At 46.0% G+C, this 285759-nt stretch overlaps 8 protein-coding genes, 1 long non-coding RNA gene and 1 pseudogene across 22 annotated transcripts in view; 5 read left to right on the top strand and 5 right to left on the bottom strand.

The window, feature by feature from the left end:
• Positions 1-13006: 13006 nt before the first annotated feature.
• Positions 13007-44735, bottom strand: Hcfc2 (host cell factor C2). The gene is made up of 14 exons (XM_040755157.1): positions 44538-44735; positions 43102-43250; positions 41444-41604; positions 38650-38858; positions 38093-38177; positions 36240-36346; positions 35956-36144; positions 30537-30704; positions 29978-30030; positions 25031-25193; positions 21091-21164; positions 18944-19078; positions 17020-17205; positions 13007-16511 (listed from the first exon to the last, which is right to left on the bottom strand). Exons 1-14 carry the CDS (start codon positions 44698-44700, stop codon positions 16197-16199), a joined length of 2157 nt encoding a protein of 718 aa, XP_040611091.1. The 5' UTR covers positions 44701-44735; the 3' UTR covers positions 13007-16196.
• Positions 44736-52713: 7978 nt separating this feature from the next.
• On the top strand, positions 52714-86015 carry Glt8d2 (glycosyltransferase 8 domain containing 2). 2 transcript variants are annotated; one of them, XM_040755156.1, is made up of 10 exons: positions 52714-52988; positions 68269-68322; positions 70423-70515; positions 72902-73073; positions 75293-75410; positions 77379-77463; positions 77960-78072; positions 80061-80227; positions 81567-81679; positions 85891-86015. In XM_040755156.1, the coding sequence occupies exons 2-10, from the start codon at positions 68304-68306 to the stop codon at positions 85902-85904; spliced, it is 894 nt and encodes a 297-aa protein (XP_040611090.1). In that variant the 5' UTR covers positions 52714-52988; positions 68269-68303; the 3' UTR covers positions 85905-86015. The 2 variants fall into 2 exon arrangements, with proteins under 2 accessions (XP_040611090.1, XP_040611089.1); XM_040755155.1 differs by lacking the exon at positions 85891-86015 and adding an exon at positions 83331-83617.
• Positions 84370-107553, bottom strand: Tdg (thymine DNA glycosylase). 7 transcript variants are annotated; one of them, XM_040755153.1, is made up of 10 exons: positions 107433-107553; positions 97223-97353; positions 94928-95169; positions 93518-93587; positions 91357-91492; positions 91126-91208; positions 90948-91042; positions 87401-87572; positions 86763-86888; positions 84370-86185 (listed from the first exon to the last, which is right to left on the bottom strand). In XM_040755153.1, the coding sequence occupies exons 2-10, from the start codon at positions 97302-97304 to the stop codon at positions 86043-86045; spliced, it is 1149 nt and encodes a 382-aa protein (XP_040611087.1). In that variant the 5' UTR covers positions 97305-97353; positions 107433-107553; the 3' UTR covers positions 84370-86042. The 7 variants fall into 7 exon arrangements, with proteins under 7 accessions (XP_040611087.1, XP_040611081.1, XP_040611082.1 ...); XM_040755147.1 differs by lacking the exon at positions 107433-107553 and adding an exon at positions 103204-103574; XM_040755148.1 differs by lacking the exon at positions 107433-107553 and adding an exon at positions 103204-103574 and having other exon boundaries at positions 84370-86182.
• LOC121143325 lies at positions 99744-101885 on the top strand. The gene is made up of 2 exons (XR_005880546.1): positions 99744-99995; positions 101424-101885. It is a non-coding gene; the product is annotated as an uncharacterized LOC121143325 (long non-coding RNA).
• On the top strand, positions 107220-111413 carry CUNH12orf73 (chromosome unknown C12orf73 homolog). 2 transcript variants are annotated; one of them, XM_013111924.3, is made up of 3 exons: positions 107220-107375; positions 107852-107968; positions 110272-111413. In XM_013111924.3, the coding sequence occupies exons 1-3, from the start codon at positions 107367-107369 to the stop codon at positions 110365-110367; spliced, it is 222 nt and encodes a 73-aa protein (XP_012967378.1). In that variant the 5' UTR covers positions 107220-107366; the 3' UTR covers positions 110368-111413. The 2 variants fall into 2 exon arrangements, with proteins under 2 accessions (XP_012967378.1, XP_005068019.1); XM_005067962.4 differs by lacking the exon at positions 107220-107375 and adding an exon at positions 107434-107565.
• Positions 111414-112750: 1337 nt separating this feature from the next.
• Hsp90b1 (heat shock protein 90 beta family member 1) lies at positions 112751-126606 on the bottom strand. The gene is made up of 18 exons (XM_005067963.4): positions 126440-126606; positions 125415-125517; positions 124667-124808; positions 124124-124240; positions 122958-123289; positions 120266-120377; positions 119988-120107; positions 118525-118641; positions 117263-117400; positions 117100-117177; positions 116920-116985; positions 115961-116230; positions 115560-115805; positions 115119-115255; positions 114102-114180; positions 113861-114016; positions 113449-113565; positions 112751-113050 (listed from the first exon to the last, which is right to left on the bottom strand). Exons 1-18 carry the CDS (start codon positions 126486-126488, stop codon positions 113021-113023), a joined length of 2409 nt encoding a protein of 802 aa, XP_005068020.1. The 5' UTR covers positions 126489-126606; the 3' UTR covers positions 112751-113020.
• Positions 126607-126969: 363 nt separating this feature from the next.
• LOC101828970 (tetratricopeptide repeat protein 41-like) lies at positions 126970-195731 on the top strand. Of its 5 annotated transcripts, none has more exons than XM_040755142.1 (16): positions 126970-127109; positions 133786-134721; positions 136150-136330; positions 141779-141993; positions 147474-147634; positions 152797-153238; positions 156012-156251; positions 159114-159312; positions 161181-161359; positions 168486-168625; positions 172171-172342; positions 173631-173778; positions 175723-175875; positions 177459-177592; positions 194841-194970; positions 195060-195731. In XM_040755142.1, exons 2-16 carry the CDS (start codon positions 133935-133937, stop codon positions 195706-195708), a joined length of 3930 nt encoding a protein of 1309 aa, XP_040611076.1. In that variant the 5' UTR covers positions 126970-127109; positions 133786-133934; the 3' UTR covers positions 195709-195731. The 5 variants fall into 5 exon arrangements, with proteins under 5 accessions (XP_040611076.1, XP_040611077.1, XP_040611080.1 ...); XM_040755143.1 differs by having other exon boundaries at positions 126970-127133; XM_040755146.1 differs by lacking the exon at positions 126970-127109 and adding an exon at positions 132413-133092 and having other exon boundaries at positions 194844-194970.
• Positions 195732-198966: 3235 nt separating this feature from the next.
• Nt5dc3 (5'-nucleotidase domain containing 3) lies at positions 198967-254661 on the top strand. Of its 2 annotated transcripts, XM_040755139.1 has the most exons (14): positions 198970-199235; positions 217830-218014; positions 228639-228713; positions 229360-229415; positions 233453-233543; positions 234682-234819; positions 237256-237316; positions 237480-237582; positions 237719-237820; positions 239544-239625; positions 240649-240735; positions 242061-242201; positions 248121-248185; positions 250277-254661. In XM_040755139.1, exons 1-14 carry the CDS (start codon positions 199043-199045, stop codon positions 250527-250529), a joined length of 1632 nt encoding a protein of 543 aa, XP_040611073.1. In that variant the 5' UTR covers positions 198970-199042; the 3' UTR covers positions 250530-254661. The 2 variants fall into 2 exon arrangements, with proteins under 2 accessions (XP_040611074.1, XP_040611073.1); XM_040755140.1 differs by lacking the exon at positions 248121-248185 and having other exon boundaries at positions 198967-199235; positions 250277-250510.
• On the bottom strand, positions 219041-219659 carry LOC121143324 (annotated as a pseudogene).
• Positions 254662-257513: 2852 nt separating the features above from the next.
• Positions 257514-285759, bottom strand: part of Stab2 (stabilin 2) — a 160839-nt gene continuing 132593 nt past the window's right edge. Inside the window, exons 54-69 of the mRNA XM_040755138.1 lie at positions 284444-284500; positions 282721-282850; positions 280120-280269; positions 277665-277769; positions 276482-276589; positions 273900-274093; positions 272828-272969; positions 270264-270397; positions 266233-266398; positions 265991-266097; positions 264413-264532; positions 263494-263634; positions 262137-262244; positions 261334-261462; positions 259426-259542; positions 257514-257943 (exon numbers count right to left, since the gene is read on the bottom strand). Coding sequence (XP_040611072.1) covers positions 257887-257943; positions 259426-259542; positions 261334-261462; positions 262137-262244; positions 263494-263634; positions 264413-264532; positions 265991-266097; positions 266233-266398; positions 270264-270397; positions 272828-272969; positions 273900-274093; positions 276482-276589; positions 277665-277769; positions 280120-280269; positions 282721-282850; positions 284444-284500 — 1965 coding nt within the window. The 3' untranslated portion in view covers positions 257514-257886. The remainder of the gene's footprint in view (positions 257944-259425; positions 259543-261333; positions 261463-262136; positions 262245-263493; positions 263635-264412; positions 264533-265990; positions 266098-266232; positions 266399-270263; positions 270398-272827; positions 272970-273899; positions 274094-276481; positions 276590-277664; positions 277770-280119; positions 280270-282720; positions 282851-284443; positions 284501-285759) is intronic.

Here is a 285759-nt window from a genome sequence, read left to right as displayed (position 1 = left end):
GACAAATGGCACCATGGATGAAAGACATAATCCATCAGATAAACAGGATCATTGCAAAGAATGTGAACAGGAAAAGTTGATGTTTAAAGAAACAAACATATAAAAGATTGCAGAAAATATTTGTAAACTAACTAGAACTTGTTAGAAAAGTAAAATAATTCAAAACAAAACAAAAATAAAAAACAACCCTATAAGAGACATGGCCACTGCCCACTTCCACTTTATCAGAATGCAGAGTTTGAAGGCAGTGATGGCGCACCCCTTTAAAGCCAGCATTTTGAAGGCAGAGGCAGGTGGATCTCCGTGAGTTCAAGGTCAGATTACAAAATGAGTTCCAGGGCTGTTACACAGAGGAAACCCTGTCTTAAAAACAAGAAAGATCTGGAGTTCTGGCATACAGACCAACACCTGGTGTTCCAGAGAGACCATACCAAGGCTATCAGCACCATCACCAAGGCATATGGATTAGGGTGATTTCAGCACCATCACCAAGGCATATGGATTAGGGTGATTTCAGCACCATCACCAAGGCATATGGATTAGGGTGATTTCAGCACCATCACCAAGGCATATGGATTAGGGTGATTTCAGCACCATCACCAAGGCATATGGATTAGGGTGATTTCAGCACCATCACCAAGGCATATGGATTAGGGTGATTTCAGCACCATCACCAAGGCATATGGATTGAGGGTGATTTCAGCACCATCACCAAGGCATATGGATTAGGGTGATTTCAGCACCATCACCAAGGCATATGGATTAGGGTGATTTCAGCACCATCACCAAGGCATATGGATTAGGTGATTTCAGCACCATCACCAAGGCATATGGATTAGGGTGATTTCAGCACCATCACCAAGGCATATGGATTAGGGTGATTTCAGCACCATCACCAAGGCATATGGATTAGGGTGATTTCAGCACCATCACCAAGGCATATGGATTAGGGTGATTTCAGCACCATCACCAAGGCATATGGATTAGGGATTCAGCACCATCACCAAGGCATTATGGATTTCAGCACCATCACCAAGGCATATGGATTAGGGTGATTTCAGCTTTACCATCACCAAGGCATATGGATTAGGGTGATTTCAGCACCATCACCAAGGCATATGGATTAGGTGATTTCAGCACCATCACCAAGGCATATGGATTAGGGTGATTTCAGCACCATCACCAAGGCATATGGATTAGGGTGATTTCAGCACCATCACCAAGGCATATGGATTGGTGATTTCCCCATCACCAAGGCATATGGATTAGGTGATTTCAGCACCATCACCAAGGCATATGGATTAGGGTGATTTCAGCACCATCACCAAGGCATATGGATTAGGTGATTTCAGCACCATCACCAGGCATATGGATTAGGGTGATTTCAGCACCATCACCATAGGATTAGGTGATTTCAGCACCATCACGGCATGATTAGGTGATTTCAGCACCATCACCAAGGCATATGGATTAGGGTGATTTCAGCACCATCACCAAGGCATATGGATTAGGGTGATTTCAGCACCATCACCAAGGCATATGGATTAGGGTGATTTCAGCACCATCACCAAGGCATATGGATTAGGTGATTTCAGCACCATCACCAAGGCATATGGATTAGGTGATTTCAGCACCATCACCAAGGCATATGGATTAGGGTGATTTCAGCACCATCACCAAGGCATATGGATTAGGTGATTTCAGCACCATCACCAAGGCATATGGATTAGGGTGATTTCAGCACCATCACCAAGGCATATGGATTAGGGTGATTTCAGCACCATCACCAAGGCATATGGATTAGGGTGATTTCAGCACCATCACCAAGGCATATGGATTAGGGTGATTTCAGCACCATCACCAAGGCATATGGATTAGGGTGATTTCAGCACCATCACCAAGGCATATGGATTAGGGTGATTTCAGCACCATCACCAAGGCATATGGATTAGGGTGATTTCAGCACCATCACCAAGGCATATGGATTAGGGTGATTTCAGCACCATCACCAAGGCATATGGATTAGGGTGATTTCAGCACCATCACCAAGGCATATGGATTAGGTGATTCGCACCATCACGATATGATTGGTGATTTCAGCACCATCACCAAGGCATATGGATTAGGGTGATTTCAGCACCATCACCAAGGCATATGGATTAGGTGATTTCAGCACCATCACCAAGGCATATGGATTAGGGTGATTTCAGCACCATCACCAAGGCATATGGATTAGGGTGATTTCAGCACCATCACCAAGGCATATGGATTAGGGTGATTTCAGCACCATCACCAAGGCATATGGATTAGGTGATTTCAGCACCATCACCAAGGCATATGGATTAGGGTGATTTCAGCACCATCACCAAGGCATATGGATTAGGGTGATTTCAGCACCATCACCAAGGCATATGGATTAGGTGATTTCAGCACCATCACCAAGGCATATGGATTAGGGTGATTTCAGCACCATCACCAAGGCATGGATTAGGTGATTTCAGCACCATCACCAAGGCATATGGATTAGGTGATTTCAGCACCATCACCAAGGCATATGGATTAGGGTGATTTCAGCACCATCACCAAGGCATATGGATTAGGGTGATTTCAGCACCATCACCAAGGCATATGGATTAGGGTGATTTCAGCACCATCACCAAGGCATATGGATTAGGGTGATTTCAGCACCATCACCAAGGCATATGGATTAGGGTGATTTCAGCACCATCACCAAGGCATATGGATTAGGGTGATTTCAGCACCATCACCAAGGCATATGGATTAGGGTGATTTCAGCACCATCACCAAGGCATATGGATTAGGGTGATTTCAGCACCATCACCAAGGCATATGGATTAGGGTGATTTCAGCACCATCACCAAGGCATATGGATTAGGGTGATTTCAGCACCATCACCAAGGCATATGGATTAGGGTGATTTCAGCACCATCACCAAGGCATATGGATTAGGGTGATTTCAGCACCATCACCAAGGCATATGGATTAGGGTGATTTCAGGTACCCATGGGGGCTCTGGGTTGGTTGCTCTAAACCAGTAACTATGAGCCACTACAGCCTCCTCTTGAGAACCCTGCAGTCTTCCTTCTGGGACAGGCATGGTCACTTCTCTGGTAGTGGGACAGTCTGGTGACCCATGGCTGACTTGTGCCACTTCTGAGGTCTGGGGTTGATCTGGGCCATGCCTGAGGGCTTCCTGCAGCAGGTAGATCCACATGGAGAAGTACTGGCTATCACGGGGATATGACTTAAAGGTCCCTTGATGAGCTGCTTGTCCTGGAGCCCACCTTTTGCCTGCTGCAGACCTCACTCAAGGCCTTAGGTGGGATATTTGGTACAGCGTTTGACCCCTAGTTCATATAGAGACCTCCACATGCCTAAGAGTAGGACTAAACTAAAAAGACAATGTGTGTTTAAGACTTAAAAATAAATTGGCTTATAATCACAGCAAATATAAATAACATCAAACACTTTTTTGGCAGCTGGGCGTTGGTGGCACACACCTTTAATCCCAGCACTTGGGAGGCAGAGGCAGGCAGGAGGATCGCTGAGTCTGAGGCCAGTCTGGTCTTCAGAGTGAGTACCAGGACAGCCAGGGCTACACACGAGGAACTCCAACAATAAACAAACAAAAACCTTTCTTTGAAAGTGCGTTTAAATGAGTCCACTGGGCAGCCACACTTGGAGCAAGAATTTCCACATAAAACCTGACAAAAGCCTAAAAGGAATTTTAAAAACACAAAAGCAAAGTCAAGCACAGCTTCCCGGTAGCAGCATTTTCTCAGGTGGGCTCTGTTTGCTAGAGGCAAGCAGAGGCTCAGTTTTTAAAGAGCAGCTTCATGACTCAGAATTAGTGGCAGAAACCACATGGTTCTTTTAAGGGGCCCTGCTATCAAACAATTATGTTATGAGCAGCCGGCAGCATGCTTCTTGGTGGTGACATGGATCTAGAAACTCCCCAGAGTTGTGGCAATAAGCACGGCTCCCACTACTGCGTTGTCAAGCCATAGGGCAGGGCCAGCCGCCACTTTAACCTTAGCCATGCTCTTTAGCAGATTAAAGACTCATGGTCAGAAAAAGACAAAGATACAGCATGTTGCTTGGGAGAGATAAGAAAAAGATAAGGGAAAGCCCTAAAAAAGACAGAGTAGCTGAGCATGGTGGCGCACGCCTTTAATCCCGACACCCAAGAGGCAGAGGCAGGCGAATGTCTGTGAGTTCAAGGCCAGCCTGGTCTACAGAGTGAATTCCAGGACAGCCTGTCTCAAAAAAACAAAAAGTAAAAATAAAAGAAAGGGTAATAAAAAAAAGGCCAGGTAAAGATGGAAAATATACAGAGTCTGAATACTTACTGTATATGATATTATTGTGTTTTCTTTGAATTGTTTGGTTGCTGAGGAAGGAGCAACAGCTGCTAAAAGACATTTGATTATAAATACTGCTGGATTAATCCAACCTATGCATTTTTAAAGTGCCTTGGACTTCAAAATTTAAGTCTAAGAACATGTTACTTTGGAAAAGAGGTTCTGCTTTTGTTTCCACAGAAGATGAAAGTCTGGATTCCTTCCAGACTAAAATGGTTTGATCAAGGAAGACCCCTGAAGCAGTGGCCCAGGTGATCCAACATCAAAACAGCTGAGACAATGCAGCCTTGCAGACGACTACAGCCAGGATTTGCTCAGGTTTCTGGGTTTTGTCAGGATCCCCTTGGGATTGACAGAACCCCCAAATAGCAGGAAGCAGTCTGGAGAGAACTATGCCCACATTCCCAAATATTGTTTATAAATGTTTGTTTTCATTTAAACGGGGTTGGTTATAAATGGTTAATGATCACTGTCAATCTCTTTCTAAAGGAACAAAGGGATATGAGGTAGAAATGAATACATTGGTATGGATTATGGTTACTGATAACAAATTTAAGATCAATTTTGCTATATGTATATTACTACTCTTGTTTAGATATTGTGTTTATATAGCTCTTTTAAAAATGCAATGTATAGGGGCTGGAGAGATGGCTCAGAGGTTAAGAGCACTGACTGCTCTTCCAGAGGTCCTGAGTTCAATTCCCAGCTACCACATGGTGACTCACAACCATCTGTAATGAGATCTGGCGCCTCTTCTGGTATGTGCAGACATACACGGAGGCAGAATGTTGTATTCATAATAAATAAATCTTTTAAAAAAATGCAATGTATAATTAAATACAGATTATAGATAGTCACCTATAACACTAAAAACTTAGATATACAGAGATGTATTTAAGATGGATAGATATTCTTCAAACCTCTTAAAGACCTACAGAATATGGCATTTAAACTGGTTTATTAGGGTTTTTCATGACAATGAGACACAACTGCTCCTGACAATACCGATTATGTCAGGGAGGAAGATGGGCATTGAAGAAACTCATTATTGAGCTTGCCTTCAATATGGCAGGGATTGACATTTGGACAAGAAACTGCTCTTGCCTGAACTATTTGACTGTATGCTCCATAAACTGGACATGCAGGACCTACAGGAAAGTGACTGCTGAACTTGCCAAAACAAGTAAGACAGTCCTTCAGGGTTCCTGCTTCATAGAAGAGTCTGCCAGACATTCTACAGGACACAGAGAAAAATGACTGACAAACTGCCAATGCAAGCAGGACAGTTTCAAATTTCCTGCTTCACTGAGAAGTCTGTCAGACATTCTAGGCCTATAGGCTGAAGAGGGATGCCCCAACATTATAGAAGAACTTTGAGTGACTGTCCAGGCAGCGAGATGTCTCTGTCATTCTAGAATTTATATTATATCCTCCTAGGGACTTTGATGGAGTTGAAGACAGAGTTATGGTTTTCCTTAGTTATGATAAAAGATAAGTTACACATAAAACTTTAGACTTACAAAGATAGAAGATAGAATATTTAAATTTTGTCAATGTTAGTAGACTAAATATTGTAACTATAATTCTTGTTTGATAACTGTTTTGTTATATATAATTTTACTATGTTAAAGTTAAAATCTGTCATTTTATTTAGACAGAAAAGAGATGATGGGGATGTCCTTCTGTATGCTGTTTATATATGTTTCTCTTACTGGTTGATGAATAAAACACTGATTGGCCAGTAGCCAGGCAGGAAGTATAGGCGGGGCTACCAGATGAGGAGAATTCTGGGGAAAGGAGGCAGATAGAAGTTTCCAAAGAGATACCATGTAGCCACGGGCATTCTCCAGTATGCCAAGACCACATGGAGATACATTGTTTAATAGAAATGGGTAATAATTAAGAGAGAGCTAGTCAGTAAGAAACCTGAGCATTCAGCCAAACAGTCTATAATTAATAGAAGTCTCTGTGTGTTTACTGGGGTCTAAATGGCTACAGGGCCAGGCAGAACAGAAACTTCCATTAACATTTCTTGGCTTTATCTTTTAGGTATGTATTCTACAAACTCAAAATCTAAGGTAGAAGAAAAATGTAAAACACACTATACAAGACCAGTCAACTGACCAGGACAGTAGTGGCACACACCTTTAATCCCAGCGCTCAGAGGTTAATACTGCTGCTGGTCATTATCTTAAACACACACACACACACACACACACACACACACACACACACACACACACAGCCCCCTAAGCCTGATTTGAACCTCTACACGTGCACCAGAGACTGTTAATGTACACATCTCTTCGTCTCACTCCCTCTTGCACACGCACACGGGCACACACACACACACACACACACAGTAATAAAGCAAAAGAAAGTAAATACAGGTTTGTGAGATTGTGAGAATTTGAGATTTCAGTAAAGAAGTCAACACGTGTGCAGCTCGTAGCAGGTTGAGGTTATGGAGACCTTCTGGACCCACATGGATAGGGTACACTGTTTTCTAGTGTACAGGACATGTGTGAAACTCACCACAGGACAGAGAGCTGCTCAGAAAAGAGAAGTCGGCCCTTCTCTGGTACCACTAGAATAAAGCAAATCAAGGCTACAGCTCAGATATTTGGAAATACATTTTAAAAATAACTGCAGGGTTAAATATACGGCTGATAGGGTTGATCAAGAGAAAACACAAGCCAGGTGTGGTGTTTCACATCTTTAATTCCACAGCCAGTCTGTTTTACACAGTGAGTTCCAGGCTAGCCAGGTGATACTGTATCAAAAAATAAAATACAAGGGTCCAACTGTGGGCACATGATGACACCAGCATCTCTGAGAATTCTAAACTCACTTGGCAGATAAATCTCTGAAAGACTGAGGGCTGGTTTCCCACATGAAGCTATTATGGTGAAAACAATGTGCCACTGCACAAAGGCAGACAAACAGATCAGGGGACCCAGTAACCCTAACCCCAGGCACAGACTGAACGCATGTGTTCCACTGGCTTCTGAAAACACACTTATACAACCATTGGGAAGAGAATATTCCCCCTTTATTTTTATAAATTCTCTTGAGAATCTTGTACAGTGTGTTTTCAGTTTTGTTTGGGGAGCTTGGTTTGGGTTTTTTGTTTTGTTTTTTCTTTGGAGACAGGGTCTATGCGGCCCTGGGTGTCATGTAGACCAGACTGGCCTCAAAAACAGATCTGCCTGCCTCTGTATCCACCTTGCTCAGCTTCCATTTTCATCATATTCCCCAGCCTTTCCCAACTCTATCTCCACTCCACACCCATCCAGTTTTGTGGCCTTTAAATAAAAGAAGAATAAAGCACATTTAAGAACAGCTTGTGCTGACCACACACTCCTGGATGTAGTCTTCCACTCAAGAGTGGTTGACTGGTTTAAAAAAGAAAACTGGCAAATGGAGGCCATCAATGTATTAAAACACATATACCATGACTAAGTTGAATTTATACTAAGAAGTAAGGTCAGTTTAGAAAGAACAGTCAGGTACATACGCAGAGAGCAGTGAGACTCGAAACTATTCACAATGGAGCACTGGCATCTACAGTAGGGAGGACTTCCTCAATCAGCACAGGTGACTTAACAACATTTCCCAACATTGAATGTTCAAACATCTTCCAAACCTAGAACTGAGGTGGAGACACAGCTCAGTCAGAGTTCAGCTCCTGTCCTAGGCAGTCAGGCAGAAGACCACAGAGGAAGGCTCCTATAGTTGCCTCTGGCTGCCTCCTGTGCACGAACACGTACCTGCATGTTCATATGCACACATCACAACCATGAACAGATGCATTTTCTTTGAGAAGACCCATGGTCACCATCAGTACTTTTCAACACTGTACCCCAGGTCTGTAAGAAGAAGCCAAACTGGAGCCATTTGGGATAGAATTTCCATTTTGAATAAGGGTCACCAAGATCTCCGCAAACCTCCCTGGGTACCTGACATCCTGGTTGGCAAGCTGAACCATGAATGGTGGGCAAGCTAGCCCTACCACACTTGAGTGGACCAACCAAGGACAACAAGGTAAGTGTACCAAAGAATGTCCCAAGGAATGTCCCCTGCCTGAAACCTGACTGGTAGAAAATGTACCTGTAACTTGGTACAGGTGTCTGTGTTTTTTCTGCTTAAGTACTTGCTAAAATGAGCGTTCCGGGGGCACAGTCATCTCCCAAGTCTATACTGTTGTTCCTGACTGGTCTGTTTTTACTGCCCAATTCAATAAAGATCTTGATTTGTGTGGACTCTTGTGCCTAACAGGGTTGTTTCAGACTCTCACACCCCACATTCCTACCTATCACTGTAGTAAAATAAGGATCAGAAACAAAACAGCCATAAAGGGCAGATGAAAATTAAAAAGTGCCAGGTGTGGTGGCGCACGCCTTTAATCCCAGCACTTGGGAGGCAGAGGCAGGTGGATCTCTGTGAGTTCAAGGCCAGCCTGGTCTACAGAGTGAGTTACAGGACAGCCAGCGCTGTTACACAGAGAAACCCTGTCTCGAAAAAACAAATAGGAAAACAATCAACAGAGACATATAATGCTTTTGACTGAGAAGACACGTGTAACAGATGCAAGTTTTCTCCAAGTTGATTCGCACATTCAACAGAATTAGAGAAGACAATGCACAAATTTGGTAGGACACATGTGTACCATATGCAAAGGACTAACATCCAGAACATACATAGAAACCATACTGATCAATGAAAGACAACTTATCAAACATGGGCAAAAGACATTAATCACTATTTCACCAAAGAGGAAATATTATTCTATCAGTAATCAGGGGAATGAGAATTAAACCCACCATGAGATACTGTATTAACAGGCATCCAACTGGCAAATACTAGACAGTCTAGAACAAGTGTTGCCAAGGTGTAGAACCAGGAACTCAAGCTGTGTTGCCAGTGAGAGCATGCCAGAGCCCAGCTCTGCATTACAGTGGACTCCTCCTACAAACTGCATTATTCAAATCTATCATCTCTGAACCTCTGATGTCAAAAATGGAGGCCCTCAGAGCTACAGCACATGCAGGGCCATCTGCTAGCACTCACCACACGAGAAACTTTTAAAAGACACAAAACATGCATGTATGTGCTTGATTAGGTATCAGCTGTGAGGCTACACACTAGGACAGTTTTTAAACTGGGGGAAAAGAGTAAAAAGGGCAGATGTCTCAGTGGAGTCATGAAAACAGTTGTCCTCAAAGACCTTCTTTAGGTATGGTTATTGAACCATAGTGCAGTACTTCAAAAACAACTGTCCTAGAACAACTCTTGCACATACAAGGAAATGGGTACAAGAAACTACACAGTCCTTAAACATTTATTGTCTGTCCTGTGTCACTGTTTTCAACAATGAATACAGCAAGGAACAAAGAGTTTACATTATAATTGGCCAGAATGTCCATAGCAGCATTGTCTTCAATAGCAAAAAAAAACTGAAAATAAGAATTCGAATCCTGGCAAACAGAAGACCAAATAAAATTGTAGAATAGTAACACAATGAAATATATAGCAGTGAAGACATGAAATAATCACATGCATAAACATGAATGTAAATTTTAAAAAATACCAGAAAATATGTCACAGGAGAATACATATATCATGATGACTTTTACAAACCAGTTTACAACCAGGTAAATTTAAACATTTTATTAAGAATGTACACATGTCTGACAGAGCTACAAATAAACACATGGAAATAATTGCTAAAAACAAATCCTGCGCATTTACGCGGTATGGTGTGTGTGCAGGGAGGAGAGACAGGACAGGTGTCTCTAGACAGTTGGGAATGTTCTGCTTCTTAAGCAAAGCTTGATAAATAAAAGTCAACATTTTACTTACTTTACCCATACAGTTTACGGTTGGCACACACTGGTTCACAGCAAATATTTTTAAACAAAAAAGATGTGCAGTTGCACACTACTCCACCAAACAAGACGACATCACTACTTCAGTCACTGTAGTGCAAATGAGAGGCACTCAACAATAATGGGCAAGTCCATGCATACAAAACAACCAAGTGTGATGATTTCTCACTGAGTCAGGTAAAGAGCCAATGAGCTCACAGTACTACAAGCCACCCTTCCTAATCAGCCATCGCACATCTCTGCATCTCTGCATGAGTACTTCCTTCACTGTGTATGATTATTTCTACAAAGCAGATGGGCCAGGCATAGGGGGACTGCAAGTTCAAGGCCAGCCTGGACTGCATAAGCTCTGAGCTAGCCTGGGGCCTGATGAGAAACCAATTGGCAATGTAAAGCATACCACCTCTCCTTTACCAAACGCTGTTGTTGCATTTGTGGGCTAACTTTATCAAACCCTGGTCAACACACAGTCATTCTCAACGGCCTCTCTTCATCAAAGACAGCTTCCTTCTGGCATGCAGAAAATATCAGCCATCTCCAGAGACTGTCTGCCAATATTATCCCTGTCTGTGCCAGTTTATGGACTTGTAACAGTTAAGGTACAATTTCTCCTAGTTTAGGGAATTCACAAATATTTTGCTTATCAATTCAGAAATTCTGGAAAACAAAAGAGCTCTTGAAATATTTAACCCACTAGTCGCTGAAGTTTTTATCTTCCTGGTCTGTGGAGTGGGAAGGGCAGACTAGTTGTGGCAGCAATGAGCCCAAGGACACCAGCAACTCATCAGCGAGCTGTCCATCAACACACGTGCAGACACACCCACACCGAGCTAGCGACACCACCCACAATCTCACCCACATTTAGCTGGAATGAACAAGGAGGTCCGACTGCAACCTGTGCATCAAACTCTGGGAGTTTCCAAATCTGTCAAGCACCTGCTGCGCTGTGTTTTACTAGATGAACCTGTTGGGATCAGGAGACACCCCCACCCCACCCCAAGCACACATTTTCTTCTTTCTTTGAAATCTTAGTTCGGCAGAGGACAGAAGCAGCACACTGACAGGGAGATGGAGAGCCATTGGGACCAGGAGGTTAACCCTGAGATTCTACAGCTTTCACTCAGCTTAAAGAACCTGGTTTTTGTTTCTCCCAGAATGTTAGTTTGTTTTCCCATGCATGATCAGAGTGATACATTTACTTACAGAAATACACAAGCACAGGGACTTACAACTCTAGACCTGAAGGGAGGAAGGCCAAGGGCATCTTGCTTCTCTGCGAGTAAGAATCTTAAGTGTAGTGCCTCAGGCCTGCAATCCAGCAGCTGAGAGGCTGAGACAGAGGAGTGCCAGGAGTTCAAAGTTAGCCTAGGTTACAGAATAAAACAAAACAGTATCTTGCCCAACAAGCTTAGAAGGGAGGACAGTGGCCTGCCTCGGGTTCTCTACACTTCAGCTGATACTTTCCAGTGTTAGAGGAAGAGACTTGTTTGTCCCTCATGTGGATCTCCGTGATTTGAGGCCAGTCTGGTCTTTGTGGTGAGTTCCAGGACAGCCAGGGCTACATAGTGAGTGCCTGTCTCAAAGCAAACAAATGCACAAAAAAGGCAGCAACCAAGAGACTAACTTCTGACAGACTTTTAGATCATCTTGATCTTCCAGTTTCTCTATGCCCACCAATCTTGTTAAATCCTAGAACAACTTCAGGTTAGGCCCTCCTTTTTGAGATCTACCATCTCCCTCCTAAACCCATTATTTATCTTGCAATTTCCTTAGTTAAGAACCCCCGCCGGGCATTGGTGGTGCACGCCTTTAATCCCAGCACTCCGGAGGCAGAGGCAGGCTGTGCCTCTGTGAGTCTGAGGCCAGCCTGGTTTACAGAGCAAGTTCCAGGACAGTCTCCAAAACAATACAGAGAAACCCTGTCTCGAAAAACAAAACAAACAAACAAACAAAGAGCCCCAAGCAGGGTGAAGCAAGACAAAGCTGTAAGCTTCCCCAGTGTAATAAACACACTAAAAGTACTCTCCTTCAGAACCACCTCCACTGTGACCAAGATGCGAGACTGGGAATGGAAGAATACAAGGATGGCAAATGTCTTCACTCACCTGTTCAGATATTCAAGGTGCCGTTGACGGCCCAGGATGAAGACCATGAAGACCAGGTTTCTGCACACTCACTCACCATCAGAGACCAGACAGGGTCATTGCTAACAAGTAAGGGGACAGTATTTTTTGAGACTGTGAAGAAAAAGGTCAGGGAAGGTGTGGCAGACTGGTCAAGTTATTAAGTGGCAGGAGTGGAAACGTGGATTACAGACAGGATGAGGTGTGTGAAGAAAGACAGATGTGGCATCACAGACATGGGGAGCTGTGCAAATCCCAGGGGTGCTCGGGTGACAAGACAGTGGGCTGAGAGAGCCCCTTAGATCTGGGACATGCAACATTCCACCGAAAGGAAACAAAGACGAAACAAGTCTCGTCCAGACTGTCTCTTGGGGCCATCTGTCTGTTTACTTGCACACAGATGAGCACAACTGCAACGCAGGAAGGGACAAGTGGGCATCAAATCCTGGAGAAAATGACTCCTGTCCACAAGCTAACTTCAGTTTCTAGACAGTCCGACTTAAGTTAGAGACTACCTTTGCATTCCAATGAACGACACGCATCAGCATCCCACAGATGGGCTCTGCCACCACTACTCTGTATCATTCCAAGTGAATAATAACACCTGTAACTGTTTATAGCAAAAGGGTGCTTTTATTTTACATATCATTGGTACACAATACATAGAACTGCCTAAAGTCAGTCTTAGGGAACACAACAATTACACTTCAGATGGCCAAAGGCCAAGCCTACTTGCAGTCTCATTAGGAGCAGGTACCTACAGGAGCTCCAAAGACTAATCACTGCAGACAGAATGTAACAAATGGTCTTTACGTTATAAGTGCTATCATTTTAAAATAAAAGTCCTTCAGTTATAGCAGACACTCTCTAAGCAGAACCCATTTTTGCTAGTCTACAAGTCTTTGAAATAATCGATGAACAGATTCACTTTTCTACAGATGATTAAACATGTAATTGTATTATGGGGCAAGGGTGCCTCAGACATGCAATCAGATTATTTAATCTTTAAATACAGACTGAGTTTATATATAACTTATTTTTAGTTAAACTGCCAAAATAATTTGCTAAACTAAAATTAAGTCAATACAGTTTTTCAGAAAACATAATTCTAAGAGCATGCAATATCAATAATATTTTTACTTTTTTATATTCAACCAAAGTCCAGAACACAGGAAAAGAAGCTTGTGACACAGAAACTGTTATACAACTTTGAGAGGATAGTAAGAAATTTAACTGAATGTAAATCCTCTTAATAAGAAATATCTGCCTGGATGTGATGTAGGTTGGTGTTAGAGCACTGGCCTAGTGCCCAGGCCCAAGCTCGGATAATCCCTAGCACCGGGAAAAAAAGGAAGGAAGGAAGGAGAGATGGTGGAAAAAAGAAAACAGAGTCTACATGATATGGATTGAAGCTTCACAATGTGCGAGTCCTCAGAAGCTACAGGTGCTCATATCAGCATGACGAGTCGTTATACTCATGTTCACACAGTTCTAGCGTTGCATGAATTACTAACACCAAAGCCGCACACATCTGCTAAGGGTATCTTTCAGTCACCAGTCCCGTAACAGAAACAGAAAAATGACTTATGCTTAAGGAAGTAGGCCAATGAAGAAAAAATACAATTTGGGCAATTCTCAACGTAAAAAAGATTTATTATTTTAACAAATTGCTTGGTATAGAAAGGCCACCCTTTTGTCAAAGAAGCAAGTTGTATGTTAGAACCATGAGCTCTTTATCTGTCTCCTAATCTAGAATAGAAGATGCCTTTACGCAAAATAAACTAAATCACATACTAAATAGATAAAAAAGTACACACACAAAACCAACATTCTAGTCTGCTTTACATCAACTTATTCCTCAACAATAAATGTTTCAAGATGTAAACTGTTAATTAATGCAGAGGATAGGGACTGAAAGGCAAAAGCTCTCTAATGAAGTAAAGTAACTGGTCTTGAAGCACACTCCCCATAGCTGACTGTTCTTCTAAGCTGAGCACACACACAACAGAGTCTACCATTCAAGATGTGCAAATCTGCATACCATGTAACTTTGGTTAAGACATAGTTAGCTCCTACCAGACACATCATGGAAGCTACACAAATGATCTTAAACATAATAATGAGGTAAGTTCAAAGTCTACTAGTGCAAAAAGCAAGCACTGCCCGAAGCAAAGCCCACGGAGATGGAGGCAGAGGAAAGCTCTCCCACAGGAGCTGCTGGGACAACTAGCCAGAGGGCTCCTTGTAAACACTGCTTGGAAAGTACCCATTTAGTAATTAAGTATTCATGTATCCTAAAAAGGTATTCTAGTAACACCAGAGTAGTGCATTTGTTTTTTATCTTTAGAGTTCAGAAACCACTCATGTGTCTAATAGCTTGCATATTTTCTTCAAGAGAAATTTAATTAGTGAGACACATTAATTACAAATACTGTAGTATAAAAATCCCAGTCTTTACAAAAATTATATATTAAAATATTCTATACACTTTAAGTTAGTAAGTGGCATATATATCCTTTCTTCACAATTAGAGTCATCTCCAATGGGCATATCATATGTAAAGCTGAAGGGCATAGCTCCTCAGTCACCCTAAACTGGCATTGCGATTGTGTGGCAAAACAAGTCAGACCTGGTCTCTTGCAGTGATGGCAGCTGTCGGCCTGAAACGTCTTTTCTCAAGTCATTGCTCTGTACTTGCTCGTTCCCGAGCTGACTAAGAGGTTAAACTCTGAGACTTTAGAAGGTGTAAAGTAAGTTACCTGCAGTCAAGTGGTCAAGAATTATCCGCATCTCTAAGGAGGTAAGGAGTCTGAACTGACTGTCTAATGCTTTTATTTCTGGTATAAAAAAGCGTATACAATTTTGAGGTAAAAATAATGCAAAAATAAAACATCTAGACCATTTACAAAAATCTTACAAATGTGAAAAACATATTAAAAACCTGTGTCCTGTTAAGGTGCCTCCTCCTTCTTCAAGAGGAAGACCTACTTGATTTTTAATGTGATGAAAGCAGTTAAAGCCAATAAGACTGCTGACAAATGACAACGTTCAGGGAATCACTCAATTTCTAAGGAAAATACAACTTTTAGAGCTGAAAAGGACCTTAACGGAAAACTCTTATAACTCCCTTACCTGCTCATGAAGAAATGAGGGGCCATTGAGATTAAGTGCTTTAGCTAAAGATAAAGTCAGATATACCAGTCACACACAAATCAAGACTGTTCCCTATCTTTTTCATATTTTGCTATGATTCTCAGAAAAAAAGTTCCTGAACTTTTCTTTCTCTTTCTTTTACTTTCTTAAGTTTGTGCTAACTATAAATAAAGGAACAAAGTGGTTACTAAAGTTGTATCATAAATCCTATGCGCTGGAAATGGCTGATAGAGCGCTGCTCATGGATAGTCAAGAGGGTACTCAGGCAGGGCATTTACAATGCGTAACACTCACCACAGCAAGGTGTACAACAGCCAGTTACTGGACTCCTCTCAGTAGCTGCAGGATGGCTGAGTTATGCAGCCGTTATAAAAGATAAGGGACAATACACCTTACAGCTTTTATCTTTGTTTTGTTATTTTTTCTTTGTAAGTAGCTTTATGGGTAAGGAAGAATCCATATACTAATTTTCAGTCTTTGCTTCTTTCTATTTTTATTTGGATCTAGAAGTGAGCAAATACATTTTAAGAACAACTTACAAACTCAAATTCATAACTGCTAGAAATACAGTCAGAGAATACTCTCAAAGAACAGGTCTTTATAACCAGTCACTAATAAATAACCATGACAACAGCTTTAATAGAAACAACTCAACTCAGAGGTGCCTTCTTATTGTTACCTTGAAGCCATCGCACTTGAGTGGCTGGTCCATAACCCTTTTCATTCTTTGCTGATATCCTGAATACAATGGCTGGTCTGGATGTGTAATCTATATGCGCGTTTGCAAGCTGCCCAGAAGTCACTGTACATGAGGTTTTAAGACCACAGTAGATCCTCATGAACACAAGCTGGCTTGGATTATCTTGCACCTGGGCTGTGCGGATAGCCAAGTAGGCTGAGTATTCCAAAATATTTCCAGACGGTGAAGTTGGAGGCTCCCAGGAAAGGTGGATGCCTTCGACATTCTGGAGAAGAGCAAGAGACAGGTGGTTCTCTGGTGTCATGGACAGTGTCTTTAGAGCTCAGAACCTTTCCTTCCTTCTCTCACTATATTAGACATCGGAACTCTGACTGCTGACTAAGACTTTACCCTACCCAGTTCACCCTTTATAGACACTTTTCACAAAGTGAGGCTTTGTATGCCTATCGTACCCCAGAGGGGATTCTCTTCCTCAGCAAAGCACAAGAGTTATTACAAATACAATGCAACTTCATATGTCCTAAAATGCAACTCTCCAAAATGAACTATGGGTGACGGAAACAGGACAATACAAACTGATTTCCAGCCCTGTGGTTTCATGCTATAATTCTACTTGCAATTTGGTACTGAAAAATACCAGGCATGGCTATCAAAACATTTTAAACATTTAATCTCCCTCTCTGAGGTATCTTTCTCAAGTGCTAGTAAGAACTTCAAAACCCAGAAGTTTCAAATCATTTGCATCACAACTTTTACTGGACCTGACAGATTACCTTGGAAATTCGGACTGTAGAAGGAGCTCCAGGAAAACCAGGGATACATGTTTTAAATTCACTGATTTTGCTGAAAGGGCCTATTCCACAACCATTGATTGCAGCAACCCTGAATTTATATACTGTTCCTGGGACCAGATCTTGTTTCTTAAGTAAACTGTAGTCAGGTACATCTGCATTTCCTACCTAAAATGTAAGATATTTAGAAGTCAGAAAAAAGGTTCATTAGTTGTTTCAAGGTTGTAATTATTCAACTTTTATTAAACAAAACATTTTAACAATGAGCTGTATTTTAGGAATCCAATTCATTCATGTACCTCCCTACTCACACAAACAGTAAAACTCTAATACAGAACCCGTTAATCCCTGCCTGATCATAGACTCAGATCCAATAGGAAGGTGATTTGAATCTCTGCCTATAAGGAGAAAGGCAAGGGAATTCCACACAGGAGAGGAAGGAAAGACAAAAACAAAAAGCAGAGGTGATATCACAATAAACAAAATAAATATCTCTTCCTTTGTGATTTAACTGGGAGAAGAATCTCAGACTTGCTGTCATATAATGGTCTCCTAGGAGCAAGTAACTAACCCTGAATAAATGTTACATAATGATATGCTCTTGGGTGCCAATACCCTAACATCTAACCCTTTCAAACGTTCTGAAGCTATTCTTCATACTGTCACCACACCTACTATGACAGAGTGCCAGTGGGCTATCACACTTTCTGGAAACCTGGGCATCTCTATTGTACAGGGAGGACACCGGGTCTCAGAGAGTTTAGACAACTGACTTGCCTCAGTTCACACTCAAGAATATTGGAACTAGAAATCCAAACTCAAGTTTACTAGTTGCAGATTTTCTGCTCTTTGGTTCTTTAGGAAAAATTAGGCAGCTAACATGTCTTTGCAATGGATGTATCCTTGTATGGACATAGATTCATCTCCAGTCAGGAATCTCTTTAGCCATAAAAGTAATGATTTTTTACTAGACTTTTCTTTTAAATCATGAAAATATCCAACGAGTGGTGGTGGCACACACCTTTAATCCCAGCACTTGGTGGCAGAGGCAGGTGGATCTTTGTGAGTGCCAGACCAGCCTGGTCTATAGAGCAAGTTCTAGGACAGCCAGAGCTAAGCACAGAAGCCTGTCTGAAAAGTCAAAATAATAATAGTAATAAGAAGAAGAATTGAAAATATTCAATGTGAAAAAAGGGGAAACGATGCCAAAAGTTTTGCCAGAGAAATGATGTGATTTTGTGAGTGTGTGTGTGAGAGATATAGGTTGCTTGGGGTACCCCTTATCTGAAATAATTGGGTATGGCTTTTTTTTGAGACAGGCTCTCACTATGTAGCTCTAGCTGTTCTGAAACCCACTCTAGACTAAGCTGGCCTCAAACTCACAGAGATCTGCCTGCCTCTGCCTGATGAGTACTGAAATTAAAGGTGTGTGCCACCATGCCCAGCTTGAAGCAAGTGTTTTCTGTTTTTCCCCCCACCCCAGTTGGTTTCTGTGTGGCCCTGGCTGGCCTAGAACTCACTTTGCAGATCAGGCTGCCCTGGAGCTCAGAGCTCTGCCTGCTTCTGCCTCCTGAGTGCTGAGATTAAAGGTGAGCACCACCACCACCTGGCAAATACTTTTTAAATGAAGTGTTTGTGCCAATTTACAAAAGCAGCACTAAAGAATGTAAGATTACATATACAGAACTCTGAATAATACCCTGTGGAAAGATCCCAATTTGATTCCTTCAAATGACCTTCAGTTATCACAAATAATCTCATTCTCAAGGTTCATAATTCACTTTTTGTATATTTAGCTTGCTTTTTGAAATGCTAAGAATTGTAGCCAAAATTACACACATGCTAGACATGCATTCTGCCAGTTATATACTCAGCCCTCAAAATGTAGAAAATTACCAATAATTACCTTTGACATACTTTGTTTTCCTTTTGGTAGCAAATAAAACTGGCTCACCAAAGCGGTATTGTTTTTAAAAATTCCCACATCACACCATTGTTGTTCTGTTTTCAAACTGGCCACTGGATTTGAAGGTGTCTCTTTCTAATTTTAGAGAAAGGAAAAATTATGAAGACCTTATTGAGTATAGAAACGTCAAGACTTGTGTAATCCCATACAGCGATCTACAAGTGTGTACATGGGTGAACAACACACACTACCAGCTCATGATGAACAAGGTCTTAACAGACTAGGTCACTGACAATGGAATGGAGATGCTAATTAAACACAGGGTGTAACAGGGACTCTCTGCCAAGAGCTTGCTACTATTAACCTGCGTGCAGTTAGCATCCTTCCCAATCAGTAGCAGATTAAAATGCCACAACACTGTCATTTCAGAGACCCTCAGAAAGTGTAATCCCTTTAGAGACATGCTACTATCTGATCCAAAGGGAACAGGTAGAAAGCTCCATTCCAAGCTGGTCTTTTCTCTAGATTCAAAACCAACAAGCAGAGATGCAGTAACCTTTGTATTTGAAATACCTGTGATTCTCCAAACCTAAAAGGAGAAAAAAAATGTTCAAAACTAAAATGAAATTTGAATACACTTCAATATATACTAAAAAGAGGAGCAGATTAAACTGTTTTGCATTTCTTTTCTCTGCTTTAACAACAGACCTTCTTAGTTGGGCATTCAGGAGGCAGAGGCAGGCCGATCTCTGTGAGTTCAAAGCCAGCCTAGTCTACAAAGCTACACAGAGAAACTCTGTCTCTGAAAAAAAAAGAAACAAAACAAACAAACAAACAAACAAAACCAGACCTTCTCTAACTTAAAGCTCCTCTCAGTAGAGAGGAGCTAACTTTTTAAAACCATCTTCTTAGAAATAAGACACTGTTTCTAGAAGCTCAGCACAAATGTGCATTTCAGTTACTTATTTCTGACTGCAAGACACAGCAGCAGAGGTGCACACCCATCACCCACAGATTTTGTTATTCAGTCTAGCACACAGGACAAAATCAACTAACTAGAAGAGTCTTTAAAGGTTAAGGACAGCTAAAGCTCTAAAAACTTCAATGACTCTGATGAAGCACCTGGCCACAACTGAAATAACAAAAACTATGTGGCTGGTAAGTCACAGAACGGATTCAAAAGGAAAATCTTTCCATTTACTAATCCTATCGAGAAGAGACAACAAACACAGACTTAACGTTCTGGAAGGTGAGCAACAATGGATGAAGGAAAATATATGATCAAAATCACAAAACAAGCCGGGCATTGGTGGCGCACGCCTTTAATCCCAGCACTCTGGAGGCAGAGGCAGGCGGATCTCTGTGAGTTCGAGACCAGCCTGGACTACCAAGCGAGTTCCAGGACAGCCTCCAAAGCCACAGAGAAACCCTGTCTCGAAAAACCAAAAAAAAAATCCCAAAACGAAAAGAAAAAAATTATGGAAAATTCTTAAACACCCTAAAAGACAAGCAAGAAATCAAATAAAATAATTGCAGCAATAAAGTGAAATGACGGTTATTTTAACCATAAAAATAGTATGATCCTCATATCTATCTAATTAAGGCAATCCTGGTGTATCTGAGGCACATTTCAAGTACTTAAATTGGTGATATGCAGATCCATTGTGACCATCCACAAAACAACTAAATGTCTAATTCTTGAGCTGGCCTACATATATGTCAATGTATTATAGCAATGTTCTGTTGTGCTCCTATGAAGTAGTTACCCAAGTACTTCTGTTCCATAACAAATTCTTCAACCAGTAATGTGATTTACATTAATTCACACAAATGTATGTTCATTTAAACATACATAAAATAAAGAAAGCATGGAAAAGAATGTCAAAATTATCTGTGTTGAGGGTGCATTGTGAGTTGGTATGCTGAGAATGTAAAATATGTGTATTATATGTCTTATATCAAAATTGGATAGACAAAATATGCATTATTGTAGTCATCTTTTTTCACTAAATATATTATGAACTTTCCTACTCATTCACTTACTTCTAAATTTATACTGATTCCTCACTACATGAGGCCTGAGAACCTTTTCATTTAAACACACAAACTCATCTGTAACATGCATCACCACCAGATCATATACTTACAGAAAATGGCGTTGATGCAACATGTACCTCTACACGGCTGATCTTAGTTGCAGGCAGAGCACATATTTCATCAACTGAAAATCAAACCATCAGTTAAGTATTAAATAATCTCACAGACATATTAAACATATGGGTATTTAATGTCACCAAAAGCTTAAACATAATCTATATTACATGTATTTCACCATGATTAAAAGAACCACAAGACTGGGGAGCTGGAGAGAGATCTCAATCAATTCTATCCCAGAACCACACACACACACACACACACACACACACACACACACACACACACACACATACACACACAAAAGACTGGGGAAAATAGCCAGAGATATCAGCAACCAACAATCACTCAAACTAATCACAATGTTCCTTTCATAAGCTATAGAGAAAGAGGATGTTTACCAAAGATGACCCAGTTCCTATTACAAGAAAACAAGTGGTACAGTTAGCAATCAGTTCACTTTGGAGGACTGTTAATCCTCTGGACTAGTCTTTCCTAAGGGAAAAGTCTGCTGGATTTATTCACATAGACCAGAGAGGCTGCATCCTAGTGTGTGCTGATCTAAACCTCTTCATAAAGGAGCTAGGGGTACATTGGGATGTGGAGTATAGCTCAGTGCAGCATTCTGATGACTCTGGGTTCAAGTACTAACATGACAAGCAACAAAAACTTGTCTACATTTTGAGATTAATAAGAGCAGAGATCCACACCTTTAATCTCAGCATTCAGAAGGCTGAGGTAGGAGGATCCTAAGTTAGGAGATGAGGCTGGGCTATACAGTGAGATCTTATCTCACAAAAAAAAACACCAAAAAGTCCAAGAAAAAAAAAGACTTTTATATATTTACCTTAACTGCTTCATGATTTGCTTCACAGTGGAATACAATTTCCATCTACATTGGTAACTCTGATGATTTATAATAAAGCATAAATGGTTCAAAATACAGTCCTGAAACATGTTCCAAACTTTAGATTTGGTACTGAATGTTGCTAGTGAAGTCTCATCTTTAGCAACTGTCCCATTTGTACTGAATGATTCAGTTTCAATAGTCTACTGGGCTACCGTAGTTTGCATGCTGGAAACAGTACTGGAGAACGAAGTTTTGGGAATTACTGTTGTTAGGTCCAGGCAACTATTCAGGACACCTACATGTGCTGAAGCATGAAGATCTGCGTTTAAATGGAAAGGTTGCTGGTATGAAGGCTGGAAATTGTGCGTTACTGCTTTTGTCTATGTCTCGGTGCTTTCAGTTTTCAAAGTCACAAACATGCACAGTGCACACAGCACTAATGTGGAGTGGCCACTGGGTAGAAAATGGACGTCTAACATCTCAACTCCCTTTCCACTCTAAATAGTGACTTTGCTACTAAACTACCGATCAGATGATTTTGTCACTCAGTTTAGGGTGGAGAGGGCATGAGTTTCTTCAATGTTCTGCCTTCTCCTGCCTAAACTGGAAATATGTTTATAATCCTGTCCATTTTTTGTCTTCCCTCCCATTGTGGAAGAAAAATAGTGGTGCCTATGAGTTACAGTCATTCATCCCACAATACTGAAGGCTTCTATAGGGTATTATGTTTACTTCTCTGAGAGTGAAGGAAAACAGGGTTCGTGCTGCAAAAACTTCTACATCTGGTAAACATATACATACCAAGAGTCACAAACTATAATGCCCACCAAAAAGGAAAAGACAAAGATAACAAGCAACCCCTGCCCCCCCACCTAAGCTGAGGGTCTCCTTTCTCACTCTCTTCATGTGGTGTTGAGTTGAGTGTCCCTCTCTTTGTACACCCTGTGCTGTAAACACTAGTCACGAATCACTCAGAGTCAAGCATGTATGACCTGGGCACAGTATTGGCTGTTGGGAATCTAGCAGCGAACTTGTCAACAAGGCCTCTGCTGCTGTGAACTTACATTTCTACATTTGTATGTGAAGCTGAGAACTGCTTCCTAGACTCCACACCCATATATTAAACGGCCCAGTATGTCCCTCAAGTGCCTCGGTTAAGTTCCCAGTTGAGCAGTCTTCCTAATGTGATCTTGTTCCTGCATCTTCATCTGGATGAACATCAGTGTCCATTCTGACGTTCAACTAAATGCAGTCTTATGTGACTTGCTCTCTTCCCTCATAACCAACCAGCTGCCAAGCTTCCGTACCATGCCTCTCTAAGAGCCTGTCTTTTTTCTGCTCTGTCTTACCTACTGCGTTGTCTTTCTGCACATCAGTTTGAGGGCACTAAAGAAGCCCTACTCAGTCTTTTAATTATGTCCTAAAACGTCTCTTCCTCTGGCCAGGGGAAACACAAATCTGATCCTACACTCCTTTCCTCCTGAAAACACGCACTGGCAGGTCTTGCAGTCTGTAAAGAATGTCCCAAGTCTGAGTAGCCAGCCCCTCACAGGACCTATGATGTGTCAGCCACCTACATCCTCTGCCTTTACTATTTGCTCAGTACAGTTTTACTGAAGATTCGGAAACCTTCAAGCTCAACTATGCTTTCAGCATGTAAAACTTCTTTGAAAGACAGAAAATTACAAATAAGAAATTTTAAACTGGAAGTTGAGGACCAAGCTTATCTATACCAAGCAATACCTTTACGTCAAGAAAGCCAGTAACCCTGTCAGGTGTAGTGAACCACACCTATGATCCCAGCACCTGGAAGGGTGAAGCAGGAGAATCACTAGGAGCTTGAAGCCAGCTAGTATGGGATACAGCGTGAGCCTATCTCAAAAGAAAAATAAAATAAAAGCCCAGTGGTGGTGTTGCACACCTTTAGTCCCAGCACTCAGGAGGCAGAGGCAGGCAGATCTCTGAGTTTGAGTTCAGCCTGGTCTACAGAGATAGTTCCCGGAGAGCCGGGACCACACAGAGAAACAGTCTTGAAAAAGAAAACCAAAACAGAATAAAAACCAAACATAAAAAGGAAGGAAAAACAACAAAAGCGCTTCTTTTGTGTAAGCAGAGCAAGGATAACATCACAGGAAATAATCTTTCTACACAATTTTTCTACTGTTCAAAACAGAAATAGAATTCAAATATAACCAACTGGGCATGGTGGATCATGCCTACAATCTCAACACTTTATAGACTGAGGCAGGAGGATTGCCACAAATTTGGGTCAGGCCAGGCTACAACACTAAGTTCCAGACTAGCATGGGCTACAGATTGAGATTCTTTTTTAAAAAACAAAAATTTAAAAACCTTAAAAAACAAAATTCAACAGAACATTCAAATAAGAAAATCATCAAATTATTAGCTGTGAACGCAAGTGATCAACGAACAGTTCCCACAACTGAGTCACCAGATACCTGCTGTTTAGTAAACACAACTATTTACTAAATGACAACCACTCAGCAAGCACAGCTGTCAGAATTTTGAAACAGAAATAAAATGAACAAATAACCTCATATATTTAAAAAGTGACAGAAACTAAATAAAAGGAAAGTCACACTCACCACACTGAACAAAATCAATGTCAACAAGAATTTCCCCAACTGGCTAGGCTGTGGTGGCGTACACCTTTAATTTCGGTACTTGAGAGGCAGAGGCAGATGGATCTCTGTGAGTTCAAGGCCAGCCTGGTCTACAAAGCAAGTTCCAGGACAGCCAGGATTGCTACACAGAGAAACCCTGTCCCCCCCAAAATTTCTCTGACTGAAGTTTCATTTGGCAAATGAGGTTCACTATGAAGAAAATTACCAAAACCATGTGATATAAGTATTTGCCTTTAATCCCAGCTCTTAGGAGTCAGAGGCAGATGGAGCTCTGTTAGGCCAGCCAAAACAATACAGTAAGACCTGGTCTCAAAACGAAAACACACACACACACACACCAAGAATCCAAGAATAGTATAATGTCTACTTTTTCAATAATTCTAGAATTCCCTATCAATGTTATAAAGGGTTAATTTTATTTAAAATATAGCCTTATACCTTCATTCTTCCATAGCATATCCGTCACACAACTGTTATTATTAGAAGCATTAGGTGCCAAAGGTGCATTAGAATCTGTTGCTCTGAAATCTGGTTTGCTTTTCAGTGAAGTTCCCTTCATGGCTGTGTGTTCAGTTTTTGCACTGTTTACTGTATCACTAACCTACAAGAATAAAACAGTTCATCATAGCAAGTGATGTTCAGTAAAATAGAAATACTTTTTAAAAAAGCAAGCAAAGTGATTTACAAGTACATCTGCGAAAGTAAATTCACCAACGGGGAGTGGTGGTGCACACTGTAATCCCAGGTAATTTGAGAGATGGGGCAGAAAGCTCCAATGCTGTAAGCTAGCCTAGGCTAGGAAATAAGACTCTCAAATCAACAACAGAAACAATTTACCAAAATGCAAAACATTTAAAATTACATTCCTAAATTTCATAATCATTCTTTTTTTTGGGGGAGGGGAAGAGTTCGAGACAAGGTTTCTCTGTATTGTTTTGGAGGCTGTCCTGGAACTTGTTCTGTAGACTAGGCTGGCCTTGAACTCACAGAGATTCACCTCCCTCTGCTTCCCAAGTGCTCAGATCATAATCATCCTTTAACTTAATATATTTAAGATTTTTTAACTTAATTTCCTTATTCCAAAGATTATAGTTTTACTTTAGCTGTTTCAAAACTCCTTATGTAATACAGGTGAGGCCATGACAACTGCTTACTTGACAGCGCCTTTATTAACTTTCTTTTGGTCTAGACAGGCTTTCTTTGTGTAGTCCTGGCTGTCCTGGAACTCGCTTTGTACACCCAGCTGGCCTCAAATCAGAGATCCGCCTGTGTCTACTTCTCAGGTGCTGGGGTTAAAGGTGTGCCACCACCGCCTGCACTAACAACTTTTAATTGACTGTGTGTAGTGTGAGGGCGCACTTGTGCATGTCACACATGAGGTCAGAGGACAACTTCATCGAGTCAGGTTCTTCCTGTCCTTATGTGGGTCCCAAGGACTGAACTCTGGTGGTCAGGGTTGCACACCAAGTTGTTGATTTACTGAACCATTTTGTTAGCAGCCCCTATTCAATTTTTAAAAAACAACTTAGACACATAGCAGAAAGAGCTGATGACTCCTAAAAGAAAATTTTCAGCACATCAATTATTCTGTATTACTGAATTTTACATATGAAGATTCAACATACTACATGTCAATACTATCTACTATTAAACATTTGATCAGAAACCTTTCTAATGCTGATTCTGGATGCTTGGGAGGCTGGGGCAGAGAAGATGGGATTCAGTGAAGAGGAGAGGAAAGAAAGGGAAGGAGAGAGGAAGGGAGAGACAGGGATTTTATTAATGATATTTTAATTTACCTACCTAAATATACTATAATGAACACATTTAAACTGTATGGCAGTTCAAATTATCAGTGGCACCATCAGTTATATAGTTGATGGACCCACAAAAATGACCTGCCTTAGGGATGCAGAGATCCAAGCCAAGCACCAGACTGAGCTGTGGGAGTTGAGTCAAAGAGAGGGAGGAGAGATTATATGAGCCAGGGGGTCAAGGTCATGGGGGAGGAAGGGGATACAGAGACAGCTGACCTGAGCTGCTGGGAGCCTGACAGCAAGGAGGCAACCTGCACTGGACTAAACCAGGCCCTCTGCATGTGGATGGCAATTGTGTGGCTTGGTCTGTTTGCAGGGCCCCTGGCAGTGGGACCAGGATCTGTCCCTGGTGCATGAGCTGGCTTTTTGGAGTGCATTCCCTGTGGTGGGATGCCTTGCTCAACCTTGAAGCAGTGGGGAGGGGCTTGATCCTGCCTCAACTTAAGGAGCAAGGCTTTGCTTACTTTTCGTGGGAGGCCTTACCCTTTCTGAGGAGTAGATGAGAGGTGGGTTGGGGGAGGTATGGGCAGAGGCAGGAGGAGAGGAGGGAGGAGGAACTGTTGTTGGTATGTAAAATGAATTAAAGATTTTAAAATAAAAAAATGACCTGCGTTTCTTCAAATACTCACAGATGCTGTGGTTTTACTCAGGCCTGTGTGTGTACTTATACTCATTGATGCTGTGTGTGTACTTATACTCACTGATGCTGTGTGTGTACTTATACTCACTGATGCTGTGTTTATACTCACTGATGCTGTGGTTTTACTCAGGCCTGTGTGTGTACTTATACTCACTGACACTGTGGTTTTACTCAGGCCTGTGTATGTACTTATACTCACTGATGCTGTGGGTGTACTTATACTCACTGATGCTGTGTGTGTTTATACTCACTGTTGCTGTGGTTTTACTCAGGCCTGTGTGTGTGTGCGCCTATACTCACTGAGCCACCTTACCGACCTCTAGATACTTTATTTCTTTCTAAACTGCTGCTGAGTTGCTGACTTGGATTTTACAAAAACCATTACATGAATTTTGGCTCACAAGGAATTAGGACAGAATTTTTAACAATTTATGGTATGGAGCTAAACATATTTCCATTTTGTCTGCATTATTTATGTGTAATGGAATTCTCAGCATCTCTAATAATAAAATCGAAATAGCCATCAATTTTCAAAAACATTGAAGATGTTCTAAATCCTCCAGTTAAGGAAAGTACAAACCATCTCATTCATATGCAAATTTGCTTTCTCTTTAATAATGGTAAAATTGTGTGTGTGTGTGTGTGTGTGTGTGTATATATATATACATTTTATATATATAGTATATATATATATATATATATAACTATTTTAAAAGTGATTTCTCAGGCTGGGGAGATGACTAGGCTGATAAGATACTTTCAGCACAAACATGAAGACCCAAATAAAAACACGTGAAAAAGCTGCATTTTGGGGTGGTATATGCCTGTGACCCCAATGCTGGGGAGGTGGAGATGGAGGACCCCTGGGGTTTGTGGCCAGCCAGTCCAGGTGGATTCACAAGACCTAGGTTCAGGGAAATCCCATCTTGATATACAGTACAGTAATTGAGGAGGATACCTGGTGTTGACCTCTGTCTTCCATGTGATCCTGAAGACAAATGCACACTTCATATACACACAATGTCTCTATGAATTATTAGCAAAATTCTTTTGTACACTTATTTTACATACCTATATATTGGATTATACAATTTTTTTCTTGGGCAAAAAAAAAGGGGGTTGTGAGTTGAAAAAGCTTAGGAGGTCCTGGTCAAGACACAAAAAAGAAATCGCTTTAGAAGTTGGAGTTCTGTTATGAGTTATTATAGGAAAGGAAAAAAATCTAAAAAGGGAGGCAGTTAGCAGCAGGAAAAGCAAAGTTGCATATGAAGGAACAATACTAACAGTACACTATGTGGGTTATCTACAGATACGTCATCATCCTAACACAATCATTAAGTTCAATTCCACTAAAAATATTCCAAGGTTGGAGAGCAGTGGAAAATGGGGAGAGGGGTATTATCAAATCTTCACCTTCCATTATTTTTTCTGTATATGTATGTTCATGCATGTGAAAATGTCTGCCTTTGTGTGTGGAGAGCAGAGGACACCTCAGCTGCAGGTTTTTAGGAATGCTGTCATCTTGTTTTTGAGACAAGGGTCCCCCACCGGCCTAGAATTTGCCAAGAAGGTAAGAAGTCTCCTGTCCCTTCCTCCTAGTACTGGGATTTCAAGCACTCACCACCACTCCCAGTTTCCTCACCTTCTTACTGAAGACAACTGATCAGAAGATAGGAAGTAAAGGCACAGCAAAATAAGGATTTTATTTATTGTTGCTCTTTTGTTTTTTGAGACAGAGTAGCTCTGGTTGTCCTGGAACTTAATATGAAGACCAGGCTGGCATTGAACTCACAGAGCTCTTACTGCCTCTGCTTCCCAAACGCTGGGCTACAACACCCAGTTAGGATTTCATTCAAGAGTGCATAGTTAGATATTAAAAGAAAGCTAGAATGGTTTAAAGGAGTTGTTTTTAGAAGATCCAAGAGCGGAGGAGCAAGGGAGTCACCCACTGTCTTATCACAAACCATGCAGTACCATTCAGCTTATGATATATATACACATGTATAACATACAATACTCATGACACATGTATACATATAATGCAATGTAGTTTGTCTTCTAAAACAGGCTACTCAGAAATTCTATGAGCAAAACATGCACTCTCTCCTTCCAGGACAACTACAGCATTTTCTCATACTCTTGGCCCTCATGCTCACAACAGGACTATATTACATCCCTTCCCATGTACAGGATCCACTGACATCAACAGTTTCCCAGAGGAAAATAGTGAATTTTAATAAGATGAGCCATTAGTGACCACAAATACTTACCATGTCTACCTTCATAAGGAACAAGTGAACTCTCAAGTTGTTCTGTTTAGCTACTGATAGTCTTTGGGAAATGAAATAATTAAACATGCAAATATACTTAAATTATACTTGAAAGATTCAGAATATGTGTGACATTGAAGAGTATCACAATATAAACATAAAATACTTTTTTTTTTTTGGTTGAGACAGGGTTTTGGGTAGTTCAGGCTGGCTCTGAACTCAACAGTATTACTGAGTCTGACCTGGATCCTCTGGACCTCCTGGCTCCACCTCTCAAGTGCCGGGATTACAGACATGTACTTGTCAAGATCGATTCAAACAGAATAGCGTCCAATGCTACCTGCAGCGAAACGAGGCTTCTCTTCAACAAGGCCTTTCAATTCAGGCATCTGTCATAGTAAGTCTGTGGAACCTTTTTTCTCCTTTTATTTTTGTGGTACTAGAGACAGATCCAGGGTCTCGTGTATGCTACCAAAAACTCTACCACTGAGCCTCATCTCCAGCCCTGGGTAACTGGACTGCCTGGACATCTCAGAGATGGTCCTCAAATGAAGCCAGGAGTAATGACCCTTACTCAGCATAAAATGCAAAAACCCTCAATAAGAACCGGGACTAAAGCCATAAATATTCATTTGTCACCACAGATGCTTCAACTTACACTGTTATGAAGGGTGCTATTACTGCCTTGTCTGTGAGGGTCCATCCTGCCTCCTGTAGGAATGAGAAAGTTCACACTGATATGCTCTTAATTAGCATCCACCAAATATGTTGTAAATAGTTTTAAACTTACATATTAAAGATTAAAATACCATCTTTATCCAAGTTTATCTGCTTTCTTAATAGTTTACTTAATAGTTGCTGAAGACTGTAACAAATTTTGTTACTTTTCAAGGGCTTGTTCAGTTAAAAACACTTTTGAAAACCAGTGAAATAGTTCTGAAAGCTAATTAAAAATGTCTGGAACTCAAGTGCTATAGACTTTGAAAGTACACAGAATGAGCTGCAGGAGAGTACTCTGCACCTTTCTGAGCTCTGCTACAACAAACAGTGAGACAGCCAGACCTGACGCTCAGGAGAGCTGGCTCGCCAGGTATATACCAGGACATGTTAAAGTTCATGCATTTTCCTGAGCCAAGCATCATCCAGGGCTTCCTGCAGTATGTTTTTAGAACGCACATGAGCAGATATGCATTCTTTAAGCATGACACTTATGTTACCTAGCATATTTGGTGCTGCTGAAGAATCAGGTGGTACAGCTTGGTATGGCAAGTCAGTATTCAATTGCAAAAGATAGCCCTCAACCGTCGGCACTTCATCCCATTTGACATGGAAAGAGTTGGTAGTAGCTTTGATCAGCTGGACTTGTGACGGTGCTGGTGGTTTCTCTAAAGAAAAATATTTATATAGTGTCTTTAGTTTCAAATGCATCAATAATTTGCCAACACAGTTTTGGTGGACAGGAGCTTTGAAAACATCAGCAATGAGCACTGCACCTATTTACTGCACATACTTAAACAAATGTAGTTGGTCAAATAGTTTGAAGCTCTGATTTTACTCAATTTCTTCTACAAATAAAAGAACCCAATACCAAACTACTTATGTCATTAGAATCAGAAGGTTGATGATCTACCCTGAACATGCCTAATCCTGCCTGAGGGGAGAGACTGGGTATTCTAGAACTATTTCTCTGTTTAACTTAAGAAATTTTAATTAAAAAAAACCTGATTTTAAACCAACAGCATATATGCTAGAAAAACTACTGTTAGCAAAGATGACTTGAATACATTTTAGAAAAATACGAAGTTTTAATACCCCTTTAACAAAAATCAGTATTACCCAAAACACATAACCTTGGTATAAAATATTGCTAACATTTCCAAAAGTAACAAGTCTTTAAAGATCTGAGATTATAGCCAGGTGGTGGTTGCATGTGCCTTTATCACAGCACTCGGGAGGCAGAGGCAGGTGAATCTCTGAGTTCCAGGCCAGCCTGGTGTGCAGAGCAAGTTCCAGGACAGCCAGGAACTACACAGAGAACACAGAGAAATCGTCTTGAAAAACAAGCAAAAAGGCAGGGCGTTGGTGGCACACGCCTTTAATCCCAGCACGGGAGGCAGAGGCAGGCGGGCGGATCTCTGTGAGTTCGAGGCCAGCCTCCAAAACAATACAGAGAAACCCTGTCTCGAAAAACCCAAAAAAAGAAAAACAAAAAAAGATCTGAGATTATGTATCTTATGACAAATCTTCTGTATACACTTAGAAGGTCAGTGTGCTTCACGATGCAGAGGAAGTATGTTCCTAGCTTTGGACCATTAGCTAAGAAAATTCGACTTCTTGAGCAAGTTCAACATTTACTTCACTTTAAACTATCTCTTTAAAATATTTTTGTAATTATTTTACATATAAAGGTGTTTTGCTTTCGTGTGTATCTGTGCATCATGTGCATGTCTGGTGCACAGAGACCAGGAGGTGTTGGATCCCCTGGAACTGGAGTTACAGATGGTTGTGAGGCACCATGTGGGTACTGGGAATTTTGCCCTGGTCCTCTGCAAGAGTAGCCTGTGTCTTAACTGCTGAGTCATCCCCCCAGCCTCAAATGTATCTTTTTACTGAGGATCAGAAACATATTATGACAAAGAGGCCATAGCCAGTCCCATCCTATTTCCTAAACTAGTTTTTTTTGGAAACACAGCAGGACCCGTTTGTTACTGTTTTTTGCCTAGGGTTGCATTCATGCTTCAAGGTGAGTTAGGAGACCACATGGCCCAGTTCCTTCAACATTCCCATATGAAGTCCTCCACCATCCCTTTAACAATCCAAGCTGTTTACACTTCTCAAAGTAAGGCAACTCATGCCTGAATAAAAGCAAACATTTGGAAAAGTCTGGAAAATAGACCAAACAAATATTAATTTTTTTTTTTTTGGTTTTACAAGACAGGGTTTCTCTGTATTGTTTTGGAGGCTGTCGGACCAGCCCGGCCTCGAACTCACAGATCCGCCTGCCTCTGTCTCCCGAGTGCTGAGATCAAAGGCGTGCGCCACCACTGTCCAGCTCAAACAGATATTAAGGTAGAAGGCATGGAGAGAGTCTTTTAAAATGTAAATCCTGAAATAAATTTCTATGAAACTAAACAACGTGAGTCTCTGGACTGAAGGGGCCACTGAGAGCTCAACACGGAGACTAGGAGCAGACACCCAGGGTTGAAGAGATGGCTAGAGCACACCAGCTGTTCTTCAGAGCTCCCGAGTTTACTTCCCAGCACATGCATCAGGTGGGTCACACCATTTGTAGCCCACACTCCAGGGATCAGATGCCTCTGGCTTCTGAAGGCATCTGCACTCACTCACTTGCACACACTAAAATTCAGACCTACAAATAATTAGAAATAACCGAAACAAAATCTCCTTTTAGAAGAGCCAAACAAACATGCAAGGAAGGAGAATGGTGGCACATACCAAAGGCAAGAGGACTATGTATCTGAGGCCTCTTGGGTGATTGTGGAAGATTCTGTCTAAATAAACAGAAACAAACCACCAGCTTCATAAGATTTAAAATTTTCAGGGAAAAAAAATCTAAAAGATTCTAGAGGCAGGGGGAGGAAGGTCATGTTGAAAAGAACTGAAAATGTAAGAAAGTCAACTCAAGGCAGGCATTGGTGGTGCATGGTACATGCCTTTAATCCCAGCACTCGGGAGGCAGAGGCAGGTGGATCTCTGTGAGTTTGAGACCAGCCTGGTCTACAGAGTGAGTTCTAGGACAGCCTCCAAAACAATACAGAGAAACCCTGTCTTGAAAAAAAAAAAGTCAACTCAAGTCACAGGCATAGGTAGTTTTCACAAGAACTTTCATAAGGACTCCAATCATTCAGGAAATGTAACAATTATCACAAATGGAACTACATGAAATTAATTTCTGCATAGTAAAGGAAAGTGTTAGCAAGTAGAGGTTGATCACAGAATCAGAGAAAGTCTTTGCCATCTGTGAAAGATTGTTAGTTAGAACACACAAAGAATTCAAAAACCTAATAGCAAGAAAACAAACCACCCAATTAAAAGTGGAATTTAATAGTAAGGAATTTTCAAGAGAAAATAAAAATGGCTAATAAATATTTTTAAATGTGTTCAACATCCTTGACCATCAGAGAAATGCAAATTGCAACTATTGAGACTCTGTCGTCAAGAACAAACAACAGCAAACACGGTAAGAATGAGGTGTGCAAGAGAAAGTGCTGCTCAAGCTGTGAACTGGTAGAGACATCATGGGCAGGAGTGGGATTCCTCAGGGGCTAGAGAGAGAAGTCCACTCCATTTAGTTATACCACTCCTGGGCATCTATCTAAAGGGCTTTCCATTGCATTACAGACATGCTTCCTTATCTCTCTATGGCTGCTTGATTCATAATAGCAAGGAAATGCATTAGACTAAATGTCTATCAATGGGTGAATAGTGAAAAACTGGTACACAGGCACAGAGCAAAATAGAACAACAGTTTGAAAAAATAGATGGAACTGCAAAATATAAATGAGGCAGCCAAGGCTTAGAAAGACAACGTCCTCTCATTCAGGTCTCAACCTCTGCATCACTGTATGGAATGTCTGTGCAGGAATGAGGGGGCAGACTCCAGGAGAGGGAGGAAATTACTCTTAGATTAAATCTGTTGCCTATGTCATCTGACCACTTATGGAAGCTCTGCGCAGACTCACACCCTCTTCTGACTAAAGATGTTACTAAGGACGCCGAGGTGCTCTCTGCATCTGCACATTTGTACAACTACCTCCACAGAGCTCCCTTTATTTTCATCTGGATGCCTTTCACTTTTCATTCTCTTTATGGAAATTTAAATTGAGAAGTGGTTTGAGACTTTGAAATAAAAGACTAGTGTTGTTGACAAGAAACGAAACTAAGACATTTTACTTCATTTTTATTTTACGTAGGGGTGTTTTGCTTACAATTGTCTGTGTACCTGTAGAGGTAAAAAACAAAAAAAAACAAAACAAAACAACAAAAAAAAACCAAAACGGTATCAGATCCCCTGGATCTTACATGTGTGCCTGGTGCCTGAGGAGGCCAGAAGATGGTACAGTCTCCCTGCAACTGGAGTTACTGTGAACAACCATGTGGGTGCTGGGAATCAACGTCAGGGCCTCCGCAAGAGCAGCCAGCACTATTAACTGCTCAGGGTCTCTCCAGCCCTATGGTGCTTTTAAGATTATCTGGGTTTTAGCATAAAATTCTATTTGCATCAAAAATATCAAATAAATGTGTACATACCCATTGGCCTGGGGTGGGGAAGGGGCACGAGGGTGGTTTTTCGAGACAGGGTTTCTCTGTGTGGCTTTGGAGCCTGTCCTGGAACCCGCTCTACTGCTGCTACCTTCTGAGTTCTGGGAAAAAGGTGTGCACCACCTGCCCCCTCCACCCTCATCTCATTTCCTCTATCTTTCTGTTGTGGTGTGTAATGTATTTCTTTTTGCCATTTTAATTTTTGAGACAGGGTTTCTCTGTGTAGCCCTGGCCGTCCTGGAACTCGATCTGTAGACCAAGCTGGCTTGAACTTGGAGATCTGCCCATCTCTGCCTCCTGAGTGCTGGGATTAAAGATGTAGGCTACCAATATCATGCCTGCTGACTCAACAGATCTTTTAAAAAGAAAAAAGAATGAGGATATAAAATTCTGTGGGTACAGGGTAGAGGAAGAAGGTAAATATGATCAAAACACAAAGTGCAGAGCTAAAGAGATGGTTCAGTGGGTACTTATTGCTCTTGCAGAGGACCAGGGTTCCATTCCCCGCATCCACATGGCGGCTTACAGCCATCTGGAACTCCAATTCCAAAATGTCTGATGGTCTGCACATGCACCACAGAGCATGTATGGACACATTAGAGGACAACTTGCATGAGTCAGTGCTTTCTCTTTCCAACATGTGGGCCCCAGGGACCCGGCTCATGCTGTCAGGCTTGACAGCAAGCATCATTATCCTGCTGGCCCTACTTTAAAACATCTGCTGCAACTATTAACAAATGCTCTAAAATGTCCTTTAATCTGAGGCTATCTGGTATTTTTGCAGCATTATACTGAGGTTATAGATTTTTAGGAAAGTACCAACAGGGGTGGAGTATTTCTTACCACATCTTTTTTTTTTTTTTTTTTTTTTTTTTGGTTTTTCGAGACAGGGCTTTTCTATGTTTAACAGCTCTGGCTGTCCTGAACTCGCTCTATAGACCAGGCTAACTTTGAACTCAGATATCCACCTGCCTCTGCCTCACAACAGCTGGGATTAAAGGCATGGGCCACCACTACCGCCCTGCTCTTTTGCCATCTTTTCTTAAAATGAGGTGTAAATGATACCAAGAGAACTTATCACTAGTGATAACAATCTTTGCAACTTTGATGAGGTTGCAAGGTCTGCTCATTAAAGTAAAGAGTATTTTCTTCTTTCCTGCTTTGGGAAGGAATCTTTCAATCCACCCTACATTCAAGAAGAGAGGAATTAATATACTCCTTTGAAGTGGGGAAGTTATGTTTCTTCCAGGGATATCTGATTGTAAGAAAAAGATGAAATTATGTTCATTTTAAGCCTTTAAGGACCCATACTGAATATCTATAGTTAAAACTTAATTAAGTACTCTTACCTACCAGTATCAAGATACCAAAGATCCTTGCAGCAAACTTGACTATTAAGTGCTTTTTTGTAGCCATCTCTTCCACTCCAGAAATACAACCTAGTGCCAATTGCAACAGCACAGTGCCCAGCTCTTGGTCTTGGCCTTGAATTTTTTTTATCTTCCTGAGAATCTGATACTAGAGTGGTCCACTCCGCTGTATCTAAAAAGAAAATGTCCATGACTCAGTTATTGCTCTTAAGCAGTAAATAGCAAAAATTACTTTATTATGTCAATGACAAGTTTCCAAAGACTCACCCAGATTTAGGTAAGAAAATGAGCTGGTGCATCTCCATTCACAATCATGAGGTGAACTCTCAGTATTTTCCCCCTTGTGTGGAACCCATCCACCAAAAATGTACATCCTGGACAACAAAAGGAAACCAAGAACTTAAAGTGTTTTATTTTACTTTTTGGATAGGAAATACAAAATGAACTTAAATTTATTTGTTGGCGTAAAACCTGGAACTACTCACTCACCTACTACACTGTAAAGGTAGTATTATATAAATAAAATGAATGAAATGGTCTTCTAAAAGAGTTTACCATTTTAAGTCAGGGTGGGATACATCTAAAGTCATGGGTACTTGGGAAGCTAGGGGAAAAGAAGGATTATGTGAGTCCATGAGTTTAAGGCCACACTGGGAAATGAAACAAGAGCCTGACTCAACAACAGTAACAAATAAATTTTTTTCGACAACTTTATAAAGCAGTACTAAACCAAAATTATACTCGACAAGTAAGTTTAAGTGAAGAGTGTTTCAACTATAATACACTGGAAAACCAGCCCTGTGTGTACTACAGAAGAGCACAGCATCCATCTCTGTGCCTCTTGACTACAGACGCACTCTGAGTTCCCCAAAATGGTGGACTATAATCTCCAACTGTGAGCACAATTAGCCCTTCTTCCCTAAGTAGCTTTTGTCAGGGTGTTTTAATTACATTAGCAGAAAAGTAACTAAGACAGTGACCAAAAAATGAAATTTCATGTAACCTTGGGTCACTGCTATTACTTGAGCATAACAACTTAAGTCTGGTATGGCTATGAATGCCTGTAGTCCCAACTGCACGGGAGGCTATGGTAAACGGATGCTTGAACAAGCCTGGTGGTGCAGGCTTACAATTCCCACTACCAGGCAGGGTGAAGCAGAAGATCACAAATTTAAGGCCTGCTTGGGCAAGCTAGTGAGACTGGTCTTCAAATTTAAAAAGGGGGGGATGGAGTTCTGTGTCTGGTAGGACATTTGTGAATACCTGTAAGGTGGTCAGTTCAAATTCCAGCACTGTTAAAAACAACCTTCAACTTTTCCCCAGCACTCTAAAGGTTCTTGTCAGAACACTGTCCAAGAATGGAGTAGTGTCAAAATTCTGAGTACTTGTGGGAAAACTCCAAGAAAACCACCTCAGTTTCTTCAAAACACAGACTTGTCCTGGGAATGTTCTCCTGCTCCTCCTGGATGCAGTGGATGGAATTTAACTTCAGCTGCTGTTAGTCATACACCTCCATGGAAAACATGCTTTCCATAGCCACTAGTGTCTGTCCTTTTGATTCAACATCTTACTCTTGTGCTTCTTAACCCTCAGAATGAAGCTGGCCATCGCGTAATACTTAGTCTACCTTATTTTTAGGCCCTGCTCTCCCAGGTTCATGCTGCCAATTAGAGTGATAAACAGTTCTTTTTAAAATTTTAAAAAATATATTTCATGTGTATGGGTGTTTTGCCTACATATATGCATATTAGATATACTTGTGCCTGGTGCCTCTCATTCCCTAGGACTGGAGTTAATGATAGATGTAAACCCCATGTAGATGCTAGGAATCTAACCAGAGAGAGGACAAAGTTGGGCAATACCTGCTGACACTTAGGTCATGCCATGCCAGGAAAGACATGGAGAGGAAGATAAACAGGTATCACAGACAGTCCTAAAAGAAGTTGTACAGCTGTTTCAGCTCTCACAGACAAATTACTTTAGCTATGGTCAGCACAACAAGGCATTATTATGCTTGCTAGTCTATTTCTAAGAAATTAGCATCTTTACTATTCTTTGTATGAATCTTTCAAGTTGATGAAAATAAGAGCTAAAAGGCAAACAACAAAAGAAAGTCATACTTGTTTCCGATAACACTGGCTGTATGAAGGCTTCGTGGAAGTGGTACTGTCCCCTTAGTTTCTGGTTTTGACCATGACATTGTTTCTAGAAATAAAAACAAGCAAATCAGGAACTCTATCTAATAATAGGAAATCACCTTAATTTATACACCTAAAAACAGAACAAAAGTAGTTATCAAAGCGAAGCAAAAATGTTTCAAATCAGTTGTCTGAATTTCATTTTAAACATTTCCAGACCACAAAAACTTGTAATCAGAAATCAACTTACATTTGAATTTAACATCATACTGAAGAGGTATGCTTAAAATGTCATTAATTTTCAGTAACAAATAATATTTCTGATTTTCCCATTTGACATGAATTTATCAGGCAGTCAAAAATAAGAAGCACATTTCCAATCACTCTGAACATTCAATTGTTCAAAGTGATTAATCAGGTCAGCTGCTCCTGAGACTGTAAATGCTGACTATAATCTTACTGCAAGTTGACAAAAACACTTTAAATACATTTACATTTTCCCTTACCAATCATAAATTCCTGAATCAAATTAAGATTACCTAAATCAAGCTGCCATAGGTCATCCAAACGAGCACCACACATTCCACCAAAAACATACATCTTAGGACTCCCAGAGTCTTTTTTACAATATATAATAGCAGTATGGGATTCTCTTGGAGAAGGTACAATGCCTTTGGTGGTTGGAATGCTCCAGCCCACGACTCCAGAACCATGCTGTAGTTCCAACTCATAGAAATCATTTAAATACCTAGGATATCACAAAGGAAATAAAAACGTTCAGATAATATGTATGCTTTATTTTGATTCATAAATATATGCTAGCCACACACAACAGCGCACTCCTGTAATCGTAGCACTTAGGAGTTTGAGGCAGGAGGACCATGAGTTCCAGGTCGGTATGGACCAGACACCCTATCTCAAAAAAGAAAAGGAACAGAAAAGGGATGATTGAGAGATCTTAGCAGTAAGAGTGTTTACTTCTCTGGCAGAGGACTCAAGTTGGGTTCTTAGTACCAACATCTAGTGGCTACAACCGCCTGGAACTCCAGTTATAGAGGATCTGATGACCTTTTCTGTCCCCGGTAGGTGCCTGCATGCACATGGTACAATTAACTCAATGGTTTTAAAAAGAAAAAAATGTCTATCATATGCTCATTGTAAAAAATTTTTTTTCACACTACAGAAGACACTAAGCAAGCAAAACTTCCAGATACTCGTTTATTCCATACATATTTATCAAACTCTACTATGTCCCAGGTACCTACTATAACAGTGAAGACAGAAAACATCTGCCAATTCATTATTGACAATTGTGATGCCTTTAAGACACAGTTCCAAATGCCTGGTATTCTTTCCATTAAGCAATGAGGTTCTTCTCCCTCATTGCTGGTCTGTGATGGCTCTGAACAAGGGTGCCACAGCTGGCTTGTCAAAGGCCAGTGTATTCTTAATATAATACTGCTTGTGGAACTCTCAACCATGCCTGGAAAGGCCACTCAAAGGTCTGGGTACATAGCTCACTTGGCAGGGTGCCTACCCAGCATGCAGAAAGTGCTAGTCTTTAGTAATATATATCCCAAGCATGGTGGCACATGCTTATAATCTCAGCACTCAGGAACTATAGTAGGATGATGAGAAGTTCAGTATTCTTGGCTATATAGTCCAAAGCCAGCCCAGGCTATATGAGACCCTGTCACAAGAGACATATGTTGGCATGTCAGGCGATAGCTCAATTGAATCCATCTTTCAGCCACCTCAATTAACTCCCAGATGTGAGGACAACCACTCAAGCTTTCCCTTTGTGCCGTTTGATTTCCTTACTTAGAGTTCATGAATATAATAAAAGATACGACTTTGCACCATTAATTTATTACGCAGCACTAGATAACCAACAATTATTATGGACAATATTTCGGCAAACATCTTGAAGGCATTGCCATCTGGAGTAAGTGTTGCTTTGCAACCTTTTTAGCACACGATGTCATAGTGATGTCCTAAATAGTGTCTTTAGTTTAGAAACTGACATTAAACTTGTCCTAAACAGCTTCTTTCCTTTAAAAAACTGTCATTACTGTGTGACATACATTTTTTTTATTATAGGGGAGAGCTCAAATGCAGTGCTTCTGCAATGACTTTTAGTAGATGCACACATATGCCAGAGCATGGGTAAGCAAGGGGATATTAGGTTGTCTTCTCAATCACTCTCTACCTTTTATAATTGAGGCAGTCTGTCCCTGAACCTGGAACTTGGTTTGTTTTGTCTGGTCTGCCTTTGTTTTGTCTAGTCTTGCCCAGAGTTCTTCTGTTTCTGCTTCCTGTCAGATGGGATTACACACTGGCCACTATACCCCCCTCAATTTTTATGTGGGTTCTGGAGATACAGATTCAAGGTTCTCATATTTGCATGACAAGAGCTTAATCTGTTGAGCTAACTCTCAATTCCAAAATAACTTTTGAAACAACTAATTCAATTCCCTACTAATTTTTTCTCAAGTAGAAGGGAAAACGCAGAAGTTTAGAACATAAAATTTCCAAGTTTAGGGGCTTAGTGATTAAGAGCACACACTGCTCTCCCAAAGCATGAGCTCAGCTGCCAGCACCCATTTCAGGTGGCCCACAGTCGCCTGTAACTCCAGCTCCAGGGAGAGTCAACACCTCTGGCCTCACTGGGCATCCACACCCACAGTGCATACCCGCACACAAACACCCACATATACACATAAGTAAAGATAAATCCTTACAGTTGGTGTGGTAGCACACACATTTAATACCAGCATTCAGGGATGCAGAGGCAGGTGAACCTCTGAGTTCCAGGCCAGCCTACATGGGGAAGGCCTATCTTGAAATAGACAGACAGATATTAAAGAATAAAAAACAAAACATGCATTGAAAAGTACAAAAGAAAAGAGACAGTGATTCATTCTCTTTGGAAATAGGAGGACAGTGTTTGCTGGTGTGATAGACCTAATAGACTGTATGATGTATGAGAACAATGACTTCCATTTAATAAACATATCTCACAACAAGTTTTCAGAGAAAACCAATTTAAAAATAACCATGTTACTGTTTGGTATTGTACATGACCCACTTAATGTGAATTATAGCTCAAGACACAAATATACTGACAAAGCAATTATACAAGTATCAATTTAATAAGATGATTTCTGATTTGAAAACATTCTCTAGGGACTGAAAAACATACATATGTAAACTAATTTATTGTTAGTTTCAAATATAAATATGTAAGCTTAAGTCTTACAACTTAATATAAACTAAAGATAAAGTGTTGTAACCCAAATCATAAAACAAGCACTCGGTCTACCAAGAGCATACCTGGGAACGTTATTATTTGAATCTTCACTTTCGTTTGCCAGACCACCAAACAAATAGCATTTGTTACCATATAAAGAGAAACTATGTCCAAGCCGAGGACAAGGAGGTAAACCAGAAGGAGGAGGTTGGGGTTTCACTTTTTTCCATAACCAACGACTTGCCTAAAAAAGACGATTATTTGTATGAAAACAGGAAGCATTTCTATCTCAGTACTGTCAGCAGTGAACCACCATCCCAACACATCTGAATCTTACTCTCATCAGAAGATCCGATTAGCTCCTCTGGGGACAAATGACAAATAAGTGACTGACTTCTGGCTCTTTTGTTGAGACATGGTCTCACTATGAACTCCCTACACAGTGAATTACAGAACAGTTCTAGGTTGGCCTCAAACTCCAAGAGATCTGCCCACCTCTGCCTCCCAAGTGCTAGAATAAAAGGCATTATACCCAGAGAAGTGATTAACTTCTGAAATTAAAATGTCCATCCTAGTAAGGCTGACTGTGGTAGTCCCAGAATTTGTGAAGTAAGAGGTTCAGTAGGTGAAAGCTATCATTGGCTACTGAGTGAGTTTAAGGGCAGCCTGGACTATGTGAAATTTGTGTCACGAAGCTGTAAGTATGTATGTATGTATGTACGTACGCATGTATGTATATGTGTGCATATGTGTTATTAAATATTCAAGTAAATCTTCTACATACATATTTCCATAATGATACACTGTTTGTAACAACAATAAATACTATCACTTCTAATTTCTTTCAAGTGAAAAAATAAGTATTTATATGTAGAACTTTAAGATTAGATGTATTAGCCAGGCAGTGGTGGCGCACGCCTTTAATCCCAGCACTCGGGAGGCAGAGGCAGGCGGATCTCTGTGAGTTCGAGGCTGGGCTGGACCGACAGCCTCGAAAACAATACAGAGAAACCCTGTCTCGTAAAAAACAAAAAAAAGATTAGATGTATTTCATGAAATCTTTTATATGTGAGGTAATCCATGAATGTTAAATATTTAACCTTTAAATAAATAAAACTCATTTAACAAATCAAATTCCAAAATGAGAGTCTTCTCTATTTGAAATGGTTGCTTGCTTGGAAATATGTACAACCCATTCACATCTGCCAGTGGCAGAGTTGCTCATGATCATGGTCTTTGGAACATATCAAGTCAACAGAATTTAGAAAGGCTATATGAAACTGTAACCTCTCTCTGCATGCCTGTGTGGACGGGTATTATTACTGTTAAAGGAAACCATTCCTCTCATACTAAGACACTGGTTTTCAAAGCATGCTCTGGGTGGCAGACACATAAATGTACAGGTCCCAGCACAAACAATACTGACTCCAAAAACCCAGGGGCAGGCCCCAGAAATCTGTTTTCACCAGCCCAAAAGCATCTGTGTTGTAGGCTAAAGGCCAAGTGCACTAACACAAAAACCTAAACATAACAGTGTAAGTACTGCTAAAGCTTTGTCACATCTTTATGCTTTAAGCACCATACCAGACATAAGTGACACTTTGACTTGTCAGTGAAGTGGAAACATTTTCTTCGAAGCTATACAGTATCGAGCATCTGTTACTGTACCTGTGACTAATAAAATATTTCATAATCTTTTTAAAAAATTATGACTGAAATAATAAATGTGAAATACACTTACTTGTAGCTCATATAACTCATTGCTGTATCTTCCATATTCAACCATTCCCCCAAATACTAGTATTCTAGTACCATCACAGACAAATCCATGGGCTGCACAACCTGGAGGGATGTCTCCTCTAACAGCTGGTAGGAACCACTGATTTGTAACTAGTATCCAAAAAAATAAATAAAGTCAATTTCAACAAATAATAGTTACCACAGTCCATAAGCTCGGTAAATATGTCAAAGAATATATACACATAATCAAAGTATATACACACACTTACATGTAGCTATCCTATATTCCAGCTGTTCTCAATTGGGTATTCTTTTGCTCCCAGAACTATGCTGACTTTGCAAGGCTCAAACTCATACTCAGTTGTCACAACTGGAAAGGAATAGCTACTACCAACTCATGGGTACAGTCTGAGGATGCATGCATCTTCCCATACAATGTCCCAAAATGTCAACAATGTTGCTGTTGAAAACCCTGATTTGCATCATTTAACTCCTAGGAAAATCCTAGTGGGCATCATTGACTTTGCAGAAGTGGAAACCCTGAGATTTTGAAAGGCTTGGTAATTTTAATGCTGATTTTGAACAATTGGCAAAGCGAGAGTCTAAACAAGTGTGATTTCTTCTAAGTCCATGGTATTTATATCAAATTAAACACTCTTTAAACTTTTCATCTTGGAGTATTGGGGAGGGTAGCAAAGAGAATCAAAATTAATAGTTTCTCCTACCAACTTAAGCCTTTAGAGGACTACTGTGATCAAGCTTTCTGTGAAATATATCAACCCCAAACTCAATAACTAGTCTTAACTAGTTTCCGACGATTGCTAGATTACTAGTGGAGAAAATAAAATTCCAGCCCGCATGGAGGTAAAGGCTTGTCCCCCTGACCAGCGACCCCTCGCGCTGTGCAGCGGTGCCTAGGCTACGACAGTCCTCTCTGCGAGGACCAGTCCAGAAGAGCAGCGCTTGTACATCCCTCAACCGCAAACACCTTCCCCGCCAGTTTAGAGAAGGTCGACCGAGAAAGTCTCGACGGCTTCCGCCAGATGCTGAGTACCGAAGCCAACGGGCCCGAAGGCCTCCCCGACCCTCCCTTCTCTGCCGAGGCCCGGCCCGGGGTGGGTTTTGTGTCTGGCAGCGGCGGGATCCGGGGCCCCGCAGTGGGGAGAAGCCCGGACGGTGAGAGCCGCTGCCTCCCTCGGGTCCGCGGGCAGGGACGGGCTGGATGTCTCGGCGCCCAGCCCGCGGGCCCGGGAAAGCCGAGCGGCCCTCCAGCACGTCGCGAGCTCGGGCTGCCGACCCGGCCCGGGCTCCCCCGCCGCCGGCGGCCGGCCGGGCTGGGAAGCGGCGACCCGGTGGTGACAGCTGTCAGGCCCGCGTCCGCCGCGCCTCCCCTTCCCCTCCGCGGTCCCGAGGCGGGGTCGCCGAGCCGCCGCCTACCGGTGTTGTAGACGTGCAGCTCGTCCGCGATGCCCTCGTTGCCCCCGCCGAAGATGATCATCAGCTCCCGGATGGCCACGGCTCGGTGTCCGTGCCGGGCGCGGGGCACCGGCCCTGTGAAGGAGGAAACCCGCCTCCAGTTGAGGAGGCTGGGAGCCGCCATCTTCCCAACCCCCGCCCCTCGGCCCACAATGCCCCGCGCGCCACGGGCTCCACGGCTCGTGGGGAGGGCGGGCACCGCCTCCAGCTGTGCGCGGGAGGCCCGGCACGTGACCCGCGGGCCCCGCCCCCAGCCCGTGGCGACGTGGCCCTCGGGCGCCGCCAGGACGGAACCCCTCCCCGCGACCCTGGTCCTCCCTGGGCTTCGCGTGGAGCGTCCGGGCAGGAGGGGCAGCCCTGGTCCTCTAAGTCCGCTTCGGGCATCTCCTGCGTGGGCGTGCCACACCCTCCAAACCGGTGTCACTCGCCCGCGCTGGAGAAGAGCTGCCGCAGAGGTCCCTCGTGCCCGGAGGTCAGGGCGGGCCTGGGGCAAATCTGTCACCTCACAGGAGGTTCCCGCACCCCGCAGGGGCCGAGCTCTCATCAGATTTGGAGGTGTTGGGTCTTGACAGCCAAAGTTAGCCCCGAAGGTGATGTGGGTTGTTTGGTTTAAGCACGAGTATTAGTCGCCTTGCTGGTGTCATAAAATACCCTAACGAAAACGACCGAAGGAAAAAGGATTTTTTTTTTTTCGACCCACAAAGAAGCCCATCACAGTGAGGAGGCTTGGCAGGAGGCGGCTGGTCACATTTCATCTACAGAGAGCCACTGATGCTGGACCCAGCTGCCTTGTTAGTCCAGTTGCTAACCTAGGGAACAGTGCCACTCACATTTATCTCTACCTTAATTAACCTAATCTTGATAATCCCTCATAGACCTGCCCACAGGCTTGTCCCCCAGGTAAACCTGGAGATAGTATCAAGCTGACAATATTGACTATCACAGCAGGTCACTGCTAGTTAACAACAGTGTTTCCATACCCCAGCACCATCCTAAATTACCTTCTTTGTAACTCAATCATTCCAGCTGCTGAAGAAGTTTGGCGTTTCCTGTAGTGGTTGGGGAAATGAGGCGCTTGGCTATGGAAAGTTGCTCGGGTACTCGACAGAAAAGGACCACAGGCAGGATTCGAACAGCCTAACTGATGAACTATTGCTTCTGAAGAAAGGCATTTATAGCCCTTAATCACCAAAACGCCTGGCAGTTCCGTTCCATACCTGCTCACAAAGCAATAAAGCTAACATTTAAAGCAACTGAACTCTCTGTCTCTAATTATCAAGATGATACTGTAGGAACACACACTGCAATGGTTTTCTGAAACCCGTTTTCTCTCATCTCTTACAAATTTCATTTCTTTCATCCACCTGCCTCACACTCCCATCTCCTCCCTCAAAGCTAAGTGCATCTCTCATCCACCAAAGCTTTCTTGAGAATTCTCTTCATTTGTATTTAAGACTCCTTACTGTCATTGTAATTTCTTCGTATTGTTGTGCACCCCTGTGCTCTGGATTGAACCCAGGACCTCCATGCTCAACATGCTGTGAAGTAATTATTCTTTGACCCAATTTCATAAAATGACCCCCCAAAGACTACAAGAACTAGAGGAAGAAGACGTCTGAGAGCATATAAAAGATTTAGTGAATATTTACGTTTTAATTTGTAACGTAACTCTTAAATATGAAGCATCTGAAACAAACTGGTTGAGTTACAGAAGTTTTGCCGGGCGGTGGTGGCGCACACCTTTAATCCCAGCACTCAGGAGGCAGAGGCAGGCAGATCTCTTGTGAGTTTGAGGCCAGCCTGGTCTACAGAGCAAGTTCCAAGACTGGCTCCAAAGCTACACAAATAAAATCCTGTCTCGAAAAAACAAAAACAAAAAAACCTACAAAGTGTTTAAAGGAATTGTATCCCCCCCACACACTTCAGTGCTTATGTGATAGTTTGTTGTTGTTGCTACTGTTGTTAATATTCTTAGACAGAAAGACTTAGGGGGAAATTAAAAGTTGCAAACTTAGTGTTAATTGGGAGAGTCTGTTCCCCAAGCCTGCTATATCAAAGTACCACAAATCTGGTGGCTTAAAATAGTTGAACAGCATTCAGTAAGCAGAAACAAGCAGATTTCTGTGAGTTTGAGGCCAACCTGGTCTACATAGTGAGTTCCAGGACATTCAGGACGATGTATGTAGAGAGACCCTGTCTCCAAAAAATAAAAAATAAATAAAAAGTAGAACCTGGGTTTGATTTCCAGCACCCACTTAGTCGCTCATAACCATCTGGGACCTCTGATCCAAGGGATCCAGCGCCCTCTTCTGGCCATACCAGACATACCAGACATACCAGACATACCAGACATACCTGTGGTTCATAAACATACCTCCAAGCAAAACATCCATACTCATAAAATAAAAGTTAAAAAAATAAAAACACAGGCAATGGTGGTGCATGCCTTTAATCTCAACACTGGGGAGGCAGAGGCAGGCAGATCTCTGAGTTCTGAGTTCAAGGCCAGCCTCGTCTACAGAGTGAGTTCCAGGATAGTTAGAGCTTCACAGAGAAATCCTGTCTTAAACAAACAAACCAACCAAAAATCCCAGTAGAACTGTCTCACAGTTCTAGAGACTAGAATTCTGAAACCAAGGTGTCAGCAGGACAGAACACCAATGGAGGCACAGTTTAGGAGGATAGAAGGAGGGTGTGTGACAACCCCCAAGAAGACAGTGTTTACAAAGTTGTGACAGACAGCCAAAGGGAACTGAGGACTTGTTCTATGGGTTTGGCTTTGGAAACCACCTCCCCCTCTATGAACCTCCCTCTGCCTGTGGCTTCCTGTAACTATCAACTCTCACCAAGCTCCCTTTGACCTCCTGGCCATTGGTGTTCCATCTCCTTCGGAGGCCATGCTGAGTTCGGGTAGGAGGAGGAGCTGCCTGTTGGATTTGCAAATTAGGAGGTCATTGGGCTGGAGTAAAGCACTTTCGTGAGGAGGAGGAGCTGGAAACTCTGGGGAATGAGTAACAAGGGGAGGCGCAGAGAACACAGACGATGCTTACTCTTTTGAGCTGTGGCCATGGAAGCAAGGGCACGTGCTGCACTCGGGCAGTGCCTGGCACACAGTCCTCATCTCCTCCGTTCTGTTACTACCTTTCCCAGTCCTGTTCCTCAGCTGCACGGCATTGTAGCTATAGGGCAGAGACAAGGGTGGCAGACAGCTGAGTGTAGCCCACAAGTTCCCGTTGAGGACTCAGGCCAAGGCTTTGTGTTCTGGGGAACGCTCACAGTGGGCTCAAGAGCGGTGTCTAGGCAGGCACAGGGGCTGTTCTCAAGATGAGGGAAGAAGAGAGAGAGTAGCTGAGACGTCTGCAGACAGCTCATAGGCTCCAGCCGTGGTCTCAGCTAGAGCTGTGGCCAGGCCGTGGGGAAGGAAGAGCAAGGCCGAGCTCTGGGCCGTGCGGAACCTAACCTAGCTTCCCGGGTAGAGACTTAGACTCAAGAGCAGAGGATGCAAACCACTTACAGCTCATGAGAGCCCAGTGCAAAAGCCATCACTGCCCCCTCAGCAGGTAGGAAAAAGTGCCCAGAACACTGAAGTTCAAGGTGCCGAGACGATGACCCACAGCTGAGGTCCACCAAGCAGGAGGGACCGCGCTTCTACTGACATTTCCACATCCTGTGTGTGGTCCTGGAGGCCAGCCATGAGAGACAAAGGCAAAAAACAAAACAAAACAAAACCCCAAAACTTACCAGTTTGACCCAGTGTCGTGATTCGTTAGCTTGGCTACTACAGCACGCTCCCCTCCTTCGTTCGTCTTAGGAGACACCATCTCACCACTAACTGCCAACAGCTCCTTAGGGGAGATGTAGGCTTCATCCTCTACCCCACCATCCGTGAAGGCATATTGGTAGGTCCACTGCAGGTCTTATGCAGGTGTTAACCACAACTTCTCTGAGTTCACAAAACCCTTCTACTCATATTCGTAAGCAGTCCTAATCAAATTCAGTAGGACACACACATAAGACATGAAGATAGAAGAGGGACTGAATAGTTGGGGAGAAGGATTCAAGAAGAGAGGGGAGAAAGACAAGTTAATGGGGACATGGCCATCATCGAAGCATATATATGTATGAAACTGTCAAAAATAATGAGTAGATATTACCTAAGGTATTAAAAAAAAAGTCGGGCGGTGGTGGCGCACGCCTTTAATCCCAGCACTTGGGAGGCAGAGGCAGGTGGATCTCTGTGAGTTCGAGGCCAGCCTGGTCTACAAGAACGAGTTCCAAGACAGTCTCCAAAGCCACAGAGAAACCCTGTCTCAGAAAAAAAAAAAGATATTTTAAAAAGACTCAGCATAAATCGATTCTGTTGGCAAGAAGAAATGACAAATGTTTGACTTTAAAAGAATAATGGCTCAGATACATATTTTAATGATGAATGGCACCACAGATTGATAGTGCGCACGAAGGGCAGATATTATTATGTTCAGCCATGAGCCTATGTCCTGAGATAAAAGCATCATTAAGTAAATGGTGAAGTTGTATTAAGGTATGACATCATAGAGAATACTTGGGCATACCTAAATGATGTAGGCTATACCTGGGCTATGTGGCATGGTATACATGTTTATTACAACATTATTCTTTTTTTTTTTTTTTTTTGGTTTTTACAGGGTTTCTCTGTATTGTTTTTTGGACCATGTCCTGGAACTCACTTAGTAGACCAAACTGGTCTTGAACTCACAGAGATCCGCCTGCCTCTGCCTCCCGAGTGCTGGGATTAAAGGCGAGCGCCACCACCGCCCGGCTACATTATTCTTTTCTTATTTTTAAGGTTTTTTTATTATTATTTGCGTGTGTGTGCATGCACATGTGTATGTATGCATGCAGGTATGTGCATGGGTAGATACCCTCAGAGGCCAGAAAAGAGCAACAGATCCCCTGGAGCTGGAGCTCTAGGTAGTTGTAAGCTGCCAATCAGGATTCTGGGAATCAAATTCTGTAGGAACAAGAAGTTCCCTAACCACTGAGAATCTCCCCAGCCCCATGATTTTCTTTTTAAAATGTAGCTAAAAAACAAACTAAGAAAAAAACTGAGGGGCTGGAGAGATGGCTCAGAGGTTAAGAGCACTGGTTCTCTTCCAGAGGTCTTGAGTCCAATTCCCAGCAACCACATGACAGCTCACAACCATTTATAATGAGATCTGGTATCCTCCTCTGGAGTTCAGACATACGTGCAAGCATAACACTGTATACATAATAAATAAATGAATCTTTAACAAACAAACTGAGACACGAGCTGGAGCCTTTGGTCTAAGGGTGGTAGCGGCTCCCAGTTATTGCCAACCCCAGGGTCTGGTGCTCTCTCTTAACTCTATGTTCCTATCCCTAACTACACTTCCGAACGGTGTCCTTTTTAATTCATTCATTCATTTATATTGCTTTACTCATTTCTTTTGAGATGGGCTACCCTGGAACTCGTTTTGTAGACCTTGTTGGCCTTGAACTCACAGAGATCAGCCTGCCTCTGTCTCCTGAGTGCTGGGTTTAGAGATATGCAACACCACATAGAGCAAATAGTGCTTTTTAAAAATCTCCACTACTCCTAGATTGCAGTCATCTGTGTCATGTCAGGATGTTGACCACTCAACTCTAATCTCCATGCACAGCTTGGGTGGCCATCTGCAGCATCCAGTTTGGATTTCAGACAGGAATAAAGAGCTAGGCTCCAGGAGCTTTCTAGGAGTCCCAGACAGGAGGCTTCCACTGGAATGCCTCCCTTAGTTGCAGAACATTTTAACTACAGACATTGATATTCAGATAAGATATTCGTAGAGTTTCCATTAGAAGAAATAAAGTAGAGAAGAATTAAATCCCGAGGCAAAACAGCACATTTGTACGAAGTTACAAATAACTGATATAATATTTCATACCTTGGAGTTTCCTTATTCAACATCAATAATAAAATTGGTACAAGCAAACAGTATGGATGTTCCTCCAAAAAAAGTTTAAAACAGATGATTGGGCTGGAGAGATGGCTCAGAGCACTGGTTGCTCTTCCAGAGGTCCTGAGTTCAATTCCCAGCAACCACATGGTGGCTCACAACCATCTATAAGGAGAGCTGGTGCCCTATACTGGCATGCAAGCAGAACACTATACATAATAAGTAAATAAAAATTGTTTTCAAGACAGGGTTTCTCTGTGTAGCTTTAGAACCTGTCCCAGAACTCAGGAGGCAGAAGCAGGTGAATCTCTGTGAGTTCAAGGCCACCCTGGACTACCAAGCAAGTTCCAGGAAAGCCAGGGCTACACAGAGACCCCTGTCTCAAAGAAAACAAGCAAAAAAGCTTACATAGAGACTCTAAAAATGTTGAAGTTAGAGAAACTGAGAGTAGAATAACAGTTGTAGGAATGGGACCAAGAAACAGGTAGACATTTGTCAAAGGGTACAAACTCACAGCTGCAAGATGATCACATATTTATTTATTCTGGGAATCTAATGTACAACAGAAATGGTGATGTGTTGATTTGACTTGTTAATCAGTACATTGTGTGTGTGCGTGTGTGTGTCAGGTCATCATGACATGCATCTTGAATATATTCAGTCTTATCAATTGGCTGCTAAATATAAAACTATTATTATATTAATTAAATATGATTATTACATTTTCATTAAGTATTATTTGAAAGCACCAACGATATTAACTTCCACTTGTCATGCTTTTCTGAGGTTTTTCCATGCATGATGTTTTTTGTTTGTTTGTTTGTTTGCTTGCTTGTTTTTGTTTTTTGACACAAGGTTTCTCTGTGTAGCCCTGGCTGTCCTGGAACTCAACTCTGTAGACCAGACTGATCTACTGCACTACTAGAGTGTCACTGACAGCCTATATCTCTTTCCCATCTTATCTATTTCACAAGGAGGAATCCAGGAATACAGCATGGAAATGCTTGCTGGCCATCAATAAGAAACCTCTTGTGTTCTCAAAGCGGGGCAGGGCAGGAACAGAAGGGGAGGGCTGGAGTTAGAGACGTCGCTAGGCACCAAGGGGAAGGGTCCGAGAATAACGATCAGAGACCTCAGTTAATATGAACAGTAAGTAAGCTCTATGAAGACAGTTATTTCCATTCGGAAGCACACTTTTGGGGTGTATCATCCTCTTATTCAACAGCCTGGTCAGACATTGTCCTAAGTAGATGAGAGAAGACGAGGTGACCTTGGGAATGAACTGAACTGGACCAGCATCAGCTTAAGGTGCTGTCTGCCGAGCTGGCTTGGGACATGGCTGAGGACCACTCTACCCCATCTGCTACCCTCCTGGGTGCATAGTGCTGTTCCCAGAAGGTGGGTTATCAAAAATCTCAGTGTCGGGCATGGGATACCTCCACGTGAGTTGTTGGTCAGGGAGAGTCCAGAGTCACGCAAACAGTGTAGCTATTACAACTACTCTTGAGTGTTCGGTCCTAAGCAGGCATGTGTGTGACTCTTCCTCTCCCCACAGGGTACCCACCGTTCCACCCCCGGCTCTCACTGAGGGTCTTGGGCATTTGAAATTACAGTGTGAGTTGCATTATATTTATGAAGGAAAGGACCATTTGCTATGGAAGCAGTTAGCAAAGAGCTCTTCACAGCAGCTAGAGAGGGGCCATTGGGGAATACTTTCTATGGCCCTGGGCAAAGCACTGGTACCATTCCTGGGTTTCTGGGCGTCACCTGCAAAACTACAGAGCAGCAGAGGTTGTGATCAAGTCTGCCCCTTGCCTAATTCCTCTCCACTTTGGGCAGAAACGCAATCCATCTGGAAACTTCTGTCTGTATCGCAGCCTCAGTAGAGGACCGCAGTTGTCTGCGTTTTGATTTGCCATGGCAACATTTCAATGTAAGGAGATTTAAAACACTCTCGGCACGAACCTGACTGTTGCTTTCTCTTGAAATTTACATTAGACACATCATGGTATAAATTCACTTTCCAAGCATTTGCCTTTCCCTGAGTTTGAATCTTTTACTCCAGAACAGCCATGTTTTGGAGAGAGTTTCGCACGCAGACTGCAAGAGAAAGCTGTGAGAGGAAGTCTGTCCCAGCCAGTCGGCCTGCCTGCCTTTGGAGCACATCTGGAAGTGGTTTCAGGAGCAGCCTCTGAGGCACAAAGCTTGGATTCCCAGCCACTGGAGGAGGAGTGGAAGAAACCTGAGCCATTTCAAGTCAACGCAAGCGGAGGTGGGTGTGGACAGCCAGGCACACTTTCTGGAAACAGAGCATCGGCCTTGGGGCTCCCCGTGCCCTTGGGATTTCCAATGGGATCTTAGAAGCCACAGAAGGGAAGCTTAGCTGCTCCCCCCTGCGAGGCCAGCTGCAGTTTGAACGCTCTGCCCTGCCTGGTTCTGGACCAAGGAGCCCAAAGCCTCCCTTACCATCCATCAGGTAAACAGAACAATTTACAAGCAAGATACTCTTTCCATTTAGCCTCCTCTGTCTACAGTGCTTGTTTATTTTGCTGTGGACTCAAAGAAGTACATCAGAGGGATCAGACCTCCCCATCCACAGGCAGCCTCCAAAAGTCCCCTGCTGATCAATGGCAGCATCCTAGCAGAAGCCTTGCTACATGACAAATCCAAGCCGTCCAGTGTACGAGCTTTTCCTATCTTGGGCTGTTTTTGCAGAGTTTATCTCCATCCTCTCATCTCTGTCTGCCCTAATAGTGTGATTTGTTTTTTCATTTGCATTGGATTTTAAGGATGGAGATCTGGAGTTAGATAGGACTGAGGTCAATGCTAACATTTAATGTGAGTCTGCTTCTGAGTCAAAATGACTTAGTTGAGTTATGATTCATGTTTTTGGAATCTGTCTTCAGAAAGTCTTTTGGGGCCTCCATCTGGCAGTCGTAATATTCTGTGGGGTTGTTGTGGTACAGGCACCATGATGTCTGCTTTAACATCGAAAAACTCTCATGTTCCCTCTAGCAGTACATGCGCTATCTCTGATAAGTCCAGCAGACCCTCATAGATAATCTGTGATGGATAAAGTTAAGACCAAATGGTAAGCACAGAGCCTGAAAACGCAGAGAACATACAGTGTGTCTTAAGTGTCTGAGCATGCTTGGAGATCGGCCCTACAGCCTGCTAGCCAATGTGACGCTGGTGGGTTAGCCTTGCCTTTGCATTTTTCTCGAGCTGTTTTGGTATTACACTTCTGCAATATCCTTTTCGTATTACATAACGGAGTTCTAGTCCTCCCTCTGATACAGCCAACACCAGAGCTGCACCCTGCAGTCGTGAAAGCCTGGACTGCGGGCCTGGGAAGAGCTTTGTAAACTTGATTCTGGTCACATCACGTTGCATGTGCCTACATTTCCTCATGTGTAAAATGGAAATGAAGTGATATAATGTAATATGTGATGCACAGGGTCTGCAAGGAAGCAAGGCCTCAGGGTGCCCGCCTCCCTGGCACAGCTGATAATGACAGTTCGGGTGACAGGAATGACCACACATCCTGCACTGGGCAGGCAGGTGCCTGTTCTTGATGCATTCTTCCTCGGACATTCTGGTGGCTTCAAGTGCCCCTTGTCTCCCAACATGTCTTCTTCATTCCTCCACTCAGATACCTACCCCCAGGTCCCTTTTCTCTGTCTCTGCTGTTCATCTTTCCTCTCAGAGAGAAAGGCATGTTTATTAAAGGCACAGTTTTCATTTCTCATTCCCAAGGAACACCGTCTCGTACATTGCTTCCTTGATGTCAGAGATTTTTAAAGACTGCTCAGAAGGACATGGTCCCACAGAAAACCAGCTCCACAAACCCCAGATGGACCAAAAAGCAGGACAATACCTTGAATGTCCTAAGAAGTGTCACGATAGAGAACGTCACCTCAGGGCACCTAGCACAGAGGCTCCCAAAGTTGAGACATTTTATCGAATCAGTGAGTGTTGCTTGGAGCATGCTCTGGGGGCTCCTGTTCTGAACACAACTGTTTTTATTTTTTAATCTTTAAAATTAATTTTTACATCCCAATCCCAGTTCCCCCTCCCTCCTCTCCTCCTGCACCCCTCACCACCCCCTACCTCCCATCTGCTCCTCAGAGAGGGTAAGGCCTCCCCTAGGAAGTCTACTAAGTCTGTCCCATCATCTCCTTGAGGCAGGGCCAAGGCACCTCCCCACCCCCACACCCCTGTGTCTAGGCTGGGCAGGGTGTCTCTCCATATAGGATGGGCTCCAATAAGTCAGTTTGTGCATTAGAGTTAGGTGTTGGACCTGGTTGTGGTGTCCACAGCTGTTTTTATTCTGACTCCTGTTATGATGCCCTGTTTTATAGCACTCCTCGTGAGAAGGGAAGGGGTTGCCTCCTTCCTCCTCCCCTGCTGCTATGGTTTGTAGTCTGGATCCAAACGTTCAAGTACATAAGACGTGATCCTTCTGCCAGTTTGGGGAGGTGGTACAGGAGTGACCTCAGGAGTGATGAGGCCTCGTGGGAGGAGCTTACATCACCGTGGGAGGAGCTTACATCGCCATGGGAGGAGCTTACATCACTCAAGGCATCCCCTGTCCAGCCACAGAGCTCATGGTATTTCTACTAGCGCATTAAACCTAGCCTCTGAAATTTAAATCATTCAACAACAGCTTTTGGGCACCTTTGCTTGTATTTCCCTCTTACCTTTGGACTGACAGATCTGTCCCAACTCCTGCCTGCACCCAAGGAAGATCTGATTAGCCAGCCATGATCTCTACCCTTTTACAGTAAGAGCCTGGTGATGGCCTCAGAATTCCCCTTAATTTAGCAGTCCCCAACTCCTCTATAGACTACTCAGAGTTGATGTATAAAATACATCTTTGGGTCTGAATTTTGAGACCTTTCCCTCACCATATTTGTCTTTTCACACAAGACAGAGCTAAGCTCCTTGGCCACTGCCTGGTCTGAGAGTACTCCTCTCAGGTCCAAAGCAGCTGTCCATGCAGCATCCTCAGGGGTGGGGTGCTAAACATACCCCATCTTTCCTCAGGTGTAGTCTAGCTCTCTATGTTTGCTGCCTTTTCCTAGTCAAGGCCTGAGGTCCTGTCTTCTTTCTTCTCCTCTTTGAAGCTGTCTCTGTCCGGTACCTTGCCTTCTTCCATCACTGACATTAGTAATGCCCACTTCTATCTCTGACTGTCTGAAGACAGGCCAACAGGCTATTCTACACTGGAGGGTTGACTGTTATCACAGGAAAATCGTGACTCGCAAGTTGCTCAGCCTAGAAAAGCTTATAGAGGTGAAAGCTGTGGAACCTCCTTCCAGAGCCCTCTGCCTTCCTCCTTGGAAGGGGACCACTGGCTCATCTTGGTAAGCTGACTCCTTTCTTTTGGGGAGTGACAGAGTGACCAGAGCCTCTTTCCCTGGCTTTCTCTCTATCCTTGGGACAGGACAGGTGGACCCAGAGGGGAGTCACACTCCTGTTCTCAGCCACCATGAAAAGAGACAGGCACAGCATGATTTTAGAGTCTGGGGGGCAGTGGCACACACCTATAATCCTAGCATTCAGGAGGTAGAGGCAGGTGATCTCTCAGTCTGAGGCCAGCCAGGTATACAAAGAGAGTTCCAGAACAGTCAGGGCTACATGGAGAGACCCTGTCTTGAAATATCAAAGGGAAAACAAGAAAGAAAGGAAGGAAGGAAGAAAGGAAGGAAGGAAGGAAGGAAGGAAGGAAGGAAGGAAGGGAGGGAGGGAGAAACAGAGAGGTAGGGAAGGAGGGAGGGAGGGAGGGAGGGAGGGAAAACAGTATGGAGAGTTCACAGATGGGATGGGTACTGGGAGAGCATCGGGCAAGCCAGCCATTTCCTGAAGGAGTTGAGGAAAGTGCATTCCAGGCAGGGGTGCTGCCTGCATTAAGGCTGAGGACAGAAACTGTAGAGCTGGATGTGGAGAGGCTGACTGGTGGACACTAGTCATGAGCTGTTCTTCAGAGGTGTGACTCTGGGGTTTATTCACCTTAGTTTTCGGGGCTACCAATGAGGGTTTTTAACAAGAAAGGAATGCTCAGAGTTAGGTGGGGGAAGTAGACTCGTTTTTAAAACTGACAGATAACTGTGTGATGTTTAAATTCAGGTGCAGAGTGACCAGCGGGCTAAATTAGTATTCTGTCACATCAAAAATTTGTTGCTTCTTTTTCTCTCTCTTTTTTAAAAATTATTTGTTTAATTTCTTTTTTCTTCCTTTTGGTTTTTTGAGACAGGGTTTCTCTGTGTAGCCCAGGCTGTCTGCAGACCAGGCTGGCCTGGTACTCACAGAGACACACCCACCTCTGCCTTCCAAGTGCTGGGATTAAAGCCAACATGGATGGCTACCTGTCATTCCTTTGTATTGGAAACAGTTGAGATGTTAGCTATTTAAAATGTGCAACTAAGTGTTGTCAGCTCTAGTCACCTCTCGTTTTATTTAGCTACACTGTCTCCGTCCGCCCAGTGCCACAAAACATTCAGTACAGCTCTAAAGCACACTGTCTTGTATTCTCCAACATTGTCAGAGTTGTGACAAATGAAAAGACAGTGGAAATGACACCAATTAAGAATTTTAAAACAGCTGGGCGTTGGTGACGAACACCTTTAATCCCAGCACTCGGGAGGCAGAGGTAGGCAGATCTCTGTGAGTTTGAGGCCAGCCTGGTCTACGGAGTGAATTTCAAGACAGGCTCCAAAACAATACAGAGAAACCCTGTCTCAAAAAAAAAAAAAAAAAAAAAAAAAAGGAAAAACCAGCTAAAGATAGAAAGCCAAGCTATAGAACAGCAGATTGGAGCTAAGGAGTGCTTATTGGGTGATGTTTTCTTAGATGTGTTCATGGATGTCTATGGTTTGTTTGCACTTGAGTATACCCTTGTTTTGTGTATGTGTGGACCCATGTTTGCTCATGCAGAAGCCAAAGGAAGATGTCAGGTGTTGTGCCATTATTCCTCCTTGTTCCCTTGAGACGGTACCTCTAAACCCACCAGTCCTTCTCTCCCTGCCCCCCTAACACTGGAGTCACGGGTGCACATGGTCACTGGCTTTTTACATAGGGGCTTGGAATTCGAACTCAGACCTCCATGCTAGGGTGGCCAGCACTCTTGACGACAGAACAATTTCCCTAGCCCTTGTCCTACCCTCATTTTTGAAAAGAGGCTCGCTGAGCCAGGCATGGTGGCACGCACCTTTAATTCCAGGACTTGGGAGGCAGAGGCAAGAGGATCTCTGTGAGTCTGAGGCCAGCCTGGTCTACAAAGAGTGAGTTCCAGGGCAGCCAGGGTTACAAAAGAAACCCTGTCTCAAAAACCAAACAAACAAAAATTCTAAAAGAGGCATGCTGAAATATTTAGGGTGATGTTGCACAATGCCTGCAACTTGAAAGTGTGTGTGTGTGTGAGTGTGTGTGAGTGTGTGAGTGTGTGTGTGTCGTGTGCATGTGCACTCGAGAATAGGGCAGCTGAGAAGATGCAACCCCTTGCTAGCAAGCTGGTGAAGAGCCCATGGGTAATTTATTCTTTTAACCTTTGTAAACTTGAACACTTTCAAGTGAAACAAAGAAAAGAGAAAACGAGGCTGCTGAAGCCTTATATGTTTCACGGTGTCTTTATATAATTATCAGTCAGCAGAAAGTCCACGAGGCAGTTATGTCAGCGACTGACTGGGGAAGGGGAGGGGAAGGAAGGCTGGGTTGGGAGGTCACTTCGGACTCAATGAGGGGGTGAGGTGAAGCAGGCTGGAAGGGAAGACCTAAGCGCCAGTTAGGCAGTGTAGTTCAACAGAGCCAGTGATGGCCCAGTGAGGAGTGAGGAGTGGGAGAGATGGCAGGGAGCCCCAAAGCTCTTCAGGGCCTGAGAGGCTGAGTTCATGATGAACCCACAGGTCCGCGGTCGTCCCGTAACAGGGCTGCACAGCCATCCCAGCCCGTTGGTGTGTTTGAGGTGTTATATTGCTAGGTGCTGGACACAAGTCAGTGAACAAAGAGACAAAACTCCCAGCTTTTGTGAGGCACCGGATGCTTCATTGGGAGAACTCACTGGGGGAGGGGACAGCAGCAGGGGCAGCCTAGTGACTAGAGGTGACTACTGCTGAGCTTGGTGCTTTCTGCTAAGAGTCGTGGGTGGAGGGGTGGCAAGTTCATGAAGAACACTCTGGATTGTGAGGGGAGGGCGTGTTGAGGGGGTGACAAGTAGACTCTGAGGCTGGAGTCTGCCTGGCAAGGAGGCCAGGGTGGTCATGTGACGTCTCAAGGAGGCACTGTCAGCACTCTTGGCTCTTCCCTGGGAGCCTGTAAGCCAGGGAGGGTTTGGGGCAGAGCTGAGCACCAGGCACAGTGTGGCTCAGGCTCACCACAGCTGCTTGTCTGTAGACCTGCCGAAGGGAGCTAAGGCAGAACTTCTGTAAGCTGTACTGTGGTACAGTCAAGAGATGGTGTTGGTCAGCCAGGTGGAGGCCCTAGGGGTGCTGATAATCCTGGGTGTATTCTGAAAGCAGATCCAAGAGAATGTGTCGTCAGTCTACACGTAGACACAGAGACACTGAAGATAACATCCAGTTTGCTTTCTGTTGGAACTATTAGAAAAATGAGGCTGTGGATAACTGGTTTGGGGAAGACTGTGGGAGACGTGTGCTTTGCGCAAGTATCAGGAACTCAGAATGGAACATATGGATGCCTTCAAGCATCCATGCCAAGTGTCCATTGGGATTTAGGCATATGGGAGGTTTAAGCTGGGGACAGAAATGTAAGTGTAGTTGTCATGTAAATAGTCTTTTAGAAGTGTGAATGTTTAAAACATGGTAGGGTGCAGCATATGCTGGAGAGGATGCGGAGTAAGGGGAGCACTGCTCCTTTACTGGTGGGAGCGTAAACTTGTACAGCCCCTTTGGCAATCAGTATGGCAGTCACTCAGAAAATTGGGAATCGATCTGCCTCAAGACCCAGCAATTCCACTTTTTGGTATATACTCAGAGGATGCACATACAACAAGGACATTTGCTCAACTATGTTCATAGCAACATTATTTGTAATATCCAGAACCTGGAAGCAACCTAGATGCCTCTCAACCGAAGAATGGATAAGGAAAATGTGATATATTTACACAATGGAGTATTACTCAGTGGTAAAAAAAATGACATCTTGAAATTTGCAAGGAAATGGACAGAACTAGAACTAGAAAAAAGCCATCCTGAGTGAGGTAACCCAGACCCAGAAAGACAAATATAATATGCACTCATCATAAGTGGATAGTAGATATAAAGCAAAGGATAACCAGCTTACAGGCCACAACCCCAGAGAATCTAGGCAACACAGAGGACCCTAAGAGGAACATACGTGGATCCACCTAGGAAGGGGAAAAAGACAAGCTCTCCTGAGTAAATTGGGAGTGTGGGTAGCAGGGAGAGGATAGAAGGAGAGATGGGAGGAGGAAGGGGAGTTGGAAAATATATAAATCAATATAATATTAAAAACATGGTAGAGTTTCTTTAGGAGGAAGAGAAGAAAAAAAATAGATGGGGATGTTCCACCATGTTCGTGTTGAAGTTCAGGATGTGGAAGCTAAAGAGTTGGGGCTGGAGCCGGGCGGTGGTGGCACACACCTTTAATCCCAGCACTCGGGAGACAGAGGCAGGTGAACTCTCTGTGAGTTCGAGACCAGCCTGGTTTACAAAGAGAGATCTGGAACAGTCAGCATTATTACACAGAGAAGCCCTGTCTCAAAAAACAAAACAAGAAAAAAATGGGGACAGTAGAAGAGACTGAACGTGCACACCCTGGAAGGTAGGGAAATAAAGGGAGCTTTCCTAAAGGCAGACTTTTCTGTCCTGCCAGCCAGCTCTCAAGTAACCACACAGAGACTTCTTATTGTGAAAGCTCAATCGATAGCTTATGCTTGTTCTTAACTAGCTATTATAACTTAAATTAACCCATATTTTTATCCACCTACATTCTACCATGTGGCTTCTACCTCTGTCCCATTTGTGTGTCTGGCTCATTCTAAGTCTTTCTGGATTCTCCTCATGATTCTGCCCTTTTACCCAGTGTCTTCTCAGCCCCCTCCCAATCCTCCCTAGCTAGCTACTGGCTGTCTAGCTTTTTATTAAACCAGTCACAGTGACATATCTTCACAGAGTGGAAAGGAATATTCCTCAACACTTCCCTACGACAGTGTTCGGGGAGTGTGTGGAGGGGCGTGAGCACACCACCGAGGAATGCATCTCATGGAATCTTCTAGTATTCAGGAACCTTGATAACCCAGACGGTGCCTTCTTAGGCTCTGACCCAATGTTACTTTTCTTGTCATTGAGACAAAACACCCAACAAAAACAAGGAAGAAAGGGTTGATTTTGGTTCGTGTGGTGTGGGCTGTCATGGCAGGGAAGGCAGTGGGACAGGAATGGGCTGGGAAGGCAGCAGAGTGATGAATCTGGTGCTCTGCCCTCTTTCTCACTTTCATCCTAATTTTGACCCTGGCCTGTGAAATGGTGCCACTCCCAGAGGGAGTCTTTCTACCTCAGTTAAACCTCTCTGGAAACACCGTCACAGACACAGACAGAGGTGTGTCCCCTAGGTGATCTCTAAGTCCTGTCAAGCTGACAATCAAGATTAAGTACCACAGGGACGTCAGAGATTGCTCAGTGGTTAGGGCACATAATGCTCTTGCGGAGTGTATTGGTTACTGTTCTATTGCTGTGATAGATCACCGTGGCCAAGGCAACCTGTGGAGGAAGAGTTTATTTGGACTTATGGTTCCAGAGTCCTTGACGGCAGCAAGTGACAGGCATGACAGCAGGAACACAAGTGGAGAGCTCACATCTTGAACGCTGAGCACAAAGCAGAGAGAACACTGCTGTAGAATAGAGTATTTGTTTAACTAAGTAAAGATGTGCTACATTTGTTTATGTTGCAGAATAATTGTTTAACTATGTAAAGATGTGCTACATTTGTTTGTGTTGCAGAATAATTGTTCAAGTAATTGTACAAAGGTGTGTTGCTGTTTTATTTTACCTGCCTAAGGAACCTGATTGCTCTAATAAAAAGCTGAATGGCCAATAGCTAAGCAGAGGAGGGAAAGGAGGGGCTGATGAGCAGAGAGCAAAGGGGAACTAGACAGCCAGCCAGAGGCCAGCCAGCCAGCCAGACAGGAGCCAGACAGATAGACACAGAAGAAGAAGGAAAGCAGAAGGGACAGTACATAGATGAGGTAAGCAAGCCTCAGGCCCACACATAGATTAATAAAAGCGGGTTGATTTTAAAGGGAAAGAAAGCTAGAAACAAGACTAAAGCTAAGGCCCAGTGCTCCTTTTTAAGTCTCCCTGTCAGGATTTGGGGGCTGGTGGCTCAAAGAAAGCCTGCTACAGAGCACACAGAATGATTTAAGGCTTTAAAACCGGAAAGCCTGGCCCCGGTAACATACTTTCCCCAACAAGGCCATAAACCCATTGAACAGTGTCATTCATGGGGACAAAATGTTTAAGTGTCCAGGTATATGGGGAGCACCTAATTCAAACCACCGCACAGAAGACATGTTAGGTTCCAGGTCAGGTGGTTCACAGCTACCTGTAACAATAATTCCCAGAGAATCCAAAGCCTCTGACCTTGATGGACACTGACACTCATGTACACAGCTATACACGTGTATATAATTAAAAATAATAAAATAAAATGTTTTAAAAGATTCATACTGCAGCCTTAGACCTTGGATTTTCTATTGGACTCAGGTCTCTATCTACTTCTTCACATGGTTTTTAGTAGATTTATTTATTTTTATATTGTGTGTATAGGTGTCTTGCCTACATGTGTAGCATATAAATGCAGTGCCAGTAGAGGCCAGCAGAGGGCACTGGATCACCTGGACCTCCCATGTGGGTGCTGGGAACTGAGCTCCAGGTACTCTGCAAGAGCACTAAGTGCCCCTAACCACTGAGCATGCCATAGCCTGACTGTGGAGGTCAGAGGGCAGCTCTGGGGACCTGGTTTTCTCCTCCCATCGTTATGTCTGTTGCTTTTATCTCAAAGTGAGACTTTTCTGCTGATAGTGACTGGACTGTGAATACTGTTCCCATGAAGTATCGTCAGTACCTTAGTGGAAACCATCTGACTGTGTGTGTATAGTTCATTGTTGAGTTCCCTGTTGTATGCCACCTGTCTGTGTCTGTTTTCATGTCAGTGTCGCACTGTTTTGGTACTGTGGTGGTTTGGGAATATAATTTGACATTAGGGAGTGTGACACTTAGTTCCTGTTCAGGGATGTTTTGGCTTCCTGGGACACCTGGTACTTCAGTGTGGATTTTAGGGTAACTTTTCCTATTCTTTAGAAGACACTTCTAGGGTTAAGTTACTGGGTTTGTTGAACTTCACAGCTCTTTGGTACTTATGGACATCTTGACAAGATTGAGTCTTTTGACCTCAGTCAATTTATTTGAAGGAGTATTCATATAAAGTTCTAGAAGTTAGACATAATAGAGTTGTCTCTTCTAGGATCAACCAGTCAATGCCTCTTATTTTTGACTTAGGTATTCATTATATATACAGTATTTTATTCTATCTGCATATATGCCTGCAGGCCAGAAGAAGGCACTAGATCTTATTACAGATGGTTGTGAGCCACCATGTAGTTGCTGGGAATTGAACTCAGGACCTCTGGAAGAACAGCCAGTGCTCTTAACCTCTGAGCCATCTCTCCAGCCCCTATGCCTCTTATTAATGAGGCTTCTGCTGCTGGCCACGTGAGGTTTAAAGAGGATTCTGTGATTGTTACATTTAATCCTAACAATAGATGGTTTGTGTAATGTTCCCGTACTTTTTGCTTAGATGAAATGTTAACTTATGAAAGTGTAGCGGAGTTGTATTGTGAGCATTTATTTTACTGACTCAACTAATGATTAGCTCCCGTGTCACAATCACTATGTTTTCATGACTTTCTGTGTATACACCCTTTAATATCTAAATATATGTGTGTGTCTCCTGTGTTTGAGGCTATATTACTACGTAACCATTGCTATCCACTAAGGAACAGTGACATTGATGAAATGGTATTCCTTACCTTTTCCAATAATAAATATGTTACTGGTTTTATTTATTTAATTACTTTTTGTTTCATTTGTTTTTGTTTTTCCAGACAGGGTTTCTGTGTGTAGCTTTGGAGCCTGCCCTGGAACTCGCTCTGTAGACCAGGCTGGCCTCGAACTCACAGAGATCCACCTGCCTCTGCCTCCTGAGTGCTGGGATTAAAGGCGTGCAGACCACCACCACCCAGATAACCCTGTCTTTAGATATGCCATCAGGACCATTTACTTACTCTCACTGTCGCGTTTCTAGAGATGTTCCAGTATTTTTTAAAGATTTGTTTTTATTTAGCCATATGTCTGTGGGGTCAGGTGAGGGGGGGGTCAGGTGCTGAGGAGGTCAGAGGCTTTAGCTCCCTGGGCCAGAGTTACAGGCAGTCGTGGGCGGTATACCCAGCTCCAGCTCGGGGACTGAACTTGGATTTGGTCCATTCTTAATCACTGAGTGCTCTCTACAGCCCCAAGATACTTTTTTACCCTTTCTTGCTCCCTCCCACTTACTCCTTTCCTATAAGCTCTAAGGGAGTGGTGAGAGCTCCTGATGCCCTCTTCTATCTACGGCATAATGTTGGCAGACCAATCTTGTACAGGTCTTAAACAGGTAGTCACAGTTGCTGTGACTTGGGAAAGTCATGCTCTGCCTGGCAGACTGTGATCCACAGTGCTCTGGCTCTTACTCTTCCCACCCCGTCTTCCACGATGTTTCTTGGGCTTGGGGTGGATTTTATAAATGTCGCATTTATGGCTGAGTACTCAGAAGTCTCTCATTGCCGGTGCTTTGAGGTGTTGTGAGTCTGACTGTCACTCACTGCGGAGGAAGCTTCCCTGACCAAAGCTGACGACAGAACACAGCGGACACGCAGTTTCAGAAGGCAATGTGACCAGCACATTGTGTTCACTTGACAACAATCAGTCTTTTGTTTTCTTTCAAGACATCAACATATGCAAAGAGTTCAGAATGAAGCACAATTTTTTTTTTTTTTTTGGTTTTTCAAGACAGGGTTTCTCTGTGGCTTTGGAGGCTGTCCTGGAACTCTCTTGGTAGTCCAGGCTGGTCTCGAACTTACAGAGATCCGCCTGCCTCTGCCTCCCGAGTGCTGGGATTAAAGGCGTGCACCACCAACGCCCGGCGAAGCACAATTTGGACTTGATAGAATGGATGAAATGCTGTTGGAGGGAATATCTCAGTGTCCCTCACTTCCTAAGACTAGAGTTTCAGCTTTTTCTGCTGTTGATGATACAGAGTCCATTCACTTTGTTGAGATGGGATTTTCCACTTCAATTTTTGAGAAGTCCCTTTTGTAATTAATAACTAATCAAGTGATACTTTGAGATTATGAATTTCTTGTTTCCCAACAACTTCTCACTCTATTATTGGTTTACTTTTTTTCTCGAATTGGCATGGTATCTTAACTTTCCTTGGGCAGAGGTCTTATGTATGGTGGAGCTAGGATGTGAACCTTGATTCATGTGACTGCAAGACGGCCTTCTAACCTGGCAGTACGCCAGCCAATTTGGAGAATGATCTCTATTTGGTCCTATGATTGCAGAAGTTTCTGTTGTGTTTACCACTGGGATTTTAAGGTCCATGAAACCATGTTATGTTTGTATGAACTTGTAAGATAGAGAAGAGGGTACAATTTAACATGGCCCACCCTCCCCAGTGCTACAGACTGAACCGTGTGCATGCCAGAGAAGCACTCTACTGCAGAAGTACTGTCCACCCTTTGTATAGAGCAGGCTTTCTGTGGGAATGCTCTGCTCCTCAAGGAGAGACCATGTGACTCGGGGCTTCAGGAACATCCCTGCTCCTCGACTCCTGTGGTGCCCTGCTAGCAGCCATGCCCGTGCTAATTTTCTGAAGGTGCTTGTTTCATTGCATAGAGATTTCAGAGTTGGCAGCCTGCGAGGGAAAGATGAGCCCCATCTGCAGCTGAGCCAGCGCTTGACAGTAACTACAGGGCCTCCCAGTCACAGTAACAGACACACCTTCTATGTGTACAGTGACACATTAGCACGGTAAACTCCACTACTTGGAGCCAAACTCACTGACCCCTGGTGGAATCAAAGTGGCTCCTAGAGAGAATTCCAGAACTTTGTGGCTCATGCATTTTTGAAAGCTCTAAGGGTCGATACCTGTTCTACCACTGACCCACTGTGCGATTTTGACATTTGACTGGAGGCTAAAGACAGTAAACGGAACAGAAGATTCAGAAACCCAAAACAGGAACACCAAGGGGAGAATTCCAAAGGCAAGATGTGTCCTGGGGTCTCTGAACCTTCTGAGCCACATTTCCCCACTTAAAGAACGAAGAGTAACGTCTCCATGTGAAAAAGAATTGTAAGAATTGAAGGAGGCAGTGGACCCAAATGACCCTCCGTCATGTGCCATATTGGCCATAGCAAATGTATTTGCTTTCAAGTAATTGAATCTAGCCAGACATAGTGGTGCACTCCTTTAATTCCAGCACTCAGGAGGCAGTGGCAGGTGGATCTCTATAAAACCGAGCCCAGCCTGGTCTACATAGTGAGTTCTAGGGCATCCAGAGCTACATAGTGAGACCCTGCCTCAAAAAAGGAAAGAAAAGGGAAGGAAGGAGGGACAAAAGGAAGGAAGGAAGGATAGAAGGAAGAAAGGATAGGAAGGATAGAAGAAAGGAAGTAAGGAAGAAAGGATAAAAGGAAGGAAGGAAGGAGAAATTTATTGGCTTAAGTAGAAGTGCCCAAGGAAGAACTTTCTTCTGGAACTCTGGACTTGGCCTCAGTTTCTTGCCACATGGCTTCCTTCAGCAAGTGGGAGGAGGAACTATGTGGCTAAAGACTGACTATTCTAAGATGATATTACCCCTGAAAATTAGATAAATGAGTATCACTTGGAGGTATAAATGGATAAATAAAAATACCTGAGATCTTATCTCCAAGAAATTCTAAGCAATGTGCTGTTTCACTGAAGGCTGGGGAGGGACACCCAGATGCACTCTGAGTTCCTGGGTGTGGCAGAGAGGACAGGGGAATAGAGAGGACAGTGTGATTGGATATTTATAGTGAAATAAAGACTTGCCTCAAATCTCTGGCAATGAGTTGCCTAGGTCATTGCCAACAAATTCTCACCACACTCTAGTGCAGAAACCCTGGTGTATGTTGAATCTCATTTTCCTCCCTTGTACTGCGTGCTGCTGGTTCCTGGAGCTTATTAGTTACTGTCTACAGCCTCCAGTTAAAAGTCAAAGTCACAAGTTCTCTTGAAGGATCATACACTAGACAGAACCACTTAATGTTATAATAAACTGAGTTTCCAAGATAAATTGCTATTTATGGTAAACTAAAAAAAATAATAAGTGATTTTCCATCTGCTGGAGTAACTGGCAAAATACCACATTATGTGCATTGTTAATATACATATAAATGTCATAAAAATTTATTTTAGGCTTTCAGAGTCTAGATGTGCTATCATATGCCTTTAGTCCTAGTACCCGCCCAGGAGACAGAGGCAGGTAGGTAGGTGAGGGCTCCTAGCAGTGGGATCAGGACCTGTCCCTGGTGCTTAGCTGGCTTTTGGGAACCCACTCCCCATGCTTGATTACCTTGCCCAGCCTTGATGCAGGGGGAGGAGCTTGGTCCTGCCTTCACTTGACTTACCATGTTTTGTTGACACCCATGGGAGGCTGAGCTGGGTCCAAGGAAGGGTTAGTGCCCTGCTTGGCAGTTCCCCAGCCTCCCAAAATCCTGGAGACATTCAGGCGCAGCGGGGAGTCTAGTCAAGCAGGAACTCATTTGTCACCCCACAGCAAGCATCTTTTAAAGGAAAAAACCACAGAGCAGGAAAACAGTTTTAAAGGTCTATCATGTGCCTAGGTGCCCTATGCTTTACCTAGTAAACACAAGCTGTTCATGCAGTGACCTCATTTGGTTTGATCTAGACAACCAATCATCTTTTTTGTGAACAACTCAGGACTCACGGTCTGACTTCCCCTCAGTGTCATCTTTGACTGGCTCGTGTGCCCTACAGAGGAGGAATGGATGGCAGGGTGGGGGGATATGGGGATGGAGGGGAAACTGTGGTCAGGATGTAAAATAAATGGAAAAATTTATTTAATTAAAAAAAGTAGGTAGGTGAAACTCTGTGAGTTCAACAAGACCGGTTTGATCTAAACAAGTTTCAGGACAGTTACACAGAGAAATTCTGTCTCAAAATAAAATAAAATTTGTATCTAATGGTTGAACTTTTGTTGTTATTGCTTTGTTTTTAATAGCCCTGGCTATTCTGGAACTCACTGTGTAGAACATGCCAGCACAGGACCCAGAGATCCATGTCCCCCTCCCTCAAAGGCATGTGCCACCACCGCCCCGCTGGACTCTACTCTTGAAGTGATATGACTGTCTTCTTCAAGCTCCTGCCTCCTTGCCATGATGGGCTGTACTCTCGAGCTGGGAGCCAAAACAAGTCGGTTCTGTCCTGAGTTGCCTTTGTTAGCATGCTCCGTCACAACAACAAGAAACTGAGGCCACATCCAAGAGATATTTATCTTCCCCCCCAAATTCTAGATCCAGAACAGCAGTGGTTGATACATACTTCACAACCTACCAGGTTTCCAGGGAAGATGAAGGTTTTAACAACTGATGTCTTTGGCATTGATTATTTTCGTTTAATGATATTTTACTCTTTAGTCCACAGGTCCTGGTTCTTATTCAGGAGGATACACATGGCTCTTCTACGTAAAAGTAAGAATTGAACTTGGAAAAGAACTATGAAGAAAGATGTTTCAGAAGAGTGTTTTAATGATGCTGGTGTGTGTGCGTGTGTGTGTGTGTGTGTGTGTGTGAGTTTTATACATCATTTTCCCACAAGCAATTTTGGCATGATCACTAGAGGATTCCTGAGGGATGCCGTTGAGAGTTTGGATAGAAATGGACTGACCATTAGTCATATATTATCATGGATCATATGTATATATATATAATTTTATATATGATATATGTAAATTATAAAAACAATATATATATGTATATAATATATATTTCCTAGACAGGGTTTCTCTGGGTAGACCAGCTAACTTGGAACTAGCTCTGTAAACTAGGCTAGCCTCCAACTCATGGCATGCACCACCACCACCAGACCTGGATCATATCTTTTTTAATAAAACATGCTATTACAATCATTTCCTTACTCTAAATAAGTATTCTCACTCATGCCTAAGCGTTTGTAAGGTTCTATTCTTGTTCTTAAAGGGTCACATCGAATCATCAGACCTTTCAAACATCTACATTCTTCTGATTTAGATAGGTTATTAGTTTGAGTAAAACACAGTAACCTAATGCTGTTACTATTCCTTTTAGTGTTGCCTGATTTAAATGAAAATGAAAGTCATCCAATTAAATGTGAACCACATATAAATGAGGAATTATTTTTAGTGTATGCGTGGAACATACTTAACCTAAAATTTCTTTTTTCCTGGCAACGTTTTGTTAGTGGTCACAGTCATGAAAGGGCCAGATATTGGGCCATCTCTCTGAACACGGTAGCAGGTGAATAGTCATCAGATCTCCCGAGACCTATCCTATAGACCTTTTACTTCTTCCTGGTATGTGGCTATCCATGTCTGAATCTTCCCAAAAGGGCGGGAAGGAGAGCTGGAAGCTGAACCTCAGTCAGACGAACCATCAGGAGGTGCCAGGTACACTCTGGGAAGGAATCAAAGACCCTCTAGGTCATTTCTTTTACAAATCTGAACACAAAAGCTTGAGGGTCAAAAAATAAACTAGCATGAACCAATAATTGCCTTTAGAGAAATAGTTTACACTTTTATTTGTATCAGAGAAGCCCACAGAGGCTTGGGGAGGTTGTTTGTGCAGCTAGGAGATGGTAAAAATGAGGTTTGCATTTGAATTCCTATGCCAGATCTTTCTCTTCCCCATAGTTACCGTGTAGCTCAGCAGACAGGACTCCCTGTGATCCTCCTGCCTCTGCGTGGTGAGCATGGGCCACGGGCTGGGTCACATACCTGACTCTCCCAGCCCACCCCTCACTTGACACTTGTGCTCACGCTGTGGCAAAGTCCCGTCTTCCCAGTTTTAGTCATCTGTGTTCCTTCTGGCTTCCACATTAGAAGTCCTCTTCAGATTCATTCATGTTTAATATTTGGAGATGTATTTCATAACAGAAAGTTTCTATCCTTTCTATAAATAGGAAAATATCTATCTCCTGTCATAAAAAGAGTATTTGTAAAATACATTCAGTCAGAAGAATGTTAAAGTTTGTGTATCTTGTGTTGCTTGCCTGCAACACTGAAATCAGAAACGGCTTTTTTGCACGATTTGGTATCGCCTAACTCTGTGAACACAAATGTTCCAGTCATTTTACCAACAACCAGCAATGTGTTGCCCCGCACCATCCCATTTCTTGGTAAATGCCAAGAAATCATCACTAATGTGGAACAGCTGGAGGCTGAGCCCTTGCAGCACCCAGGTCCTGACCCGGGGCCAGGATGCTCTGCCAGGATGCTCAACCGGCTTTGGATCAACGAACACAGCTTTAAGTCTGTTCAGAGTTAGCTGTAGCTTGCAAAAGGCATTCCAGAAATGAAACTGTTTATATAACAGATCAAATATTCATGCAAGGCAGCCTCCCGTGGTGACTGAATCTGAGGCCTCTATACTCAGACTGCCTGGGACTTTGGGGAGGCTGGCCGCAGCTCACCAGGTCAATGCACTCTATATGCTGTCCAGACTGCCACGTCCTCTGTGGGGCCGCCCAAGCTGCCGTTCTGGATTTCTTTCGAGATGGGCTGATCCGATTGCGATATATTTTCCTCTTCATTTCAGTTAATCAAGTGTTGCTGTTTCTTCTGGTCCTGACCCTTTGTGGGATTCTGTACAAGAAAGTTCCTAAGGCAGCTGTACTCAAGCAGGAAGCAGGTGAGCAGCAAAGACAGAATCTGTCAGCAAGACACCGAGGAAGGTGGTGTCAGTGGCTCCCACTGGGTCCTTTCAGTGGTTGGATTCCGGGGCAAATGACAACATGGTTAATTCCCAAGGGCCAGCATGTGTCTTCCCTAGGGTGCAGTTTGGTTATGCTCCAGAACGAACAGTGCTGTTCAAACTGTAGCATATGTGTCACACAGAGGGCTTGTTAGAACACACCTGGATTGGTGTGTTACACACCTGTGATCCCAGCCTCGGAAGGTTGAGGTAGGAGGGTTGTGAGTTTGAGGTTAACCTGGGCTACAATAGTGAGTGACCCCTGTCTCAAACAAACAAAACAGAAACTCACTATCAGATCCCATCTGAGAGGCTGAGTACCATGAAGGGTGGGCCTGAAATTTGCCTTTCTTATAAGCTCCAAGTAGGTGCTAACACTCTCGGTTCTGGGGTCCACCCAGAGGGACCGCCCTGTACCCTGTCCCTTTAGAACCTCTCTACATTTGCCCTTGAGAATTTCTCCTTCTCTCTTCTTGCTGATCCATTCCCAGTAGTTCCTAAACAGCTTCCAATAGCTCAACTTAAAAGTGACCCTTCAGCCACAACCATCAGTAACTCCAGTGCCAGATGATCTGATGCCCTCTTCTGGCATCTACGGACATCTGCACTTATGTGCACATACACACAGATACACACACAGACACACAGATACACACACAGACACAGACATACACACAGAGACACAGACACACACAGACACGCAGACACACAGAGACACGCAGACACACACACACACACACACACTCATGGACCTGGAGAAAATCACGAGGTATTTGGCATTTGGATTGCTGAAGAACTGCCTTGGTGAAGCGGCACAGCCAAACCTGCACGTCAATTAGATCACCTAGAACACCACACACCCGGCTGCATCGTGACTGCTTACTGCTAAGTGAACAGTCCGAGACAAGTCTGTTTTTGTTTTGTGTTTTAAAACTGGATTCAGTTATCTTACCACTTGGGAAATGTCTGAATCTGGCATGGGCTATATGAGATGCTGCCCCCAAAAGAGTCTTTTATTTGTTTATTAAAAATTCATGGCTACTTAAGGAATTTGAAAAACAGTAAGGAATGCAAACAAAATTAAAATCACTTATAATTTCCTAAGTAGACACCGATAAATTTGTAGGTGAGTGTGTATCTCATTGGGATCAAAGACCACAAAGGGTCTCCGTTATTCATTTATTGACAGGGTTTCACTATGCAGCCCCCAGCTGGCCTGGAGCTCATCCTATAGCGCAACCTGGCCTCAGACCCACAGAGGTCCATCTATCTTTGCCTCCACATGTATCATCATGCCCAGCTAAGAATTTTATATTCTTTTCCTCTTCAAAGTACATTATGAGATTCTCTCAAGTCAGGAAATATGTCATGAAAACATTTTTTTCTAGTAAAAGAAACAAGTGAATATAAAAAAATATAAAGAGGTGGAGAAGCTACTTAATGTTTATTAAGTTATACAAAAGTATACCTAGTAATGTGTTTAAGTGTTTATTGAATTAAATATCAGCTAGAACTACCTTGGACCTAGGTGAGAGAGGTTTTGTTAAAATTGTCTGCAAAGACAGATGATGTTTAATAAAACTCAGCTTATTCTTCACAATGCAGGGTGCACCACGGCACCAAAATATAATATGGTAGCATCGGTGTTTTGTCTCCTCCGGTGCTGAAGACTGATCAGTTATTCATCATGAGCGCTAGCCACACCCCTTTGTGACTCCTTCCTCTTGCTGCTAACACTCGAGAGTATCCACTGAGGAGTGGAGAGCAACAGAAACATCACAGCAGTACAGGCCAGACACGTCCTGACCCGGGGAGTTCATTCTGACTGCGGGGGCCGTGAGGCTCTGCGGTTCTCGTGTGTGTGTTTCAGCTGTGGACTGGCTTCTGAAAAAGAGCCCCCAAATAATAGAGACTTAGAAGTTTACCCTGCCTTTCTTGAACATTTGATGCGTGGATTCCTCAGCCTTTAAGGTCAATATCCTTCGTACCTTATGGTTGTGATGTCTTTAGGTATTTTCCATCAAAGGTTTTCCACATCATACAACATGTCAGGGGAGGGAGGAGGGCAGAAAGGGAGGCATGGAGCATCACTCTGGGATGCAGACCCTGCAGAGGCACACATAGTAAAAAATCCCATTTGTCCAACTTGATCTCAAGGGAATGGCAAAATTAGCTTCAGGGTTTGACCATGAGCCAGCTGAAATTTCCACATTTGCGTCCAAGGGCCAGAGGAGAGCCTGAATGTTGGAGAACAATTCTCGCCAGCACTCTCCTGTGGCAGTCCTTGTGCTCTGAGTCACTGGTTTTGATGTTTTGTTTTCAGATGATGATTCTGAGTCCCCCGAGGACACGGAAGAGGAGATTCCAGTGGTGATCTGTGCAGCTGCAGGGAGGCTGGGAGCCGCCATGGCCACCATCAACAGCATCTACAGCAACACTGATGCTAACATTGTGTTCTATGTAGTTGGACTACGGAACACTCTGTCTCGAATACGGTAGTTTGTACGCTGTATTTTTGGAATGTTCTATTTTCTCTTCATTGTTTTTCTCTTTAGGTGGGTCCTTACCACCTTCACCTTCTCCTCCTTCTTCCTCTTCTTCTAGATTGGTAACTATCATTAGAATTATTGAGAGGAGCCGGGCGTTGGTGGTGCATGCCTTTAATCCCAGCACTCGGGAGGCAGAGGCAGGCGGATCTCTGTGAGTTCGAGGCCAGCCTGGTCTACAGAGCGAGTTCCAGGACAGCCTCCAAAGCCACAGAGAAACCCTGTCTCGAAAAACCAAAAAAAAAAAAAAAATTATTGAGAGGAAGTCCTGGGTTTATTTGTGACTTGATTAATGTGTTTCTAGATGAGGGAACATCAGCAAACCCTCATTCGTTAAGAAGGACAATAGGTATTTCTGAAGACATGAAATGTCTAGTGAACTAAAGAACTCCAGTCCTGAAGCATCATACCCAAAAGTCTTTCAAGTATTTCTTCTTAGCCAGGCTGACGAAGGCCTGTGATCCTAGCTACTCAGGGGCTGGCAGGATCACTCGAAAATACAGAGGGAAGGCCAGCCTAGGCAACTTGATGAGACTCAGTCTCAAAGTAAAAAACAAAACAGAGAAGGGGTGTAGCTCAGCGGTAGAGTGCATGTGTGAGAACCCGGGCTCAATCCCCAGCAGAGAAGGGAAAGAATTGTTCTTTTTAATCCCCTCTATTTTCCTAACCTAGGAAAATATTTGCATAATCCTCACTAACTATTTTTGGGGGGAAGGGGCTGGAGAGTTAATCCATATCTCACACAGATTAAACACAGGCTCTACCACTGAATCATACTTGACCTGTAATGTTTGAACTATAAACTTACAATAATATAACTTTATAGGTCATATTATAATTTTGAACTTATTTTTCCTATAGCATGCCATATTACAGAAATGAATTGGAGTTAGAGTAAGAAGAAATGAACAGAAAATCAAATTTTAAATGTGTTTAGAAATGTAGGATAGGGCGTTAGCTTGGTTTGGACAGCAGCTCCCTGAGTCCAAAAATTAGAAGAAAAAGCTGGCAGACTTGTCTGTATAACACAAGAACTTCTAAATAATGAAGAAGAGTGAATGGAATTGGCTATAAAATTGATTAGTTAAAAAATTTGGCTTATAATGAATTGTTGCAAAAAATTAAAAAAAATTAGGCCTAGTGGAAAAATGGGCATAAAATATGAAAGGACACCAAGGCCCAGGACTCTGTCCCCAGCTCTATAAACACAGCATGTAAGAGCCAACACTGCACTTTCGTACTCAAGAGGCTGAGGAAGAAGCACTGTAAATCAGAGACCAGACGGGCTGCACAGTCAGGCGTTCCCCAACTAAACAAACTAGCCAAATAACCCCAACCTAAAAAGAACAGATCACACAATTCATAGAGATACAAATGATCAACAAGGTGGGCTATCTCCCAGTTCCTGGCTGTTGGTCCTTCCTCCTCCCGCAATGTTTAAACATTCTAAAACCAGTTCTCATTGAAGAACACAAGTAGGAGGTATGAACCCACTGTTCATCTCAGTAAATCACTGCAGGCAAATATGCACGCTTTTGTGACAACTGCCATGTGCCCCCAACAGTGGCGAGAGTTCTGCCACTGAGCTATCGACCCCCAGCCTCTTCTGCCAATCTGCAATCAACAGCAGATGTTGCCATATGAGGCTTGGCTCACTGCCATCTTTGTTTTGTGGTTATTTCTACCATTATATTCTCATAATGAATCAGATGAGAGACATACACCCTGTGAGAGTGAGTGATGAAGGGGAGAAGCTGGGGAAAGAAGAGGGGCGAAGCAGAGGAGGGGACTGAGAGGCACAGTCGGCTTTGGAGTCAGAGGCCGGAACAAGACTACAGGAAGGCTGGGCTCGGCACAACAGCAGCGCCCAGCAGTCGTTGGTCTAACAAGTACAGACGCTGCTCGCTGAGGAGCACGCCTTGTTCCTCTAGTTTCCTGGGAGGCTTTCTGGATGTGGGAAAATTACAAGATTGGGGTGGGGAGAGGGGAGACTGAAAGTTAGACCATGCAGGGAAGCAATCACAGGATTTATAGCACTCATAGCACAAGGGTTTACCGACACTATTTTAACTCTCTAAGGTCAGAACAGAGTAGGCCTGGGGTAGCATGCAAGTCAAATCGAGGAAGGATTTGAAGTGTGTACTAGAGGTTCTCGATCATCTCTTTAGAAAATGGATCGAACATTCTAAACTGAAAGAAATAAACTTCAAAATTGTGGAGTTCAACCCTGTAGTCCTCAAGGGGAAGATTAGACCAGACTCATCGAGGCCTGAGCTGCTGCAGCCTGTGAGTAAGAGTCGTGCCCTTGGTCCCCTGTAGACTTCTAGCTGTCTGTCTTAGGGTTTCTATTGCTGTGGTGAAACCCCACAACCAAAACGCCACCTGGGGGGAAAGGCTTTGTTCTGATTACACTTCCGATCACTGAAGGAAGTCAGGACAGGAACTCAAGCAGGGCAGAATCCTAGAGGCAGGAGCTGTTTCAGAGGCCATCGGGAAATGCTGCTTACTGGCCTGCTTCCTATCGCTTGCTCAGCCTGCTTTCTTTTTTTTTTTTTTTTTTTTTTTTTTTGTTTTTGGAGACAGAGTTTCTCTGTGGTTTTGGAGGCTGTCCTGGAACTAGCTCTTATAGACCAGGCTGGTCTCGAACTCACAAAGATCCGCCTGCCTCTGCCTCCCGAGTGCTGGGATTAAAGGCGTGCACCACCAACGCCCGGCTTTCAGCCTGCTTTCTTATAGAACCCAGAACCACCAGTCAGGATGGGCTGGCCCTCCCCATTGATCACTCATTGAGAAAATGCCCTATAGCTGGATCTTAGGGAGGCATCTTCTCAACTGAGGCTCCTTCCTCCCGGTGACTCCAGCTTGTGTCGTGTTGACAAAAGCAGCCAGTACACCATCTGGTGCACACATAGGCTATTTCAGACTCATGAGTGTTAGATCCCCACAAAGCTCTGTTTATTTATAACTTAGCAGCCACCTGCTCGAGGAAGGATTTAAGATGGTTTATATAAGCACCATGAAGCTGTATGAAAGAAACAAGGCATAAAAATGTAGACTACATTTGTGTGTGAAGATGGCTATGGGTGGGAGCAGGTGAGCCAAGGAGCGAGGCCAGCAAAGCAGCACTCGGGAAGACTTCAGCTCTTGTATCTTCTGCACGGTATCATTAATCAGCTCGTATTCTCCCGAAAGCCAGGGAAAACCAGCAGTGTGACAGCTATGAGCCTCAGGGATGATGGCATCATATTTAGGAGACACCCAGGCTTTTCCTGGCTACTGGGGTCATTTTTCTTGCAGGAATGCCCACAAAGAGTTCCTCTCCTTCATGAAGAGCAGGTGTGTGGTGTGTGTATGTGTGTGTGTAAGCATGCGCACACGCTATATGCTTATGCATCAATGAACCCAGCAAGCCTTTCTCCAGCCTCCGCTCTCCCAGTCCCAACTTGCCTCCCCCTCACTGGGAGTTCAAACAAGTGTGCTACAGTCATCTTTGCATGTGGGTTCTGGGTACCAAGCTAGGATCTTCGTGCTTACACACTGAACCATCTTTCCAGTCCAAAAGCAGTTTCTCATGACCGTGTAGAAACTGGCCACCTCCTATATGCAGTTCATGTAAATCCATCCTTTCCAATTAAACTCTAAAGCCTCTGCCTGTGATGCGATCTACTGTCAGCTGGTTATAACTGAATGTCACTAATGAAAACTCTATAAACTCATGTTTCTCTGTTTTCTGGATCAAGAGGCTAAAGGCTAGGTTTGTTGCTGGGGTGAGAGGAGAGAGAGAGAGAGAGGGAGAGGGAGGGGGAAGAGAGAGGGATAGAGAAAGGGGAGGGGGGAGAGGGGAAAAGGGAGGGGGAGAGGGAAGATAGGGGGAAGGGGGAGAGGGAGGGAGAGACGGGGGAAGAGGGGGAGAAGGGGAGGGGGAGAGAGGGATGGAGAGACGGAGGGAAGAGGGGGAGAGAGAGTCTGAGTCTTAAGGCTAATTAGTTGAGTATTATCTAACTGATAGAGGTAGAGGAAGCAGGAAGTCTGGATCCTAAAAGACTGACTAGGGACGTGGGGCACTGTTTCACTGAGTGGGGACTGGATCTAGGGGGCTTCTTTGGGCCAGAGGATTGGGTGCTAAAAGCCGGGGCGAGGCATCACTTTAGTCTGGTTTATTCCATTCCACACTTGGGGCTAAACAGGCTTGCAGGTATGTACATACAGCCCTGAACCGTTGCCATTCTCCTCCTGTTTCTCTTGTTTTAACAGCTGAATTTTGTTCGATTTTATCTCCCACTGCTTATCCATCAACATGAGAAAGTCATCTATTTAGACGACGATGTCATTGTACAAGGTACACTCACTCACTCACTGCCAAGAACCCTTGCAAGGACACAGCTGTTACACAGAATGACATACTTTCCCTCCATTTTCCATGTAGCTGGCTGACTTCAAATACTCTGTAAAGTGAATACAGCATTGTTGTAAAACTGGGCATATTTTGCAAGCAGGGTTTGATACTCCCCGGATAATCTAGTGATTTTTTGAGGGCCCCTCTGACTGCCGAGTCTGCAGTAATTACCTTGGTAGCATCTTCTCTGCATTTCTAAACCATGTAGACTCAAGTGTCACTGAGGTGTGCACGTTGATGAGCATTCAGAAACTACCAGCTACAGACCTGACGAGCATTTCAGTGGCTTCCCCAATGCGCATGCGCTGTTCGTAAAAACACCACCACGCACGGGGAAAGAGGGTGTGTGCAATCTTTACTGAAGTCAGGAATTAAGCTAAGGCTCTGTCTAGCCCCGAGATACTTGCTGTGTTTTAATTGCTGCTCCTTCCGAACGCAGGCGACATCCAGGAACTGTACGACACCACCTTGGCTCTGGGCCATGCAGCAGCCTTCTCAGATGACTGTGATTTGCCCTCCGCTCAAGACAACAACCGACTAGTAGGGCTGCAGGTGTGCATGCACTCTTAGAAATCCTGCCTTACCCTTCTCGGGCGCTGGCCCTCTATTCCTCCTCACAACTTAAAGTGATCACAGTCTCCCCATCCAAAGCCAGTGGGAACTTCCAGGGGACAGGGATGGTATGGAGGCTCCATGTTCCCACTCACTCAGGCCAATTTCTATAACCATTAAGTCTCACTTCCCTGATCTGAAACATGGCATGGACACTATCTATCCTGCTGTTTGTGGGCTGCAATGGGATACAGCGAATGCTGTAAAAATGATGGCTCTTGGGTTGCTCATCACCACAGACTGCTACTGGGTTCCCAGTGCCCACACAGGCTCACAACTATAGTAACTCCAGTTCCAGGGGACCCGACACCCTCTCTGGCTTCCTTGGGCACCAGGCACACACATGGTGCATATACATACATACATGCAGGTAAAATTCTCATGCACATAAGATAAAGATAGTATCACCTTAAAAGGGGCAGTGGGCAGCACTTGTGGGCAGGATTGGGAAGGCTACACTGAGTGCTGGGACTAGCTGGTGTCTTTCAACAAGGACAAACAGGATTAATAGATTTGGATGAGAAGGAGCTAAGGGTGGTCTGGCCACTCTGGGCTTCTGCTTAAATGACAAAGATAGAAATACTATCTCCCAAGGCAGGCATGTGGCGGGGAGCCAGCTTAACAGAGCTTGGTACATTTTGCCTGTTGGAGCTGTTTAAGCATCAAGAAGGAAACAAGGGCAGGGGCAGGTGGATCTCTGTGAGTTCCAGGCCAGCCTGGTCTACAGAGTGAGCTCCAGGCCAGCCTGGTCTACAGAGTGAGCTCCAGGCCAGCCTGGTCTACAGAGTGAGCTCCAGGCCAGCCTGGTCTACAGAGTGAGCTCCAGGCCAGCCTGGTCTACAGAGTGAGCTCCAGGCCAGCCTGGTCTACAGAGTGAGCTCCAGGCCAGCCTGGTCTACAGAGTGAGCTCCAGGCCAGCCTGGTCTACAGAGTGAGCTCCAGGCCAGCCAGGACTGTTAGGCAGAGAAACCCTGTGTCAAAAAAGAAAAAGAAACAACTGCAGCCCTGACTAGGCAGATGTGGCAGCTGAAGGCTAGAGAGGTCAGAGCGGTCAGACAGATGGGACCGAGGGCCTGAAACAGGATGGGCTGCCAGAGGAACGAGAAAAGAGTAACAGGTGCTGGGACCCAGAGCACGACACTCGGTATTCAGAGGCTGGAAGTGAGGCACAAACAGCACTGAGGGCAGTGAGATCGCTCGGAGGGTAGGAACGCTTGCCCCAGAAGCAGTGAGATCACTCGGAGGGTAGGAACACTTGCCCCAGAAGCAGTGAGATAGCTCGGAGGGTAGAAACGCTTGCCCCAGAAGCAGTGAGATAGCTCGGAGGATAGAAACGCTTGCCCCAGAAGCAGTGAGATAGCTCGGAGGGTAGAAACGCTTGCCCCAGAAGCAGTGAGATAGCTCGGAGGATAGAAACGCTTGCCCCAGAAGCAGTGAGATAGCTCGGAGGGTAGAAACGCTTGCCCCAGAAGCAGTGAGATCGCTCGGAGGGTAGGAACGCTTGCCCCAGAAGCAGTGAGATCGCTCGGAGGGTAGGAACACTTGCCCCAGAAGCAGTGAGATAGCTCGGAGGATAGAAACGCTTGCCCCAGAAGCAGTGAGATAGCTCGGAGGGTAAGAACGGTTGCCCCAGAAGCCTGTCCTTGGATGTGCACACATACACACACACACCTTTAAAAACACGCTGTGCACAGCGGGACACACTTGTAATCCCAGAACTGCAGAGGCAGAGGCAGGCAGGTCTCTGGTGCCAGTTTGGTCTACAGACTGAGTTCCAGGACAGCCAGAGCTTCATAGTGAGACCCTGCCTCAAACAAAACACACAAAAAGCAAGCTGCTAGTGGAGCAGAAAGGCCCAGGGGTACTGTACAACAGCTCTGAGAACATAACTTTTCCGTGAACAGACGACTCCCTCCTGCTCTTTGTAGAACACATACATGGGCTATCTGGACTACCGGAAGAAGACCATCAAGGACCTTGGCATCAGCCCCAGCACCTGTTCATTCAATCCTGGTGTGATGGTCGCCAACATGACCGAGTGGAAACACCAGCGCATCACCAAGCAGCTGGAGAAATGGATGCAAAAGAATGTGGAGTATGTGTGCGCTTCTCTGCCACCACCGTTCCCCAAATGGCTCAGCTAATCTTTGCATAGCTCAAGAGTTATAAACACATCTGGGGGCGGATTTTCATAGTACCTGCAGACCAAGAAAAGGGGCATGGGTGAAATTCTTTCCCAAATGATAGAAATTTGAACAACTGAGATGCTATGAGGTAAGGGATTCGTCCCTTTTATATCCTAGTAAGTTGCTTAGTAATATGACTTGAATCTTTTCCACTGAGCAATCTTCATTTGAGTTTCTTTTATGGGTCTACTTTTTGAGGGGAACAGGGTCTCATTCTGCAGCCCTGGCCTGCTGGCCTGAAACTTGAGAAACCAGGCTAGCTTTTGCCATCGACATGCTGGGATTAAAGACTTTTAAGGTTAATTTCATAGAAACTGCATTTTTCCCCCTTTTTGAGACAGAGTTTCTCTTTGTAACTGCCCTGGCTGTCCTGGAAGCTGCTTTGTAGACCAGGCTTACCTCGGACTCACAGAGATCCACCTGCTTCTGCCTCCTGAGTGCTGGGATTAAAGGTGTGCACCACTACACCTGACTCAATTTTTTTGCTCATTTAAAAAAGTATTTTTATGTGTGTGGTGTTCTGCTTCCTTTACGTATGTCTATGCACCACAAGCATAACTGGTACCCTTGGAGGTCAGAAGAGGTTGCTGGATGCCTTGGAACTGGAGTCACAGATGGTTGAGTCACTATCTGAGTGCCGGCAACCTCAAACTGGGGTCCTTTGTGGACACCAGTGCTCTTAAGCATTGATCCGTATCTCCAGCCCTGTTATCTGTGTCTTAATACATCATAACATTGAACTTGTTAGTAGATATAAGTAATATAAAGATTTGATTTTCTGTGCCTATCACAGAAACCTTGAGTTAGCGACAAGATGTTAACAAGTGTACCACTGTGAATCTAGGTGATACACGTTGGTGTGGCCGTATGTACATGAGAGGGATGCCAGGTGACATACCCGGGAGACTGTGATTCCAGATCATGTACAGGGGACACTGTGACCCTACATGATGTGTATGGGTGCTCCTCATTTTCTACATTTTGAAGTTTGATCATTTTAAAACTAAGAAAAAAACTGGGAGGCGGGTGTATTGCAGTACCCAGGAAGCAAAGGCAACAGGCTTGATTCAAGGTTACCCTCAGTTATACGGGGACTTCAAGGGCATGAGACGATTTCTACCAAAATCCTGAGATAAAAACCAGGAAAGCAGAGGAGAGTCTGACATCTTTTTTGAAGGAGCACATTAGCACTGACCTGGTATTTGTGAGGGCTCAGCCCTAATGCTTCTTTCCCATCTCATTTCTTAGAGAAAACCTGTACAGCAGCTCCCTGGGAGGAGGAGTAGCTACCTCCCCGATGCTGATTGTGTTTCACGGGAAATATTCCACCATCAACCCGCTGTGGCACATAAAGCACCTGGGTAAGTACTGCCAGGAAGCAAGGCGAGCGCACACTGTGCCAGTCACCCCACGCTACCTACAGTCTAGGGCCTCAAAGCCTTGGGGTGACCTTGGCCATGCCACCCCCTTAACCCTCAGGCTCAGAATCTGCAGTGCAGCTGGTATCTTTAGTTGCCAGATGGTTCATTTTAGGATTCATGAAGTTTATGAACCTGGGCTGGAGAGATGGCTCAGCAGTTAAGAACACTGATTGCTCTTTAAGAGGACCCACAGCTCACAAGTGTCTGCAATTCCAGTTCCAAGGGAGCTGACACCTTCACGCAGACATGCATGCAATGCACACAAAACAAAAACAAATTAAAAAATAGTAAAAGAGTTATTTAAAAAAAAGTTTAAGGACCAATGGTTAACATAGAACTTGGACGTTGCCATGTTCTACAGAACACTGTGGAAAGAACCTACCAGTGTGTAATGGCATACAATGACTTTAGCTAGCTGGCACTTCCATACATGCCCACATGCATGCTTACACACCACAGACACATGTTCAAAGAAGGAAAAGGAAAAAGCACTTTGTGATTCGGGAGCAGACTCAGAGTCACATCAACTACTGACATACAAGGTAGTAATCTTCCAGAGGAAAACAATCCACTTTTCTCCGAAAGGTTTGGAATCAGGCAAGGTCTGTAAAGTCAGCCTCTATAGCAATGGTTTGATCAGTGATCTGATTTAATTTGTTTTAGATGTGGAAAGCACAGTAATGGTATGATGTACTAAGTTTGGGTCTAAACAGAAAGACTTAACATCTATCAAACAACTTAGTTAAAAATACTCTCATCTCAGCCGGCCGTGGTGGCACACTCCTTTAATCCCAGCACTAGGGAGGCAGAGGCAGGTGGATCTCTGTGAGTTGGAGGCTGGGCTGGACCAACAGCCTCCAAAACAATACAGAGAAACCCTGTCTCGTAAAAACCAAAAAAAAAAAAAAAAAAAAAAAAACCTCTCATCTGAGACGCAGTTCCGAGGTAGTTCCAGTGTTATGAAGCTGACGTGAAGATGTCTCACTGATGCCTTCCACATCAAAGTGCCTCCTCCCAGATGTGGGCTGCTAACTGTAACCCCAGGCTGAGGTGACCAACCAGCTTCTCTATGGCACCTGCTGTCTGTCCCACCTTGCAGGGTGACAAAAGCCAGCAGAATACCATTATCCCAGATAATCATTTTTCTCTACTCAATGGACTTCCAGTTATGGAAAGAAACATAACAGCAGAGAATATGTATCCCACCACCCCTCCCCCACCCGGAGACAGGGCTTCTCTCAGTGTAGCTTTGGAGGCTGTCCTAGAACTCACTCTGCAGACCAGGCTGGCCTCGAGCTGCCTACCAAGTGCTGGGATTAAGTGTGTGCCACTACCACCCTTTGAGAATATGGGTTTTTCTAAGTTGTATTTGCATGACCTTCTCACAGTACTGTAGAATACTCCAGGCAGTGGCAGTGTTAAGCCGTCTTCACTGTCTAGCCCTCTGATGCATTTACTTTATCAGCTGTGTGCACGCTGGCAGTGTCACACCAGGGAGGCATAGGTGAGCTGTGAGTGCTAACTGAAAACTACTGTAAGCTTGTAGCCAATGTTTCACTAACAAACCTATTGTCCTCTGCACACACTGAAGGCTGGAACCCTGATGCAAGATATTCCGAGCACTTTCTGCAGAAAGCTAAGCTACTCCACTGGAATGGAAGACATAAACCCTGGGACTTCCCTAGTGTTCACAATGACTTATGGGAAAGCTGGTTTGTTCCTGACCCTGCAGGGATCTTTAAACTCAATCACAACAGATGACACACTCCAGCCCTGAAAGTGTTCCCGGGATAAGAATGGGACCGCCCTTTGTACCCTACCCTAACACATCGTTATGACAGTGCCCTGACACATATGATCTATAAAGTCAGAAACAACTACTGTGTACAAGTTGAGCCATGGACCAAATAGGCAGACTGAGCTTCTTCAAGTTCAAGTGATAATTAGAACTGGCCCCGCATTCCCCTCGCCTCTCTTTTTGGTGTTTTGAGACAGGGTTTCACCTTAGGCTGGTCTTGACTTGAATGAAAATCACATCAGGAAACTTTAAAAGTCGCTAATTTTTCAGTTAGCTATGTTTGTAGTTGGTCTTGTTTGCTCTGATTTAAGATAAGGTCTCTCTGTGTAGCCCTAGATGGCTTAGAACTCACTTATCAACGAGGCTGGCCTCAAACTCAGGAGATCTACATGCCTCTGCCTCCTAAGTACTTGAATTAAAGGCATGTGCCACCATGCCTGGATGCAGGTTTTTAAATTTCTTTTTTAACAGTTTGACAGTTTTGGCCGGTCGTTGGTGGCACACTCCTTTAATTCCAGCACTCGGGAGGCAGAAGCAGTTGGATCTCTGTGAGTTAGAGACCAGCCTGGTCTACAGAGTGAGTTCCAGGGCAGCCAAGGCTACACATAGAAACCCTGCTTGGAAAAACACACACACACACACACACACACACAAAAATGAACAAACACAACAAACAAAAAGATATCTGTACAAATAAAATATTCAAATTTTTATGATTTTCCTCATTCATTACTCTACAAGTTAAATATAATAGAAAGTAACTGTCTTCAGGTTTAGAGCAAGAAAGAATACCACTAAGTCTTGCTACAGAAAAGCCTGGACCTTAAGTATGTATAGTCATTCTTAATGTTTATTGTAAAAACCACCCAGACTTCCATATGAATTTAAAATCTCAGTGTTATTTAATGAAAAAAAAAATCCCATCCTGTCACGTGCAGGACACATTACTGCTATTTGCCCTGTTCAGGGAAAAGTACTGGGACTAAACTCGGAAGACCCTCATACCTGTCTCCAGAGTGTCATAATTTAAAGTATTTCTCTATTCAAGGAAATCTATGGTAAAGCTATAATAGCCATATACCAAAGCAACACCTAGTTACATGCTTTACACGGTCCTATGAAAAAATAATTCACTCGATCCTAGTCCCTGATGCAAGGCACTTCAGAGCACCCCACAAAATGTCCATGTAAACAGCAGTGCAGTACACCTTAAAACAGCATGACTCACACACATAGCCTGGCTGAGACTCAGGAAAATAAGCCCTATCACCCCACAGCCAAGCGGCATGTTAAGATTCACAAGAAGCTGCTTCTCTTGTTATTCACAGAAGAACAGGCCACATAACCTCTGTGGAATATAAAAACCTCGCGGACATTTCATACTGCAAAACCAGCATGCTCCTTGGGTATTCGCCATGTCAGAACATTCATGAGTGATGAGGAGTGAATGCAATACGTATTTCTGAATACCCAGTTTTAATATCCCACAGCCCTACTAGGCTGGGCTATTTGTAGCACCATGGAAAATGCATTAGAAACCACAAAGGTACAAATTCCAGCCAACCTTTTCATGAGGTTCACTTAGTCTACAGTAACAAACAATAGTGACAATAATTTTTAAATTATTGACTAGTTAGTTTTAACTAGCAAGAAAAATTCTGTGTTATCTTAGTAAGACCCCTGTACACGCAGCACCATTTTAAAACAGAATTGTCAAATACCTCCAGCATCATGATGCTCACCCTGAAAGTTCATTTCTTACCACTTCCCATGTCAAGGATAAAATTAGAACAGTGACAAACACTGAGGGGGAAATTCAATAAAACACACGATTGGCAAACTATAAAAGGTCTACTGCATTCTCAGGAACCTTCAGTTCAGCAAAGCAGTGTCTGCTTCTGAGAGGCCCAACACACAGGAGTGGGGGGTCAAAGGCAGGGCTCAGGCCACACCCTGTTTCTGTTACTAAGCAACTGCTATACACACCATTTGGAGAGTGTGACTACAACCCAGAGAATTCTGAGTTTACCCCCAATTTCCAAAACTAACCAGACTCCAATGAGGGTTGGTTAGCTTTTTACATGGAAATCGGTGTATCTGCCAGTTTGATTCTTACTAGCATGCCCTTCTGAGGATTGGTTATAAAAGGGATAACGGCATATATAGATATGCACAGTCAAGAATCAACTATAAATATTCAGACTGTTGCGTCTTAAAATTACATCAAGGTGACTCCCTAAAGAAAACCAGTTTCTTCATAAATGAAATCTAATATATAAAAAGCTGGAATGATGGGTAATTAAAATACAAAACTCAGGTAGAAAACACCCTATTTTTCCTTTCACCTACACAGGTTCATGCAGTTGACTCTACACACAACTGCTCCATATACAGTCACACCACTAGTGTAAAGTACTAGCACTACCGACTTAGGAAACGGAAGACTCTGGGGCCTCACAGCCGCATTAAAACTGCAGCGCTGAGGCAGAGCTCAGAGGACCGTCATCAAGCATGGCTTCCTTCTTCCTGCTCCCGGGTCCCACAGTTATCAAGGGCCGGGATCTGGTCTGCAAACGGCTGTGCTACCCACTGCCCGTCTGGAGCGCCACCAGGAGCTGCTTCTCCTCTCAGCTCCGCACTGTGGGCTGCTGGGAAGGGAAAAGAGTCAAAGTTCACGGTCAAGTTGCAGAATTCTCATAGGGAGAGCTTTAAAGTGCACTGAAGGTGAATTATTACAATAACCGAGTGAGCTTTTAAAAATAATTGTATGTTTCTACTAGATTTTCAGATCTAGGACTGAGAAACTGTCATTTGTTATTCAGGGAGATAAGAAATTATGTGAAACTGACTTAGTGGAGCCCATTCTATATGGAGAGATACCTTGCCCAGCCTAGACACAGGGTGTGGGGGTGGGGAGGTGCCTTGGTCCTGCCTCAATGAGATGATGGGGCAGACGTAGTATTCCTATGGGAAGCCTTACCCTCTCTGTGGAGCTGATGGGAGGAGGGGGGAGTGGAGGGAGTGGGAGGAGAGGAGAGAGGGGGGAACTAGGATCGGAATGTACAAAATAAATTAATAATAAAAAAGAAATGATGTGAAAATCTTCAGTCACTTAATTACATTTTTCTATTAGGATACCTAAATCTTCAAAAATTCATTTCTGTTTCTATTACATTCTCCGCCTCCCATTCCCCCCGAAAGGAACAAAGCTGGAGGGAAACATACCTAGCCCGTTTGAGGCAAAGCTGCAAGGCTCACTCTGACGTGGGTTCTCACTGTACGCACTGCCATACGCTGCTTCATAGCCGGGGTCATACTTTTCTTCCTTGACAGCCATCTTCTTTGCATCCTCTGTGGGGAAGGAACATGACTGAGACTCATGCTATCCAAGAGTCTTCTGTGCAAACTCAGCTGAGTTAGACGATTTGCTATAGTTTTTTTTTTAAAGATTTGTTATTTTTATTTATGTGTGTGTGAGTTGCATGAGTTTATATACACTCAAGTGACCAAGGAGGCCAGAGGGCAGTGGATCCCTTGGAACTGCAATCACTGGTGGCTGTCAACCGCCTAAGTGGTCCCGAGACCCAAGCCCAGTCTACAGGAGCATCAAGTGTTTTTACCCACTGAGTCATTTCTCCAGCCCCGTTTGCTATCGTTCTTGTAAGAACTGGAAATCCACCACACTCAATTTCAGGCAGGGAGGTGCTCCTCAGACCCGAACCGTGGTACCGGAGGCGTGAACAGATGCTGAAACCCATTACCAGAGCATCTGGCCTCAGTTTTCTTTCTTGCTGCTTTAAACCCATAACGTCCTTTCTGTTCTGCACACAGAAACTGGTGGGGGGGGGGGGGGGGTAACAAACCTTGTGCGAGCTGTAGGTCAAACGTGTACTGCACCTCCTGCACGTCTGTGTTCCGCTCAATGCCTTTCAGCTGGTCTCTTAGGTCCTTCAGCTTGATGTAGTAGTGAACCTTGTCCTGGGCGCGGGGAAACTGAGCACACCTGGCACTGGAGGACGGCATGACGTAGCAGAGCTGGGGTCACAAGTTTAGAGTTTCAGAGACTTTAACACGTGATGAATCTGCTCACGCTGTGGTTAGAGACACTGGTCCTTGTTTGGCTTATAACTCGATACTTACATTAAAAAAGATGGTTCCCCTCCCCCCCGTGTTCCTCTAGCAATCTTTTCTTTCTGGGGTGCTCATGGACAAACAGAGGCACCCAGGGTATCACCTGTCCCACATCCCTTTTAATAAACACGCACACAGTGACATCCCCCTGCGCCTTGCTGCTCTTTTCACTCAATGATGAAACTCCGACATGTTCTGACCATAAAGTAAGGCAGGGAAAAAAGCCTTTTAAATGCTTTAAGTTTATAACTTATTAACCAAAGTCAACTGTAGACTTTAGGTTGTTTTGAGTTCTTTTATCAACTATAGTAAAAAACTTTGTGTATCACTAATCTGGAAATGCTCTCAGAAATTGTATAAAATACCAGAAGCAGATCGCTACAGGAAAAGACACATTTATCACTTTGGTTGGTAACTGCCTTCAAAGAGCAGAAGTTGCTTTTGTTCTTTCTACACACAAGTAAGGGGACAGACTGTTATATTTATGGTGATTTTTAAAGATGGTTTCTTTATCATATAATTTTGCTTTGAGGCTTCCTTATCATATAATTATTTTGCTTTGATTATGCATGTTTAGAAAAACTCCTAATATACAGACATGTAGGTAAGTACATTAGCATGTTTACAACAGCCCATTTCCAAGATATCCTTCAATTAAAATGACCCAGAGTAGACTGGCTGGGTATGATGGCACACACTTTTAATCCTAGCATTCAGGAGTACAGGCAAATGGATCTCTGTGAGTTTGAGGACAATCTGGTCTACACAGTAAGACACCCCCCCCACACACACAAAGTAAAAGAAGGAAGTAAATTGTTTTCTCTGTGAGCTAAAGCACATCAATGGCTTCTTATTTCAGGGTAAAGAGTACACTGTATAAAATAAACACAAGGCCTAGAGACTGCCACAGTTGCCATAATTATTTCTTGGCTGTCAACTGACCCATGTCCAGAATCACCTGTAAAGAGGCAATATCACCTGAAGAATTATCCAGATCAAACTAGCCTGTGGCCTGTGAGGCACTTTCTGGTTTTGGGGTGGGGGTAGGGGTGGGGGCGGGGGCATATGTACAAGTGGAGGCTCAGATGTCAACTTGTGGGAGTCATTTCTCTCCTTCTACATCTGTCTGGGGACTGAACTCAGGTTGTCAGGCTTGGCAGAAAGTCTTAACCCACTGAGGCATCCTGCCAGCATTTTCTTAACTGCTAATATAGGGGAGGGCCTGGACCCAGCCACTGTGACTAGTACCATCCCTAGTGAGCCCATTTTTTTTTGTTTGTTTGAAGATTTATTTTATGTGCATGTGTGTTTTACCTGCATGTATGTCTGTGTGAAGGTATTGGATCTCCAGAAAGGGGAGTTACAGAGAGTCGTGAGCTGCCACATGGGTGCTAGAAATTGAGTCAAGGTCCTCTGGGAGAGCAGCCAGTGCTCTTTTAACTACTGAGCCAACTCTCCAGCCCCAGAACCTGGGTTTTATGAGACAGCAAGCTGAGGCAGCCAGAAAGCAGTGTCTTCCACAGTCTCTGCTTAAGTTTCTGCTTCCAGGCTCCTGCTCTCGCTTCCTTCCACGATGGTGCGCGACTTGTAAGGGGAAATAAGTCTTTTCTTCCTGAGTTGCTCTTGGTCACAGTGTTTATCACAGCAAGAGTGCAAACTACTGTTCACCAATCAAGAAAAGTGCAAACTACTGTTCACCAATCAAGAAAAGTGCAAACTACTGTTCACCAATCAAGTGTTTACAGGAAAAGATAGGGAGAGATTTTTAAAAAGTAGCTGAAACTTGTGTAGGTGGCAGAGGCTTTATCCTGAGATCTTTAGGATTCTCTCTCATTTAAAAATGACAGGTAAGGGGCCTCCTTAACATAGCAGGCACCATGTGGGGCTCAATACCATAAAATATGCTGACTTGTGCACTATTATGATTTTTGTCTTTTTTCAGACAGGGTTTCTCTGTGTAGCCCTGGCTCTCCTGGAACTCACTTTGTAGATCAGGCTGGCCTCACAGAGATCCTCCTGCCTCTGCCTCGGTGTGCACCATGTGGTTTTTAAAAAGTTGTATACAGGGTCTACTCTGAAGGCTGAAATAGGAGGATGGCAAAACCTGAACTACAGAGTGATCTGAAGACTACTTTGGACATCCTAATGAGACTATCTCAAAACAAACAGTAAAAGAGAAGGCTGGGAACATAGCTCAGTAGCAGAGCACTTGCCTAACATGTGAGAAACCCCCACCCCAACTGAATAATAAAAGAAACCTGCATAAAAACTATGTTTAAGAGGGTCAGGGTAGGGCTGGAGAGATGGCTCAGAGGCTAAGAGCACTGGCTGCTCTTCCAGAGGTCCTGAGTTCAATTCCCAGCAACCACATAGTGGCTCATAGCCGTCTATTATGGGATCTGATGCCCTCTTCTGGAATGCAGGTATATGTGCAGACAAAGCACTAATACTGAAAAAAAAAAAAAAAATATATATATATATATATATATATATATATAACTGGGGTACAGCTAAGTTGTAGAGTAATTGTCTAGCACACACAAAAGACCTAGTACAATAAAGTAAAACAAGACAAGAAAGCCAAAAACCTATACACTTAAGTAGTAAAAAAAGAAGAGTAAACAAAATCAAAACCAAATGTCTGCAGATATTCTGTGGAAATTAGTTTGAAAACCACTATATGGGGCTGAAGAGATATCTCAGAAGTTAAGAGCACTGGTTGCTCTTACAGATGACCCAGGGTTCAATTCTCAGCATCCACGTGGTGGCTCACAACCATCTGTAACTCAGGTCCCAGGGAATCTGGTGCCCTCTTCTGGCCTTCATTGGCATTGCACACATGTGGTACACATGTAAGCAAACACCCATAACATAAAAAAAAAAAAAATAGATAAATAAATGTTAAAAAGAGAAAATCACAGGGCTGTCTCATGATATCCTTGATTATATGATGTAGCAAACAGACGCTGGCTGGCTGTTTGCTGTGTATGGCTCTAAGATTAAGCTGGGATTAAATACACAAATGATGTAGCTCATTTTATCACTGAGGACTGTGTTTATATGTATGCTTGAATTTTTAAGTAACTGAATGTAGTGTGAGCCAGTTCCTCTGACATTAGGCTGACAAATACTTTTAAATAAAACTCTAATTGCATCTGAAAGTGCAAGCTGATAGTTATTTAATAAAACAGATGGCAAAAATGGCAGTGTCTGAGACAAATGAAAAGGACAACTAGCTAGAAGTGCCAGCCGGTTTACGGATGGACTTGGAGGACTTACAGTCTCTGTGTCTGGGATCTTGTGGGGCTGAAGCCCAAATTCCAAGTTCTTAACCTTTACTCCAAAAACTTCTTTACTGAAAATTTCGTAAATACCTAAAATAGAAAAACACAAGCAATTCAACACTGCCCTCGACATTAACATAGAGAAAAGATAGAAATTAGGAAGTAAATCTCACATTTTCCATTGAACACCGCTATTCGTGGCTGATATTTCTGCAGTTTCTGCACTAGAATTCTCCCGCCTTCCCGGAATTCTTTACTAAAATTGAATTAAGAAGCAGAGAGGAACATAAACACAGCAGTGTTTGCAACGTGCTGCCTTTAAGCAGCTCAATAAACATCACACATGCAATGTTCCTAAGTAACACGAGAGGCTGCACCTCCATGAACTCATGTTCTGTAGCTACCTGGACAGATCCTTGCTGCCCGGCGTCGTCCGTTCCACCATGTTGGTGAAGCCAATGCCGTACTTCCCAGGTAAGGTGTGGTCATCCATGTGATTCAACTGAACCTCACTCAGTCCTGACATGAACAGACACTTCCCTGTGAAAGAGGACTCTGTCACTTCCACAGAAAGTGGAACACGGTTACCAAAAAAAAAAAAAAAAAAAAAAAAACCAATGGAATAGTACACATTCTGACGCTAAAACCGAAGGGAGATAAAGGACTGAAGATATATTAAAAATTAGTAACCTATGTCTAATGCCATATTGCATAATGACAGCTGGTTGGATTACCATGCTAATCACTATGATTTTAATAATATCATTTTCCTACAAGAAACTATTATCTTCTTTGCACACACAGCTTCAAACTGCATTCTTACCCAGTTATTGGTAATGTCACCATCTGCCTTTGGACTACCCCAGATTAAACTAAAAACCTGGAGAGTGGAGTAAACTAAGACACACTTTCTCAGAATTAGAGAAATAATAATAACAACAGGGGCGAGATGGTGCTGGTTTCAAGTTGTTAACTCAGCCTAAACATCTGGAGTCTTACTCTTAGATGGGCAGTATTGGTTGAGGACATGCACTGTTCTGGTAGGCCGTGGTAAAGGATCCGTATGAACAACTTACACATGTACAGTAACACAACACAGCAGCAGTACCTCTCTTTAAAGAATGAGCCCTCGCTGCTGTGCTCTTCGAAAGGAACTATCTTTAGAGAATGTCTCGGGTCAAAGCATTTACACGTAACTGATATATAACAACCAATGAATTGCTTTTAAGAAACTTGTTTTAGTGTATATGGCGCGTCTTAGTTAGGGTTTCTATTACCGTGATGAAGACCATGAGCAAATGCAGTTTGGGGAGGAAAGGGTTATTTCAACCCACATCTCTCAGGTCACACTCCATCACTGAGGGAAGTCAGGAGCCTGGAGGCAGGAAGTGAAGCAGAGGCCATGGAGGGTGCTGCTCCCTGGCTGGCTCGGCCTGCTCTTACACAGCTCAGGACCACCTGCCCAGGGCGGGGTCACCTACAGCAAGTGGACCTCACAACTGCGGTCACTTTCTCAGCTGAGGTTCCCTCTCATCATTCTGCTCTGAGCTTGTGCCACACGGACAAAGAAAGAAAAGAACAGGTGTCGTGCACCGCGTGTGGGGTGGGTGTCGAAAGGGCACCAGGTCCTGAGAACTGCAGGCACAGGTAGCGTGAAGCCGCGTGTGGGTGCCGGGAATCACAGAGCCAGTACTCTTGGCCTCTGAGCACTCCCTACAGCGCGCAGTCAGTACTTTCATCTCTCCAAGGCAACAACACAGTCTGGGAACACCCATACTCTCGTCTGCACAGTGGATCTCAACTCCCTAAAGTCCTTACAGTTCCTCACGCTGTGGTGACCCCCCGTACCAGAAAACTATCTTCATTGCTGCTTCATAATTGTAATTTGCCACTGTTATGAATCGTGATGCAAATATTTTTGGATATAGAAGTTTGCCAAAGGGGTCTCGACCTGCAGGTTGAGAACCACTGGTCCACACCATCACAGCCAAGTACTATTGTTACTGTATCTATGGGAAACACACACACACACACACACACACACACACACACACACACACACACACACACATCCCACCCCTCTTAAAAAAAATCAAGGCCAGGCATGGTGCCACACAACTTTAATCCCAGGGAGGCAAAGGAAGGGAGCCAACTTGTCTGTATAGTAGTTCCTGAACAGTCAGGATTACATAAAGAAGCTCTGTCTCAATTTAAAAAAAAAAAAAAGTAGTAACAATAAATAAGTCTATAAACCTTAAAAACACTTTGAGCAAAGAGAAGGTAGGGCGGTTAGCCGGTTGTAGAGCACATGCTTACCATGCTCAGAGTACTGTGATTGATCCCCAGCTCCACAAAACCACCAGAAAGCACTTTTCCAGGCCTTCTGCTCCTACTGCAGCAAATGTGCACAGTGACATGTCACTTCAGATACTTGATCTTTATGTATAGACTCGGAGAAACATGCTATCTGAGTATATTTTGTTTGTAGCATTCTCATAAAACCAGCCTACTAATCCTAATAAAAATATTTCATTCTAAAGTAACTTTTAAAAAGTAGACACTTACAGAAATGATTTCCAGGTCCAGGGTAATGATGCCCTTTGTAAGCAGCCATTAATCCTGGGTTAATGCCAATCTATAAAAGAAAATAATTAAACAGTTTTATCTTTAGAAATAGGGCTTAACAACTTAGACAAATGTCATTTTGTTGCATATGCAATATTCGATTGAAAGGCAGACTGTTCTGTTACTGCCACACTCCCTATACTAAATTATTTTGTGTTTTTCCTTAAAAAATTGTCTATTAAAAACTGAGCTGGACTGTCTAACTCTTTTGCCTACTTGTGGGGGACCCTTTCCTAGATGTGATGGTATGTGCCTGGTCTATTGGAGCTTATGCCAGGTTTGCTTGGAGACCCCAGAAGGCCTGTTCTTTTCTGAGGGGAGACAGAGATGGGGTGGATCTGGGGAAAAGCCGGAGGTGGGAGAGAGTGGGGGAGGGGAAGGAGAGGAAACTGTGGTCTGGATATAATATATGAGGAAGAATGACATACATAAATAATAAATAAACAAATAAAGCCAAGAAGAAGGGAAGAAAAACAGAAAAGAAAGCCAGGCTGTGGTAGGGCATGCCTTTAGAGAGGCAGAGGCAGGTGGACCTCTGAGTTCGAGGCCAGTCTGGTCTACACAGAGAAACCCTGTCTCAAAAAACAGAAAAAGAAAAAAATTAAAAAAGGAAGGAAGGAGCCGGGCGGTGGTGGCGCACGCCTTTAATCCCAGCACTCGGGAGGCAGAGGCAGGCGGATCTCTGTGAGTTCGAGGCTGGGCTGGACCGACAGCCTCCAAAACAATACAGAGAAACCCTGTCTCGTAAAAACCAAAAAAAAAAAAAATATATATATGAAAAAAGGAAGGAAGGAAGGAAGGAAGGAAGAAGGAAGGAAGGAGGAAGAAGGACTGTCTGATAAGAAAAAGGTCAGGAAAGGCAGGGTGAGAAGGCACCGGGCAGTAAATACAAAGCAGTACATCATACACATGTATAAGACACAATGATTGTATGCTTGCAAAAAAAGAGGCCTGCAGAGACGGCTCACAGGTTAAGAGCATTGGCTGCTCTTCCAGAGGTCCCGAGTTCAATTCCCAGCAACCACATGGTGGCTCACAACCATCTGTAATGAGATCTGGTGTCCTCTTATGGTGTGCAGGCAGAATACTTTATATATAATAAATAAATCTGGTGCCCTCTTCTGGCCTGCAAGCATACGCGCAGACAGAATACTATATACACAATAAATGAATCTTTAAGAAAACCCCAAAACTATAAGGATGAAGGCTTACCCAGGGCCTTTCCTTGTTGGAAGGTTTGAACCCAGGCAGTCCCAATCCCAGAAACCTTTTCAGAAGCATGCTACTTGTGAGGACAAGTAAGTTAATCCTCTAGTGATATTTACTGGCAACAAGAACAAAAATTCTTACAATCACAATGTCCAGATTGAAGGTCAAAATATCAGGAAGGGTCTTGGTCAAAAGCTCAGCTTCAGAAACACCGTTGAAACGGTCCACTTTTCTTTTCACTTTAAAGGCGTCCGTAATTTTTTCTTGTTTTTCTTTTGACGTTGCTGACTTGCCAGACTTTTTCGGCCGGGCAGGTTTTTTGGGTTCCACTGGGTCCTTGGGTTCTGATGCTCTGGCTTTTCTTTTTCTTCTGTTTGGAGCCTCTGAAACACAGTGATTCCCAGAACGGGGCTGTAGGCAACTTTAACTCAGAAACTGCAGGAGATTCCACAGCAGTCATCCTAGGAACGCCCGTGTTACCTGATCCCAGTCATGGCCTTGAATTTCGAAACACTGGTCTCTACAATGTGTTTGCCTCCTTTTCTAGGCACATGTGATAATCACACACTGATTTTCTATACAATGTCATGTGACTTCTTGGTTTCCCAAGGGGATCTATGGACTACTTTATAGAAAGTCTATCAGTACATGATAGAATCCTGAGACTCAGGAGACATTAGCACTGTCAAAAGACACTTGACTGTCAGGTAAAAAGACACACACTTAAGGTCATGCAACAGGAACCCTTGGTCCCTCACCCTTCACTCTCTGAAAGCTTTCCCGTTTTCTCAGGCTTCTGCCCCATTCTACAACGTATTTTCCCAGCCAAGCCTATACGGCTGCTCCAAGCCTCCTTACCAGCCAGGGCTCCGCCCCCACAGCCTAGTGGCCGGGGAAGCCCTAGTGCCCCGTGGCTGCAAACACGGAAGTGAGACAATAAATTAGGCGCAGCCCTGAAATTATAAACCAGCTCTGAGCACACTCCTCACGTAGACTGCCACAGCTACCTCAGTCTATCTGGCTTTTCTTCTAATTCATCGCAGTGTGCGGCACTTCCTGCAACCAACTGTGTGTCAGAAATCTGAGAACGCTTCGGACAATGCTTGCGTTTGCCCACCAGAAGTTCCTGTGTTTGATGCTTAGTCCCATGGAAGCCTTGTTGGAGGCGTGGAGCCGTTAGGAAGTGGAGCCCAGCAAGGTCCTTGGGTTAACTGGGGGATGTCCTGAGAAGGCACTATCAGATCCGTCTCTGTGACTTCCTGCCTCTCTCTCACACGACTTCTGCCACTGTGGTGCCAACTGTCACCCAGGCCTTTCCCAGAGCTGAGCAAATGCTGGTGCTATGCCACTGAACCTTTAGAACTGTGCACAAACCCCTTTCTCGGAGCTGGAGAGATGGCTCAGTGGTTAAGAGCGCTGGTTGCTCTTGCAGAGGGCGCAGCACTCACACGGCCGTTTACAACCATCTGTAACTCCAGTTCCAAGGGATTTCACACCCTCTTCTAGCCTCTGAAGACACCAGACATATAAGAGTAGTGCACAGACATGCATGTAAAACACCCATACACATAAAACATTAATGGGGCTGGGAATATTGCTCTGTGGTTAAGAGCACATTGGCTGTTCCTCTAGAGGACCTGAGTTCAATTCCCAGGGCCCACATGGCAGCTCAACTGTCTGCAACTCCAGTTCCAGGGATATGATGCCCTCTTCTGGTCTCTGTGGGCACCAGGTACACATGTGCACACACATGCAGGCAAGCACACACCGCAGAAACATAATCATAATGCCACCCAGCCTCAAGTGTGTCGCTACAGTCATGTAATGAACCACGGCAGGTACTTTGAGGTTTCTCCCTCTCCCTCGGCATCTCCATGAACTATATTAGTGGCAGACATGTACTCTCCCTTGAGTATTTCCCAACTCCCTCTATGTTCTCCAATATTCCTTGTATCTTCCCCAGCTTATAGAAACAGTCTCTAACCCACTCCCTGCCTCCAAAGCTGTCTTGTTCCCAGAACCTCCTCCAGACTGAGTTGAAATGCCCTCTGAAGTCACTTCTTTGCTCTCTACACTGCAGCTCTCCGTTACTTTGGGAGTAGAGTGTGCTTCTTAGGGTCAACACGCCTGACTGCCCTGTCTCCCACCATGTCCATCTATACTCCAGGAGCCACACAACCATCAGGTTCTGGCTGCCAGGCCGCAACTCTGTTCCTTTAGCAGGAAGCTCGCCTTTCAGAGCTCCCGTGTCTGTGTTCTGCTGCCTCTGCGCCCTTGGGCCAATTTAGATGCTGTGCTATGAGACCTCAGGTGGCCATCGTGTGGCCCTGTGCAGCACTGGTGTGCAGATGAGGACCATCTGTGCTGCTTTACCAAGGGAGGACGCATTCAGGGACGGAGGCACGGCTTTAAACCAGCATGCATGCTAAGAACTACCTGGTACAGGTTCCTGGGCAGAGGCTTCTGCGGGCATCTGCACTTCAGTCGTGACCGCCATATTAGGAGCTTCAGCCATCATGTGTTGAAATGGAAATGAATAAAAAGCTTGAACTTGCTCCAGAGGATAGCTGAAAGAACAGTCAGGTAGAAGTTGTGAGTTGAAATTATCTGGTGCACAAAGAATCTTGAGGTTCCAGGTATCTTACAGCCAGATGGCAGTCATTACTCAAAGATAATCGGCGAGAAGGAAGGTCTTACAGCCAGATGGTAGTCATTATTCAAAGATAATAGGCGAGAAGGAAGGTCTACTTCCTTCCAGACCCTTAGCAAATACTCACCACACAGGCATTAGTCTGCCCGTCCCGTCAAGTTGCCCATACTTTCTGTGAAACAAGATCGTAGAACTTTCTAGTAGACTTGAAGAACTCTCAATCCACAGGAATTGAAAATATTCACAAACGCAATTTTATGTCCCTACAAGCACTACTCCCCATCTTGGTACAAAGATTTCCCCATCCTAACAGAGCAACTTAAGTCCTCCGACCCCCAGACAGGACTTCTGAGTATCCCTGGCTGTCCTTGAACTCAGAGAGTCACCTGCCTATGCCTCCCAAATGTTGGGATTAAAAGTGTGTGCCACCACTGTCTGGCTGTTTGTTTTTCTAAATGTATCCATTGAACTTGGTTTTATTATTGTTGGCTTTGTTTTAGTTTTTGCTTGCTGTGTTCTGTGCAGTAGAGTGGATTATTTTATAAGTATCTGTTTAAGAAACAAACACCTCTAAACTGTACACTTCATTAAAAGGAAAGCACACAGACCTTGCTGGGCATGTAGATATGCACCTGTCACCCCGAGCCTGGTGAGAAGAAAGCAGGACAACGGGTTCCAATTACAGAGACCCCGGCTCATACAACAGAAATCAAGCAAGCAGCCAAAACCCACTCCAAACCCCGGCCTTCAAAGGAAGCTACTTCCAGAAGCCTGCATCTCCCTCTCTTGTCTTTCGCTCAAGATAAGGTTTCTCTGTGTAGCCTTAGCTATCCAGGAACTTATTCTGTAGACCAGGCTGCCCTCTACTCGAACTCAGAGATCTGACTGCCTCTGCCTCCTGGGATTAAAGGCGAGTGCCACCACTGCCCGGCACTACATAGCTCAAGATGAACTTGAACTCCTGATCCTCCTGTTTTTAACTCCCAAATATTGGGATTATAGGCATGTATGATCATGCCTGACCCCGAGAATTAAATTTAGTGTCATGTAACTAGCTTCCTAACACCCAAAATGAAAGAAAGGTTATCAGGTGTCGTCCTTGAAGACTTTCCACCTTAGTTTTTGAGACAGGGTCTCTCGCTGAATCATAAGCTCCAAGACTGACCAGACCAGCGAACCAGATCTGTCCATCTCTGCCTCCCCAGTGCTAGAAGACAGACACCAACCACACGGCCAGACTGCCACACAGGTGCTGTGGCAGACACTTCACCCGGAAGTCGTCTCCCCAGTCTCGCTTTTCCTTTTCGGTTTTTAGAGACAGGGTTTCTCTGCGGCTTTGGAGGCTGTCCTGTCACTCGTTCTCGTAGACCAGGCTGGTCTTGAACTCACAGAGATCCGCCTGCCTCTGCCTCCCGAGTGCTGAGATTAAAGGCGTGTGCCACCACTGCCCAGCTTGCTTTTTCAACACTGGTATTCCCTGTGTAACCCTGGCTATCCTGGAACCCACTCTATAGTCTAGTCTTAAACTGACAGAGATCCACTTGCCTCTGCCTATACAACATTCTTATTACTTGGCAGAAGAAAGCAAGTATGTAAGTACATGTACACAAAAACCTTCTTAAACTTTAATGCTAGCAAACCAAAGTTCTAGATAATTTAATCTTTTATTATTGAACAGTCGGTAAAGTTACAAGTGACACAAAGTTGCTTAAACTTTTTTTTTACATTTTCAAAACATCTGTGTATGACTGCGCTTGCCTGCATGAGTTTGTGTGCATGTCATGCTGTGGAGGTCGGAAGGGGAGCCAGGGCCCCATAACTTATGAGCAATCATGAGGAGCCGCCCTGCGTTTGATGGGAGAGGAACTCACGCCCTCTACAAGTTCTTAACTGCTGAACCATCCTGCTAACTTCCTGCTTCAAAGATTCAAGAAATAGCTTTGCCTCTAGTGCACACCACACACACACACACACACTGACTACCTCCTGGAGCACAATTCTGCAGTGTTCCTGAATGTTACGTCTCCAGGCGAGGAGCAGCAACAGGAAGAACATAGTCATCATCCCTTCCGTCCAGCTTCCCTTCCCTCACGATGCTGAGAAGTAGATTTAGCAGTCTGTACATTAATCAGGACTAAATCTGCTGAGGTCTGAACAGACCTTGTCTTTGGTTGGTGTGGCCAATACTTGAAAAACAAAAAAGCAACTTAATGGAAGAGCTTATTCCTATACCCAGTTCTCTTAGTCAGTCAGACTGGGGAAGGCGTGGCTTATTCCTATGCCCAGTTCAGAATACAGTCCACCAGGCTGTGGAAGGCAGGGCAGTCTGAGCCACTTGGTCCATGGTGCTGACCAGGCAGCAGAGAAGCGAAATGCCAGAGCTTAGCAGGCTCTTTCCTTTTCCCCAGCCTGGGAGACAGCCCCGAGAAGGATGGACAGAAAAATAAGACACAAGAAGGGGAAGTCTTTTATTCCAGAGTTTGGCTATAAGTCACACGTCAACACAACTGATAAAAATGACAATTCCCTACAGGGATCGCCTATCTAAGGATGTCACAGGTAAGAATATTAAAAACAACTGAGCTAGATCAGGTCCAGAGTGTTCGTGGGCTTAAGTGTGACTGTATTATACTCCTCTCATCCTTAAATCTAAGTAGCACACCTCAGAAAACCACTTACGATATTACGTACAAGGGAAATTCTTTGAGGACACATCAGCGCTGTGGTTTGAATGATGATGGCCCACACAGGCTCCTATATTTGCATGCTTAGTTCCCAGCTGATGAACTGTTTGGGAAGGATTAGGAGGTGTGGCCTTGCTGGAGGAGGAGTCACTGGGGTGGGCTCTGAGCCCACAGCAGGCCCAGCATCTCCCTTTCTGTCTGCTGTTTTCAGTTCGGGACACAAAGCTCTCAGCTACTGCTCCAGTGCCATGAGGACTGACTAACTCTCTGAAAGCGTAAGCTAGCCCCCAGTTAAAGGCTTTCTTTTATAAAAGAAAAAGTCTCTTCACAGCACTAGAACAGTAAGCAAGTGATATCCTTTTTCATTTAGTCTTGCTGTAACTACATCCCCAGAGCAATGCAGTCTAGACACAGGATTTTATATGCAGCCACCAAAGACACCTGTAGACTTGCCTCTTGAGAAGCCACACCCATGTCTTAGGCATGTGCTATCCTTTTGAACTAAGCAGCACCCCACCATGCTTGGGCCAGGTTCAGCAGGCAAAGGTACCTGCCACCAAGACTGACAGCCTGAATGGAAGGAGGAAACACAGTAAAAGCGAGAAGTAAAATGAATCAGCACTCACTTACGACCCTTACCACTGCCTGCCTAGCTTACCAAGCCATAAGCAGGCCCTCCTCACCCCACATTCTTCTGTGCAGTGGAGTCCAAGACCCCGCTTCCCCGAGCAGGGTCTCAAGGCAAGTCCTTGGCAACTGACCGCTGACAGTAAGTACCACCAGCCAGGGCAGCCCCTCTGCGAACTCTGCAGGACAGAGGTGTGTCTTCTAGGACACTCCACGTTGACAGTGATGAACTGTGACAGGTCCCAGACCTTCCATTCTGTGTGAAACTTAAAAGCTTGATGAAAATGTCCTGTTCTCTTTTCTTCCCGTTATCTGTTCCCTCAACTGTTCCACACGGCCTCTTTCCTTCTCAGGCTGCTGATGGCTTCCCTCCTAGACTCCTTCTCCACACCCCTCCTATTCCCAGGACTGGTTTCTACAGTTGTCTGCGGCCTTTCAACACACACACACACACACACACACACACACACCTACCTAAGATGTCTATAGAAAATAACCACATTATACACTTGGGGTTACAAAGCAAGATTTAAAAAGAAAATAGTTACTGCAATCCAGATCTGCTGTATTTTAAATCTTTAAGGATTTCTCTAGAAGCGGTGAGAAACTAGTTTTCAGCTATTTTAAGGTCTGGGTTGCCATTTTCTAAACACCTTTCGTCATTTCCCTTGAACAGGTATGTACTGCACTGAATACCCACAAAACAATGACCTGTGCTAACAAGGTGAACACTGAGTCTAGGGAGCTGGTAATGCGGACTGCGAAGGACACCATCTACCATCTGCTGCGACAGTCCTACGTGGAGAGTGCACCCTTACCTGTGCCTTGGCTACTACAGGCTGTGAGCACACAGGCTTAGGACTAACCAGAACTTCCAGTTCAAGCCAGGCCTGGTAGTAAAGGCTCACAGTCCCAGCCATCTGGGAGGCGGAGGCAGAAAGCTCCCAAACTCAAGTTCCTTCTAAGCTTACGGGGTGAAGGCTAGCCCAGGCAACACAGCAAGATCTTCCAAAACAAAAGAAGAAGGTTGGGGGACATGACTCTGGTAAGGTGTTTGCCTAGCACTAAACTGAAGGCCCTGGACTCGATCCCCATCCACACCCTCCCAAATAATAATAATCCAGGTTCATTTTATTTATTTATCTTTCTTTCTTGGTTTTTCAAGACAAGGTTTCTCTGTATTGTTTTGGAGGCTGTCCTGGAACTCACTCTGTAGACCAGGCTGGCCTGGAACTCACAGAGATCCGCCTGCCTCTGCCTCCCCCGTGCTGGGATTAAAGGTGTGTGCCACCAACGCCCAGCTTCCAGGTTCATTTTAACATCACCTGAATACTATGACACCAGGTGCCCCCCCACACACACAAACTGAAAGACTCCAAATACAGCATCAGTATGAAACTGAGCAGTTAAGTTACCTTCGTTCCAGAGACAAACTACACAACCTATTATATGAAAACTGCCCACAGGCCTTACTTTTTTTTTCCTGCTCTTTCATATAAGACTATGCCTCGTTTTGTTACGACTCACTATTCCAACCATTCAGCATTTACGTATGTAGCCTCTGGTTCGATCTACAAACCCCCCTGAAGGTTGGGCTGGGACACTGGTCACCAGCTGGCCGCTGGAACCTTGCAGTAGGTACGCTGTTGAGGAACAGAGTCGGGGGTGGACCTGCATGCCGCGTCAGCAGAGACCCTCAGCAGTGTGCCCCTGATCCTCTCAGTTGTAAACCAGGCTGTCCTCTCTCTCCCACGAACTGCCGTCAGCCCCCATTAACCTGCTCATAGACATGTACTTACGATGGCACAGCCGTCGAAAGGGGAGGCGGGCTGAGGACAGAAGGCCTTGCCTAAGATCAGTGTCCATTCGCCACTGAGAGGCACACTAATTCTTCACCTACCAGCATCCCCGCGAAGACCCTGCCGCGTCTTACGTTTTTCTTATTTTGCTTTCCGTCAAGAGTCTAAATCTCCAAACCTACACTTTGGCAACACCCGCCGACATCCTCAGCACCCCTGAGCGACAGTGTTAAAGACCTTCCTTCCCAGGGCCACCGGAAAGGGACAATCCCTAGATCGCCTTCCTTGCGCGTTGTACACACTCCACTGCCAGAGCCTGCACCCGGCGACCCGTCAGCAGCCCCATCTTTACGGCTCACGGCACCCGAGGATGCAGACCGGCGTGCGGGGGCTGCGGCTGCGCACACCACCTTTTAAAGCTCGCGGGTCCCGGGCCTGCGGGCCGCGCGGGCTGGGGGAGGGGAAGGGGGGGAGGGAGGCGGGCCCCACTGCGCACGCGCAGGCCGGCCTTTGTGCGGGCCGCGGCCCCGGCCGACCCCCGCCGAGCGCCCGCGTTACCTGCGCGCGCCCTCCGCGTCCATGGCGGCGCCGCTGAGGCTGCGGCCGCTGCTGCCGGGCCCACGGGCGCCCGCTCTGCCGCTCGGCGCGGGGACTCACCACACAGTCGGGGCGGCCGGCGGACGGACGGCGCTGGCCTCGGCCCCTCCCACGCCGCTACAGCACCAGGCGCGCTTCCGGCCCCCTCCGAGGAGGCTCGCCGTCACGTGACGCAGGCCGTGCCAATAGCGTCCCCCTTTCGGGGTACGGGTCCCCCGCCTAGCCTTTCGGGATACGTGGAGGACCAAGAGGCGGTGGGGGGGGCGCCCCGCCGACGTCAGCTTTCGTGGGCTCTGAGTTTCCGGCTGGGTGTGGGCTAGGGGTGCCGGCCTTTGCGATGTATAGGTGATGCTTATGCCTGGTGGCACGTTCTGGTCTTTCCACCCAGGTTTTGTGCAGATCAAAAACTCTGTCATTTTCGGGAGACAAAAGCAGGTGGATCAGAGTTCGAGGCTAGCCTAATCTACAGAGTCAGTTCCAGGACAGCCAAGGCTATACTGTCTTGAAAAGCCAAAACAATAATAATGATTGAGGCACCAGAAACTAAACTTGATAAAAGGTTAAAAACTTGGGCCCTGAAAAGGGAACTTCTAATGACTGCTGTGGCTGGCATCTGAGCCTTGCTCTCAGAGAAGGGGAGGTGACTGTGTGTCAACATTCCTATGTCTGCTAATTGCTGGTCGCAAGGTGTAAATATCCCTTGGCCCAGGGGAAAATTGACAGGTCCTGTGACCCTGGTAACCCTGTTACCCCCTGCCCTGTCTTATCTAACTCAAATGCATCTTGTTTAAAATATATAGTTACTGCTTTACTTTGTACTTTGTATGACCTTAAGTAACCATGGAAACTCTGAAATGTGTAGCCTTCAACCTTATGCTCTTCCCCTTAAATGCTTCTCTTTATGGCTGGTTGGCATTTCATATGTCCCCATCCCCCACCACCACCACCATGGAGTGAGATCCAAGCTGGCCAGCTTGAGCAATAAAAAGAAACCTTTGCTTTTGCATCGGAGGTGTTGGTTCCTTGGGATGGTCTGGGGCTCTGCGAACCTGCCACAACAATAATAAATAAATCAAAACTTCACCTTAACCAAAACAACAAGAAAACTGCCTTCATTGTCAGTTTCTGTGATGGGCATTGGGCACTTCTTTTTGGAATCAGAAATACGAGTTGGGAGACCACTCTCTTTGGGGCTCTGTTAATCTGTAAAGAGGCTCTTTGCAGATGGACAAACACTAACCCTTTACATCCATGATGCTCAGTCTCATACACCAAACCCACTGCTACTCCTCAGCAGTCATCCAGGCTGGCCTCAACTGAAGCCACTCCTTCTTTAGCGTCTTGAGTACTGACTGAGATTACCGCACGTGCTACCACGCTTGGCTTTCCATGATTCTCAGAGTGGGTTTTTGTTTCTTTACGTCCATCATGGGTATTTGTGTGAGACTCAATTAGACAACTCTTCTAGTGATAGGCTTCCCTGTTTCTTCAGGTTATCTGACGAAAAACATGGGTGTGAGTTAGACTTGCCTAGTTTGTGCAATAATGGAGGTTTATTTGTCAATGTACTAAGAATTCTGTGATATGTGACCTCAGAGATGGCCATGGCTTTGTGCTCCATGTGTCTTTCATTCTAGGACATTTTAGAGAAAAGCCAAAAGGCAGTGGTGACGTACGCCTTTAATCCCAGCACTTGGGAGGCAGAGGCAGGCGGGTCTCTGTGAGTTTGAGGCCAGCCTGGTCTATAAAGTGAGTTCCAGGACAGCCAAGGCTGTTACACAGAGAAAACCTGTCTTGAAAAACCAAAATTATAAAAGAAAAGCCTGTCAGCAACTGGAGTGATAACTCAGAAGTTAAGAGCACTGGCTGGTCTTCCAGATGACCTGGCTTAGATTCCCAGTACCCATCTGGTGACTCACAGCTGTCTCTTACTCCAGTTCCTGAGGTATTTAACACTCTCTCCTCATTTCCATGGACACTAGGCACCAGAGTGGCACACAGACAAATCTGCAGGCAAAACACATATACATAAAGTGAAATGCACACAAAATAATAAAGTCTCTACTTAGAAAAGAAAGGCCATTTGCACTGGAGAAATAGTTGTGGGGTAGTCACCAGAGGAGACTGTGTGGACGTGAGTCTCAGCCAATGGAAAGTCTTTATTAATCGGTCGGCAACTCTGCTGGGTGTTCCGGGTCCCAGTGTAGCACCGAGCCTTCCTCAGTGTGAGCTTTTAAGCACAAAAGCCATGTTCTGGGTTACCAAGAACAGTTGGCCTGAAGCAGAACTGCAGAAGCTAAAAAGCAAGGCTAGTACATTCAGAGGCTTTCCCAGGACTATGGACTTCCATGGATTAGGACTTCTAGTTTTGGCATGTGGTGCTGTCTATGTGCTGAGTTTTATAGTCTGAATGGCACTTCCTTCATGGAGTTGCACTAAGGTCTGGGGCCTTGTTACAAAAGGCTCTGGTTTTTAAGAGTGGGTAAGGCTCTTGCAGAAGATTAGAAGGAGGTTTGAAATACTTTGGCAGCTCGTAACCAAACTTCTGGATCCCACAGGCAACTGTGCTCACATGCAGGTACACACACAATTTCATATGCTTGTAGTTAAAAATAAAACTTTTTAAAAATAGTTTTTCAAAAATGCTGGGTATGATGGCACAAACCTTTAATCCCAGTACTAAAGAGGCAGAGACAAGCCGGGTGTTGGTAGAGCATGCCTTTAATTCCAGTACTCGGGAGGCAGAGGCAGGCAGATATCTGTAATATCTGTGAGCCTGGTCTACAAGAGCTGGTTCCAGGACAGCCTCCAAAGCAATACAGAGAAACCCTGTCTTGAAAAACCAAAAAAAAAAAAAAAAAAAGCCAGAGGCAGAGGCAGAGGGATCTCTGTGAGGTTGAGTCCAGTCTGGGTCTACATATCTAATTCCTGGACAGCCAGGACTACATAGAGGGATTTTTGTCTCAAAAAAGGATGGGATTTAGTAAATTTGGAATTTATTTAAAATTAACCCCCCATCTCTCCCTTGCTTAAAAAAACATTAGATTACATTCCTAACGCTAGCCACCAAGGTCTATTCCCTTCTTTGGCCACTTCCTCCTGAGGCTGATGACCAAAGTCCAGCTATCAAAGTGTTCAAGTCCAGTAATGAAAAGGTGCTCTTTGGTTAACCTACCAATCAAAACATACCAACTCATCCTAACCCGGGGGTTCGCCCTCTTTGTAAATCACCATTTGTCTATGGGCTAGGTCTTTCTCCTCTCTATTTGGGGCAGCCCTTTGTCAATCCATCAGTCTGTGTTGTCCTTACCCCTCCCCCACAAATATCCCTCCGCCATCTCCCTTGTTTCTTTCCCCTTCCTTTTCTTCTATCTCCTGTCTTTGTCTTTTTTCCTCTTCCCTCTGGGGCAAATAAATCTCCTTGGTGCTCACAATTTGATCTTGCTCGGGGTGTCCTTATCGGATACAGGGCCTTACAACTACCATGAAAAAGAAAATGTGTGTGTGTTTGTAAGAGAATAACTCATGGAGTTGACTCTCTGCTTCCACCGTGTAGGGACAGGGAAGCAAAATTAGGCCAAGTTTAGCAACAAACCTCCTCACCCGTTGAGCCATTTTCTGGCCCAAAGTTGTAAAAATATTCTCAAGATTCATGATACCCAACGCCGCCTGAATGCTTCACAGTTAATTCTTGCAGTTTGCTTAACAACGAGTCCACAATCAAAGCACGACCTTTAAAACCATTCATACTTTAAATAATGTAGATTGGAGGTCTCTTTTTCCAGCAACGCGGACACCGTACTTGGGCGAGGCTCTATGTAAAGTACCAAAGACCTTCAGGACGGGGAGAAAAACCTTTATGCCTCTCTAGAGCAGCGCTTCTCAAGCCTCCCTAGTGCTGTGACCCTTTAACACAGTTCTGCCTGCGGTGACCCCCACCATAAAATGATTCCATTGATACCTCCTGACTGTAATTTTGCTGTTAAGAATTATAATGGAAATATGGCACCCCTGGATTCACCCGATGGGTCCGATCCGGAAACTGGGAAACTCTGCTCTAGAGTTCAGGTAGGAGAACTTGAGAACTCAGAAGCGAGCCCCGCCTCCACCTAACCACGACGGGGGCGGAGTCGTTTCCTTTGTGGGAAAAGAGAAAAGACGCCGTGAACACCACCACGGCCAGGGACGGCAAACGACAGGAGGGGACAGTGACCAGGAGCAGGATGGCTAAGGTGTGGAAACCGTCAAGACAAAACAAAAGCAGAAGAATAAAAAACCCTGCGCCTCACCTCGGGCAGAAACACGAACGCGCATGCGCACGTATTGCCCTCGCTTTCCGCTCCGGCGCGGCGCGGGGCCTCTGCACTTTGGGTCCGGCCCTCTGGCGGTCCGCCCGGTCGCCCTGGGCCTGTGCACTCCCCGGTACGGTCTTCCGCTCGCGTGGTCGCGGTCAGGAGCCTGGGGCTGTAGCTGCTCCCTGAGAGGCTGAAGGGGCGAGCAACCAGCGGGCCCACCTTCCACCTGCTCGGTTGGCGCTGGCTACGCCGAGCGTGTCCCGCGCCGCTCGCCCGTCACCGCGGAGGAGGTTGCGCGTGCCCCGAAGGCCGGCGTTGCGGCTCCGCCTCCTTCAGCACTCCGGGTGTCTCGGCGGTCGCGCCGTCTAAAAGCCACCCACCCCTCTGACGCGTGCCCTTTCCTTCCCTGCCAGCTTTCCACCATGCCCGGGGGCGTGCCCTGGTCCGCCTACTTGAAAATGCTCTCCTCCAGTCTCCTGGCCATGTGCGCCGGGGCCCAGGTGGTGCACTGGTACTACCGGCCTGACCTGGTGAGTGCTGTTGGGCTCGCGCCCGTCCCCGGAGCTACGCCCCAGCGTTCTGTCTGTGCATAGGCGCAGGCGGGCCCCCTCGACGTTTAGATGGTTCCTAGTGTTTGGATAAACAGTGCTGTAGCAGCACACTCTTAACACTTAAGACGCTTTAAGAGTTATAGTGAGCCAGCCTGGTCTACAGAGCGAGTTTAAGGATGCTACACAGAGAAACCCTGTCCCTAGAAGACAGAAAGTGGCAAGAACTTTACACGGAAATGCAGTTTTGTGTCTTATCTTCTGCAGGAATAGTTACCAGCGCCTTTTTACCAAGGAAGTAGTGCCCAGAATTTAACCCAGTGATGTTGACCTGATTCATCTCATTACTTTTGGAGATGCACAAGGGTTGTTACAAGCAGCTACCTGTACTCTGGGAGAAAGTAACACAAAACCAGTCCCCAAATGGACATACTAAGGGCCCTAGGCCCTCTGAGTCTGGGTGGGTGGTAGCATTGGCAGCCTTCTGGGACAAGGTGACTGGCTGCTAAGGAATTGATGTCCTTTTCCTACCCGGTCTTTTGGAATCATTCCAGCCACCACTGTTACAACACCTAAAAAGTTTAGGGGGAGAGCAGAGGAGACTGATGGCTGCCCAGGGTTGGCACTCCGTGCTGACTTCGGGGGAACTGTTAAGGATGCTTTGTTTCAGGTGTCCAGCGTGACTCAGGAGGACAGCAGAAGCCACAGCTGTGCTCCTTTAGTATTTAGACCGACACCCAGGAGTCTTCCTAATTCTTCTCTCATTGCGTGCCTCAACAAGTCCCATTTGTTCACCCACCCCCTGCCCGCTTCTCTGGCCACCATTGTTGTGCCTACCCTGTGCAGGCCACCGAGTCACCTCCTTCTCAGTTAAGATGCTCCCTGACCGTCTTCTGCCTCCGCTTGCTTTTCCTGGCCTCTTCTCGGCAGGGTTCTTTCTCATCGCCATCTTTCTGTCCCCCAAAGTGAAGGCCAGCAGAGTCTTTATGTCCCCTCCGCCTCCCCTCAGCTAGATGTCTAAGCTCTTGAATGCGGTGTCACACATTACGATGCTTTTCCTTGAACATGAAGGCACAGTCATGCCTCGGGTCCTCTCTGCCCTTGTGATCCCATAGTCTGAAACACTCCCAGATGCCTGCAAGATTGTTTCCTCATCCTCCTTTGTACCTGTGTTCAGACATCATTGCTCATTGTCATTAACACTAAGAAATGCAGTCAGAGCCTCTGATGAGATGGCCATAATAAAACAATTGTATGGGAGGGAGAGGCGACGGGGATTGATTTTAAAATGATTGTTTCTAAATAAGAAAAAACAGTTGTCAAGGACAGGGAGAAATTTGAACTCTCATTCTCTACCGGGCACTATAAAATGGTGCAGCTGCTTTGAAACCCAGTCTGGCTGGCAGTTCCTCAGTGTATGTTCCAGCAATTCCCGTTCTAGGCTTCTACCCAACAAACATCAAGACATAAGTCATCATATTAATTTGTTTGACCTTGCACATGTTCATAGGTGGGAACAATACAGATGGCTGATGAATGCCTCTATAAAACATGGTACATCCACACGGGGGAGGGTCATTCAGTGACCCTACATAAATGAACCTTGAAAAGATGCAAAGTGAAAGGATTGAGTCTCAAAAGACTACAGGATCTGTGGTGGGCAAATGCATGTGGGTAAATGGCTTGTGGGGAACATTTGGGAAGAGGTAAGAGTTTCTTTTCGGGCAGTGAGAACGTTCTAAAATTTCATTGTGATAGACTCATAGCATTGACCATACTGTACCGAAAACCATTGTTTGTATTTTTTCTTCTGTGGTGCTGGGATTCAAACTCAGCCACGCACATGCTGCACCCCGTGCATTTCTTTCTGCACTCCTCAAGCAGAATTTGTGTATGCTTGTTCACTGATTTATGCATTTTACATGATGGCTACTTCATATCTTTTGAATATAGTAACTACCATTTGTTTTTTTTTCTGGGCCTGGTGCATGTTAGAGAGCCAGTAAATAGTGCAGGAATGAATTTCCAAATGCTGACATTCTCATTTGAAATTGAGGCAGTTGGATTTATCCCTGTGAGTACTGCAGGACTTAAGACCTTCTCAGATGATTTAACCCTGAATATACAGATAGCAAGAACTTTAGATCAGCCAGGGTCCTTCTAACGGCCTGTTGTTGAGTTGTATGCACAGCGCTTTTTGATCTCTCCAGCTTTTGAGATCACATTGAACTATTGTCTCAGAATGTTGTAGCATCTGTTTATGACTCTTGTTTTTATTTTTGTAGACAATACCTGAAATTCCACCAAAGCCTGGAGAACTCAAAACGGAGCTTTTGGGACTGAAAGACAAACACCACAAACCTCAGGTTTCACAGCAGTAGAAACTTCAAAATACAACTCTGCCAAGAATTCTGTGATTACTTTACATACATATTTTTAAATGTATTGAGTAAAACTACTTCTTAAACATCTAGTCCAAAAGCAAATGCTGGTTGATAGGAACTGGTTAAGTTGAACTTGTATTATGATTCAGTCAGTATTTTCTAGTCTCACTGTGCATTCTTGGCTCACTTGGAACTCACTCTAGGTCAGGCTGGCCTCCAGTTGACAGGGATCCACAGGCCTCTGCAACAAGGTCCGTGTAGCCATGCTGATCCTGGATGGTGGAATTGCAGGTATATATGACGACACTTAAGAGCCACAGAGCCTCAGCTTTTACATTTGACTGGGAAGATGTTTCTCTTCAGTGTCTCCTGCCATTGTGATTCTTATTTCTCTGAATGAGCTTGATTATAATGGCAAGTTATAAATTACATACAGTAGTCAGTGACAATACTTATAGGATCTAAACATTTGTACTAAACTATATAAAATATTTAACGTTCTAAGTTCTTTGGAATTGTGTGCCTAATGGAATTGCCACTTTAGTGACTTAGCTTGTCAAGGTGCTTTAATCCCCCAAATTTGAGAAAGCAAATTAAAGTTGACATTTTCTTTATACATGTAAAAATGTGATAAAAAATGAATGTGCTAAGTTAAATTGTGTCCCTAGAAAAATGCTGACCTCAACCCTCAAGAGTCTGTGAATGTGACTGTAGGATGAGGCCATGAGGGTGGGCCTGATGCACTGTGACCTCTGTCCTGATGCCATGAACACACGCAGGGAGGACATTGTGAAGACATGCAGGGACTGGAGTGCTGAACTGCACGTCAAGAACACCAAGTGTCTCCAGCCCCAGCCAAAGCCTGGGAGAAGAAAGGGTCCCAGAGGCACAGGACAAGACTGCTCATCACACTGGACTTCACACTTGGTCCTTCGGAACTGCCACAACACGTTTCTTGCCACCTAGTTTCCTACGTCAGCTGTAGGAAATGAACTTGTCTCAAGGTTTTGCTCAATCTATAAATATAGAACAAAAGTAATTTATACAGTTGACTTTCTGAAGACTTTGTGTATGAATGAATGCGTTGCATGCATGTTTGTCTGTGCACTATGTGCATGTATAGTTCCCTAGGACCCAGGAGTGGGCATCAGATCCCCTGGACTGCAGCTACAAATGGGTGTGAGGCCACGTGAATACTGAGGACTGAGTCCCGGTCCTCTGAAGAGTAGTACCAGTACTCTTAACTGTTGGACCATCTTTCCAGCCCCTAGGTTAGTTTTATGCAAGTTGCATGAATGTGTGGACATGTGTGCAATACACACAGAGTAGGCGTCAGAGACCCTGGAATGTGAGTAATAAGACAGTTTCCAGCCACCAGATGGGTTCTGTGGTAACAAGTTGTCTGCAGCCCATTCTCTAGTCCTGGACAATGATATCTCTGTAGGCCTGCCCTAAGGAGTAGACTAGGGCTCTGAAGCTGAGTGTTTTCTTTGAGACAGGGTATACCTTGTCTGGTCCTAGAACCTACTAAGTAGATTTGGATGACCTTGAATTCAAGATCTGCCTATGGGTACTAGGTACACATGCAGGCAAAGCATTCATGCATATCACTTGGAAAATTCTGACAGGGTCTATTTAGTACTGACACTGGCTATGCCATGCTGGTCTTGATCTTCTGTGTCAAGTGCACCACAATGCTCAGCTAACATAAAATTACCATGGTATGCATACCTTTAACCCTAGCACTCAGGAGGTAAGCAGAATTCTAGGCCAGCTAGAATTACATAGCTTGAGAGAGCATATCTCAAAACAAAAACCAGGCAAGTTACTATACTGTGGACCTTACTACATTTTACTTTTTTAAAAATTTTTTATTATGTATATAGTATTGTGTCTACATGTACCCCTGCAGGTCAGAAGAGGGGACCAGATCTCTTTATGGATGGTTGTGAACCATCATGTGGTTGCTGGGAATTGAACTCAGGGCTTCTGGAAGAGCAGCCAGTGCTCTTAACCTCTGAGCCATCTCTCCAGCCCCTACAATTTACTTTTTAGTACCCACTTGATCCCCTGCACCTGTCTAATGGCCTTCCTTTCCTAGTTTCCAGTCAACATCCTCTAACCTGTGAGGACTTCTCAATGTTAAGTTTTTCATGGCTTGTGAAGAGTAATATTCAGTTTCCACTTCCCGTCTGTACTCTGGAAGGGTGTCACAAAGTCTAGCCCACACCCGCCCCGGGAAGGAGAATCATTTGCATGCATTTCAATCTGTCCAGTAAAAGCGATTTGAAAAACACTAAACACAATAAACTAGTTATTCTTTTGAAGAAAAAACCTGCATCACAGAATCCCTGCTTTGTGTTATAAAAATAGGCAGTGCTGTTTGGGATCTTTTTTATTTTATACACATGACAAGATTTTACACCAATAGTCAGTTAAATAGTACAAATTTACATTCATGAGGAATGTTAAAAAAAACAAAACAAAAACTCAACTAAAAAACCCACTTCTTCCTGTGACCCACAATCCCAACATTTTACAGTGCAGGGGAGAAGGAGGCTGGGGGAGCATCCAAACAAGTCTCTCTGAAAAGAAACGACTTAAAATTTCACATTCGCTCTCCACACAGGATCCGTGGTGAGAGGATAATTTACAACTCATCTTTTTCTGTTGTAGATTCCTGTGAAAACAAAAATCAGAAGACATTTACAAACTACCACTAACCCTACCTGTTTTGTTTGTAGTTACTGGCCAAAATAATTCAGAACCCACCAAGATCAATGCCTAAATTTAATTATCAAAAGTTAAGCTGGGCAGTGGTGTCGAATGCCTTTAACCCCAGCACTCGAGAGGCAGACTGTGAGTTCGAGACCAGCCTGGTCTACAAGATCTAGTTCCAGTACAGCCTCCAAAGCCACAGAGAAACCCTGCCTTGGACAAAAAAAAAAAAAAACAAAAAGCCAACCAACCAACCAACCAACAACAACAACAAAAAACCCCAACATTAGGAAACCTATTTGCTGGCCTCACACTGCCCTACGTGGGAAGAGCTGAGTGGAGCCCAGCTCTGGCTCAGACCTTTGCTGTTTCCTGCTCCTCCTCGTCCTCCTCTGTGCCCGCATCCACCTCCTCCTCCTCGTCTTGCTCTGTGTCTTCTGTCGTGTCTTCAGGCTCTTCTTCTGGTTCTTCTTCTACCTAATGGCGACATTCATGAACCCGGTAAATGCTTCCATCTGTTTTCATTTTTCTTAAAATGTTTACGATCCTAAAGGGTGTTTTAATTAAGAACTTTAGTAAATCTTCATAATGGGGGAACTATCAGGAAGGAAGACAGGGATTTCTCCTTCATAGGTGAGTGATGTCATCACTCTAGGGGTTGACATGGAATAAATAATTTCTAAGAGTAAAAACTAAACACAATTCTAAAACGGTGACACTTAACTAAAAGGCAATTGTTCTTAAAAGCTGTGGAAGAGCCGAGGGTACAGACCTGTGCTTCAGGGTCAATGTTTAAGCTGAGGCGAAGCATTCTCTCTATTCTGTCTCCATAAGCCTTGGTGTCTGGCAGAAGATAACCTGACCGAAGCGTTGCTGTTTCAAATAAAACCACAGCAAGATCCAAGACAGTCTTGTCATCTTCATCTTCCTGATAGAGGGCACAGCCAGTTAATATTAATATTAAAAGTTACAAAGCAGTCCAGTTTAAGCAGAATGGCTACATCATCACTCACCTTAACCCGTCTAAGCATGTCTCTGATCAGCGGATGTCTGGGATTAATTTCAAATGTTTTCTTCTGACTGGCATAGTAACTGTTCAGGGACAAAATGAACATTAGTTAAGACATCAATTTTAGGGTCCACATGCCTACTGTATTCTAACTTTAATTACAAAGAAAACTATTGCTTCCTTTACAGGGGTGAGGTGGGGAGGGGGTCATGGGCAGATAAAAAATGAAATAGAAGAAACTAATGGTGAGTCTCCAAGTAACAAGTTCTGCTGGATTAATGAACTGGTTTAATGTCTTATTCTCTAATACCTTAACCAAGCCATACAGTGACGGGTGCTGCTTAAGTATATAATCTCCATTACTTCACCGGTGTGGGTCCCTAAAAATTCACTCTTAATTAACTCCAATTAAAAGTTTGCTCATTAGCATTTTCCTGGTAACTTCAACTATTTCTGTAAGTCCACACATCTGCTCAGAGCTTAGGGTACAATTTGATTAGTCACTCTGGTGGTCACAAGGACAGGAGCTAACAGCATAAATGCAGTGAGCACTGAGTGCACAATAACTTTTCTGACACTGATAATTATGTTTTAAATGGTATTACAATGTTGGATAAAAGATATAGCAGTGTTCCAGGCATGGTGGATCTCTGTGAGTTCGAGGTCAGTTTGGTCTACAAAGTGAGTTCTAGGACAATAGAGGCTGTTACAGAGAAACCCTGTCTCAAAAAACCAAACCAAAAAAAACACTGGTGAGTTGTGATGTAAACGTGGACATTATTACTCCATCACCACCCCAAGAACAAGGTTGTTCTGTATAGCTGTGACTGTCCTGGACAGAACTCGGCTCTGTAGACCAGTGCTGGGATTAAAGATGTGTGCTACCACTGCCCAGCCTGTGGACCTTATTCTTAACCTAAAGTAAAAAAAAGGACAATACATATGCAGATCAAAAACATTTCCATTTGCACACAAAAGGACAGGGGCTGACATGTGGGTAGGGACTTCCCCAGTTCCTTACTTTGTGGAGATGTCCTTGCCCGTTTGGTATGCTTGGGCCTTCATAATCCTCTCCATGTTGCCAGACCATCCATACTGGCTGGCCACAAGAGCACAAGGAGACTCGGTGAGACGCTGTGATACCACGGCCTTCTCAATCTTAGGATGAGAAACATTAGACACAAGTGAGTATTAGCAGGTAGGCAATGCATTCATCACTCCAGATTATAGGCAGAGGCATTCAGATTCAGGAATCCCTGAGTAACACTCATTTAATCTGCTTGTTTTTTCAGCTACAAATTTACACTTAAACCTGTAAAAATGTAGTACAAAATCAGTATTATAACAGGAAACTTCTGTAAGTTGCAAACTCACTCCACCTGTATTAAACAGCATTAAATTGTACTCTTTACTTTTTATTTAGCTTGTGGATAACTCAACCAGCCTGCCCGCCACAGAGTACCTTGTCCTTAAGGGCCTTGTCTTTCATCCAGTTGAGCAAGGGCTCAAACTCCTTCTCTGTTGCTTCCCGGTTTTCCTTGGTCTTCTCACTCTCATCAAACTTCACTCCTTCTTTGGCAACATTCTGGAACCTCTTCCCATCAAACTCGGGAAGGGCCTGAATGCAGTACTCATCCACAGGCTCTGTGAGGTAAATAACTTCATAGCCCTTCTTCAGAAGCCTCTCAACAAATGGAGAAGACTCAGCCTATAAAATTAAACAAGTGCGTTCTCAATTTCTGCCTTGGCATGGATGGCAGTTGTGTCTCCACAGCGTCAACACCCCGCATGACAGGGACTTGAGGTAAGTGCCCCCTGGTGCTGCCTAACGCTCCAGCCACTTGCAACTGCCTTCCTTCTCACCTCTTTCCTGCTTGACCCAGCCATGAAGTAGATTTTGTCCTGCTTCTCCTTCATTCTTTCCACATACTGGTCCAGACTTGTAATGTCAGTTGCGTGGTGAGAAGACTGGAACCTCAGCAGTTTAGCAAGCCGTGTACGATTTGAGTGGTCCTCAATCACACCGAGCTTGATGTTGGTGCCAAACTCTTTCCAGAAAGTATCATTGTACTTTTCATCTGCAATCTTCTTGATCATGTCCAGAGTTTTACGGACGAGCTTCTTCCTTATCACCTAAGGAAAATGGAAACCTGCTTAAGAGAGTTCATCTTAAATCTTTGCAAATGGAAGAGACTAGGAAAACACCAACTGAGACAGCAGAATGGCCCACTAGTGCCACTGATCAAGGAACAGGAAAATGACAGGGCACTCCTACCTCAGACTGAGTTACAATTATCGACAAGTGTTTTTGATGTTAGTATTCTACAGCTTTGATATTTTGACAAAATGACTGATATATTTTTTGAAATGCTTGAAAACAAAACCAAACCAAATCCCACCTAGTCTTCTAATCGCTGTGATACTGGTGGGAAAAGGCTTACTGAAAGGCGCGGCATGTGGGTGACTGGACTCCTGACTGTGGACCAGACAGTGGGCGTGCATGTTCCCTGTCTTTCAACTGGTTGAAACTGTATTAAGTGTTGGGGCAGCATGTGTGCTCTGAGACCCAATCATCCCAGAGAGAAAGAAGTTCCCTTTTTGAGACGGTAGTGTGGCCTCAAACTGCTAATAAACCCTGGCATGACTAGCATTCCCTCCTGCCTTTTCCTTCAAGCGGCTGAGATTATAGGGAGCACACTGTTGTGCCTGACAGAAGTTCTTTTGGATAGTCAAAGATCAGCCTAAGCACAAAATCTAGTTGCTCCGCTCCAGAACGTTCTCACTCCAACCAAAGAGCAAGGAGCCCAACTACAAGTCCTCACCTTGAGCAGTTTATGTTGCTGAAGAGTCTCACGGGAAACATTGAGGGGGAGATCATCTGAATCCACCTGCAGATAGCAAAACAGCCGCTAAGCAACAGAAACAACTCCATACCAAAAAATCCAATAGTGCTGGATTCCCACCCACTCTAATGGTCACGCATCCCATCTCCAGATACTTACAACACCTTTGACAAAATTAAGGTACTTGGGCATCATATCATGGAAGTCGTCGGTGATGAATACTCGGCGCACATAGAGCTGAGGGGAACCAAAACAGAGTCACCCTCTGGACGTCACACTTGGAGTTTTTAACTTAGTTTACAATATTTAAAAGTCCACCGACCTTAATATAATCGCTCTTCTTAGATCCATACTCATCAAACAGACCACGAGGAGCAGATGTGGGCACGAATAATATTGATTTGAAGGTGACTTCCCCTTCTGCAGTGAAGTGGATATAAGCCATGGGGTCATCACTTTCCTGTGGAAAGTACCTTGGTTATTCACGTCACAGAACAAGCACTGCTGAGAATATTAGTAAGCTATCACACTACGATCTTTAACAGAGACGGACCCTTACCAGATCAAAACAGAAAATCAAAACAGACAAATTACTTAATTCTGACTAGGCAAGGTTTTTTTGGATGAGGACTGCTAATAACAGCACTGTTAATCCCAGGGAGGGTGAGGACAGTGTCACATGTTACCATCTCATGACACGCCAAGTTCTTCAACACATTCTATCTGTACAAAATCTTGTTTAGGGAAACAGTGACTAGAAGCAATCTTTTTTTTTTTTTTTTTTTTGGTTTTTATGAGACACGGTTTCTCTGTATTGTTTTGGAGGCTATCAGTCCAGCCCGGCCTCGAACTCACAGAGATCTGCCTGCCTCTGCCTCCCGAGTGACTAGAAGCAATCTTAATTCTAGTTTTATATTCTTAGGAGTCAAAATAATGTTAGGAGTTAAAATAATGGGCCAGTAAAAAAAAAAAAATATCCCAGAGAAACACATTCACTAGTATCTTAACTACATGACTGACAATGTTTGATGTCATAAGCAAACTCTTTCAAGATCACATTAAAAACCATTCACTAACTTATATCCTGTTTTATGTTGGAAACCAAATGCCTACCCATATAAGTGGCTCTTATTGTGTCTATAACACATCTCTCAGTCATCTAGTGAGACCTGCAGATGACTCATCTCACATACATATAAATATATATAATATATGTATATGATTAAAATGTTTGGATCAGCTCTTGGATTCTGTAGTGCTTCATTAACAAAGATGTGCCCTGGAATGAATTACTCTCAAAGACTAGTCTTAATCAGACACCCATCTCCAAGGCTCATGTCAAATTTGAATATGATTTGATTACAAAGTCAGGAAAGTGATTTTTAATTTGATATATAACTGTTGCCCTCCATTCTCTTGCAATAGAATAGATACATGGTTGTCATAAATTTTTTTGTATTATCTTATTGGGAAAGAGAGGGACAATCTTATAGTCACATACCATATTTATATGAACACGATATACTGATAATTTTGTATAACACTAATAACCTAAAATCAGAGAAGTCTTAATACAGAATTTACCTTTGAAAATGATTTGTAGAAAGCTTTGTACTCATCTTCTTCTACCTCCTTGGATGGTCTCTGCCATATTGGTTTGATATCATTCATGAGTTCCCAATCCCAAACAGTTTTTTCAACCTAAAGTTAAGATAGTTGGTAAGTTTCTTTTAGTACTCAATGGTTAACCTACAAATATGGTTCCTACTAGAAGCATTTTTTTTTTTTCGAGTCAGGGTTTCTCTGTATTGTTTTGGAGACTGTCCTGGAACTCTCTCTGTAGACCAGGCTGGCCTTGAACTCACAGAGATCTGCCTGCCTCTGCCTCCCGAGTGCTAGGATTAAAGGTGTACGCCACCAACGCCTGGCCTAAAAGCATTCTTAAAGCTAACGGTCTGTCCCCCCCCATCCCTCCCTTTTTTTTTTGTTTTGTTTTGAGATAAGGTTTCTCTATGTAGCTTTGGAGTCTGTCCTGGGATTTGCTCAGTAGAAGAGGCTGGCCTCAAACTCAGATCTGCCTGCTTCTGCATCCCGAGTGCTGGGATTAAAGGTGTGCACTACAACTGCCTGGTAGAGGGTCTGACTTTTTTAGAGGTAAATTCTGGCTATGTGGCCCAGATTGGCCTCCAACCAAGAACCTCTTGTCTCTCAAGTGCTAGGATTGCAGGCTAAAAGCAAAGTCTTTCACTTAGCATTTACAGCCAGTATTTAACATAAAAAGGAAAGTAGCCAACATCATAAACTCAATTGTCAGAAAGACTTCTACCCTCTGCTACCTAACTCAGCTAAGGAGATGTTTAGATATGGATCACATACTAAAGAGGACACAGAAAGCTTCCAATATTTTAAAACACTAGCTGGTCCTGAGTTCAATTCCCAGGAACCACATGATGGTTCACAACCATCTGGTGCCCTCTTCTGGCCTGCAGGGATACATGCAGACATTATTACTATATATGGAATAAGTAACTCTTTTAAAATATTCAGACTACAGAAGGCAGACTTAAATAATACAAAGAATCAGAAGGTTTTTTTTTTTGCAGAGGATTTGCTACTTAAAAACGAAGCCTCATGCAATGCATGGTAATGATACCTTTAATAGTCACCCAGCACTGGGGAGGCAGGATGCCAAAACTACTTGATGAGGCCCAGTTTCAAAAAGCCCAATAAACCATCCAAAACACACCCACCCACACCCATACACCCCAGAATGAAGCTTCTAGGGTTGGAGATGGCTCAGTGAAAAGCACTGACTGGAGGTTAGATTCCCAGCCACCACGTTAGCTCACAACCCTGTCTAACACCAATTCCACGTGATCCAATGCCCTCTTCTGGCTTCCATGGGTACCACACACAGTGGTCATAACACACACGCAGGCAAACCACCCGCACACACAGAATAAAAACAACGTTTTAAAAGAATGCAGCTTGTGGGAAACTCTCCTCCCACAGATTCCAACACACATCTAAGGACCAGGCTCACTTACTTTCTTAGTTTTTGGTTTCTTCTCCTCCTCCTCCTCCTCTACTGCAGCTTCATCATCAGATTCTTCCTTCTCTTCTTTGGCTGCTTCGTCTTCTTCCAGGGGCTCCTCCACGGTCTCCGACTGTTGATGCACAAAGCACAGTTATGGTTAAGCTTGCAGGTTTAACCCTGATTGTCTACAGAACAGAAAACGCTGCAGTAAAAGATCCAATTCACACCCCCCACCTTGTTCAACACTCGTGTCTGCCAAGGTTATATATGGCCTTGAGCCAGACTCACCTTGCTGCTCCACACGTAGATGGGAAAGTTGATGAACTGAGAATACTTTCTGACGAGATTTTTAATTGTGTCCAATTCAAGGTAATCAGAGGCTTCTTCTTTTAAGACAAGACTGAAAGAGAACGAGCCATTTAGGCACAGCTTGCCCAGACTGGTTATAACTGTTATTACTTTGGTAATAACAGCAAGCAGTTCTGTGTAACCCTTGACACAGTAAGAACCTCACCCCCCCATCAGAAGGCTGCGAGCTAAATATAACATATGGTAATGGGAGGGGATAACACCTTATATTCCCCCAGGTGGACTCAATGTTTCCATTAGAAAACAAAGCTCTGATTACACTGGGAGTTTTCATTTCTCAAGGTGAGAAAGCAGTGAGACATTCTTGAGACAATTATCTTTACTTTCATAGTTTTATACTGCCATTCTAGAAATCAATCATCCTAGTGCAGGGCCAGCCAGATTAACCTAATCAAGCCACACTGCAACTGTCTCAAAAACAGAAAAAGTGGAAAAATTCCTAAAGTTGTTCTTGGGCTTTCATCCATAAACATGTGCATAAGCACACCCCTATCCCCAAAACTGAGAGCCAGAGAGCAAGAGAAAGAGAGAGAGGAGTGTGTGAGTGTGTTAGTTCAGTTCCACAGTACTCAGCAGACACACGTGACTGGTAAGTCTGGTAAGTGCCAAACTGCACAGTGTATCATGAAGTTCTCCTGGAGCAGTGCTGGTTTAGCAATGCTTAGTTTTCTTATCCTCCCCCACCCATCAAAAACAAGTCATAGTTGACTGCAAACACAGCAGAGTCACCTGGCAAAAAGTAAAAGCCTCTTGGGGTGTGGTGTACGCCTTTAATCCCAGCCCACTGGGAGGCGGAGGCAGGAAGATCTTTGTGAATTTGAGGCCAGCCTGGTCTAATCCAGGGACACGCAGAGGAAACCTGTCTGGGGGAGGAGGGAAGTAAAGGCCTCACTATTTAGAGGCTCCCACTACAAACAGGGTATGGTGTAGCTTTTGAGATGCTCACATATACTCTGCCTTGGTGGTTACACACAACTGGAAGCTGCTGCGTAGACCACTGTACAAGTGTTGAGTCAATTTTAAGGCTGACAAGAGGGCAGCACAGACAAAGGTGCTTGCCTCCAAGCCTCAAGACAGAAGAAAAAACAAAACAAACCAACAACAAGAAACTCCAAACAGCAGCTGTGCTGACACACGTCCAGAGTGAGTGAAGCAAGGCCAGCAGAAGCAGTTAGCCTTCCACACTGTGGCTCTGCACCAGCAGGTGAAAACGCCTCAGTGCTGCCAACAGTCTACAGTCAGGCCTGCAGGGTCATTTATGTATGGCTTTTCTTGTCACTGCTCCTTAGACAATACAGTATAACCACTCAGGCAGTACAGCACTCACACTGCGAGCAACCAAGGGTGACTTAGAACAATATGGGAGGGCATACAGGTTCTATGCAAATATAATGCCATGTTAGACAAGTTAACTCTTCATCCATTGGATCTGGGTGCCTGCAGGGGTTCCTGAAGTCAACCCCAGGCAGACACAGTGATTCTATACATTTTTTTTTTTTTTTGGTTTTACGAGACAGGGTTTCTCTGTTTTGGAGGCTGTCGGTCCAGCCTGGCCTCGAACTCACAGAGATCCGCCTGCCTCTGCCTCCCGAGTGCTGGGATTAAAGACGTGCGCCACCAACGCCCGGCTGATTCTATACTTTTAAGATGCTGCACTATTGAGAATTTATTACCTGTCTTTCTCCTCCCCACACACTCTTGCACGCTGAACTTTTATGAGTTGAGGGAAGTATGATGTGTGCAGGCAAGTTGACTTTAAAGCTTTAAAGCTAAGAACTTACAAATCAGCTAAGTGAGCAGAGGGATGCAGCGGAAAGAAAAAAGTAACGACCAGCAACATCAACCAGACCCAAGTTCTCTGACCTCACCATTTATAGATCTCTTCCAAGGGTTAGAGCAGCTGGGTTACGGATGAGAACAGAGACACTACAAAACCAAATTGCTGATGTCTTTTCTACTTTTTTCCCTTTAGCCATCCTGGACTCTTTCAATTCTACAGCTAGGCCATCCTGTTCTAGAGCCTTCAAACACAGCCTGTTTGCTGTCTTCCTGAAAATGTGGGCAGCCCTTAGCATCCTTTCTTGTCACTCCTAAATTATTTCTCATACTCTAATGAGCTTGAGCCCCATGTAAAAGCATAGACTACATCTGTCCTATTTTGTACCATAACCCCAACCCAAATTTGACATTCAAATGAGTATGGGTGACTGGTAATGTAGAACTTGAAAAAAGAATCAAAAACTGTCCCAATGTCTCTGGCCAGTCAAATAACAGCTATCAGTTATTACCCAGATAATCTTGCCAGTCCCTTATACCTGTGAACACACCACCCCTTCCTGCCTTTCTTCTCTTCCAATCTGGAAAACTCACAGCCACCTCTTTTGTGGGGTCTCCCATCAGCTTCTCCCTCTGTGCTCCCTCTGACAACTGTAATCGTAACTTTTTGTACCTAGACCCCTGCACATCTCAAGTCTTCCTTCCAATGTGATAGCAATTCCTCATCTTATGGGCAAGGAAGTCAGGGCCCACAATAAACCATGTGCTAAGAAAGCCAGAACCTAACAATCAGGATTCTCTTCTATTAACTTGCATCAGAATCAGCAATACTCACGTGATTGTTGTTCCCCGTCCTAGTGTGTTTCCTCTTGGGTCGGCAATTACAGAGAATTCGTTGGAGTCCGATTCCCAGATGTGCTGGGTATCATTGTTGTGTTTTGATGTGACAATGACCTTATCTGCTACAAGGAAGGCAGAATAAAAACCGACACCAAACTGGCCGATCAGTTCAGAAGTTGATTGACCATCTTCTTGTGCCTCTGTCATTTTGTTTAAAAACTCGCTCGTTCCAGATTTGGCTATGGTACCAAGGTTTTTAACCAACTCCTCTCTGGTCATTCCTACACCAGTGTCTGTGACATGCAGCAGGTTTTTCTCTTTATCACACTAAAGGCAAGACAAGAACAGACAGTTAGGTCTCCTTGATGTTCACATTATGCCAAAGCCAGGTTCTACACGGAGATGTTACCAGCTTTGACCACTTCAACTTTAGACAGAGATATACTACTCCATAGTTTACTTTATGGCATTTTTCAAAAGCACACCTTAAAAGCATGTTTCTTCATATTTTTAAGTGCAGTGCATTTAAGAAAAACAGGCAGAGATTGGTTTAAATGTCAAAGACCAGATACTAATGCAAATAAAACATTTCCAGAAAAAAGATTTCACAGAAAACAAAAGGACTGTATTTGAATGATGCCTGATTTAGGGATCCGTGATCATTAATGTTCTTCATTACACAGTCCTGGCTGTCTCCAGGAGCCTGGTAGGACTGTGCATGCACCCATCCCCTGGCCATGTGATTACTTCTGCCTGGTGAAGTTACAAGTGGGAGTTGTGAATGTGACTTTCAGGCTGAGCCTTTAATTGGTGTGCGACCCTTTGCACCATGGCAACCAGAGATACTCCAGATGGCTGCTCAGTCAGCCCGTAGAATGATTTAAGCCCAGGACTTGGCTACGTTCTCCTAAAGGGCCAGGTCACAGTGGTTACTGCCATTGCAGACAAAAGCATTTATAATATAACTAGTATGACTGCATTCTAACAAACCTAGTAAAAATAAGCCGTGAGATTTGTCCCACAAGCAGCCTGAAGGCTTCCAGTCAAACCCACTGTGACTAGCAAGTTACTTTTCACAGCAGAATACCCTACCAGATCCAACTGATGGAGTGCCTGGCTTCTGAGTACCTTTAAAAAAGCAAACAGTTCATTTAAGCTTACCTTGATCTTGACTGTTAACTCTTCATTTCCAGCAAGTGCATTTTCATCAGTCAGTGAGATGAGCCTTATCTTGTCTAACGCATCAGAAGCATTTGAAATCAGTTCTCTCAGGAAAATCTAGAAGGAAGCCAGATTGAAGCACCAGGATTAATCTCCAGGCAGAATGAGATGCTGGTTTTTATGCCAAATTCCTCATTTCTCCTCAGAAACATGAAAAGACAAGTTCTTTATGGTACAAAGACAGCTTTTACTGTCTTCCTAAAAGGCCAGACGTGCCCTTCCGTCTTCATTATACCTGAGAACTCAGCCTGTGTGGCTGCCCCTAGCTAGCAGGCCATAACCTCACTCTGAACTAAGAGGCAAGACTGGGAAGATGTCTACCCCCTCCTGTTCCAGTATAACCAGGAGCAAGCCTCATCCATTCCTATTGCGCATTTCCATCCTCATCCATTCCTACTGCGTATTTCCACCCTCGCACTCCACTGACAGGACACACGTGCAACCACGGGGATACACACACAGCTGTCCTCACGTGACACTCACCTCTTTATTTTTGTACAGAGAGTTGATGATAAGTTTCATCATCCTGTTAACTTCTGCTTGGAAGGCAAACTTCTCAGACTTTTCTCTGAGCTCTCTTATCTGTGATGCATTTAACCCATCCAGCTGAATAGCTTCTTCCTCTCTAAGGGAATCAGATTAGATAAGCAAATAACTTAGTTTTCATTTTTAAAGGTCTAGTCAGGACACAGTACTAGCAGCCTCTGAAGCGGTCTTATTAGAGGGTAAAAATGAAGCCTTTATAATATCACGGTCATGGGCTGTTTAACACTCAGTTGGCAAGAGTTCTTAAAATTCCCAGAAAAATAAGGCCAGCTACCCTCCACATCATGTTCTCAGTGAATACTTTATACTGTCACTAGTCCCCAGGAGGCCAAAATTTAAATCCTGCTCACCCATCGCAGAGCCCATATTTTGAAGTTACTGGCATAGGTTCTATTTCTTAGAGAGCTCCCAACGAGAGCTATATGTCCTGAAGTGTCACTACCAGCTTTCTGCTTTTAGAAGCTGGGATGCTAGGCTTATCCTCAGCACCCATCCAGCCTTCCTCCTTGGATCAGCAGTCATTCCTAGCGGCAGATAACTGGGCACTCCTAGAAATTCATGATTACTTTGTATCATTAGCGACTAACTTAATGAGCACTGGCCGCCTCAGTCTGGAGAGGGAGGAAGGGCAGCCACTGTGCCCCAGCCTTGCAGGGCTTATCGGCATGGTTCCGAGTGCACCGACCTCTGCACGACTTCGTCATCGGTCCTTGAGCCCTCTCGGCTTTTACCCAGGTCCTCTTCTACTGTGCCATCCACATCCACCTCGTCGTCAGCTCTAACAAACCCTGAGGAAAAAAGGTTAAAGCTCTCAAACACTGCTGCTTCCTGTCCTTCGTACAGAGGCGACCAAACAGGGCAAGGAGAAAAGTTAACAGAATTCAGTCGGTAAACACAACATGTGGGGGTGGAAAGGATGATGTATTACCGATTTCAATAACCAATGTCAAGCCAAGTTAGCGCGCTGAAGTTTAAACGTAAACGCTCACGACCCTCAGTAGCCTGTGGAAGACCAGGCAGCCAGCACTAGTGTCGCAGCTTCCCTCAAAACAAGGCGTGAGTGACACAGGCCCCATCGCCACCCACACACGTGTTGCACTCCGTGTGGAGGCCTCTACACTGGCTAAGCTAAAACGTGGGTCTCCTTTAGTTGTCACACGGGTCAGAATGCAGACAGGGTCTGTGCAACTTCTGGAGAGGGGAACTGAAATCGGGACCGAAGGCGAAGCCACGTCAAGGACTGCGCTCGTAGCACAGCGGAATCAGACACTGGGCCACCGCCACGATGCTGGCCTAAGGCCCGGCGCCTGCAAGCAGAAACGCGCTTCCCAAGAATCGCGGGGCAGGGGCCGGGGTCCTCAGGATAGGGTGGTCAAAGGTCGGACCTGATGACACAAGTCCTTCAAGGAGGGGCCCGCGCATGGCTCCCCCGGGGGTAGAGTCCGAGAGGCCGCGCCCCGCCGGCGACACTTCGGGAAGCGCTCCGGCTCCATCCGCTAGGCATTTAAACGCCCCGGGTCCAAGTCGCCTCTTCCTAGGGGCCTCAGGGCAAGCATCACGAGCCCAGTCTACTTCGAGGACAGGAGACGGTCCCTGTACCCTCTGCAGCTCCCGGCGCCCCCCCTCCCAGGCTCAACGCCCCCAGAACGTTCGAGAAGCGGTCGCGCAGAAGGCGGGGGGGGGGGGGTCCGCTGCTGCCCGATCACTCACCGAAGGTCAGCAGGACGCAGCAGAGGCCCAGCACCCACAGGACCCTCATGGTGCGCGGACGGCGGGTCGCAAGTCCTTTTCGGTCGCAGGAGCCGCCTCCGCCCCCCACCCCGAGTCTCCGGTCCTCACACCTCCGGCCGCGCGGTCCGCCCACTAAGCCGCGCGCAGGTCGGGCTGCTTTTCTCCCCACGGCTTGCGGGCGGGGGACGGGAAACACGAACACACCAATCGCACCTCACCACGCACTCTCCGCACCCAATGGGGACGCACGGGGGGGACCGCAGCCCGCCAATCGCAACTCTCCAGGTGCGGTGCCCGATGCCCGAAGCGTGGCTCCTTCCGATTGGGCTCGGCCGGCGGCTTTCCTCCAATCACGTGGCTCCGCGGGCCCTCACACGCAGGGCCACCCCTCGGCCTGGGAAGCCTTGGCCTCCGAGGAAAACCGTCCAATGAACGTAAGCGCACGGCACGCCCGTCTGTTCCTAGAGGTCCCGGGGAACCACTTCCGGTTCCTACAGAACGTTTATTCCGTGACTAGGGGAAACGGTATCCAAAACAACGCGTTTTTTAATCCTTTTCCCGTCTACGACGGGGGTCACGTTGGGAGCCATTTCAGCTACGCTCGCCGTCACATTTCTGTTCGACGTTGCTTTTCGGAAAAGAGAAATATGTAAGGGGTTGAACACTCTCCCCGGTGCGTTTGGATGGTGGTGAGAAACTACAGTTCCCGGCATGCAACGCAGTAGTCTTATGAATGCTGGGAATCGTAGTCTTTGGCCTTTGAGCTAGTAGGCGTAGTTTGGCCTTTGTGCATTCTCGTCTTGTGTGTCCCGAGTGATTTAGGATTTCCACCTCATTCTGTCGCAGATTAGGTCTGTGCTTGTTGCAGGACTCTAGCTCACACAGTTTTCAGAGGCGGACCTGGAAAGCCGCCCGGTGTCAGATAGCCAGCCCTGAATCCTGGGCCCCGCCTCTGGCCGGTGGTGGCACGCGCGTGTCCAGGCCGGCCTTCTGGTGCTTCACCCCGGGCTCGTAGAGCCGTCAGCTGCCCGCGTCTCCTGACCTCTTGGAGATGGTTTGCAGTAGAGAGTGCTTGGGTCCCCAACCCCGAGGGAAACTCCAAGGACTCGTTCCTTTGACAGCCCAGTAAATTACAAGGAACGCCTTGGCAATCCGGCATCAGCTGGACAGCGCGGCGAGAAGTCCAGGCTAGCACGGAGCAGGGAAGGGCGTTTGTAGATGCTTGAGAGCAAAAGCCGCAGACTCGCAAACAGCCTGGACCGTGGCTTTGTATCTTCATAGAAACACCTTTCCGCCTTCCGAAAGACAGCAAAGGGCTCTTTCTGGTGAGGGAAGTCCCTAACTCCCGCTTGCGCATTCCTAAATGTTTTCTAAGCTTTTAGTCTTATTTTAACACATTTTCCACTAGCTCGAGCACCGATCTCTAACACACCCGCTCCATCACCGCTTCCTCCAAGAAAACTGGAGTTGTTTTCGGATCGTCCAAATTCCTGAAGGCAAGCTTTTCAGTGACAGTTTCAAAGTCCCTTTGACAGCTTCCGGAATTTAGACTTGCAGATCTTGAATCTGTGGTTTGGTGTTTACATAATGTGGCGATGCCTGATTTACATCTGTCTGATTTACCTACATTTAACAAAGCACAGAGAAGCGTAAGACGCAGGTTTATGCCTCTCTGCTTGTGTTTGTATAGCGCACACCAGGATTTTATTTCTTTCTGTTTTTACAAAAAGATGTCTGTTTCTGTGTCTGACAGCCCAGCACCACTTTTTTTTTTAATCGAGTAAGTAAGCAACTGTTCTGAAACTGCGAGTGCATTTGAACCGGCCAGCGGGGGCTACATTTGGGCTGCACCTGGGAGGAACTGAGAATGACATTTGCCCTCCAAAATAAAGCTGCTGTTTGTGGGTAGAAGTTTCTGCAGATGATGGTCCCCAGAGAGAAAAAGAAGGAAAAAAAAGCACACAGAGATGGTCGGCCCTCATCTGACTCAATTTCTCTCTTTTGAGCTTGCTGACTGATCTCCCCGTAAAATAAATGGGTATCCGAGGAGAGGCTCAGTGGCTAAAATGATTGCTCCACCTGCACTATGACCTGAGTTAGGATTCTCAGTACTTGCGAAATGGTCAGATGCTGGTCTGTGGCTCCCGTGCTGGGGGTGGGGTGATTGAGGTAGAGACAGACAGAGCTCTCCCTTAGTCAAAATGACAAACTCCATGTTCAGTGAGAGGATAAAGGAACACACACACCACACCACACACACACACACACACACACACACACACACACACACACACACACACACGGTTTCTTGGATTCCTAGTGTGTTCCTCATGTTCTCTTCTTCTGACTTTTGACCTGTGACCTCTCTCTATTGTCCACTTGCTCTGTCTTTCCCCGAGCACTATACTCGATTGGGTTTTTAAGCTCCCTACCTTTGAATCTGATTCTCTTGCTTCCTAGTGAGCCAGCCACCCTGTGAGTGTGGGGAACTGAACCCTGGTCTTCTGCAAGAGCAAGTGTTCTTAGCCACTGAGCCATCTCTCCAGGCCCTCTTTTGTTTTCTTCTTTAAGACATGGTCTTTCTATGTAGCCCTGGCTGTCCTGGAACTCACTGTATAGACCAGTCTGGCCTCCACTTGCCTCTGCTTCCCTCGTGTTGGGATTAAAGGAGTGTGCCATGCTCCTGGCTAGCTTTTCTCTTTAACTCTGTATGTGTATGACTATTACTGCCAATGGCTACCTTTGTAGTGGTTTTTGTCATAGTTATTGGGCAGCTCTAAGGTCATTGATACACTGTGTTGCAGTTGAACATGGAAGAAAAATCCAGATAGGCAAGGGGGATGCAGTTAGGGGTATTAATCAGACACACACACACACACACACACACACACACACACACACACACACTACTGCCGGGAGACCAAGGCCAGAAAGCACTTGGCATTTGAGAACATTGAAGAATTGAGGGATGGCATGGATACCAAGGTGAACTGATGGGTTGATTGATTTGTTCCTTTCTTCTTCCTACCTCATTCTATTTCTCCCCTCTTAATGCAGCAAATATAGGAACTGATCTGTGCTAGGTATTACACTAGGGGCTGGAAATTCACTAGTAAACAATGAAGTTATGGTTGTCCCTTTAGAGCATAAGCAGCTATTAACAGCGGAGGTGCACCACAAGTAAGTGTATATTATCTATCTATCTATCTATCTATCTATCTATCTATCTATCCATCCATCTGCTAGCTAGTCCAGGCTGGTCTGAAACTCACTATGCAGCCCTAGTTAGCCTCTAGCTCAGGTCTCCGGAGAGCTAGAATTACAGGAGTGCACATGCTGTAAGCACAAGAATTTCACCTGGGTAAAGACACAGAAGGATGCGGCAAAAGAGCCGTGGAACTTGGATGGGGACACTCTTGATATTGGATGTGTGTCAAAAACCTCATCAAACTGACCTGGTGGCGGCGGCACACACCTTTAATCCCAGCACTCAGGAGGCAGAGGCAGGTGGATTTCTGAGTTCAAGTCCAGCCTGATCTACAAAGCCAGTCCCAGGACAACCAGGGCTACCCAGAGAAATCCTGTCTCAAAAAACAAAAAGTGAAAAGAAAAATTGAAGTTCTTTACTTTGTAATTATTGTTAATATATCCCAGATACTGGAATCTTATTTTTTAATGTCTCAAATGAATATGAGAATCTGGTAAATTATCGATTTTAAGATGAATCTATAAGGGCTGGAGAGATGGCTCAGAGGTTAAGAGCACTGACTGCTCTTCCAGGGGTCCTGAGTTCAATTCCCAGCAGCCATATGGTGGCTCACAACCATCTGTAATGAGATCTGGTGCCCTCTTCTGGCCTGCAGGCATACATGCAGACAGAACACTGTATACATAATAAATAGATAAATAAATCTTTAAAAAAAGATGAATCTATAAAATTAAGTCTTGCTCTCATTTTGCAAAAACATAAAAATTGAAACAAAAATTATTTATATTAGCAAAAATACATATGTGGGAATAAACAAAGATATAATTCCAATATGAAAGAAACTATATTCAGTATTAAAGAAATGAAAATAAATGAACTTGCACTGGTTTGTACCTCTGAGTTATGTACTGCTGTGTAATAAGTTGCAGCTTAAAAGGCCACCCATTTATTGCTTCACATGGCATCTGTTGATCTGAAATTGAGGCATACGGACTGTGATGTGTTTTGTTTTCTGTTTTTGTTTTTCCAATCAGGGTCTCACTGGCTGTTATGCTCCTGCCTCTATTTCCTGAGTACTGGGACTGTAGGTGTGTGCCACCCGTGCCCAGAAGTTGCTCTCTTTTATTTATTTATTTCATTATTTATTTTTGCCTTCTTTTTCTTTTTTTTTTTTTTTTTTTTTTTTTGGTTTTTTTACGAGACAGGGTTTCTCTGTATTGTTTCGGAGGCTATCGGTCCAGCCCGGTCTCGAACTCACAGAGATCCACCTGCCTCTGCCTCCCGAGTGCTGGGATTAAAGGCATGCGCCACCACCGCCCGGCTTGCCTTCTTTTTCAAGACTCTGTATTTTTCTCTGTATAGTCTTGGCTGTCCTGGAACTCGCTCTGTAGACCAGGCTGGTCTTGAACTCACAGAGATCCACCTGCATGTGCCTCCCCAGGGCTGGGATTAAAGGCGTGCGCCACTATGCCACTTGCTTTCTTGTGTTATTTTTTATGTAGTAACAAAAAAAATCTTTGCATCATGTGTAGTGTTTACCATTTGGTTTAGTTACTTGATAGTGACTCCCAGAGAATAGAATCACTGAACCACAGATTTTTTTTGGTACTTAAAGATATTTAATTATTTGGATATGTGTGCGAGCTTGCATGAGTTCATGTGCACCACCTGTTATTACCTGCAGAGGCTGGAAAATGGCACTGAAGCTCCTGGAACTGAGTTACAGAAGGTTCTGAGCTTTCATGTAGGAGCTTGAAACTGAACTTGGGTCCTCTGCAAGAGCAACACCTATTTCCCTAGGACCTATTCTGAACCCATCTGCATCCCAAGTGTTAGAGATGCTACAGTTAGGATAGATGTAGTATCTGAAGACTGGACCAGATGTGGAGGTGTATACCTGAACTTCCGCACTTAGAAGAGCAAAGATTTCAAGTTTGAGACCAGCCAGGATAACAGAGTGGTACCCTGTTTCAAGAAGCCAAAGAACATGAGGAGGAGGAGGAGAAGGAGGAGGAAGAGGAGGAGAAGGAGGAGGAGGAGAAGGAGGAGGAGGAGGAGAAGGAGGAGGAGGAGGAGAAGGAGGAGGAGGAGGAGAAGGAGGAGGAGGAGGAGAAGGAGGAGGAGGAGGAGGAGGAGGAGGAGGAAAAGGAGGAGGAGGAGGAGGAGGAGGAAGAGGAGGAGGAGGAAAAGGGTGGAACCAGGAAGATGGCTCAGTTGGTAAAGTGTTTGTCATGTAAGCTCAAGGACCCGAGTTCATTCCCTAGAACCCACTTACAAAAGTGCAGCATGGTGACTTGTGCTTGTAATCCCAGCATCAGGGACATGGAGACAGGAAGATCCCTGGGGCTCACTGGCCACCATGCCCAGCCTCCTTGGCAAATTCTAAGACAATAGTAGACTTTATCTCAAAAATGAGGTGAATGACACCCGAGGAACCATATTCAAGTTAAACGTCTGGCTTCTTCAAATACAGGATTGCACACACGCATAACCATATCCCACACATACCTCTTTCCCACACAGAAATGGTCCCTAATCACAGGAAGGTGAAAGATGATAGTATTTTTAGTTTGTTTTTGTAAAGATTGGTAATCTATCTCTAGCCTCCTGTGTGACAGATGAGACTTCTATTAATAAAATATCCATGGTGTTCTGTCATCTTTTTAGTGTTTTTGAAAAAGACTGTGAAACAGAGAAACCCTGTCTCGAAAAACCAAAAGAAAAAGAAAAAGACTGTGAAAACAAGCAAACAAAAACCTTGTCCACATTACTTATTTACTATAAAACTCCTTATAGGGCAGGTGTCTTCTGCATACTGATTTCTGTCTCCTCACACTTCAAGTCTTATCTTTATAATATGGAGACATTATGATGCACACATTCTGGTAAGTCTTGGTATTCAGGCCTGTCTGACGGCTCAGTGGGTAAAGGTACCTGCTACCAAGTCTGATGACGTCAGCTCATTCCCCAGAGCCCACATGGTAGACAGAGAGAGCCGACTCTCTAAAGTCGTCCTCTGACTTCCACATGCGCCCCTACCAATAAATACATAAAGCTAGTGTGACTTTGGACATGGGGCTTATCCTGCCCAAACTTTTGCTCCTTGATCTGTGTGGTAGGGTGGTGTTTTCTCTCTCATGGGATTATTGAGGCAGTTCAATGCAGAGGGTTAGTACTTTTTGAAAAAGGCATGGACTTAAATGTTGTTAGAAGATCTAAGGAACTGTTTCATGCTTCTGACATGTTTTACTACATGTGGGAGGAATAAATATAATTTTAAAAGTGGTATTTGGTGTGGAAGTAAGCTGTATGGAGAAAAAGCTCATATAGTGAAGTAGTTTTCGTAACTTTTTAGCTCTTGGAGGCATAACTGTGTCATCATTGGAATGTTTTCCTTTAACTCGATGGGATTAAATTCCAGTAGGTGAGTGAAATGTGTGTGAGCTTGTAGAACTGAAGATAAACCCACAGAACCCCATCGGGCTCCTGGATGCAGACTGTCTTTGGCCACCAGCCACAGTCTTGGTCTTGGGTCTGGGTCTGGGTCTGGGTCTGGGGTCTGGGGTCTGGGGTCTTGGGTCTGGGGTCTGGGGTCTGGGGTCTGGGGTCTGGGGTCTGGGGTCTGGGGTCTTGGTCTTGGGTCTGGGTCTGGGTCTGGGGTCTGGGGTCTGGGGTCTGGGGTCTGGGGTCTGGGGTCTGGGGTCTGGGTCTGGGTCTGGGTCTGGCCATTGGCCTTGGCCTTGGCCCGGCTTCTCCTGTGCTGGCCTCTACTCCATGCCTGTTTTCATTCTTGCTCGGCTCCTCATCATGAGTCTTCCTTGGCTGTTGTGGCTCAACTCCTAACTACCTTAGAGTCCATTTGTGGATCTGCCTTCGTTTTCTTATTGTCAGCATGTCAGCTTGCTGTAGTTTGTATATTTCTAAGGGACAGAGCAGCGGTTGGCTAGAGGACCTGGGCAGGTGGGCTGGGACTCTGGGGAAAAGGGGAGGCCCTCTGTCCTTTTCCTCATTCATCTTACAAGCTGTTAGTTCTTCAGCTAAAGCTTCGTGGGGAGACACAAGCTGCCAGTAACTCTAAAACAAATCTTCTGCCCTTTCCTGCCCTCACTTAAACTAGATCGACAGTGGCACTTCTTCCTCAGAACACAATTCAAAGGATTTGAGTAAAGCTGACTGGTTGTTTATAGTGCCATTGAGGAGACTCAAACTGTGGACCTTGGCATTTGGGCCAGGATAAAAGGTGTCTTATTCCCTAAACTGCATGAAATGGACAGGAAGGCAAGAGAGCCTGGAGCAAGACACAGCAGTCAACACATCCTAAAGTGCCAGAGATGTATCCAGCCTTACGTCTGCTCCACTCTAGACGACTTCCAGGAAGAGAGAGACTTTTTGGCCAACACCATCTTCCCTCGGCTTAATGACTTCTGTAGTCTCCGGGGCACCTACTTCAAAGCTGTGGATCTGCGATGGTCATCTGTGAAGGCCCATAAGTCCTTCACTGCCAACCTGTTCCGACAGCACTCCTGCCTCTGCTCGCAGCATCTGAAGCTCTGCCTTGACTATGTGGACAGCTGTTTTCCCTTCTTCATCTGCCTGCTGGGGCAGAACTACGGAGACTTCCTCTCCGAATACTCACCTATCCTGTTCTCCAAAGTGAAGGACTTCGAAAGTTTGTCCAAGGGAGAACAAAACCTGTATGTTGCTGCAAAAAATGGCTACCCTTGGGTCCTGGAGACCCCCTACTGCAGCCTGACGGAGTTCGAGATCACCCAGGCAGCATTTCGGAAGGAATCTCCATTTCAGTTTTTCTACTTCCGTACAGCGAACTCACTGCTGAGGACTTTCAGTGAGGAGGAGGAAGAACCCTCCCTGGTTTCTCCGAAGAGTCAAGAGGGAAGAATGAAAGTTGGAAAACTCAAGGCTAAGATCATTGGTAAAGGGCTTCCGGTCCGATTCTACAGAGACCTGGATGAGCTGGGTGAGATGGTCTTCAAGGACTGGTCAGCTGTTGTGGAAAAGCTCTACCCAGTCTCTGTGATCATGGAAAACATAGGTCAGTAAATGGAGAGATGGTTAAGTCCACCAGTAGCAATCAGGGGATTGTCTCCTGTGTCTTCCTGGAGAAGGAATTTTTAAAAATTTGTGCTCGTATGTGTGTGTGTGTGTGTGTGTGTGTGTTCATATATATATGCAAGTACATGTAGCAACTAGGGGTCAACTGCAGGTGTCATTCCTCAGGGTGCTGATTATCTTGTTTCAGTTTGGACTTGATTCTTAGAAGTTTCATGACAGAGGGATGAAAATGCTGTAACAGAACCCATTCTTTGTAAGCTAACTTTAAAAGTAAATGTAAAATACTTGTACTATTCATAGAGAAACCTACATGAATGAAGATTAAGGTTATTTCAAAAAACTTGTTGGACTGTAAGGTCCTCCCAAATTCTGTTGAAGCTCTTGGAACTTGGAGCTGGCCTTGGCCAAACTGGGTTTGTAAGTCTATTCTGGCCCAAATCTCAACCACAGGGAAGCCCACTTAGTTATAGAGGTGTCTTTTGGGAATCTACCAGACCAAATATGTTATATTTCATGTATTGATACTATCCTTCATTCCCTACTTCCTACCCCTGCCACAGAATAAACTTGAGGAATATGTGTCTCTCCAAAGACAGGAGTGCCCTGACCTAACCAAGCACTGGGTTTGGAAGCAAACTGAGATGGAATGAACATTAGAGATCATCTAGTTGTCTGGCCTCCCATGTTTGCCAGAGTTTAAAGGACTCCACCAGTGGCAGAGCTGCATCGATGTGTGTGGTTATTGCCCATGTTGGAACATCTTACCTGAAAAAACCAAAAAACCAAAAACCAAAAAACCCCCAAACCTCTGCTCCCCAACCTGTGCCATGGAGGACACACATGTACACACAAGCCAGAAAACTGAACCTTTGTACTAGCTAGCAGTTTGAATGGACAACAGAATGTATGTGCCAAGTACAAATTTGTTTCTACCCTTGTTGCTTTTGGGTCAGGGAGTTGGATTCTCTGTACAAATGGCACAAAGAGATGGGCAGCCTATGACAGCGGTTCTTAACCTGTGGGCCACGGTCTTTTTAGGAGGCTGACAGCGGTTCTCAACCTGTGGGCCACGGCCTTTTTAGGAGGCTGCACATCAGATATTTACATTATGAATCATAACAGTAGCAAAATTACAATTATGAAGTAGCAACAAAATAATTTTATGATTGGGGTTGCCATAACATGGTGAACTATATTAAAGGGTCTCACAGCATTAGGAAGGTTGAGAACCCCTGGTCTATGGTTCGCTTTCACTATTCTATATGGTGGACTAGAAAATAATGGTACAACTATAGAGAGAAAGCAATATAGACACAGGAGGGTGGATTCCTTCCTGGCCACTTAGAAGAGTCGCTCCGAACTGAAGATGTGAAATTTAACACTTTCCTTATCTTTCCTCACTGTTAAGACTACAAACACAGCCTTGAGTACGTGTATCATGAAGAGTTTGCTGAGAAGTGTAAGGAAGTTTTTGTTATTTCCAAGGAGTCAAACAGGACCTTTGAAATCCTGGAACAATTTGCCTTAAAAGATATTGAACTTGACTCTGACAGTGGTATAGCATGTTCGGGGTTAGACTCCATTCTCAGGTAAGAGGTTCGGGAATCCTAATTTATTTTATGGGACTAAAGCAGCCTGACTTTTATAAATATGAGCCTCAGGATCCAGAGTGTTTAGCATCCCTTTTCCCGTAAAACGGAAAGACCCGGTGAGAGTCTACACCTATGCCAGACCTGAACCCTGACAATACCAGCAGACACATTAATGTGGAAGAGGGAACTGTCACGGGACCCCACCCCTAGACAAAGAACTGCAAGTCACTAATTACTGCTGAGAGAAGCAGAATTAGCCTTCTCTGGGGATGAACCTTCTAATTTGTTATCTGATACCAAGCGGTCAGCCCTGAAATCGTACATGTACAGGTGACACTACATGAACTCAGCAGGTTATACTTATGTATTTATGTATATATACATACACAATAATAATGAAGGAAGAAGAAGTTATGAGTTTGAGGGAATGGGGGTGTTGGGTGAGAGAAAGGGGAAACTATGTAATTGTATCCTAATTTTTAAAAATTGCAAAAATGTAAAGAAGTTTGGCGAAAGAAAGAAATAAAGAGAAGAAACAGGGCGTGGAAGCTGTGCTTCAGCTATAATGCTAGCAGACAGTTGGCTCTCAAGATGAGGACCTGTCCCTTTTCATACTTAATGAGTTCCTGAGAATTGTGGGATGACTGTAAGCAAGAAAAAATAAGTGACATGCTTTGATGGGATTGTGTCATTTACAAAGACCTGCTACATATGTCATTATGAATTATATTAGTATATTCACCAAGCACTTATTAGAATAAGTGACATGCTTTGATGGGATTGTGTCATTTACAAAGACCTTCTACATATGTCATTATAAATCATATTAATATATTCACCAAGCACTTATTAGAATATGGACCATGTCATATTTGGGTTAGTAAGGAATCAAGTTATTACATACAAAGCATGAAGTCCTTTTTGGTTTATCCAGTGTCCTACACAGTACAGCCAACATCTCTTCCACCAATGGAGATTGCAAACCCACAGGCACTGGTCAGGTGAGGTGACGTAAGAGAGCTGGAGTTATCTGTAGTGTCCTTTCAAGTTTCATTTCTACTGAGGGGAAGGCTCCTTGGAATAGTCTTTTCATTCTCCTCCCCTGGCTCTTATTGTAGTTCTCACTTATTTTCTAAGAATTTTGTGACTTGAAAGAAAGCCACAGTGGCTGGGGTGGTACAGGCTGGCCTTTGCTGTTCCTATCCTAGGCTCGGTACTCCCATTGCAGGCCACTCAGAGTGACCAGAGAGCTTTCTGTCATTTTTGGGTGCTCATGCTAGATCACTAGAGCGTGATACTCAGTCATGGCTTAAAAATGTTAGGCTCGCATAGGTGAGTCCACAGGGGCAAAGACTTAGGGAGTGAGGGGCAGAAAGGAGGGTCTATTAACGGGAACAGAGAGTTTTTGGGATGCTGGACATATTCTGGAGATAAATAGCAGTGATGATTACATGGCCTTGAACAGTGAAAATCAGCTGTGTACTTTAAAACTGAGGGTTTTGTTTTGTAGATTCTCATTTTGTTTGTTATTGTTGAATAGTTCATCATTCAGATAAATTTTGTTGTAACTGAAGAATGTAAGGTGGGCTCAGTAAAAGCACAATGATTAGATAGTCTTTCTAACTATGGCAACACTCAGGGCTCTGTTTGCTTTACCATCTGGAACAATGCTCTGTACTGTGTGTTCCTGAACATGGTGTGTAAGTCAATAAAAGAATGTTCGTTGTTCTAAGGTGCAAAGCATGGCCATAATACCAACTTTTTTTTTTCCGTTTACTTCTCTCTGTCTCTTTCAGACTTGATCTCACTGTGTAGCCCTGGCTGGCCTCAAGCTCACTATGTAAGGCTCACTAGGTTGGCCTTAAACTTCTGTCCGTCTTCCTGTCTCTGCCTCCTGAGTACTGAAATTATAAACATGTGCACCATGTCAGGTCATACATAAACCTTTTATGAATATAGTTTTTTGTAAGAATGCTGGGGTGGGGGCTGGAGAGATGGCTCAGAAGTGAAGAGCACCGAATGTTCATCCAGAGGTCCTGAGTTCAATTCCCAGCAACCACATGGTGGCTCACAACCATCTGTAGGGAGACCTGTGTCCTCTTCTGGCCTGCAGGGATGCATGCAGACAGAACACTTTATACATAATAAACAATTAAATCTTAAAAAAAAGAATGCTGGGGTGGGGGGCAGCAGAGGTGGCCGCAGTGACGCATGCCTTTAATCCCAGCACTTAGGAAGCAGAGGCAGGTGGATCTCTGTGAGTTTGAGACCAGCCTGGTCCACAGAATGAGTTCCAGGACAGCCAGGAATGTTACACAGAGAAACCCTGTCTCCAAAAGCCATATGTCTGTAAAGTTTTTGTAAGAATGTTTTCGGTTTTGAGAAGAAACCATGATGACTGTATCTGTTTAGGAAGACGCAGCGCATATGTACTTGAACTTACTGATTTGACCTGCTTAACACCGCATGCAGTCCCAGACTCACAGGACACTGCAGTGGACAAAAGAGCTGAAATCCCTGCCTCTGTGGCGTTTGATCCTGGGCACAGGGACTAAGCAGCGTGTAGGAAGAGTGTGCAGTGTGCTCCATGTCTTCAAGGACCAATGGAGCAGGATGAAACTCTGAAATGAAGAGGGCCAACTGATAGGTGAGGGAAAGCCCGAGGTGGCAAGGTGATGTTTGGGTAACCCACAGAAATAACTGAGACAGCCAGCTATGCAAACATGGCCTGGAAGAACATTCCAGACAGAAGTAACTGTGAATACAGAAACCCTGATGCTAGAGAAATAGCAAAGATGCAGGAAGCTGCAGGGAAAGTTGGGGGGGCGGGTGACCTTGGAGATGAACTTATGGTCACCTGGTCTCATAGGTCACTAATTTGACATATTTCAATAAGCTCACTCTGGCTGGTGGCTGAGGTAGGAGTAGGACTCAAAGTTGAATCCCACTTTTGAAAATTTTTGGTGAAAGCTTGGCGGTGGTGGCACACACCTTCTTTCATCCCAGCACTTGGGAGACAGAGGCAGGCAGATCTCTGAGTTTGAGGTCAGCCTGGACTACAAAGCAAGTTCTAGAATAGCCAGGGCTATACAGATAAACCCTATCTTGAAATCCTCCACCCCCCAAAAAAAAATAAAAAAGAAAGAAAATTATTGATGAAGGAATTTAAGTGACAGACTTTTGACTCCTAATTCCTATCAATGAAGACTGAATTATTGCAAAATAACTACTTTCTAATGACTCTGAGTTTTTATTTCTGTGAGTTTTTTCTTTTATTTATTTATTTCTCAATATATGTTTTTATTTAAATTAGAAATGTGAATGTTTCACATGTCAGTCCCATCTCCCTCTCCCACCCCTCCTCCCTTGTCCCTCCACCGGTGAGGCCCTCCTTGGGGGATCTCTAAAGTCTGTCATTTCATCCAGGGCAGGACCTAGGCCCTTCCCCATGTGTCCAGGCTGAGAGAGCATCCCTCTATTTGGAATGGGCTTCCAAAGATCATTCATAAACCATGGTAAACACTCAAGGCCCCAGTGATTTCTGTGGCCTCCTCACTGACACTACATTTATGGAGTCTGGATCAGTCCCCTGTTGGCCTCTTAGCCATCAGTCTGGGATTCAAGAGCTCCCCCTTATCTGGTCAGCTGTCTATGTGTTTTTCATCATCATGGTCTTGACCCCTTTGCTCATCACTCCTCCACCTCTGTCACTAGGTTCCAGGAGTTCAGTTCAGTGTTTAGCTTCCATCAGTCCCTGGATGAAGGTTCTAGGATGGCATATAGGGGGAGTCATCAATCCTATCATCAAGGAGGGGCTATTAGTGTACTCTCTCCACTATTGCTTAGTTTGCCAGTTGGTGTTATCCTTGTAGATCTCTGGAGATCTCACTAGTGTCAGCTCTCTCCTCAAGCCTATAATGACTCGATCTAGTATGGAATCTCTCATCCTGCTTTCCTCTATTCTTACCTCGACTCAACCTTCCTGCTCCCCCATGCCTTCTTTTCCCCTCCTCTTATCCCCCTCTCTTTTTCCTGGTTCCCTCTCCCCTCCCCCATGTTCCCAATCTGCTCAGGAGATCTTGCCTCATTCCACTTCTCTGGGGTATCATGCATCTCTCTTGGGAACCTCCTTGTTTCCCAGACTCACTGGCACTGGGATTGTATGCTGACACTCCCCTGATCCATATCTAAAATCCATGTATGAGTGAGTACATACCATGTTTGTCTTTTTGTGTATGGGTTACCTCACTCAGGATGGTTTCCTCTTCAGTAAGTTTTTAAACCAATCCTCTTATATGGCTGAATTTGAATTCTGGCTCATGTGTTTCATTTCATTCACTCATTCAACATTTGTTTTCAGGTCCTATCCTAGTCAATAGTAAGATAACTCCTCATGATATTTACTATCAGTGGAAAATCATTATACAGACACATACAAACACACATGCATGAGCACCTACATATTTTGTATGACTGGTGCTAGAGATTGAACCTGGGCTTCATGTATGAAAGGCAGGCACTCTCCTACTGAACTATAGACCCAGCCCCAGCATTTTTCTTTAAACATGATCTCAGTACATTATCTAGCATGACCTTAAACTTGTGATCTTCCTGCCTGAGTATCCCAAGTGGCTGAGTATACAAATCAGCACCACTAAACCTAGCTGACACATACATGTCTGAGGCGGTGGTGCACTGGGGAGCTTGAGGCAGGAGGATCATTCTTGGCTACTTAGAAAGTTTCGAGACCAGCCTAAGCAACATGAGACCCTGTCTCAAAAAGAAACAAGTAAAAATAAAATGACTGTAAGTCACAAGGCTAGAGTCTCTGTCATGAAATTCACAGGCCAGAGATACCTGTGCATATCTGGAAACTTCACTAAACATTAAGCACCAAGACAGCTGTTGCCAGAACATAGACAGTTGTTTATATCGAGCTGCTAGTACTCATATTGGCCAAGGTACAGGCACTTCTCAGTCACCAAAACTGGGGGCAAGCTAGTGGGGATTCCCATTCTGAGGGTCTCAGAATGGATGAGTGTCCTTGGTGTATGGGTACCCTTTTTCTTCATTCTCTTCCAATGTGACTTATGTCACCAAGGATAGCTTGGTCTTGGCACAGTAGACAGTAGAACAGTGGGTTGGGTGGGGACATTTTTCTCCCTAGGCCTTGAGCCCTTGACCATACTTGAAGTTCATGCTGGACAAGTCTAGGATCTATCTTAGCTAGAGGAGCCTTCCAACGTTCCTTGGTCTCTGCTGTCCTAATCGTATGTCGTACAGAGCTGCAGCTCCAAGGGGGAACGATTTCCCTGAAGCCGACTGCAGCCTGCTAACTCAGGCCAGAGCATTGCATCTCTCAGAGGGAAACGTACCTAGGAAAATATCTTCTCTCCTATTTTATGGTAAATATTCATGCCTGCCACCCGCCCTTCTATTTTTCAGAATACATTCTCTTCCGACTTACAAGTCTATTTTGCTCTTGTCTGGAGAACGAGGCTGTGGGAAGTCCACTCTGATCGCCAACTGGGTCAGTTATTTCAAAAACAAATACCCTGGAGTGTTGATGATCCCGTATTTTGTGGGAAGCACGTGTGAAAGCAGTGACATCATGTCTGTGATCCACTACTTCATCATGGAGCTGCAGCACAGAGCCCACGGTAACAGAGCCAGCCCGATAGGCAGGAGACTAACACGGGCCCTCTGCTGTTCCTTCTGCACCCACATTTACTTTAAAAAATTATTTATCTTTATCTTATGTACATTGGTGTTTTGCTTGCTTGCATGTATGTTTGTGTGAGGGTGTCGGATCCCCTGAAACTGGAGTTACAGACACTTGTGAGCTGCCATGTGGGTGCTGGGAATTGAACCTAGGTCCTCTGGAAGAACAGCCAGTGCTCTTAACTGCTGAGCCATCTCTTCAGCCCCCACTTCTACTTTTTTTTTTTTTTTTTTTTTGGTTTTTCGAGACAGGGTTTCTCTTGTTTTGGAGGCTGTCCTGGAACTCTCTCTGTAGACCAGGCTGGCCTCGAACTCACCGAGATCCACCTGCCTCTGTCTCCCGAGTGCTGGGATTAAAGGCCTGCACCACTGATGCCCGGCCACTTTTACTTTTTATAAATACCAATATGAGTGCTTTAAACATCCCGGGTCACTTGTCAAACTAAAACCAAAAAGTTCTTAAGAACAGGAAAAAAAAGCCGGCCACGCCTTTAATCCCAGCACTTGGGAGGCAGAGGCAGGCGGATCTCTGTGAGTTCGAGGCCAGCCTGGTCTACAAGAGCTAGTTCCAGGACAGCCTCCAAAGCCACAGAGAAACCCTGTCTCAAAAATCAAAAAAAAAAAAAAAAAAAAAAGAACAGGAAAAAATGGTTTTGCTATAAGCGTTAGTTTTAATATAAAAAGAAAAATCATTAAAAATGTTGTGTCCTTATCTCATGTGAATAAGATCATGACTCAAAGGAAAACTAATATAAAAAAGTTTTAAATACCAGCTGAATTAGAAATGAGCAGTTCTTGGACTGGGTATGGTGGCGAACTCAGGAGGCAGAGGCAGAGAGGTCTCTATGAGTTCGAGGTCAGCCTGGTCTACCAAGCAAGTTCCACAGAGAAACCCTGTCTTGAAAAACAAAACAAAGCAAACAAACGAACAAAAAACAAAGAAAGAAAAGAAGGAGAAGGAATGGAACAGTTCTTGCTCCTGCCCTTGGGACTGGTGTTCTCTTGTTTTCATGTAAATCCCTATGGCCTCACCCACATATCCTGCTTCTCCCTTCCTAGAACTTCCCAGGGAACAGTTGACTAGGTGTCTCTTCCTTGAGTGACAAGCAGCAGTCTCCCTATGGTGCCTGGAGGAAGCTGATTCTTCCCCCCCACAGGCTGTGCCCTAAAGGCCATTCTCTGCCTTGGGCTAGAGCAGTGGGTGTCACCTGTCCTAACGCTGCAGCCCTTAACACACTTCCTTCTGTTGTGTGGAGCCAGAAAGTTATTTTCATTGTCACTGCATAAGTGTGATTTTGCTACTGTTATGAATTGTAATGTAAATGTCTGATCTGCAACCCCTGTGGGAGTGTGGGCTGATGTTGAGAACAGCTGGTCCAAAGGAGAGGAAGCATGCCTGTCCCTTCAGACCCGGGGCCTGGGCTCCCATCTTTTGGAAAGCAGTTGGCCACATAAGCTACCAGGCAGGTTTGGAGGGCTAGCCCCTCCCCACGGAAGGGATGGTGCTGCGGGGTCAGACAGCCTTCCGCTCGGTGACACTCTTAGGGAACATTTCACAGTCAACAGAGGCTAACCGTCTAGAAATCAGAAGGAAGAACATTTCAGGCACAAGGGAAAGCTAGTGTGATGCTGTAGATCTAGAGCTGGAACCCCGTGGGGTGATCTAGAAACGGACAGAGGGCCAGCGTGGCCGGACAACAATGGACAGCGTGGTCTCTCAGACGCTGCAGGAAGCGAGTGCAGGGTTGCTTCTTTTGGGAGGGAGGCTGTGTAGGGCAGAATGTCAGGTGTGGGTTCTGCTGAATCTAGTGAGAGGCAGTTGAGAGTTTAAGCAGGGGATGACACGACTTGATACCAAATCACTCTGATGCACGGAAGTGGATGCCGGGAAGCCAGCTTGCAGACAGGGAGGGCACTTTTACTGGCTACTGAGACGATGCTGGTTGAGGTGGAGGCAGTAGAGAATGGCTGCGGGCAGTTGGAGAAGTTGCTGAAGAACCGGGTGTAGGCCGGGGGAAAGGGACACGTGAAGATAGTCCCACGTGTGGGCTTTGGGAAAGGCAGGGCTGGCGGGCCCGGGGTCAGGGAAAGCAGGCTTGGAGGAAGTCAAGGTCTGCGCTGGATGTTTAGATGCAAGTGTGCTGTGCCCGAATTGATGGCAGTCATGGGGGTGGGGGAGGGGCTGTGCGGCGCTCCAGTCTGTCCTGGGAGCCTTGACAATCTATCTGTGTTCAAATCTGTGCCACCACTTACTAGTCACATGGCCTTGAGTGAGTTATTCTGACTTCTGGGCTTGGTTCCTATTTGTTTTTTGTTTGCTTTGATTTTTTTTTGGAGACAGTTTTCATGTAGCTCAGGGTGGTCTCAAATTTGTTATATAGTCAAGGATCGCCAACTCTACTTCCCAAGTGTTCCAATCACAAGCCTCATAACCAGTTTTGTTTTTCTAATTATAAAATGTGGATATAAAAGGAAAGGTACCTTTTAGGCATTTAAGAGGGTTAACTAGGATAACCTACAGAAGACAAAGACATTTGCTGCCGTGTAAGCCTGGCATACAGTAAACCCTGATAAACATTGGTGATTATCACTGCTGTGCATCTGCCGTGCGTGTGCGTGTGTGTGCGCGCGTGCGTGTGTACGTGTGTGTGTGCACGCGCGCGTGTGTGTATTCATGTGCATCTGACTTCCCCTGCTGGTGACGGTTCATCTCTTGTCATCCACCGGTCTGTGCTTCTAGGTCCTCAGCAAGTCTGAGGTGCCTCACAGTGACTTTGGATGTGTCCATACAGTGCACATGGGTAGCGCAGGTGTCTGTGCACCTGGTGGGTTTCTGTGAACATGCAGGGTGAGTGTGGTTGACTAAGCTCTCTTTGGTTGCACTTCCTGGGTTGTGAAGCAGGTGTGACTGTCTCTGTAGGCTCCTATGCTGATTCTGGCACATTCCCTGGGTGCTCACTTGGGCTAGGCAGCTGATGATGTAAGCTCTGCTGAACACGCCCAGCTAGGATTTTATTCCCAAAGTGAGTTGTTATTTTAATGAGTGTGCCGTAGGGTTCAGAAAGCTCCTAATAAAAACAGCTGCTGTCTTTCAAACAAGGAGCTTTTTAGTCTGGCAGCCGGAAGACAAAGACAAGCTGTGAATACCAGACAGCTCTCCAGGAGAGCACCTCTTCTTGTTCATGGTGGAGGCCCCATAGAGGAGGCTTTGGGCTTGAGCCACACTTCTGGCTTCCCTCTTTACTGAGTAAACTGAGCAGTTTTCCCTGTTTCTCACCTGTAAAACCCAGCGCCTGAGACAGAGTGCGAATGTAAAAGGTTGGCGATGGTGCCCGGCACCCTGCTGTTACTATTATTTTGCTGTTGTTGCTATTTGTTAGTGGGATTAGCATTCCTCTCAGAGTGGGAGAAGGAAGCAGCGGGGTGCACTATTCAGGGAACCAACACTTTCCCACTCCCTTTCTGGGTTAAGGTGAAGAGAGCCTGTGTAGGAGAGTCTGCCTGTTGCCACTGCAGCCAGATTAGGTCGAGGCTGAGGGGCATTTTCAGGGCTGCCTGTACTCCACAGCACAGCTGGTTTCCAGACGAGGAGATGTGAGTGCAGGGGTCAGAAATGCAGCTGAGAGAACACAGGTGCACACTGCAGATTCAGCTTCTTCGGCCATCTCTGTGACTCACCTCTGTTCTCTGCATCGGCAAGCATTTCTCTGTGAGATGTGAGCAGGGACCCTTCCTCTCTCGGGCACCAAATGCCACACATGACCTATTTCTGCTTTTCTGACTCCAGCCTCTTCCTGCCAGGACAAAGTATCTGGTGGAGGAAAACTGTCACTATCAGGCTCTCTTGATATCCTGTCCCCTCCCCTGCCTTGACAGCAGCTGCTGTCCCTTCTGTGACATGCTTACAGAGTCAAGCTTTTTCCTGATGCAATTCCTCTCCACCATGTTCCGCAGTGTTGGGTGGCAGTCCTGGAAGGCAAGTTCTACAGATTGAAGACTCCCTGAGCATCAGGCTCCTTGTCCCAGGCCCTCAGCCAGCGTTAGCATCCTGACAAGGAACTGGGGATTGGGGTGGCAGCATCACCAGCCACATATGGGTGGAGTGTCTAAGCCCTGGATCTTGTTGACTTTGAAGCTCAACGCGGCACTGTGTAGCCTCCTAGAGACAGCAGAGGAAAATCTCAGTCTTTTGGAAGATTTCCTTCTTGGTCTTGGCATTGGCTCTCAGGAGAACCTGTCTGTGAGTGTGAATAAATGGGCAGAGAGCTTCAGCTTTGTGCCCTGGGCCAAGTTCACTTCCTAGTTTGGCCTCTTGTCCTTTGCCCCACGAGTTTGGATTCTTTGGGTTAGACCCATCACTTCGGGCTCATTCGCTTCCCTGGATTTTCTCCGTGGTGAAGTACTTCTCATTCTTTAAGCCTCTGCTCATGGGCCACCCCCTGTAAGAGGGCTGATGGGCAGCTTTCCCTGACCGGCAGCCAGTGCAGTCCCAGTCCCATTTGGTGGTCCTTCTCGTGGATGTGAACTTCTCCCTTAAGGTTCACCAGGAGACTGGCCCAGTATTGCACGTGTGTCTCCCTCTGCAAGCCCCGTGAGCTCAGGGTTATGTCTGTTTTATTGGTCAGTGATATACCTAGTACCTGGCACAGGCATAGAAGATTCCCAGCAAATCTGTGTTGAACAATGACCTCCACACACACGAGCACACTCAGGAACATGTACACACACAGAGCAGCCAAGTCTGCCTATTGGTAAGGCATTAAGTGGGAATTTAAACGTTTGAGGTATTTAAATCAGTCCTTTAGTAGAGACAGACTGGCTCTTTGCAACCAATGGGAAATGTTTAGGACCATTTTTCCAGTATCATGAATACTATCTTTGTCTTTAACATATTTTTTAAGGAAAAAGTTATGGCCACTACAATGTCTTGCTTGGAGCTTCCCTTCATTGTGGTGGTTTTGAATCAAACTCCCGTGGCCTTTGTACTCCTGGGGAGGTGAAAATAGGAAGGTCCCTGAAGTCGCTGTCAGCTTGTGTAGCAGCATATGTGAGCTCCTGTTTCAGAGAAAGACCCTGTCCCAAAAACGAAGGCAGAGAGTAATTGAGGAGGACAGCAGACATTTACCCCTGGCCTCCATATACACATACACACATATGTGTGTACACAAGAAGCATGTGCAAACACCATACATAGTATTTTTATATGAAATCCTGAAACTGTATCAGAGACATCTGGTCACAAACACCATGAATATTCTGGGCCTGAGTGTCTCGAGGAAGCCAGTCAAGCAGGTGCATGCACGTGTCAGCTGCACAGCTGTGAGTAGCACTCATTTCCCAACCTCTCTGCCCCAGCCCATCAACACATTCTAGCATCGATTGGAATATTTTCACCTAATTTGAAATTTCTGTATTGTAGGTCCGCAGATTGAAATGGATTTTCTTAATGAAGACTCAAATGTCTTGGTCTTTTCACTTCTTGTAGAAGTGTTCATGGCCTCCATCAGCTTTAAGCCATGTGTACTTGTACTAGATGGGATTGAAGAGTTGATTGGCATTTATGGGATTTCAGGTCAGAAGGTAACATCTTTTAAAAATAACACTTATCTTTATGAAAAATACGGCCCCATTATTTAGGGTTATATAATACATTTCTATTGTGTTGTGTTTCTAGGTATCCCTATCCTTGATTCTAATTATTGCTTTATGTTTTATTAGACATGTTTACATGGCATTCACCATGGACTGGGAACCGGCTTTAAATGCATCAACATATTCTTTTTGTCTTAGAATCAAAGGTCTCAATTATACACAGATGTTCAAAAAGAGACTACTCATTCTTGGTTGGACAGAGGGCAAGGAGATGCTAGGTGTTGTCTAAAGTCCAAAGACAATTAATTGGTGGGATCAGGATTGAGACACAGGATGCCAGTGGGATGCCTACTGCCATGACTGACAACCTGTGTTCAATACCTGGGATCGTGTATTAGAAGAGAACTGACTGCCAAGAGTTGTCCTTTGACCTCTGCACTTGTGCCCTGGCACCCGCCTGCACATATACATACACACGTGCACGCCAAATAAAGACATGAAAGTGTAATCAAAATTCTAACAACAATCAGGAGAAGATCGCATTGGGTATTTAACACATGATAGGTTTTATTTTTTAGATTTTTTAAAATTTAAATTAGAAACAAGGTTGCTTTACATGTCAATCCCAGCACCCTCTCCCTCCCCTCCTCCCAGCCCCTCCCCACCAATCGCCCCATCTCACCACCCAATCCCCACTCCGTTCCCCAGGGAGGGTGAGGCCCTCCAATGGGGGATCTCCAGAGTCTGTCATTTCATTCAAGGCAGGGCCTAGGCCCTTCCCCAAGAGTCCAGGCTGAGAGAGCATCCCTCATTGTGGGATGGGCACCCAAAATCCATTTGTATGCCAGGGATAAATACTGATCTACTATCCAAGGCCCCATAGATTGCCTAGGCCTCCTAACTGACACCCACATTCAAGGGGTCTGGATCAGTCCCATGCTGGCCTCCCAGCTATCACTCTGGGGTCCAAGAGCTCCCCCTTGTTCAGGTCAGCTGTTTCTGTGGGTTAAACAAGCCCAGTCTTGACCTCATTAGTCCTCCCTCTCCTTCGCTGGATTCCAGTTCAGCTCTGTGTTTAGCTGTGGGTGTCTGCCTCTGTTTCCATCAGCCACTGGATGAAGGCTCTAGGATGGCAAACAAGGAAGTCGTCAATCTCATTATCAGGGAAGGGCATTTAATATAGCCTCTCCATTATTACTTAGATTGCCAGTTGGTGTCATCTTTGTAGATCTCTGGAAATCTCAATAGTTACAGATCTCTCTTCAAACCTATAATGGCTCCCTCTAGTATGGTATCTCTCATCCTGCTCTCCTCTATTCTTCCCCCACTCTACCTTCCTGCTCTCCCATGTCCTCCTCTCCCCTCCTTTTCTCCGCCTCTCTTTCTCCCCGCACCCTCTCCCCTCCCACCATGTACCCAATCTGCTCAGGAGATCTTGCCTCATTCCCCTTCTCTGGGGTACTATGCATATCTCTCTTAGGGTCCTCCCTGTTCCCCAGACTCTCTGGCAGTGGGATTGTAGACTGGCACTCCCCTGATCCATGTCTAAAATCCATTATATGAATGAGTACATACCATGTTTGTTTTTTTGTGACTGGGTCACCACAATCAGGATGGTTTCTTCTAGTGCCATCCATTTGCCTGCAAATTTGAAGATTCCAATGTTTTTTTCTGCTGAGTAGTACTCCACTGTGTAAATGTACCATATTTTCTCTATCCACTCTTCAGTTGAGGGGCATCTAGGTTGCTTCCAGGTTCTGGCTATTACAAAGAATGCTGCTATGAATACAGTGGAACAGATGTCCTTGTTGTATGAATGTGCATCTTTTGGATATATGCCTAAGAGTGGAATTGCTGAATCTTGTGGTAGACTGAGTCCCATTTTTCTGAGGAATCTCCATACTGATTTCCAAAGTGGCTGTACAAAGTTGGCACTCCCACCAGCAGTGGAGGAGTGTTCCCCTTTCTCCACATCCTCTCCAGCATAAACTGTCATTGGTGTTTTTGATTTTAGCCATTCTGACAGGAGTAAGATGGTATCTCAGAGTTGTTTTGATTTGCATTTTCCTGATGGCTAGGGATATTGAGCACTTTCTTAAGTGTCTCTCAGTCATTTTAGACTCCTCTATTGAGAATTCTCTATTTAGATCTGTAGCCCACTTTTTAATTGCATCCTTTGGTGTTTTGGAGACTTACTTCTTCAGTTCTTTGTAAATTTTGGAGATCAGTTCTCTGACAGATATGGGGTTAGTAAAATTCTTTTCCCATTCTGTGGGCTGCCTTTTTGTCTTGTTGACTGTGTCCTTTGCCTTCAGAAGCTTCTCAGATTCAGGAGATCCCATGTATTAATTGTCGACCTCAGTGTTTGTGCTACTGGTGTTATGTTCAGGAAGTGGTCTCCTGTACCAATACATTCAAGGGAACTTCCCACTTTCTCTTCTAAGAGGTTCAGTATGGCTGGATTTATGTTGAGGTCTTTGATCCATTTGGACTTAAGTTTTGTTCATGGCGATAGACATGGATCTATCTGCAGTCTTTTACATGCCAGCATCCAGTTATACCAGCACCATTTGTTGAAGATGCTTTCTTTTTCTTTTTCTTTTTCTTTTTCTTTCTTTCTTTCTTTCTTTCTTTCTTTTTTTGGTTGTTCGAGACAGGGTTTCTTTGTATTGTTTTGGAGGCTGTCCTGGAACTCGCTTTCTTTTTTCCACTGTATAATTTTGGCTTTGTTGAAGATCAGGTGTTCATACATGTATGGGTTAATATCAGGGTGTTCAATTCGATTCCATTAGTCTACCTATCTATTTTTGTGCCGATACCAAGCTGTTTTCAGGACTATAGCTCTATAATAGAGCTTGAAGTCAGGGATGGTGATGCCTCCGGAAGTTGCTTTGACAGGGTTGTTTTGAGTAGCCTTGGTCTTTTGTTTTTCCATATAAAGTTGATTATTGTTCTTTCAAGGTCTGTGAAGAATTGTGCCAGTATTTTGATGGGGATAGCATTGAATCTGTAGATTGCTTTTGGCAGGATTGCCATTTTTACTACATTGATCCTACCTATCCAAGAGCATGGGAGGTCTTTCCATTTTCTGGTGTTTTCTTTAATTTCTTTCTTTAAAGACTCAAGGTCCTTGCGATACAGGTCTTTCACTTGTTTGGTTAGTGTTACCCCAAGGTATTTTATGTTGTTTGTGGCAATTGTAAAGGGTGATGTTACTCTGATTTCTTTCTCAGGCCTCTTATAGTCTGTATATATTAGGGCTACTGATTTTCTTGAGTTGATCTTGTATCCTGCCACTTTGCTGAAGGTGCTAATCAGCTGTAGGAGTTCCCTGGTAGAGTTTTTTGGGTCACTTATGTAAACTATCATATCATCTGCAAATAGTGAAAGTTTGACCTCTTCCTTTCCAATTTGTATCCCCTTGATCTCCTTTTGTTGTATTATTGCTCTAGCTAGAACTTCAAGTACAATATTGAAGAGGTATGGAGAGAGTGGACAGCCTTGTCTTGTTCCTGGTTTTAGAGGAATCGTGTTGAGTTTCTCTCCATTTAGTTTGATGTTGGCTGTTTGTTTGCTGTATATAGCTTTTATTATGTTTAAGTATGTTCCTGTTATTCTGGATCTCTCCAAGACCTTTTTCATGAAGGGGTGTTGGATTCTGTCAAAGGCTTTTTCAGCATCTAGTGAGATGATCATGTGATTTTTGTTTTTCAGCTTGTTTATATGGTGGATTACATTGATGGATTTTCGTATGTTGAACCATTCCTGCATCCCTGGGATGAAACCTACTTGATCATGGTGGATGAGTTTTCTGATGTGTTCTTGGATCCAATTTGCCAGTATTTTATTGAGTATTTTTGCATCAGTGTTCATGAGGGATATTGGTCTGAAGTTCTCTTTTTTAGTTGTGTCTTTGTGTGGCTTGGGTATCAAAGTTATTGAAGTTTGGCAAAGAGCCTTCTGCTTTTATTGTGTGTAATACGTTGAGGAGAATTGGTATAAGTTGTTCTTTGAATTTCTGGTAGAATTCTGAACTGAGGCCATCTGGCCCTCATTTTTTTGGTTGGGAGATTTTTGATGACTGCTTCTGTTTCCTTAGGTGTTATAGGTCTATTTAAATTGCTTATCTGTTCTTGATTTAATTTTGGCAAGTGATATCTATCCACAAAATTGTTCATTTCCTTTATATTTTCGAATTTTGTGGAGTACAGGTTATCAAAGTATGACCTGATGATTCTCTAGATTTCCTCAGTTTTCATTGTTATGTCCCCCTTTTCATTTCTGATTTTGTTGATTTTCATGTTCACACTCTGCCGTTTGGTAAGTTTGGATAAAGGTTTGTCTATTTTGTTGATTTTCTCAAAGAACCAACTCTTTGTTACATTGTATTGTTTTCCTAGTTTCTACTTTATGGATTTCAGCTCTCAATTTGATTATTTCCTGGTGTCTACTCTTCTAGGGCAAGTTTGCTTCTTTGTGTTCTAGAGCTTTTAGTTGTGCTGTTAATTCTCTAGTGTGACTATTTTCCAATTTCTTCATGTGGGCACTTAGTGCTGTGACCTTTCCTCGTAGCACTGCTTTTAAAGTGTCCGGTAAGTTTGAGTATGTTGTGTTTTCGTTCTCATTGAATTCTAGGAAGTCTTTAATTTGTTTTTTATTTCTTCTTTGACCCAGGTCCATTATTCAATTTCCATAAGTTTGTAGGGTTTCTGCAATTTGTGTTTTTGTTGAATTCTAATTGTAATGCAAACTCATGATAGTTTTACTGCAAAAAGTAACAATTCTTTACCATAACACAAGGTCTTCTTGTTTTATTAAGCAGTTCAATTTGCCTTTTATTAGCTTTCCTCTGATTAGCACAGTAGGTTATTCTTCAGAGGTTTGAGAGTTTATTAAATTCTTTGTGGACACCTATTTTGAAGAGGCCAGATTTGCACTGTTAGATTCATCATAGACGCATCAGTCAGATACGGTTTCACTCTGTGTGAATTTGTATTTCTTACTACCTAATGCTTTCCTATCCAAGTTCTCTTAGTGGCCATAACCCATTCTCCCCCTGTACTCATACCCAATACTCCACCTCCTCTAAGTTTGAAAACCATCAGCAAAGTAATTTGAAGGTCTTTGACATTTTCAAATGTCTCCAATAGGCGAAAGACTTCTCGTGGCTCCCTTGCTCGCTCCCTCACCATTGTAAATTCATTCTGAGCACCGTCTCCTCCAGTCTGTCCTGCAAGTCACTGTGCGCGCGCCCCGATGTGCGGACTGTGGAGCTCTCGGGCATGGGGGATGAAGACACGAAGTTCAGCATCTTCAAAAAGCATCTTTCCACTCGTGACCAAGAACGCTTTGAGCAGAGCAGAGCCATCTTGAGGAAGAAACCAAACCTGAACCCTCTGAAGCTCACCGTCATAGCCAGCGAGCTGCAGGAATGTAGGATTTACCGCAATGAGTTCCAGTGTCTGCGGGAGTACTTGGAGGTGACCTCTGTCCAGGAACTCTGGGAGTTGATTCTGAAACGCTGGGTTGAAGATTATAGTTGGAATTTGAAGCACAAAGAGGTTGCAGACCGAGAGGTGGCTTCAGGAAAAGGTTTGGGCAGTGTTGATACCTTGGTGGGAGTGTACAGTTGCTCAGGAGAAGGGTCTATGGAGGGAATTGTCATTATACATACAAGACTTCATTAGATTTGAATTTCAGATCAACAAGTAATGGTTTATGGGAGGCATATAAAAAGAAAAGATGGTATTCTGTGGGCTGGAGAAGCATCTCAGCAGTTCCCAGAGCTTACTGCTCTTGCAGAGACCTGAATTTGGTTCCCAGCATCCACTTCAGGGAGCTCACAGTTACCTCTAACTTCATTTCCTGGAGACCTGACATCTTCTGGCCTCTGCAGGCACCTGCATTCATGTAGTGCACCTGAAGTCTTGCAGACACATGTAAACAAAACATAAGTCTTTAAAAATACTCTTAGGATAGAAACATGTCTCTGCTAGTTCATAGGATGCACTAATTGGATCCCAGAAAAGTAACAAGTAATTCTCAGAGTAAATATGTTCCAAATATTGCATGGGGGCATATTTATACTAAAAATTGGTTTATCTGAAATTTATATTTAACTGGGTATCTCTTCTTATGGCTAAATTTGGTGACTCTGTCTAGAAAGATGTGTGTTGACTATAAAGAGAACTGCATTAGGCACAAATTTAAATTTTTGGGGGCTCTGAAAAAACTGTACTTTTATTTGTTTTGTTTGTTTGCTTTTTGAGACAGGGTTTCTCTGTACAACAGCCCTGGCTGTCCTGGAACTTGCTCTGTAGACCAGGCTGGTCTCGAACTCACTGAGATCCTCGGGCCTTTGCCTCCCAAGTGCTGGGATTAAAGTGTGTGCCACCACTGCTGTCAAAAGTGTACTTTTATTATTTCTATAACTCAGTAAAAAACCTCTGTCTTTATTCCATGGTCCTACTTTTGGATTATTCCAGAATCCTACCCAGTGAATTTAGGTATACTCTCTATGTCTCCAGCCAATGGGGCCTCTTAAGTCTGGCAATTCAAATACTTTCCATATTTCTCTTGGATGGGGCCTTGATGTATATGGGTCTTTGACTGTCATCTGTCCCTGTACAGTCTTCTGCGTTGGTAGTTGATCTCAAATGGATCACAGTCCTTAAAGTGTCCCTCCCTTTGTGGCTCCTTCTAGGAGCAGTGTTTTGTCATCCTTTCTTGGTTGTTCTGTTTCTGCTGCCCCCTGCTGGTGCAGTCCCTCATCCTCGCCACAGAGAACCTTATCCTGGCTTTTGTTTTGTTTCTGAGACAGGCTCTCTATGTGTAGTTCTGGCTGGTCCAGAACTTGCTATGTAGCCCAGTGTAAAAGGAAGCTTTTCCTTGAGAGAAAAGCCTTCCCGCCAGCCTGGTTCTAGAGCCGCATCAGTCCCAAATAAACACACAGGAGGCTATATTCATCATGAAGCTGTTGGCCTTGCTTGTTTCTTACTGGCTAGCTCTGACTTAAGTAATTACCCCATAATTGTTAATCTAAGTATGTCTCTTACCGGAGAAGTTTCCGGGCTTCCTACCCCATGGCGTTACATCTCGACTCCCTGTGTTTCTCCTCCCCAGAGTCCTCCTGGACTCCTAGTCCCACCTATCTAGATTCCCTGTTGGCCAGACAGTGCTTTATTGACAAATGCACAGGACTTTCCCAATAGCCCAGGCTGGACTTCAGCTCACAGAGCTCCACCTGCTCTTGCCTCCCATGTGCTGGGACTAAAACTGTGTGCCACTGCACCTGGATTCCCTGGCTCCTTCAGTTCCAATTTCCTCATCAGCTCTCTCCTGGATTTTTCTCAGCTCTGCAATGGCTCCTTTCTTCCTAGGTGATGAAAAAAGCTCATCTTATGAGTCTATTGTTTGTGGTAACCAACTTACTCTAGAATTTGTTTATGATATCAGCAGTCAGGCTTTTGAAAATTTTTATTCTCTCAGGCTGTTGTCTCTGCTGTAGGCTTGTGAAGTCTGTTCTGAAACATGCTCTCCTTGTTTTGCTTCTGCTGCATCAATCTTCTCTTCGGGCCGTGGAACCTAGCTTGGAATGGGATTGGAGAGGTGGATGAGTAGTACAGGATACGTTGATTACTTCTGAGCTGTATTGTCTCACCCAATTTTCTGATCTGCAGTTTGCACGTCTATCAAAGAAATGGATGTCAAGTTTGCTGTACTGCCCCACACCTCCGCAGGGTGGAAGTGAGGTTCCCTGGATGAGTCACAGGGGCCACCTGACCCATTCTGTACAGCCGTGTCCCTGTACTGCACAGTAAAGCCCAGGGCTTCTTACTCCAGAGACTGCAGCTTCCCCAGAAATCCCAACTGGTCCAAGGAGCTCTGCCACAGGTCTAGGAAGAGCTTGGCTGAGTTCAGTTGAGTTCAGGGGAAGGTTCATCAGCTGGGCTTCAGATCTGCCTTTACCTGGAGACAGCAGGTGATACAGGTCCTTTCAATGTAAGAAAGGTAGTGGATTGTGGTGCTTTGTCTCTCTGTGATCCGGTCTTGCTATAGGACAGAAGCTGAAGGGACCCTTCAGTGGTGCCTGTGGGTGTGAAGGAAACTCTTGTACAGGAGATACACTTGCATCAATCATAACCAGCACCACTGGGCAGCACGTTCGGTGGGGTGACCGTACCTGTGCCTGTTAGCTGTGACACTGCAGATGGTGGCTAACACCACAGGTTCTGAAGGTAGACTGGGCACAGATCCCCTTCCAGCACTTACTTGTGGGTGACTTTGGTTACTTCCCTGGGCTGAGGGAGCGATGCTGGTTACTGACTCTCATGCTCTCATGTTTCTGTCCCCTTGGCTGGCACAGGGTTGAGCGGCTGGGTGACAGACGCGCTGTGCCTGTTGTGTATCTCACATTGTGGGCTGGCTGAGGATGAAATCCTCCAGCTTTTGGACATGCTGGGCTACAGGAACCACCAAAAAGTGACCTCGGTGCACTGGGCAGCCTTCCGCAATGCCACCAAGCACTGGATCCTGGAGAAACCCAATGGCCTCCTCTGCTTCCGGCACCAGTCCCTACGGAGTGCGGTGGAGCACAAGCTGCTGGGTGAGAAGCTGAGTGAAAATGCCTTAGGGCTAAAGGGAAGGAGCCAGTCACACTCAAGAAGAAATACGTGGGATTTCTCTAGTGGACATGATTGGGTAAATAAATATGCAGGACATCAGTTGCATAAATTAAAGGAGACTGACTTCAGTGGCTGAGCACTCCAGGGCTTATTCCCTCAGGGAGCAGACTGAGTCTATCTTAGCTCCTTCCAGAAAATTATCTTGCCATCTTCCAAAAACGATTTAAAAAAATTACTCCAAGTGGTGGTGATGCACACCTTTAATCCCAGCACTTGGGAGGCAGAGGCAGGTGGAGCTCTGTGAGTTTAAGACCAGCCTGGTCTACAAAGCGAGTTCCAGGACAGCCTCCAAAGCCACACAGAGACACTCTGTCTGGAGATTCATCCCCCTCAATCTAACAGAACTGAAAGTTTCTTATGCAAAGTGCTTAACTCCTCTAAACTCTGTTTCTCACTTTCAAAATAAGGATAAGGATGATATTTACCTTGAGAGTAATGGGAGCATGTGCATAAGCATGTGCATACATAGCATCCTATCTGTTACCCAGATAATCTTCTTGGCAGCCATTTGATTGACAGTTCTCTAGTACCTTTGTTGGTTGGGTCTGCATGACTGTCTGACATTCCCCAACCTGGATTAGAGTTTCAGGTCCCTAGTCCTAAGGCAGACATAATAGACCTTTGTTCTCTGAAAGCACTGAGATCAGCAGTTGTCAGTGTAGCATGGTCTAGCCTATTGTGAGTGACACTAGCTCACAGCGTTCGAGGCTAAGTCTGCCAGTGAGAGCCACAGAGCAGACCTTTCCTCCCATCCCGTACGGAGTTGAAGGAGAGCAGTCACTCTTTTTTAAGTAGCTTCATTTGTAATACGAGGGTTCTTCTCTTCCTCATGAGGCTGTTTTGTGGAAAGGTACAATGAAATGTGGTGTTATCTGCAACACCCTGTAGCCCCTCCCTTTTCATGTGTGCTGGGCATTGAACCCAGGGCCTGTGTGTGCTAAGCACATACTCTACAGTTAGCTACACCCCAGCCTAGAATGTTGGTAATTTCAGCCTTTGTGTTTAACACAGCTCAGGAGACCATTTGTCCCATTTGTCTTTCTTACTTCCTACCTTGCTTTCTCAATGTCCCACCCCACAAAACTGCCTTCACCATACAGTGAGGGAGGGGAGTTTTCTTTCGCTTCCATAGGTCTCATACACTTTCCGTTGCCACCAGAGCAAATGTGCACATTTGACAAAACAGCACAAACTCTCTCCAAATGTGTGGGTGACTTGGAAGCCACGTCAGCACAAACACAGGCTAAACAGTGGGTTCTTCTCGGTTACAGTTTTTATGATACCACAGGCTTGGTGTGCCATCTAGTGTATGTTCCGTTCATCTTGCAAGAAGAAGTATCAAGGAAAAAAATGTAAAAATACTCGTAATGTTTTGATTTTCAAGAATAGACTTCACCAGACTGTGATTAATCTAAAGTCTAGGCTTTTGAGAACTTTGTTACTGAGTGTAACCTGTCAGGACCATTTATTTCCCTTTGGGGATGAAGATGCAAACTCCTGGCTTTAGCATCCCACTCCTGTGTGCTTGGCCCTTAGGAGATCCAGGAAGAGGAACCAGGTCTCCAGAATGCTCCCCAGCACATGCTAGAGAGTGCTTATTTAGGCAGCAACCGTAGTGTGTGCTGAGACTAGAACAGAAGACTGGAGAGAGGGCTCAGTGGTTAAGAGCTTGTCCAGAGGACCCGGGTTTGACTCCCAGCAGCCACATGGCAGTTAACAACTGTTGTAACTTCAGTTCTAGGGAATCGGATGCCCTTTTCTGACCTGCATAGGCACTGCATGTATGTGATGTACAAGTGTACATGCAGGCAAAACATCTGTACACATAAAATAAAAATAAATAAGTGATGTCTTCATATGTCTATCCCTCTCTTCCTTCTACACTGCCACACTTCTATTCTATTTCCTTTTTTTTTTTGTTATTGTTTGAGACAGGGTTTTTCTGTGTAGCTTTGGAGGCTGTCCTGGAACTTGCTCTGTAGACCAGGCTGGCCTCAAACCCACAGAGATCTGCCTGTCTCTAGTACTGGGATAAAAGGTGTGCACCACCACTGCTCAGCTTCCTACTTCTTAAAACAAACAGAAAAAAGATAGAAAATTAGTTGAAAGTGTTTCCTTGTGGGAGTGGGGGAGGGAAACTCAACATGAAAAGTTCACACATTTACCCTTAATCATAACTACATATATTTTCTGTAGAAAATCAGAATGTTGCATAATATACTTTTTTGGTCACGTGTATGTGCATTTGTGACTGCATGTCTGCATGTATGTGTACATGTGTATGTGCAAGTGTGCATGTGTGTGCAGGTGTGCATTTGTGTGTGCACATAGATGTGCATATGTGTGTGCATGTGTGCAGGTGTACGTGTATGTGTGTGTGTGTGTGTGTGTATGTGTGCATGAATTGTGTTCATGTGTGTAGAGGCCAGAGGTTAATATGAGATGGCTTCTTTAACTCCTTCTCACATTATATATTGAGACAGGTCTCTCACTTAAACCCATAACTCCTGGATCTGGATAGCTTAGCTAGCTGGCCAATTAGCCTGCTCCAGGAATACCATTGGTCTTCCTCCATAGTGCTGTGATTACAGATGAGCCATCACCTCTGCCTGGTGTTTATACGGGTTCTGGGAATCCAAATTCCAGCCCCGTGCAAGCCACTCTCCAAGACGACCTTGACTTTTCCTTCTCTATTTATAGCATCGGAGTTATTATATTTTTGTGATAGCATTTTAATCCACCAAAAAGGTCAGAACTGTGAACTGCAATTGATTTTTGAATAGGTGTGCTCACCCCGGTGAGAGAGAGCAGTGCAAACATGTCCCAGAGCCTTGTGAGTCACAAGAAGGCACATTTCCACCAGGTCCTGATGAGGTACTTCCAGCGGCACACGGTTTTCTGGAGAGTGTACCAGGAGCTGCCGTGGCACATGAAGATGAGCGGCTGTTGGGAAGGCCTGTGTGGCTTTGTCACCAGCCCTAGGTAAGTGCTGCCAGCTGTCTATGTTGATGTCACATTAGCAACATGGCTTCCCTGAGCAAAGTGTTCATGTCTCCACGTGTGGGACCTTAGTGTGGAATCCACGTTAATGGAGGTGGCCCCCAGGATGCTCTGTGTGATCTGTCTGGCACGACAGCCTATGCATTCCTCCAGGCATTCCCCAGAGATGACGACAAAGCCAAGACAGCGAAAAGGCCAAAGGTGGCCGTGCGGGTGCTGGACTCTGGTGTCCGCCTTTCCCGGTCCGTCCTCTTGCCGTCCTTCCTCCCTTCTTTTCCCTGCTTCCCTCCCTTGCCCTTTTGCATCAGCTCAGCCAGTTTAGTGAGGCCTCACCTGCCTCTGGCCTCTGGCACCGTCATAGCCCTTGACTAAGACACAGCCCAAGCTCTTCTCGCTTTCCCCACGTTGTAGAGTATAGTAAATAGACAGTCGCTATACTTGGGGGACTGTGCTTCCTCTCTGGGAGGTAGAGCCAGGGAGCCTGCCCAGAGGAGGGGGCATGCTGAATAGATGGGGAGAATTGACCCTGGCTACGGGAGAGTCACTTATCTGGTGACAGCCAAAGCTTTAAGGAGTGTTTGGGACTGGCTCTCCTCCAAGACTGAGTGACTAGGGAAGAGAGAACAGCAAGAATGTAAGAACCAAGGATGGGGATGTGGGTAGCCAGAACACATCTTTGGACATGATGTAGCCATTGTACTTACGCCCTCACGGCACCTGTGGTTATCTGCACAAGATTGGGCCCATCAATATTTCATCATGGATGGGGAGGGACCATAAGATCTCTTCTCTCCCTGAGGCTTTTGGCAGACAATGGTTGTTGGGGGAGGGGTGGTACCTATGCTCCTGTCTCTTGTGCTTATGCAAGCAACCCTAATTAAACTCTGTGGGACACATGGACGCACACACACACACACACACACACACACACACACACAGACACACACACACACACACAGACACACACACACACAGACACACACACAGACACACACACACACAGACACACACACAGACACACACACAGACACACACACACACACAGACACACACACACAGACACAGACACACACACACACAGACACAGACACACACACACAGACACACACACACACAGACACACACACACAGACACACACACACAGACACACACACAGACACACACACACAGACACACACACAGACACACACACACAGACACACACACACAGACACACACACACACACAGACACACACACACAGACACACAGACACACACACAGACACACACACACAGACACACACACAGACACACACACACACACACACAGACACACAGACACACACACACAGACAGACACACACACAGACACACACACACAGACACACACACACACACAGACACACACACACACAGACACACACACAGACACACACACACACACACAGACACACACACACAGACACACACACAGACACACACACACATACACACAGACACACAGACACACACACACACACAGACACACACACACACACAGACACACACACACACACAGACACACAGATGTTTATGTGTCATGGGACACATAGCTCAGTAGGTAGAATGTTTGCCTAGCTAGGACTCTGGTTATATGTAAAGCCCTGTGTTTGGTTGCTTAAACTGGGCATAGTGGCACATATATGTAATCCCAGCATTTGGAAGTTTGAGGCAGGAAGATCAGAAGTTCTAGGTTCTCCTTGGTCTGGAATATATGAGATCCTCGTTTTCCGGAGGGGGGATGGGGTTATGGCTAGGCTAGTGAAATGTGTGAAATAAAAGAACAGCCTCCTTCGAGGCATGAGTACTAAAATGATCCTGTGTCCTAAGCATCACAGATTTCATATCAAAAATCTGCAACCCGAGTTTGTGGACCAGGCTGCACCTTGTCCACTATTGGGATGTGCTTCTGGAAGCTGGCTGCGATGTATCTGAGGCTTTTCTACTGTCTGTTGCCAAGATAGAAGCAGAGCAGTACCAGAAAATAAAGAAGCGACCCACGCTCTCAGGTACGTCAGCAACAGCGTGCCGACCCATGCTCTCAGTCAGGCGCTCCAGCAACAGTGCTGCCAACCCATACTCTCAGGTACGTCAGCAACAGCGTGCTGACCACGCTTTCGGGTACTCCATCGACTGTGTTGCTGAGTCTTTTCCTGGGATAGAAAATGTCCCTCAGTCAATGATCTCCCGTTTCTTTCCCTGAGCCCCACTCCCTCAGCCTCTCTGACTACCCCTCCTCATAGTTTCAGACAAGGCTTTCTGGAAACAAGGAGTCAGGAAGGGCTAATGTTGAAATGGCTTCTCTCCCTCTCTCTCTCTCTCTCTCTCTCTCTCTCTCTCTCTCTCTCTCTCTCTCTCTCTCTCTCTCTCTCCCCTCTCTGGCAGTTTTCTAGAGTTTTCTCTTAGTGTTCCTTTCTCTCTGTACTTCCTCAAGGCCCACCCTAAGGCGTTCTTTGTCTCCATCTCAACCCTCTCGTCCTTTGGAGGACCAGAGTCCCTCTGCTTTTCATGACACCCCTAGCCTTTCTTTGTTTTTGTTTTTGTTTTTTTCTGTAGTACTGGGAACTCAACCAGAGCCTAGGGTATGCCAGGTAAACACTGTCTCTACAGCCTTGCACCCCCAGAATTAGGGTTATTTCTTGATCAACAGCTTTCCATCTTAAAAAGAATGTTTGTTCTGGAACCATCGGAGTGACCATGGCCCAGGAAGACAAATTTAGGTTACCCTAAGTTTCATGTTCCAGCGTGGAAGCAGTTTTCCAAAGCTTTTCTAGTTTTACAGAACAAAGAAACTCATAAGTCATAGCAAATTTAAAACACACCAGAGAAGCAATTACAACAAGATGGGGAACTTTTCTATAGGCCGATGCTACCTGATGACATTCTTTGTGGTAGGAGTGCTGGAAGCTAGTGTTCTGCTAAGTTCATAGATTCCAAAAGGTCTTAATCTGCTACTCACAATATGTTAGTTCAGACGCAGAGTGGGCAGGGGCGGCTGTCCTGGGGTGTTAGAGCTAGCCTGAGATACGATGGCTGTCCTGGGCCTGTGGCTTCCTAACCTCTCCACAGTACTGAGTTTTAATCAGCCAATCAGTGTCTGCAGACAGACTCCTCTTGGGAGTTTTTATCCATGGACCCATGAAGCTGCTTCTCAGAGGTGTTTGTTCACACCTTCGATGCTTCGGATTAAATATATAAAACCTAATTGTTGTGTCCCCTCTGTCCTCTGATGGCTGTGCCTCCTCCTTCCGTGACCTAGACCTGACAGTGCTGTTGAAGGTGGTCTCGGGCCAGAGAGTGCTCTTCGACGATCTCCTCATTCCTGGGTTTGAACAACACTTTGGGCAGCATTTGTAAGTAGGCCCCTTTGCCTGCTCATCCCCCCACCTTGTATTTCCTGATTATTAAACAGCGATAATTGCCATCATTCATACAGAGGGCTAGCTAAGCACCCTCCCTGGCCACGGACTCACCAACACAGCCATGAGCAAGTCTCTGCCTCCTGTGTACAGTCGGGAAACCCTAGTAACAGAGTCTCATCCCTTCTTCTCTTCCTTTCTGTGAGACAGGCTGCTGTGAACTTGCTGTATAGTCAGGTTGATGTCACTCAAATTCTCAGCCCATTGCCTGAGTCCCATTGGGCAGACAGCCATGGACTTTGTATATGTGTCGTTTTGAAAACTGTGACCGTACTAGTCATGCGTTGGTTGATAAGAAGGAAACTGAGTCTCGGGTGTGTGTGTCCTGGATGGTTAGGAATGGACGCGGGCTTTACCTCCCCACATCAGTCCTTGAGCACCTAGCCTTTGCCTTCTTATTATTATGCAGATATCCATGTGTTCTTCAAATTCATTTGCAACCTCCACGCTGAATCACCCTAGGAATGCTCACAAGTGTGTTGGGGGTCAGCAGGGGCCAGTCTGCGTATCACAGAAAGCTGAGACCTAATGGGAGAAAGAGCACCTCTCCAAGGTGGGGGAAACATTCATGTTGCTATGGTGATGGAGGAGCTGTGGGACTGGAGATCTCTGGAGGAACCAGTGAGGACCTGCTGGGTGGAGAAGAGCCTAGCTCCAAATGTGTCTTTAGCCAGGCAGTGGTGGCACACACCTTTAATCTCAGCATTCGGGAGGCAGAGGCAGGAGGATCTCTTTGAGTTTGAGGCCAGCCTGGTCTACAGAGCAAGTCCCAGGACAGCCAGGCTATACAGAGAAACCCTATCTCAAACAAAACAAAACAAAACAAACAAACAAAAACAAAACAAAACAAAAACCCCTCAAAAACAAAGCAAACAAACCCAAAACCCAAAAACCAATATGTCCCTTTGAAGAGGGTGAGGACATCCCAGGACTCTGGTGAAGCCACAGTTGCTCCACTCTTCTGGATCCTGGGGCTTTCCTGCAGAGTGCCAGCCTTTGGAATCGTCTGTGACACCTTCCAGCTTTGGTCAGGACCCAGCTCTACGGTTTTACTTCCTAGAGTCTCTCACCTCAGTGGGTCTCCCTTTCATATCCACCTCATCAGTCAAGGCTGTCATCAAGCCACTTTGCGAATCTTAGCTACTCACTTTCCTATCTTACCCCCAACCCTAGTCTTACAGAAGAGACTCTTAATCACTGAGCCATCTCTCCAGACCCTGTGGATTGTGTTTTGTTTAAAGAAAGCATAAAAAGAGTGTATGATGTGAAGCATTTTGGGGAAGATCCCACAATTCAATTTTTTAAAGGACATATGAAGCATTTTCTTATATTGTTCTATTACTACATAAAATTCTGAGTAAGATGTCAGGGTAAAAACCTGATTGATCAGAGAAGCAGTGAAGTGACCAGCAACCTTCTCTCTCTCCATCTCTGATCTAAAAAGGTCCACAAATCTTTCTATGCCTTCCCTACTACTATGTGTGTCTCTCTATCTGTATCCTGGGTCCTCCAAAACATCTATGGTTAATTCTGGTCAGCTAGTCTGCCCCCTGATTCAAAGTAAACTTTATTATCAGCCTCAGAGTATCAGTGTGAACAAATATTCAGCAACAGGTGGTGTGTGTGTGTGTGTGTGTGTGCGCGCGCGCGCGCGCGCGTGTGTGCATTTACACACAAAAAAGTCAGAAATGTTTTCGGCAATAGACATGATCTTTGATGCAGTTCTGGTACTTTTTGTATGTGTATACACACACACACACACACACACACACACACACACACACACACACACACACACACACGAGACAGGGTTTCTCTGTGTTGCCCTGGATGTCCTGGAACTTACTTTGTAGACCAGCCTGGCTTCTGACTCACAGAGAGAGGCCTACCTCTGCCTCCTTAGTGCTGGGATTAAAGGTGTGCACCACCACAACCTGGCTATATTTCTTTGTACATTTTATCATTGTTCTCTCTCTCTCTCTCTCTCTCTCTCTCTCTCTCTCTCTCTCTCTCTCTCTCTGTGTGTGTGTGTGTGTGTGTGTGTGTATAGAATATAGGTAAGGTTAGGTAAGGTTATTACAGAGTAAAGAGGAGCACTCTCAAAGGATGAGAGTGGAGAATGGCCAGAAAGTATTAGTTTTATAATGAGAAAAATGATTTTCTCATCTCTTCTGTGTAGTGCTGAGTGTGTGAACATGAAGACGTGGTCAGTGGAGGCAGGCTTCATGATGATTTCTTGGTGAAGTGATTGGTGAAGGCAGGGTGGACATGTCGACATAGAAACCACAGCTCTCATCCTAAAGGGAATAAAAGATAGTTTATTTTGGAAGTATTTTGAGTGTCAATGGCTAGGAACACAGAGTTACGTTACTCCAAATTCCATGCTCCAACATGGAAGCAGTTTCATGAAGTTTTTGTAGTCTTACAGAACAAGGAAAGTCATATGTCAAGGGAGGTTTAAAATGTGTTTGTGGGCGTATCAAAGAGGGAGGCATAAGGAGATGGGGGAGGTGTTCTGGAGGCCCAAGGTGATACCTGATGACACTCTTAAGTCTTGGATTGCTAGAGGCTAGTGTTCTGCTAAGATAATAGCTTCTGAGAGGTTTTCCTTTGCCAACACAAGGTGCTAGCTAGTTCAGGTAGAGTGGCTGTTCTGGAAGAGCTAAACCTAGTCCAGGATAGAGTAATTAGCCCTGAACCTGCAAAATTGCAGTCTCTCCACTATACTGAATCCCACTGGCCCTTCAGTCTCTGGGGATGTAGACTTCTTCCAGGAGCTTTTCATTCACTCCCAGACACAGCTTCTTTTTAGAAATTTTCATTCACAACATTAACCATTCAAATCTGAACCCTTGACAGGCATCTGGACCTTCTAATCTCCTTGGAAGGCAAAATCCCCACACCCTCCCCTGCTCTTTCTCACCTGCTGCCTGCTTTAAACTGCTGTGTTCCGAGGCATCTCGGTTTCCTGTTTCCACTCCTTGGTCCTTCTTCTGGTCGCAAACCCTTTGCTTTCTGATTACTGTGGACAAACGGCTTTGACTTCCGCCCTCTGCATCTGTCTCCGTGTCGGTTTGTGCTTTTGTGTCCTGGCCTGAAGCACATTGGCACCCAGCTACTCTGCAGCCCTGGGGGATGCAGTCTGTTTCTCAGACCCTAGAATACTGCCCGACCCACAGTAGGTCCTCAGTCCATGTTTGCTCTGTGCATCCTAGAATACTGCCTGACACACAGTAGGTCCTCAGTCCATGCTTACTCTGTGCATGGCTATGACAGTGAGAAGCATGCAGGCCACAAGCAACAGCCAATGAGGAACCAGCAATCATTTGTGACCCAGTCATTTGAAATAAACATGTAGAAGTTTAAATCCTAGAACAGCGGTTCAGTGGCAGTAATAAAGTAACAACAAAGTAACTTTGTGGTCGGGGATCACCATAGCATGTTAAAGAGTCACTAGGTGATGCATGGATGGCAAGGTGAGAGCCAGTGCCCTAGAGCACACGAGAGAAGGCTGAACACGGTCACATCATGAGTCATGTTCTTATTTGTGTATAATGACATCCAAACACAAGTGCTATCCCTGTTTTGCTCCTTTTTATTGCTTTTCATAGTGCTGCATGTGCTGGTGTTCTGTCAGTATGCTGTATGCTTAACTTTTTTAAAAATTTTTATTGATTCTTTGGGAATTTCACATCATGCACCCCAATCCTGCTGATTTCCCAGTCCCTCCATATCTGCCTCATACCCCTGTAGTGTCCCCTCAAAAAAGCAAATTAAAAATATTAATTAAAAACAAACAAACAGAAAAACCTCTTTGCTCCTCCATTTTCCCCGCCTCTCCAACACCTCTTCCCTCGTCCCAGTGGCTTTGGGAGCTGCGGTGGATCCTGCATTATGTCCCTTTGTCCATTCAGTTTTCCCTGCAAATGTCCGTTTGCAATGAGTTCTGGCACATACGGGACCCTCACTGAAGCTCCTCTCAGATATCCTGCGGTTGCCCTGAGTCATGGAGATCCTGCAGCTATGTTCCTCAAGACGAGTCCCTCCACACACTCTGGCAGGTCACAGACAGGGTAGCTGCTGGGGTGGGTCAACTCAAAGACCTGGATGTGGGTCTGGGTGGCAGCTGGTTTGATCAGTCTGGGCAGCTAGGACCGCTCACCTCCGGCAAGGGGAGAGCGAACAGGGTGGGCGCTCTCATGCTCACGGTGAGGGCTGGGGCCAGTTCCCAGTGAAGGGCAGGGCCAGCTCTTCTGCTGCAGTGGCCAGCAGGGGTAGGGTCAGCTCTCCCAGGGCCAGGGAAGGGCGGTGCTGGTTCAGTACAGCCCTAGGATTTCACCACCCACACTTCCTATGGCTGCGTGCAGTAATAGGAGCCACAAACATCAACTCAGGGCCTGGCGGCTGTAGGGCCCCTGACCCAGGCGTGGTGGTTGGCAGCAGCTCAGGCCTGGACATGGCCATGGCAAACAGACCACCCATCCCAGCCATCCCCACTGTCTTCTCTTCTTCAGTTCTGCCTCTCCCCACAACACACCAACAGTGTTTCCCTTTCTTTCCTAATTCTCCACTATACATTTGCTCACCACAATGGTGCCAACATGCCAGGTGCCTCGAGGCTGTGAGGACCCAGTGAGCCTGGGTGTCTTCAGCCAGCCCACACACCCAACATTCTTTACCTTTTATTTTGAGACAAGGTCTCATGAAGTTGCCCAGGTTGTCCTTGAACTCTGCCATTGTCCCCGTTGACCTTGAACTTTTGACCTTCCTAACTCAGCCTTCTGAGTAGTGGGGTTTACGAGCCTGCCTGTGTTCTTCAGGCCTGGCTGATGTTTCTTACATTTTCTTTCTGTTTAATCTAGCAGTTGTAACAGAGGGCAGAAATGTGTAAGAAACATTAAGCTTTTTTTTTTCTTTTTTCCTGAGAAAAAAACACAAAATTATAACAATACATGGATTGAGCTTGTCTTAGCTAGGTTTTCTATTGCTGTGGAGAGACACCATGACCTCGGTAACTCTTATAAAGAAAACATCTAATTGGGGTGGCTTGCATATAGTTTCAGAGGTTCAGTTCATTATCATCATGGTGAGGAGCATGGCAGCATTCAGGGAGACTTGGTGTTGGCTACATCTTGATCAGAAGGCAACAGGAAGTGGATTCAAACACGTTGAGCATAGGAGATCTCAAAGCCTGCCCCCACAGTGACACATTTCCTCCAAAAAGGTCATACCTACTTTAGCAAAGCCACGCCTCCTTAATGCCACTCCCTATGAGTTTATGGGGGTCAATTTCATTCAAACTATCACAGAGCTATGTAATTGCTTAGCTCTCTAGATCTTTAACATTTATACAAGGTTGTACAATACCATTATAGACTTTTATGACATCACTGAAAGTATTTGCCAATATCTGTAATAAAATCTGCTGGTGTCTTGAACAAGAAATTGAAGCCAGATGTGATGGTATGTGCCTATGATCCCGGCAGTTTGGAGGCAAAAATAGGGGATTGTTACTTCAAGGCTAGTCTGGGCTGTAGAGTGAAGACATTATCTCCAAAACCCCGAAAGAACTTGTCACAGACGAAGACAAAGAAAAGCACAGTCACCCTGACAAAGGCACGAGAACTGCAGCTGTGGCAGCCTGAAGCAGGATGAGGACAGGTACTTTGTTCTTCCCAGAGTGCTCCAGGCCTGTTTGCTTTTCTTCTTGTTCTAGTCCTGGAATGCAGCCTCTCCCAGGTTACTGCCGCTGATAAATGCAGGATGATACTCTTTATTGGAAGTTTCCTGAAACTCATGGGCAAGACCAATGAAGCAGAAAAGCTGTTCTTGAGTGTTGAGGACATGTTACTACAGGTAAAGTGAGGAAAAGAGTTACATCCTACAACTGTATTCTTTCCGTGTTCTTTCAGACACCATTGACCTTTGATCCTTTGTAATTTTGTAACTTCCTATACAAGCAGGGGAGAGTGAGTGGATTTGTTTACCAAAGAGGAGGCAACAATTTTTTTTTTGAGACAGGATTTCTCTGTATTGTTTTGAAGGCTGTCCTGGAACTCTCTCTATAGACCAGGTTGGCCTCAAACTCACAAGAGATTCTCCTGCCTCTGCCTCCTGAGTGCTGGGATTAAAGGCGTGCACCACCACCACCTGGCTAAAGTCTATATTGTAATCTCTTCAGAAATCCTGGATTTGCCTGTGTAGAGGGTTCTAAAAGGAAAGGAAACTCTTCTGCCTACAGGGGACAGTGTGGAGCTCGGCCACTGCCCTTGATGACAAGATCAGTCAAGTCAGAATGGAGAACTAAGAGAATGAACAACAGGCATGAGGTCTGACAAGCTCACTGAGTGAGACACTTTCAAATCTATGCCTGAGGGACATGTCAAACAGTGGGATTTCACACCATACCATGCTCTTTCCAAGGCCAAGTCAGTATCTCACAATAGATACTGACCTGTTTGCTGACGCCTGTTCTGAAGCTCTAGGTCAAAGGTTAGTTGGACTTAAGGACATTTTCTATAGGTACTGGACAGTAGGAAAACTCAGTCTTTAAATTAGAATCATGGACTGGGTGTGACTTTTAATCCCAGCACTCAGGAGGTAGAAGCAGGTAGATTTCCGTGAATTTGAGGTCAGCCTGGTCTACACAGTGAGTTCCAGGAAAGCCAAAGCTACAGAGAGAAACTCTATCTCATAAATTATAACAAAAAACCAACCCTCCCAAACAAAGAAAACAAGCAAACAAACAAAAACCAAGACAAAATTCACATCATGGAGCCAGGCTCTGTCAATTTGTGGGCTAATATTGTGGTATAGCATAACATATATGAACAGTGACATAGATCATGCCTTCCATTATGTCCTGTTTTATTAGTTACTAAACACACTGACATATATTCACGTTAGGTTTTCTGAAATAAGATGCTAACAGTAAGTTGACTATTAGTTTTCGTGCTTGGACTGGACATTTGGGAGACTTAACTAGCCAGTGTGTTCTAACTTTTTTACTACACATATGTATGTAACACACCACTAGGAATCGTTCTCTCCTGCCATATGGGTTCGGTGACTGGACCCAAGAAGTCGCCTTCACCCACTGCGTCATCTCAGTGGCTCCCCTGGCCAGTGCTTGGGATCCAGCTTAATTCCTCGTGCATGTTAGTGCTTTATGACTGAGCCATGCGTAGCACCCAGCTGCCCAGTGTATCTCTGCACTGATAGTTTAACAGGCCCACAGACCTTAGCACAACTAATGCCATGATGGAAGTACTGAGTATGCCTTGGAACCCGCCAAAATTAGAACAAAGACCGTAGTTCTGGGAAAGTCCCTCAATGTCCTTACTAACCTTGCTTTTGGGCTTCTGACGTTCTGCTTCTGCTAGCTGTTCTTGCTAACTGAGGTGCATCAAGGCAGGGTGTGGTCTTTGTGCTTAAAAGCCTGCCCTGAGAAGAGCTTTGGACTATACTAGGGTTCTGAACACCCTGTGTAGTTGCTGGCCAGCTAATAGACTTTCCATTGGCTTGAATCCATGTCCAAGTACTTTTCTCTGGTGGGCACCTCCTAGCAATAGGGTTTCGACTGAGAAGTTGCTTAAGTTTATGAAGTTTCAGTTAGTGAAGTAAATATGCTAGGCCTATCGGAAATCAGGTAACAGTGAAATCGGACACCAGTGAAGACAAAGCAATTTTAAATATACAATTCTGCAGAGAGGGGCAAACATAGAAGAAGGACAAAGATGACTGGAGTGCTGATTTGGGAGATGACAGTGGCTTTTAAAGTGCCCCAATCCCAAGAAATTTCTGTCCTCTGGACTTACTCCCTCCTGAATTTGTCATGTTGGTTTAGGACACACAGCCTTATCTAATGAATCATTTGGGGGCTTACTTCCTTTTCTGGTCATGGGCTCAGTCACATAGTGAGGACCCCTGTAACTTTCCAAGCTTTAGAGTTCTGAGACAAAATGTGGAGAGGAGCCTAGCTAATCTTCCTGTTCTAAAATGGGCCATGACAGCTTCTTCCTTACAGGCAGTAAGCAGAGTTTAGGTTACAAGCTGTCAGACACAAAGCTGCCAGCTCTCAGGTCCCACTGAACTCAAGCAGCAATCCCAGATGCTTATTTGCATGCTAGATAATCTGGGTCACCTCTTCCCGAAACACTTGCCACACAGAAGGCACCTACGTGCTACCATTAAGTAATCATTATTGTGGGCCTCTGAGTGCCCGCCTTGGCGTCCCCTCGGGGCTCAGGCAGAATGCTGACCAGCAAGGGTGGGGTTGGCAAAAGGGATCTGAGGCAAAAATAATCAGTTCACACACGTATTCTTCTCATGTCTCTTTATTCTTCCCAAAAGTCGCTCCTCTCCCACAAGGTTTCCAGTTATGTACCCACACAGACACAGCTAACAACTGGCAAAGGCAAGGATACCAGGCATGCATATCTCAGGGCCAGGAAAACAGATAAGGTCTGGGGAAAAAAGGCACGGTATGTCTCAGGGGGGATGTGACTTGTAAAATGTCCAGGCAAAACTTAAAGGGCAGGGAGGGTTAATGGAGTAAGAGCTATGGTTTCTAAGAAGGGAGAAGGGGTGTTAGTATGTGAACTACATTTGTGTGACTGAGAAATGTAGGAAGAGAAGGGCAAGAGACCCTGGAACTGTGCTTTCCATGGTTTTCAAAGCAGCTGGGAACACAGCATCATGGTAGCCATGGCAACCAGCATAGGCTGGGAAGGACAATGGGTGGCATTTGATCCACATTAGCATTTTCACCAATGTTAGCTGACTAAGGGGACTTCCCAGAGCTGCGTCAAAGGGAAAAGCTAAAGCTATGTACTGTGAGATCCGGAGCTGCTGCCCCCAGCCTCACGGTAAATGGGATGCTCTTTACTGCTGACATCCGAGTGAGAAGGAATTCCTTTCTCTAGGGCCTTTTGAGAATTCAAGGCACTCAGTGTATTTTCTATATATCAGGATCATACATCCAAATGAAAAGTCATCTTCCCGACTTTTCACGGCTATATGCATCCAGTAGATGGAATATTTTCATGAGACAAATACACACAAGCAGTGGAAACACCCAGAGTTATTCCTAGGCAAGAGATGAAGTGACTGATGAGAGAAATCACAGACGGGAGCAACTGATTTCCACAGCCAGTGGTCCACGGCCTTGCCAGGGGGAGTTCCCTGCCACTCATGTGGTGGGTCGGCCTGTTGAGTATTAGCTATCCTGCTGTGCTTCTCACGGCCCTTGGCAAATCATCTGTGAAAACGTCCAGAGTGGACTCTTAGTTTGATGCATCTCCTAAGGAGGCTTTTATCATAGCAGTTTATCTGGTAAATATTTAAGTTTCCCTGAGAAGTGACATAGTGGGTGCTGTTGCTGTTTCTGTCATTTTGTACAGAACCCATCCATGACAAAGATGCTCCTGAAAGCCCAGAATGCCGTTGGGGAATTATATCTTGAAATCGGGATGACTCAGAAAGGCCTCACATATTTTCAGAAAGCGTGGTCAAACCTGCTACGCTTTACACTCAGTGACTTAAAAACCAGCCAGGAACTGCTGAAGCAGAAAGGTAGGAGACCGCCCTCCACGGTTACTCCACCCTTGCAATGCAGAGAGCAACCCCACAGGTCTTCTGTCCCTGGGAAGGGGAAGTGCCAGGTGACTTTTTCAAAAAAAATTTTTTTTGGTTTTTACGAGACAGGGTTTCTCTGTATTGTTTTGGAGGCTGTCGGTCCAGCCTGGCCTCGAACTCACGGAGATCCGCCTGCCTCTGCCTCCCGAGTGCTGGGATTAAAGGTGTGCGCCACCACTGCCCTGCTCGACTTTTTCAAATTTTAATTTTAATGTTTTTGGTTTTTATTTTATTTTGTTTTTCTTTTTGAGACAGGGTTTCTCTGTAACTTTGGAGCCTGTCCTGGAACTCGGGTAGACCCAGTGAGTCAGGTGATTTTAAAGAAAATTATCCACTGCCACCCATGGTTGTGCATCTCTGAAATCCCAGCACTTAGGAGGTCGAGGCAGAACCCATGTAAAAAGATGAACAAGGGCTGGGCAGTGGTGGCGCACGCCTTTAATTCCAGCACTCAGGAGGCAGAGGCAGGCGGATCTCTGTGAGTTCGAGGCCAGCCTGGTCTATTGAGCAAGTTCCAGGACAGACTCCAAAACAATACAGAGAAACCCTGTCTTGAAAAAAACAAAACAAAACAAACAAAAGATAAACATAGTGGCACATGCTTGTCACCTCAGTGCTGAAGAAGCAGAGGCAGGTGAATCCCCAAGGCTCTCTGGCCAGTCAGCCTTTCCTGCTGCTAAGTTCCAGGCCACTGAGATACCCTGTCACAAGAAACAGACAACAAAGGGTGGATGGCACCTGAGGGATGACACTTAAAGCTGTCCTCTGATTTCTCATGCTCTCTCTCAGCCGGGGGCGCTGGTGGCGCACGCCTTTACTCCCAGCACTCTGGAGGCAGAGGTGGGTGGATCTCTGTGAGTTCTAGAATAGCCAGGTCTCTCTCTCTCTCTGTCTCTCTGTCTGTCTGTCTGTCTGTCTGTCTGTCTGTCTGTGTGTGTGTGTGTGTGTCTTGCATTCACACACTATTAAGCACCTCCAACAGAACCAATCTTCAGGTTCACACTCCTGCCTTCACTCCTTGGCCCTTTGGCTGCCGTCTGCATGCAGATGCTCTGTTTGGAAACAAGCTCTATTCAGTGTAGGCCAGTGGTCGAGCTGTTCAGAAAAACCCTGGTTCTTGGCATGAGGAAGAAATGATACTAAATGCTAGGCCTGTAGACGTCTTGACCCTTCTGTAGATAAAACCTTAAGCATTATCTTCTTTGCCAACATTTATTCCCCATAGTCAAAGTGATGAATAACCTGGCAAAATCGGCATCTGAGGAATTCTTAAAAGAAAACCACATTTTGGAATATGCTACTGAAATCTCCAAGTTTGTGGCTGATAACACCCGCGAACAAGCCACCATGAAATATACTGAAGGTGTTCTTCTGTAAGCATGTTCTTTTCTTGCTTTCTGTATTAGCTCCTATTCTTTTTATTAATATGCTTAGGGGCTGGGGATGCAGCTCAGCTATTACCTTGCATGCATGAAGTTCCAGGTTCAATTCCCAGAACAGCATAGGTTGGGCCCAATGATGCAAGCCTGTAATCTCTGCACTTGGGAGGTGGAGACAGGAGGATGAGGGGTTCAAGGTTGTCCTCAGCTTCATGGAAAGTTCAAAGCCAGTCTAGGCTAATGCGGGACTCTTTCTCAGCAATGCATATTTACATTTACATTTATATTTATATTTGATGTGCACGTCAACTCCCTGACTCATCTGGTTGAACGCTGAGCCTTGGCACGCTCATCTTCCAGCACAGTAGGTCTCAGCCGTGGATGGTCTTGGGCCCTTAACATGACTGGCAGGTGGGTTTTTATTGCTCTGGAGGTGGAAGCTAGGGATGCAGGCTCACAATAGGAAATCATTCTCCCCAAATGTCTACCGTGTAACAAGGCTTTCTCTGTCCCACCAGCTCCAGATGCTTGGAACTTCTTATTAATGACATGGAGACTTCTTATTAGTTAGGAAAGCCTGGCCTATAGTTTAGCCTTGTTCCTAACTAGTCCTTATAACTTAAATTAACCCATTTATATTAATCTATGTTCTGCCACTTGGTTCATGGCTGTTACCTCTCCTCCTGCACATCCTGCTTGCTCTGCATGTCCTGGCATCTCCACCTTTCTCTTCCCAGAGTCCTCTCTGTCCCCAGAAGTCCTGCCCATATATCCTGCGTAATTACTGGCCATTCAGCATTTTATTACACCAATCACAGCAATGCACCTTCAGACAGTGTACAAATATTCCACAACACTGTAGTGCTGACTGAGATTGAGAAGTGTTCTAGTTTCTTTCTTATTTGGATTTTTTTTGAGTCAAGATCTTGCCAGATAACCCAGGGTGGCCTGAAATTTACTATGTAACCTAGGCTGGCCTTGAACTCATGATCCTCCTGTCTTAGTCTTTCAAATGCTGGGATTATAAGCATGTACCACCATGCCTGGCTGTCCCGCGCTACCGTCTCGCCAGCAAGAACGACGCGGCACACTTAGGATCCTTCTGCAGAACAGCTTTAATGCGTCTTGAGAGGGAGAGCATAAGCTTACAAAGCAGAGACCCGGGGAGCGAAAAGCCCAACCCTTATATAGCTCAGCAGTCCCCGCCTTGGACGTGTCATCTCCTGACTGGCTCCTGCTAGTCAGCCCATATGATGCCACGGGAGAGGCAGAGAGTAAGGGGTAGAAAAGTAGCAGGCACAGGTGCACCAAGGTTGTTTACTCCAACCAACAACAGATGTCAACGCCATCTTGTAACGGAGAATGTGGGGGCGGCTCCCTATATCTGGCCACTTTGGTTTTTTTATTAAGATGTTTCTGAGGACAGGAAGATGTAGCTTAGTGCTAGAACATGTACTGGCATGTACAAGGTTTGGGGTTGAATCCCTAGCACTGCCGCTGCTCAAGACACAGGTGTGAGTGTGCTCGTACACACACGCACACACACATGCATACACACAAGACACAGGTGTGAGTGTGCTCGTACACACACACACACATACACATGCATACACACAAGACACAGGTGTGAGTGTGCTCGTACACACACACATACACATGCATACACACACATAAGCATATACACACAAGCACACACACAGACACACACAAGCGTACACACATACACAAGCATATACATACGCACGCGCACAGACACACACACACACTGCTGAGTGCTTTTGAGGTTCTGGGTTCCCCACTGTTATACACATCTTTCTGGACAGATCTCTATATAAGAGAAAGGATTTTGTGAGAGTTGTTGCTATCCCAATGAATGTGGACTATTTACTGCAAGCATTTTCCATGCCTGGTAAACCAAGGCCTGTGTTTCATTCTCAGGTTGGCTGCTGGAAACGTGCCTCTTGCAAAACTGAAGTTTCAAGAGTGTTTAAATATCAGAAGACGTCTCTTTGGCGATAAAAACAAACTAGTTGGAGAGATTATGGAATTTTTAGCAGATTTGCTGTTTTTCGTACTAGAAGAAAATGAAAAGTAAGTTTCTGTGGACTATTTCAGGAACAAGTGCCTCCCATTTCTCTAGTGTCTGGGGTGTGCACCGGCCTGCCAGGGGCATCTTGCTTGCCTGTCTCTGGTGGGGATGTGTCCTCCCTGGAGGCTCTGTCCTGCTGTGTCTGTCAGAGCACATGCTACAAGGCTTTCTGAAAATTCTGGGCACGCAGAGTGGTGGCCTTGGCAGTAGGTAAGGACATGGGGGTCCAGTGCGCTCACTGTGAGTGTCCCCAGTGTTCATGACAGGACTTAGGAGTGTGTGCTTCACTAGGCTTCTGTGCAGGCCTAGGCCCTGGCTGCTGTCTGTGGGACCCTATCCCACAGTTCTGTGGGTCTGTGTGATCAAGGCCAGAGCCATCCATGCCTCCGGTCACGCCGGCCTGCTGTCCCCCGACTCCAGCAGCCTTTGAGATGTGGCTCTGCCCGAAGCCCCTCACATGTCCAGGTGTAGAAAGGGTGGTAGAGATCCTCGCAGGGCCCTGGTGTGTGTCCAGACCTGCTTCCCTGGCTGCAGGCTAGTGTGGTAGGAGTTTCTGCCAGAAGCCTGAGAGCCAGCATTGCCCTTCCATAGCAGAGTGAGCTGACGGATGTCCGGGGTGCGCTGTTCATTTGTGAAGTTACAGCCTTGGGTTTGGACTCTTCCTCCTCCCCTCCTCCTGTCCTTCCCACCTCAGCCTTCACTTCTCTAAGACCGTCCCCTCCTCTCTCATCAGTGCATGAGTGCCCGCTGGTAACTGAATGAAAATGAGGACATGGATGCTCCTACGTCCCGTTGAGAAGGTTTTATTGTGCATATGAGGGAGCGACCAGCCGCAGACATCTGGAGGGGTCCAGCTGAACATGGCCAGCAGACTTAGCCAAGCCAAGAGAGGAGAGGGCTGGGAGGGAACTGTTGAGAGAGGAAGAAGAGGGGGATCAGGAGCCAAAAGCAGAGGACCGAGAAAGAGGCCAAGGGGTTCATAGCTAAAATGCCCGAGGCTATATAAGGATAGGAGGAGGAGGAGCAGGAGGAGGAGGAGCAGGAGGAGGAGGAGGAGCAGGAGGAGGAGGAGGAGCAGGAGGAGGAGGAGCAGACGAGGAGGAGGAGCAGGAGGAGGAGGAACAGATGAGGAGGAGGAGCAGGAGGAGGAGCAGACGAGGAGGAGGAGCAGGAGGAGGAGCAGACGAGGAGGAGGAGGAGCCGGAGCAGGAGTGGTAATGAAACAGTAGGGACTGAGGATGAGGCTAAGTTGGGAGAACGCCTACCTAACATGCACTAAGGCTTTGGTTCAATCCCCAGCAAATCTCTACTCAGTGGAATGGTACATGCCTACAGTCCCAGAGCCCTGGAGGGAGGCAGGTGTTCAAGGTCGTCCTTGGCTATATATGGAGTGTTGATTGCTCTGTCTAATGGATCTGTCTTCCTTTTCCACCCTCTCAGCTAGCTGTGAGCGTCTGCAGTCACCTTTCCTCTTCCTTGCTCTCCCCCCCCAATCCCTGCCCCAAGGGATTTGGAGAACGTTTGTTGAATGAATATATGCCCTGTTTCTTCAATGCAAATCGTTAACTGAATTTCCGTTTTCTAGATCACAAAGGAAGCAAGTAACTGAATATTATAAACAAGTAATAAAAATCAAGGAGAATTCAGACACTGTGGCCACCTGCAAGCTTGTCAGAAAGCAGCTGAGTGTCAGCCTCAGCGACACCTTGTGCAAACTAGGTAATTGCTCCCGTCTGTTCATGAAATGGCAGCTATGCTCTGCTTCAGCTGCATTATTTGCTTATTTTAAAATGGCTTTTTTTTCCGGACAGGGTTTCTCTGTAGCTTTGGAGCCTGTCCTGGAACTCGTTCTGTAGACCAGGCTGGCCTTGAACTCACAGAGATCTGCCTGCCTCTGCCTCCTGAGTGCTGGGATTAAAGGTGTGCACCACCACCACCGGGCCTAAATTATGGCTTCTTTGAAGCAACTCCTATTCTATATACTTTTTTCTTTTTAAAATTGCTTTAATTTTTAAAAGTTTTTTTAAAATTTAAATTGGAGACAATCTTGCTTCATATGTCAATCCCAGCTCCCTCTCCCTCCCTTCCTCCCCCACTCCCCCAGCCCTCCCAGTCCCCCACCCAATCCCCACTTTGTTTCCTAGGTAGCTGAGGCTCTCCATGGGGGATCTCCAGAGTCTGTCATTTCATTCATGGCAGGGTCTAGGCACTCATCCAGTAGTCCAGGTTGAGAGAGCACCCCTAATTGTGGGATGAACACCCAAAGTTCATTTTTTTGCCAGGGATAAATACTGATCTACTACCCAAGGCCCCATAGATTGCCAAGGCTTCTTCATTGACACCCACAATCAGGGGGTCTGGATCAGTCCCATGCTGGCCTCCCAGCCATCACTTTGGGGTCCAAGAGCTCCCCCTTGTTCAGGTCAGCTGTTTCTGTGGGTTAAACCAGTCTTGACCTCTTTGCTCATCAGTCCTCCCTTTCTGTCACTGGGTTCCAGGAGTTCAGTTGAGTGTGGGTGTGTCTGCCTCTGCTTCCATTCGTCACTGGATGAAGGTTCTGTTTCCCAGACTCTCTGGCAGTTGGGATTGTAGGCTGGTACTCCCCTGATCCATGTCTAAAACACATATATGAGTGCGTACATACCATGGTTTACCTCACTCATGATAATTTCTTCTAGTGCCATCCATTTGTCTTCAATTTTCAAGATTCCATTGTTTTTTTCCACTGAATAGTACTCCATTGTGTAAATGTACCACATTTTCTCTATCCACTCTTCAGTTGAGGGGCATCTAGGTTGCTTCCAGGTTCTGGCTATTACAAATAATGCTTCTATGAATACAGTGGAACAGATGTCCTTGTTGTATGAATGCACATCTCTTGTGTATATGCCTAAGAGTGGAATTGCTGGGTCTTGTGGTAGACTGATTCCCGTTTTTCTGAGGAATCTCCATACTGATTTCCAAAGTGGCTGTAGGAGTTGCCACTCCCACCAGCAATGGAGGAGTGTTCCCCTTTCTCGACATCCTTTCCAGCATAAATTGTCTTCGGTGTTTTTGATTTTAGCCATTCTGACAGGAGTAAGATGGTATCTCAGAGTTGTTTTTATTTGCATTTCCCTGATGGTTAAGGGTATTGAGCACTTTCTCAAGTGTCTCTCAGTCATTTTAGACTCCTCTATTGAGAATTCTCTATTTAGTTCTTTGGCCCACTTTTTAATTGGATCCTTTGGTGTTTTGGAGACTTGCTTCTTCAGTTCTTTGTAAGTTTTGGAGATCAGCCCTCTGTCAGATGTGGATTGGTTAATATCTTTTCCCATTCTGTGGGCTACCATTTTGTCTTGTTGACTGTGTCATTTAATTTACAGAAGCTTCTCAGTTTCAGGAGGTCCCATTTATTAATTGTTGATCTCAGTGTCTGTGCTACTGGTGTTATGCTCAGGAAGCATTCACCCATACCAATTCGTTCAAGGGTGCCTCCCACTTTCTCTTCTAAGAGTTTCAGTGTGGCTGGATTTATGTTGAGGTCTTTGATCCATTTGGACTTAAGTTTTGGCAATGGCAATAGACATGGATCTATCTGTGGTCTGCTGCATGCCAGCATCCAGTTGTGCCAGCATTATTCTTTAAAGATGCTTTCTTATTTCCATTGTATAATTTTAGCTTCTTTGTCAAAGATCAGGTGTTCATATGTTTATGAGTCAATATCAGGGTGCAGTTCGATTCCATTGGTCTACCTGTCTATTTTTGTGCCAATACCAAGCTGTTGTCAAAACTACAGCTCTATAATGGAGCTTGAAGTCAGGGATGGTGATGCCTCTGGATGTTGCTTTATTGAACAGGGTTGTTTTGGCTATCCTTCTGTTTTTCCATATAAATTTGAGAATTGTCTTTCGACAATTCTTTGAAGGTCTGTGAAGAATTGTGCTGGGATTTTAAGGGGGATTGCATTGAATCTGTAGATTGCTTTTGGCCAGATTGCCATTTTTACTACGTTGATCCTGCCTATCCAAGAGCATGGGAGATCTTTCCATTTTCTGGTGTCTTCTTTAATTTCTTTCTTTAAAGACTCAAAGTTCTTGCAATACAGGTCTTCTACTTGTTTGGTTAGTGTTACGCCAAGGTATTTTATGTTGTTTGTGGCAATTTGTAAAGCATGATGTTTCTCTGATTTCTTTCTCAGCCCCCTTATCATCTGTATATATTAAGGCTACTGATTTTCTTGTGTTGATTTTGTATCCTGCCACTTTGCTGAAGGTGTTAATCAGCTATAGGAATTCCCCGGTAGAGTTTTTTGAGTCACTTACATACACTATCATATCATCTGCAAATAGTGAAAGTTTGACCTCTCCCTTTCCAATTTGTATCCCCTTGATCTCCTTTAGTTGTCTTATTGCTCTAGCTAGAACTTCAAATACAATATTGAAGAGTTATGGAGAGAGTGGACAGCCTTGTCTTGTTCCTGGTTTTAGAGGAATCGTGTTGAGTTTCTCTCCATTTAGTTTGATGTTGGCTGTTGGTTTGTTGTATATAGCTTTTATTATGTTTAAGTATGTTCCTGTTATTCTGGATCTCTCCAAGATCTTTTTCATGAAGGGGTGTTGGATTCTGTCAAAGGCTTTTTCAGCATCTAGTGAGATGATCATGTGATTTTTGTTTTTCAGCTTGTTTATATGGTGGATTACGTTGATGGATTTTCGTATGTTGAACCATCCCTGCATCTCTGGGATGAAACCTATGTGATCATGTTGGATGATTGTTTTGATGTGTTCTTGGATCCAATTTGCCAGTATTTTATTGAGTATTTTTGCATTAGTGTTCATGAGGTATATTGATCTGAAGTTCTCTTTCTAGGTTGTGTCTTTGTGTGGCTTGGGTATCAAGGTTATTGAAGCCTTGTAAAAAGTTTGACAAAGACTCTTCTGCTTCTATTGTGTGGAACACTTTGAGGAGAATGGGTATAAGCTGTTGTTTGAATTTCTGGTAGAATTCTGAACTGAGGCCATCTGGCCCTGTGCTTTTTTTTTTTTTTGGTTGGGAGATTTTTGAGGACTGCTTCTATTTCCTTAGGTCTATTTAAATTGGTTATCTGCCCTTGATTTAACTTTGGCAAGTGATATCTATCCAGAAAATTGTTCATTTCCTTTTAATTTTTGAATTTTGTGGAGTACAGGTTTTCAAAGTATGACCTGATGATTCTCTGGATTTCCTCAGTGTCCGTTGTTATGTCCCCCTTTTCATTTCTGATTTTGCTAATTTTTTTTTTTTGGTTTTACGAGACAGGGTTTCTCTGTATTGTTTTGGAGGCTGTTGGTCCAGCCTAGCCTCGAACTCACAGAGATCCGCCTGCCTCTGCCTCCCGAGTGCTGGGATTAAAGGCGTGCCCCACCACCGCCCGGCTGATTTTGCTAATTTTTATGTTCACACTCTGCAGTTTGTTAACTTTGGATAAAGGTTTCTCTATCTTGTTGGTTTTCTCAAAGAACCAACTCTTTGTTGTTTTGATTCTTTTTATTGTTCTCCTAGTTTCTACTTTATTGATTTCAGTCCTCATTTTGATTATTTCCTGGCATCTACTCCTCCAGGTTGAGTTTGCTTCTTTTTGTTCTAGAACTTTCAGTTGTGCTATTAATTCTCTAGTGTGACTATTCTCCAGTTTCTTCATGTGGGCACTTAGTGCTATGAACTTCCTTCTTAGCACTGCTTTCAAAGTGTCCCATAAGTTTGGGTATGTTGTGTCTTCATTCTCATTGAATTCTAGGGAGTCTTTAATTTCTTTTTTTTATTTCTTCTTTGATCCAGGAATGGTGCAATTGCACATGAGTTTGTAGGGTTTCTGCAATATGTGTTGTTGAATTTTAACTTTAATGCATGGTGGTCTGATAAGATACATGGAGTTATTCCAATTTTTTGTACCTGTTGAGGTTTGATATGTTGCCAAGTATGTGGTCAATTTTTGAGGAGGTTCCATGTGGCACTTAGAAGAAGGTATATTCTTTTGTGTTTGGATGGAATGTTCTATAGATGTCTGTTAAACCCAACTGGGTCATAACTTCCATTAGTTCCTTTACATCTTTGTTAAGTTTCTGTCTGGTAGTCCTGTCTAGTGGTGAGAGTGGGGTGTTGAAGTCTCCTACTATAAGTGTGTGTGGTTTTTATATGTGATTTGAGTTTTAGTAATGTTTCTTTTATGAATGTGAATGCCTTTGTATTAGGGCATAGATGTTTAGAATTGAGACTTCATCTTGGTGGATTTCTACTGTGATGAGTATGAAATCACCTCCTTCATCTCTTTTGATTGATTTTATTTTAAAGTCTAATTTGTTAGATATTAGGAGTGCTACCCCTGATTGTTTCTTGAGTTCATTTGATTGGAAAGTCTTTTCCCAACCCTTAACTCTGAGGTAATGTCTATCTTTGAGGCTGAGCTGTGTTTCTTGTATGCAGAAGAAGGATGGATTCTGTCTTTGAATCCATTCTGTTAGCCTGTGTCTTTTTATGGGTGAGTTAAGACCATTAATATTAAGGGATATTAATGACCATTGATTTCTCATTCTTGTTTGTTTTGGAATGGTTGTTGTTGTTGGAATTGTATGTGGATTTCCACCCCTTTTTTCTTTTGTCTGTTGGTAAAGTGGGATTATCTATTGCCTATGTTTTTCTGGTTGTAGTTAACTTCCTTGGGTTGGAGTTTTCCTTCCAGAACTTTCTGTAGGGCTGGGTTAGTGGATATGTATTGTTTAAATCTGGTTTTGTCATTGAATATCTTGTTTTCTCCATCTATAGTGATTGAAAGCTTTGCTGGGTATAGTAGTCTGGTTTGGCATCCGTGGTCTCTTAGTGTTGGTAGAATATCTATCCAGAACCTCTGGATCTCAGAGTTTCCTTGGAGAAGTCAGGTGTAATTCTGATAGATTTGCCTTTATATGTTTCTTGGCATTTTTCCTTAGCTGCTCTCAATATGCTTTCTTTATTCTGTATGTTTGGGGTCTTGATTATTATGTGACAAGGGGATTTTTTTTGTGGTCCACTCTATTTGGTGTTCTGTAAGCTTCTTGTACCTTCATTGGTATGTCTTTCTTTAGGTTGGGAAGTTTTCTTCAATGATTTTGTTGAATATGTTTTCTGCCCCTTTGAAGTGGTTTTCTTCACCTTCTTCTATACCTATTATTCTTAAGTTTGGTCTTTTCACGGTGTCCCATATTTGCTGGATATTTTGTGTTAGGGATTTGTTGTATTTAAGGTTTTCTTTGGTCAATGAGTCTATTTCTCCTGGTGTATCTTCAACACCTGAGGTTCTCTCTTCCATCTCTTGTATTCTGTTGGTTATGCTTGCATCTGTAGTTCCTGACCATTTGCTCAGCTTTTCTATTTTCAGCATTCCTTCAGACTGTGTTTTTTTTAATTGTCTCTATTTCAGCTTTCAACCCTTGCACTGTTTGATGTTTCTTGCAATTTTTGCTTTGTCTTTTCCTCTTTTCTTGCATTTGTTGGATTTTTTGGATTGTTTTTTCTTCTATTTCTCGCATTTTTTTCTTCCATCTCCTTAAAGGATTTTCCCTTATCTTCTTTGAGGGCCTCTATCATTTTCATGAAGTTGTATTTAAGGTCATTCTCTTCTGCTTCATTTGCATTGGAATGTTTGAGTCTTGGTGTAGAGTCTCTAGACTCTGGCGGTGTCATATTTGTTTTTCTGTTGCTGAGTGTGTTTTTGTATTGTCTCCTTCCCATCTCTTCTAGTGGGTGCAGGAAGATCCTCTTCCTGGCCTGTTGGGTAGGGGACCAGGGTTCCCTTTCGGTGGGTGCAATCAAGTCCAATACTTTGGTAGTTTTATTCTTTCTGGTTCTCCTGGGTAGAGAAGAAGACCAGGACTCTGGGGTGCATTTGCTCCTGCTGGGATGGGAGATTCCGTGGCAGTCCCCAAGCACTGGAATGAAGGCCCGGAAATAAGCCTCGGTTTGTCTGGTCCTTTGGGTGGAGGAGAAGACCAGGAACACTTTAATTTTTTTTAAAAATTACATTTATTTATTGAGAGAGGGCATGGGAGGGAGGGAGCAAGAGACAGAGACAGAGACCGAGACAGAGTGAGAGAGAGAGAGAAAGAGAGAGAGAGAGAGAGAGAAACAGCATGCATGTAGAGGAGACATTGTAGGAGTTAGTTCTCTCTTTTCACCATGTGGCTTCGGAGGATTGAATTTAAGTGGGCACACTTGGCAGCAAGTGCCTTTATCACCATCATAGTTACTTTTCTATTGCTGCAAAGAGACCAAGGAAACTCATAAAAAAAGATTAGAGGCTTGCGTCCAGTGAGTCCATGACCGTCCTGGTGGGGAGCATGAAGCAAACAGGCAAGCCTGGCACAGGAATTGCTGCTAAGAGCTTACATCTGATTTCTCAAGCTGGAGGCAGAGAGAGAGAGACTGGGCCTGGCGCGGGCTTTTGAAACCTCAGAGCCCACCTTAGTGACACACCTCCTGATTCTACCAGACAGCTGTAACAACTGGGGAGCGAGCTTTGGAGCATGTGAGCTGGTGGGAGCCATTCTCATTTAAACAACCACACCCGTAAGCCATCTTACTCACTGGCACCTTGACGTTTTGCTGTAGTCTACTTGCCTTCTGTTCATAGATCTTTAGTCTGCTTTTCCAGCCAGGGATGGTGCTGCACTCCTATAACCACACCCGTAAGCCATCTTACTCACTGGCACCTTGACGTTTTGCTGTAGTCTACTTGCCTTCTGTTCATAGATCTTTAGTCTGCTTTTCCAGCCAGGGATGGTGCTGCACTCCTATAACCACACCCGTAAGCCATCTTACTCACTGGCACCTTGACGTTTTGCTGTAGTCTACTTGCCTTCTGTTCATAGATCTTTAGTCTGCTTTTCCAGCCAGGGATGGTGCTGCACTCCTATAACCCAGTGTTTTCAGGAGCAGGAGGGCCGAGAGTTCAAGGGCAGTGTGAGCTACACCATGAGAGCGTGTCTCAAAAACAAGCAAGCATACGACACCCAGGGCCTAGGGTTGCAGTCCTCGCTTTGCCTGCACGAGAACCCATCTTCCGTCTCTAACCCAGCAAGGGAGAAGATTATTTTCCGTGCCATTTTTTATTTATTTAAAAGAGCAGTAAAAAATGATTACACCAGCTTGATCATTTGCTGAAGAGAAAAAAAGCCAAAAATATCTGTATGAGCAGCAAGAGACTGTTTTCTTTTTAGCTTAAAGATTTTTTTATTTAAATTAGAAACAAGCTTGTTTCACATGTCAATCCCAGCTCCCTCTCCCTTCCCTCCTCCCCCGCCCCCAGCAACCTCCCTAACCCCCACCCTACCTCCCCTCCCCTCCCCAGGGAAGATGAGGCCCTCCATGGGTGATCTCCAAAGTCTGTCATATCATCCGGGGTAGGATCTAGGCCCTCCCTCATGTGTCCAGGTTGAGAGAGCATCTCTCCTGTGGAATGGGCTCCCCAAGTCCATTGGTACAACAGGGATAAATACTGATCTGCTACCCGAGGCCCCATAGATTACTGAGGCCTCCTCACTGACACCCACATTCAGGGGGTCTGGGTCAGTCCCATGCTGGCCTCTTAGTCATCAGTCTGGGGTCCATGAGCTCCCCCTTCCTCAGGTCAGCTGTCTGTGGGTTTCACCAGCCTTATCTTGACCCCTTTGCTCATCAGTCCTCCTTCTCTGTCACTGGGTTCTAGGAGTTCAGTTCAGTGTTTAGCTGTGCGTGTCTGCCTCTGCTTCTATCAGCCACTGGATGAAGGCTCTAGGATGGCATATAAGGTAGTTTTCAAACTCATGATCAGGGAAGGGCATTTAACATAGCCTCTCCACTATTCCTTAGATTGCCAATTGGTGTAATCCTTGTAGATCTCTGGAAATCTCACTAGTGCTAGCTCTCTCTTCAAACCTATAATGGCTCCCTCTATTATGGTATCTCTCATCCTGCTCTCCTCTGTTCTTCCCTGACTCAACCTTCCTGCTCCCCCATGTCCTCCTCTCCCCTCCTCTTCTCCGCCTCTCTTTCTCCCCTCTCCCTCTCCCCCTACCTCATGCTCCCAATCTGCTCAGGAGATCCTGTCCCATTCCTCTTTTCCGGAGTACCATGCATATCTCTCTTAGGGTCCTCCCTGTTTCCCAGACTCTCTGGTAGTGGGAATGTAGGCTGGCACTCCCCAGATCTATGTCTAAAATCCATACATGAGTGAGTACATGCCATGTTTGTCTTTTTGTGACTGTGTTACCTCACTCAGGATGGTTTCTTCTAGTGCCATCCATTTGCCTTCAATTTTCACGATTCCATTGGTTTTTTTTTCTGCTGAGTAGTACTCCATTGTGTAAATGTGCCACATTTTATCTATCCACTCTTTGGTTGAGGGGCATCTAGGTTGCTTCCAGGTTCTGGCTATTACAAATAATGCTGCTATGAACATAGTTGAACAGACATCCTCATTGTATGAATGTGCATCTTTTGGATATATGCCTAAGAGTGGAATTGCTAGATCTTGTGGTAGACTGGTTCCCATTTGCCTGAGGAATCTCCATACTGATTTCCAAAGTGGCTGTACGAGTTGGCATTCCCACCAGCAGTGGAGGAGTGTTCCCCTCTCTCCACATCCCCTCCAGCATAAATTGTCTTTGGTGTTTTTGATTTTAGCCATTCTGACAGGAGTAAGATATTATCTCAGAGTTGTTTTGATTTGCATTTCCCTGATGGTTAAGGGTATTGAGCACTTTCTTATGTGTCTATCAGCTGTTTTAGACTCCTCTATTGAGAATTCTCTATATAGTTCTGTAGCCCACTTTTTAACTGGATCCTTTGGTGTTTTGGAGACTTGCTTCTTCAGTTCTTTGTAAGTTTTGGAGTTCAGCCCTCTGTCAGATGTGGATTGGTTAATATCTTTTCCCATTCTGTGGGCTACCGTTTTGTCTTGTTGACTGTGTCCTTTAATTTACAGAAGCTTCTCATGTTCAGGAAGCTGTCTCCTGTACCAATTCATTCAAGGGTAGTACTTCCCACTGTAAGAGTCTGTTTACAATGGGTGGATTTAGATGTGTGTGTGTGTGTGTGTGTGTATAAACACAGTTTTGGTTGTGGATTTGGGGTGTATGTATGTGTGCACGAACACATAGTTTTAGTGGTGGATTTAGGGGTGTGTGTACGTATGAACACACAGTTTCAGTGGTGCATTTAGGGGTGTATGTGTTCATGAACACTAAGTTTCAGTGGTGGATTTAGGGTGTGTGTGTGTGTGTATGTGCATGAACACACAGTCTCAGTGGTGGATTTAGGGTGTGTGTGTGTGTGTGTGTGTGTGTGTGTGTATAAACACAGTTTTGGTATAAACACAGTTTTGGTTGTGGATTTGGGGTGTATGTATGTGTTTATGAACACTCAGTTTCAGTGGTGGATTTAGGGTGTGTGTGTGTGTATGTGCATGAACACACAGTTTCAGTGGATGGATTTAGGGGTGTATGTGTGTGTCTAGTCTCATTTCTTTACACAGTCTGTTCTGTGACACTTTGGGTCTCTTGCTTATGGTGGAAGTAAGACACCCATTTACGTCAGAAAGTCGGCACATGTAATGGTGTCAATGCAGAGTTTTCACAACGCTGAAATAAGTCTATATGAAATGGCTCACATTTGTAGCCTGCTTTCAGTGTGGTGTGATCCAGTTTCTTTTTCTTTTTTCCAGTGTTTGGAGCATGGCTTTCATTAGGGGTGAGGGAACACACACATAATAGGCACACAGGGACACAGCGAAACAGAGGGGACTCAGGAAGCTGCTCAGCCTCTGTTAGGCCAGGCAATTTTGTGTCTGGAGGGTCTCCCCCATAATTCAGGGTTTTTCAGTTTGAAGAAAGACAAGATGGCTAATTGACCTACAACTGTTGTGTAGACATGTTCTGGTCTGCCCGGGACTTATGTTCCCAATTCCTCAATAGGGACCCTATTGGAAGGACAACAGGCCAATAAGGATTTATTTATTTTAGATTTTTAAAAATTTAGTATACAGCATCTGTTTGTATGCTCGATAGCCAGAAGAGGGCGCCAGATCTTATTACAGGTGGTTGTGAGGCACCATGTGGTTGCTGGGAATTGAACTCAGGTCCTCTGGAAGAACAGCCAATGCTCTTAACCTCTGAGTCATCTCTCCAGCTCCCAGTAAGGATTTTTTAAAGCTGCCAGGCTCTTGTCCTTGGTGAGGAGGAGGATAAAGAAGAAGCCAGCCATCTTGGAACTTCAGCATCCTTTACCTAGTCTTGGCTTTCTTCCTGTCTCCTGCTGCTCAGTGACTCTAAGTCCTACTTTCTCCTCCCCCTCTCAGGGGTCACCCTAAGTGCTGCTAGGAGTTTTAGGGCACTAACTGCTTTGAGCTGACAAAAGGAGTGATGAGGACCATCACAAAACTTAACTGATGGCAAAGACTCAGGAGGTAAGGTAGCCCTCTGATGAGAACATGCATCCTTGAAGTGCTCTGTGTGGGTGAGGTAGCGTCTGCGTCACACAGAGTGAGGCTGTTCCTTGCCTGTACTCCTACTGGGTGTTAGGAAACATTTGGGGTGGTTTTTCCCTTATGAGAGGAAGAGGATAGGCAAGAAACTGCCCAAAGAACTCCCGGCAGCTCTGTCATAATCATCAGCTAGATCGATGGTTTGGCTTAGGAGCTGAGACACTTTTCATTATCCAGTGTAAGTTCAGAACTTGACCCTCGGTCCCCTGATTGAACCTAGTGGGATACATTAAGAGGCAGAGCTAATGAGGAAAATCCTTTGGCATTATGATTAACACAAGTCCTGTTAGGTAAGGTGAAGTGTAAGTGTGCAGCTGGCTGGAGTGTGCACCAGAGCCTTTGTACAAAGACCCTGTAGAAGGGTGAGGTTGGGAATGATCTCCTCTGTGCCTTGATCAATGTAAGCTGTGTTTACAGATCGCAGTGTAACTGAAATCAGATGCTTGTTGTGCAAGACTTCTGTGTAAGCAACAACCAGCAGGAAGCTTGATAGAAGAGGTCAGTTCAAGTTACTGTCCTAGGCAGTGCCTTAGTGGCAACTGATGTAGCTGCTCAGTCCCAGCTGTGTGTCCAGTGGAGGGGCCAGTGTAGACCAAACCTGAGTTAAACCCAGGTGTCACCACCAGACATCAGCATCTAACTGACAATCTAGAAGAGAAATATAATCCACTGGGTCTTTTTTTATAGGATTGTGCAACCATGTCCTAGGGAAGAAGTCCCTGTCCATCTTATATGACTTAACCCTTGCTTTTTTTTTTTTTTTTAAAAAAACCTTCCTATACACTTTATAGTCTCTTAATAAGCTTTACTTACTACTCAACATAGTTCCTTACTATCTAAAATTAAGTGTTTACCTGCTTTTTATTATCAGCATTATTATTACTGTCTGTACCATTTTCTAACAGGAAGAGACTTGGTTTCTCCTTACCACCACTGCATTTGTCAAGCAAGCTCACAGAGGAGGGAGGTAATATCTTAGCTAATTCTCTTTAGAAAAGCACGTGTAGGGACCCGGGGTGTAGCGTAGTAGAAGCTCCAGGCCCCATCCCCAGCCCTGCATAATCTCAGTGTGTTCAAGGTCATCCTTAACTCCTTAGAGGGTGGAGATCAGCCTGGACTAAAAAAGGCCAAGGAAAAGCGTGTTTACTAAGGGGATCTGAATGTCAGTTACTTCTATGTCCTTATCAGGCAGTCATTTCAATTGCTCAGTTATTATTAATAATTTATTCAACAAATATTTACTGTGCCTTTTACCCATCGGTCTCTGTTTTTGTTGCTAGGGAGATAGCAGTGTACAAGAGAGAGACCAGCTGTGCCTTCAGCTGAGCTCACCTCATGGGAGAAGACTGTCACACACCTAAATACACAATAGTTTAGCTTAAATTGTGCAGGGCTACCTGGAGACTGCAGTTGGCAGAATGCTATAGTAATATGTAACACCTTAAGTACAGAATGGCTTCCTCTGGCGCATGGGCCAGGCAGGGGATGCGCCTCAGGGAGTGTTGCTGGGACTGAGGGTGCAGGATGAGAGGTTGCTCAGTAGGAAGGCCCAGGGTGGCTGGATGGAACTGAAAAGGTCCCTATGACTGGTGCAGGAGCAATAGGGGAGGGGCATGAGAGAAGAGATTGACAGGGCATATTCCTCCGAAGCCAGGGCAGTGGGTGTTAGGAAGAGTCGGTCCCTGGGGAGCCTTCACTGAGATCTCTAATGCAATATTCCTAAATTATACGCTGGGTTAGAATCACCACAGAGCTCAAGGACCCTTTCCTATCACTCTGTTCTCAGACAGACTGAGAACAGGTCCCAGGGGCAGGGGACTTAGTGTTTATTCTGTCAGCATGCTAGCTGTGTGAGGGGGTCATGGATAAGACAGGGTGTTGCTGGGTATTTTACACAGTGTGCACTGGGTTATCATTGAAATGATGGTGCTGCTCCAGGCTAATGAGACTGGAAGAAACAAGTCCAATTATTCCTTCCCCCACGGAAAGCAATTGCCTTTAGTGGACTTTCCAGATGCTGTTCTGGGTTGTGTATCAACAGTGGAAATTGCTAGCGTGAGTGTCTTGGTATCTTCCTTCTTACTTTATCATTACAGTAGGTCAACAAGTTGAACACAGTTTAGTCTTCAACAGGGCATAAAAAGAGGGGGCTTCCAGTAAGTTTTGATAATTAAGATTTTATAATCACAATATTTTTTGCATAGACTACAGTATTAAGGTTTAGATGTTAATATGCTGGCTGCATCTGTAGGAAGGTGCTGGGCCCTTCATCTTCATGAGGTACTTATTACTAAATTGAATCTCTTTGTCCATTAATTCTTCATAGTTCCAGTATGAAGTACAACCCGTAGCATAATAAGCTGTAGATCCCAGAGATGTCGGCAGGGTTGCCAACTACGACATGAGGCTGTCTGTGATCTATGTTCTGAGTTCCTCTGGCAGGAATGATCTCATCGTTCTTTGATTAATGCTGTGAATTCGCAGGAATGATCTCATCGTTCTTTGATTAATGCTGTGAATTCGCTATTGAGAAACCACTGTAGTGGGAGAACAGAATCAAAATGTGCCTTTCATTTTCCATTGTGTGAGCTGAGCACTCTGTACTGAGCACTTTATTTCGGATGAGGAATGACAGATGAACAAAATGCTACCTCCCTCTCATTGGGCTTCTCTTTCAAAGGAGATGTCAACCTTTTAGGTCAAGTTCAGAAGGAAGAAATTAATTGTGCCAGCAGGTGACTCTCAGCAGGGAGAGGTAGTTTCTTTCCTTTATTTAATTTCAAAATTCTCACCTCAGCCGGAACCCTCTGCGGACAGAAGTTGATCCTTTGATCCCCAAGTTGGTAACCCAGAGAAACCTAACATTTTAGTTTTGACTTAGATATAAATGTCCACTCTTCCCCAAATCTTTAAATGCTACATAGGGTCTCTGTCCACATTTAAGAGTGCATCCTTGGATAGGAAGTGGATACCTTTTGAAACACATGGCCTACAAATTCTGAAGAATGAGGACACGAGTGTGGTTTAGTCTCTGTGCCAAACCCTCCGAGCCTGCCACCTGATGTCCTGTCTTTACAGTTGTCTTGTCTGTTCATACTGGAAACAATGAGTTATTTCAGCACTTCATGGGATGGAATCTTTCTAAAGCATTGAGTCTAGATTTCATAGGAAACAATTCTTTTTCACCCAAAGTCTTATCTGTTACTTGGTACTTAATCAAATGACTTAATTAGAGTTATGAACGTGGCTGACTCTGGATCATGCTAGAACCCAGCTGTTTGGGAACAGAAGTACACCTGTGGAGGAGTTACTAGCTGCAGGCAGTTAGTGTGTCCTGGGTGACAGACAGCAGGGTTTGTAGAGGAAGGGCAGGACCCTGGTAAGGGTCTCCTTCCAGATGTACCACACAGATGGGTTCCTTCCTAGTGATTTTTTTTCAATTTATTTATTGGCTGGGTGGTGGTGGCGCACACCTTTAATCCCAGCACTCGGGAGGCAGAGTAGACAGATCTCTTTGAGTTCAAGGCCAGCCTGGGCTAGAGAACAAGTCCAGGACAGGCTTCAAAGCCACAGAAAAACTCTGTCTTAAAAACCAAAAGAAAAAAATTATTTAGTGAGTGGGTTTGCATATGTAATGGGTCTGTGAGGGGTCAGAGGACAATTTATAGGTACAAGATGAATAAATAAGACCCAGAGACTGATATTGGGGTTCAAGCTGCTGATCAGAGAAGCAAAGCAGCCAACCACTAGCTCTCACCTCTCCCTCAAACTGAGTGAGCTGATCTTGTGACCACAAGCTCTCACCAAGCCTCAGATTGTAACCTCTCCTCTGCGTGGCTGGAGAATGAGTGCCTCATACTGACTACTGAAGTCCCCGCCTCGATCTTTTGTATCCCACTAGTGCTAGGGTTAAAGGTGTGTGCCTGGCTTCTATGGCTTGTGGCTGACTTCTCTTTCTGAATCCTCAGCCAGCTTTAATAAATCATACACAATATATCACCACATGCAGAGGTCAGTTCTCCCCCTCCACTGTCTTGGTCTTGGTGGCAAGTGTCTTTACCCACTGAGTCGTCTCTCAGGCTTGGTGATGATTCTGAATCCCTAAGGAAAGAGACTTGGAAAATAGTGTTTTTCTTTTGCAGAGGTACATCTGGGATCATGGCGACTGTGAATCCCAGCTGCACTATTTTCTGGGCTTGTGGACTTCACTGCCTTAATTTTCCCTATTGTCTAGAAGGGGATATTCTAAGGATGTAATGAGATAAACAACCAGCAGAAACAAGGTGTTAGGCTCTCTCCATCCAGAGCAAAAGCTGGCTGTGGCTGAAGGCCCAGAAATCCCTTAGGAATTCACAGTCCCTGAGATGGTCAAGAGGACTGGCCAAGCTAGTCCAGAGCTGGTACCAGCTCCAGTGAAAGGCCTGGGGTAGGCCAAGGCAAGGGTGCCTGGTCAGGCTGTGTCAAAGGACACCGAGGTCAGAACCATAACTACAGATCTGTTTGGGATACAGAGGATGGGCCTGTAGGTCAGGCGTTGAAGAACCATAACTACCGATCTGTTTGGGCTACAGAGGACGGGCCTGTAGGTCAGGCGTTGACTTGGAAGAAGCCTGGGCAGCAGGCTGTGAAGCTGCTCCTGTGGGTGTTAGGTCTGTGTCACCAACCAACAGAGCTTCCTGAAGAACCGGCAGTGACTGCAGGAGCTGGTGGCCAGAGCATCCCTCCCAGTGTGTTTGGCCTTCCCAGCTCCATGAGATGTTCTGTGCTTCTCCATTTTTCCCTTTAAGACCAGTTAAAGTCTCTGGAACTCAGTCATCACAACGGAGCAATTCAAATGGACATGGTAGTAATCTTGATAGGGCAGCTGGAAACATCACAGGGAATCATGGAAGAATTCAGAAGCAAGGATAGAGTGCCTACAGCTAAGCAGACAACCTCCAAAAACTTATAGACAAAGCTGCAGGTGGCATGATTTAGGGAATAGAACAACTACTGCAAGTAGGAGTCACTGATGCTCACTATGGTCCAGAGCAAGGGTTCTACCATGAACTGGACCATGTCTAAGAGATGTGCAGAATAGGCACACTAAACCCACGGCACTGCTTACAGAGGCAGAGCGGGGAGAATCTTCTCACTTCACACTCGGGTACACTTTCGTGTCTGAGTCACAGGTCTGTGTGTACTTCAAACAAGACTAAATGGAAAAGAACGACAAATGATGACAGTGTCGTGGACAGATGGCAACTACAGCCATGTGTCTTGCTCTAATGAGCACAGGCTCCTGGCCATATGTCCATGCTTGTAATCCTCACACCCCAGGTCAGTGTCCTACTGGCACCAGCCTGTTGTGCTTGGATTAAAATGTAACCCATGTCACCTGACCAGAGAGAAACACTCCTGTAAGATTAGTCTTCACAAAACTGTCTAAGATGCAGTGTTAGTTGTTTTTCTAATCTAGAACTATCTAGAACTGCAACTGTCAAATGTTCTGTGAAGGTGTGTGTATATTTGAAGGTGTGTGTGTTCATGTGTGCATGTGAGTGTGTGTGCACTCACACTCAAGTGTGTGTGTAAATGGAATGCAGGCCTGGTGCATGCTGGGCAAGTACTCTACACTATGCTCTTCTCCAGACTTTCCTGAGGGGCTCAAGTTGCATTTACTGTCTCTTTAAGGCACTGACCAGGTCCTACCTTCCCTTTTCTGTCTCTTCCTCCTCTTAGAACATCATTTCTAAAGAGTGTAAGTCAGCTTCTGCTCCCCCCCCCTTTTTTTTGAGACAGGATTTCTCTGTGTAACAGTCCTGCGTGCCCTGGAACTCACTTTTGTGGATCAGGCTGGCCTCAGAGTCACTGAGATCCACCTGCCTCTGCCTCTCAAGTGCAGGGATTAAAGGTGTGTGCCACCACTGCCTGGTGTTTCTGCCCCTTCTTTTTGGGCCCAAAATACTCTCATTTGTATCTGTTTGTTGTAATTTAGAAAAGCGTTTCAGAGAGAAAGCCACCATGCAGCAGAATTCAAGCAGAGTTTTTTTTTTTTTTAATTAGGGGGAAAGGATCGTAAAAAGGGGGAAAGGAAGGAGGGAGACTGGCCTCCAGTGACAGAAGCATCAGGAGGAGAGAAGACAGGAGAGAGAAGAACAGACAGATAGGAAGAGACAGAGGGATGGGAGGTGGGCAGGACCCTTTTAAAAGGGAGCACAGTGAATAGGCACAGGTGGTGCTCTTAGTGGCTGCAGCTGAAGGCATATCCTGTAAGGACCCCATGGGCAGCCAGTACAGATGCTTGAATACTAACACTGTTTCTTCATGCAAGACACAGTGAAATGTTTTTGGCAGGGTATTATGACAGATGGTGCTCCAGTGCCACATTTATAAATGCACTTTAGTCTCTTTTAAATGTATAAAGTTCGTAATCAAACATTCTAATATTCCTTTTCCCCTCCATCTACCCAGCAGGCCAACTGCTGTCAGGTGACTTCTGCCATCATGCCATGATGGAGGCGGTCGGCTATTTGTATAGGTCACTTGATTTAAGAGCAACTCACCTGGGGTCTTCCCATGCTTCAATCCAGGGAATACTGCAGTGAGTTTCTATTGCATGTCTCAAAAAGAAGTAGACTTTCTGATGATTTGTTACTACACAGCCATTTGACACATTTTGATCTTTTGCAGCCTTCTAAGGGAAATCCAGAGGTTCCGGGGCAGGAGGTGTTGGCCTCAAGGCATGAGCCAGCTATACAATGAAGGATGTAGGAATGGCTCTTTATTATGGGAAAACTTGTCTAAATTAAACTTCCGAAGCGCTCAGAGCTCTGACACCGTGGGCACTGCAATGTGCATGAACATAACGAAGTTGCAGAGAGCTAAAAGCACAGAGCTCACACCTCCGGTACCAGATAAACCGAAACATGCTCCTGGCAAAGGAAGGAAGACCCTGACTCCGATTCTGTGCCTGTCAGCGGGGGAAAAGACCCAGCAGAAGGCACAAAGTACTCACATATGGAATGGCCCAAGAAAGCAAATTCCAAGGAAAAACATGTTATCTCTGGGTGAAAAGAGTGGCTTAGTTAGACTTTCAAGGCAAAGGATTTTTTCTGCTAAAAGTGAGAGTGGAGATGGCCTAGTCACTGCGATTTACAGTCACCCCCTTCGACCACCTCTTAGTGTAAATAACCCCTGGGAATCCATATCTGAGCTTGTATCAGAAAAATGGCTATTTCACAACCCTCAGTACAGCTTCACTCAGAAGCCTGCTTTCCTAAGAAGATCCCAAATAGAAACAAAATTGTTGAAGATCTCAAGTGACACAGATAAAGAATAAAAACCATTTTGGGCTCTTTTGTACGTAAGTTTTTCTCATATCTTTTTGAAGTTTTACATGTGTGTTTGTGATACACGCGTGTATATGTTTGTGTGGAGGTCAGATGTCAACATCTATGTCTTTCTCAATCACTTTCTCCTTATTTTTTTGACACATGGTCTCAATGAACCTAGAGCTCACAGATTCTACTAGATTGGCTGGCCAGTGAGCTCTGGGGGTCCTCCTGTCTCCACTTTCCCTGTCATGAGGTCACAGGCACAGGCTGTCACCCCTGGCTTTTTATGGTGGTGCTGGAGCTCAAACTCAGGTCCTGGTGAGTCTGACAAGCTCTAACTCAGGTCCTGGTGTGTGCACAACAAGCTCTTTTCATACTAAGCATTCTTCCCTAGCATCTACTTTGGATTTTTAATTGGATATTTTCTTTTAAACACTTAGGAGTGGTCTTTATCCAGGTTTGGGGATTCAGTTTCCTTAGTCCCTTATACTGTTGTGTCTGATTTTGGTTAAAAAGAGCAGGTTTTAAGTGATCTACATTTCTATGGGAAGTAGAACAATCTTGATTCCATAGAGTCCTATATTATATATATGCGAACTTACCATTTTTAACTTTACTTGTGCATTTTTATAGTTTATCTATTTTGAATTAAAACTTCTTCTAAGCAAAATTGATGATTGTTAACACCAAAACTTTTTATTAATACATTAAGAAAAAATAGGAATTGAAGCTTTCAAGTCATACAGTAAGCTTTAAGTATCAGAGCCCATGGATTTGATACTATATCTATTTGAACATTTTATTACCCTCCATTTTATCAGTGATTCATAAACAACTTATAATAGTTAAGGATTACTTTCTAGCTACCCTCATCCTTATCACACAGCAAAATTATTCTTAGGAAACTCACAGAAGCGGAGGCTTGGCTGTGTGATTTTAGGCACACAATTTTACCTCTGTTGTGCCTCAGTTTCGTTATATATAAATGAGAGACATGGTGTTGAAAGACCCCTACCCAGGACCCCCTAGGAAAAGAAAAGCAAGGCCAGGCCATTGCCTAATGAAAGAAACCCAGACCAGGTGCCTCGCCCAGCTGGCAGGATGTCAAACAGGATCTGTGATCACCAGAGCAGGCATGGGACCCGGATAATAATTGCTGAAGCGTGCCAGGGTCTTTTATGTGGCAATACCAGGACACCTAGTCCTTGGCAACTACCCTTGCCCCCAGTTGTGTCTATGATTACCATAGTAGTCATGGGACCCAGATAATAATTGCTGAAGTGTGCCGGGGTCTTTCATAAAGTAATACCAGGAAACTTAGTCCGTGGGAACTACCCCTGCCCCCAAGATGAGCCAATGAAATGCCTGTTACTTATGTAACCATTAAAACTCTATAAATATTGCACTCCCTGCAAGCCCGGGATGCTCTGCACCCGAGTTGCAGTTGCATCCGCAGGCGCCTATGTACTCAATAAATCACCTCTTGCATTTGCAGCCAGTGGTCTGGCCCCGGTTCTTGGGCAGAGGGTTCCGTTCAGTGCCCGGCGCTTTGATGCCGAGGTCTTTCAGTGCTTACTGTTCAAGACAGTTGAGAAAATGAGATAAAACACACTGGAAGCCTTCCACGGATGGTTTTTATGATTAGTCGGGAACTAGCTTAGGTGTCAAATTCTTCCAGGAAACATCTCACTATTGCAGCTCACAGTTTAAGAGTCACGATTGTGCCCCAACTATTTCACATATTCCGGCTGTTCTCCCTAATTTACCTCCTACTCAGTGGTCACCATGGGGTAGTTTGGAAATTCCTGGGGCCCAGCGCTTCTCAGGCAGGTCTGGGGCAGCTGCTGTTTATTGGCTGTTATGCTACGAAGCACGGAACGAGTGCAGTTACACAGGTGAGCTGAGCAGGAGCCTGGCCACAGTCCAGAGGACCTCTCTGGAGGCACCGAAAAGAAAAATTTCACCCAAAGGGAACTGAATGTGCTTCATACTTACTAGAATCTTCAGGGGCGGGTTCTTGCAGACGGTTTTAGACCATGCAGGTTTGGATGGGCTTCAGGACCGTCTCAGGCAGGCACCTGTGACCCAGGAGATACCTGCGGAAGCCACGGAGTGAGGTCACCTTCCGGAGGCTGGGACTGAAAGACCCCGGCCCAGCACAGACGGCTGAGGCCTATGGAAAATTCCTTTCCCCCACAGCTCAGCCGAATAGTCATTTTTTTGATCAGAAGGGAGCTCAGCTCAAGGTCTTTACAGCTGAATAGTCACTACTATCTCTGTCCAGGCAGGACACAGGTGTCTGCTATCTGCATAGCGTCTGCATAGCCAGCCCAGCAAGATTGGGCAGGCACAGAGACCTATTGTTCCTCAGATAGGGCCAAGGCCGAGACTTGAGTTCTGAGAGAAACCTCAATAGCCCTCATTCTGAGCCCCGGCCTCATTTATATTGTCCAATCAGGGTCCTGTAACTAGGCTTCTTGCTTCTGTACTCCGCTTTTTGCTATAAAAGGACCCCTGAGTCCCCAGCTCGGGGCGCTCAGCCCCCCCAAGACTGAGACGCCCGGGTACCCGTGTGTAAATAAAGCCTCTTGCTGTTGCATCCAAGCTCGTGGTTTCGTTGCTCCTTGGGTTTGGGTCTCCCTCCCGTGAAAGTCCCCCGTTTGGGGTCTTTCAGGACCAGGGCAGCGGAGCATAGTGAGAATGCCATCAGTGCAACCATAAGCGAGGGCCGCCACCGAAAGCAAGGGGAAGGTGGCGCGGAGTCCTGCGGGCGGCGGCAGGGTCGGAACGAATCATCCATTCCATGTGGCCTCAAGTAGCACTGGCCGGCCACCCCCACGCCTCGCGGGGTCAGGAAGTGACCGCAGCAGACCGGGCACAGAGCCCCACCTCGTTTCTCCAAGGCTTCGCCCCTGACTCCGCCTCTGACTCCACCCCACCCCATTTCCCCAGGCCCACCCCTGACCGGGCCTCTGACCAGCCCAGACGTCCGTCCCCCCGCCCCGCTCTGTCTCCCCAGGCCCTGTCCCCGTCTCTGCCTCTGACTCAATCAAGGACGGTCCCACTCAGTTCCTATTGACCTGGTTCCTCACTCAGCCCAGCCGGGCCGGCCCCTGACCCAGCCTAGGCCCCGCCCACCCGCCGCTCCAAGCCCAGCCCCTTACCGCGCCTCCCACCTCCGTCTAGACCCCGCCCGCGTCTCCAGGCCCCGCCCAGACCCCGCCCCCCGAGGCTGGCTCCGGGGCCGCGCCACCACTCGCTCAGACGCAGGAACCGCGGGCTCGCGTCCCGGAGCCTCCCGGCGCTGGCCGTCCGCGCCTCGGGCAGCTCGGAGGCGGCATGGCCACGGTGGCCGCGGCGGCCCGCGGGGCCGGGGCGAGGGCGGCGGCGGGGCTGCGGGGCGGTGGCGGGGCTGCGGTTCGGGGACGGCCGCGCGCCGGCTGCGCTCGGCCCCTGTGCACCGCCCCGGCCGCCGTGGACATGAAGCGCTACCTGTGGGCGCGCTACCACGAGGCGAAGAGGAGCACGGACGGTGAGTGCGCGCCCCAGCCTGCGCCGCCCACTCGGGGACCCTCGGGCCCCCGCACCCTACCTCGGCGTGCGGCTCCCGCGGAGAAGGCGAGTCCAAAACTTCGCAACTCTAGCTTCGCTTCCCCCTGCCGGGGAAGCAGTTTCGTACCTGGGGATTGTTCAGCCAGGAGCGCGCATCGGAAGTGCTCTGGGCCGCCGCGAGGGTTCCCAGGGCGCCGGTCGGAAGACGTTCCCCCAAACACCGTTAGGTGTTGTCATCCACCCTGGCAATGCCGGTGGCAGCCCAGCCAGCTGCCGCGCCGTCCTAGACAGGCTCCGGCGCAGGCTGCTGGGTCAGGAGGCTGAGCCGGTTTCCTTTGTGCAGGTTGGAGTAGGGTGGAATGTTCTGTTCTAAGTGGGCGTGGGGGTCTGGTTATCCACCGCCCCCTGCGAGGGGGAGAGGAGTACTTGTAGTCTAGAGAAAAGAATGAGCTCGGCGCGGGCAGGAATGGAGAGAGAAACCAGACTGTTACTAGTGTCAGGCATTGATATTGTCCCTGAATCTCCCATAGCCCCCCGGGGAGGGGATCGTGCCCATTATGTAGACGGCAAAGGCGAGACTCCAGTGCAAGGAAGGGGCCTGACCAAAGCCTGGTTTTGGACCAGGCTACCATTGTCCCGTCTGTTGCTTTGCGCTTCTTCCCAGCTGCGGGCCATCTGGAACCTGGAGTAAACGGGCAGTGAGCCGTAGACACCGAAGCTATCAGAGGAGACTCGGGATTTAATAGTGATTTTTTTGGGGGGAGGCGGTTGGCAAGGATAGCACGGGGGGTGTTGGTGAGGATACTGTTTGTAGGGTTCTAAAGATTCGTTTACATCTTTTGGCCAGAGGTTAGTTCAAGAGAAACAAAACCCACTTGTAATAATTTCCACAGCACATTTGGAGTGGTCAGCGATGTAGACTTCTATGGAACAGGGACTTACTGGTTTTGGTTTTCCTTCGCCAAGAGTTGGGGTTCGAAGCTGTTTTGTGGTGTGGTAGAAAGAAGAACTGCTTTGAAGAGGTTAGGATTTACAGATCCTAGAGATAGAAGAAATAGAGAAGATTATTTAGGTCAACGTTTTTGTCTAGGCACATTCTTTGAGATGAGTCGTGTAGCCCAGGCTGCCTTAAGTCACTGGTCTCCTTCATTACCTTCTGGTGGGAACCACCATTCCTGGCCCGTTTGCTCCTTTCTCCCGTCTCCCGCCCTTCGTTTCTCCTCTTTTTGGATGCTCAGCAGATGGTAGCCTCTGCAGGGAGTGGAGAAAGTGATTTAGTACCACTCCTTCCCCATCCCCCACTTAAGGTAGTGCTATGGCCTTGAACAAGTTACCTAATCTCTCAGCTCTAGTTTCTCTTTGTAAAATGAAGACACCAGCTAAATAATGTCTTCAGTGTTACAGATGTGTAGGTACTTCAGGTACACGTGTGCGGGTCCCCCCTCTACAGGTACACGTGTGCGGGTCCCCTCACTACAGGTACATGTGTGCAGGTCCCCTCTCTACAGGTACAGGTGTGCAGGTCCCCTCTCTACAGGTACAGGTGTGCGGGTCCCCTCTCACCTTCTCTACCCTTCTCCAGTGGATGTCTGTGACCTCTCTGAGCACGTGTGAAGTACCCAGCAGCTGGTGTTGTAGGTGTTGATTCTCAGGTGAGTCTGGGCTGTGGGCTTCAGTGTATCACCTGCCTGCCTGTGCTGAGCTAGACCAGCCTTGAGGTGGAGTCTGGTGGGTGGGTGGGGGGTAAGTGACAGCCACTGACAGCAGGGCAGACTGGACTGACTGGGGATGCAGGAGTCCCTCCCCCTCCTCAGCTATCCCCTCAGGATATAGCAGTTTTGCTTTCCCACTTCCTGATTCTGACAAGAGAGTTTTATTCTCTGATCACTTGATCCCTTTCATTAATCCAAACAGCTTCTTCAGGTACAATCACTTCAAATGCCTGCCAGGCAGGGGCTGTGGCTTTAGGCTTTGTTTTAATGCATTCTTTCTTAGTCTTTTCGTTCCTTTGTAATTGAGATTTATTAAAAAAAACACAAAAAACATTTTCAGGTCAATTTTGAATGTATGGAGAACCCTGTAGTTTCTTTTTTAAAAAATTTTCCCTTTTAAATTTAAATTAGAAACAAGGTTGCTTCACATGTCAATCCCAGATCCCTCTCTTTTTCCCTCCCCTCCTTCCCTGCCCTCCCCCAACCCTCCCCAATACCATCCCCAGGGAGGGTGAGCCCCTCCATGGGGTTTGTCCGTAGTCTGTCATTTCATCCAGGGCAGGGCCTAGACTCTCCCCCAAGAGTCCAGGGTGAGAGTGCATCTCTCATTGTTGGATGGGCACCCAAAGTCCATTTGTATACCCGGGATAAATACTGATCTACTACCCAAGGCTCAATAGATTACCTAGGCCTCCTCACTGACACCCACATTCGGGGGTCTTGATCAGTCCCATGCTGGATTCCCAGCCATCAGTCTGGGATTCAAGAGCTAACCCTTGTCAGGTCATCTGTTTCTGGGGGTTAAACCAGCCCAGTCTTAACCCCTTTGGTCATCAGTCCTCCCTCTCTGTCACTGGATTCCTTGAGTTCAGCTCAGTGCTTAGCCGTGGGAGTCTGCCTCTGCCTCCATCAGCCATTGAATGAAGGTTCTGTTTCCCAGACTCTCTGGCCATGGGATTGTAGGCTGGCACTCTCCAGATCTATGTCTAAAATCCATATATGAGAGAGTACATGCCATGTTTCTCTTTTTGTGACTAGGTTACCTCACTCAGGATGGTTTCTTCTAGTGCCATCCATTTGCCTGCAAATTTCAGGATTCCATTGTTTTTTTCTGCTGAGTAGTACTCCATTGTGTAAATGTACCACATTTTCTCTATCCACTCTTCGGTTGAGGGGCGTCTAGGAAACCTGTAGTTTCTATAAAGCCTACTGCTATTTTCCATTCTGAGCCCCTTTCTTCCCTTCTCCTTCCTTTCTTTTTTCTATACCCAATGTCCCTTTTCTTTCCTAGGATCCTATCCAGGATTGCATACTACATTTAGTTGTTTCTTTAGGCTCTGTTGACTTACACAATTTACCAGGCTTTCTTGTTTTTCTGTGACAGTGACAGTTTTCAGGACTGGTCATATTCCAAAGCATCCCGTTGAATTTATTCCCAGTTTTTATTTTAGCTGGAGACTTTGAATCTGGTGTAGCTTTCTTTGTCCATTTGGGTACTGACCATCCTACCTCTGTACTGTTTTAGCATCCCATCTGGAAGTCAGCTCAAAAAATTCTTTGCATCTTTAGGACATGAAATGTCACATCGCAAACTCTGGCAAGGTTGTAGATGCTGGAGGGGAAATGGTCTTCAGCAGTACGCAGAGGGGCAGCTTTGCCCCTGGAGACACTTTGTTAAGTGTAGAGACCATTTTATTTCTCTCACTCTTTAAGTCTAGAGACCATTTTTATTTCTCTCACTCTTTGTTAAGTCTAGAGACCATTTTATTTCTCTCACTCTTTGTTAAGTCTAGAGACCATTTTATTTCTCTCACTCTTTGTTAAGTCTAGAGACCATTTTATTTCTCTCACTCTTTGTTAAGTCTAGAGACCATTTTATTTCTCTCACTGGGGTAGGGGCAGTGCTGCTGGCCTGTAGTGGGCCCAGACCAGTACAGTATTTTCATAGTAAAGAGCTATATGGCTTCTTAAAGAGTTACTTGGGGAACTGGGCTGGTTGGCATACGCCCCTTGGCAAGGCCCTAGTGGAAGAAGAAAAGCTGGCAGCAAAGCTGGGGGTTACTGTGCAGTGTTAGAAGCTTTATTCAGAGACTCGGAAAGCTGTACTCACAGTTCTGGGGTGAAAGAATTGATAATCCATCAGAAATTAGGTATTTGTGGGGACTGGGGAGGCAGTCCAGTTGAGAGCTTCTTGCAAGCATGGGGACCTGAGTTCTGATCCTCAGAACCCACAAAAGCTGGGCATCGTGATTCTGCCAGCTAGTAGGAGAGGCAGACAGGAGGGTGCCAGGGCTTGTTGACCAGACAGGTGTGCTAAAAAGAAACCAAACAAACAAAAAACAAAAGCCCCAGAGAGCTCCAGGTTCAGTGAGACACCCTGTGCGAAGGCAGTAAGGCAGAGTGATAGAGCAGAGCACGTGACATCCTCCTCAGACCTCTGCACATGTGCACATGGGTCACACACCCACACACATGCACACAGACATATGCCATACACACATGCATGTGCACACACAATTTAGGTACTTAGAAGGGACTATTGATGCAAGCAGAACACACAAAATAAACATAAGACACAAAGATAATCCTCACCATATATAAGGTGCTACACAGTAATGGCACACATACATTCCTCAAGGAGGTTAAAGAGATGCTCTTGGATAATTTACAAGACTAACATCTTGTTAATTTAGACTAACGTCCTTTGAGGGATACAGCTGTTGAAATGGAGAGAAAAAAATATACACACAAAATATTTTACAGCTGGTCTTTTCAGTACTGGCTTTAGAAGCATACTGCCTTTTTTAAAAAGGCATGAGTTTCCAAGAAAAAGAATGTCGATATTTTGCTTCCTAAATAAATTGGATCTTGAAGCTCCATTTTTGCATTCATAGCTCTATTTTGAGGGTTCTGCACTTCGAATTTCCAATAATTTGTTTATTAAGAATGCATGTTACCAATATTGGATGATGCTCCATTGTCCAACGCAGATAGGAATTGCAGACTATGGAGTCAGGAGCACTCTGTCGTTAAATAAATAGGCATATTTGCCCTATTAAATTACACTTGGCAATTGTACATGTACAGGCCATTTTGTGTGTGAGCTCATTGGTTTCCTGGATCATCTCACCCTACGTCCCAATGCTGGTTTGGTTTTGTGCTATTCTGAACATGTAAAAGGACTCGCACCATGGATGAGAGCTGCTGGCAGAGACTGTTAGCTAGATTGAGTTTATACCAAGCTGAGCTGTGGTTGTTGGATCCCACCCTAGGCTTTGTTCATGTTGTGGAAGCATTCTGCCAAGTGGAATACATTTCTAGCCCAGGATGTCTGCAGACTAGCTTCTCACATGATCGGTGCCACCAAGGTGGAGAAGTACTAATCTGTGTTTTGTTAGCCTTGGCTGTCCTAGAACTCAATCTGTAGACCAGGCTGGCCTCGAACTCACAGAGATCTCCCTTCCTTTCCTCTGTGGTATTGGTATTGAAGGCATGCACCCCTACCACCTGAATGTAATTTTTTTTAAATCTAAGTCTTCAAAGACTGTTAATAGAATTACCATTTAATCTCCCTTAACATTTTGTCTTCTTCTCTATACTTCTCAGGATGCATTCCTTAGTGACAGAAACAAATTCACTCCAGATTTTTTTTCTTGATCTCTTGTAGCCTAGGCTGGCCTCAAACTCTCTGTGGAGCCAAGAATGACCTTTGAACTCCTGATTTTCCTGTCTCTTAAGTGCTTGAGATTAATTTTATGCATGCGAGGCAAGCACTCTCAACTGAGTCACATTCCAAACCCTAACTGCATGTAGATCATTTAGCTGCTCTCCGCAGTCATTTCAGAGAACCTTACCCTTCTGCAGCAACGCCAGGCTACAATGTATCACTAGGTGGAAGAGATGGTTTAGCAGTTACAGAGCTTGCTATACAAGAATGAGGATAGGAGTTTGGATCCCCGAAAGGCAGGTGTGTAGGAAGACGCTTACAATGCCAGGAAAATGAAGATGGGATTCTTAGAGCTATATAGCATAAGCTGGTCTCAAACTCATGATCCTCCTGCCTTAACCTCCTAAGTGTTGGGATTACAGGCCTTTCCCATCTCATCAGTCTCAGATTACAGATAGATGTTAATTAAAGATGGTTTTTAAACACAGTAAAGCTGTAGATTACATGTCTGCCTGTGAGGCTGAAGTCAAGAGTGATGTAACCAAAGTGAGGGGAGGTGCTGGTTAGGGGTGAGGCTGGAGGGAGGGGGTGAGGCTGGAGAGCAGGGGAGGTTAGGGGCAGGGTGAAGCTGGGAAGCACAGGATAGGGATGAGGTTGGAGAACATGGGAGGGCAGGGTGAGGCTGGAGAGCACAGGGGTGAGGCTGGAGAGCATGGGGGTTGAGTGGACTTTTATTTCCTAGCTGGACATAGGATGTGGGTGTTTTTCTCCTGTTTGTCCCTTGTTGGCATTCTCAAGTTCCACAATACCTTCTTTAGGAGTGGTCCTTTGCTATGTGGATGTTGTTGGCAGTCTCTGGTTATAGAAGTCATAGTAATAGGGAAAGGGCTTGAGGGACAAACATCCTACATGGTCACTTTAACACTTTGAGGGGAGACTCCTTCCCAGCAGCAAGTGGGGAGGACATACATAGACAGTCTTGGGCCCTCTGTTGATAGCCCCATTTCCTGGCCATTGGTGACTGCTTGCCTTTAAGGCTGCTAACTTTTGAATGGCTGTGTCACAAAGCCATTCTGGCTGTGTAAATGCGAAGATAACAGTGTTCAGATGTTATCCCTGTGACTGTGACTGGCATTTGGTCTAGTTTGTCCATTTCTCTGCTCTAGTGACTGCAGGGTCTGTGCGCTCCCCTGCTTCCCAGTGAAGTGCCTGGCCGTGGGTGAGCATCTTGTGCTGGAGAAATGCCTTCGGAGGCCAATACTGGCTAGCTCGTGCACGGTCAGCCAGATCCTCACTGTCCTTCCTGAACTGACTGTGGATACTGGGGAGAGAGGAGGGAGGAAGGGAGACCTTTCTGAAAGATTTATAATCCCTCAAATGTTAAAAGCATGTGTTTAGTTGCTTGAGGATCTGTTTCTCCCAGTGTGTTCCTTACACCAGCCAGTGTCAGGAAGGCTGTGGTCATATGTTAAGTCATGGGCAGGTGGGTGTGGGGGGGGGTAGCTGGTTGGAGACTCGGTTTTATAGGGAGACTTTCTAGTTATCGAGTTGGCTCTTCACTTGAGGTAACTTTTTTTTAACTCTATCGTTATTGTGTGTGTGTGTGTGTGTGCCATCTCATGCGTGTGGAGGTCAAAGGTTGACTTTTGGGAGTTGGTTCTCTCCTTCCGAAACCTTTATGTGGGTTCTGGGTGCAACAAGTGCCCCTACCTGGTGAGCCTGCTCATCTTTTTTTTTTTTTTGGTTTTACGAGACAGGGTTTCTCTGTATTGTTTTGGAGGCTGTCGGTCCAGCCTGGCCTCGAACTCACAGAGATCCGCCTGCCTCTGCCTCCCGAGTGCTGGGATTAAAGGCGTGCGCCACCACGCCCGGCTGAGCCTGCTCATCGTTTAAGTGTACTGTGGTTTTGAGTAACTTTTTGCTTTCAGAACTTTTTGCAAACATAAAATTCCTTCAGAGAAAAATTTTTCAGGGTTAGTATGTAATTGGCATGTTTGAGGCCTTGGGTTGAGTACCTTGTGCCATAAAACAAAAACAAAAACCAAACCTATAAAACTTCTTTAAAGATCCTGGAAACTTTGTTTACATGGAATTGTACTTGTAGGTGTATTGAAATTAAAATGGAGAGATTTAAAAAAAATGTATCTAGTGATTTGTTTAATGTGACAATAAATTGCTGCCTGTTAACATAAATGACTTACTTTATTTTTTAATTTTTGGTTTTTCCAGACAGGGTTTCTCTTTGTACCCATGGCTGTCCTGAAACTCTGTAGGCCAGGCTGATCTAGAAGGCAGATATCCTCTTGCCTCTGCCTCCTGAGTGTTGGGATTAAAGGCGTGCACCACCACCACTTGGCATGGCTTCTTTTTATAGAAAATGATACTCCAAAATAAGAAAGTTTAGGATATCAGCATGGTTTCATAGTTTTGCAAGTTTCTGTGATATGCAGATTAGTACAAGGGTTCTGGTGTCTCTGGTTGATTCTGCATTTAGTCTATTGTAGTACAGACGTCACACAGCCTCTGGGAAATGCCACCATATGCCGAGGGTGCAGAGAGTGAAGGTGGCAGCCAGCCTGTGTGTTTGGCGCTTGTCCTGGAATCATAGACTGCGCCTTGCAGGGTGTACATTTGCAGGGTCTCACAGCTCTGGAGCAGGTCCCTGCGCTAAAGCCAAGGCGGTAGCAAGGCTGCCTCCTCTTCTGGCCTATGTATTTCTGCCCTTCCAGCTTCCAGAAGTTTCTGGTGTTCTTCTCCTCCCCTCTCTTTTTGGTTTTTCGAGACAGGGTTTCTTTGTGTAGTTCTGGAACTCCCTTTGTAGATAGACCAGGCTGGTCTCAAACTCAGAGATCCGCCTGCCTCTGCCTCCTGAGTGCTGGATCAAAGGCGTGCGCCACCACTGCCCGGGAGGTTCTGGTGTTCTTTGTCTTGTGGCCTGGACTCCTGCCTGGCTGCCATTTACACATACAAGGATCCTGCACTTACATTAGGGCCACCTGGGGAGCCAAGCAGGCTCTCTGTAGGCTTGAGGTGCAGCCCTATCCCTGAGTGGTTTGCTATCTTGACTCTGGCCCTGCTGCTATATCTTGGTTGCTTTTGGGTCCTTTGCAGATTGGGAATTTTCCTCATGGAATTTCCATCTTAACTGAGATTGTAACTTCGAGGTCCCTCAGTGTGTGGCTTAGGAAAGGCACTGATGTTCTGTCCTTTTCTGTCTCCTCTGTACCTAGTGACAAGTCTGCCGAGTGTTCATCTTTGGGTATATTTGCCTCTGTTTTCTTCTAAGAAACTTTGTTCCTTGAAGCTAAATATCTTTTTCTTGAGCGGTTAAGTTTATTTTTATTAAATGACTTACCTTAAGATTAAGTTGTCATCAAACCATTACATTTAATCTTATTTCAATGCACTTATGTGTGGTTTTATTTCTGGAACTTGAGGAAGTGTGATGGATTTCAACGGAACAGTGGGAATTATAGATATTACAAAGTAATAAGGTACAATTTTAACTTTCAGTGGGAGTTGTATAAATGTCATGCATTAGCAAATTTTTTTAGATGAGTAATTCTATTTGTCATGGGTTGCTTGTCCCTGGAGATGATGCAAAATCCTGGTGGAAAAGCAAAATTTTCTCTTTAGATTAATGGAAGAAATATAAGTGACGTTTGCATTGCTCCCCCACTCCGCACCCCCGAGGGCCAGCTCTCTGTGTCCCCTGTCAGTGTGGCATGTGCTGATTTCCTCCACCAACAATCTGTGTTTTATAACTAACAACTCTTGCTTCATTCCCTGCTGACATATAGGAGGCCTGTAAGTGCTAAAATTCTTGTGAGGTTAGCAAGTAGGAAAACCAGGTTATAAAAAACATGACTTATTGAATGACCTCATTTGTAGAATGTTCCAGAGATGAGTGTAGGAGTCTGACCCCAAAACTCAGTGGGGGCAGAGGGCGGGCGAGCTGCAGCCTCGGGGGTCGAGGGCAGTGCTCCTTGTCTCTTTGGACTTCCATGCTGGCTGTGTAGCTTATTGCATCAAAGCAGAAATATAGAAAGGCTCCTGGCCTGGTTTGCTTGTTTTGAGGCAAGTACCCATGCCAGGAGGTGGGCAGGACCATGAGTCAGGCCTTGCCTTGGATCGGCAACTGCAGCTGCTGGGGCAGTGTCCAGGAAGGAGCTGGAATCTGTGTGCTCCGTCCCCTTAAAGTGTCTTTTCTTATAATAAGGGTTGAGTGCACTAGCAGGGGTAGTGAGAGAAACAACCCACACTCTGCAGTGTGCTGTGTTGGGTGATCTTTGTCTAGTTGTTATCTAACCTAAGTGTGTTAGTTTGAATGTAATTGGCCTCTGTAATCCCAAAGGGAGTGGCACTATTAGAGGAAGTGTGTCACTGTGGGGGTGGGCTTTGAGGTCTCTTTTGCTCCAGTTTTGCTCCGTGTGACACAGAGACCACTTCCTGTTACCTTCTGACCATGTCTGCTTGCACACTGCCATGCTCTCCATCAGGATGATAATGGTCTGAACTTCTGAAGCTGTAAACGAGCCCCCTCAACTAAATGTTTTCCTTTATGAGAGTTGGCTGTGGTTCATGTCTCTTCACAGCAGTAGTAAACCCTAACTAAGACACTAAGTGTTCTCAGGCTACACTGAGATGTAGGCTAGACTGACCTATGGCTTTCAATTGGTGAAATGTATTGAATGCTCCAAAATCTTATAAACCTTGTATTGGTTTGAAAGTGTCCTACCAATGAGCCAGTCTTCTGACTGGCCTAATGTAGTTCAACTATGATATTCTTAACTTACAGCGGAGATAGGATATTATCCTTTTATAAGCCAAGGAACTTCTATCTTAAATCTTTTGATTTACCAATATAGAAATATATTGTGGGCCAGACTTGGTGACTCATGCCTTCAATCCCAGCACTTGGGAGGAAGAGGCAGGTGGATCTCTGTGAGTTTCAGGCTAGCCTGGTCTGTATTAGTGAGTTCTAGATCAGTCAGGGATACATGGAAAGACACCGTCTCAAAAAATTAAAAACAAAAATAAAAAATAAAATCTTAGAAATAATTGTTTACTTTTTGAGACAGGGTTTCTCTGTGTAGCTTTGGAGCCTATCCTGGTACTCTCTCTATAGACCAGGCTGGTCTTGAACTCACAGAGATCTGCCTGCCTCTGCCTCCCAAGTGCTGGGATTAAAGGCACGTGCCACCACCACCCAGCTAATTACCTTTCTGTTGCTGTGATAAAATACCATGGCCAAGGTAACTTAAAGAAAAAAGAAGAGTTTATTTGGCTTAACCTAGGGTTAAAAATCTATCTTAAAGGGGAGGCATGGCAGCAGGAGCAGGAAGCCAAGAGATCGCATCAGCCACAAGCACAGAGTGGAGAGAGGGAGTGGGCGTGGCGTGAATCTTTGGATCTCAAAGCCCACCTCCACTGACACGCTCTCTCCAGCAAGTCCACGACTCCTAACCTCTTCAATTAGTGCCTCCAATTGGGGACTGAGTATTCAGATATATATGCCTCTGGGGGACATTCACATTCAAACCACCGCATATTGCATACCACAAAATATGTGACCTGAGCTATTAATCTTACATTATCCCTATCTGGCACACCCTCCTCCTGGAGATTGGACATAGGACCAGAGCCCTGAAGGAAATATGGTTGCTTGGTTGGGTGACTGTTACTCATGGTGCCTCACACAGAGTGCAGGGGCATATGACTACTGCACATAACAGTGATTTTGCTACTGTTATGGATCATAATGTAGATATCTGATACACAGGCTATCTGAAATGTGACCCCTGTGGAAGGGTCGTTTGACTCTCGAAAGGGGTTGCTACCCACAGGCTGAGAACCACTGCCCTGGACTCTAAAGACAGGAAAATGATGTCTTATTTTTATTTCTTTGCCAAGGATCACCTGCTTATCATAGGCAAACACACAAGTGAACAACACCATAGACCGTGTGCACGCTGCTCGTCAAAGAGTGCATTTGTTAACTGTGCCCAGATGTTTTCAGCTGCTTTTTTTTCTGTTTTTTGGAGACAGTCCTGGCTGTCCTGGAACTCACTCTGTAGACTAGGCTGGCCTTGAGCTCACAGAGATCCTCCTGCCTCTGCCTCCCCAGTGCTGGGATTAAAGGCGTGCGCCGCCACCCAGATTCATTTACTTTTTTTTAAAGAGTAACATGTAAAGAGAAGCCTTCCCGCCAGCCTGGTTCCAGAGCTGCATCAGTCCCAAATAAACACACAGGTGGCTATATTAATTATGAAGCTGTTGGCCTTGCTTGTTTCTTACTGGCTAGCTCTGACTTAAGTATTTACCCCATAATTGTTAATCTAAGTATTTCTCTTACCAGAGAAGTTTCTGGGCTTCTTATCCCTATGGCGGTTACATCTTGACTCTCTGTGTTTCTTCTACCTAGAGTCCTCCTGGACTCCTAGTCCCACCTATCTCGCTTCCCTATTGGCCAACAGTGCTTTATTGACATACACACAGGACTTCCTCAACAGTAGCATTTATTGGTTAGCTGTTTAATTTCTTTTCTGTGGATTTTAAAATTTATTAAGGACATTTCTGTTTTATTTTTATGTCTTCTATGCCCCTATTTTGTAAATCTGTCAATACTTTGCTTTTCAACATATTCTTTGGATTTTTAAACATTCGATACTTGCTATTAAAAATTATTATCTTTTAGTATTTAACATGTTTTTTAAAGCTTTGTTTCACAGAGTGTATGGTTTGCAATATTCTGTGTGAGAAAACCTTCCTCAGCATCCTTACCATGTAGCATACATGGAAAGGCAGACTTTGACACAGACTTACCAGTGTGTGGTGGAGTGACAGACCATAGACCACCTATCCCTCTGTCACGGGTACGGAAGGAAAGTTTAGGATTGGCGAGGTGGGAATACCTTTAATGCAGAACAAAAGTCTAAAAATTGAAGGCAGTGAGAATTTTGAGCAGCTGGCTCTCCTTGGAAATCAGCAATCAAACACGTAATCTGACTTAGGTACAAAAGAAAAGTTTTAAAAGAGAAGCTGAGTTACAGATTCCCAGCACCACAAAGATAAAATGAATTGAGGGGACATTTTATGGGCTTGTGTGGTGGCAACAGTGAATTAAGCACGGCAGGGGGTGATGTCACCGGTGCTGCCCTCTGCTCCTCACCTTGGCCTTTGCTCCTGTGTCTTTATAGCTTCTTGGTGGGGATCCCATGCTCCTTCGGATTTATGTTTTCTTAGACCCAGACTTGGAAGCAAAAACAACAGAACAGTTCTTCCTGGAAATTACTGAACAGACACAGAAATGCACATGCTTGGCAGGGAGAGATTCATGACAGTTGCCAGAGGGATATCCTGTGCCTACTCCGAACTCCTCACTGGCCACTCATGTGCGTTCCCCCTGGAGTCAGGACGGGAACCATTCAGACACCTCACATAAGGTGTGCTCCATGGGGCAAGTTTCTCAGAGTGGGCGGTCCTGGAAGAATGGGAGGCCGTGGTCAGATGTTCTTACAGACATCTCTGTCCAATGCTCTATTTTCATTTGTGCCGAGTCCCTAGGTCAGCCCGCCTCTATCTGTGTGGTTGCTTGGCCTTCCAGCTCCGTGTCTCGAGGCCTCTCGTCTGTCACACATGTCATGTGCTGCATTGGAAGTGATGGGCGCCACTTGTGCCTTCCCAGAACTGGAAGAGAGAGGGAAGAAATTATTGATCCCCCTCCCTCTCCTGCTTGGAAAGAGGGACCAACTGGACAGGATGGGGAAATCACACTGGATGAGCACACCGGAGCCCACGAGCAGCAACCCCAGCAGCCAGGGCCCTCATTTGTCAAACTCAGCTTCCTCCACGTTCCTACCTGGTTCCTGGAGTAATGCCAGGAGAATGTACTTGCTCATTTCTCTCCCTTGCTCTCTCGCTCACTCCATTATATGTGAGTTTGTGTGGGTGTCCAAGACGAGTGTGTGTATGCTTGCACGTGGAGGCCAGAGGTCAGCATCCAGTGTCCTCGCACCTTCAATTTTGAGACAGCGTCTCTCACTGAACCCGGAACACCCTGGTTCAGATAGACGAGCCACGGATTTTAGGAATCCACTTCTCTCTCTGTCTGTACGAAGTGCTGGGGTTTCAAACACCCACACTGTTTCTGCCAGCTTTTTATGAGTGATGGGGGCAGGGGGTGGGGGTGTCAGTCTTCCTGCTTGAGTGGCTGGTGCTGTTACTGACTGAGACATCTCCCTGGTACCCATTTAGTCAACTTTCACAACTCTCTAGGCTGCCTGCCCAATTGCTGGATGACAGTCACCTTGCCTTTTGAATCTGTGGGGAAATCCCTTGATACAACTCAGGCCATGGGTTTCTTCCTGGCGCTCTCCCCACATTTGCTCTGGTACAGTGTTAGCCTTGCCTGACTGCAGGCTTTTAATTAATGGAGAGCCATTTAGCCTTTCTGAATATAAAGGGGGACAAGCAAGGCTGATCAAAATTATACTTCACAAGCTGGGATCTTTACATAGTTTAAAATAGTTGCTTGAATGGAGGGAAGATATGGGATTCTACCTAAATTTTGCCCTCGTTCATTTTTTTCCCCATCAACAGTAAAGATAGAATCTAGTCAAGGAATGGTATTCTGAGGGGTCTTTAAAAAGCAATGCAGAAGAATGGTGCAGCTGCTAAGAAAAGGAGCGTGGGAGTTTGTCGGAAGTGTGTTCTACAGGGCTGGGGATGACTCGGTGGTGTACTGCTGAGCTCATGGCCTAAGTTAGATTCCTGGAGCCCAGTGGTAGAAGAAGAGAGCCAACGTCCGCCAGCCATTCTCTGACCGTTAGGTAATGTGACAGTAAGAAGAGGAAGAGGAGGTGGTGGCTGCTTCACCATGGATGGACATTATGAGAAGGACAGATGCTGAGTGGCCCTGCTTCTGTGAGGTCTGGAGAGCAGGCGGGTTCTTGGAGATGTGGTGGAGTGGTCTTGCAGGGTGGGGACGGGGTGTCCCCACCTACTGAGTGTGGTGGTTTAGTGTTTCTAGAAGGAGTTCCCGAGCTGGATGGCGGCGATGGGAACCCAGGAGTGAATGTACTTAAAGACACCAAACTCCACTTAAAAATAATTAGGATGATACATTTTGTTACATGTTGTTATTTTATGGTAATACAGTAAGAAACCACAAGCCCAAATCAAAGCAGAGTGCCTACAATGTCTTTTTTTTTTTTCTTTTTCGAGACAGGGTTCTGCCACTGTGTAGTTCAGGCTGGCCTGCCCTGGGACATCTGCCCCACTTTCCTGAGTGCTGGAGTTACCATAGGCTGTTTCCCAATGCTGCCCAGTGTACTGGAGCCTCCCAGGACCCCACAGTGTCTCATAGTGGCTTTGTCAGAGCTGGTGGCGGCTGCAGAACTGTCCTCTCCACTTCCCGGCATCAGTTGTACGTCGTGTTGTTCTCCTGTGTGCACAAAGGACTCACTTTCTAAATCTACACCTGCTCCTGTTTCTACTTGTTTTTTGTTTGTTTCCTTTTGGTTTTTGTTTTTTGAAGACAGGGTTTCTCTGTGTAACAGCCCTGGAACTGGCTCTGTAGACCAGGCTGGCCTTGAACTCACAGAGATCCGCCTGCCTCTCCCTCCAGAGTGCTGGGACTAAAGGCGTGCGCCACCCCACTCAGCTTCTGTTTCTGCTTTTACAGAGTTAGTTCCATGACTAGGTGGGGCATTGTATTCATGACGTCACATTTTCGGTGACATTATAGAGGAGCTGAGATCCCTTTAGGCTTCTGACACTTGTCCTTGTGCCTCAGTGTGACAGTGACAGGTGTTGAGGTGGTGACACTTTTGTGCTGTCCAGCCCTGGGGAGCCTTGGGCAGCTCTCTTCCAAGCTGTCCTGTGGGGATTTCCCGTGCACCACAGCACGTTTCAGGTACAGAGAAGGCAGATGGGCGCCCTTGGCGGGGCTTTTTGTAAATAGAAGCCTTAACTGAAGCAGGCTCTTGGAGCTTCCCACACAAAGGTCATCCGTGAAAGGGGAGCGTCTGGTTCCTTCATAAGCAAGCCTGCTTCATCTACGTCATCCAGAGGATCCTGTCACACTCAGAAAATAGCATCACCCCCTGCAGCCCTGATCACATAGCAGGGTCTTTGGTGTTAGATGCTGAGGAGTTTGGCTTCAGCCCTCCTGGGGTGAGTCCTTGTGAACTGTCCCCTCCTGTTTTTTTCAAATGTCAGTTTATTTGCACTCCTTGCCACATTTGTGAATGAATCACTCACTACCACCCTGTCACCTGTCACCCTGAAACCTAAGGCCATTGAATGAGGGGCGCTAGTGAAAATGTGTCATCTGTTGGGGAGTATTGTAGATTCATTCACATATGAGATGCCAGTGTGGGCACAATCGTGCTCAGTCATGCATAAACCATCACTGGTGGGCCTGGAGACTGGGTATAAAGTGTGGTTTTGAAGTTGGTGTACGTGGGAAGACTGTCGGGGTTGGCGTCTGGCACTGTCTGCAGGTCTGTGAGGCTTTCCTAACTTCTGCTGGGTTTCCCAAGGGATCTGTCTCCCAGGGCTGTAGCTAGGACTGCCCTACTGGGGGTCTGGTCATGTTACTGGAGCCATCACTAGGTAAGGTGACCCCGGTGGATACTGTGCTGCTGTTCATAGAAAGAAATAGAAATAATGGGTGGCCTGCATTTTATTTCGTTAGGATTGTGTTTTTAAAAATATTGATTGGAGCGGGGTGGGAGGGCATGCAGGTACCACAGCACACCTGCAGAGAGGAGCAGGTTCTCTCCTTCTGCCCGTGGGTTCCAGGGATCGCACACAAGGACTTTTGGCAAGTGTTCCTATCTGCTGAGCCATCTTGCTGGTCCTCCTGTTTGTTTTAGAAAAACATGCACCGTTCACTGTTGCAGCCAGATCCCTGTGATTTGGGGGAAGGGAGTTAACAACACAGACTCTGGAGCCAGACTTCTCAGGTTAAATGCTAGTCTTATTGTTGGGTGGTTGTATGGAAACGATGTGACTTCTCTGTGCCTGGATCATACGCATGCACAAGGGAGGTAACGCAGCATGCTCTTCATGGGATTGCTAACAGGGTAAAATGAGGCAAGTCTTTGTGGATGCATGCAGTCCATGGTGATAAGCACTTACGAACTACTAGCTGCCAGCTGGGGCACAGCAGTGTGCACTTGTAACCCCAGCTGTTTGGGAGGCTGTAGCCAGAAGATCACTTGAGTCCAGCGCTTTGGGACCAGCCTTGTGACATAGTGAGACTCTGTTTCACAGAGACTTGACAGCTGTCCTGATGTGCTTGTCCTAAGTCATGGAATCCAGGGATGTTGAATTTGTGAGACTATTTGGTGTTTTGTCTTAGCTCTAGAAAGTTCCTCGTCTCCAGCACTTGGTGCCCTGTGAGGTAATTCAAGTAAAGTCTGACTCATAAAATGATAGAAGGTGAAAGAATGCAACCACATATTCTTTTAGCAGTGTAGGATGGTCTCTGTTTGTCCCAAGCTTAAGTGCAGGAGTCTGCTCTCCAGTGAGTGCTAATGGCTACTTGGGTAAGTGTATTTCCTTTCTGTCTCTTAAAAACACTGTTCAGTGTCTGATCTTAAATGCTCCTGAAGGTCCTTCAGGGAGCCCTGGAGCCCGAGGTCTCAGTGGGTCGTTGATTTTTCCAGCATCATCAGACTGCAGAGTGATTGCCTGCTTACCACAGCATCTCAGCTTTGAGATGCTTTCTACTGTCTGCCCTTTCGGGGTGGGAAATGAAAAGAAATCACAAATTCTCCTTTAATTCTGGGAAGACCAACAGGGCTGCGGAGTGCTGTCTTCAGACTTTGAGGTGTGTTTGGACAATCTTTCTGGTATCTGAAAATGATGTCGCGACCGTGGACTCACAGTGTGGACATGGTGTTTGGCATTGTTGCCTGCAATTCTCCTGCTTTCTGAATTTACTCTTGTTAAAAATCATAGTTGGTAGTAATATAAGGCTAAATGTGAATTATTTTCTAGAGGTACAAAAATAGGAAAGTATTCCAACATAACGCTGTCTCTTTCATCTTAAGACTATCTTTTCAGTCCTGGGGATCCAATGGCCTCACCTCATGCATATCGGACATGTGCTTGACACCAAATGTTGTCTCTTTCATCTTAAGACTATCTTTACAGTCTGGGGGATAAAATGGCCTCGTGTATGTCGAGCATGTGCTCAACACCGAGTCACAGCCCTTACCTCCCAGCTTGGACTGTGGTAGGGGTCCGTTTGAACTCATGGACTTGTAAAGTAGAAGAATTTTTTTGAATTCCTTTAAGAAAGTATAAAAGTAATGTAATAGCAGTCTCTCAAATGGAGAGTCCTGCCACAGAAAACAGTACAAACTGTTTTTGTGTTCAGTGGACCCTGATGGTGTCACCTTTGATAAGCCAGCTGAAAAAACGTCATTGGCTCACCACACAGGTGGTGTTACTAAGTAGAAAAAAATTAAAGGAGTCAAGTGTTGGGTTAGCTATGGCATACACGTGTAAGTATATCGAAGTTTTACGTAGTAGCTTAAGGTCATATTCTCAGTGTCTCAGTGTCTGTGGTGTGAGCTTGTGGTTGAATAGGAACTACAGAGACTGCCACACAGGCCTGTAGTAAGGCCAGCTTAGGATAGATAGGGAAAACAATGGTAGCCAATACATTGAGTGTTAGCGCTCTCCCTCTCTCTCTCTCCCTCTCTCTCTCTCTCTCTCTCTCATTCTCTCTCTCTCTCTCTCTCTCTCTCATTCTCTCATTGGAGCACGTGTTCGTTCTCAGTGTTAGTTTCATCGACATGTGATGTAGATTCCCCTGAACTCACATGAAAGACTCTCAGGATCCCCACCATGGATTTAGTATATGTATAAAGCATTCTGCCATGGCCATTGCCACAATCAAGTTGAGAATGTTTTTACCACCCGAAAAGAAATTCTGTATTCAGTAAGAGTCCCTTCCTCACCCATCTGACACAGCCACCAATCTGCTTTCTGTCCCCATGAGCCAGCTTTCCCCTGCTCCTTCTCCCCGTCTCTGCAGTGCCCTGTGGATGAGCTGCACCCCTGGCCTTGGCTCTGCCCGTCCTGGGCATCACATGAATGTGTAAACTGCTCTTTTCCTCTACAAGCTGGTCAACCCTCATCTGTGCCATGGGATAATGGATTCCTTTTTTGCTCCTAGAATTGGTTCCTTCCATCATGAACAACTTGTTGAATCCAGATGCCATCTTCTCAAACAATGAGATGAGCCTGTCGGACATTGAGATATATGGCTTTGACTATGATTACACTCTGGTGTTCTACTCCAAGCATCTGCACACTCTCATCTTCAACGCTGCTCGGGACCTTCTCATCAATGAACATAGGGTAAGGCCACGGAGACCTTCTGTCCTGTTCCCCTTTGATGTCTGCAGAGTAAACAGCCTTGCACAATCATGCCAGACCCTGGACTTGTACAGAAGTCCTGTAGTGAGTGGCTATGGAGGAATGAGAGGTTCTTGATCCATTCCAATTTTCCAAGTGACTCTTACTTATCTAGAACTTATTTTTTTGTATGTGTGTATACACGTGTGTGAGCATGCATGCACATGCATGCATGAGTGTTTATGTGTGCAGGCGCATGGATGTGTGCCAGTTTGTGTGGGAGTCAGAGAACAACCTTGGGTGTCATCCTCAGGACTATTGTTCACCTCTCCTAAGACAGAGTCTCTGATTGGCTGGGAGTTCACCAATTAGGCTAGACTCCTGGTTGGCAAGCTCCACCCTTCCAATTCTGACATTAAAAGCATACCCTTTAAACTTCCTATACTACCCAAGAAATGTGACGTGACCTCTGTTTCCAGGCAGAGCCCGGCTCTCCAGGGCTCTGCAGCGGTTTTGGAGCTCTCTGTGTGCTGCACATTCTGTCTTAGGAGGTGTTCTCTGTTGAGCTCTTCTGCCCATCCATTCCTTCTTCCCTCCCCATGCTTTATTTATGGCTTTTTTATTTTCATGTAACAACTTTTTTCAGGACCTCATAGCGGGAAAGTCCCCAGCTAAATGCACAGACAAGCGAGGTATTACTGTGTTAGTGCAGGAGCCAGTGAGTTGCATGGGTCTGAGTATGGAGGAGACAGCACCAAGGTTGTGGGGTCAGACCAGGACAGAAGCCCTAGGCTGCTGCTGCTTTCCCACAGCGGGGCAGACTTTCGATGTTTGTATTGTTTCAGTAATGTCAGGGAACAAATCAAAAACTGGAGCCAGATTCTGTCACATGTTGACTGAGGCCACTCTGCACACAAACACAAATTCCAGGGCACTGTGGTGGCACCGCTACAGGCAAATAAAGCCTGTTTCTTCTCACTGCTCTCTTACTTCCAGTCACGCCTGAACTCCCATCTTTTTTTTTTAAATTTTGATCTGCATTTATTTTATGCTCAATTTATTCCCGTGCCATAAGTTTCTGCTTCTTCAGTTTCTTCTGGGATATCTTTTTCTTCTGTGCAACCTCCTCTTCTGGCTTTGGAACAATCTGTTCCTTTTCTGTGAGGATCATCTCGATGTGGCAGGGGGAGCTCACGTATCGGTTAATCCGGCCGTGAGCTCTGTAAGTTCATCGACGCATCTTAGGTGCTTTGTTCACCTGGATGTGCTCGATGACCAGAGAATCTACGTCTAGACCCTTAAGCTCAGCATTACTCTCTGCATTTTTAAGCATGTGCAGCAAAAATTCAGCACTCTTTTTTGCCACCGACCCTGTGTCCAGCCCCACTGTTTGGCCTGGGCGCACCTGCCCACTCCACCATTGTACCGCCGGAACGGCACGCATTGCTTCTTCAAAGTGACATCTTTCAGGTATTTGGTGGCTTTTCGGATGTGCATACCCTTGATGGCCTGGGCAGTTTCACGGGTATTCTTAAAGTGAACCCGGAGATTTGAACCTCTTGACTTGCATGATTTTGTAGGGTTTTCCGGGTCGAGAGAGTAGCGAACCATCTTCTCAGGTTACCTCAGGTCGTTTACAGGAAGAGCCTGAACTCCCATCTTTGAACCACCCTTGATCCAAGGCTCAGATACACAAGGAAAATGTCCCAGTCGGCATCTCTGCCTGGCTATCCACGTGGAAGCGACCAACGCCTCCTTTCCAGGGCAGCACGGAGCCTGACGTAGGAAGTGGCATGGCTGGAAGCAGCCCCCGCCCGAGAGCTCTGATGTGAGGCCACTGCACTGCTGCTGCTCGGTGCTCTGGAGGCCACAGCTTCCAGCTCAGTCTGCAAACCGCTGGCTGAATGTCTTACTACAGGTGTGCCTTCAGCTCACCTCTACCCCTCCATGAGGAAACCAAGTCTGAAGGGGCAGCATTATCTACAGGATTTCAGAGGAAGGACTGGGAAAATGTTGAAGGCTCACACAGTACTAACATTTTTTTTTTCAAGGGCACCTTGAGTTACATTTAGCACTTATTTCAATTTAATCTATGAGGGATAGACTTATGGACATTTTATTTGTATTTGACTTTTGGCCACAGAGAAACTTTGGTCACAGTTCTATAAGAACTTTAAAGGGTTATTTTTGATTAAAATACTTCTAGAAGTGATGCACGAGAACAAGAGAGCAAACATGTTGACATCTAATGCGAGAGCATCTTAAATACAGCAGGGTCAGTAGTGCTTACAAAAACGAGGGTCCTCCTACTGAAAAGGAGCCAAGTGTCAAAATAAGCACGCCCTGTTATTGTCACCGATTTGTACTAGGCAGTAGTGTTCTTCCCGGAAGGTGCAAGTGGGGAATCTAATCACCCAAGGGTTTAAAATGTGGTTTTGAAGGCGATCTCAGTGTGGGGACAGCTGACTTGAACAAAATCCCTTCCTGGAATCCACAGCAAGTCATCAGTGACAGCATCAGAAGTCCTCTTCCCTAGTTGGTGCAGAAATCTGTGAAGGCACTGTGCAGAATGTGGGCAGGGGAGGTCACACCCCTTCTGGGGTGTATATGAAAACAAAGGCGCATTTCCTAGACAATGAACTGTATGTAAACTAACAAAAATAATCACTTAGAAAAAACAGTAGGTAAGCTCGATAACAGCAGATTCTAAGGAGAAAGTCTTGAAGACGCTCCTGAACAGTGGCTTCGGTTTCCCGGGTTCTTCATTAAGAGACACACCACACAATGATGATGATGACAACAGTCACCAGGACACCACACCACACAATGATGATGACAACAGTCACCAGGACACCGGTCCCTATCACCCACATCCTGCAGTTCTTCCACCAGTACTTTCTCTTCAGCTTGGCAGCACTTGTTTCAAACTGAGACGCACCGGCCTGCAGCGCATCTGCACGGTCATCCAGCTCCGAGAGCTTCTAGTTCTTTCTAACACCTTATCCACGTTGACTCTCATGATGTCAACCACCTCATCGACTTGATTTTGTGTCTGCTGGAGTCTTCCATTGCTGCCAGCAACAGCACTTGAACTTCCCGAAGGCACACATGTAGACATGTTAGCTGCGGCGGTGGCGGCAAGTGGCCGAGTGTTGGGTGGACTTTGGGCAGTCAGCGACTGAGGATGTGCTATTTATATTTATGGCTTTTCTGAGCCACAGCCTGACATGGGTGCAGGAAGGATAATGGGGATGACATGGACATGATTCTGGAGGGAGTCAGGCACTGGGATGGTCAGTTGTGAAAGCCATCTGGTAGACCCGCTGAGGACCCCAGAGCAGAGAGCTAAGGAGGCACAGCAGATAGTGGGAGTAGCTTTTTCAGGGAGTTGGGGGAAGAGCAGGGGGGGTGTGATTTCAGTCTGCTTGGCCAGCAGCGGTGGGCTAGGGGTAGTGAGTAACCTGGAAACCGAGGTTGTGACATCTGCGGTTTGTTCCCTCTCAGATGTGACTGTAAGGGAGGTGTGACCAGTGTGGAGAAACCACCCCCCTGATGCAGATACTTGATCAGAGGGGCCAAGTTCCCTTTAGTTTAGATCCTAAACATTTGGTGCAGTTCACTTTCTGCTTTTATTTCTTGGTGGATTTCAGCAGTTATGTTGTCCTGAGCTGTAATGCAGAAGTGGCAGGAAACGCCCTTTTGTCTTGTCACTCAGCCTGAGCAGCAGCCGTCTTCTGTTTTGTCACTTTCTTCGTTTGTCCTACTCCAAGGGGAGCAGGCCCTGAGTCACAGATAACTCTGCCTTTGCTTTCCACCCGCCGCTGTCCTTAGCAGCTCTGAATGGCCACCTCTTGTGGGGCCAACCGCAGTGTGCTCTGAGCTTGCTATCACTTGGAACATAGGGTCCTTTCTGGTGTCCTGTCCTGTGCTGTCCTCAGTGTCTGTCTGTGCTGTCCCCACTGTCCTGTCTGTCCTCACTGTCTGTCTGTGCTGTCCTCACTGTCTGTCTGTGCTGTCCCCACTGTCTGTCTGTCCTCACCGTCTGTGCTGTCCCCACTGTCTGTCTGTCCTCACCGTCTGTGCTGTCCCCACTGTCTGTCTGTGCTGTCCTCACTGTCTGTCTGTCCTCACTGTCTGTCTGTCCTCACTGTCTGTGCTGTCCCCACTGTCTGTCTGTCCTGTCTTCACTGTCTGTGCTGTCCCCACTGTCTGTCTGTGCTGCCCTCACTTTTGGCTGAGTGCTGAAAGTGCCTGTTTTCCAGCCGATCACTTTCGTAGCTTCCTTTGTGGTCCAGATCCACGCATCTATCCACTCTGCCTCTGACTTGGTGTCCTCTAGAAAGTGGTTTTAGGAACATCACCCCCCTCAGGGTGTTGTGGTCATCAAGTGCCTTGCTGTGTAGACACCCAGCAAAACTAGTCCCAGTGTCAAAGCTTCTCACCCACACAGCCCACCTGCTGCTGTCCTCTGTCTTTGAGACCACAGGCAGCACAATAGGTCTGTGCTCAGGTCGTCTGGTCGAGGCTGCTCTGCCACTCCATGTCGCCCTTCGCAGCTTCAATGCCTTTCTGACAGGACAACTGAATATTCACGAAGGCCGTAACTTCTGAGCAGAGATGAGCTAGTGCATAAAGTAGAAGGTGAAGTCATGATTGAGAAGCCACTAGATTGGAGATTATTGGAATCTCATTATATCTATTTGTTGCTTTGATAAAAGAATCATTATAATACTAATTATATCAGGCATATTAATAGAGCCAGTGATGCAGTTTTTCTCTTGCTCTGATTAGACAAGTACTTCTTCCAAGAAGTGTTGAGTTAGTTCTGGGTCCTTCTTCCTGCCAAAACCTCGTGAGCTCACAGGGCTGGGAAGACATCTGCATTTGGAATACACAGTGGTAGACCAGTCAGTTTGAAATTTAAACTCCTTTCAGAAAGCAAATATAAAACGTTCAGCTCCTTTAAAAAATACCTTTTTTTATTTTTTAAACAAGAATAATTTTTCATAAAGAGAAATAAAAAATTGGATAATAACTCTGTATTTTCGTTTCATATGCCTATTGATGAGCAGTGGGGATCTTGGAAGGGCTCTTGTCATCTTCTGACTCACACCTTTGTAGATGTCTTGTGTGTATGTGTGTGATTGTGTGTGCGTGTGTGAGCATGCGCTCGTGTGCATGCATGTATGTGCACACTGAGAAAGCCTGAGTTGTTCTCTGGAATGTTGAGACAGAGGCTGTCTTAGTCAAGGCGACTCTGATAGAAACAGACAGGCATAGCGCTGGAGCTTTACATCCTGATTTGCAGACAGGCAGGCATACATGAGATCACTGAAGCGTTCATGGTATACACACACACACAGGCATGAGATCACTGAAGCGTTCATGGTATACACACACACATAGGCATGAGATCACTGAAGCGTTCATGGCATACACACACACACACACACACACACACACACACACACACACACACACACACACACACACACACACACACACACGGCCTGGCATGAGCTTTTCAAACCTCCAAGCCCAGCCCCAGTGACACAGTTCCTCCAACAGGCCACGCCTCCTAATCCTTCCTAAATAGTCCACGAGCTGGCGACCAAACATTCAACTATATGAACCTGTGTGTGGGGGCCGTATTCTCATTTAAACCACCACAGGTCGCCACCTGGCCTCAAGCTTGCTGTGTGGCCTTAAACTTCCAATCTTCCTGCCTCTGTGCTGCAAGGGTTGGGATCACAGGTGTGTGCTGTCACACCCAGTGTCATGGGTGCTGGGGTCACAAGTATGGATGAGTTTTTGGATCCTAATTCAGACCCTCAAGCTTGTGAAGCAAGCACGTTGTCTAGTGAGCTAACTCGCCAATCCCCTACATGGCCGACTTTTTTATGTGGGTTCTGGGGAGCAAACTCAGGGCCTCAGGCTAGCAAGGCAAGTGCTTAGCTCACTGAGCCATGGCTCTCTCCCCAGCCATAAGTAAGAAGGTAACCCTCCAGCACTCAGGAGGCAGAGGCAGGCAGATCTTTGTGAGTTTGAGGCTGGCATGGCCTACAAGGAGAATTCCAGAACAGCTAAGATTGTTACACAGAAAAACCCTGTCTCAAAACCCCCCCCAAAATTTTAAATTATATTTTTATTTATTTGGTGTGTGTGTGTGTATGGAATTATAGAGGTCAGGACAACTTTCAGAAGTCAATGCTGTCTTTCTACCATATGGAATTGAACTCAGTTAATCAGGCTTGGCAGCAGGTACCCTTGCCTGCTGGACCATCCTGCCGATCCCCTCTTCTTGTTAAGTGCACTGGCAATCACCTGCTTGCTCAGATCCGAAGCCTGGCATCCTCTGGCTCCTCCCATGTTAAGATTGTTTGAGGCTTAGCACATAGAAAAGTCACAGAGATAATACTGAGTTCCTATCTGTACGCCGTGTCCAGTTCCTCACCATGCTAATGTTTTGGACCTCGCCACATGGAAGATTAGGTGCTGGCATGGAGCCTTCTCTAGTCTCTGCTTGTTGCAGACAGTCTGTCGTCGGTAAGGACTGCTTAGTGCACCTCTGAGGTGCAGTCCATCCTCGCTCAGGATAGCTGAGCTCACCGCTGAGGTGCCCTGCAGAGTGTCTGGCTCCTGGGTTGGTTTGTTGGTTTTCTAAGGTAGGGCTGGGTTCCGGGTTTTGAGGGAAAGAGTTCAGAGGCCAAGAGTGGTTGTCATCACCACAGGAGACATGTCACCGGTGTTGATCTTGATCAGCTGCTGAGGGATGGATGTGAGGCTTCTCCGCGGCACAGTGACTTCATACCTGAGTCTGTGCTGTCCTTCTTCGCGGTAGTCACTCTGGCAGAGGGCACTCTACCAGTCTGTCTGATCCGATCCCATGTGCTCTCACACCTCCCAAGACAGGCTTTCTCTGTGTAGCCCAGGCTGTCCTGGAACTCACTCTGTAGACCAGGCTGGCCTCAGACTCAGAGCTCCAACTGCCTGCAATTAAAGGCGTGTGCCACCGCTGCCCAGCTCCCGCACTTTTTGTCTCTCCCGAAGCCACTGCTGCAGTCTGAGCAGTCCTCACCTCTGAGAGCCTTGGCTGCCTTCCTCTCAGCCCCTGAGTTTGTTCTCCACTTGATAGCAAGTGAGTCTGTTTTTAAAAAGATGTGTTTTACTTTTTATTTTTATGTATGTGTGTGTCTCTGCACATAAGAGTGGGCGGTGTCTGTGGTGGCATTGGATCCCTTGAGCTGAAGGGATCTGGGAACTGACTGAGCCAGAATTGTCTTCACAGTTTCCCTCTTTATTTTTATTAATTCTAAAATAAATAAATGTAAGAGCAGCAGACACTCCCTGAGCTGTCTGTCTCTCCATTCCTGAGAGTGGGTTTTTAATGGACCTGCCAGTGCCAGCCACCTCCTGTGCACTCCTTGCTTGCCTGCAGACAGCGCAGGCCTTGCTGCTGTGTCCTGTCAGCTGTCTGGCTCTCTTTATAGCGTGGGTCACTGCGAGTGCGAGGCACTGTGCTCCATGGGTGTCCACTTGTTTGTGGCATGGCTCCCAGGGTAGAGTGGGACTTCCTCGGGACCGTCGTGCTCTCTGCAGCACTCTCAGCCCTGGCACAGTCCTGACAGAGTGTGCGCTCACCCAGTGCCCGGCCTGCGGGTGCATGAACTCTGCAGCGGGTGAGCGCGCTCACCCAGTGCTCGGCCTGAGGGTGCATAAACTCTGCAGCGGGTGAGCGCGCTCACCCAGTGCCTGGCCTGCGGGTGCATGAACTCTGCGGCGGGTGAGCGAGCTGTGCTTTGTTTGGGACCAGCATGCTCTAGAGGCTCTGCTATCTTTGCTTCCCATTTTGTGAGGTTTGAAAACTTTGTTTTCAGTTAGACTCAGGCCACGTGAAATACCAGACGAAAAGCACTGAAAAGCCATTTATAGGCATTCTGAAGCCCTCAGTGGCGTTGTAGAAGTTATTCGCCATCCAGAGAACTGCAGTTAGTCACAGAGGTGGAACCCAGCCGGGCTCCAGGGCTGCAGGAATTACCCATGCGTGGGGGACACCCGAGTCCTCTGTCGCACTGAGGTATTAACGTTGCCGGGGCTGCTCTGTACAGGGGAGCTTTGGGCATTATCAGGGTGCCCATGTCCTTCCTGAAGCTGTTGTCCTGCTGAGGCTCAGCTGTTGCTGTCTGTCGTCGAGGCCATTGGCTGGAAATCCTTCTTCTCCGCTGCTGAGCTTCTAAGTTAGTGCTACTGCTGTCACAGGGAGCAGTGAGCCTCCAGGAGAGGGCCTGTCCTGGTTAGTTTCTTGACAGTTTGACACAGCTAGAGTTGTCTGGGAAGAGGAACTCGACTGAGAGGATGCCTCTATGAGGCTGTCTGTAGGCGAGTCTGTAGAACATTTTCTTGATTACTTACTGATGCAGGAGGGCCCAGCCTATTGATTTGGGTTCCACCTCTGGGTGCTATAACAAAACAGACCCAGCAAGCTATGGGCAGCACACTAGTGAGCAGCCTTCCTCATGGCCTTTGCTTTTTAGTTCCTGCCCCAACTTCCCTCAGCAATGGGGCGTGGCCTGAGAGTTATAAGCTGGAATAAACCCTTTCCTCTCCATGTTGCTTTTGGTGCTGGTATTTCATGTAGCAAGAGAAATCCTAACGAAGCGGCTGCTGGGCTGATTCAGGATGGGTTAAGTGGGTTAGGGATGGGCCTGGATGTGACACAGATCCAGGTGTCCGTGCTGGCTCAGCCACTCTTGTGACCTTGGGCAAGTCCTTGACTCTGACCTTGAGAAGTCTGAACCCCAAGTGGGCAGGAGGGGCTGTCTGCCTTGTGCTGGGCAGTGGCTGAGAGATGCTCATGACTCTAAGCACGTCTTCCCAACCCCACCCCAGGCTAGTGGAGGCTTCAGGGGCGCTGCTGTCCTGGCCTTCGTTCTAGAGCAGAGCCTCGTCACCATGGCTGGTTCAGTGTGGGCTTTGGCAAGTGTCTCGGTAAATATCAGACTGTACATGGTGTTCAGGAGTCTTGAGAACACCCACTAGGAGAAATATCAGGTTGGGGATGTCTTGGCACACACAGCGGTGTAAGATAAATGAGCCCAAATGTGACATTCGAGTCAGCTCTCTGCAGCCGGATGGGAAAACTTGCCATGTGCCTTCTGGCAGGCTGTGCCTGGTGGTTCCCGGAAGCCGGCAGCAGTGTGGCTTGGCAGGCTCACTGGGGGTCTTGATGCCTGTCCAGCTTTTATTTCTGTAAAATGGGCGTGGCAGCAGATGCTGGTAGGTGGGTGCCCTCAGTTCTGGGCTTGAGGGGAGGAAGTACCTGGATTCTCAGCGACATGGAGGAGGGACTGGTATTTTTTGTATAATGTGAACAAGGCTATTTACTTAGGAAATAGCAGAGACTAGGCCGTCTCCAAAAGCCATGTGTTCTCAGAACAGTGGAAGCGGATGGGAGCCACCGGCTGAGAATGTTCCCTGGGACGGTAGCTGTGGGGTTCCCCAGCCAGCACGGCTAGGTGAGAACGGTGACAGTAGGGAAAGCTGAATGAGACTCCCCCTGCAAAGACCTCATCTGGATCCCAGGGGAACAGGGTCGTGGTAACGTGAAGCTGACAAAAAGAAGGGAGGGTTTATTTTGGCTTGCAGTTTGAGGGCACAGCCCATCATGGCAGAGACATCTTTGAAGCAGGACCAGGAGGACCTGGTCACATTGCCTCTATAGTCAGGAAGCAGCAGAAAATGCTGGTATAGGTGGAAGTTTCTGTCCTACAAGCCTCTCCCAAGTAACCACACCGAGGTTTAATATCAATTATAAATGCTCGGCCAATAGCTCAGGCTTGTTACTAGCGAACTCTTATATTTAAGTGAACCCATATTTCTTATCTATGTGTTGCCATGTGGCTTGGTATCGTTTCTCATTATGGCATGTCCATCTTGCTTCTCTCTGTCTGCTCTAGACTGGAGACTCTACCCTTATTCCCAGCATTCTCATTTTGGCTCTCCTGCCTAACCTTATCTTGTCCAACTACTGGCCAGTCAGCTTATAAACCACTCACAACAACACGTATTCACACAGTGTACAGGAATATTCCACACGCTGGTGCCTAGTTCTCTCTCTAGTCGCCACATGGGGTGCTGCTACCCATGCCTAGGGTGCTGTGCCCCTCCATTAATCCAATCTAGAAGCTCCGCAGACATGCCCAGCGTTTGTCTCCATTAGGGTTGACCATTGCAGAGATCTACATGATACGTTAGGGCTCAAGCGGATGAGGTCTAACCTCAGCCTGGACAAATAGGGCCCATGGCAGGATGGAGAAACAGAGGACCAAGTTGGGGTCTGTCTCTATTGGGGTCACTTTGTCACCAAAGTGTAACGACTCTGGAGTGGGTCTGTGCCAGTCCTGAACTTACTGCCCTCTTTCCTTTCCATTTACTTGTTTATTTTTAATTTAAAGACAGGGACTCAGGTAGCCCAGGCTAGCCTTGAACTCAGTATGTGCTTGAGAATAACCTTGGACTCCTGATCCTTCTGCCTCAGTTTCCTAAATGCTTTGACCCCGGAAGTGCACCCCCACGCCCGTTCTCTTCTTTCATGTGTAGCTCAGCCCTGTGTCCTCTCTCCTCTCAGTACCCTGCGGAGATCAGGAAGTATGAGTATGACCCAAACTTCGCCATCCGTGGACTCCATTATGACGTCCAGCGGGTGAGTTTGAGCTCCTATTTTTCTGTAGTTTCGTGGTGTTGGACATAAAGTGCTGCTTAATAAAACTGCTGATTTAGCAAATGGCTCGGGATGAAGTTCTGTGGGGTTGCAGAACCAAATTATTCAGTACATTTGGTAGGGCCAATTGGAAGGTGGCCTTAGAGAGGCGTGCATCCCAGGCGCTGTTTGGGCGTGGCTGCCGCATGTTGGGGGAGGAGCCAGCCGCCACGCCCTCTGTCCCTTTTCTGTTTCTCGCAAGCCATTTCCTTAAAAGGCTCTCAGTTAATAAGCGAGGCTTTTGGAAACGGTCGTGCAGTGTTCTCAACCTGTGGGCCGTGGGCCGTGACTCCTTTGGGGGTTGAACGACCCTTTCACAGGGATTGCCTAAGGCCATGAGAAAACACAGACATTTATATTATAATTCATAACAATAGCAAAATTGGAGTTATGAAGTAGCAATGAAAATAGATTCCTGGTTGGGGTGTCACCACAACAGGAGGAACTGTAGTAAAGGGTCACAGCATCAGGAGGGTTGAGAACCGCTGTGTTAGGGGAGTGTCGTATTAACAGGCTTGATGACAGCCCTTGGATTGTTCATCTTTCATGCAATTGTTGCTCACATGTGTGCACGTGTTTGTTCTTAAAGGCAGTGTTGATGAAGATCGACGCTTTTCATTACATCCAGATGGGAACCGTCTACAGGTAAGCGTTAAGCGGCAGCTCCCTCACAGGTGCAGCCCAGGGGCTTTGCATTTCAGGGCCCGATGACTGACCAGGGGTGAGGGAAGTAGCCGTGTGTGGATCACTGGTTCTTCACCCAGACTCACGCGTTCAGGAATACACGAGAGGCCTGGTGCATGCTAACACTGTGGGTGTGGCTCATGCTAACACTGTGGGTGTGGCTCATGCTAACACTGTGGGTGTGGCTCATGCTAACACTGTGGGTGTGGCTCATGCTAACACTGTGGGTGTGGCTCATGCTAACACTGTGGATGTGGCTCACGCTAACACTGTGGGTGTGGCTCACGCTAACACTGTGGGTGTGGCTCACGCTAACACTGTGGGTGTGGCTCATGCTAACACTGTGGGTGTGGCTCATGCTAACACTGTGGGTGTGGCTCATGCTAACACTGTGGGTGTGGCTCACGCTAACACTGGGTGTGGCTCATGCTAACACTGTGGGTGTGGCTCATGCTAACACTGTGGGTGTGGCTCACGCTAACACTGTGGGTGTGGCTCACTCGTTCACTTGTTCAGGAATGCACGAGAGTACATTCCTGGTGCATGTTAACACTCGGGTTGGCTGTAGGAGTGCCTTCAGGATCTTGAGGGTGGGTGAGAAGCCACACAGGTGTACAGCTGCAGCCCGGTGGCAGGTGGTGGAGGGCATGCATGCCCTCAAGTCGTGGAGAGCCATTGGAGGAGGCTGGTTGGGACACTGAGGGAGGGTCCTGGGAGGAGGCTGAGAGGGGAGAGGCTGCTGGGGTGAGGGAGCATCTCCTCCTCTCTGTGAGGATTAGGGAGTCAGATACTGACTCTTTTTCTTGTTTATCAGAGCTTATAGAAATCTGATTTAAAATGAAGGGTTTTGGATGTTGACACTTTGTACTGGGGAGGGGTTCAGAGTAAAGCAAGTCTGCAGGTAGACTGTGCAGGGGCTGCAGCCCTGTGCCCCGCCTCCCCACGCCAGCTGAGAGGGCTCCTCACAGTTTCATCGTTCGCCAGTGTGGTCATGTTCGTGATTTGTTAGGTGCTGACACTGCCCCTGCTGTGGCAGTTGAGGGTTAGCTTTCAGGGCCCCCCCTCCCCCGCAGTCGTGGTCTCCTCACGAGGCCTCAGCTATTTGCTCCGGCAGTCACCCCTGCGCAGACTCTGTGTAGGCCTCACCCTGTGGACTCAGGCAGAGGAGATGTGCGCCTCCATTTCCTTCCTTGTACAGTGTTTGCTTTTTTCCTGAAACTTAGTAACTTTGTTTTTATTTGCTTCTTTTTCTGCCCAGGTATTGTTGCTTTTTCAAAATGTCATGTGTCAAGCATGATTATTTCCCAATAATTTAAAAGCTTTTTCTTTTTTAAAAAATGGACTCTGCCTTCTTGTCCAGTGTGGCTGCTTGCCAGGGGGCAGAGTTTGTCAGGGGGCAGACGTTGTCAGGGGGCAGAGTTTGTCAGGGGGCAGACGTTGTCAGGGGGCAGAGTTTGTCAGGGGGCAGACGTTGTCAGGGGGCAGACGTTGTCAGGGGGCAGACGTTGTCAGGGGGCAGGCGTGGGGTTGATCCCAGGACCAGATGCAGGTTAACTGTCTGTCACAGAGTCAGGGTCATCAGGGTTCTGAAAGCCCTCACCATGTCTTCTTTTGTCCCTCCCTCTCCACCTCCTTCCTGGCCTCCCTCCAAGCTTAGCACAGTGCGGTTCATCCTGCACTGAGCCCCATCTCAGACCCTGATGGCTGCCCACTGTTGGTAGACTTAGGCTAAAGCCTTAGGCACAGGGCTAGGCTTATGTTTTTATTCAGCCTGCTTTCAGCTCTTGGCTGCTTCTACACAAGTTTTGAACTGACTGGATTTGTTAGGACTCTTAGTTGCAAGTAACTGAAAGCTAACACGGTTGCATTGCTTCGTTCTCAAGCAGCAGCTGCAGTTGCATCCTCTGCTGCAGGTCTGGAGAGAATAGGAGCTTCCTGTCATTCACATGGCTGGGCTCTGAGCCTGACCCTGAAGTCAGCTGATGAGTGGACGAGCTAGGTGAAAGCTACTGCAGGCCTCTGCTTTGCATTCCCCGGAACTGCAGGCCTGTCTCCTGCTCCTCTCCCCGCTCTGTGGCTTCTGGGAACCCCCGTTTCTGCCCCCACCTGTGGCCCACTCTAGTCTGTCCTGTTTCATACTCCAGGCCTGAAGTGGGCCTGCTCTTCCGACCTGACCCCCATTCACCCTTCACCCGTGCCTGTGTCCCTTTTGTTTCTGTGCTAAGGGCTTAGGGCTCAGCAGGAGGAGCTGGATGAGGTGTTTAAGAAGGGACGTTCAGGTGTAAGTCCGGCAGTCTCTCTGCTGCCAGAGCAAAGTGAGTCTCCAGGTGCAGGGCCTGTCTCGGGGGTCAGTCTGACTTCCCCATGGGAGCCCCAGCTCTGCCGCCTCCACGTCACGGGTCTCAGCAAGCTTTGATGCTCTGGAAGCCCAGGTGTCTCTATAAAATGGCCAGCTCCAGAGCCTGCTTGTGCAGCTGGCTGTGAAGTGGAGGTATGCAGCAGGGTAGGAGGCAGAAGGGCCGTTTCTCAGCATGAGGTGAGGAAGAAAGCAGCAGTTCCCGCCTCGCTCTGTTCTGAGATCTGCTGTGTGGTAAGCCCTGTGGCTTGTGTTTCAGCCACAGCAGGGGCTTCTGAAGGACAAGGCCAGGCCTGGTGTGTGTGTGTGTGTGTGTGTGTGTGTGTGTGTGTGTGTGAGGGGGGGGGAGAGGCAGAGAGAGAGAGAGAGACAGACAGACAGACAGACAGACAGACACACAGACAGAGACAGAGGAGAGACAGAGGGATTGACCTTTTGGGGCTGGTGTGTGTGTGTGTGACTGGCCCTCACCTCATCGGATCCCCTTATGATTTTGCTTTTTGCTTGTTTTCTTCTTCCTATGGTTCTGTAGATGGCTACTTTGCAAGAGCTGTTCTCCACGGTCAGTCTAGAATGATCTGGTTTGTTACCAGATCTTATCGGATTGCTAGAGCACAGTATTCTTTTGCTCTCAAAGGCTAGGAGCTGTAACAGGTCAGCCAGTCAAAACCTCTGGAATGCACTAGATGCTTTTAACCCTGGTATGGGGGGTGGAGACTGGAAGACTTCACACAAAGCCCAAGCCACGTCTGTGTGCACCTTACTACCAGGCCGCTTTGCGCCTAACCAGCCTGTTGGAACTTGCTCTGACTGACTTGCCCTGTGGAAGGCAGCGAGGCCTCCTCAGTTCCCTAGTTCCCGGTTCTGTTCCTTGAGCGCCCATCCTGGGGAAGGGTGAGAGAGCATCCTCTGGTTTGCAGCTCCAGGTGAGCATGTGACACCTGCTCAGTTTGCTGGTGGCAGAGGCCAGAGTGACCTTTCCCCTAGAAATGCAGGAACTGGACTAATTTGCAAGTTCCAGGGCTGGCAGGTAGTGGGTGTGCACAGATGGAAGCCGGCTCTACGTCACACAGCTGTCCTCTCACCGAGTTTCCTGCCGTAGGGCATGAGGTTAATCGGTTTAGCCGCTGGCATGACCTTTTCCACCTCAGCACTCAATGTAGGGGACAGTGAGGAAGGAGGAGGAATGAGTCCGGCCCAGGAGCGACCTTGCTCTGCTCAGACGTGTGAAATTCTCCGTCCTTGGGAAGCCTTTCATCACAGTGGGTTGTGAGCTGTGGAGAGCCTGGGTTTAACCCTGATGCGATGTTTCCTGCTTTTGCTAACTTTGAGGAAAGCGTGTGGCCATTCCTGAGGGAAGAAGAGTAACTCTTAGGACAGGTGACAAGTAACTGGGTGCCCAGGTGAAATCCTCCTTGGCACATTGGAGATCTCATGTAGGATTGGTTTTGGCTGTAAACCTGGTTCTTGTTTCCGACAGAGACCTAGCAGAAGCATCCTGCCTGCTGGCTACAGCAGCTCCTGTGTCCTGCTTTGCCTCCCACAGGTCTCCTGCTGTAGTGGGAAACCCATCAGGAGAGAGCAGTCAGAGGCTGCTCTCTGTAGTGGAGTAGCATGATGACAGCATCTGCATTCTTTTCAGGGGCCTCAGTGTTGTCCCTGATGAAGAAGTCATCGACATGTATGAGGGATCCCACGTGCCCTTGGAGCAGATGAGTGACTTTTATGGAAAGGTAAGGAGAAGCCATTGGCTCATCTGAAGCAGTCGGCTTCCTCCTCTGATTGGCAGTTGTATGGCGGGGAAAACATCTTAGGGAGGAAGGGTTTAGCTTGGCTTTTGGTTTCAGAGATCATGGCTCTGGTGCTTCCGGCCTATGGTGAGGCAGAGCATCATTTAGAAGGGTAGGTAGGATGGAGGAAAGGGGGAAGCAGAGAGGGAGAAAGGTAAGGGTTAGGGGCTGAGATACACTTGCTTCCTAGAGTTGAGCCCTGCTTTTTTTTTTTTAAGGCAGGGTTTCTCTGTATTGCTTTGGAGGCTGTCATGGAACTCACTCTGTAGACCAGGCTGTCCTCGAACTCACAGAGATCCACCTGCATCTGCCTCCCGAGTGCTGGGATTAAAGGCGTGCGCCACCAACACCTGGCTGGGCCCTACTTCTTAATAGTCAGCTATGAGTTAGCCAAGAGATTAGCCTATTGGTGACGTTAACAGCCTATGATCCAGTTATTTCTCAATAGCACATCCTGGTAAGAGCAAAGCTTTCAGCACATGCTTTTTGGGGAGGGGGCACTTGTGGCTAAAGAAACTTAACTGTTGGGCTGGCCTGCCGTGTGTGATTGGTGGGACCCTGAGGTCTTGAGAGGATGTAGATCAGAGAGAAAGTCACCATTGGCTCTCGGCGACACTGCCTCTCTGGTGGAGGCTCTTTCCATCTTCTCAGTCACCTCATTTGTCACTGTGACCCTGGAGGTGTGGCTCCACCTTTTGGTCTGAGTCCCTAGAGGCTTCCAGAGGAGCAGCTGTGGCTGTCCAGAGATGGACTGAAGCAGTCTGGGGCTGAGGTCTGCTCAGCTGCCTTTGCCGGGCCTGACCCCAGCTTTTCTCACCTCTGTGACCTCCTGTGAGGGAGTGGCAAGTGTTGCTAGCCTGGGAAGGTGGGAAAGTGAGAGTTGGAGGGAGCCCAGCTCCCAGGCATGCATACCTGGTAAGCACCATTTCGGCGGAGGCCCAGGGACAAGGGAGCACCTGGCTTTCTCACTGTTGAAGGTCCCTGTGTGCACGGGGGCTGACTCCTGGAAGCCCTGCCTTCCTGGCAGCCTCTTGCTGCTTGGCGCCTTGTGATACGGGGTCTGTGTTGCTAACTCCCGCAGAGTTCTCATGGGAACACCATGAAGCAGTTCATGGACATCTTCTCACTGCCTGAGATGACCCTGCTGTCCTGTGTGAACGAGCACTTCCTGAAGAACAACATCGACTATGAGCCCGTGCACCTGTACAAAGACGTCAAGGTGAGGGCAGGGGCCAGGGTTCAGGGCTGTGGCTCTGGGCCTTTCCAGAGAAGGCCAGCTGTGTCTGGGTGGGGAGGGGGTCAACTAGTCTTTCGCTGGGGTCATCGGTCTCTGTGAGTGACCATGGGAGTCATAAAGGAACACTGCTGTCTCAGAGGAATCGGCAGCGTGATCTGTCACAGATGGTGCCCTCTGTGACCTGGACTTCTAGTCCCTTGGCAGTCCAGCATACTGTCTAACCCCGATCCTGCCCACAAGGAGGGTGCCTGCTCTCCACACAGGGGAGGCCACTGCCCATCTTCCAGCTGTGAGCCTGCCGTCACCCCGAGGGAGCCCTTTTCAAACACTTTTCAAATGGTGGATCACCACTGCGCCCCATCATGGGATGCAGCATGCTTTGCTGTACACTGTGCCCCAAGAAGATGCCCGGGGGTGAGGGTGGGGGCGGGAGAGACCTGTTCTTCACGCCCACAAAGGCCCCATGTGGCTCACCGGGGCCTGCAGAAGCCATGTCAGAATCACGGGAGGGCCACAGACCAGCACAAACACTGAGACACACATGTACACGCTTTACAAGTGTGTGTGTTTTGCTTTGTGCTCAGAGTCACAGTTTTATAGTTATATATATATTAAGCTGTGTCAGTTTTCTCAATAACTAGAAAATACATCCATATATTATTTGGTAAATAATAATAGGGTACTTTTACAGTTTTAAAATATAATCTGGTTTTCTTTAGAATGTTTATTTTATTTATTTTTATTGCATTTTAGTTTCATGAACATTTAGCACTTGCCTATTAAGATTATTAGGGTTCTAAATAATATATGTAAAACAGCACAATAACTTGCACATAACAATGTTTCAAATAATGTTAATTTCATGTAAATGTGATTATTAAAAATATATACATGTGTGTTTACATGTAGTGTTTTGGAACAATAATTTCATTTCATTTCATTTATCTATTATGTGTTTTTATAGCCACAATTTTTTTTTTAACCCTGGCTGTCCTGGTACTTGCTATGTAGATCAGGCTGACTTTGAACTCACAGAGACCTGCTTAGTTTCTGCCTCTGTAGTGCCAGAAACAAAGGCGTACATCACCATACCTACCATATATATATATATGTATATATATATTTGTATATTTGTGTGGGTGTGGGTGGGTATTTTGTATGCATGTATGTGTGTGCACTGTGTGTGTTTGGTACCTTAGTCTGTTGTGAGCCAGCCACAACATGGGTGTTAGGAATTAAACCCAGTTCCCCTGGGAGAGCAACCAGGGCTGTTAACCCAATGAGCTGTCTGTCTCCAATGTAAATTTTTGATTGTCTCGATTTCTGGGTTTTAGAGTTCAAGGATGCATTGTAGTTCTCAGCATTACTTTGATAAGAATTGGGCTAAGTTTAAATGTTTTTTTAAATTCTCTTGTTGTGCATACAGACATGTTATAATTAGGACTCATTTGTAATAGAGGAGAAATGTTTATTCAAGGTTGAGTAGAGGCTCTGTTTTGAGGGTTTTATATTAGCTCATTAAATCTTCGCATTGGTGCTTGGAGGTACGTACTACTATTATCACTCCCAATTTAAAGACACAGAGAGTTTGAGTGTCTTGTCCAAGGTCACACAGTAGTAAGTAGTAGAGCCTAGATTTTTAATCCAGGCAGTTTAGTTTGCATTTAACCTTTGCCTTCTGTGTTGCGTAAAATTAGAACAGGCTTATGCTGAAGGCAATTGAGATTAAGATTGTAGCTCAGAGTGGCCTACTCTGACAGAAGTTCACCAACAGTGTAAGACTTACACCCCTGCTCCTGGTACCAGAAAGTTCCCATGAACCTCCAGGAGTCTACAAAGGGCCTGCTACATAGTCCCCACCCCGCAAGTGGAGCTCTGCGGTGACACCTAGCAAGGTCATGCTGGCACAGCCCTGGTCTACAGGGGACTCTCTGCCTTCCTCTTTCTTGCATCTGCCAGTTGGACCTATTGCTGCCTGGTGACAGAGACTTGGGCAGTTTCTGTCTATTGGTAGCATCCAGAGAGGAGGTGTCTCTCTTGTCCCTCTGCCTCTGTCTTGCCTTACGGAACTGTTTGCATCTAGCCATGGGGAAGGAAGGGGACCACCTCCCTGCAGGTTGTCTCCCGTCTGTTTGTTCACCAGCCTGCATGTAAACTACTGTTTGTCACATGGGACTTCATTCAGAATTACACCCATGACCTTTGGAAATGAGGCTTTTGGAAATTGCTTTGGCAACAGCCTCTGTCACCGTGGAAACACAAGCTTTTCCTAAAGTGCCACCTGGGCTCAATGGGCTAGCATTGAGATGTGTTGAGCTTGGGCCGGCAGGCTCCCAAGAGAGAAGTGAGCTCCGATGCCTTGTCCCTGGGGCTGACTCCAGTCCCCTTGTCACTGATGACGAATCTGCCTTTTGACAGGACTCCATAAGGGATGTTCACATCAAAGGGATAATGTACCGAGCAATTGAAGCCGACATCGGTATGTACTCAGCAGCATCTGCGGCACTGCTGTGTGGGCATTTAAACGTCACACCCCAGGGGCTGAGCCGGGGCACAGGTGTCTCCTGGGTATTGTTTAAGGGCCCCGACCCTGGTAGTGCCTGATTTCGTCCTGACCCTGTGGACTTTTCCCTCACTCTTAGAGAAGTACATCTGTTACGCCGAGCAGACCCGGGCGGTGCTGGCTAAGCTTGCTGCCCACGGCAAGAAGATGTTCCTCATCACCAACAGCCCCAGCAGCTTTGTGTAAGTTCTGTTCCCTCCCAGCATCTGGCTCATGGCTCAGATGCCATTCGTCTTAGCAGCTGGAAAGAAACATTCTGCAAGCTTTAAAAGACGTCCGTCCCTTTGATGTCACCTCACCTTGTTGGTCTTGTTCCAGAGACAAAGGCATGCGGTATATTGTGGGGAAGGACTGGCGGGACCTGTTCGATGTGGTCATAGTTCAGGCTGAGAAACCCAACTTCTTCAATGATAAGCGGAGGTGAGGCCGGTCTGCTGGGGACTGGATTGTATTTCGTGAATACAGGGGAGCATGCTTTAGTGCAAGCCCGTCGTAGAATCATAAGCATCTGAGACACAGCTCTGCTTTGAAGCATCCGAGACACAGCTCTGCTTGTAACCTGTCTAACACTCAGCTTTGGGCCAGGTGGGCGTCCATACACAGCATTCTCAGTTCAGCGTGACTTGCTGTGGACGTGTGAGTCAGCCTTTAAGAACTGATAGACTGTGATGGAAAACAAAGATTAATACCACACAGCAAAGCAAGTCTTTGGCTCTGGATGCCTTGAGAAGTGTAAGAGAACCCTACCAATGCCAGGCTGCCTGCCTGGTGGCATCTCTTGAAATAAAGCTAGCTGGTGCATTTAAAATTGCAGCTGGATTTTGCAGAATTGTCTGCCATCCAGTGCAAGGCTCAGCCCTGTCTCATGTAATGTCCTCCAGCCTCCAGAGCTTTTGGGGGTGAAGAGAAGCTGGGGTCAGCACAAGAGTGCTAAAATGTCATTTAACCTGGGGACAGACTAGGTGGCCCCCACTCCTAGAGACCCACATTGTTGAGGATTCTTGTGATAACATTCTAAGTATAGCTTTTGTCTGTCTAATGGTCTAGTTTGGGAAGGTTTTCCCACACCTTCCTGGTCTGTGGTTGGTGACCAGCAGCCTTTCCTGTGGTAGTTCCAAGGACCCTAATGTAAGTTAGTGTAGCATGTGTACCTTCCTTTGGGGATGCTAAGTTCCAGTGTCCTAGGAGTCATAGTGACTCCCGCAAGAAGAGGCAAGCCCCCAAACCGAGCCTAGAGAATGAGAACGGAGGCCAGAGTCTTGCGTTAATCGGAAGCTACATGCTCATTGAGTCCTCACACAGTTCTTAGATTCCTGTGAAAGCTGGGCCTCCCTTCACCCAGGCTTTTCTGACGTGTTTGTCCACAGTGGAGGGGTGCGGGCCCCGAGTCTCCTGGGAGGGATACTCTGCGTAGCACCCTTTCCCCTTATTCTGAGTGTCTGCAATGGTAGCTGAGACATTCCCATTCCCTCTGTTATTTATAAAAGTCCAGCAGTTGAGGATGACTCGTTAATTCAGAATAGCCATGTGAGGAAATGTTAGGCAGCCCTTAAAGATGAGGAAGAGCAGCCAGCATGTCTTACTGCTAATGTGTTTAAGAATATGACATCACACGAGAGATTGCTGACAGGATGAAAAGAGATATAAATAAAAGTGTACAAAGATCTTCATGTTCCTCAGAAAAGGGAAAGTGGGTTTTGATAACTACAGGGAGCTTCTATTTTTGTGACTGGAGCAGCAATTACCCAAAAAGGCACCCTGAGTCCCATGGGCTGTGCCCTCGGGTGAGGGATGGGGCCAACCCTCCTTCCTGCCCCATCATAGCCATGCCCCTGCCGTCCACCTGGCGTCTGACTCAGGGTGGCAGCATTGTTCCTGTAGGCTTCCATTGTGAAGTAGATGCTCTCTGCACTGCCAAGTGTCCTAGGGAAACCTGCCAAGGGTTTTTTATTAGTTTTTTTCCTTAATCTTCATTACCTACTTGTGGGTACTAGGTCTTTGGGGGGGCTGCATAATATGCAGTGGGTTTTGGGGTTCAAGAACTACTTCATGTTCTCAGCGAGTCCTTGTTTGGTGTTGTGTGGAGTGGACAGTCTTTACTATTACCTCGCCTTCTGGTAACGTTTCCCTTTTCTGTTGTCAGACCTTTCCGGAAGGTGAATGAGAAAGGTGTCTTGCTCTGGGATAAAATCTACAAGCTCCAGAAAGGGCAGATCTACAAGCAGGTATCTGTGCCTTTCCCGTTCTCTCTGCTGCCTTGCTTTGTAGTCAGCGCTCACAGGGCTGCCGGTACCGAGACTGTTCAGGCGCTTGGCATAGTCCATCCCTTGACTGGCTGCTTATAATTAGATGGTAAAACTTAGGCCAACGTCAATGTAGTGTCAGCGTGCTGGTATTCTCCTGAACTCAAGGTTGACTGTTTTTAAAAGCATTTTCCCCTGTAAAATGTAGAGTGTCAGTTGTAAACCCTGGAGATTTCTCCTGAGGAGCATCGATCTTGGTCTGTTATTTATCCAACGTATTTCCTGCTGAGATAGTTCTTGTGCAGTTTGAAACACTTTGGCATCAGGAGATTGGGCCATGCTGACCACTTTTATGTCATGGGGGTTGTTTTCTTTACAGAACAATCTTGGTGGGTTTATAATAGCCTGCTAGATTTAACATTGAGTGTATCCTCTAGGCCTTGAACAACTAGTTTTAATTTAGGCATTTGCTTTTAGCAACTTTAAAGATTTAGATGTGACTAATAAAACTCCCTGTAAGGATGTTTACAGAATGGAGATGCCATGACTTCCTACCATCAGAACGTAGGCAGAAGCAATCAATTGTAGTAATCACAATACAGTTAAAAGTCACTTATACGGAATGATGGTCTCAGCAAAGAGGCTTATATATAATCTGAAATGTTATTGTTGCTTTTGAGACAGTCTCACTGTGTAGTCCTTGCTAGCCTGGAATATGTTGACCAGGCTGGTCTTGAACTCACAGGCATCCTCCTAACTCAGCTTCCTGAGTGCTGAGACTAAAGTCATGTCCCATCCTGCCTGACTGAAATTTTTCAGAGTACATTTGACATCAAAGAACAGTCTAAAAGATTTTCCATGAGTGCTTTTAGCTTTTATATTGATACTGGCAACAAATCATAAGGAGTTGAACACAATTTTTGTAAGTTTTAAAGCATAGGTATTGCAGACTGTGGGCTACTAGGTTTCTGACATGAAATGACCTACGTTCCCCTTTTATTGCAGGGCAATTTGTATGAATTTTTGAAGCTCACTGGATGGAGAGGATCCAAAGTGCTGTATTTTGGTGACCACATATACAGTGACCTGGCGGTGAGGAGCCACCTCCCCCAGCGGGGACTGCCATGCTCTTCCGCCTAGTGGGGGTCTCGTCCAGTGACATCATCTTTATGCTTCCCTTGAAACTAGGAGGGGATCACAGTTTTCAGTGTCTCACTTTTACAAAACAGGAAAGATCAGAGTTGTCAAAAGATAGATTTTATTTTTCCGCAATAACGGCAATTAGAAATGAATGCAAAGGCTTAATAAGAAAACCTCTATTTCAAGCACCGTAAGCACTAAACGCCAGGAGCCTTTCTTTCCCTTTATCAATAAGAAACCTCTATTTCAAGCACCGTAAGCACTAAACGCCAGGAGCCTTTCTTTCCCTTTATCAATAAGAAACCCTCTATTTCAAGCACCATAAGCACTAAACGCCAGGAGCCTTTCTTTCTCTTTATCAATAAGAAACCCTCTATTTCAAGCACCATAAGCACTAAACACCAGGAGCCTTTCTTTCCCTTTATCAACATGCCAAAAAGCTTCAAGATGGCACACGAATGTGCAAAGCCAGCTGGGCTCCTTTCGAGTGAGTCACTAGAGGAGTAGAAGCTGGCATTGCCAGGGGCTGGAGGAGGCATCAGATAGCCCTTGGGATGGTCATTTAAAACAAAACTGGTACCTTGGCCTGCCGTGAACTCAAGGGGTTATGATATGTGGAATAAGAATTCATTCAAGTGTGCTTGCATTATCTGACCACTTCAGACTTGAGGTTCTGTGGTTACCTATAACCCAGAGGGCCTGGTGCATAGTGGATGTCCTCCAGAGGTCTGGGAATTGCTGCAGTATTGAATAAAGGACACTCCCCTCAAGTGCCCAGTGCTGGGGATTGCGCAAGTGCTCTACCACCGGTTTCCATTCCTAGGCCTTGTGTTTATGGGGCTGCATCTCATGGTGTAGCTCAAGCTGTCCTAAATTCTTGGCCTAGTGCTGAACGGTGGGGTGCTAAGATTCGGTACCTCAGCTTGGATGAGGACCATTTAGAGCATCTGGGTTGGGCCTTCCCTGTGTCTGACCTCACAGACCATGGTTAGAGGTTCCGTACCACCAGCACCCCAAGTTGCCCCCAATCTCCGAAGCGGCTGTGATTCTTAGCCATTATTTCCAGAACAGAAACTTTCTGTGGGTGAAGTGGTCACAGCCTGGGGCCAAATTGGTTTTAATTAAGTGTAATTCATCCCATTCAACTTGGTTAATAACTAACCATTGCAGTTAAAGCGTGACTGAGCGAGTACCTACCTGGCTTGTCTGGGAGACGTAACAGGCGCACTGTTGGTTCTGAGGGGACTGATGTTGGCACCCTGTGGCTTTGTGACCAGGATCTGACACTGAAGCATGGCTGGCGCACAGGAGCGATCATCCCCGAGCTACGGTCGGAGCTCAGAATCATGAACACGGAGCAGTACGTTCAGACCATGACCTGGCTGCAGACCTTGACCGGGCTCTTGGAGCAGATGCAGGTTGGGGTGTTGCTTTTGTCTTTGTCCCCCCCCCCCCCAAGTCCAATGATAGTCCCTGATGAAAATGATGTTCTGGTCGGGTGGTGGTGGCGCACACCTTTAATCCCAGCACTCGGGAGGCAGAGACAGGTGGATCTCTGTGAGCTCAAGCCTAGCCTGGTTTACAAAGCTACCCTATTTCGAAAAACCAAGAAAAAAACTGTGTGTTGAGAATGATGTCCTGTATTTTCTGCGTAATTATGAAGTATAAGGTTTAAGTTGTCCTCAGCAAACTATAGAGTTACTAGTGGTTATCTTGTCCTTTCCCCTGGATGGGACCTTTACAAATGTCCCTGAGAGCCATTGGAGAGCCTTTGCAGGGTCTTAATGTAGGTGCTATTTTTGTTCCTTTGTTGGTGGAGATCTGCCCGCTAGCCCCCACTCAGTTGTCCTGGGCCAACCTCTATGCCTTTAGATGACTACAGGACTTCCCTGCACGGGCCTCAGTTCCCCCATCTGTAAAATGAAGGGTCTTTTGGGATGAACACGCCAGTGTAGCCACCAAAGAGTCACAAAGCAGGTTGGGGCCCTGGGTCAGCCTCCAGTGGCACTGTGATTAGCTACTTTCCTGAGTTCAGTGGCAAGTCATGCAGCCAGTTTGGGGCAGTTAGGACAGGATGCCTTTGTTACACTCATTTCCTAGCCCAAGCTGTTGCCCCTCTGTTGTGCCTGTGACACTTTTCAGGGCTCTCCCACCCCATCCCATGGGCCGCCCGTATTCTCCGTTTGTGTGGCTCATCTGGCCATGCTGTGGGAGTGAATAAAGATGCTTCTAGTTAGGTGACACAGTCAGCCGCTCTTGGCTGGCACTCCTGCAGCCTCTGGTCATGGCCGGCTGCCCACAGATTATGCTGCCAAGCTTCGAGGAGAGGCAGGGCAGGCCATGCCCTCCCTCCCAGGGTGCACATTCCAGTACATGGGGCCCCGCACGTCCTCCAGGCCTGGGCTCTTGGCTCTTGTGGTGGGGGTTTGTTTTGCTTTCTTCTCTGAGGTGGCTTTCTAAAATGTTGGATGTCAAGTCCGGCCTAATGCTGCTGAGGCTGTGCCTGTGTCCCACGGCGCTAGTTCTTATGTGCCTGTTGGTGTGCCAAAGGCTTGCACGGTGCACACACAGCATTCAGTCCCGGCTGTCCCGTGTGTGGAGTGTTGTGCCCACCAGGAGAGGGAGGGACCCCAAGGCTTCAAGGGGCTTAATGACACTTGAATGCAAATACGAGAAGGTTGTTTATTTCCAAGGAAAACCAGCTAGCTGGGGCTTCACTCTGTCGGGAGAGATGAAGTCCTGAACCACAAATGACAGGTATTTCTAAAGGGCAAAGGGGGAAGTAAAAAAAGGGGGGTAAGGAGGTCACGAGACCTATAATCTCATGTCTCAAAGTTCCGTGCAAAGTTACAAGGTTATCACAAGACAATAGGTATTGAGCAAAGCAGCTATAACTGTTGTGTATTTGAGGTGGGGGCTGATTAACGCGTCCTGTGGTCTGGGGGATTTGTGACCGGCAGATCAAGAGGCCATCTAGTTCTGGTTTCCTCAGAGACAGTGGGCTGGGAGCCAGTGTTTACACAGTTGGTGACGTGCCGAAGTTCCCTTTTCTTTTTTTGGGAACTGCTTGGTCCGAGGTTTCTTGCTTGGTCAGGGTCTTTTTAATTTCTTTATTACATGGAGCTGCAACCTTTTCATTTCAGGATAAGGAAGCTGGGTTTTGAGAGGTTAGTGACATGTCTGACGTCATAAACTGATACAGTGAGGCTCAGCTTCAGGCCTTGTGATGCCTGAGTCGGGGCTCCAGCACCTCCGTGGAGTGCTTGCTGCCTTAGCGGTTGTCAGGTGGGGCTAACACTCTGCGATAGTCTTATTTGTGTGCGCTCTTCCTGTGCTTTTATTTTAGTTGTCTATGGTTAGTTAAGTGGTCAAGAAATATGAAGTGGAAAGTTTTGGAAGTAAACAGTTTGTAAGTTTTAAATAATGTTTATAATATATTGTTAAAGCTATTGATTTTGTTGTTATTGTTTTCGAGACAGGGTTCTCTGTGGCTTTGGAGACTGTTCTGGAACTTACTCTGTAGATCAGGCTGGCTTCGAACTCACAGAGATCCACTGGCCTCTACCTCCTGAGTGCTGGGATTAAAGGCGTATGCCACTACCACCCAGCTGAAGCTATTATTTTATCATTAGTTATTAATCTCTTATTTTGTGCCTAATTTACAATTTGATCTTTGTTATAGGTTTGCACACATAGGAAAGACATATGTATGTATGGCTTGATAGTGCCCACGTTTTTGGGGGTTTGAGGACAACCATCTCACTGAGGTCAAAGGAGACTGCTCCTGCCTAACTTGTATTCCTTCTGTGACTGTGCAAAGATACACAGGTAGCCTGCATGTAATGATGGTGTGACTGCATTACAGTTGGCTCTGGAAACAGGTTTTACTTATTTTTTCCTCTGACCTATGAAAAATGCTTGATAGCTAAGAGAATGGTAGCATTAAAATATTTCTGTGACATACAGAGTGAGTCACACAGGACATTGACGGGGAAGTAAGAAAACGTGTATATATCCACTGTTAGCGTAGGATGCCCAGTTCTGCAGCCACCTCAGAGCCCCAAATAGACACTCGGACTCTATAGTTATGATACTGTTAGCTAGTGACTAGGGCTTCTTATTGGCTAGCTCTGTCTTAATTATTAACCCACAACTACTAATCTATGTATATCTACATGGTATTTTCTTACCGGAGAACGAGTCTGGACCTGTTACTCCTCTGGCATCCTACATCTTGACTGAGTCTGCCTACATTTCCCAGAATCCTCCTCTTCTCCTAGTCCCATCTTTCTTGCTTCCCTATTAGCCAACAGTGCTTTATTCATCAACCAATAAGACAAACATATACAGAAGACATCCCCATCAATCCACCCTGATTAATAGGAGAGGAAGCTGAGGCCCAGAGCTAAGGTAACTTTTCCAATTATGGAGTAGTCTGCAGCATGAAGCCGGGTCAACGTGAGGTCTGACTGTTTTAATGTTAGGGCCTTGTGTTCATTTCCTCCTTTCCAAACTCTGGAGTCAACCTGAGAGCACAGCCTGCATCTGTCCCATGAGAAATCCCTGGTGCTGGCCTTACACTGGCCGTCTGTCCTGCTCTTTGGTCTTTGTCTGTTGCTGTATCCCTTCAAGTTCTGATGCTCTGTTGGGTGTGGGTATCATGTATCAAGGGGCGGGGCTAATCAGTTAAACACATGCAGATGATTGTCTTTCCTCACTGCCCTACTGGGACAACTTCACCCCAGTCTGGAAAGTTCCATGTATTTTTGTTGATCTGATGACTCATGCTTCTAGAACTTTCCTGTGGAGGTGAAGTTCAGAATATGTAGACCATTATTAGGAAAATGTGTGCTGTGAGGTTGGGTTTGATTTGGGGAAGAACTGCAGAGTGTCTTAAGTCTGATGAGTTAAGCAGAAGAATGTGTCTTCTGGTTTTTTAAAAAAAATGACTATGAAGAGAATGTCCTTGGTTGAAGGACGTTTAAGATGGTCATGACTTGACAGTGAGAGCTGGTGTCTATAGACCTTTATGGGGCCACGTGTGGATTTGTAGGGTGTGTGGGCTGTGAACTGTGTCCTAGGCACTCAGTTTTTCTCGGTGCAGGCATGGGCAGTGCGAGCAAACTGCTGTGGTTGTCCCAGGAATGACTGTTGGGATACAGCTTTCATTTCATGTCCATGTGTGAGGACATGGCTCCTTTGTTTCCCGTCAGCTCACAAGCAGACAGTACTGCCTGGATCTGGCTTCCGGTGTTGGCCACTAGGCTGGCCTGCCTGCAGTGTCCTGTTCAGGCAAAGGGGGCGGGGGCAGTGATACATTAGCCAACCCTTGTTTTGCCCACACAGAGCTGATGGTATTGAGTGACAGCTATGGGGACAAAGATGACTGGTAGCCTGTGTTTCTGGTTAATTCTCCCATGCTAACTGCTCACTCTCGAGGAGGTGAAGTGATAATAATAAGTAATTGTTTGATAATTTAATAAATAATGAAGTAATAGTAAGCAATATTGTGACTAATAATTAATAATAATAATATTTAAAAGCAGACTTCAGATACTTGAGGCTTGTTTGACAGTGTGCCTTGCAGGGGACAGAGCTGGAGAAGGGATAGCACAAAAGAGGTAGGTTTTCTGAAATAGGGGGACAAGCAGGATTATATGCTGATGACATGGGTGTCGGCGAGGAGATTGCTAATGCCTAAGTGATGGACAAAGTCTTGGGAGGGTAGCCATAGCCAGGCCCAAGAAGAGGCTGTATCAGGACACAGAGTTGCCAACTTGGCATCCCTGCTCTGTGAATACTGCCTCGCCTTTCTTTATATTTCCCTCCAGCAGCCTGTGGCCAAAGGCTGCTGGAGACCACCCATCCTCTTGGATGCCCTCTAGGCCCAGGACCAGGGCTGGTGAGATGCTTCACTGGATAAAGGTGCTGGCTACCAAGTGTGATGTCGTGAGTTCAGTTCTGGGAGTCCAGAAGAGAACCTAGTCCTGCAAGCTGTCCCTGACCTCTTACGTACACACGCTGAAACATATACGCCCTCTCCCCAAGTATATAAAGTGTTAAAAAAAAAACTTAGGAAGAAAATCAGGACCAGTTGAAAGAAAAGCAGAGGCAGGTGTCAAGGTGAGTGCACGTGCTGCCCACTCTCTCTCTGGCAACGCTGGCCTGAAGAATGACCTCTGACCTTGGATATTCCAGCTGGCTCTTTCCATCTACACCTCCTGCGCTGGGGTCCATCTGAGGGCTAGGAGGGGAGAGAGAGGATTCGCCTGGCTTCTAGCAACTGCTTTGACAAGAGATAAAGTAGAGTAGTGTTGGCGACTCTCAGCCTTGTCACCACTCCCGAGACTCCTCCCTCTTGCAAGCGTGGCCCTGCCCCATTCACTCTGGGCTGCTGCAAGGGGACCAACACTTGTCTCCTGCAGTTCGGGAGACTGGGAAGTCACCGTTGACACAATCTGGCTTTACCTGGCAGCCTCATGTGGTAGGGAGGTTAGGGAACCCTGTGGTCTCTTCTGTCAGGACACTGACCTCATTAAAAACCGTGGTGTTACACTTGTTTTGGTATGGCCTGTTCCCACGGTGGCTACTCTCTTTTCGCCTGTTGCTGCACCACATGTCCCCCGTAGCCACGACCGCCCTGACTCTGGCTTTCCTGTTGCTGTGTAGCAGTGAGAACCTTGGTGAGCTCCCACACACTGGCTTGTGGGGAGTTGTCTGCCGCTTGCTTTTTGCCGTTTGCTCACAATGGACCCACAGGAGGTTCCTCAGGTTTCCTTTTCATCTGAGCTACTGTAACATCAGGGGTATGGACGTTAAGGACATCTGAATCCTGCTGTCTTGTAAGCTAAGCATGCCGGTAGCACTGGTTCCTGGGTGTCGTGGGCTTAGGACCTGTGGAAGCCCTGCCACACACCATGCCCACCTCTCAGCCACGTGTGCCGCTCAGGGAGGAGGGGCAGCAGGTATCGTGTACTATGTATTTATCACATAAGACGTGTGTAATGGGCATGGCACACGTATCATATGCGGTGTGTTGGTTCTCTTTCCATCAAGGCTAGAACCAGACCACTAGACTTTGGTGGCTGGTGCCCTTATCTGTTGAGTCATCTCCAGCCCTAAGCCCCACCTCTAATAACAGACAGCTGAAGCTTCTCTCTGTGTGCGCCAAGAAGCTAGGGTCTCACTTGGGAAAATCATTACTTCACACAAGTGCGTGCCTATTAGACTTAAGGACCAAGATTCCTTCAGGAAAAGTGGTCCATTAAGAAATTCTTACTGCTAATGAGTTTGTTTGAAACCAAAGCCCTGGGAACTGTTGTCTTATGTCCCGGCAGATCCACAGAGACGCTGAGTCACAGCTGGTTTTGCAGGAGTGGAAAAAGGAGAGGAAGGAGATGAGGTAAGAGTGTCGTATTCACCACGTGTGAATGCCTACCTTACCTTTGGTGTGTTCTGTCCCTCTGAGGTGACATCTGGAAACATCCCATTCCAGCTCTCAGGTGGGGCTGTGACTCCTGAGTATCAGGGTCAGCTGTCTGCTGATGGTGATGCCAGGCATTTCTTCAGTCAGCCGTGCTCTCCGTCTGCCCTCTGTCCTCGCCATTGAGAGCCTTGGGGCGGGCAGTGGTTTCCTCCTCCCCCTCCCTGCCTTGACTAGAGCCCGCTGTTGGGAGCTGGCAACACATGGCTGTCAGCACTGGGCCGGGGTGGACTCTGAACACAGGACGCCTCTCCCTGCTGGTTTAGGGATGTGCACCCAGCTTTTCTTGGTCCACAAAGAGTGTGTCCTTAGGGAGCAGTTGACATAGGAGCCTTGGTGACAACCATGCTTCCCTATGATGTATTCTCTCACACTCTCTGTGGACTGTATGCGGTTGTTCCTGTGCCCTGGAATAGCCTGGGATTTGGAAACAGGTTGTTTCTGGAGCGCTGGTTCCTGAGCAAGGCAGCCTGACTTGACAGGGGATGTTGAAGGTTCTGTAGAAGCCAACCCTGGCTTGAGTCCATCCTGCCTGTTCCTCAGCTGTTGGCTGGCTCAGGAGTACTCTGACTTGATTCTTTTGCTGTAGAAATGGGAAGTAGAAGAAAGAGGAAAATGAGACAATGGGATTGACTTCAGGGCCCCTGTTTCTGAAGGCCTGGGGCCCACAGTGCACGGGTTACTCACTCAGGAACCTAAAGTGGCACTTCACCTGCCAGAGACTTCCTGTTGGCGTCACACCTCCAACATCTCCACATCCTTTCTTTTGTTTTCTCCTCTATTATTATTTCTATCTAGATTTTTTAATGTGTAGGAGTGTTTTGCTTACACATATGTCTGTGCACTCATGTATGCCCTTGCCCATGGAGATCAGAAGGGGACATCACATCCCCTGGAACTGGAGTTAAGGACTGTGTTGGGAGTCCTCAGTAAAAACAAAAAGTGTTCTTAACCACTGAGCCATCTATCCAGCCCCTCCCCCTGTCATCTTCATAGGATGCTGCAGTAAAGGTTTAAATGCCATTTATGCTGTTCATCTGAAGAAACCTAGTTGGGTGTTTGTTTTATTTTTTGAGACAGGGTTTCTCTGTGTAGCTTTGTAGACCAGGCTGGCCTCGAATTCATAGAGTTTCACCTGCCTTTGCCTCCCAAGTGCTGGTGTTAAAGGCGTGCGCCACCACCGCCTGACTCCCTAATTGGGGTTTTAACCGCCATGGCCATTTGGTCATTGCTTGTGTCATTCTCCAGTGACAACTGCTAGTTACTGAGTGGTCTGTAACTGATTTAGCACCCTTCAGATGGCATTAATCCATTTTTCTGGAATATTCTGTGTAGGGGTGTGGACAGAGGTGAGACTCACAGAGGTCTGGTTGCAGAGGCCTGCCGCCTTGGCCTGGGTGGCTGAGGCTGCTGAGGGCTAGGCTGGGAGGGAGCGTGCAGAGCATTTGGAGGCCTGTCAGGGAAGGTGGTGACTCACACAGTAACTGTAAGTCTTCCATGAGAAGACTCGAGGGTTCACAGTGTTTCAGTTCTGTACCTTGCTCAGTTCTTGGTCTGAAACATGGAGAATTATTTGTCACAATACCTTCAAACAGCTCTGCCTGCTCTGATTGGCACACAGTGTGTGTTTGAAGAGGCATGTAATTCACATGTAGTGTTTTAAGTGGGTTAGTGGGGAATGTGGCCAGCTGTTTGAGACATGGCCTGGCAGATCTGTTTTGTGGTTTCTTTGTTTTGTAAGACAGGGTCTCATTGTGTAGCCCAGGCTGGCTTACTGACCTTCAGGCTTCAGCCCCCTGGTGCTGAGGTTATAGGTGTGGGCTCCATGTCTACCTCACACAGTTTTTTTTTTTTTTTTTTGGTTTGTTATTAGGTCTGCTCTTGGCTAACTCGCTACTTTTTCTTTCCATTAGCTCTTTTGTTTTAAAGATATTTGTACTTCAGTAGTTAAAAAACAAAACATTAAAAAACCTTTCTCTATTGCTTTGTTTTTATTTCTTGACACTTCAGAGAAATGACCAAAGGTTTCTTCAACGCCCAGTTTGGGAGCTTATTCCGTACAGACCAGAACCCAACCTACTTCCTGAGGCGCCTGTCCAGGTTCGCTGACATCTACATGGCGTCTCTGAGCTGTCTCCTGAACTACGACGTCCACCACACCTTCTACCCCAGGAGGACTCCCCTGCAGCATGAACTCCCTGCATGGTCGGACAGCCCCTCTGCCTTCAAAGCTCCACTGCTGCAGGAGGCTCAGGCCAAGTAATCCTGTGTCTGCCCAAGGAAAAAGCCAGAAGCAGCTATGGCCTCACAGAGGGTCCAGTGGGCCTGAGAGTTGCTTTCCCAAAGAGTCGGATAACACCTTTTGTATTTTTCTACCTTACCAGAATACCGTCCTGTCCAGGCAGAGACAGGAGCTGGCTGCTTGGGTTCTGCCCTCCTCCACACAGTGATGCGGCCTTGTTTACTATGGAACCGGTCTCAGGCCTTCTGAGACTGGTGAGACCTCTTGCTGCTGTCTGTTCAGCTGGCTAAGAGACAACACATCTTGATTCTGTGAGACATTTCTTGGTTGTTTACAAGCAGAGCACTGGGGACTGTAAGGACCTGTGACACCTGCAGCCAGTTCCCAGGCTTCTGGTGTGAGGGTTTTGCAGACTTTTGCACACGCTGCTCCAAGAGATCAGAGCTTCCAGAATGACTTTGTTGAGGAAGAACAAGAAGCGTTTGTCCTCAGTGTGAACTTGCTTTGCCTGCCCCGTGCTGGCGAAGGGGTGATGGGCGGGTTCCCTCCTCCTCCCAGGAATGGGTGAGGAGATGGCAGCTCTAGTTAAAACTGCCTTTCAGCTGGGGGTCAGGCATTGTAGGAGACAAGAAGCAAAGCTGTGGGGCTCAGTCTGCGGCCAGCGCAAGCCTGTGTGCCAGGGTCCTTGGGACACCAGCTCGCTGGTGAAATGTCACCTTTCAGGCTGAGAGCCAAGCTCACAAGAGGGGCTTCTCTTCCTCCCTCCCCAGAGGGGGAGGGATCCTTTATTATGTCTGCTTTGCAGTGTCTTTGAACATATTTGATGCCCCAGGGGCCATGGGAATGGCTGCTGTTAGGGGACACAGCCCTGTGTAATGTGTTTCGTTGCAAATGCCACATGAGTGCTTGTGACTAGATTAGCCTGGCTCATTCTAAGCTTCCGCGCTGATGTGGCGCCGCTGCTGCCGGAGCTGCTCCTCTTTCCCTGCCTGCTCCTCTCCTCCACCCCCCTCTCCCGTTAGGGTCTTGCTGTGGAGCCCAGGCTGGCCTTGGACTCAATCCTCCTGCCTCAGTCTCCTGAGTGTTGAATTACAGGCATGCAGCTGTGGTGTGGCGTATATTACATCTAAAGAGTGGCATGAACATGGAGGAGGCTTGTGGTGAGTGTTTGCTACCTGGTATCATTGCTACAATAGATCATGTAGACTGCTCACTGGCCTTTTGTAGGCTGCCTGCCAAAACACGGAAGTTAAACAAGCTGTCTAGCATTCACTGTGTTGCCATGGTGATCTTTGATGTTTGTACTGAACATCATCCCAAAGGTGACCGTTCAGACCGCCTCCTCCTGTGTTGTATTCTAAGCACTGGGGTTCAGCGGTGGTCTGCTGTTTTTGAGGGCAGGATGGGCATTTTCCTGTTTGCTTGTTCCCCAGTGTTAGCCACCAGGGGTTTTGGCAGCTGGAATCTAATGCCGGCAGGTGATGCTCAGTACTGCTCAGGTCTCGAAAGGGTGCTACTCAGGATGCTCCTAACTTGTGCTGTGTAGAGGCAGAATGAAGAAGTTCAAAAAGAATTTTTGGTCTAATGAGATACTCTTCAGCAGTGTAGACTAGATGCCAGTTACAGGCAGTTTGTTTACTTAAGAATGAAATAGAACTGCTCTCTTGAGTGCCTACGGTAGGTGACCTAAGCCTTGGGAGAGGAAGGCATCTCCTGGGTCTGAGCAATGGGTTTTACAGTCTATTCCTGTGCAGAAGCGTCACCGTCATGAGGACACAAAGTGTCACAGTATTGGGATCAGCTGTAGCATGGCCAGGCAAACATGCAGTGGCGGCCGGCACCCTCAGACCTGTGCTCTGGCAGCGTGGCCCTGTAGGAAGAACGGGAGTTTCCACTGTGGTGTTGACAGTCTGGTGCAGACAGGACGAGTCTTAACTTGTCACAGGGAGTCTTGGCTGGGGCCTGACTCCCTGACCTGGCTTCTTGTCCTTTGTGTGCATTTTGATAATAGAATACAGATTTAAAAGGGAGGTAGATTTTTTTCCACCTTTAAAAAAATCAAATTGTGAAGCAAATAATTTTTGTTGCTTTTTCAAGACAGGGTTTCTCTGTGTAGGCCTGGCTATCCTAGAACTCGCTCTGTAGTCCAGGCTGGCCTTGAACTCAGAGACTTATCTGCCTCTGCCTCCTGAGTGCTGGGATGAAAGGTGTGTACCACCCCACCAGAAATAAAATATTTTTGCTGTCTTTAAAATTATAGTTGCTTTTAGGCATTACATACTGATTTTCTAAGAATCCTGTGAACAAAAGTTCAGTGTAAGGGCAGTCCATGCCAGTGATACCCAGCCAGGTCTGTGGTATCAGCAGCCACCCAAGCAATTTGTACTGCTGGCTTTCCCCAAAGTTGCTTTTTCAGGGGAGTGCTGGCCTTTAAGTACTTTAGGTGTTGGGCATTGGAAACTCCTGCTTTCCTCCTCGAATAGCATATCCCCTTCCCTCCCTCCCCCTCCCCCTCCCTTTTCCTCCCCCTTCTTACTGGCTCTTTTCTCTCCCGCCCTGTCCTCTCCTCTCCTTCTTTGACCTGTGCTCTCTACCATGCCTGTCTCTGACCCCTCCTCCTCTGCTGTCACCATTAATACAACTGCTACACATCTGGTCAGATCTCAAACTAAATTACTAGCTGCTTTGGATGCATCAGCCCTCTTATTTATTTCAAGGGAGAAGTGAAAAACAGTTACCTAATTTATCTTTGGGTGAACGGAATGGTTTTCCCCTCCTCTCCTGTCCCCTCCCCTCAGCAAGTGCTAAACACTGAAATTCCACTTTGTCCAAACACTCATTTGCTGCCAAAAACCTACTTGGGGGGCTCTTGACTAAAATGATCAAAAGACTGAATTTGGTCAGTGGCCAAATGTAACTGCTTAGGGAGCCCGTCTGTGTTTTCTCTTTAATGCTGCTGGACCCCCCTCCCCCATTCAACCTGTAGTTACAGCTGGCCTGGAAGTCACTTTGTAGAACAGGTTGGCCTAGAAGCCATAGAGATCTGGTTGCCTCTGCCCTCTGCATGTTGGGATAACCGGCTTGACCACCATGCCTGGCGTGGTGTCTTTTTGTTTGGTAGGGTTTTCCTTTCTCCTTTTTTTCCTGCTGTTATGTATGTATGTATGTATGTTTTTGGGAGCTAGGTTAATCTCAGCGAACCTTTCAGGCACTCACAGGAATGAAGCTCTTCTAATAAGGGAGCCATTGCGACTGCAGGCCACTGGCATTGCTGCCCCTGTGGGGACGGACACACAGTTCCATGGGGATTTGATTCACCAGCACAGGCTGTGGCTAGGTGAGGCTCTTGCCTATGGCCTGCTGGCTCCTGCTTGGATGGCGGGATTCTTTGCAGAGAACACATGGCGGGCAGCCTCCCGGCCTGGTCCAGCTATGCAAGGTCTGGGGCAGTGTGCCCTGTCCCCTTGGGAGCCAGTCTGCCACATGGTTCTCCATGTGGCCTGCGGTCAACACTGTGTCTTTATACCTGCCAAGACTGCTTCCCTGTGTGGCTCTGGGCTGCCTGCTGTTGCCCTTGTTAATACTGGGCTGGGCTCAGGACTGATGGCTAATTCTTCCCAGCTGCTGGGCGTGCAGCTGGCTGGTGTGCTCTTGGAGTTTCCTTGATGCACAGGCCTGCCTTGCTCCTGATCACAGGCCTTTCCTGGGGATGAATGATCCATGACTGTTCCATGTGAAGGTACTCTGGCCTCTCCAACACTAGTGTGTGACAGCTCCAGAGCTCCCTCTGGGGCCACCAAGACCTCCTTGTCCTTGCCTTGCATCTCAGAATCCACCCTGCCAACTGGCCCGCCCCTTCCCTTCCCAGATGTCACTCCCAGCAGAGCTCCATGTGAGACCTTCTTGCATGAAGCTTTTGTTTCCAGTCTCCTCCTTCAGCACTGCTCTTGTGTCTAATGTTAGTACAAGTGTGAGCTCCAGTGTAGTTAGTACCTGTGTAGTGGAATGATAGATTGTGCCTGTGTGGTACCAGGCACGATAAATGCAAAGTAGGTTTACTATTTATTTGGAACGTGAATTTGCTATTTATTCTACATGTTGATTATATATGTTGTGATAATGAACTTAACAGCCAAATAAAGCTTGAATTGGATCTCCTGGTCTACTGATGCACCATTAGTTATGTGTACTTAAGTCACTAAAATATGGTTTCCCCCAGGATTTGAGGCTCTTCTACTGAAATAAATCAAAGATTAAAAATAAAACAAAATCCTAGCATTGGGAGTGCAGTTCCGTGATAAGAGTGCTTACCCAACTTGCTTGAGGCCCTGAGTTTGATTCCCAGCACCCCAAAAGAAGGAATCTAATGGACCCACACAAGGGGATTGAGACAGGGTAAAGGGAACATTGTTTCCCCAGCTTTAAGACTGGAGATTGCTGGCAGAAACTTGTGTGAGTTCTGTGTTGGGCAGGCAGTGGGGGGGGGTACACCATCTTGAACAAGAAGAGGCAGTTCACCTGTTTGCTTGTGTTGTTACCCAGGAAGCTGGGACATACTGAGGAATATTAGAAAAGTTTGTGCTGGGTGGTGGTGGCACACACCTTTAATCTCAGAACTCAGGAGGCAGAGGCAGGTGGATCTCTGAATTCAAGGCCAGCCTGGTCTACAGAGAAAGTTCAGGAAAGCCAGGGCTACACAGAGAAACCCTATGTAAAAACCAAACAACCCCCCCATTTTGCTACTGGGTTTGGGTATGTGTATAAATCTTTACATGGCATATGTAACATGTAGCCTTCCAGCCAGCCGCCTGGGCCCCGCAGCTGTCTCAGCTCCCAAATAACACACGAAACACTATATTAATTATGAAGCTGTTAGCTGTTTGCCTGGTTTCTTATTTGCTAGCTCTGAGGTAATTATTAACCCATAACTGCTAATCTGAGTATTTCTACATGGTCTTCTCTTACCAGAGAAAAGGGTCCAGACCTCTTATTCCTCCCGTGTCCTACATCATGACTGACTGTGCCTCTTTCCCAGAATCCTCCTCGACTCCTAGTCCTACCTATCTTGCTTCTCTATTGACCAACAGTGCTTTATGTAATCAACCAATAAGACAACATATACACAGAAGGAGGTCCCCATCAGTCATGTATGTGTGTATGTATAGATTTAGCATCTATACTAGCACTTACTTCTCATTGTGTTAAATGGACCCTCGTCTGTGTCCCCGTGCTCCCCAGGGTGATCACTTACATTCATGCTGCGATGATGAATGTCACAAAGCCACTAGCTGATTTGTCCCACACTTGACGTTTTGGGATGGTTTCCTGGAAATGTGGCTTTGCTCCTTTATCCTCTGCAGAGAATTGGAACAGCTTCAGTTTCCTGGAGTTGAGAGAGGCCTTCAAGACATTTTATGGCTTTAAGACTTTAGACTTGGCTGGACCGACAGCCTCCAAAACAATACGGAGAAACCCTGTCTCGTAAAACCACAAAAAAAAAAAAAAAGACTTTAGACTTGACTCAGCAAACCTCAAATAGAATAGAATGAGGTGATATGGGGTATACAGGCAAAAGAGAGAGGAGCCTGTGGTCTGTTCAAGCCAGCCTTCCACTCTGTCCCCCATAGTGACTCCATTGTGCTGACACTGTTACCTTCTGATGGCTGGGAAATGATAGGTGTGGGGGGGGGGGTTGGACGGCACTTGGATGCTAGAGATGGCTGTTAAAGCATGCTGAGTATGAGCAACTGTCCACAGGGAGAAAGGACCAGAATTTTACAGTGTATTGAGATCTCCATCTCAAGTCCATAGATGTGAGTTTGCAAGCCCTGGGCTTGGGGAGACAGACAGAGCCTTAGTTCAGCCTAGTCCCAGGAGTCGTGTTGCCCAGGGCTGCTAACAGCCACTCTGAACCTCTACTGCTCATCTGTAACAGTGACTGGACTGGGGCTTTCAAAGTCTATCCCCCCTCCCACATCTCTAACTCAATGAAAAAATCTTTTGCAAAGTTGGGTATGGTAGCTTATGCATTCCGGAGGCTGCAGCAGGGGAATCTGGATTTTAAGGCCAGCCTGGACCATGCAGGGAGGAGAGGGACGGAGGCAGAAGTGGGCGGGGTGGTGGTAGCGGCAGAACAGATGCTGTGGTCAGGGTGCAAATCACGCCTCATTTTCTAATGATGTCAGGGAACATTAGTGCCCAGAGCAACACTGCATCTTTTAGGGGTGTGTTGCATGGACACCACAGCTTGGTCACATCAGATGATGGACATTTGGGGTATTCTGCTTTGGGGCTGTTATGAACAATGTCACCATCAATACATGCGACTATGGGCTGGACATGTTTTTCACCTCTCTTGGGTATGCATCTGTGAAAGGTAGTTTTGGTTCTGTGTTAACCCTGTTGGGCTGTCTGAGGAACGGTGAGACTCCTTCCCGCAGTGCCTCCACTTTACATTTCCACCAGCAAAGCAGGCGCGGTCTCCACACCCTCATGGATGCTTGTCTTCTGATAGACCATTTGGTTATCGCTCGCCTAGCAGCTGTGAAGTGGGGTCTCATCTGCTTAAAGTAAATGAGTTGATAGATTGTCTTTGTCCCACCAGGTCCTGCTGCCCTCCACCCTCAAATGAACACACAGAGATGCTATATTCATTTTAAACGATGGCTGGTGGCTTGGGCTTCTTTTTGGCTAGCTCTGTCTTAATTATTGATCCATTTCTATTAATCTATGTATTTCCACCTGGTCTACCTATGTTTCCCAGAATTCCCTTCATCTCCTAGCCCTGCCTATACTTCCTGCCTGACCAATCATCCAATCAGTGTTTTATTCATCAACCAATAAGAGAAACGTATACAGAAGGACATCTCCCATCATACATGCAAGGAAACAAAACTAAAGAATTCATGAGACAAATGCTGGGACAGTTGAATAAGTGTCATAAGTGTAGTTGTTTTCATAGCTTGAGCCCTCCAACACACAGTGACTTTTTTTTATTCTGTAACATTTATTGAGCAGGTACTTCTGGATACAGGAATACAAAGTACATGAGGTAAAGCCATGCCTTGGACCCTTACAGTAACAGGGAAACACCACAGGACCACAGTCCCTTCAAGAATAGGCAGGGCAGAGCAAGGCCCCCGGGATGTGCCAAGGACAGCAGAGGTCAGAGGAGGCAGAGGCCCCCCGGGATGGCCCTGGCAACACGGCACCTTGCCCATGGAGATAACCCTTATTAACCAGAGAGGTGAGGTATGCTTTCTGAGTGTATCACTGTTTAGACAGTAAACGATCCGAGAGACAACTGCTGTTGAGCATTCACAGTGGGACCATGATGGCTCGGGTTCACGTGGCGCTGGCTGGCGGCTGGCGGCTCACATCAGGACCTCAGTGCCCCCAGAGGGTCGCTGCTCTCCACCTCCTGTTCTTCATAGTCCTGGAAGGCAGAGGGCTGTGATACTGGGGTGGGGAGGCTCCTTCTGCAGCTGTCCCTCCTGGGGACCCTGGTCTGCCCTGGGGCCTAAAGTGTGCCTTGCCCCAGGTGCACACATCACAGGAGCCTTCAGGCTCACTGCTGCCTCAATGGGGGTGGGAGGGGGGGAGGGAGGGAAGGAGGGAAGGGGCTAGTCAGGGCCACTTATGTTGGGGCTGCACAAGCATGATGGTGGTTCCCATCTCCAACAGCACCACGGGAATATTTACATCACTAGGAAGGTGAGGGTTAGCGAGTAGTGATTGAAATCATAAACTTCATAAGGAAAACACTAAAGCAGGTGACTGCAAGAAGGCGCCACTCCCTGCCAGAGAGCCCTGTTAAGCCTCCTGCTATCACGAGCTGAGTGGCACCGAGGGTTTGACAAGCAGCACGCCACAGGTTAGCAAAGGTTCCTCAAGGGTGTTTGGGATGGACAGAGTTGGGGCTGGTGCCCCACTCCAATATAAAAGTCAGAGCATGTAGCCTGTTGGTGTCCTGGTCTCAGGGGACCTATTACTAGAACTTTTTGGTCACTGAATCTAGCTGAACTCTGCTTCTGGAATGTGCTCCCTTTGCTCCAGGGGACATGCATGAAGCTGACAGTACCCTTGGAGAAGGCACAATCTGGGAGGTGTGGAGTGCACGGAACAGTTTAACGCCCCATCCTCCACAGACTTTTCAAATGATGGCAGCTTCAACAAACCCGCACTAGTGAGTAAACAGTCCAGCAGAGGCCACTGTTGAAATCTGGACACAGTGTTTTTATGTGAGTTAAAAAATAAAGTAAGATTTGTGACGTGGTTATTTTCAACCTGTTGAAAAGACAATTTAATCTGCAATCATGCACACTACTAGTCAAGGATACCAACTCACTGTTTACATCTATTGCAGTAAATAACCTTAAAGTGTTTTTGCAAGAAAACTTTGTAGTTCAGTGACAACCTGTAAAAATTCAACTATACAGCCAGGTGTGGTGGCACTTGGGAGGCAGAAGAGGGTAAACCTCTATGAGTTCTGGATGATCTGTCCTACATAGTGAGTTCCAGGACAGCTGAGTAAATAAATACTATGTGTATTTGATATAATGGGGGTTTCCACAGTCAGTTTGTAAAAATTGAACTATACCGTAATTTGTGGGAGAAAAATGCATTCTAAGCACTAAACTGACGCAGCAATCTGGCTTTGGCTAATACTACACAGGGTTGGCAACCCAGAGAAGCCAAGATTCAAATTTTCCCTTGGGCCAAAGACACTCCTGGCCATAAGGCAGCCTCTAGTTTGAGGCTGAGCACTCTGAACAGAAAACTATCCTCTGGGTTTGCTGTCTGAGGTACATCCTAGAGGGGTGGCTCTTCCTGGGGGCTGCAACTCCACTGAGCTTCGTTGGAAGGCAGCATACTGCACGCCAACTGAGCCCTGGCCTAGAGTGAAGTGCAAACTCACTGTGAAGGGGTCACCGGAGGTCTCTGGGGGTGCCGACGCTGAGCTCTCATACACAGGGTTTGAGATATTCTCAGGCTGCTGCTTGCCAAAAGCCAAGACGTCGATGTCCTCTTCTGACTATTAAGAAAGAAAACCACAGGGGTGAGAGGCAGGACTGTCCCCAAGGCATTCTTCACATCAGAAGTCTTTTCAGCAGTGCCGTTAAGATGACTGATGTGTGACAGAAGGCACTGGGCCCAAGTGACAACTTACATGTCTGCCTAGGTGAGTCTCCCAAGTTTACCCACACAGCATCTCCATCCTCTTGGAATGTTCCCATGACTCATGCTGCCAATTCTCCTACCCTAAGCACTGATGAGCCCTGTTACCCTGGAGTTGTGTGGCCATCCCTGAACTTAGAAAGATCATATATGTACTATAAGTGATGGCTTAAATGTTCTTGTCCAAACGCTCATTGAAATTTAGTCCCCATCAGGAGTGATGAGGACAGGAGACTTGATTCTGCTGTGGCATTTGCAGATAAGACCTTTGGGTGGTAGTTTACGGTTTACAGCAGGACAAAGCATAACCCAGCGGGACTGTGACTCTGTAAGAACTGGTGCTCAGGCCAGGACTGGGCTCTGCCTCCCTGGGATTCTCTGTACTCTGTTGAAAACTTGGCACAGGGTGTAGCCAGAAAGCCTTACCAGGTGTAGCCACATGGACGTCAGTGACCCAGCTTTCAGGTCTGTGAGCGGAACAGCCCTCTGTTGATTGTAAGTAATCTAGTTTATGGTCTTTTGGTTATAGTAGGAGATGTTTTTGAGAGTTGCCTCTGAGCTTATAGATAGACCTGCTATCTATGTGGAATGAGGTTTGCTGGCTAGAGAGTGAAGCTGTGCAGGCATTAGACCCTGATCCCTAACTCTCAGGGCCACTCTTGACGTCCACGCCTACCATGGGGGGGCACTTGTCTAGACATTCCTCCCAGGAAGCAGGAGCAGGGGTCGGGGTGGGCATTCTAGTTGCTGTAAGCAAATACCAGCACCTGAGTGAGGACATACTGAGGTAGCCCAGCCCTGGAGCTGGCCGTTGGAGTGGGCCTGATGTACTGTGTTTCTCTAGAACCCATTGGGAGGTATGACTGTCACCAGTAGGAGGTGAAGCCTGGTGTAAGTCGCCATGACTGGTTTGGTGTGAATTGAGACTGTCCTGATGTCCTGTTGCTTCTGCGTGCGCCTCCTAACATTTCAGTTTCCTGTGAGTTGAGGTAGCATGAGGCCCTTGTCAAAAGTCAAGCTATGCCAGCCCTGGCCTTGGACTTGTCAGTCTCCACAGCCACAAGGCAATAAACACATGGTCTTTGTAAATCTCCCAGCCCTAGGCATTGTGGTGGTGTTTGTTTTGTGTATGTGCAGGTGTACATGGGCCAATGCGTGCATATGTATGCAGACAGAGGACGACCTCAGGCATTATCCATTCTCTTTTAAGACTTGTCCTCCCACTGAACCTGGGGCGTGCCACTTCCGCTAGACTGGCTAGTGCACCTCAGAGACTTTCTCTCTCCCCAGTGCTGGCTCTACAAGCACAGGCCATTGAACTTGACTTTTATTATGTGGGATCTCAGGGTTGAACTCGAGTCCTTGTGGTTGCAAAGCAAGCATTTTAGTAGCTGAGCTGCTCTCCAGCTCTTTCTTTGCATTTTGTTTTTCTTTTCTTTTTTCTCTTTATTTTTATTATTTATTTATTTTTTTACAAGATCTCAGTGCATAGCTCAGCTGGCTGTGAAGTTGCGGTGTACCCCAGGCTGGCCTGGAACTCATGATTCTGTTGTGCCCACCTGCTGAGCACTGGGATTACAGGTGTGTACGGCATGCACAGGAAACAGGAGAGGCAGCTCATCACTGCAGGCTCAGTTCTCTCTCTTACCTCAAAATTCTGGAAGCCAATTGTTCTCTGGTTTAGTCGGAAGTAGGAATAGGCAGCCAGAGCAACCGCACCAGTGACTAAGATGACAGCACAGACTATGCCTGTCCCCAGGCCAGTGTGGGCAGGAGTCTGCAAACAGAAAGGGAAGGGGTCAGTTCTTAAGCTGGTGATACCCCAGAGATAAGTCTAAGTTCACTGCTCCTGCTTGCCCAGGTACCATGCAGTGACTCATAAAAACATTGTTAAATTAACACGAGTCTAGGCCTCATTACTGCCAGGGCCCATTTCTTACAATAACCTAAAGAGACATGGACAGTCATTTCCCCCAATTGTATATGGGTGAACTAAGACAAACACTTGCTAAGTACTTGTCCAAACCACACAGCTTTCTAGAGAGAGAACAGGCTTTAAAGCCTGTCTGTTTGGAGCTTATATGCACAATCACCATGCTATGGATCTTTCTAGCAGCTCACCTCATGTGGCCCGGGGAAATGGTAGGGTACTAATAATGACCACAGCCAGCCTTCCTGGAGCATGCAGGCTGTGCCAGCAGCCACTGTGAGGGTTCAATGTTTCTTCATGTGGTCTCCCCAGGTCAGGGAAGTACTGTAAACCCCTCTGCACACACCGGGTAGATGGGAAAACACGCTCAGACACTCAAATCAGGTTATGATCTCTCACTTCCCTTCCCCTGACTCTTCTTTCCCGTTTGATCAACGGGGTGGACTGGGAGCTGGTGGGAACGGACACTGGGAAATGCACATGTGACATGGGAGCTTCCTGGCTCCTCACTGAATACTCACAGCTGGCATGGGAGGGGCTTTCAAAGGCTCAGAAATGACATGAATGAGCCCGTTGGAGGCGATGATGTCCCACTGCAGGATGGCTCTCCCATCCACAAACCTGGTCTCCTAGGGAAACGAGGAGAGGGAGAGTGAGACCCATGACCTCTTCCTCTCTCCCCACATAGGCAGTTTCCCTCAGGGCCCAGACTTCAGCCTAGCCTTCCTGTGTGCTGTCAAACACCTGTTGACTTTATGTCACCAGACAAGCTGGTCTGAGGGCTGCAGAGACCTGTGACCTTATTTCTCTAATCCTCTGTGTGACAGATGAGCTATCAGAAGGAAATGGAGTGTCCATGATCACTCTAGCAGTGAGTGGTAAACCCCAGGGCTCAGGCTCTGGCTCACACCACACCCCTAGGGGAGGGTTTTCCTTTTAGGTGGAACTGGGGTTCCATGTCCCACCTTCGGAGTTAGGTCACATTCTGACAGATTCAGGTGGCTTGGATGTGCATGGATGTTGAAGGAGAACTGATCTACAGCATTGCCACCTAGGACTCATCATGTCACGCACTGGTCTCTACACATCATTAACTGAAGCACTGAACCCCTGACAGACTATGGAGTAGAATTCACAGACACTGTGTCATCAATGCCACCACTATCACCACCACCATCACCGTCACCATCATCATTGTAATCACCATCACCACTGTCACTGTCACCACCATCACCACTGTCACCACCAGCGCCACCGTCACTGTCACCGTCACCACTGTCATGACCACCACCATCATCAACGTTGTCACCCTCATCCTTATGTATCAGATGAGAAAACAACTCAGAGTAGTTAGGTAGACTACTTCATCCCACGGTCATTTGACTTCGAAGCTCACACATTAATGCCTGAGACATAATAACAAATGGACAGAACAAAGCATCTTCAAAACAGTTTCATTTCTCTGGCTGGGAGGTGGTGGTGCACACACCTTTAATCCCAGTGCTCTGGAGGCAGAGGCAGGCATATCTCTGAGTTCAAGGCTAGCCTGGTCTACAGAGCAAATTCCAGGTCAGCCAGGGATGTGCAGAGAAACCCTGTCTTGAAAAAAAATGCAACCAACCAAACAAATAACAAAAATAAAACAAAAATAGTTTCATTTCTCAGTCCTCATTAACCCATCTCCCAATCTATTGCCAAGGTTCTGAGGTGGCCTGTCAGTATACAATGTCACAGCCACAGTTTGCATTCGTACCATCTGTGGACTTAAAGCTGACTTTCCTATTATAATAGTTGATGTCTATTGAGTGTCTACTGCATGCTTGGAGCTTTGCATGTGCTTTCTCTAGCTCTCTCAACAAGTCCAGAGGCTTTTCATACTTGGTGGAGCTGGTCCTGACTGGAGGTGATGAGTAGCTGGCTTCCCAGCCTCGTCCTCAGAACGGTACCATTGACAAGGTCATTGTAAAAAGAGACACTGGCATTAGTGAGGTGATGCTCGATGTCCCGCCCAGACAGGGTCTAGGGAAAAAGCAGAGACACAGTCAGTTCTGAGCAACAGCTGAAAATAACAAGTTTGTCCTAGGTGTTTGGTTCTGGGGGTCCTTCCTAAGGCTCACATGTAGCTAACATGTGGAACGTCATCTTCATTCTCTACAGCCAGTTTTCTGGAGGGGTCCAGAGCAGGCCTGGAGGAGCACCAGGCAGACAGAGGTGTTGCTCTCTGGAGCTCAGAGTCTGCCGGTCAGCTCCATGGGATGGGTGTTAAACCAGTCCACTCCTCCTCCTTGGACCACATCATGAGGAAGTTGGCGTGCTGGACGCATTGCGACAGGGCCTGATTCCTCTTCCCTCCCTGGCTCCTTGCCTCTGGCCCCTTATTGCCTTCCCCGACTCTGGGTTCAGCCTGTGACCTGCTGGTGTCTCGTCAGCAAGCATGGCCAGAGGACTGAACAGCACCCGTGTAGTGGGTTTGCACTAGGCACTCGTGCTCCCTGCCACGGCTGGTTTAGTCTGCTTGGCTGTGAGAGTCCTGCAGGGCAGAGGAGTCCAGCTGGGACTGCTGACTGCCCAGACTGGAAGTGGCAGCCGCTCATCATCTGTGTGTGCTTATGGGGTACAGCGCCCCTCTGTATCTGGGGTAGGCATTGCTGTTTGCTTGTTCTGACAAGGTCCTGCACTGTTACTTAATCCTAAGTAAATTACAGAAAATTACAGGAGGGATTTGTAACATGCTCTTGTGGTGGTGACAGATAATGCATTCTTGTCTAAAAGTGCAGGTATCATGAACTCCACTCACCGTATTTTCCAGTAGCCTACTGTTCTGTGGCACAAAGAGGGTGCCACGGATGGACAGGTCAGTCAGGTGTTTCAGGAATGCCTGGCCTCGGGCTGAGCTGTTGGAATATGCCAGCACATCCTGGGGAGCAGAAATAAGTGGTCAGATGGGCCTCCCTGGTGTGGGACTTGGGTTGGCTACAGGAGCTGGCGTGGGCCTGTGGGGGAGCACTAGGATGGTGTTCCCTTTTCTCAGTGAATCCGTCTAGGATGCTCTGCTCTGCTCTACGCTGGGTGAGGGCATGCTTGTGTCCTGCCACGGGTTACCACTCCATCTTGCAGAGAACATCTGGCTCCATTTTGAGTGCAGACACAGGGTGGCACTACATGCCAAGCTTGCACAAAGACATCGTCACCTGTCTAACAGGAGCCACGGAGCATGGGCTGATAAACAACTCACTCTCAGAAGTGAAAAACAGCAGCCTATGGATTTACTCTACATTCCAGACTGATGAAGATGAAACCTCCTCACCCACAGAATGACAGACACCTAACACCTGTCCTCACTGATCCGTCATCCAGCCATCTGGTGCGGCACACGCGTCTCATGATGGATGGACAGAGACCTCCAGACTGCTAGGACTTCAGCTCAGCAAAGCCACCACTGCTTGCTGAGGCCCGCTCATCTGCAGTTCAGCCAGACTTGCCCAGCCCTGAGCCGCACCTGCCCTGAGCCCCCAAGCTGCCCTCCAGCCTCTGTTACCAGGTTCTTGGGATATCTAACCACCTGGGGTGACTGAGCATTGAGTCAGTTCTCTGCCTTCCATAAGGCCTCTTGGAGCACTGTGGCCTCTTTAACCCTTTTGTAGCCATTCTGTTGCGAATGTATGTGTGTATATTACTGGCTGAAGTACAATAGAAGGTCCAAGAGTTAGCATTAGTAATTGGTAGTGGAATAAAAGAACCCATGGTTGCCAGTGGTCATATTGAGGGCACAGACGGTTACATGGTAAACTGCAACCAATAAAAGTGACATAGCTTGTAAATTTACTGAGAATTAATAAATTCTGATGCTATGGAAAGACAAAAAGGTGTCCATTTGCTTCTGATATAGTGTGCTCATGATATAAGAAATGGTCATGCCGGGCGGTGGTGGCGCACGCCTTTAATCCCAGCACTCGGGAGGCAGAGGCAGGCGGATCTCTGTGAGTTCGAGGCCGGGCTGGACTGATAGCCTCCAAAACAATACAGAGAAACCCTGTCTCGTAAAAAACAACAACAACAAAAAAGAAATGGTCATGCCATTTTTTTGTCTTGTCAGTTTCTTAAACTGTTTTAGATGCAAACACAGGCAATACCTGTGTTGCATTGATGAATCCAGAAGTTTCCATGTGCTTACAGTGTCACAATATCAAGTTATTTAAAGATCACAGCCACCCCGTGAAGCTGCTATGCTCATGGAGCTCCCCTCCACCCATGAGGGCCTATGCTCTCAATCTCAACTGTGAGTCTGTGGCTTCTTTCAAAGCTTTACTTCTTCATTAGAAGTTTGCAGGCAAGCCTCCCTGCTGGAGCAAAGCCAAACAGACGGGGTACATACTTCCAGGAAGTTCGTGCGCGAGGATGAGGACATGAGGACTTGCAGCAGGTTCCCATTGCACGAGAAGCCATCTCCCACATAGCCGGCCTTGCAAGTGCAGTTCACATCTGGAAAGGAGAGACACAGGGCCATGCCCAGTGAGGTGAGGCCTGGGCCACCATGCTCACTCTCGGGAACAGGCTGGCCTGGCAGAGGTGCTGAGAGCTATCTGGCCTGGAGCCTGCAGTAGATGGGACAATGACCTTTCATCCGGTAGCAGAAGACATCCCACATTTCACTCTTGTTGGGCCTGATTCCGTAGTCCACTATGCCAACAACGTTTGAACCACACTTTGGAGAGGCATAGGTTGTGGGGTAGCCAACTCGCCCACTCTCCAGCCAGCCAGCTGAGCAGAGGTGATAGCTGGCCTGCAGAGACAGGGCATGACTGGGTTAGTTATAATGTCCCGTTTGCTGTGTAATCATTCGGGTAATTCTGATCCCTATCCAGACTGCAAACTCTATGGAGCCTGTTGAACTCCTGTGCCTAGAATATAGTAGGTCACTAAACTTTTGTCCATCAAGCCATTGGATGAATGCCCCTGGCATTCCTTCTTTCTCTAGGTGTCCAGGCATTTCATTATATTCCAGCCATGAACCCAAGACACTCTTCTGCTTATGAATGAGCAAAGCTCTAACTAGTGACAGACTTCTAATTCATCATGACCACCATTGCCATCATCACCCCTGTGTGGCTGTAATTTAAAACCTTTATCATGAGGTTAAGATGATTGAGGCATGGGGTGATAATGTTTACCCCAAGAACCATAGATGGTCTAACAAAACCCTCAGTGCCAGGCATGGAAAACTCTTCTCCAGCTGTTGGTCAATGGAGTCCAGGAGACTTCCCAAACAATACAGGCTTCTGTCATTGCCCTTGACTGTCTCCCAGAACCGGCAGGTAAGACCCTATTGCTGAAGACACTCTGCACTCTGACAGAGGAGCCTACTTGGAGACCTCCTCCCTGAGGACTAGCTCTAACAGCATTGGAAGGTAGTATGCAAGGTGCCAAGGAGAAAAACAATCAACAGTCCTACCTAGCTGTCAAGCTTACAAACAGAAACAACTAGCATGGCACAGATTTCCAAAGGTCTAATGATGCATGTCTATCTTGGAGGTGACCAACAGCTATCTAATGGGACTTAAGGCCTGCTCAACAGGAGGGAATTCACTGACGGGTGCTGTAAACCAAGCCAACTACCAGTGTCTGCTGAGGTCATGCACACTAGAGGAGACCCTACTACAGCCATTTTCTTAAGCCAGTATAATTTCTAACTACATTCTAAATACTTATACTCACAGATAAGGATAGCTCTCATCCCTCATTAAAGGAACCCTTTTTTTTTATAGCAGATGGAGCCTATTATAGATATCTACAACTGATCAAAATGCAGACAACATGTGACTGTGGGGTGCCCAGCATCAGCTGTTAAGTCTACAACACAATTCCTAACCCTAAGGCTTAGTGGAAGAGAGGACAGAAAAGCAGAAAGAGCCAGAGGACCAGGTCATCTGCTGAGACAAGTGTCCTCTATGTATGGCAGGGACTCACAACAACATGGTTGCCTAATCAAGACATTCGTAAGGATAGCATCAGTTGACATGCCAATGTGAATGAGAAATTTCACAAGGCCCATCCGCTGATGAAGAGCTACAGGTGGTCAACGGCTTCTGAGAGAGGAAGAATCTGAGGTCCCTGCTAAGTTCCCAGCCTCATATGGTCAGCCCTAAATAATCAAGTGAGTAACACAAAATGGACTCGCAGGGCGTGTGTATGTGTGCGCATGTGTGTATTAAATTAAAGAAGAGGCCATGAATTTGAGAAGGAGTATGGGGCACGTAGGAAGAGTGGAAATGATGTAAATATGGTACTTATGTAAGAAATTTGCACAATGTTATTTTAAAAAAGATGACTGAGACAAAATAAGTTGCTTAGAGTCATACAGCCAGTACCTCGAGGATTCAAATGCACCTAGTTTATCCCTAACTTCTCGATAATCAAAAGCTGAGCTCCTGCACTCCACACTACTGTTAGTCCTGTACACACACACATACACATGCACACACACACACACACACACACTATCACAGTCCTCTACACACATACACATGCACACACACACACTACCACAGTCCTCTACACACACACACACTACCATAGTCTGTACACACATACACATGCATACACACACACTACCACAATCCTCTACACACACACACACACTACCATAGTCCTATACACACACACACTAATAATCCTATACACACACACTACCATAGTCCTGTACATGAGCACACACACACACTAATAATCCTGTAAACACACACTAGCATAGTCCTGTACACACATGCACACACACACTATATAGTCCTGTACATACACACATATACACTACTATAGTCCTGTACAAACATACTACCATAGTCCTGTACACACACTCACAAAAAACTACCATAGTCTGTACACACATACACATACACACACACACACTACCACAGTCCTGTACACATACACACATACATACACACACACACTACATAGTCCTGTACACACACACACACACACACACTACATAGTCCTGTACATACACACACATACACTATTATAGTCCTTTACAAGCAAACACACTACCATAGTCCTGTACACACACACACACAAACTACCATAGTCCTGTACACACACACATACACATGCACACACACACACACTATCACAGTCCTCTACACACATACACATGCACACACACACACACTACCACAGTCCTCTACACACACACACACTACCATAGTCTGTACACACATACACATGCATACACACACTACCACAATCCTCTACACACACACACACACTATCATAGTCCTATACACCCACACACTAATAATCCTATACACACACACTACCATAGTCCTGTACATGAGCACACACACACACTAATAATCCTGTAAACACACACTAGCATAGTCCTGTACACACATGCACACACACACTATATAGTCCTGTACATACACACATATCCACTACTATTCCTGTACAAACATACTACCATAGTCCTGTACACACACTCACAAAAAACTACCATAGTCTGTACACACATACACATACACACACACACACTACCACAGTCCTGTACACATACACACATACACACACACACACACTACATAGTCCTGTACATACACACACATACACTATTATAGTCCTTTACAAGCAAACACACTACCATAGTCCTGTACACACACACACACAAACTACCATAGTCCTGTACACACACACACACACTTCTACCATAGTCCTGTACACACACACACACTTCTACCATAGTCCTGTATACACACATATACTGACACACACACACAAACTACCATAGTCCTGTACACACACACACACACACACACACGCACACACACCTCCCATAGTCCTGAACACACACACAAAGCTACCATAGTCCTGTACATACACACACACACACACACACACACAACTACCACAGTCCTGTATACACACACACACACACACACACACACACACACACACAGTCCTGTATAGACACACCAGGACTAAAGGCTTCACATTGATTGATTGATCACAACAAGCAAGATTCAGCCCCGCCAGAAGCCAGATCCTAGCATCAAGGGCTTTGCCCCTTGGGAAGGTCTGAAGAAAGGTAGCAGGCTCTGGCTGTGGAGGCTGGAGGAAGGCTGTAAAACCAGATCAGGGCCCTGGTCCCTCTGTAGCTTGTGGGAATCACCAGCTGGCAGTTTCTTGGTGCTAAAGGCAGCCTGACCAGAGAGCACCGTTCCTTCCTGCTGGGGTGGAAGCCTGCAGCCGCCAGCGCTTCCTTTATCAGTCCCTGGAATCCTAACTGTTTAGTGGCTTCAGGGAGACCCTGCCTAGGCTGTGGTTATTAGCCTTACTAGCTAGCAGCCAGCTGTGGCGCTTGCTAGCACTACACTCTGCTTCCTTGATGTGGCCTCTGGTGACACTGGATATTACATTTAGCCTCCTGAGCCCGTTTCCCTATGTGTACAACAGAAGGACACTGACCCCCAGGGATGTGGTAAGGATACCAACACGACACCCTGCACAGTTCTGCACACACGGTAGATACCTGACTTTGGACTGATGAGCTCCCCAGGGCTGCAGGACTCTCCTGTGCTGGCTTTCCCAGGGATGCCTGCACACCCTCCTCCCTGATGGCTCTGCCTGGAGTATCTGCTTAACTAGGAACCCACCTTCTGGGCATAGGAGAGCTGGTTGTAGGTGGCCATAGATGCAGCTTCGTTGGCACAGGCCTCTTTGGCTTTGTCAAAGGTCAGTTTGTACTGGCCCAGTGGGGAACGCAGATGGAACACCCCAACGGTCATGTCTAGAAGAGGGAGATCATGCATTTAGTGTGCATGGTTGGCAGGGATTGACGTAAGAGACTTGGGAAGCCGCTTTCCTAACTGTCGCAGAGGGTCCCGGGGAGGCCATTTCCTCTTCAAGTTGTGCTGAGGCACACCACTTGAAATACTTGTTCTTTTAGTCATATAAACTTGGCTGGAGAGACGGCTTAGCAGTGAAGAGCACTGGCCATGCTTTCAACGCAGCGCCCACACAGCAGCTCACAACTGTCTGTAACTCCAGTCCCAGGGGATCCAACGCCCTCTCTGGCTTCTGCAGGCCCTGCACACACATTAACGGTGGTGACTACCTCAGCCATCTCCCCTGACACAGGTCAACCCTCTCACTGTCCGTTTCCTCTTAGCACACTGCCTCCGCATCTTCTCTGGGTTCATCAGTGCAGGCATTTGGGGGCTCCGCTGCAGGCCCAGGCCTCTACTGCACATCTCTGCAAAACCTCTCTCATCTCACCTAGACAGATCTCTTCGCTATCTGAAAGAAGTGGGTTTTTTGTTGTTGTTATTGTTGTTGCTTTTCTTTGTTTCTTGAGACAGGGTCTCATTATTTAGTCCTGCCTCATCTGGGAGTTTCTACATGGACAGAGCTGACCTCAAATGCACAGAAATTTATCTACCTCTGTGTCCTGAGTGTTTGGATTAAAGGCATGTATTATTATGCCCACCCTCTCTGTTTTTAAAAGAAGATTCTTTTAAAAGAAAATTCATGTAAAGCATAAAATTGGCTCTTTTGGTAATTTTAAGTGCACATCTTTTAAATATATGTATGTTGTTGGGCAAGCATCAGTGCTATCCATTTACAGCACATTTCCACAATCCCAACGAAGTCTCTCTCTACCATTAAACACTCACTTCCCACTCGCGCCTTCTCTGCTGCCCTGTGGGAGGCTCTCTTCTATTCTCTCTTCTCATGAACCTACCTGGTTTAGGCTTCTCTGACCCATGAAGTGGCTGTCTTTTTGTGTCCGGCTTATGTCACTTAATGTAACATGCCGAGGCTCGTTAGTCCATGTAGCATCTATCAGAATTTCTGATGCTTTCCGGGTGAGTGTTGCCCCATTGCATGGATGTGCTGCGTTTGTTTATCCACCCACAGAAGTTCTTGCTGTGTTGCTTCTACCTTGCAGCTGTTCTGCAGCTGTAGATATTGGCATGCAAGAAGCTAGGGTTTCTGAGCCCCTGCTTTCACCTTCCTGCTTTCTATTCCTGCTCTTTCATTATAGCTGCAAGAACATAGGGTAAAATTTTGTCTCTGTTTTACTATGTTTCCCCCCTTATTTTATTTATTTATTTATTTTGGTTTTTACGAGACAGGGTTTCTCTGTATTGTATTGGAGGCTGTTGGTCTAGCCTGGCCTCGAACTCACAGAGATCTGCCTGCCTCTGCCTCCCGAGTGCTGGGATTAAAGGCGTGCGCCACCACCGCCTGGCCCCCCTTATTTCATATTCATTCAAGTTTCCCTGCTATGCTGGGTCTCTCCTGAGAGGAACGGTCTATGCCTTCCATGTCCCTGCATTTTTGAGGCATGCCTCAGGGTTTGATGTAGTACAAGTAGTGTTAAATCAATAGTTGCTGTTGAGATCTGAAAAAAAAAACCTCAAATATCAACAACAAAAAACTCTCTAAGGCCAGGCGGTGGTGGCGCACGCCTTTAATCCCAGCACTCGGGAGGCAGAGGCAGGCAGATCTCTGTGAGTTCGAGGCCAGGCTAGACCAACAGCCTCCAATACAATACAGAGAAACCCTGTCTCGTAAAAACCAAAAAAAAAAAAAAACCCAAAAAAAAACAAACAAAAAACTCTCTAAGTTGATCTTGTGTGACATCTCCAGTCAATGCTTGTAGGGCACAATACATAGTAACTTGGGTCACTTTTGAAATCAATGAAGTTCTGCTCTCTCAAGCTCCCAACTGGGCTCTTTGTGATTTTCCTGTGGGGTTTCGGCAGGCCCTACCTGCTGGGCCTCTACACTGAGGGCTTTATTAACCTGCGAGGTTATCATACCCTGTTCAAACCGTCTTCAGAGTGCATGTGCTATATGCTGGCCACCGTGGGAGAGCAAGAAGCTGCTGAGAAACTGCTGCTGCGAGGGACAGCCTCTTCTTTGTTATTGACCACCCTAAGCTGTGCTTCCCAGATTTGATGCCAGCCAATGGGTGTGAGGGTTGCTAAGCAACATGGGAAAGGCAAACACTGGGAGGGTCCTTAGAAGCCCTCCCACTTCTAACCTTCAAGGTCCTGTTGCGAGTTGAATCTCCTGCCTCAGCGGGTCTGGATAATGAATGTGTGTGGATTCTTTAGTTTCTGTTTTATCTTTCTTTTTCTCCCCTGCACATACACCCTCACCCAAACCCAGAGAGGAAGGTGTGCTGGGCCAGGGCTCCAGCTGCACTGACCCTGGAAGTGGAGGTCTGCACAGGTGGCGTCTGGGTGACACTGTCCATTGTCCTGTAGGCAGCGGTCCAGGGGTAGCTGTTCAGGCTCACAGTCCAGTCCATCCCCCACATAGTGGCTCTTACATTCACACTTGTGCCTGCCCTGAGGAAGGAGGACAGGAAAAGGTGAAAACATTCCCCAGGGTTCCAAGTGCCAGCGGACACCCATCCGTCACAGGAGCAGTTCGGAAAGACCAGCATGCTGGGCCCTGTGCAAGTGGGATAAAGGTGGTCTTTTCTGTGCAGGCTCATCGTGAAAGGCCGCCTTCATTCTCAGGGCAAATGCTGCCGTCTCTGAGCCCCTCCCTCCACAGCACCCTGCAGGAAGCAACTCTTGACCGCTACTCCAGCACATGGGCCACCCGTCGCTGGTCTTTCTCGCTCTGTGCCAGGGTTGGGCACTGACACCGAGCACTACCCCATTTCTCTAGTTGTGCACACACTCCTGGAATGCAGAGACGCGTCTGTTTTCCCATGCCCTTGGCACCTGCTTTGAGACCACTGGGGTCAGGACTTAGGGGAAGTTGGAAAGGAGCACAGAAGACCCCCCCCCATGGCAGCAGCTCTCAACCTTCCTTACACCGTGGCCCTTTAACAGAGTCCACATACCGTGGGACCCCCAACCATGAAATTATTTCATCGCTACTTATAACTGTAATTTTGCTACTGTTACGAATCATAATGTAAATATTTGATACGCAGGATATCTGATATGTGGTCCCCAAAGGGGCTGTGACCCCATCAGCTTCCCTTAATGTGGGCGTCGCCTCTACCTGCAGCAGAAGCTACTGAGTGATGTTGGCACAGCCCTATTAACTAAACAGCAGACCTTACGTGGGCTTCACTGAATTTGACTCCGATGTCTTCTACTGCTGAGGACAGAAAACCGCATTAACCCCGACTTTTACTAGAAACAGGCCAAGGTGGGAAGACAGTGTGCAGAGGCCAGAGGGAAGAAGAGCCAGGCAGCTGAGGACAGCAGGGTGAACTGGGGGGCTGCTATCTCAAACGTCTCCATGGAAGTGGGACTCACTGGGCCAGTCATCCTGCAGGTGGCGTGCTCATGACATCCACCGTTGACACCGTCTGCACAGGGGTCTATCTCTGTGCAGCTGTGGCCATCTCCCTGGTAGCCCTTCTGGCAGCTGCAGGAGACTTGGGTGCCCTTCTGGGAGCACTTGGCGACCTTTGCACAGCCCCCGTTGTTCTGTTTGCAGAAATCCACAACTGCGAGAGAGAGGGGGGGGAGGGCTTCATGTGCCGCTGTCTGGGGCTGTCAGTCAGCTTTGCACAGTGGATGGCAAGGGGGTGAGCAGGTCCTCACATGGTCATGCCTTTGGTCTTCCTGATCTGTGAGCTCTCCACTGGTTTGTATGTGATGCATGTCCTATGACACCCTGATACACTTGTCACACGTGCATAGGACAGCTTTGATAGTAACTGTCAGAATACACTGGGAGTTTTGATGTTAGGACCCCCCCACCCCGTATGTCCTGGCTAACATGACAGTCTGGAATCATCTGAGCGAGTCCCAGTTGAGGGACTGCTCAGATACAGATCTGACTGACCCAGGACCATGTCTGTAAGAGACTGTCTTGATTGATGACTAATACAGGAGGGCCTACCCTAGTCCACTCCGGGTGGCACCATCCCTAGGCAGGTGAGTCTGGGATTTTCATGAAAGCAGACTGAGCATAAGCCAGTGAGCGAGATAACATCCATGGATTTTGCTTCAGTCCCACTTGAGTTCCTGCCCTGATTTCCTTCACTGAGAAGACTGTGGCCTCAAAATGTCAGCCAAATAAATTCTTTTCTACCTAAGTTGTCTTTGGTCAGAGTGTTTTATCACAGTAACAGAAAAGCAAACTAGAAAAGCATGTGTGCGCGCATGTGTGTGTGCGTGTGTGTGCGTGCCCGTGTGTGCGTGCGCGCGTGCGTGTGGGTATAAGGTTAGTACAATAAGGGACACCCTGTGAGACAGATATCTCCAACCTGTTCTAACAGTCAGTCTCAGGCTCTTGCTTGACCTGGAAAGGTAGAGCAGGTAGAGTGTGCAGGGCTGGGGGGAAACCCAGGTTGCTGGGCCTCACTGTGTTATGTTTGCTTTTATGGCCTTCTGTTTCCCCAAATTTCAATCCGATATTAGTCTATCTGGAGCTGCAGGAGTAGCTGGGAAGCTGTCTTATGTCTCTTACGTGTGCCTATGTGCAGTTACGGGAGCCACGTGAGACCCTGAGGGCATCAGCTTGGGGGTCAAGAGCCTCCTCTCGGGCAGCAGGTAGAGGGAGCTTTGCCTTCGCCGCGCTGCTGACTAAGTGCGGACCCCTCTGGGACGTCTGGCAGGAGGCCACAGAAGGGCAGATGTGGCAAGATTACGGTGTAAAGCATATTTCTCTGTGGGAGCCTTTACTCAGGAAACACACGTGGCTGGGGCTGCTCACCACCCCCACCTCTTTTTCTGTTGTAACAGAGTCCAAGGTGGAACTGCTATGGCTTGTCTAACAAGATGGTGGCATTTCCCAGCTCTCTTGCAGCTAGGGAAGAAAAATGATGAGCGCCAGATAACTGGTGGGAGGTCTGATTTTTAGCAGCTTTTGGGATGGAAATTTGCCTCCTTCTTCTCCCTTCTCCATCCTACAGTCTGGGTGTGCCAGCTCTGAAACTCCCTTCAAACTGTCACACAGACAGAGGGAGCACTCACTCACCTCACCTGTCACACAGACAGAGGGAGCACTCACTCACTTCACAGACAGAGGGAGCACTCACTCACCTCACCTGTCACATAGACAGAGGGAGCACTCACTCACCTCACCTGTCACACAGACAGAGGGAGCACTCACTCACCTCACCTGTCACACAGACAGAGGGAGCACTCACTCACCTCACCTGTCACAGACAGAGGGAGCACTCACTCACCTCACCTGTCACACAGACAGAGGGAGCACTCACTCACCTCACCTGTCACACAGAGGGAGCACTCACTCACCTCACCTGTCACACAGACAGAGGGAGCACTCACTCACTTCACCTGTCACACAGACAGAGGGAGCACTCACTCACCTCACCTGTCACACAGAGGGAGCACTGACTCACTTCACCTGTCACACAGACAGAGGGAGCACTCACTCACTTCACAGACAGAGGGAGCACTCACTCACCTCACCTGACACTGTGTGCCCGCACACATCTAAGCAGCTGTGGACTAACAGTGGATGCTGGGTGTGACTCGGGGGCGGAGTGCTTGCCTAGCATTTGAAAGGCTCTGGTTTCATTCTCACTCACAGGTCGATGGGGCCAGAACATACAGACTTCAGTCCTAACTTTTTCTTCCTAATGCTGAAGTCAGCTTCTGAGGTTTTGAAGCAAGACTATTTGTTGAGTTAGAAAAATGCTATAAAAGACAGGACACCTTGGTTTGCAAAGCAATTGAAAAGTTTAAAGTCATGGCTTGGGAGGTAGGCAGGGCAACCGTGAGGGAACTATTGATGAAACCGAGTCCCAAAGAGGGTGGGCCCCAGCAGTGATCACACCCTGCTCCATCCTGTGCGGGCGGGCGGGCGGGCGGGCGGGCGGGCGGGCGGATGGCTGTTCCCCAAGTGTGCAAAGACGACTCACCTGTGCACGTGATGCCATCTCCTTCGTAATTCAAGCCACACACACACGTGTTATTCTCCATGCACGTGGCATGCACAGAACAAGGGGGAACGCACACGGGAAACACAACTGCAAAGAAAGAGGCCATCTTTCACCCCGCGCCCCGCAGCGCAGCTTCCCCTATGCGCCTCCCGAGGCTTCTTTTCAGACGGTTCGTGAGTGGCAGAAAGATGGGGTGATTAGCTGAGGACCCCCCCCACCTCAGAGATTCTGACATATGTCTGCAGAGCAGCTCAGATTATGATGCACAGGCTGCAACTATTTAAAATGTATCCCTCCAAACTTGTAAGCAGTTTGCCCTAAGGACATGGCTACCAGGCAGAGATGAGACTGAAGAGAAATTTGACTGGGGGCGTGTGGCGCGCGGGGTCCGGATGGCGCTGTGGTGTGCTTGGGCAGCCTGGAGCTGAGGGTATTTAGGTGATACACAGAGATGGAAGCAAAGTCAGCACACTATCGGGGCTGCTGAAGCCGTGCAAGAGTCCTCCAGGGAGGAGGGCATGCCATTGATTTAGGCAGAGTAGTTTGGCCTTCACATCTTAGGCCTTTCAGAGCACAGAGACCTGGGTTTCCGAAAATAAAGAGCAGCTGCGTTTGACATGGCAGAGACAAACACGAGGGACTTGGAAGCAATCCCAGCAACCCTTTCCTCGCACAGCGTACAGTTTACACGTGTGAGCAAGGTGAGGCGGGCTGCCCACAGCCACTCATGCAGTCAGCAGCAGAATCAGGGAGCACGGCTAGTCTCAGGACCCCAAAGCCCGAGTTGTGCGGTCATCTCTTGATTTCTGTCACCGTGCATCTGGGCCTGAGTTCCACCATTACGGGCATTCTCACTGCATGGTGTTTAGATTTGAGTAAAGTTTTTTCATCAGGTTTTTCTGACCCACAACCTCCTGAGGTCCAAGCCACAGTTCAAACCACTGTTCACAGGTGGGAGGGAGCACCCACAGGTGAAGCGGAAGCACCCACAGGTGAAGCAGGAACACCCACAGGCGGAATCGGGAGCACCCACAGGCAGAAGCAGGAGCACCCACACTGTCATTTTCTCAGCTGTCACTCAGATTCCAACCTCACTTGCACTCCCTCCACAGGGTCCCCTGTAGCTAAGGGCTGCCAGTGGCTGGCCCCTCCCCCAACAGACCTGTGAGTGTGTCACAGAAGCGGCCTGTCCACCCTGCTTCACAGAGGCACTGCCCAGAGCCTGTGATTCCCTCGTCGCACTGTCCATGCTCTGAGCAGCCACAGGCTGTAACAGAAACCAGAGTGTTCAGTGACCAGAGTGCCCAGTGGTTAGTGACCAGAGTGCCCAGTGACCAGAGTGCCCAGTGACCAGAGTGCCCAGTGGTTAGTGACCAGAGTGCCTGTGGTTAGTGACCAGAGTGCCCAGTGGTTAGTGACCATAGTGCCCAGTGGTTAGTGACCAGCAGCTGATGTCTGCTCAGCCCCACTTACTGCCTGCCTGCTACTGGGATTGTCAGTATGAGCCTCCTATCATAGTCATCATTTCCCCCAAATTCCAAAAACAGCTTACCCACAGCCCAGGCTCCACTACATAACGGGAGCACAGGAAAACCACACTAGATAAGGCCCTGATCCCAGGGCTTACAGAGGCCTAAACAGTTTCTGAATGTATGATAGTAAGTGCTGCCGGGCAGTGGTGGCCCACGCCTTTAACCCCAGCACTCGGGAGGTAGAGGCAGGCAGGTCTCTGTGAGTTTGAGGCCAGCCTGATCTACAAAGTGAGTTCCAGGACAGCCAAGGCTACACAGAGAAACCCTGTCTCAAAAAACAACAACAAAAAAAATCACCCCCCCAAAAAACCCCCAAAAGTCACAGAAGTAGCGTGCCATGGGGCATGTCACAGAACAGATGGGAGTAACAACTTCATTGATGGCTTCTTGCTTGAGAAATCTGTTTAAAAAGAAAATTTAAAACCATGCACCAGCTCTGCTTACCACTTCAGTATGGCTGTGCCAGCCCAAGTCACCATCATCAGCCTTCCTACTTGTTCCCCTCAGTGTGCACTCCACAGGGAGATCTGCCCCCACACACAGTGTGACTCCACAGGGAGATCTGCCCCTCACACACAGTGTGACTCCACAGGGAGATCTGCCCCCCCCCACACAGTGTGACTCCACAGGGAGATCTGTCCCCCCACACACAGTGTGCACTCCACAGGGAGATCTGCCCCTCACACACACACAGTGTGACTCCACAGGGAGATCTGCCCCCCACACACAGTGTGCACTCCACAGGGAGATCTGCCCCCCCACACACAGTGTGACTCCACAGGGAGATCTGCCCCCCCCACAGTGTGACTCCACAGGGAGATCTGCCCCCACACACAGTGTGACTCCACAGGGAGATCTGCCCCCCCCCCACACACAGTGTGACTCCACAGGGAGATCTGCCCCCCCACACAGTGTGCACTCCACAGGGCAGTAGATCTGCCCCCCCCCACACAGTGTGACTCCACAGGGAGATCTGCCCCCCCCACAGTGTGCACTCCACAGGGAGATCTGCCCCTCACACACACAGTGTGACTCCACAGGGAGATCTGCCCCCCCCCACACAGTGTGCACTCCACAGGGAGATCTGCCCCCCACACAGTGTGCACTCCACAGGGAGATCTGCCCCCCCCCCCACACACAGTGTGACTCCACAGGGAGATCTGCCCCCCCACACACAGTGTGCTCTCCACAGGGCAGTTAGAGTGATCCTTTCCAATCTGCTCACAACAGCTCGGGTTCCAACCTTCCCTGGCTGCCTTGCCTGTCCCACTTAGAATAGATGCTGAGTAATTTTCTCTGGTCTAGAATTTCCTGCGTGCTCTGGCTCCTGGTGACCTCAGGCTTCCTTTCCTCCACCCTCCCCTCCTGACACACTCTACCGCTGCATTTGCTCTCCTGTAGAAAAGCCACCCTGATTTGTGCATGAGTACAGTGGCCCCTGGTGACACAGGCCATTTAAATGTCAGCTAAGTAGGATGAAAGCTGGAGTCCTCCTCACAGGTTCTGAGTGCTCAGTGGTGCTGTCTGCCTGCTCTTGATGGTCCTGGAGCTCCGACTCTGTGTGAGTCTTCTGTTCAGATCTGTTACCTGCTTACGCACGCCCACAGCTGTTATGATGGCTTTTGTTTCTTTGCACTCTTCGATGAGGGTAGAATGTTGTCCCTACATCCCTCTAGCCTGTGTACCTGACTCTTAGGACAATCCCAAGCTGGCAAGTGCATCGCTAATCTCTTCCCGCTTTGGTTTCTTCATCAACGTCTTCCTACTTCAGGCTGTGCCAAGGATTAAATGCAGCATTGTATGTGCCTGGCACACGACAGATACTTGGTACGTGCTCATGGTCCCCATGTAAGAGTCAAAAGACTCAGTGAGCGGGTGTGGCTCAGCCACAGGCTCCTTGGTGGCTTCAGCGACTGCAAGTTCAATTGTAGAAGTGAGGCTCTTCCAAGGCATGACCGCTAGGACTGCATGCAAGAAGGGAAAAAGCACACAGAGCAGGTGGATGAGAGAAAGGGAAGCGGGCGGCATTAGTGAGGGCAGGAGCACAAGCTACAGATAGGCTAACACAGGCAAGCGGCCACATACGCTGACAGTCAGGCCCAAATCTCCCTGGCCAGCACAGTTCGCAGGCCGTCCCGTTGAAACCGGTGTTGCACTGGCACTGTCCGGTGGCTGAGTACTGATCAAGGCAGACACCCCGGTTATTACAAGGTGTATCCGGTCCTCCAGGGCAGGCTGGAAGAAAACGAAACAGCAGTGACCACAGTCTCCCAGACCAGGGCAACACAGCTTTGCTGTAAACACAGTCAGTCTTGACATCCTCTAGTGGCCCCGGGGGTCAGTGCACACACAGGAAAAGCCACTGGCCTCTGGGACCTGAGTGTCCTGTGTCTGATCTGACTCTGCCTTGGCGTGGCCGTAGGCTGAACTGCATGTTGTAATGGGGCCAAGAGACGTGGGTAAGCCTGGGCCAAGTCGTGAACCGACTCCGAGCTTTAGTTTTTTGTAGCTCTAAATGAGGGTGGTGATGGCAATAGTGACACTGACACCTTGCAGCTTGACCTATACCACACCAGTACCTAGAGGACCAAATGGCATAATCTGAGGGTACTTTTTAAGTTTATTTGACAAAGCCTTATGTATCCCAGGCTGGCCTTGAACTTGTTGTGTAGCCAAGGTTGAGCTTGAACTTTCGATCCTCCTGCCTGCACCTCCTGAGCAATGGGGTTATGTGTGCCCTCACACCTCCAGTGCTGCACTGAATCAAAGCCAGGGCTTTGTACATTCAAGGTAAGAATTCTACCATCTGAGCTGCAGCTCTGATCTCTGAGAGTGTCTTAGAAATCTGCAGGGATAAGTGAATTTAAAGGTTTCTAATGCTTTTGGCAGCACTCCACATTTCAATGACGGAAGCTGAGAGCCTGGTGACTGGGCTCAGTCCAGCGTGTCCCTGCAGAGTCTACAGCAGGGTGTAGAGTGTAGACCATGAGTGGGATGCACGTGGCAGTGAGAACACCATGGCTTCTGGAGTCTGGGACCTTGGCTTGCTTCTTAATTTTCTGAGCTTCTGTTTCTCATCTATTTAGGGGCTGGCTGTGGGGTTGTTATCCAGACCCCAGTATGTGTGAGCAACCAACAGTGGCCTACTATGCGTGTGCCTCGTAGACCTTTGTTAAGCATTGCTGCTAACCTAGAAGTTGTATCCGAGTTTCCAATTGAGACCAAACTCCCTTTGACTAGGAGACAGCCTGTAACTTAAAGGAAAGCATGGCCCACAAAATCCTAACAGTACATCACTGTTCAAAGACAGAATCATGTCAAAGCACTTATACAGACATACTTCCCAACATTATGGACACTGCATAGAAACCAGAAAGAAATAATGAGGCATGCATTTTAAATCACCAGGGAGAATGTCTGTATTCTAATTTTATTACCACTATTATTTATTTATTATTATTTCTGCAGTACTGGGAATTAAGCCTTACACATGCTGGCCATATGCTCTACTAAGGACCTGTTTTCGGGGGCTGGAGAGATGGCTCAGTGGTTAAGGATCTATTTTTTAAGTCTTTTTTTTTTAATTTTTTTTTGAGACAGGGTATAAGTAAGTCTTTTTTTTTCAATTTTTTTTGAGACAGGGTATAAGTTGCCCAGGCTGTCCTTGTAAGTACTTTTACTTTAAAGTTCAGGTTGTCCAGGACATGTGGTCCCCGATTCAGCCTCCTAACTAGCTGGGACTACAGGGCCTGCTGTCAGACCCAGCTGTAGCCTGGTTTTAAACATGAAAGTAGATGTACAGTAGGATCTCAGAAGAACACAAAATATGAAGATGGGAGGAACGACGAACACTCAACTGTTCAGAGACCTGGATTAGGGCCTGGGATTCATGAGGTGGGATTCACCACATCCTTAGAATCTGGGCACAGCCTAACCAGGTGGTGGTGGCGCACACCTTTAATCCCAGCACTCAGGAGGCAGAGGCAGGCAGATCTCTGTGATTCTGAGGCCAGCCTGGTCTACAGAGCGAGTTCCAGAACTGTAACGAGCATTCTTCCCACCAGCCTGGTCCCAGAGCCGCATCAGTCCCAAATGAACATGCAGGATGCTATATTAATTATGAAGCCGTTGGCCGTTTTCTATGGTTTCTTCTTGGCTAGCTCTGACTTAAGTATTACCCACAACTACTATATATATATATTTTTTTTTGGGGTTTTTTTTTTTTTTGTCTTTATGAGACAGGGTTTCTCTGTATTGCTTTGGAGGTTGTCGGTCCAGCCCGGCCTCGAACTCACAGAGATCCGCCTGCCTCTGCCTCCTGAGTGCTGGGATTAAAGGCATGTGCCACCACCGCCCGGCTAATATATATATTTCTATAAGGTCTTATCTTACCAAGGATGCCAGCCTCAGGCATCTTCTCTTCCAGGGATCACATGGCAACTCCCTACTCTTTACTACATTTCCCAGAATCCTCTTTGACCCCAAGTCCTACCTATCTTGCTTCCCTATTGGCCAACAGTGCTTTATTTATCAACCAATCAGACAAACACACACAGAAAGACTTCCCCCATCATAGGACATTCCCTGCAGTTACACAGAGAAACCCTGTCTTGCAAGACTAAAGAGGGAAAAAAAGCAACAGCTTGCCCTTGCCCCTTTAGAATCAAGGAGAAGGGATGCCCTCACCTTGACAGTGTGGCAGGAAGTAGCCCTTGCAGCACCTGGGGATCGGGATCACCAGGGTGCACAGCTGTTGGCAGCCTTCCAGGCTTCTCATGAAAGGCGCTGGGCTGTAGAGACACTTCTGCTTCACACCCTAGAGGGAGGAGATGTGAGGTTGTGACCTTCCTCCACTGGGCTGGGCTGCTGGGGCTCTAGCACCTCCTAGTGGAGGGTCTTGGTACTACTGAGGCTGAAGATGGGGATTTTCAAGGCAGGCCAAGAGGGAAGGGAGAGGGGCACAATAGGGGCCCTGAGCAGAGACCCTCCCCCTTGGAGCTGTTTGCAGATGGCGTGGGGAGAGGCAGATTCCTATCACACATATCCGCAACAAGGAAGGGGTGAGATCCACATTGTGTGTGCATGTATGTGTGGGTTTGTGTGTGTGTGGGGTTGTGTGTGTGAGGGATGTGTTATGCATGTGTGTGGGCATGTGTGTGAGGTATGTGTATGTGTGTGTGTGATGTGTATATATGTATGTGTGTGAAGGATGTGTTCTGCATGTGTGTGAGCCAGTGTGTGTGTGAGGTATGTATATGTGCGTATGTGGGATGTGTGTATATGTGTGTGTGTGTGTGAGGGATGTGTGTGTGTGTGTGTGTGTGTGTGTGTGTGAGGGATGTGTGATTGTGTGTGGGGCATATGTGTATGTGTGAGGGATGGTTGTGTGTGTGTGTGTGTGTGTGTGTGTGTATGTGTGTATGTGTAGGGAAGAGGTTGATGTGGGTGTCCTCCTTACTGCTCTCCATATTACATATTGAGACTGGGTCTCTCACTGAATCTAGAGTTCACTGGCTGTACAGTGAGCCTCAGGGATCCTCCTGCTCCATTTCCCAGGGTTGGGATTACAGGTACCAGCTTATGCTTTTTATGTGAGTGCTAAGGATTTGAACTCAGGTCCTCATGCTTCTTAAGCAGGTACTGTACTGACTGAGGCTTTCCACAACCACAAAGACTTGTTTTGTAGATGCTCTACTAGCAGGAAGGCCTTGACTATTGCTGAGGAGTAAACTCAAGCTTCAGCCCTGAGTCACAGCCCTGGCCCCTGACTCTAGAATAAGTAATGAAGATGGCACCTCACAAGCATGCACTCTGTGCCAACCACTGGGAGGCAGCTCCCCTTGAAACTGGCGTTTTCCTACTGACTACACAGAGACCTGTTAGCTCACTCTGTTCTACAGAGTCAACATAAGCAGGTCGTGTGACTCTGCACAGACTATGGAATCTGTCCCCACACCCGTGGACTGGAGACTGATGGCCTCAGCTGTCCCCACACAGCTTTCTGATCTTTAGTTGAAGTGTCGCTTCTTACCAGCTGTGTGACCTTGGTCTGACTGCCCTCTTTCTCTGAAACTCATTTTCTCTTCATATGTTCATCTCCCAGCACACAACAGCTAACAATGTCCACTGTTTTCATGATTACAATGATTTTCTACTCTCTTCTAGGGCATTTGTAACTCCATGAACTTTCAAAACAGTTTCTAAAAGGTGGAGAGTGCATTGACAGGCTGGCTGGATTGAGAACACTTATCGTACACTTGAAACACACTCACCCCACCCCACCCCCAGACTCCAGAAGACTGAGGTCTGAAAATGAAACAATCTATGGATATACCACCTTGAATGAGTCTGTTCTTGTATGAAAATGGAACATCCCCATTGACCTCCAGATGTCATGATTCATAATTACCTTCGGTTTGCTCCATCGTGGGCATCTGGGAGTAGTGACACAGCTCCCACAGTCCCCCTGGGGTGCAAGATGAGAAACTTTAATATCAAGAACACTGGCAATCACAAGGAAATGTCCCTGGCTAATGTCTGGGTGAGTTCATTAAGAATTACTGTGGTGCTGGGGAGATAGTTTAGTGGGTAAAGTGCATACAAACACCAGGACCTGAGTTCAATTCCCAGAAATCACATAAAAAAGCCAGGCATGGTAGTACACGGCTATGGTCCCAGCATTGGGCAGGTGGCAACAGGTGGCTCTCTGGGGCTTGCTGGCTGATTGGCCAGTCTAGCTCAACTAGTGAAGCCTAGTTTCCAGTGAGAGACCTTGTCTCAAAAAACAAGGTGGATAGCTTTTGATGAAGGGTACACACACACACACACACACACACACACACACACACACACTCATCTTGATTAAGATATAGCTATGATTAAGATTATACAAAGACACACTTCACTTTGCCCCTGAGAATTCTGAAGGTCTTGGTTGCCTGTTTGAAAGGAGCCCCTGATGTACAGAGCTGGGCCAGGCAGTCCGGCATGGGCAGAATGTAGCAGCAGGGAGTATGGGAGCAGGAAACTGCAATTTAAGTTAGCCATGAGACCTGTGATTAATCACTGATACATTCTGAACTTTAGTTTTTATAGGGCGTAGCTCAGGGACAGTACTTGCTGTCATTTGACCTTTGGAGAAATGGCAAAAGAAACTAGTTAGCTGGAAGAAAGTGTATAAGCACACTTTGGAAGCTAAGAAGGTTACACCTGTTAAAACAGGAAAGAAAACTTGGTTCATCTCCTGCTTAGACTGGGGTCCTAAAACTGTGGGATATTTATTAAACTGTCTAGGAGAGGCCAGGGGGCACTGAGAGGTGGCAGGCACTGCTGTGGAGCCACCTGACCTCAGTTTCCCGTCTCTGTGGTGGAGTTGGTACAAACTGCTCTCCTGATTGGGCTGCTGTGGGTCAGATGAGCACTGAGCTGAGCAGCTAAAAGCTAGCATTCATCCAACAGCTTAGGCTGGACCAGTGAAGCCAACCTCAGTTGGTATGGTGGACGGTCCACGACACAGGCTCACTCAGGGTTGCAAACTGGATGAATGGGAAGATGAATGGAGGTGTACAGGGCATACCGTATATATTAAGCTGAACCACTTTTGTTAATTGCAAAGTATGTCAGCTACATATGATGCAACCTGGCAGGAATGCAAAAAGATGTTTGTTGAATGAATAAGTGGATGGATGGGTTTGAAAATGAATGGCACAGTAGAAGGCTAGCATT

Source organism: Mesocricetus auratus, unplaced genomic scaffold (genome assembly GCF_017639785.1).
Source record: "Mesocricetus auratus isolate SY011 unplaced genomic scaffold, BCM_Maur_2.0 Super-Scaffold_100011, whole genome shotgun sequence".
NCBI classification, from domain to species: Eukaryota; Metazoa; Chordata; class Mammalia; order Rodentia; family Cricetidae; genus Mesocricetus; species Mesocricetus auratus.
Note: the sequence above shows the minus strand (reverse complement) of the source record. Positions and strands in the feature narration are given on the sequence as shown.

Coding starts and splice junctions, on each gene's coding strand:
- Hcfc2 (XM_040755157.1), bottom strand. CDS start 44,700: ATGGCGGCTCCCAGCCTCCTCAACTGGAGGCGGGTTTCCTCCTTCACA. Junction 19,079..21,090: donor TTGCATCAACGCCATTTTCT/GTAAGTATATGA, acceptor CTCTAAAATTAG/AAAGAGACACCTTCAAATCC. Junction 16,512..17,019: donor CTACAGTCCGAATTTCCAAG/GTAATCTGTCAG, acceptor GCTCTTCTCCAG/AATGTCGAAGGCATCCACCT.
- Glt8d2 (XM_040755155.1), top strand. Junction 73,074..75,292: donor AACACTCTGTCTCGAATACG/GTAGTTTGTACG, acceptor TCATCTCTTTAG/AAAATGGATCGAACATTCTA. Junction 81,680..83,330: donor GTGGCACATAAAGCACCTGG/GTAAGTACTGCC, acceptor CACACACTGAAG/GCTGGAACCCTGATGCAAGA.
- Tdg (XM_040755147.1), bottom strand. CDS start 103,559: ATGACAGAGTTTTTGATCTGCACAAAACCTGGGTGGAAAGACCAGAAC. Junction 91,493..93,517: donor TGGACCTGGAAATCATTTCT/GTAAGTGTCTAC, acceptor CCTCTTTCACAG/GGAAGTGTCTGTTCATGTCA. Junction 86,186..86,762: donor CTTTGCCTCAAACGGGCTAG/GTATGTTTCCCT, acceptor TTCCCTTCCCAG/CAGCCCACAGTGCGGAGCTG.
- CUNH12orf73 (XM_013111924.3), top strand. Junction 107,969..110,271: donor GGTACTACCGGCCTGACCTG/GTGAGTGCTGTT, acceptor TTATTTTTGTAG/ACAATACCTGAAATTCCACC.
- Hsp90b1 (XM_005067963.4), bottom strand. CDS start 126,488: ATGAGGGTCCTGTGGGTGCTGGGCCTCTGCTGCGTCCTGCTGACCTTC. Junction 124,241..124,666: donor CTCTGTACAAAAATAAAGAG/GTGAGTGTCACG, acceptor GCTTCCTTCTAG/ATTTTCCTGAGAGAACTGAT. Junction 118,642..119,987: donor AGAAACCAAAAACTAAGAAA/GTAAGTGAGCCT, acceptor TCTTAACTTTAG/GTTGAAAAAACTGTTTGGGA.
- LOC101828970 (XM_040755142.1), top strand. CDS start 133,935: ATGGACAGGAAGGCAAGAGAGCCTGGAGCAAGACACAGCAGTCAACAC. Junction 172,343..173,630: donor GGAACTGCTGAAGCAGAAAG/GTAGGAGACCGC, acceptor TATTCCCCATAG/TCAAAGTGATGAATAACCTG. Junction 194,971..195,059: donor TCAATCCAGGGAATACTGCA/GTGAGTTTCTAT, acceptor GATCTTTTGCAG/CCTTCTAAGGGAAATCCAGA.
- Nt5dc3 (XM_040755139.1), top strand. CDS start 199,043: ATGGCCACGGTGGCCGCGGCGGCCCGCGGGGCCGGGGCGAGGGCGGCG. Junction 234,820..237,255: donor ACCTGTACAAAGACGTCAAG/GTGAGGGCAGGG, acceptor GCCTTTTGACAG/GACTCCATAAGGGATGTTCA. Junction 248,186..250,276: donor AAGGAGAGGAAGGAGATGAG/GTAAGAGTGTCG, acceptor TTGACACTTCAG/AGAAATGACCAAAGGTTTCT.